This window comes from Haliotis rubra, unplaced genomic scaffold (assembly GCF_003918875.1).
Source record: "Haliotis rubra isolate DU_JTF1 unplaced genomic scaffold, ASM391887v1 Scf25, whole genome shotgun sequence".
NCBI classification, from domain to species: Eukaryota; Metazoa; Mollusca; class Gastropoda; order Lepetellida; family Haliotidae; genus Haliotis; species Haliotis rubra.
This window is the reverse complement of record NW_025766558.1, coordinates 3,063,218-3,322,500: the sequence shown is the minus strand read 5'-3', so window position 1 is coordinate 3,322,500 and position 259,283 is coordinate 3,063,218. Positions and strand designations below refer to the sequence as shown.

The window sequence follows — 259,283 nt, the reverse complement described above, 5'->3', positions numbered from 1 at the left end:
ATGAATAATTAGAGATACTTGTACATGTATATTTGACAATAGTGTATATAATATATATGATACTAGTTTCATTTGTACATTGAGCGAACATCGAATGAAATACATTAAGTATGTTCTTTCATGTGAAGAAGTTTTTACATGGCGACCAAGAATTTAAAAATAACTTTTCATTTGAAGAAGTTGTAACATGAAGACCAAAAAGACCAAAACCTCGTGTATTGACATCTTGAATATGTTGCACATTTATTTACCTGATATAAGATATTTAGATGGCGCCTTAGTCAGTTTATGTTAGGGGTAGATTTTAAACATCTCTTTTGCATAGATGAATTGTTTTGTGGAGATGAAAATCAGATTTCATCATTTCTTCTTTCTTTATATCCAAAAATAATGTGTTTTTATTCAGTTCTAATTTTGTGCCAGTTACAGTGTCTATCCAATTTGTTAATTGCTTCCACAACGTTTTAATATGTTTGCACTCATATAACATATGCATATTGGTTTCAGATTCCGTATCGCAAAAAGAGCACAATGAATGTGACATAATATTGTAGTTTAATAGGTATTTTTTATTGTCAGAATTCTCTAGATAATTTTAAATTGTAGCCATCGAAATTGCGTATTAAGGGTTGCTCTAATGGGTATTTAGTTATAAATTTTCCACTGGACTTTTAATCTAATTTCGTTTATGTCTCGTTCCCATTATATTTGATTGCGTAGTTTTCCGTGAGAAGTATGTATTAATTTAGATAGTGCACTTGATAATATTTTGCATCCCATTTTTCCCTGTACAAGATATTCAAATTGCATGGAATAAATGGTTGTCTACCTTATTTGGAGTTGGGTGTTTTTAATTATTTTATTATTTATTTATTTCTTGCAATGGATGAACGATTTAATTACATTGATAAGTCCTGCAGAATCTACAAGTTTGTCTTTTCTTTGTATTCAGTTGTAAATTCGCCAGACTAAAGTACAGTCACTCTTGAGTCAAGCATTGATGAATTTAAATTTGTTTTTAAATATTGTCAGTATATTATAGGATTTCTCAGCAATAGTTCTATTGTCATTTGCCCATATAAGCTGTTTTGGTGTATCTGTCATATCGTGCTCTTGTTGTGATTGTAATTTTGCCCATGCTTCATAGACATCAAGCCAAAGAGTATTAGGTATTTTGTGAAAAATAATAGTTAGTATTTCCAATCTCGGTTGGAAACAAAGTTTCCGTTGTAATGTTAATAGCTATCAGTGCATATATATTTGTATCGCTTGTATATGTTCTTCTTACCCAAGAGATCTGTATTGTTTCCAAACTGATGGGTACAATAAGTCCATCATTTTCATCTGTCTGTCTTGCAGTGTCTTCCACACAAACCTAAAGCATCTTCTTTGTAGATCATATATTCATTTTTGGATTAAGAAGCGTGGTAAATAGATGGTTTAGGGAAGGTAAAATCTGCCAAATGGTGTCAGGTCCCGTCGGGACCACGTTGTCATTGTTTGGTATCAGATTTTTAGTTAGCATCTAAAACTTGTCCAGGCAAATTGATACATCCGTTGTTCATCAAGGCCTGTGTATGTTTAACTTTTATATATATTTATATTTATCTGTATGCACAAATTCGTGTTATCCCCAATTTTTTTACAAACGATTAGGGAATACGCCATGTGAATCGATTACATTGAACTGATGTGAACACTCACTTTAGAAAACTTGTATTTCATACTCCCTGAAATAGCATGACGTGTCATAACGGCCTGGCAATAGTGAATAGACTACAATTTCCCTGTAACGTTCCTGTAGTGGTTGCAGCGGCGAGGTACAACATGTACCATACATGGTCGTTAATGAGGCAAAACAGGTTCTTACGTGACATTAGTCCATAGCGTGACTTAATATTGTGTATGAATGCATTACTGGAATTCCAAAGGCATAGAAACCGATGAACATAACAATACTCCCAATTCGCACGTTCTACATGCACTTTGCATTTTATGAGGTCCTAACGATATATAGCATGGCACTGGCCCTCACTGACAATCCACTTGCACAATGTAGAACTGTTGAAATAGTGTTTCACAGTACATAACAGAAGTCACACAAGTTTTACAATACGCTTCACATATACACATACATAATAAGCTGTGATTCAACCGTGACTTCGAGTTGGTCAATGTTCAAGTAATCTGTAATGCATCTAAAACTCGTGTAGGCCAATTGATATATCGAGGCCTGTGACTATTTTATTGATATCAACAAGCTCTCCAGAGTGGAATTCGAGCCCTCTTTCAAAACTTCCTGAACTAGCAAGACGTGTCATGGTGACCTTGTACTCGTGGGTAGACAATAGCCTTCTTGGAAAGCGGCGACACATCAGAAATGGTGGATACCGAACAGTTTGGCAGTGAAATTCACAGCGTGCAGAAAATAGAAACAGAACATTACAATATGCTATGAAGTGAATTTCATGAACAAGGAAACATTTCGTAAACAAAGAATGGCTTTGTGAGACAAGGCTATTCTGGAAAAAATTGATTTGTTCATTCAAGTTTTGACAGAAATATAATTCTGTTCATATACAGATTAACAGATTGCTGATAACAACAAGCTGCTCCTAAACAATTGGTGGCATGGCATAAAAGATATTTATTCATTGTACGAACTACACAAACGCACTTAATTTTTCCTATGACGTTTCTGTGCAACATTATTACAACATGTGTTGTTGATGAAATCCTGTTTCCTGAGAAAAAATGTTGAAATGCACGACTTCCTCAAGGAAAACAGGTTTGTGAAAGTCATGATTTCGTCACAATTATACAATCGACTCTGCTTTTAACAGAGATTTCTTACGGACGTGGAAAGGGTTTGTCGCTTCTAATTTCATATGCTGTACTTAGGCAGAGTCAAAATCATAACAAAGTAGTTTCGGCAAATAATGTTATCTGATGTTATTCACTAAAGGTCAAACACTCAATTCCCTTCTGCTGATTTACGGGCGGTGGGGTATTCTGGTGACCGAAGAAGTTAGTTTGATTCCCCACATGAGTACCGCGTGTGAAGCCTATTTCTGGTGTCCTACGTCGTGATATTGTTGGGATATTATTAAACGGGGAGTAAAACTCACTCAATCCGCTGATTTACATCTAGAAATGAAATGAGGTGAGCAAGACTCATCTGTTTCGTGTTAAGATCTATGCATAAATATTTACAGTGACAGAACACTATCGACAAGTCTGTATAACAAGAAGGGCGATTTCAGCTTTCCAACAATCATCTTTCGATTACTATTCCAGCAACCGTAGTACATGGTGTCGGCATTTCACAGCTTTTGTGATACAGACGAGTCTGCTTAATATTTATATCATGACCCTAGCTAGAAAGTTATTCGATCACGGTTACAACTTCTCAGTAAAGTCTTCAAAAGATTTTATGGTGAAAGGCTGTTGTCGCCTGTTGGGCAGTGAAGATTTCATTTGTCATTTTGCGAACGCTTGGTATGATCACAATTTGTATTTCCACAGAGGCTGTCTTGTCATTTTTCACATCTAGTACAGGTGATGATTACATAGTTTAACATGAAACCTGTTTCGGTACAAATATTACATGATTAACCTATACCTATGGTTTTAATTATGCATGGAATTTCCAGAATGTTGTAAACAGTGATTTATTTATTTCACAATTCTCGCAAAGGGTGAACGATTTTAATACTCTATTCTTTACATGTAAAATTACCACTCTAATTTAGATTTCTACTCTACCAATAAAATAACTTTTCAAATGGAATCATACCTATTGACAATACATAATAAAGATTTAAGAAGATATGTATCTGTTTTAAGGTCAGATGAATAAAAAATAATGAGGAATACAGGTAGAAAATCCGGAACATCAAGATTTTGTCCATTTTGTAAGAATATCTTAGAAGATAGGTTTCATTTTATGTTAGAATGTCCAGTATATAATAAGTATATAATATTTGATAAATATTGAATATGTAAATAATGATTCAAAAGTCCAACCCTAAATTTGTAGCTCTTTATGCAAACTTTATTAACGAAGCATTCATGTTATGTTTCTCATTACTGTAAATGTACATATTTTCAACGTTGATGCTGTTGTGAACTTAACCACCTTGTGTGTATAAATCTTCATTTTGTACTTGGGCCTGTTGCCTTTGTACTGAACATTTTCTTCTTAACATTTCAAATGAAGTAATATAGTCATCATCACTATAAATATCCGCCAGTCCTGAACAAGATGAACGATTGGAACAGAAAGTAGGCACCACATGATTGCACCAAGGCTGCATATAACACACGGCGGGGTGGAACAGGCTTAATCAAGGCGGAACTACATGGCTGGTAAGACCGACTCTTTTACTCTTTCTTTGAAAAAATGAACTAACACTACGTTTAAACGTTATATGTTATCGAACCAAAATGAATAAGCATAAATGTTATGTATGTGTTACTTTATATGTTTAATTTACATGTTCATCTGTTTGTCTTTGACACTTATTTTATAATATCTTATTTAACATTACTAATATAGGGACATTAGATTAGTTTGAACGTGGTCTATAATTTGAGGAAAAAATGTAATATGTTTGGAAGTTTGAACAACAATCACTTTTATGCAAGGATTTTTGTCTTTTTATTTGATATATGGGTATTGTTATAAGGTAAAACATTAGAACTTTAGAAAATTACTACAAATTCATTTTTTAAATTTGCGATTATTCTCACGATTTCTATTTACCGATCAATGACGTCCGGTATTTATCTGATTACGACAAGCATGAGTTTATGTTAAGCATGGAGTTTATAAAGAATCAAAACGATGTTTTGGAAAATGTGATCAAACTCGGGTCAGGCTCGACCCATTTAAAAATATACCACTAGTAGAGTGGTGCGGGCTTTTACGCTGACCCAGTCGAATCGCCGTCACATAGTTTCCCACAATGTAAGTAGTAGGCATTGCACTTTATAGACATGGAATACTAATTGTACCATACTATACTATTGAATCAATTACTAGACTTCACATACACGTTCAGGCGAGACACCAATATGTTTTGTGACACATATGCAAAAACACTGAGTCAATAATTCAAACAACTGACGCACATTGATCTAAAGCCTCTATTAATTACTTTATGAAAAACGTTTGTTTGTTATGGAAATGACGTCATCTTAAAATCTGCATTGAGTAATCCATCCACCAGAAGATCTCCCTTAACGCTGTTGGTTTAGATTTCGATTCAATGCATGTTAGTACGATGTTAGGCCAACATGTTTGTCAACAAAGTTAAACAGTTAAAGTTTGTCTTTAAATAAAATATTTTCTGTTCAGCAAACAGGAACTACTTGTTTGCTTGGGAATAGTTAATCAAGTGATATTCAGTTTTCAATCAGCTTATTTTATTCCGATTGTATATTGGCTTCATGAACTCCACTATTTGTTTTTCGATTTGCCATCTGGTCTCGTCCATTTATGTGCTAGTTGTTATCATTTACCTGTAAATTATTCCACTGTTTGTCACAAGACACTCTGCATATACACGTCACATCATTTGGTTGTCGCCACTTTAGATTCTCAGCGGAAGTTCAAGAGAAACAAATGTTATGGATTGACAACACCCTAGAATTTGATAGTCAAAAATAAACTTAAACGTGGTGAGGTAATTTATACTCTAAGGTAAATGCAACTTTGTGTGTGTTTAATGGTCACTTTAAACGACATGTTAGAACATGCAGTGACGCAGGGATTCAATATTCGTTGAGCTTGAGTGAAATGAAACATTGTCAAAAACAGCGAGAAACAAGTGTGCTGAAACACACTAGCACCATGTTTGATTAAAACGCCCAAACCCAACACCCTAGTGCATGTGGGAGACAGACTTTCACATGCACTAGGCAGTTGTGTCTGGGCGTTTAAAGTGCTCATTAAGCACACACAAAGTTGCATTTACTTGGTAGTATAAATGACCTCACCACGTTTAAGTTTATATATGACTATCAAATTTTAGGGTGTTCCCATACTTTTTGTTTGTAGCATATATGTCCCCCTTCTTCATACCAGTTTCTAAATGCCACTTAAAGACGAATAAAACAGGAATGCTTCATTCGTACTTTGCAATGTCTCTTCACTATGAATGGATGTGTTCTATTATTTCATGTCTTTGTCCTCAATCACAGAGCTCTGAACGGAAGCAGCAATGGCGGAGAACCCCGAACCCGAGATCCCCAAGCTGACGTATGACTCTTACTTACAGGTGACCACGTCTTAACATGGCATCAGTAGATATCGGATTACAAGACATTGAACATTTTTCTTAACAACGAAACAATCTCAAATTTGTTCTTGCCTTTAAACGCACATTTCTCTTTTATATTTACTTGCCATTGGGATAAAGTAGTTCCTCATTTGCGGGTCTGGTCAAAACTTCACTGTCTTTGCGTAAAACTAAAATTTGATTGTTAACATGTTTCTTATTTCTATATTGCAGGTCACGGCTTTGTTGGGTACCCAAAAGACAATATCTCCGGTCCATGATGAACACTTGTTCATCATTGTTCATCAAGGTATTTGGATTAATATGATTAATCATCATCATCATCATCATCATCATCATCATCATCATCAGGTAAAGCGTAGGGTATCTTGACCCTATCATAGGGTATCACAACCATAACATGCACTGTACTACAGTATAGTATTGAATCTTCGCGTCTTGTCATCTTGTGTGTCGTATCTAAGTTCTTTATCAGATGTTTTTTATTTACATTATTAGTTATTTTCTAAAGTTTTCATGTCAATTTTCTATAACAATATTACAGTAACCCGTTTTCTAATTTAAGCCTTCGAGCTCTGGTTCAAGCAAGTTCTTCATGACGTCGATTCTGTCAGAAAGCTTTTTCACGGGAAGGTACGCTTTATCTCTTCAATTATCAGTCACGAATTGATGAACACACGTATGTTTAGTGACGTTTCACTGACACCCGGTGTTTTTACCTTACAGATACCACTTGGGTGTTCCTCTTCTTGTTGAACATGTAGATAAATAATCATTTGTGCTTTACATATATTTCTACGTCATTAGGTTTCCAATACCTTACTGCCATTTTAATCGTTGTATACAACCTGGAATGTAGTAATCTCTGATAATGTGACAATTAGGTACACCACATACCACATGTGAAACTGAACCTTTATGTTTTAGAGGTGGGATGAAATCCCATTACACACTGTGGTCAACCGCCTGCAGAGGGTTGTGCTCGTGTTGAAGGTGAGGCTTTAACTGGTAGCGAGAAGATTACCGAATCTACAAAACATCGATTAACTATAACGTGCTTAAGGACCCTGATAACATATCCTCTTTATATATCTCGTGTATTGTATCACGCCTGCAGGGGCATGTGCTGTTCTCAATGGAGTGTGTATGTACTGTATTCAGCTTTAAGCTGAACTATATACTATATACTGTAAGAAGATACAGTATTTATAAAACATACGTTAATCAAAACCAGGTTAAGGAACCTTATATCGTTTGCTCAATATTCTAAATTCATCTCGTATGGTTTCAGCTGGTTGTAGAGCACTTCCATATCCTGGAGACGATGCCACCGTTGAACTTCGTTGACTTCAGGTGGGATAACGATGTGTATTATCCTGTCTGCACGTTCATTTATATATATATATATATATGAGTATAAACTTACTTATCAGTTCTTCTGTAAAGGAGAAAACCCATAGTGTATTGTTTTACTACATACGCCCGAACGTCTCTTATTGAGTTGTAATTGTGTTTCAGGGACCATCTGACCGGGGGATCTGGCTTCCAAAGTCTCCAGTTTCGGAAGATCGAGAAGCTTCTTGGAATCAAAGACGTATGATATAACCCTTTTAACTACATCTTCTATAACGATATACCTATAAGATTCATCATTATGCCATAAAATCTAAAACTGTAACATGACTGGAGTTGATGCAACTACATTTGAGTAAGATATTCATAACTCCATCCTTCCTTGGCATCCCGTATGATTCAAGTACAACATACTTTGATTCCATGTGCCCCTGTTACTTACGACTTCAAATGTTAAATAAAGTATTTTCTTAAATTTCTGCTTTGCAAGGATGAACGAGAAAAGTACGAGGGTAAAGACTATAAAGACAAGATTGACGAAAAAGACAAGAACACTCTCATGGAATACCCAGAAGAACCTGATGGAGTCACACTCCTAGATGTTGTGGAGGTAAGGATTTTGGTATTGTTTATAATGTTATCGTGTTTCAGGAGAGGCTGGGGTTGTCGCGTTTGTTGATGAGATGAGAAAAATGTCGATTAATCTTATGCAATGCTCAACAAATACCTTTTGCTATAGGTCCAGATGAACATTGAAAGAAGACAGATCAGACTATTGCGTTACACATTTATGTTCGTATTATGTATATATGTATGATTTTTCGTGTATGTGGTCAAATAGAGTATGTATGGAAAACAAACTATGGTCTAGTAATAAACATACCGTTGGTGATGCAGAGCTGGCTTGCTGAAACACCGGGAATAGACGACAAGCAGTTTTGGAAAAGTTACAGCAAATACCAGGTAAATCTTCACATTCAGCATAACATTGCCAATAATACCTATGAATAACAAAATATTTTTCTTTGCGAAAGATATATGTCAACATTTCAATGCTTGTCGATCAACACAAAATTATGCACGATCTTTCCTTTTCATGTGCACAGAAGGATGACCTGGAATGGCTGCTTGTCGAAAACAAGTATGCAGGTAATCTCCTGTTGTGTCATTTATGTGTTTCAGGTGTTTGCTTGTCACGCCGAATGGCCGTGTTCGATTCCCAACTTGATTACGATATTATGTAAAGCATTTTATGTGTTCCAATCGTGATATTGCTGGAATATTTCTAATAGATGCCTAACACCATATTAACACATCCACTCACCTTATTCTCATAACACTGATTCAACGTCGTCATGACAACGCTGTAAGGGTAATGGTGATCTTTAATGCGTAGAATCAAACTGGTACATTTCTATCTGCAGAGAAAGATTTCTGGCAAATGGGTCGTCAGTCGCTGCAAGGAGCCCTGTTCATCATGCTGCACCAGGACCAACCTAAATTCCAGCTGCCGTACCAGGTCCTCACACTGCTGATGGACATAGATGTCGCCCTCATGAAGTGGCGGAGTATGTACCAATACACTGACTGAAATAATGTGAACCTACTGTTTTCACTTTACATCAATAACCAATTGTTTGAGCTGCGTTTGCTGAGCAAGTATCTAAAATATTTTAACTTTCAATATATTCCCCCTTACCTTCTTATGATTTACCCCTGTGTGGCATATAGTTAGAAATTGAATTCCAAGATCAACTGACACCTCTGCCTTTCATTTCCTTCAAATTTAGGCACCCACATCCACATGGTACACAGGATGATTGGCCAGAAGCAGGGCACTGGGGGCACAGAAGGCACTTCCGGCTATAAGTACTTGAGAGAAACCTACAAGTAAGACAACATACTCCTTTTTTCAACTTAAAATCGAAGAATAAAAGTACAACCTCGCAAAGTCATTAAACACAGACTTAAAGCTCTTGTAACAGATGATTAAAATATCTGTGTGTTTAATTTTGTTCGTTTAGTTTTTGTCTAATGTAAAATACAACTTGAAAGGAATAATTGAAATTGGATGTTGACAATAATGCATACAAATACCTTGCCCGTATGATACTCTGTAATGTGTTGATCATGTTATCATAGTGACAACTACAAAGTTTTCCGGGACCTCTTCAACCTGGCCACCTACTTGAGACCACGAGAGGAAATCAAGAAATGCTAGAGCAACCCAGAAATCGGATCCGACATGATGTGATGCTGATGACCCAAGGCTGGACCAACCTGTTTTAACCTGGACATTGCTCATCCTAATTGAATTCAAATACATATATTTGTCAAGTAAAACTAAGAATCATAAGACAAGACAACGCTTATTTTAATACCCATCTCTGTATGAGAAAGCATATCACAAAATATTGTCAAGATGTATACGAATTTATTACACAAGTATACTGTGGTGGTCAGTTGTCAAGCATAACCAACATATATAGTCTGGTTTTAGTATTTATAATGGTGGGTTTATACATGAATTATTTTCAACTTGATGTGCACAATATGCATGCATGTATATATGCGAGAGCTTATAACATAATTCAGTTCAAATCTACCAGAATTTGTTATGGGAGTATGGAAAGATGAAAGAAATTGTAGATTTATTTCAGATGGTTCACGTGCCGTTAGGTGCTGTACTGATATCATATCATTTTATGCAATAGAATACATTGTTTGAATTTTGATCATAGTTGCAACAAACAAAGACGTAGTAGTGAGTGCATAACCATACATTTCGAAAATTTGAATTTGCCTATGAATTTAAATTATTTAAGTAGATTGTTCAATAAGTGTAGACATAGGTAGAGAGGGGATTGCATAATGTTCAGTTTTACATCCAAGCGTTTGGAGGTCTAAGGCGTTTCTAAAACTGTAACCACAAACTGCAAGTCTTAACGTGGTCTTGGATAAGGTTGGATAAAGATTAATTGTTAACATTAGCAATAAAGCTTTGTTATGACGAACTATCAAGTAGGCTTTGGAACATGTTTTGTCTTTAGTGTACATAACGAGGTTTGGGTTTTTCTATTCGTTTTAATCTGAAATAAATTACACTACATAAATATATAGATGTGTTATATTCTTTGCTCACCAAGACGTACAGTTTAGTAAACATATTGTACGACGCGTTGTCGGTTTGTTATTTGCTACCAATGAACAAACAAAAAGAATGGGATTATTTGTTTGTTTGTGTTAATATGTCCTTATTGGCATGATCTGCTGAAAGACAATGGGCAAAGGTAAACAGACCGCAGACAAGGGTGGGAAAGGGACGGTGCGAAGGTTCGTCCAGTCATCTACACACACGTAGGACGTTGGATGACGATTTGTCGTCGTCGACATCTCGTTAGGGCCCTACAGGCTATAGACATTCGTGGGAATCAACAGGGGCCCTCAGAGATGCCATGGTCGGCAGAACCTACAATAGATGTAGTGAGTGAATGAGTTTACCTTTACGCCGCACTCAGCAATATTCCAGCTGTATGGCGGCGGTCTGTAAATAATCGAGTCTGGACAAGACAATCCAGTGATCATCAACATGAGCATCGGCCTACGCAATTGGGATACGATGACATGTGTCAACCAAGTCAGCGAGCCTGACCACCTGATCCCGTTGTCGCCCCTTACGACAAGCATGGGTTACTGAAGACCAATTCTAACCCGGATCATCATGGGTATAGATGTAGCACCGACATTGGTATGTTGCAATTTCTAAATACAGTGCTTCTATCACAGGGAAGCCCAGTAAACTGATGCTGATGATGGGGATATTCCTCAAAGGAATGTTAATATATCAACAAAATCAAATGGAACAAATATAAATTTGAACATTGCATTTGACAACATGTTTGCTACAGGGATTCAGATAACCACACGGACATCACCGACGCTAAAATAACAATTGTCAATGTATTTGCTCAAATTACATGGCAGTGTTCCTTTATTTATTCTCAGATTTCATCCCACCGCGGTATTCACAGCTGGTGATGAAAACTGTAAAAAGGTAAAGGAACACTTGAATTTTCCTGTGTTTCTTTATTTGTTTCTCTCAGTATATATCCGGATTTTCCTACAAAACAGGGATGGCAGTGTAATGAGAACATACAGTGTAGGTGTAGCATTTAAAAGTAAATACTGAGATAAAACATCGATAACAAAGAAACATGAGTACATTCTTTGGACTAATATAATACGTAAACCTGTATTTAACTCATATCAGAACCTATATTTAGGAACCTTTTATATCCCACCAGAAGGATCAAAATATATTACAAATGATACGGTTTATGAAACCGAGCAATCGGTAATAAAAAACATTTTAAAAAGTGACTATGTCACCCTTTTTTGTACACTTTAATGTAACAAATAACTTGTGTGTTTTTACGAAATATTACACGAAGTTTAACTCGATTTTAATCAAATGAGATTAGAACTTAATCAGGAATCTGTTCTGAGTTTGCACTGCCTTGAGTGAGGGCTTCACAAAACAAGAAATAACTTTAGCATAGAACGTATCGAACACTGTGAAGATGTAAACATGTGTATTGGCAATGGCTGCCAGGAAATGATAGAATGATAGGCACAACACCGTGCAAAGTCGAAAGTGTTATCGACTACGATACAGTTTCGCAAACGTGTCTTCAGCCCTCAACGGACTTTTGATGTGATCGAGGTCCCACCTCTCCATTATCCACTCCCTTCATATTGAGTGGCGTTGTATGTATTCAAGTAATCCAGGTAAAAATCCAACCACGCAAAACCCATATGACAGCAACAAACCTATAAACAACAACCTCGATAAATTGGATAGATACTTGGAAATTATAAAAGTTGAACAGATAAATCCTCTCATGACGGCTGTGCTCGAAGTCTGTCTACAGACCTGCCTGTTGAGGGGAAACATTCCGCGTCTGAAACACTACCGTGAAATATAGACAACGTGAAAAAGATAAACCCGGTTCGGAATATAATGTAAACGACCCCCCAAAAAATGATTTCATAAGATATTACGGCGTTTTGAATTTAAGACAGATGTTAATAACTTGCCAAGAATCAAATTCATAAAATGTATGGATATAAATAAAATGAAAATTTAAATACTTTAAGATATTTCGTGAAAACCTTTACAACTCACCCAAAGAATTTTGGTAGATCCTAAATAAAAAAGACTCAGAAACCATCTGATAACTTATGACATTAAAGCCGTCTATATTTTTTTTTGAAAAAACAACAACTTGAAAACAAAATCTTTGAATTGAAAAAGAAGAAGAATGTACAAAGGAAACTCTATCATACGATTGTAAAATGTTGAACGACTGAGGAAATTATACAAACTACAATGAAACCTAAATAAGGCTTCAAGATTGGACTTTGTAGAGAATAATCACATAATAGATAGTTGCCTTGTTGAACTCGGATTTTATCAATCTTGAGTTTTCATCTGTTGTTATCCCTGAGATGTGGCTGACAGTAATTATACGACCATTCTTTAAATATACATGAGATCTTACTAACCCTATCAAAATACTAAGCCATTTTGGATTGATCACAGTGAGACAGGGCAATAAAGTACCACCATTGCTCTTTTCAATATTTCTTTCAATATTCTTAACTGACATGAACCGTATTTAGTTACACAGTCCGGATTTAGAAAAAAAACATTGGATCCCATTCATCTATACTGCAAAAATGGAAGCTTAATGTAAATATCTCACAAGCCAAAGTTGTGATCTTTCAAGGAGACGCCGCCAAATCTACCAAAGATCAGCGTTTTATATTGGGGCGAGACTCGGGATATTATTGATAAATAAAATACCTAGTTATAAAAAGTGGCGAGAAGATATTGCTTAAGTCCAAACGGTAATACTACCAACGCTTAAAAGAACTGACAGAATTAGAAAATGTAGCACTTCCATCAAAATGTATTTAGCGATTTTAAAATTTTGTTATCAAATCATAATTTGCCCATTGACACCGATGGATGGCGAGGATTATTGAGAGGACACTCATCTGCTGTAGGAGATGAGGTTCACCATCTTTTCGGTGTGAAGCTCTCCTTCAGCAACGTAAATTTTATAATTGTTACAAGTAACCCAACATGCAGAAAAGACTTAAAATTTTATGAAAATATATCCACTTTGAAACATCTGTCCAGATCACTGCACATTTAAATACATTGTTACGTTAAAGTGTCTGAATCACTTAAGTACGTTGTCATCTGTGTGTACTGAATGCATGTTGTGTGTTGAATACGTAAACTCTTGTACTATCGCTGGTGGTTTTCGGAAATTAACAGAATTGAACTGTCGACGAAGTCATTCTTCCGTGGTGGCCGACGTCAAGTCCCTTGTCTCACAGTCCCTGAACCTACTACAGCCTAACCATCCCTGCAATGCTAAAGCCCTACATGGAGTCCAGAATAGCCGGTGCAATCCCGCTGTCGATGATCTGGACAGGTCGCTTGGTCTGACCACATGGGTCAAGTGTTGTAGATAAAGGCAGTAATTACGTGATGAAACGTTACCGATCCACATACAACGAAACTGTTGGTGATTGTCATGGTCATCCATGACCAGAGTCTGTAAAAAGTTGTTTTTCGACGGAGAACAAAATTTAAAAGGAACCTGTACACCCACAGATGTGACATACACATGTATATCTATTATTCCATTTTCGTCATTGTTGCATAACACATAAACCTACTATTCCGATCTTGTCATAGGCTATATCTAGAGTATGTCTGATGGTGGTTCGGCCTCACACTGCGTTCCCCGAGAATATAGAATTCCGCGAAATTGAATGTCGTGCAGTACCGGAAATCGATCAAAATGTATCAACAAGAGGTATAATATCAGATGTCGGTCAAGCGTCGTTTCCTCATTTCAACCTTTTCTAAATGTCTTAATTCACTGGGGGAGGTGGGATATATTATTTTTTTTAAAACAACAACTTGAAAACATAAATCTTTGAATTGAAAAAAGAAGAAGAATGTACAAAGGAAACTCTATCATACGATTGCAAAATGTTGAACGACTGAAGAAATTATACAAACTACAATGAAACCTAAATAAGGCTTCAAGATTGGACTTTGTAGAGAATGATCACATAATAGATAGTTGCCTTGTTGAACTCGGATTTTTTCAATCTTGAGTTTTCATCTGTTGTAATCCCTGAAATGTGGCTGACAGTAATTATACGACCATTCTTTAAATATCCATGAGATCTTACTAACCCTATCAAAATACTAAGCCATTTTGGATTGATCACAGTGAGACAGGGCAATAAAGTACCACCACTGCTCTTTTCAATATTTCTTTCAATATTCTTAACTGATCTTGAACCGTATTTAGTTACACAGTCCGGATTATGAAAAAAAACATTGGATCCCATTCATCTATACTGCAAAAATGGAAGCTTAATGTAAATATCTCACAAGCCAAAGTTGTGATCTTTCAAGGAGACGCCGCCAAATCTACCAAATCAATGTTTTATATTGGGGCGAGACTCGGGATATTATTGATAAATAAAATACCTAGTTATAAAAAGTGGCGAGAAGATATTGTTAAGTCCAAACGGTAATACTACCAACGCTTAAAAGAACTGACAGAATTAGCAAATGTAGCACTTCCATCAAAAATGTATTTAGCGATTTTAAAATTTTGTTATCAAATCATAATTTGCCCATTGACACCGATGGATGGCGAGGATTATTGAGAGGACACTCATCTGCTGTAGGAGATGAGGTTCACTATGTTTTAGGGGTGAAGCTCTCCTTCAGCAACGTAAATTTTATAATTGTTACAAGTAGAAGGTTATCTCCCAATTGACAGACACCCATTTGACAGACACCCAATTGACAGACACTGAACTAGAAGGTTAATTAGGGTAACACCTACGGGTATAATGGAACAGTCCACTGTCTAGTGAGTAGAGCAGGGTGAGCCTGAAACAGGTTCGTTACTGAGAAGTTTGATTGTGGGTAAATAGAACTTTGTTGTGATTAAATGATAAATGATTTCTCTTCGCAAAATTGATTTTACTATCAATTACTATCGAATATAAAACCAGGTTTGTCACTGAGAGGTTTGATTGTGTTTATTGATAGAAAAGCCCCCTCCCAATAATAGCATATGTACAACAGAAGTTAACTGAGAAAACGTTTTGTTGGAGAGATATAGATATGTACATATTTCTGATTTGCGGTAAATGAGACACCTGCATGGCCATGTAAGATACGATTAATACCAATCAGTGTTCTAATTTTAACAATACTTTCTAAAGATTGTAACAGTTTATGTCTTTGAGTAGTATACAATGGACATTCAAGGAAGTAATGAAAAACATTCTCACATCCATGGCCACATTCACATGAAGCGTCATATTTTAAATATTTATTTTAAATAAATCGTAATTAAGTGCATTCGTCATAATTATATCTTAATATTGTGTGCAAAACATATAACTTCCTTATTCCATATGAATAATATTTAGGTTCACATTTGTCTTTATTTGATTTATACGATACAACAGTGTCGCAATTTCTAATAGCTAAGCTAATGTTTTCAATATGATGATGCCGACTCCCGTTAGACTAGAAGGTTAAACCGAAATGTTTATGAAAATAAACTGTTTTTATATTGCAGCAATAAAAATTCAAATTACTGTCTTTTCGTCCATCTTTCAAAATAAATAATATAGCTTCAGTTTGTTCCTGTGTTTTTATTTGGACTATTCCATTATAATGTGTAGGTAACAGGTAGTAGATAATCTGTATCACTGAACTGTAAATGTTGTTGTTTTAAGGTGTCTGCGAACTGGCTGTCTGCGTCATGGAACAACACCTGCAACATCGGTATTGTTGTCGATGTTGTGTAATGATCACCACGCTGTCAGCACAGAACACTGATACTCATATACTTTCTCCTTGTTTGTTTCAAGTTTTAGAAGAGTCCAATATAGTTTACGTTGTGGTCGTGTGTTCATGTTTCTAGGGTGCGACCCCCATTTGTGATGTGAAAACAGAGATGCTCATTATGTCAGATCGCTCATTACGCAGCCTTTTGCTGTTTAATAATTTGTAAATATTATTCCGTTATGTTTCCTTTGAAATATGTGCACTTAGTTCTATACAACTCCATCGATCATGCTAATAAATATATTTGCATGACCACATCCTCAACGTGGTTCCTGGAATGTGCACATGAATATATGTCAATTATGTAGTGGGAACAGGAAGTATAATTCCAACTAAAATATTTCAAGTTATATTTAAAAGCAGACAAATGACTTTTGTAGTAAACATTTCCACGACGAAAAAGTGTTTCAGGCCCCGGCATTATCCTGCTCGTGGTCGTCCCTACACAGATAGTCGGAATACCAGAGTCGTACTCCTTCACCGTATAGATGTGAGCATACGAAGTATATATATACAGTTTTTGATAACAATGGACAAGCGACGACGCAACAATGGACAGACAGAAAAACAGTAGCACTTCCTTGACCAATTACTGTGATGGCAGACCCGGCCAAGGGGGATTACCAGTTAAGGTTATAAATGTCATATACAGTGATTAATTGCCTGACAAGTCAATGTACAATGCGGAAGTGATAAGGATTACATAGAAAACAGATAGCGTCATATACATAATTACAATAAAGTCTCACATGGCTTGACTACATAGTTTTTGACTTTTTAAATATTTGGACGATGGCTGTCCTGAATTAGTCCCTATAACAGCTTTTTCCGGCAGATACATCTATAAACGGATAAAATCATGTGTGCATGTCCTGCTGTATCAATAACACCCTCCATTTACGACAACGAACACCTCCGTGGTGTACTGGTTAGAGCGTTCGCCCGGAGAGCGGAAGGTCGCGGGTTCGATCCCCGTGCGCGTTATACCAAAAGACGTTAAAATATGGTACTTGTTGGTCTCTGCCTGGTGCTCGGCATTAATGGGGTACAACAAATACTGGTCTTCTCGGAGTCAGTATAATGTGTCTGAGTGGGGTATTCATGCTTCACTGCGGCATGGTATCTCAGTGAGCTAGCACTATAAACCAGCTTAAAGTCTGGGCTAGTACAAGCAGCCACACATACACATGCATGCACGTAGTATGAGCGAACGTTAAACCCAATTTCACCTCACCTCACCTCACCTCACCTCACCTCACCTCACCTCACCCCACCTCACCTCACCATTCACGGGGGGGGGGGTAGCGTAGCCTAGTGGTTAAAGCGTCCGCTCGTCACGCCGAAGGCCCGGGTTCGATTCCCCAGATGGGCACAATGTGTTAAGCCCATTTCCGGTGTCCCCCGCCGTGATATTGCTGGAATATTGCTAAAAGCGGCGTAAAACTTAACTCAGTCAGTCAGTCAGTATAAACCAGCTTAAAGTCTGGGCTAGTACAAGCAGCCACACATACACATGCATGCACGTAGTATGAGCGAACGTTAAACCCAATTTCACCTCACCTCACCTCACCTCACCTCACCTCACCCCACCTCACCTCACCATTCACGGGGGGGTCGGTGGGGTAGCCTAGTGGTTAAGGCGTTCGCTCGTCACGCCGAAGACCCGGGTTCGATTCCCCACATGGGTACAATGTGTTAAGCCCATTTCTGATGTTCCCCGCGGTGATATTGCTGGAATATTGCTAAAAGCAGCGTAAAACCAAACTCACCCACTCACCATTCACGACATTTCACGACGAGTAAAAAAGTAAAGGTCATAGTATTTTGATAGCAGCATAAAATGGAATTGACAAGGGGCGTGTCATAAATTTGAAAATACCTGGGAGTGTCTATTTAAAAGTATGGAATGACACGCAGAGTTGAAATGCATAGGTGTAAGCAAAGGGTGACTTTCAGCGAAAGACGTATATAAATATTCTCATAGTACCCACATGTATAATACTAACAGATAGTGAAGATATCAAGTGTTCCGAGAGATATAAAATACTCTCCAAAACACGTTATGACAAAACGGAAGACTCTCCATCGGTCAACGTTCAAGGCTCTTTCTACCAAGATCTCGACCAGCGTTTAATCGATGTTGCACCATTCAAGGCCTAAGAAAAGATAGCAAAATTTAACATGTGGATGACATTTGTCATCTGCATGTCTTGATGTCTTTCAGTTGTGCATTCTTGATTTGCGACAGGTCAGCAGTGTAGCTTCTGAACAAAAATATAATGAGTGAGTATGATCTCAGTATTGCTACACAGTGACATAGTGCACACTACAACAAGATAACCAATACTATTAGGGCTAATGCCGATGGATTCTTAGAAATAACAGTACAACGATACTGATATATTCTCACTTGCTTCTAGAAAATAACAATCACCTTCCAGTGAGAAACCGGGACAGCTGTGTCGAGGTGATGTCGGGGCTGACGATGTAAGGGGAATAATCCACGGCGGCTGGAGCGCCGTAGGCCATGTGTTGATCGGTCTTGCTCAGTACACCGACCGCTAGGGCGCCACTGGAAACTACACAACAGCAGCCGTTTTGTATGGGTTCACAGTAGAATGAGACATTTTAAGACCAAATGAAAAATTACTTTCATCACAGTTATCAAGGCATATAATGGCATGTGACACAATGTTAATCTTGCAGTTATTACAGCATAACTTCTTTAAGTAGTATTTAGAAGCTGGTACCAGGTTCTCATCTTATGCACAGGAGAAATATATATTTGAAGCGTGTTTGAGTTTATACAACTGAAGAGGTTGTTGTACAGTGTGTTGACATATTAAGGCTTGTTGTGATTACAGAAAATGATTGAAGCCAGATGGACAAATGTATTTCTCCTTGTGCATAGTGTTGTGTACCACTTTCTTGTTAACAGTGATAGAACCTTTAGCCGAAACATCGCATCCTCTTTATTACAGCATAGTTGTCGTTAGTGAAAGGCATTGTCCATGTCTCAGGGTCTGTTATCTGCAATATAACCTCAATTCATCAATGAATGGAGCCTACATGGAACATATACTGAGATGATTTTAGAGAATCTTAAAGGACAAAGACATGATTACGCTCAATCGGTGTTGAAATGCAAGCCCAACTGGCGATCAGCAGGTCATTTCAGGGTGTGGTCACAGTAGCGAAGCGATGGTGTTTTGTCTCCTGAACGTGTAGTTGAACGCTGTCGACCACCTGCAGCCATCGGTCTTCAAACGCTATCTGTTAAGTTGATGAAGCATAAATACTTTCAGTTGTTCCAGGTCCGGGTAGCAAATATTGATAATGATGTGGTTCTATTCAGAAGTGGTAATTACAGACACAGGTTTCCAAGTCCCTCATATACACAACGTCCGTCCTGCATGCCCCGTCCGTTCATCATGAAAGTGGGGCTATAAAGGGTTTACTGTTATACAGCAGTATAATTACTGTTCAACAATGTTGTGATTGTATTCATTTTTTGTTCAGATCCAGTAGAAGTTCCAACATGTATTTTATAAATAAGTAGTTGACAGACAGATATTAATATCAAATGTGAGCAGTAGTTTGGATGTGAATTTATTTAGATGCGTTCTTACTCAAGTGTTATCTGCAATATAACAACATAATCTGGAAAGGATTTTAAGAATATAAAGGGACAGGCCCATGCTTCTGTCAATCGTGTGCGAAATGCGCACCATGTCGAAAAGCGCAAGTACAATCTCCAAATTATCCTCGCCTCTCACATGTCACGTTACAGCAGGACGTTGTGTGAAGGTCAGTTGTTTCACTACGGATATCCAGCCACGGTCTGTAATGGAAGCTTGACCACTGTTTCTGCTGGATGAAGTGAGTGAGTGAGTGAGTTTAGTTTTACACCGCACTCAGCAATATTCCAGCTATATGGCGGCGGTCTGTAAATAATCGAGTCTGGGCCAGACAATCCAGCGATCAACAGCATGAGCATCAATCTACGCAATTGGGAACCGATGACATGTGTCAACCAAGTCATGGAGCTTGACCACTCGATCCCGTTAGTCGCCTCTTACGACAAGCATGGGTTACTGAAGATCAATTCTAAACCAGATCTTCACGGGTCGCTGTTGGAAGAATAATTTCATCATTGCCTTCATTGCTATCGCCACTGCTACTATATTTTAGACTGCCATGTGGACTGCTGTATTGTAAATTCTCTACTGTAGTCTGTACTGATTCGCTAACTTGGTAAAGTTTAGAATATGATTGCTACTTGTACAGTATTTCAGTGTTCTCTGGCTTCACACCCAGTGTCCGAAATAGTTTCCAAATTTTGCTAGTCAGTCGGGCTAGCTATGCCTGAAAGTTACTATCCGACAAAATAATTCACAAGCCCGAAATTTGAATGTAGAAACTAAGCAAAAGAGCATATTTACAAAATGACCCTATGAAAATTGACTAGCCAGTCGGGCCAGTGACTGTGGAGATTTACTGGCCCGAATGGATTTTTACTAGCCACGGGCTAGCAGGCCAGTGGCTAATTTGCACACTGTTCACACCGAATTCTTATACCTACAAATTCTGGTCAACGTATTGTTTAAGCTTGGAAAACGACAAGTAACAACGTGCGTGCGTATGTGTGTATATTCTTTTGTTCCTGAAAAGATAATTATTTATACCTGTATATAACTTTTATTAACTCCCCGTAAAAAAGTGCTATAGTTACAACAGTTTGGTCCATCTTCCCTAAAAGTTAGTTGAACATATTCAAAATCACATTTGTTTTCAATAAGTTTGTTATGCAGATATGCTCGGTGTGTTTGAATTGTTGGGGTAAATATCACAAAGACGGTCTCTAAAGAGTTTTAATATCAAAGTATATGGTTAATTGAAACCTGATACTAGTTGCTATTGTACTGACAATTGTTTTGATACACCATTCCTGAAAATTAAGATGGAACTTTTAACCAACATTTGGATATGTATATGTTTTCATTAATAACTATATTGTAAAGAAGGAAAGGCTGTTAAGGCTATGTTGTAGAGCAAAATGCATCCTCATTGCATGATATTACACCTTACACTATTCAACAGAAGTAGCGACATTTCCGTATTTACATGAGAAGTAGTGGGTAGGAAACACGTTTAACGTGGTGACATAAGCTCCGCCCACTCATGAATATGTATTATTACTGTGCACTTAAGACCATTGTAGGTTTTAGGGCACAACGTAATGTGTGCATTGAGCATTACATTCAAACTCATATCAAGACACACGTCCTTGATTTCACTAACTGCATGCCTCTTTGGTGATGAAGATTTTACAGCACTTCGCAGGCTATACTGTTTGGCCACACATAAACATACACTAAACGCCAAAAGAAACCTTGCCCTCCTTGTTAATGACGTATTTTATAGGTACCTATCTTCAGCTGGCGTTATGATGCGTGGACGCCCACTTCTTGGTCTGTCTACGGTGACCCCAGTCTGTCTGTAGCACTGAATAAGTCCCAATTTAAATCTTCTGAAAAGGATGCATTTCACCTAAATATGCATGCATTTGAGAAATATTTTTCGTGATTACATAAAGCTGTGTTGTTCAGCTTTCTTATAAACTAATACCTTCTAACATATCTTTGATAGTTTTTAAGTAATTATTAAAGGTAGGAGGGTAACGTTTCTTTTGGCGTTTAGTGTACATGAAATATTGTACACTGAGGGGGACTGAGGTGGGGGGATGTCTTAGGTATGGCATATTTCGGTGATATTGTTTCAGTCTTATGTTGAAAATACGTTGATGACAATAGGTACCTGGAACAGAATATATGTCTTATTAAACTTTCAAAGTACATTAAATGATAACAGTGGCTTCTCCTTTCCTTTCCTATGCAAAGGGGTGATTGTATCAGTTGGCAACAATCCGGGGGGTGAAGTTGTAGCTGTTAAATCTGATTTCCATATATGGCAATATAACAGCAAGGTAGAAGGATGTTTTATTTCCCCGGAAGCACCGATGATCCAGTTGTCCGAGGCGCACCTATTCGCGGTGCTGACTTCCGTTCACCGGACTCAACGAAATATTTGTAATTGTGGGTTCGAATCCCGATTACCCCGATTGTTTCTAGGTCTGAACCATACCCATCTTTGTGGTTCACCAAAGTGGAAAACGTTACAGGCTGGCATGATTCGGCCCGCATTCAGCTGACCTCGTGATATAGCAGGAATACTGTTCATGGAGGTTTAAACCACTCTCACACACTCCAGTTTCTAAGTGATTGATAGTGTATGCCTTCCTAACTCGGTTTACCCCCAACGCCTTCAGCCCAGCTGACACATCGGAGAGGGACTCGGTGTTACCTGTGCAAACAATTATCTGTGTTTCTTTAGCCTGTGACGAGTGCCTCTATTCACACAAATCAATCCTGTATTGACGGTTATATAGACTACAGGTATTATAATTCCTCGGTTGGCCAGTTACCTCGTGCCGCCAAGGTGTAACTTTGAACTGTGCATTGCAGGCCTACCGCTGTGTGTGGTTAAAGTCTTGTTACGTCGAGTTGTCACATAAATATTCAACATATTTTCAGTACCGATGTTGACCTGACCGGCTGATAATATATACTTTGTCTCACAGTACGACGTTTGTATTGGAAGCAGTAAAATATGTGTTGTTTATAGTGCAAGTCATAGCAGCGTGTCAGTTTCCCTTACTGTATTCCGTCTTTATTTGATTTTGCACTTGCGGAATACATGTCCAAAATAACTTTTTGCCAGTGATGGGTATAAAAACAACAAACAGCAGATATATTAGGTACATGATGTTCGACCCGTGAAGGTCCGGGTTAGAATATTGATCTTCAGTAACCCAAGCCGACAGTCGTAAGAGGCGACTAACGGGATCGGGTGGCCAGGCTCGCTGACTTGGTTGGTACATGTCATCGTTTCCCAATAGCGCAGATCAATGCTCATCACTGGATTGTCTGGTCCAGACTCGATTATTTACAGACCGCCGCCATATAGCTGGAATATTGCTGAGTGCGGCGTAAAACTAAACTCACTCACTCACATGATGTCCATTGCCGTGTACCGTATTGGCATTTAGTGGACTGTCCCAGATTTGGAATTCATCGTTTTCATTTGGGAATTAACGGACTGCAGAGTAGCTTTACTAGAGATATCGTAGGTTGTCTGGATTTGTGATGGCGTTTGGGGATATGTGGTACGTCTACTGGATATAAGATAGATTTACTTGCTTTGTGACAGATTAACTGGATATATGGTACGTGTACTCGATATGTGGTAGTGGATATATGTCGTACCTTTACTGGATGTAGGGAAGCTTCACTGGATATAAAGTACGTTTTCCTCACACATGGTGGGGTGGTAGGGTTGCCTAGTGGTTAAAGCGTACACTCGTCACGCCGAAGACCCGGGTTCGATTCCCCACATGGGTACAGTGTGTGAAGCCCATTTCTGGTGTCCTCTGCCGTGATATTGCTGGAATATTACTAAAAAGGCGTAAAACCAAACTCACTCACTCTTTCCCAACACATGGCACGTTAACTATATATGGATAGATGGTACGTTCTCTTGACACAAGTGGTACGTTTACTCTATATATGTTAGCTTTACTGGATATATATGTTAGCTTTACTGGATAGATGGTACGTTCTCTTGACACAAGTGGTACGTTTACTCTATATATGTTAGCTTTACTGGATAGATGGTACGTTCTCTTGACACAAGTGGTACGTTTACTCAATATATGTTAGCTTTACTGGATAGATGGTACGTTCTCTTGACACAAGTGGTACGTTTACTCTATATATGTTAGCTTTACTGGATAGAAAGTGCGTTTACGGGATATACGGTAGCTTTACTGGATATGTGAATGCTTTACATGATATATGGTAGCATCACGAAGAACGTGATAGCTTTCTTATATATTTGACAGCTTTACAAAATATATGGTAGTTTTTCGGGATAGATAGTACCTTTTCTTAATGCATGGGGGATAGCGCAGTAGTTGGAACAGTGAAACAAATGCACGTGCGGTTCGTGATGAGCGTTAACTTAGACCAACTCTACTTGTTCTCGGTGTTTCATTTAATGTGCATACCCCCTTGTAATACAAACCAATAATAGCGATTTGAAACTATGATCGTTTGTTAAACAACTTTTATCCTAAGTTGAATAAAATTCTGAGATTTAAATGTTCAGTTGGCAAGGTAAAATTATGAGGATTCGCAATCTTAATTACTTAATTTACTTTATTCGATTTACATTTTGTTTAAATTGAAATTTATCGGTACGTTGACTGCAAACAGACTATACACTCTATGCGTATATGCCTTTTTTGCGTTTGTTGATTAACGCTCCAATCGGCTATATCCCAGCGGTCTGTAAATAATCAAGTCTGAACCACACAATGCAGTGATTGGCAATGCGAGCGTCGATCTACGTAATCGCATTAGATGGCAGGCATCAGTCATATCTCCGATCCTGACCCCTGATCCCGTTAGTTGCTTCTTACTACATGGGGAGTTAAAGGTCCAATCTAATCCGGCTCTTCCAGGGCTAGATAGCTTACAGGGGATACTGGGTATATCATAGCTTTCGGATAAGTATGGTAACGTTGCTGGATATATAAACACTATTCATGTAGCTTTACAAGATACATGAGGTACGGTGGGCTAGCCTAGTGGGTAAAGCGTTCGCTCATCACGCCGAATTCGCAGACCCGGGTTCGATTCCCCACATGGGTACAATGTGTGAAGCCCATTTCTGGTGTCCCATGTCATGATATTGCTTGAATATTACTAAAAGCGGCGAAAAACTAAACTCACTCAATCAGCATGTCACTGCTTAATGAATACACGAAACAGTTTTATATATAGAGGAATAGCCCGTTTTAGTGTTTATCCTCGATAGCTTTGTTGGCTATAAGTTTCGCTGAATTTGTACACCTTGTTAGTTTGACCAACTGACACACAGCCGTGTAGGTCTGGTTTGTCTGCTCCGGGATTCGACCACTGCGCACAGACAGTGTACCGAGCCCGAACTCGTGTGTTTAACCAACAGGACACCAGCAGTCTAAATGCCCACCATCATGGAACAGGAATTTGTCTTTAATCCAGCGGGGGAAGTCATATAGTGTTAGAATTGAAAATCTTTGGTTTTTGCGGCCATCCTGGACGCCATCTTCGATTTTCAGGAAAATTGGCTAAAAAATTTGGGCACCCCCCAAAAATATGTTTTATCATGATGTTCCCGAGCACTTTGCAAAGTTTCATGATTTAGTCCGGCGTGTAACGATCAATTTCAAAATCGGGCCTAAGCCACGGCACTATTGTGATACAAGCCACAATCTGCCTTCCTACAAATACAAACTTACACTAAGTAGCAAACATACAATCCCACATTTAAACATGTCTTCGCGTATAACCACACGGCTTAATAATGCCGGGAGCTGCAGACAAATCCAGGGTGGAACTACCCGGAGTATGTAAGAGGCTTGCCCGTTGATGATCGCTCAGGCAAATGGAGATATTCGATTACGTTCAGAACAGGTCGTTATCCGATACTAATATTCCTTGAACATAAACTTTATACGTTTATTTATTCATGATTCCACCGCTATCATTATTTGACATCGGTATTTATGAACAAAACATTACTACTTTGATATGTACACCCAAACCGGTTATACTAGATTTAAGAGATATATCGGTTCAGGTTTATTGATTGGATTCATGTTTAGTCAAAGTCTAACACAACTGATCTAGTTTGAGGTATGTTTTGGTTGGGGTTTTTCCCAACGTGTCTTTCATTAGCGTTGACAGGCAGTGTTCACTGTTTGTCGAGTATAGATAGCCAACTGGAAATGTCGCCCAGCGCTCCTCATTATAACGCTCGTGACCAGTAGGTGTATATGAGTATCGTATAACACCTGTTTTGACTATACACTACCGTATACCCCTTGGTATAGGGACAAACTATAGGATAACAGCCATCTGTGTTATTCCATCGATACAATCCTCGCGTTATTTTCGCTATACGCTGATGATTATCATAAATGCTGTCAATATAGTCGGCAGTGTGAATGAGTATGGTTTTATGCCGCTGCCAGAAATATTCCTAGTGTCACATCAGGAATCACCAGATATGGGCTTCACATATTGTACCCATGTACGATTCAATGTAGTATGTAGAAAGATGGCGTTCTAGCAATGATAAAGATTAACTGGAATTGAAAAAATCGTGTTGTGTTTGAAGATGCGGAGGTAGCTGAGGAAGATGTAGGGGAGGAATTGAAATTAGTAATGAGCTGCTGTTTAGGCCACCTTGAGCCTTATGTCGTGTTTTATCTCGACAGTCTTGTTTGTTTACACAGGTCGTACACATTTGAAGCCATAGTCTCATTTATGTAGGAGCGAGTCGGGATTTACGCCGCTTTTAGCAACATTCCATCAATATCAAAGCAGGGGTCACCATTGATGGGCTTTACACATTGTACCTGGAACCTGGGAATCGAACCTGGGTCTTGGGCGTGAAGAGCGAATCATTTAACCATTAGGCGACCCCGACGCCCTCAAACTAGGGAGATATGTTGCATATAAATCACGAGCCTCTCAGCTGTACGCTGTTCTGATAACAACACTCTTCTCACTGTCTCATTTAATCCAGACAGCTAACAGTCACACCACGAGCCTCTGTGATGACAACACTCTTCTCACTGTCTCATTTAAACCAGACAGCTAACAGTCACTCCACGAGCCTCTGTGATGACAACACTCTTCTCACTGTCTCATTTAAACCAGACAGCTAACAGTCATACCACGAGCCTCTGTGATAACAACACTCATCTCACTCTCTCATTTAAACCAGACAGCTAGCAAATATACCACGAGCCTCTGTGATAACAACACCCATCTCACTCTCTCATTTAAACCAGACAGCTAACAGTCACACCACGAGCCTCTGTGATAATAACACTCATCTCACTCTCTCATTTAAACCAGACAGCTAACAGTCACACCACGAGCCTCTGTGATAATAACACTCATCTCACTCTCTCATTTAAACCAGACAGCTAGCAAATATACCACGAGCCTCTGTGATAACAACACCCATCTCACTCTTTCATTTAAACCAGACAGCTAGCAAATATACCACGAGCCTCTGTGATAACAACACCCATCTCACTCTTTCATTTAAACCAGACAGCTAACAGCCATACAACGAGACTCTGTGTTGTACGGGGTAGCCAAGTGGTTAAAGCGCTCTCTCGTCACGCTGAAGACCCGGGTTCGATTCCTCACATCAGTACTATGTCTGAAGTCAATTTAGGGTGTCTCGCACCATGATGTTGCTAGAATATTGCTAAAGTTCACTCACTCACTGTGTTGTACTTGTTCTGATATCAGCGCTGATCTATCCTCTAAACTGAATCAGGGAGCTACGGTACACATCTACCACGAACCTCCAAGTTGTGAATTGTTCAGATATCAGCATTCCTCCATTGTCTCGTTTAAACCAGGTAGTTATGATACACATGCACCACGAGCCCCCATGTTGTACGTTCTGATATAAACGCTCATCGACATTTATCGTCCCATTACAGAGACACGGTAGAGACATACCACGAACCACTATGTTGTGATCTACTCGGATATAAACGCTCCTCCGTCGTTCCACTCCAACAAGGGAGATACGGTACAGATGTTCCACGAGCCTCCATGTTGTGCGTTGATCTGCTATCAGCGCTCATCTAACGTTGGGGACGTGCGGCTGACATGACGATGGTGATAACGTCATCGACACTCGCGGGTCACTGCTCACATACACACAGCCCTGCCCCCACCGGTATCCCGCATTCCATCGGCAAACCCTACACCCCGGTCTTGTGTTAAACCCTACAGATAGCTGGGTGCAGCTGGTTATGGCAACAGACGCTCAGTGGCGATTGTTTCTGACCAACAACCAGAAAACACCTCTGTAAATACTCTGGAGCGGCGTGATTGGATTTACCTGTCTAACGGGATACTTATCACAGGTGAGACAGGTGAAGGAGATCCTGGACACTCGACGTCACCATGGCAACTGTGCCAAATGTGCAGGTAAGCCATCTGAGGGTTTGACGACATTTGGAAGAATCAGATGTTGACAGAATCGTCATATCAGGAACAAGATCTTGTGTTCCTTCTAATCGTTCATCATCCCGGGTGTTGTCAGATTGAATGCATTTTATTTGGATCACTAGACCGACTTTGCTGACAGCGAAAAGAGACTGTTCCAATCTAATGTTTAGGATTGCAGATATTTTAATGTATTTTTATATAAATGCTGTGACAAAGAAAATGAAGGGAATAAAGACAGATATGTTTATGTAAAACACTAGTCTCGTTTTGAAGAAGCATGTCTTAGTTTATTAAATTCAATGTGCAATTTTACTGATACCTCCACCACTGTGTAATGTCAGTCCCGCCTTACATATGTAGTCAATCTAAACACGACGCTGTAAATACATATAGGTTCTATTTATCTAAAAAGAAAACCGTGAATTGATTTCAAGTGAGTCGATATTTTGATTTAAAGCCAGTGTATAAATATGTCACTTCCACAGCTACCTAATCGTGTTGTGGCGATATCGGGGTGAGTACTCGTCCAATACCCCCGCATACATCCCGCTAGACACAGTGTGGCATTATCTCTTGGGGTGACGTGAGATTGTCAAACATGACTGCCTATCTGGAGGATTTAGACAACAATGAAGCCATTAGTGTACAGTAATCGCTGGCGGGATTGACCTACTATTAAGGATATGTTAATGTTAATGTACAGAGCAGGGTTTTTTATTGTCATAATCAATAATTACTATCTTCTGTATTCTTTTGTTTGCGGTTTTACCTGAACACCTATAGATCGTAACGTGGCATTTGATGAATTGCCTTTTACCTAACGCACTTTGTGTACTCTAACAGAGACAATTGAGTGATTGATTAGCTAAATGAAAGCGCCAATACTCTTCAAACTACCACAAGAAATCTTTAAAAGCAGAGTCGTTTGCAACTTATCATGAGCATGTGTTATAAATTACTTTCAAATAGTGATGGCATCAAGTGCTCACGGATCCATTGGTGATACCCAAGCGAATACAGCCCATAATTAGTACGAATACGTAATACTGTTATCATAAGATAATATCATATCCAGTCAATAAGCTGGGACGATGGATGCCACGAGGTTCTGAAATTCTGCTCTTGGAATGTGCTTCGACTGTTTTTTGCTGTTGTGTTTTGGGTGGGGTTCTTTTGGGATGGGACAATTTACACGACTATTTCAATATAGCGAGGGTATGTTTTTCACTTTTATTTTCTTTATCATACCTTTTTATGATAAGCCATGCTACATGTAGTATATACATTTCATATACATGATGGGACCGTGGGTCTGTCATCTGACAACAGGGGCGGTCTCGCTGAAGACCCGTGTTCGATTCCCCATATGGGTGCAATGTGTGAAGCCCATTTCTGGTGTTCCCTTAAATGCTAATATTGGTGAAATATTGATAAAAAGCGGCGTAAAATCATACTCACTTACTCACTCACTCAACTCACAATACGCCAAGACGAGTGGTTGTGTGGGGGTCATATTTTCACCCTGTGCCTATCTCGGATGCTTGACCACTGTCCTGGTTATTGAATAGCATTATCACCGAGAGTGTTGCGATTATCGCCGCTATTATATCATATTACCTCTATAGTTCCACTGCCACTCTATGTTTTACTGACAATGTAATGCATTTGCAGTACTTTTCAAACGTTTAACCATCCATATTAGAATACATCTCTGTAACTACATTACATATCATTTTGGGGGCTTTGTTTCTTGATTCACGCTGAATTCTTTTACGTTCAGGGTTACGAGTTAACTAATGTACAAGTTACGAGTTAACTAATGTACAAGTTACGAGTTAACTAATGTAATGTACAGAGTTAACTAATGTACAAGTTACGAGTTACGAGTTAACTAATGTACAAGTTACAAGTTAACTAATGTGTACAAGTTAGAATGTACAAGTTACGAGTTAACTAATGTGTACAAGTTAACTAATGTACAAGTTACGAGTTAACTAATGTACAAGTTACAAGTTAACTAATACAAGTAACTATGTTACGAGTTAACTAATGTAAGTTAACTAATGTACGAGTTAACTACAATGTTAACTAATGTAAGTTACGAGTTAACTAATGTACTAATGTACAAGTTACGAGTTAACTAATGTACAAGTTAAGTTAACTAATGTAAGTTACTAGTTACAAGTTACAAGTTAACTAATGTACATGTTACGAGTTAACTAATGTACAAGTTACGAGTTAACTAATGTACAAGTTAACTAATGTACAAGTTACAAGTTAACTAATGTACAAGTTAACTAATGTACAAGTTACGAGTTAACTAATGTACAAGTTAAGTTAACTAACGAGTTAACTAATGTAGTTACAAGTTAACTAATGTAGTTAACTAATGTACAAGTTAACTAATGTACAAGTTACAAGTTAACTAATGTACAAGTTACGAGTTAACTAATGTACAAGTTACGAGTTAACTAATGTACAAGTTACGAGTTAACTAATGTACAAGTTACGAGTTAACTAATGTACAAGTTAACTAATGTACAAGTTACGAGTTAACTAATGTACAAGTTACGAGTTAACTAATGTACAAGTTAACTAATGTACAAGTTACGAGTTAACTAATGTACAAGTTAAGTTAACTAATGTACAAGTTACGAGTTAACTAATGTACAAGTTACAAGTTAACTAATGTACAAGTTACGAGTTAACTAATGTACAAGTTACGAGTTAACTAATGTACAAGTTACGAGTTAACTAATGTACAAGTTAACTAATGTACAAGTTTAACTAATGTACAAGTTACGAGTTAACTAATGTACAAGTTACGAGTTAACTAATGTACATGTTACGAGTTAACTAATGTACAAGTTAACTAATGTACAAGTTACGAGTTAACTAATGTACAAGTTAACTAATGTACAAGTTAACTAATGTACAAGTTACGAGTTAACTAATGTACAATGTACACGAGTTAACTAATGTACAAGTAACGAGTTAACTAATGTACAAGTTACGAGTTAACTAATGTAGTTAAGTTAACTAATGTACAAAGTTAACTAATGTACAAGTTACGAGTTAACTAATGTACTAAGTTAAGTTAACTAATGTACAAGTTACGAGTTAACTAATGTACAAGTTTACAAGTTAACTAATGTACAAGAATTAACTAATGTAAGTTACGAGTTAACTAACAAGTTAACTAATGTACGTTAACTAATGTAAGTTAAGTTAACTAATGTACAAGTTAAGTTAACTAATGTACAAGTTACGAGTTAACTAATGTACACGAGTTAAGTTAACTAATGTACGAGTTAAAGTTACGAGTTAACTAATGTACAAGTTACAAGTTAACTAATGTACAAGTTAAGTTAACTAACTAATGTATACTAATGTACAAGTTACGAGGTTAACTAATGTACAAGTTACGAGTTAACTAATGTACAAGTTACGAGTTAACTAATGTAGTTAACTAATGTACAATTAACACGTTGAGTTACAAGTTAACTAATGTACAAAGTTAACTAATGTACAAGTTACGAGTTAACTAATGTACAAGTTACGAGTTAACTAATGTACAAGTTACGAGTTAACTAATGTACAAGTTACGAGTTAACTAATGTACAAGTTACGAGTTAACTAATGTACAAGTTACGAGTTAACTAATGTACAAGTGGATCTATTGCCAGGTGCCTCGTGCATGTAGCCGAGAGAAGAAAATGGTCAGCCGGAAAGTGAAACCCCAGAGCAGATTCTGTTCATCACACAAGTGGATGGGGCGAGGCGAGAGGAAACGGATGACAAGATAGAAGTACCGTTTGAAGACGACGACTTAGGTATGAAATCAAACGCCAGTGTTTGTTTGTTTTTTAAAGACGCACTCAGCAATATTCCAGCTATATGGCGGCGGTCTGTAAATCTTCGAGTCTGAACCAGACAATCGAGTGGTCATAATCATGAGCATTGATCCAAGTAGTTGGGATACGATGACACGTGTCAACCATGTCAGCGAGACTGACCACCCGATCCCGTTAAGCTGAAGACCAATTCTAACTCGGATCTTCACGGGTTACAAACGTCAGTGAGAACATGTAACATGTTGCACGAATATCTACACGGAAGGGGAATAGCATCTCTCTGACACTGTGGGGAAAACACGGGTACAACGCTGTAGCAATCAGCTCACTGGAAAGACGTCAATTTTATAACATTTCACTTTGGTATTATTTACACTTTATATGGAGCGAAACCACTACCGGAATCATTCAGATGGAAAGGCTTTAGTTTGGTATTATTACACTCTATACAAAATAGATGATAGTCTCATTTCTTTTCTTTACTAAACGTACACACATAAATGCATTGTAAGTAACGTCGAAGTCTGACTTGCAAACATGTCGTTTGACAATACGTTACCTTCTGCCACTTTCGAACAGACGATGGTGACCCATGTGCTAGAAAAATGACTTTTGTCTCATGGCTGTGTAAAACAAACAATACACAACGCAGTGCATACGAGGAAATAATTAGCTGTTAACGAATAAGTCCATCGACGATCGATACAGGCATCAGTCAAAATATCACAGCCTGTCAGCTTAATCCTTGTACCTATGAACTTCGACTTGTCAGCGCTTTGAGCATTGTCCTTGTGTGTTGGAAGTCAGAGCTATGTAAATACTCTTATTATTATCATTATTAATCCGATTATTGGGTGGAGATAACCAAACTAGCAGAGATTTATGCTTTTGCTCCTTTGTAACACAGGAGCACATACCTGGACCTGACGAGCCTCGAATCAAAATTCGAAATATGAAAATCTTAAATATTGTTTCTAAGTGAAGCAACTACTGGTGTCAATTGCCGATGACCATCCTTGGGAATCATGTTGACCAGTACACGTGTATTATTTCCACGTTATGTCATTCAGAGATACAACGAGAAAAGTTGGACCTCGACGAGATTAAGCGAGAGTTGTATCAGAGGGAATGCAGGAGACTGAGGGTGACGCCTATCGGGGCGTTCGTTCGCAACCCCACCAAAACTCAGCTAGATCTGAAGTACTACTCCATGGGACCAGATGGCGCTAAGGCACTTGCTGTTCCACTGATGGTGAGTGCCAACGCCCAAATACTCCCTTGAGCTCAACCAAAGTCTAAAAGTCTGGTTTTGTGATCAACATGTCTGTAGTTTATCAATTTAAAGGCGTCTGACCCTCCACTACAAACAAATATGTTAAGGTAAAGTTTTAAAAAGAATCTAATTCAAATGGTGATGTCTTTGTCTTCAGTTGGATTCGTCCTTGACTCGCCTTGACCTCGAGGGCAACTGTATCGGACCGGCAGGACTTAGCAGTCTGGTTGAAACACTCGCAGACAACTGTTGCCTTGCACAAATAGTACGGTAGTATATTGGCACATTTAAATTACTCAAAGAATTGGGCCACAGAAGTCAAAATTCACGGAGCGGAGTCACGTCCCTTAGTTCGTGACATAATCCGGTTACTTTCTGTGACTTTCTGATTACTATTGTTTTGTCAGCACCGTGTTGTAGCGTTTCATCAAAGAGCGTAATATCTAGGACGTGCATTTAATTCGGCTCGTCTCCAACACGAAGCAACCTCCTCCGTGGTGTAGTGGTTAGAGCGTCCGCCCGGAGAGCGGAAGGTCGCGGGTTCGATCCCCGACGGCGTCATACCAATAGACGTTAAAATATGGTACTTGTTGGTCCCTGCCTGGCGCTCGGCATTAATGGGTACAACAAGGACTGGTCGGCTCGGAGTCAGTATAATGTGTCTGAGTGGGGTATTCATGCTTCACTGCGGCATGGTATCTCAGTGGGCTAGCACTATAAAACCAGCTTAGGTCTGGGCTAGTACAAGCAGCCGCATATACACATACACACGCGTGCACGTCGTCATATGAGCGAAATATTCTCAAGCACGACGTTAAAACCCAATTTCACCTCACCTCACCAACACGAAGCTTACAAACTGTGACTTAATGAATGAAATATTGTAAGCTCTCTCACACACTCCCTCAAGGAATGGATTATTATAGATGAACCGAACCACTGAAAAGCAGGTCCATTGAACAAAAGAAATAGCACGGTTTTGAAAACATTATTAATTTCTTTTTTACAGAGATTCCAGTTGAAAATGGACACTTTCTTACATCCGATATCTCATATCATTGTCGTATCAAAGTATTATGTCCGACTCCGAGAAGCATAGGTAGTCAATGTATAATTGAATGGTATAGGTAGGCATCGTTCAATGATCATCTCGAGAGTGTTTATACACATCACGTATTGTGATATAGTCAACGTTAATGTTGATTTCCTTCCAGAGTTTGGCGAACAATCATCTCGGCAGTGTTGGAGCCAAACACGCCGCCAGCCTCATGATGAAGAACCAGTACATCTCAAGTGTAAACCTCTCAGGTCAGTTGGTGATATATGGACATATATGTCCCTCCTGTCATAACTGGTCCAACGTTTATCAGATGGTATATGGACACACATGTTTCTCAAGTGGTTTGTGCAGATACCATCCTCTCGGTATGGAAGCGTATAATAAATAAATACTGTCATCTGCCGGGCAGATACCTTTTTTTACCTTCTACTTTCTACGTAGAAGATATTTCACTTTTATGTAGACGATACTTACATTTACATGTATAGGGTCATGATGGCATGGAAAGATATATTTTATACACTCACTTAGATTGAGACACTTTGCCATTATTTGTGCAAAATGCAATAATAATAATTAGACAACATTGATACACAAAGCATACTCACAATGCCTCGCTTTGAAGTTATTTAATGCTGTTTATGTTTAAAGGAATATATGATACACATTAAAATGGGAGCTTTGCGTTTACCTGCCGTGCCGATTACAAGACATGTTAACTACCTGACGGCATTAATTACCCTTATTAATATACGCTATGTGTTTAAGATTACTTATTGAATGAGCTGCTACATTAGATATGCATAAACATTATTTAAGATAGTTAGTTTACTAACCTGATGAAAATTAAGTTGACGCCTATGCTTGTCTGTCTCTCACACAAGTTTTGTCAGTTGTGTCAGGGTGCGAGGTGTTCAGGCATAGAAAAAGCATGCAGGTTTGAATGGACCAATCGTAACGTGTTGTCACGGTTGGGTAGACACTATTGGTTGTGTTACTAATCCTCTGAGGACGAGGTATTATCTACTCTTTAATTATCGACTTAAGGAGTAAACATATTTTAACCCATAATAGAGAACAGTTTCGGGTCTTATTTTCGGCGTGATTAGCGAAGGTTTTAACCACTAGGCTACCCCGACAAGAGTTAGCTTAAGTTACATACATACATACATACAGACATACAGACATACAGACATACATACATACATACATACATACATACATACATACATACTTACATACATTGTATATATAATAATATATAAACATACATATACATTTTCACTGTATGAGAGAGTAACGCACGATTACAGTATCGTATATGAAAATGCGAAAGTCTTATGCGTAGATGAAAGTATAGTAACATTACTAGCACTGAGGTGAGTACATATGTTTTATGGTGTAATTCTATCCCTTGACAGAGGCTTTCACAAATTTATTGTTTTCATTACACGTGGATATTGAACACGTTAATCAAACCGTCAAAGCCTTAGAAGTTAATATCTCTGCACATAAAACAAACAGGTTTAAGCAGGATCGGCACAATATATTCAACTTGAGCTGTGTTAGCTCAGTGTGTATAGATGTGTCAGCTAACCCAGCATAAATATGTCAGTTAACATGGTAAATGTGAATGTTAACCTAATATATATGTGTCAGTTAACCTAGTACAGTCGTGAAATAATATAGCACAGATGTGTGAGCAACTTTCCTAGAACAGGTCTGTCGGATGTACATCATCTAATCTGGTACTATTGTGTCAGCTCATCACGTACAAGTATAGTACCTAATCTGGTACCGGTGAGGCACCTTGCCTAGTAGATATATCTACCGGACTGAGTGAGTGAGTTTGGTTTTACGCCGCCTTTAGCAATATTCCAGCAATATCACTGGGGGACACCAGAAATGAGCTTCACACATTGTACTCATGTGGGGAATAGAACCCGGGTCTTCGGCGTGACGAGCGAAAGTTTTAACCAATAGGCTACCCGACCGTCCCATATCTACCGGAACTAAATATGCTGTATACCGTTTCAGGAAACGGGTTCCGCGACATAGATGCACCAGCATTCGGGCTCGTCATAAGGGTACGTCATTCTGATTGATTGTCTTGCATGAAATACACTTCAAACAAAACGGTAATACGACGGTGACAACAACAGATGGCCCCTGGAGGTGGTAGTAACTTTTGTTCTGTCTGTGTATACAGGAATCCAAACACGTCAAGGAACTGGTATTGTCCAACAACGAACTTGGAGACATGGCAGGGAGAGAACTTGGAGAGGCTCTAGGTAGGTTCCAGTTACATCAGCATCCATGGGTGGGTGGGTCAGTAGTACAAGCTGCGGCATGAAATGTGTCGATACTGCGTTGTCTGCTACTCTTACACTTGGTGTGGTTGGACAAGTACTCCAGGTGCTTGTATCAGATGGTTGTCCAGTATACCACCAGGCCGACATCACGTGAATGTTTGTTTGTTTGTTGCTGACGTTGAAGACGACGACTTAGGTATGAAATCAAACGCCAGTGTTTGTTTGTTTTTTAAAGGCGCACTCAGAAATATTCCAGCTATATGGCAGCAGTCTGTAAATAATCGAGTCTGGACCAGACAATCCAGTGATCAACAGCATTGGCATCGATCTACGCAATTGGGATACGATGACATGTGTCAACCAAGTCAGCGAGCCTGACCACCCGATCCCGTTTGTCGCCCCTTACGACAAGCATGGGTTACTGAAGCTAAACAAAACTAATCCAATCCGACACGTCACCCGGCTTCACATCCCTTCACTCCCACAGTCTGTCAGCTACCAGCAAGTAATCAACAGGTCTTCGTAATAATACATGTCACCATGATATATACATGTACTATTGCTAAACGAATGCATCTTGACATTCTACAATGAGCTTGACAGTAGATATTTAGTTTTGGGCGTGCCCTTTGTCCATCCTAGCCGATGGCCCTCTGAACAGCCTTCACAAGATGTTACAAGAACCAGCGTCCTAAAAAATCAATGTTCTTATCTGTGTTCATATCTAACTGTTTCTGGAACATGGCAAGGGTGTGTAGTTGGTGTGAGCTGAGCTGCAATCTCCAAGGTGTATGTTCTCTGTTCCAGTAAGTAACGACACCCTCGAGCACCTTGACCTCAGCTGGAACCACATCAGGAACGCCAGTGCAGCGAAGCTATTCGGTGGTGTTAAGGTGGGCCTGTATTTGTCACTAGGGTTTTGCCATCATGAAAGTGGGGCACATGTTACTGCTATTGTTCCCATAAATTGTGTTCATGTCTGTGGTTGGTTGAATGGTTGTTTAACGCCGCACTCAGCAATATTCCAGCTACATGGCGGCGCTGTGTGAGTAATCGATTCTGAACCTGACAATCCAGTGATCAACATCATGAGCATCGATCTGCGTTATGGGATACGATGACATGTGTCAACCAAGTCAATGAGCCTGACCACCCGATCCCGTTAGTCGCCTCTTACGACAAGCATGGGTTGCTGAAGACCAATTCTAACCCGGATCTTCACGGGTCCATGTCTGTGTATACTCCGCCAAACATTACACCTGCATGAGAACTGTTAATGTTAATATGGAAAGGCGAAATGCTGATGCCAATTCAACTTGAAGGATAGGATATCACCATCATCAAAATATACAGCACACTGTCCAAAGCACCCGCCTTGTTACCGTGTTATGATAAGTCTATTTCTGTTGTTTCGGTGATGTCCCCAATTGACTTTGTACCATCTTAGTGGTTTTTAGGGTTTTACGTAAATTGAAACAAAGTAATACACACTATTCCATGTTCTTCAAAATATGTTTTACAGGGATATATCTGTACACATGACAATCTGCAGCTGGTGCTACTATGTTTTACTTCATGGCTATATCACATGGAAATATATGTAACGCTTAACATGTTTATCAGATGTAAATATGCAAATGTCAAGTTCATGGTCCAGTACACGCGATCCACGTCACTCTCACACTGACGATGATGTTTCCAGGAAAACGTGGGACTACGCCGTCTGAACGTCAGCTTCAACGGCTGCGGCTGTGAGGGCGTGACAGGGGCAGGACTAGCTCTGGCCAGCAACAACACCCTGAGGGAACTCGACTTGTCGAGAAACAGGCTCACAGACGGAGACGTCAAATTCGCTTTGAGCCTCAAGAACAACGACTCCCTGCAGATTCTGCGGGTAATAAAACAATATATATTTGAAGTGTTGTAGTATTCACATTCCGTGGTATGTGACGCTTATGCATTCTGTAATAGTTACTTCTCAAAAGAAAGTTCAGGGACATCCGATTCTAAGGCAATGTCCATCTGCCATGCCAAACCACCGTTATCTTTCATATTGCCATGGTGGGCCTGTCATGTAATATGAAAGAATCTGGTGTTCCCAAACTTCTTTGGAGTTGTACACGTGTAATCTGATTGAACACATACCTGATTGCTGAAAATATGTACTCGACCTGGTTCAGTTCTGCTCTCTTAAACAAATTGTGAGAGCGGCTTACTAACTACACGTGGGGCTCTCTTATAGTGAGAGAGACATACTATGTGAGACTCGGAACATCCTGTGAGAGGTCTGAAACAGCATTAGACCATTAGAAAACATACTCATCTCATCGCACATTGAATAGCAAGGAGCCGTACACATGTGCTTGGAGAGCACTTCCTCAGCATGCATATGAACATTAATTCTTGTCTACACGCAACAGATGAGCGCCAATAGTCAGCGAACACGATGAGCCATATCCCTTTCTGATTCATCTGAATTTCTTTTTCTACAGTTGAGAGACAACTTACTAACGGATGTCGGCGCACTGGCGTTGCTCACAGCGATATACACCGCAGAGGGTTGTGCCGTAGAGGAGGTCGACATCGGGGTAGGTGAGGGTTGTGCCGTAGAGGAGGTCGACATGGGGGTAGGTGAGGGTTGTGCTGTAGAGGGTAGAGGAGGTCGACATCGGGGTAGGTGAGGGTTGTGCCGTAGAGGAGGTCGACATCGGGGTAGGTGAGGGTTGTGCTGTAGAGGGTAGAGGAGGTCGACATCGGGGTAGGTGAGGGTTGTGCTGTAGAGGGTAGAGGAGGTCGACATCGGGGTAGGTGAGGGTTGTGCTGTAGAGGGTAGAGGAGGTCGACATCGGGGTAGGTGAGGGTTGTGCTGAGGGTAGAGGAGGTCGACATCGGGGTAGGTGAGGGTTGTGCCGTAGAGGGTAGAGGAGGTCGACATCGGGGTAGGTGAGGGTTGTGCTGTAGAGGGTAGAGGAGGTCGACATCGGGGTAGGTGAGGGTTGTGCTGTAGAGGGTAGAGGAGGTCGACATCGGGGTAGGTGAGGGTTGTGCTGTAGAGGGTAGAGGAGGTCGACATCGGGGTAGGTGAGGGTGTGCCGTAGAGGTAGAGGAGGTCGACATCGGGGTAGGTGAGGGTTGTGCCGTAGAGGAGGTCGACTTCGGGGTAGGTGAGGATTGTGTCGTAGAGGAGGTCGACTTCGGAGTCCGTGAGGGTTGTGCCGTAGAGGAGGTCGACATCGGGGTAGGTGAGGGTTGTGCCGTAGAGGAGGTCGACATCGGCGTAGGTAAAGTGTAGGTGAGGGTTGTGCAGTAGAGGCTAGGTGAGTTGAACGTGCTCCTATCACACTAACATTACCCAGTGATATGTGTTTTGCCCTAAACTATACTACCCATCAAAAGTTTAGACTCACTTAAAGCATTCACTATATGTTGTGTATGTATATGTGGTCACATCGAAGATTAATTTCTCCACTAATTTGGGAACCAACTGCAAACCTTATGCAGATGAATTGCATGAGGATCATGCTTCAAATTCCTGAAAAGCATGTGCAAATATCATGCATGTGAACAGCTGCGTTTTGCTGTAAAGTTTTGTTAAGTATTCACCGATTTTTCGCTGAGTTTCATCATTTACTGGACTCATGAAAATAATCTTTTCAACGTTACGAATTGGTTTTTCAATACATCAGTTCATGGGTAAACAGCACCTTTAAAATAGTATGGAATATTTTACAAAATCTAGTTTCAAACAGTTGACAGAAATAAGTGGCTAGAGTTACACTAGTGAGTCTAAACATGTGATGGGTAGTATATATAACACTATATTTAACCCACAGCGTGTTCTTTGTTCCGGAATTGTCCCTGTGAGTAGACGGAGTTCCCTGAGTTTCAGTCAAACAACCACACCCATTCTGCCATCTGAAACTCTCTGGGTTAGACATAAAGGAATATTAATGCAAGGCTTACCAGTTTCTTCATTACATTCTCGTCACGATATGGCTGAAATATTGCCGATGTGACGTTAAATAATAACTCACTCACTCACTCACTTCATTACATTCAGTTATGTTCACATGTATTACAGACTACAAGCGTCAACCCAGATTTCATTGACCTCGTCAAAACCATACAAGAGGACAGACCGTTCAAAGTTACACATGGACCTGTGATCGTTGTCAAAGACCACACAAAGTATTCACAAGAAGGTCCGAAAACGACGACTCTGACGCAGAGGAGGAGGACCTGGAAGTCGATGAAGAAGAACCCACAGATCCCGTGGAGGTTCAGGATACGAAAGCTGTGGAAAGATCTGTGTCGTCTGTGATCTAGCATCCTTTGGACCTGTAGGATGTGGTTCAGGAATCTGATGGAGACAGCAAATACTCTAACCTCATAAAATACCAGTGAACGGATAAACCACAGTAATATTTATCTCACGACAGGAGTCCAAGTTAGTCAATGTAGACTCCGTCTCAAGGAGAAAATGGAAGATAGCGACTCGGATATATATTCCTGGGAATAGCTAAACACCCATTGCTATGCATTTGTGTGTTTTAAGCGGAACTCGTGTATCGAGTCCTTAAACTGCTTCCTCTGCGTCATATTACGTGACCCATTAGGTGTGTCCATCTAGATGAACATACAGTGACCTCTCGCCAGTCCTTCATCACCAGTAAACTGTGGTGTCATTTATTAAACTAAGACCACTGACATATGTACAGGTTTCGAAAGTTATATGGACGTTCTGGATACATGAAGGCGTGGTTCAGGGCAGTTTTCAAGTGTATACTTCGGGCGGCGTATGTGTGGGTGGCGCAGGCATGTCCCCAGGTGGTCCAGGAACACATAGGTCATGTGTATAGCATGGGAAGTGGTTGTCCTGCAAACAGTGATCTGTAACATTATGTTCACACGTTCAAGAAGCTACAAGCGTGTGGGTCTTTCAGTCATTGAGACGTGAAATATTTAATAAATGAGTTGGGTGTGCTGTTTTACTCGTAATCTATGCTACAAACCATGACCTCCAAAGTAAGTTGTACCAGAAACAGAGACTAGTGAACAAGGTTTACTCTCACTTTCGGCGATTCTGCAGAAGTTCCAGAAGTCAAGAAAGCTTGTGGTACTGTGAGCCATCAACTGACTTGGTTGACACATGTCATCCTATCCTCAATTGCGTAGATCGATGCTCATTTACCTTTATAGTTGGAATATTGCTGAATGCAGCATTAAAAATGCACCAGCTCAATGTATGCCTGGGGTTTAACATGAACAAGCAAAACAAGTCTGAATTTATTCCATCCATATAATCACAATATATTACATTCAATATAAAAATCAGTATAGAATAGGAACATCTTCATGCTTACATGAATCGTAAAAGGGTAAATGAAAATTGCTTCACTTAAAATATCTAAACATTCACATTCAACCTTAATTCTACATTTAAACCCATTCACTTGCAAACAAACATCAGCCAATATGTCTTACATAACAAAATGTCAACCTTTATCGTCTTAGTAGAAAAATATAATGTTCTGCTGAGATGATATTCCATTACTCGTGAAAATCAAAAACAAATTCCCCCAGTGATTCAGAGTCTGTACATGGTCCCACTACCCAGCAGGAGCCCTACTAAACATGTCGTAACATGCCGGCAATACGGATTCATATCATACCTCGTTAGGATGAGAAAGCCACAATAACTAGGCGCGCCTAGTGGCTGCAAAAGTTGTATACTCCCCAGGGAGTTGAGATTGATAATACGATGTGCCATTGAGATTGACATCCAATGATCAAGGGAAAAAATATCAGCGCCTTGAGCAAGCACTAGTTGCCTGGATATGTGCGCTATATAAGTATCCTATAATAATATAATAATAATAATAATAATAAAAATATCGACCTGCTCAAAGGCTGGTACTGAACTTGATGCTTACAACTAGTGTCAGTAACAAAATCCCAGTGTATGTTATTGAGTGAGTGAGTTTTATGCCACTTTTAGCAATATTCCAGCAAAATCACAGCAAGGGACACCAGAAATGGGCTTCACACATTGTACCCATGTAGGGAATCGAAGCATGTCGAGCGAACGGGTTAACCACTAGGCTACCCCACCGACCCCATTGGTAATAAAAACTGGAGCAAAAATATATACCATATGAAATGATAATCACAATTTCAACAAAGAAAACGGCTTTGTGTTGCCATGTACCATGGAGAATCGAACCCGGATCTTCGGCATGACAAGCAAACTCTTTAACCATTAGGCTACCCTACCTCCCCCTTATGCATGTTATTACAGTAATAACTACTGTTAAAGTTCTGTAGGATTGACATGTTTACACCAATAACAAGGCCAGTAAAGAGGCCTTTTGTCTATCTAGCACACACCACACTGAATATGCTGAATGCTATGTTACAAAACAATTATTGATACTTCTGAACTTAAGAAAATAACGACAACAAAATTCCTAACATGAAAAATATAAAGTCACTATTTATTTGTTATGGCTGCCAAGAACACTTATGTCAATCTGACATAGATCCCAGTGTATTTATTTTAAACATTAGTTAGGGTCACATGTCATCATATCCCAATTGCATCGATGCTCATGCTGTTGATAACTGGATTGTCTGGTCCAGACTCGATTATTTACAGACTGCCACCACATAGCTAAAATATTGTTGAGTGCTACTTAAACCTAAACTAAACCCACTCACTCACTCACTAGGGTCTGCCGTGACATTACAACTGAACCGTGACACCCTACAACAAACACAACCCCACAAAGCCCATGATAACTTAAGGCAGTTGCACACTGGATCACTCCAGCTGTCAGGCAGTATGACTGATAGGGCATGTATATGAGTAGAGCGTTCACCTTGCTTCACACACAAAGAAGGGCAATGCACAGCTCTGACATACATCTTTTAAGGTGAAAGACATCACAGGATGTGACAAAATAATGTACTGAGAAGCTATCACCCTGAATAATGAGAATATATCTTGTCAGATCTGATGAATCTTCAGATGTTGTAGGTGTAATGTATGATGGTTTGGCACTTGACAACCTCTTGGCAACTTGGTAACACACACAGGCCCAACCCCTGCTGATGGTGTACAGTGACACCACCTGACCCAAACCCTGCTGATGGTGTACAGTGACACCAACAGGCCCAACCCCTGCTGATGGTGTACAGTGACACCACCTGACTCAACCCCTGCTGATGGTGCACAGTGACACCACCTGACCCAACCCCTGCTGATGGTGCACAGTGACACCACCTGACCCAAACCCTGCTGATGGTGCACAGTGACACCACCTGACCCAACCCCTGCTGATGGCATACAGTGACACCAACCCCTGCTGATGGTGTACAGTGACACCACCTGACCCAAACCCTGCTGATGGTGCACAGTGACACCACCTGACCCAACCCCAGCTGATGGTGCACAGTGACACCACCTGACCCAAACCCTGCTGATGGTGTACAGTGACACCAACAGGCCCAACCCCTGCCGATGGCATGCAGTGACACAACAGACCCAACCTCTGCTGATGGCATACAGTGACACAACAGACCCAAACCCTGCTGATGGCATACAGTGACACCAACAGGCCCAACCCCTGCTGATGGTGTACAGTGACACCACCTGACCCAAACCCTGCTGATGGTGTACAGTGACACCACCTGACCCAAACCCTGCTGATGGTGTACAGTGACACCAACAGGCCCAACCCCTGCTGATGGTGTACAGTGACACCACCTGACCCAAACCCTGCTGATGGTGTACAGTGACACCACCTGACCCAACCCCTGCTGATGGTGTACAGTGACACCAACAGGCCCAACCCCTGCTGATGGTGTACAGTGACACCACCTGACCCAAACCCTGCTGATGGTGTACAGTGACACCACCTGACCCAAGCCCTGCTGATGGTGTACAGTGACACCACCTGACCCAAACCCTGCTGATGGTGTACAGTGACACCAACAGGCCCAACCCCTGCTGATGGTGTACAGTGACACCACCTGACCCAAACCCTGCTGATGGTGTACAGTGACACCAACAGGCCCAACCCCTGCTGATGGCATGCAGTGACACCAACAGGCCCAACCCCTGCTGATGGCATACAGTGACACCAACAGGCCCAAACCCTGCTGATGGCATGCAGTGACACCAACAGGCCCAACCCCTGCTGATGGCATACAGTGACACCAACAGGCCCAACCCCTGCTGATGGCATACAGTGACACCAACAGGCCCAACCCCTGCTGATGGCATACAGTGACACCAACAGGCCCAACCCCTGCTGATGGTGTACAGTGACACCAACAGACCCAACCCCTGCTGATGGTGTACGAGTGACACCAGTGACCCAAACCCTGCTGATGGTGTACAGTGACACCAACAGGCCCCCTGCTGATGGCATACAGTGACACCAACAGGCCCAACCCTGCTGATGGCATACAGTGACACCAACAGGCCCAACCCCTGCATGGTATACGAGTGACACCAACAGGGCCCAACCCCTGCTGATGGCATACAGTGACACCAACAGGCCCAACCCCTGCTGATGGTGTACAGTGACACCAACAGGCCCAACCCCTGCTGATGGCATACAGTGACACCAACAGGCCCAACCCTGCTGATGGCATACAGTGACACCAACAGGCCCAACCCCTGCTGATGGCATACAGTGACACCAACAGGCCCAACCCCTGCTGATGGCATACAGTGACACCAACAGGCCCAACCCCTGCTGATGGCATACAGTGACACCAACAGGCCCAACCCTGCTGATGGCATACAGTGACACCAACAGACCCAACCCTGCTGATGGCATACAGTGACACCAACAGGCCCAACCCCTGCTGATGGTGTACAGTGACACCAACAGGCCCAACCCCTGCTGATGGCATACAGTGACACCAACAGGCCCAACCCCTGCTGATGGTGTACAGTGACACCACCTGACCCAACCCTGCTGATGGTGTACAGTGACACCAACAGACCCAACCCCTGCTGATGGTGTACAGTGACACCAACAGACCCAACCCCTGCTGATGGTGTACAGTGACACCAACAGGCCCAACCCTGCTGATGGCATACAGTGACACCAACAGGCCCAACCCCTGCTGATGGCATACAGTGACACCAACAGACCCAACCCCTGCTGATGGTGTACAGTGACACCAACAGGCCCAACCCTGCTGATGGCATGCAGTGACACCAATGGCCCACCCTGCTGATGGTGTGACACCAACAGACCCAACCCCTGCTGATGGTGTACAGTGACACCAACAGGCCCAACCCCTGCTGAGTGCTGATGGCATACAGTGACACCAACAGACCCAACCCTGCTGATGGCATACAGTGACACCAACAGGCCCAACGAGTGACACCCCTGCTGATGGCATACAGTGACACCAACAGACCCAACCCCTGCTGATGGCATACAGTGACACCAACAGACCCAACCCCTGCTGATGGTGTACAGTGACACCAACAGGCCCAACCCCTGCTGATGGCATACAGTGACACCAACAACCCAACCCTGCTGATGGCATACAGTGACACCAACAGACCCAACCCCTGCTGACACCAACAGACCCAACAGACCCCCTGCTGCTGATGGTGTAGAGTGACACCAACAGGCCCAACCCTGCTGATGGCTTACAGTGACACCAACAGGCCCAACCCTGCTGATGGCATACAGTGACACCAACAGGCCCAACCCCTGCTGATGGCGTACAGTGACACCAACAGGCCCAACCCCTGCTGATGGCATACAGTGACACCAACAGACCCACCCCTGCTGATGGCCTACAGTGACACCAACAGACCCAACCCCTGCAGCTGATGGTGTAGAGTGACACCAACAGGCCCAATCCCTGCTGGTGGCATACAGTGACACCAACAGACCCAACCCCTGCTGATGGCATACAGTGACACAAACAGACCCAACCCCTGCTCATTTTTCAGGTTCTTTTCTTGAGTTGAAAAGTTGTTATCTGGCAACAGCATCAGCTCAAAGCAGTAAGTGAAGACTTTGGAAGTTCATTTGCAGAATTCAGTTTATTTTCAGTTTCCCAGAAAGTGTTTCAAAATAATTTGCAGCTTGATATTTTTTTCTGAACACCAGCTGGAACTGTTACTTGTGCTACTTTAATGCCTTACTAAGTATCTCAAACTGTCATGATAACGACAGTCACCCGCCGTGATATTGCTGGACTATTGTTAAAAAGCGGCATAAAACTAAACTCACCTACCCATGATAACGACAACAAGGCATGGCCCCAACGGGCTTCCGTAAAATACAGTGTCGCATTATTTCTGACACAAACACCTGTTAGGAGCTAAGCCTTACATTGTCTTTATAATGCTTCAAACACAACTCTGCACATCGTCTTGGAAAATCGAGCGAGTCCTTGGGACCAAAGTCGTACTTGAGAACTTCTTGTGGCGACCCATAGTGAAAAACCATGTACTCATTCAACAGTTTCCGCGATTCATAAACATTGTCTGTGCTCTTGCCCCTCCGCTCCGCATACAGTCGGTACGTGCTGTAGGCGGCCACGCCCACTGACAACGCTACCGTGGACATGGCAAGAGTCTTATGGTCTATTCCAAACACAGTCGCCATTTCTAACCCTTGATGCGTGATCCAAAAATGCTGAAACTTCCAAACAGAAAATCGGCACGTTCTACAATCAGCTGTACACGCCGATCAACACGCTGCAGAGAGGAAGTCGTAAAGGTGACAATACGCATGCGCGGCTGTCGATAGCCGTCTGTTCCGAAGTGTTCGCTATCTATTTAATCAGTAGAAATATAGATAACGGATACATTATGATTAGACGAACCATATCATATACAATATATCATGTGATCTTTTCAGGGGGTCGGTCCAATGCATATAATGTATCCCAATGGTCTTTAACAAATTCGAGATAGAAAAGTACATGTTGTCATGTCAAAAAGTGACCTGTTGTGGGGCGTGGAAGTTATGCCTTATTTCGCTAGTTGCCGGGCTACTTGTAATAAGCCTCTTTAGATAACAAGCAGTAAAGAAGTTATTGTGTATAGGAAGAAAGTTTCAGATCTCCCTGTTCAACAAATTCTACAACAATGTGAAGAAGGAAATATGCAGTTTGACTTGTATGTATTGCAAGAGATCAGTCTTGCAAGTATTCCCTCGTGTGAAACTGCATGTGGTTACCATGGTAGACTGACAGACAAAATTACAACCTCAATCAGCAGAAAATAAAGTGGCGCTTCACAGGCTGTCAGTCTACCATGGTAACCACATGTTTTGTGCTGAAAGTTTGTTAAATGACCATTGAAACTCGGGTGAAAATGAAGTGTGCACCCCTCCTTTTCTCAATAGTGTGCACCCCACCACCCCCCTTTCTCAAAAGCTGTATCCACCCCTGTGCTTAAAAGAAGGGCTCATTTTTACTAGGCCTGCCAATTTGAACGAGACAAGTCCCCTTTAAGAAATATGAATTACATCTATTTGATACTTTCAGTTTCACATACCTGATAAATCTATAAGATCCAGGGAGTGGGTATGGTTTTATGCCGCCTTTAGCAATATTCAAGCAATATCGCGATGGAGGGCAGCAGAAATGGGCTTCACACATTGTACTCAACCAAGATATCCAGACAACAGTTATATACTACAACATTCTAAATAATCCCGTATCAGCTACGGATAATCATGACATCAAGGAATTATCTGGACACTTATCTGGACAAGCACAAGGCCTCAGTGTAACGCTGTATTGGAATTTAAACATGTTTTCTGATAAATGCGGGGATTGAATTTTGCGTTTAAAAACTGGAAAAAGAACCACCCTTATTTTCGGAATTTATAAGAGTTAGTGAGTATGATTTAATGACGCTTTTAACAATATCACATGGGTGGGCACCAGTAATGAGCTTCACGCATTGCATCCTGTGTGGAATCAACCCGGGTTTTTGGCGTGACGAGCGAACGCATTAACCACTAAGCTACCTAAACGCCCCTAATGAAACGTGAAGTATGGCAGTTTGTTTGCCATCTGATATAATGCGTGAGTCTGGTTTTACGCCGCTTTTAGCAATATTCCAGCAACATCAGCGGGGGACACCAAATACCAAACAACTGTTCCATAAGATACCAAGACAAGGGTATATTTCACACCCCTTTTGCAAATATCCTATAACTCCAAAAAGAAGTACCCAAATACATCTTCCTATTAATTTGGCGCTCAACTTGGACAGTGTTTGTCTTAAGGATGCAAATAATGGGGGGGGGTATGTGGTTGTTGTTTTTTTGTCTCCTGGCGTGTTGTCAGGTAAAAGTAACTGTGGCATCAAACGTGTGTGTATGTGCATAATGGAACATGAAGAAGGGGGATGCTGGATGTTAATCATGTTAATTATGTTGTTTTCTTTGTTACATTGTTACATCCAGCATATATATACTTCCCCCTTCTTCATGTTCCATTATGCTTGACAACGGTACAAGAATCTGTATCGAAACGTCGCACTCACGAATAAAAAGAAGTTGTTATCCATAAAGTGTGTTCTATATAACAGTAGTAAGTCTATAAGGAAATCCATGAAATATTATTCCACAATACGAATTTCCCTCCATCGTGTTTCAACAGCTAAAGTATAAACATGCAGGAGGGAACTTCGTGTTGTGTCATATCATATCTTGTGGAGTTAACATCTGTGTAGAGCTGTTAGTCATCATTATGCAGGATATATATATTTTAGAAGCATACAGATGTATACACGCGCTGTCTACCAGCACGAAATAACCACTTTCTCAAATTATCCGCTAAACGGCAACTGTTAGCATTAACACATCCCATTTATTGAAGTAATGCAGGCGAGTTGAACTGTTGAAGAAATGGTTCCGTTATAAACACTGACGGAGAGGTCACGTGACTTTAACTGCGAATGGTTTGACAGCTGGTGAAATACGATATCATTCCACGACAACACCGAACCGAAGTTGGAAGAAAAGTTTCAGTGGCGATGTCGGAGTGAGAAGTGAGTGGTCTCAGACGATGACGACGGCGACATTTGGGATTCCTTCGTGATGAGACGCAAGAACCGTCTGCTGGGCGTGGTTCTGTGGCTTTGCGCCACGGTGGGGGTGATGTACATCTACAGAGGAGTGATCATCCGCTGGCTCAATGGGTCCAACGTGAGTGAGGCTTTCTGGGTTGCTGAGACTTACTGGGGCGGGGGAGGGGCTAGTCGGATGCTGTACAAGCCTTTGTTATTTCAGTGTACATACAGAATTCCGTGATAAGGGACACCATCCACGTGTACAGGATACGACAACCTCATTACTCACACTGTATAACGCCAGGCCATGGTATTGATGTATAACACGTGGGTTTGTATACAATACATATTGGAATGATCAATGTTGCGACTGAGGCTTTTCTAGTCAGCCTACATGGATAGGCTGTTAATGTTCTATTTATATTAATGTCAATGTTCAACAAAGTGCATCTTGTAAAGAAAAAAAATCTTTAAGTTAAAATTATTTACTTTTAATCTTTTAGAAAATGCTTATGTTTTGGTACCTCTGGTAAAGAAGTTAGTTCAACATGAAGGAATTTGACAACTGTAAACATTACTGTTATAGGTTGTATAAAACTGTTAGACATTGACATGTCACATAGACTTATACTGTTATACAGGTACATCATTATTGCACAAGGTATAACATGTCAGACTTTATCACACATGATACAGAATTGTTATACAATGTACATTATTATAACACATGGTACAGAAGTGTTTACATTATTGGAACACATGGTACAGAAGTGTTATATATTATTATAACACATGGTACAGAATTGTTATACATTATTATAACACATGGTACAGAATTGTTATACATCATTATAACACATACAGAATTGTACATTTTCAAAGCACAGAATTAACAGTTATACACCATTATAGCACAAGGGATAACATGTTAGGCATTTTTATAACATACGATACAGAATTGTTATATAATTAAAGCACAACATATAAACCTGTTGCTTATATGATATGAAAGTATAATGGCCCATGGTATATACATTATGTAAACCTTTGTGAAGTGTAAGGCTTGAGTTTTGTCTTGACACATAAGTAGCAGAGGGCTCAATGCTCCTTCCAAGCATGATTAATGTAGCATTAACTGTCAGCTTTCAAATTAAAAAGAAACACATTATATATAGCTAAATGAGTTTATGTTACACTCGACCCAGTCCAACTAGCAATCCGTCATCTTCTGAGAAATGTTGTTTGTTTAGTTTAACACAGTCTCTTTCTGGCAGTAGATAAAGATATTAACCCTGTCGATATACTCAACAGATAATAGTGTATCATTTACACATAACAGTCCAAATATGTGTACAGTACAACCAGAAAGTATTGAGAATTTAAGATTGTAATTTTTTAATTTTTTTCACTCATAACTCACGTGTTAAATGTGAATATTAGCAGAACATAACTCCAGATTCAAAGACAGGTGAACAGTTAGTTTTTTTGTCAAGTCACCATGGGCAGCAATGCAGGCTTCAATGCGGCGGGGCATACTACTGATCAAAGAAGTTAGAAAGTCGTGGTCCATGCTGTCCCAATATCGGACCCCCTCTTCTTTCATTTCAGCAATATTTGTCAGATTTTTCTTATTGACACTCTCCTTCATATTTCCCCAAACATTTTCTATTGGATTTAGGTCAGGGCTATAGCTTGGCCAATCTAATAATGTCATATTTTGGGTCCGAAACCAGGCCCGTGAATGCTTTGAACGATGTTTTGGGTCGTTGTCCTGCTGGAAAATCAATAAATTTCCATAGAACATGTGCCCGGATGGAAGTAGATGTCCCTCGAAAATATCTGTGTACCGCTCACTGTTCATATTCCCTTCAAATACACAGAGGGGCGTTGCCCCTAACACAGATATGCCACCCCACACGTCAAATTTCGGACTGTACTTTGGGCGCTGATACAAAGGTTTTTCAATTTGTTTGATCCAGAATTTCAGTGTATTAGGAAACAGCCACACAGAACTTTCATCTGAGAAAATCACATTGTCCCAGTTAAAATTTCTATGCTGTAAGCACCAGTTCAACCTTCGCTCCTTTTGTTCAGGTTTCATGATCGGTGATATAATTCGTCGACTTTTCTGCCAACCCATTGCATGCAGCTCAGTTCTAATTGTCTCCTTACAGACAGCCACAGTTCCTCTATCAATCATATCCAGCCGTAAGTTTTCTAAACTCCTTCGTTTGTTTTTAGAAACAAGAATACCAAGCCGCCTCCTGTCACCGACAGTCAATTTTCTGGGCCTACCTGCGCCTCCCTGATGCTCAATGCCATATCCATTTGCAATATTTTTCAAAACACGATAAACAGTGGACAAAGGGATGCCTGTTCCACTTGAAATCACTTTAGCTGATCTGATGTCCTTGTTAATATACTCTAAAATCAACTTCCTCTTCTCTAAATCATCCATACTGAGGATCACTGAAAATGTCGTCTGCTAGCATGTAAACAAAGGGGGATAACTCTTCACAAACTAATGAAAAAGATTAACAGAGTTGTCTCTCTTGAATGAAACCAAGCACTTGATAGCTGGTCAAGGTTGTTTATACTAGAAATCCAATTAAACATATTCCTAAAATTCTCAATAATTTCTGGTCATACTATATATCATTGAGACATGACTCGGGACGGTGGGATAGCCTAGTGGTTAAAGGGCTGGGTCGTCAGGCCAAGGATCTGGGTTCATGGGTACAATGTGATGCCCATTTCATGTGTCCCCCTCAGTGATATTGCTGGAATATTGCTAAAAGCGGCATAAAACCATACTCACTCAATTAGACATGACTCTCTGCTGATATATGTGTATCATTCACACATGACAGTCTGCAGATATAGCTATATCATTGACACATGATATTCTGCAGATATACATATATCATTCACACATGATGCTCTGCTGATATACGTATATCATTCACACATGACACTGCAGCTGCATGTGTATCATTTTCCCATATGACTCTCTGGATATATATGTACATCTATATCATCTACCAATGACTCTCTGGAGATATATGTACATCTATCTCATTTACCAATGACTCTCTGCAGATATATGTACATCTATATCATGTACCAATGACTCTCTGGAGATATATGTACATCTATATCATCTACCAATGACTCTCTGCAGATATATGTACATCTATATCATCTACCAATGACTCTCTGCAGATATATGTACATCTATGTCATCTACCAATGACTCTCTGCAGATATATGTACATCTATATCATCTACCAATGACTCTGCAGATATATGTACATCTATATCATCTACCAATGACTCTCTGGAGATATATGTACATCTATATCATCTACCAATGACTCTCTGCAGATATATGTACATCTATGTCATCTACCAATGACTCTCTGCAGATATATGTACATCTATATCATTACCAATGACTCTCTGGAGATATATGTACATCTATATCATCTACCAATGACTCTCTGCAGATATATGTACATCTATATCATCTACCAATGACTCTCTGGAGATATATGTGACTCTCATCTATATCATCATCTACCAATGACTCTCTGCAGATATATGTACATCTATATCATCTACCAATGACTCTCTGCAGATATATGTACATCTATATCATCTACCAATGACTCTCAGATATATGTACATCTATATCATCTACCAATGACTCCTCTGGAGATATATGTACATCTATATCATCTACCAATGACTCTCTGCAGATATATGTACATCTATATCATCTACCAATGACTCTCTGCAGATATATGTACATCTATATCATCTACCAATGACTCTCTGCAGATATATGTACATCTATATCATCTACAATGACTCTCTGGAGATATATGTACATCTATATCATCTACCAATGACTCTCTGCAGATATATGTACATCTATATCAAATATCTACCATTTTTCTTTATGACAGAAGTTTTCTGAAAGGAAAAACTTCTATTATCATCAAAATCACTCTGCAGATATATGTACATCTATGTCATCTACCAATGACATACTAAGCGATCTCCTGTGGAACACTGTACATCTATATCATCTACCAGATATATGTACATCTATATCATCTACCAATGACTCTCTGCAGATATATGTACATCTATATCATCTACCAATGACTCTCTGCAGATATATGTACATCTATATCATCTACCAATGACTCTCTGCAGAGATATATGTACATCTATATCATCTACCAATGACTCTCTGGAGATATATGTACATCTATATCATCTACCAATGACTCTCTGGAGATATATGTACATCTATATCATCTACCAATGACTCTCTGGAGATATATGTACATCTATATCATCTACCAATGACTCTCTGCAGATATATGTACATCTATATCATCTACCAATGACTCTCTGGAGATATATGTACATCTATATCATCTACCAATGACTCTCTGGAGATATATGTACATCTATATCATCTACCAATGACTCTCTGCAGATATATGTACATCTATATCATCTACCAATGACTCTCTGCAGATATATGTACATCTATATCATCTACCAATGATTCTCTGCAGATATATGTACATCTATATCATCTACCAATGACTCTCTGCAGATATATGTACATCTATATCATCTACCAATGACTCTCTGCAGATATATGTACATCTATATCATCTACCAATGACTCTCTGGAGATATATGTACATCTATATCATCTACCAATAACTCTCTGCAGATATATGTACATCTATATCATCTACCAATGACTCTCTGCAGATATATGTACATCTATATCATCTACCAATGACTCTCTGGAGATATATCTATGTACATGGAGACATATATCATCTACCAATGACTCTCTGGAGATATATGTACATCTATATCATCTACCAATGACTCTCTGGAGATATATGTACATCTATATCATCTACCAATGACTCTCTGCAGATATATGTACATCTATATCATCTACCAATGACTCTCTGGAGATATATGTACATCTATATCATCTACCAATGACTCTCTGGAGATATATGTACATCTATGTCATCTACCTATGATTCTCTGCAGAGACTTGCTTTCACTCTTTAGTGTTACACTATGAAACACAAACCATGCACAAACCATCAAATACTTCTTTGAGAAATGGGTTCTCACCATGACTTGTCTGAATCATGTTTTATGGTGTTTTTACAACTCTGTGACCTTTTAACACCCTACAGACAGATTGATCGTGTGATCAGACAATCGTGAACTGTGTTATCTTTGATGCAACAGCTGTGAGGACCAGCTGTTTGACACCACAGTCCATATGATCATCAAAGATGAGCAATGAAAGTGTCAGATCAATCATCGTTGACGTAGATCCCCAACAGCCGCAGTCAGGGCTCTCTGGTGACAGGTGCATCATACAGGCTGATGTATTATAATCTATATTTATATACACACAATGCCTCCTTGGTATTGCCATATATTTTTTTTGTGAGCTTTGATGGGTGTTTGAAGCTGTTGTAGTGTAGGTACGCTCATACTACAGAAACACTTCATACGCACGGGAAGTAGGAAAATAAAGGCTTGTTGTAGAAGAGTTTTGTTATAGAACAGGTTTGTCACGGGAGAGACTTGTCATATGAAGGTCTTGATACTAGAAGGGCTTGTTATATGAGAGTCTTGTAATAAGAAGGTCATGTAAGTTTGTTATAGAAGGGGTTTGTCAGAGGAGAGACTTGTCATATGAAGGTCTGGATACTGGAAAGGCTGGTTTTATGAGAGTCTTGTAATGGTAGGGTCATGTAATATAAGGGTTTTGTTATAGAAGGGGTTTGTCATGGGAGAGACTTGTCATATGAAGGTCTTGATACTAGAAGGGCTTGTTATATGAGAGTCTTGTAATAAGAAGGTCATGTAAGTTTGTTATAGAAGGGGTTTGTCAGAGGAGAGACTTGTCATATGAAGGTCTTGATACTAGAAGGGCTTGTTATATGAGAGTCTTGTAATAGGAGGTCATTTAAGTTTGTAGGGTCATGTAATTTAAGGGTTTTGTTATAGAAGGGGTTTGTCACGGGAGAGACTTGTCATGTGAAGGTCTTGATACTGGAAGGGCTTGTTATATGAGAGTCTTGTAATGGTAGGGTCATGTAATATAAGGGTTTTGTTATAGAAGGGGTTTGTCACGGGAGAGACTTGTCATGTGAAGGTCTTGATACTAGAAGGGCTTGTTATATGAGGGGTTTGTCAAGGAGAGTCTTGTAATGGTCAGGGTCATGTAATATAAGGGTCATAGAACGGGTTTGTAAGACTTGTTTGTTATAGTTATATGAGAGTCTTGTAATACAAGGGTCATGTAATGTCATGTAATAGGAGAGATTTGTCAGGGTTTGTTATAGGTGAAGGTTCATGATGGGAGGATGGGCTTATTATATGAAGTTATTATTGAAGTGATTTGTTTTGGTAGGACTGCATAAAAGAGGGATTTGTTTTATATAGATCTTGTCACAGGTGGGACTTGTTATAAGAATGACTTGATATAAGAGGGATTATTATAGGGGATAAAAGACTTGGAACAACTTTAGGGTTGCTCGTCAATGTAAAAAAAGTATCAGAAGAGAGACTTTGTTTTAGATTGTGCAAACAAATTTGTCATGTAAATGTCAGATCAGGAATGAAGCATCCATGTCCTTATCACAAGAAATAAGTAATATACACACTGATGTGTACCTCAATATGTAATCACTGGAACTTTGTAAGACAAAGGGACATAACTCCAGGTGCAATTTGGAACAGATTACATCACAGCAAAAGCAACCCTCTGCATTATTGTGGTTTGAGGTCAAAATGGTTTCTCTTTTATGATTTTTTGTCGGATTTGCTCAGGTGAGACATTGTCTGCACCGTATGATGACAGACAAGGACAACTTCAACCCAAGTAACATTCAGAGGTGTGACCTGTATGTGTTTACCGTGTGTTCTGTTAGCAATGTAACTGTCACATGTGTGTACTACGTGTGTAAATAGTTAAGAAAGATTCAGAACTAGGACATCTGTATCTGTGTGCATTATTTCCACAGACATACTTCGACCCAAAGTCACTCAGCTACAAAAACTACATTGGCACCATCGATGTAGAAGACCTCAAGATGCCACTGCAGAAACACGCCTTTAACATCGTAACGAGTAACAGCATCCCCCCCGACCGGGACATCCCAGACGTGAGATACAGTCAGTAAGTAGCAGACGCAGACAGGTCACAGATTGTACAGATATGTCTGACTCATACAGGACTCTAGTCGAGCTGAAAGTGTTGCCCTCTCACAGTTTATATTTTTTTCAGATGTAGAAAGGTTGACTACTCCTTCAAAAAGTTACCAAAGACTAGTATCATCATCACCTTCCATAACGAGGCACGGTCAACTTTGCTAAGAACAGTCATCAGGTATGTAGTCTCAACGATATGTCAGTTTAGTTTAGTTTATGTCTGGGAGAACACATGTTTGCATTTTACCACTGAGTATTTCTTTGTTACACGCAGTGTTTGCAATGCTTTAATTTGCAAGTTGGCCATCAGGGCCTGCTGCTGCCTGCAGGCTTTAAAATATACACTGTCCACAATTTCACACTGTTTCTACAAAGTCTGTTAGCAAAGCCTATGGCACAGAGAGAAGTTTATATTTGTTAAAGACTGGTGTTGACATTCAAATGCGCAAAGCAGAAGTGAAACTGTAAGTTTTTGTAACATGATGGATCATGGATGATTCCCAAACTTTATCAAGATAAAAATTATTGGAAAGATTCCAGTTGAAAAAGAAATTGACAGATAATTTACTTATTTATAAGGGCCTGCAAATATTTGAAACTGCCGGCCCAATACAATAACAACCGGCGCTGGGCCTCTGGGGCAGCAATTATTTTGAATGCTGGTTGCGTGATGTCATACAGGTTTATCCACAAAATCTATAACATAACCATTGTAATGATATGAGTACTGCACTTAGGAAGATTGATCTATATTTGATGTCATGATGAGGTGGGCAGCAAAGTTTCAGCATACGAGGGATAACCTTGAAGACGACCTCATCGTGAAAGCAACACTAGAAATGTTCCATAGACAACTGCATACCTGTCAACTCTCACGCATTTGGCGTGAGTCTCACGCTTTATTGACAAATGTCACGCTCTCACGCCTCCAAATAATAATCTCACGCATATCTGGTAGCCAAAACTAATTTCAAAATAAATACGCATTTTCCGTTCGTTTTTGCGTAAAGTTGAACATTGAAAGAACGCCTGAATGAACGAAGTACCAAAACGATGTTTATGCGAATGATTCGGCTTATTATTTATTATCATGCATCTTTTAGTGTCAAAATAATGCAACCAGAAGGCTCCAAATGCTCCTGAAAATCACTAAACTTCATTTTCGGGGGCGGGGGGCTTCGCCCCCTAGAGACCCCCCACCAAGGCTTCGCCCTCGACATGACCCCGGCTTATTTTTTTCAGTCTCACTCCAAACCATCTTTAGGGGTTGACAGCTCTGCAACTGATCATCTTTTTGCTATTTCAGTAATCATTTCACAAGACAGAGTGATTTCCATTATCACACAAACGTTAGCTGTATGTGTTCAGCATCTTCTGGCATCTGATCCAAATCTTAGGTACAACATGTCTCATGAGGATTTAACTCTGTTGGAAGCTGATCCTGAAAGATTCTTGCAATAGCTTGTAACTATGGATGAAACTCAGGTCCAATATGTCCTCCTTGAATACAAACAACAATAAAGTAGTGGAGGCATTTGACTTCAGCGCCACCAATTAACTCATGCCCTGTCCTATCAACTGTAAGTGTTATGGCCAATGTGTTCTGAGATGCCAAACATATACAATCAATGATGTCATGATATCATGGCATCTGTGAAGAACATTTTAGAGGGACAAGACCAGAACTTATATTAAAACCCCGCCAGCATCATTGAAAAAACTCGTTTGGGTGTCATTTGGTCAAGAATTTCTAAGTGAAGTGTAGAAAATATTAATCCACCCTTTTTCCCATGATAATGACTGATTATTATAACCAAAAAAATGAATGAAATGTTGATTCCGAGCTTGACTGTTGCAGTGTGTTGACGCGAACACCGCTGTACCTAGTGGAAGACATTGTACTCGTGGATGACTTTAGCGACGATCGTAAGTAAACTAGACCCATCTCTCATCGTAATGAGGTATTGAGATTTCATGACTCATTTAGGCAGGGAACAGTATAAAACTACATCATATCCTTGTCAGTGAATTCAGGTTAAAGAACAGCTGATAACAAACTTGGTCAATACAAATTTGAGATGAAACATCACATTTACACAATAATGTACCTTTGAAATGGTATCACCTGTTTTTAAGGCATTGTTTTATATGCATAGACTAAAATTACTCTGTGTGTTTTGTCGTAACAAAGACAAAACGATCAATCAGCCTTCATGTTTTCTCTCAGTTTACTGGTGATTGGGTTACTCAGTAATACAACTTCAAAGAATTTTTATAGTGATTGGAAGAATTGTATCTGAAAGTTGTATTTTATCAGGGATAATATATCATGTTACTTTAGTATGTACTTGTAACAGTAAAAAACAATCATACATATATATACATAGATATAATTATTATACTTAATTAAAATATTATGGAAAACACAGCCAGTTCACATCAGACAGATTTGTTCATACAAGCAGACTTCCTTGAAAAACAATACTCCCTACCAGTGATTCATTAGAAGAATTGTGGTCAGATGATATGGTTATTACTGTTATTACTAAGTAATGTAGATGTATAACATTCCAAGTAGGGAGTGATTATTATGATTATTATTGTAAGCAAATCCTTAGCTCATTACTTTTTGCATTGAATTAAAAGAGGAGGCTAGTTAATTTGTGTGTTTTTCCATCAGAACATTTTGCTTTCAGCTGATGATGGTCAGCTCCTCGCTGTGATTCCAAAAGTCAAACTGATCCGTAACGTCCAGCGAGAAGGTGAGATACACAGGTGTAATGGTTGATGGGGAAATATCAGGTGTTATATCACACTTTCAGCAGATGTTGTCGGAAACGAAGTTTATTGATGGACCATATTTCCTTTATTTATCACATCCACTCTTTATCCCCAGCATTGAGTTGCAAGGATAATAATGGTGGGAATTCCGACCATAAAACCTACCAGGCATTTGATCAGGTTCCTCTGATTATATGGGTCTCAGTGTTTAATCATGGGAGTATGATAGCTGAGATTGTCCTTTTGTTAAAGGTTTGGTCTGATTGTTGACAGGAGAGTTTAGTTAATGTCATGGAGAGTGAATTCAGCTTGACAAAAACTCTGAAGATGTATGATATGTGTGACAGACATACACAATATTTACAATATGCTAACTATATGCTGGGTGTGCAACAGCTGATTAGGTTTTGTGTGAACATTGCCTCAACAGTGTTGCCTGATCCACGGCCATTATAGTCCATTCATGGGTGAAAAGTAAAAGTATGTGTCAGTTGAAAGAACAGCAGCCTTATAAATGTTACATATTTGTCTCTGGATGAATTTTTAACCTTTGAACACCCTGTAGAATTTGTACTAGAAATGACACTGATCTCAATCATGAGTTATGGGTGCCGGTAATTTGATTTGGATTTTGAGTTTGCAACAAGTCTAGGATTCTAAAAATTGAAATCACATGGAAAGATCTGAGTGTTTGGAATGAAGTTTGCACATGATTTGAATTAAAACAATTGCCCTGTGTCAGGTTTGATCCGGTCTCGTGTCATCGGTGCTGACACGGCAAGTGGTCCGATCCTGACGTTCCTGGATTCTCACTGTGAGGTTAACAAGGAATGGCTGCAGCCCCTGCTACAGAGATTGGTGGATGTAAGTCAGACCGGTGTTGGGGGGAGAAGGTCCCCTGTAGTCATACGCAACACCACTGATCAAACTGTGACATGACAGAGCTGTGTGGCATCCAGTTTCTCTGGGCATATGTATCTTGGACATTTAGAATGTAGCCCCATTTGTGTTTCTGTGTGTAGTCAACTGCCTGTTGTCTTACACATTCAACAATAAATACTTAATCCTTATTGGTCAGTAAGAAGTTTCAACTGAAAATAACAATCACTGACAGTATGACCAGGGAAGATGCTATTTATAGAAAGTCCTCTGTCATCATCAGGGGGAGAAATGATAAATGTTTCATACACCAATATCCTGTTAAGTTACCCAAATTTAAATGATAACACAACAAAGCGATCCACGCTTGCACTTTAGTCAGCCATGATGGTACAACTACCCAGATGCGGGGAGCAGTCCTTGCATTCACAAAATACTCATAAGGGAGTAATCATTATATTGCAACAATAAACACAACTATAGGTTGCACACTACAGTGTTGCGGCTCCTGCAATATTCACAGTTGTAATACATTGTGGGGAGATGACATGATAAGATCAACAAGGACAGTGAGAACAAAACCTGTGATGTGGATATGGTAGTGGGTGGTAGAGAACCTACCACAAATGTGGATGCCCTCTCTTTGCCCAAGTGTGTAAAGTATATTGATGTACAACATGTAAGGGTACCTACAGCAAGATTATTTGTTTTTAGGCAATGACACACTAAAGATGTGTTCTTTTGTTTTGTCTGTACAATTCCAAATTCAATCTGGCGCCATCTGATCCACAGCTTCTATGACTCTGAATGGCCAATACACTGGATGTCCTTCTCCTCAGTGTCTTGTGTGTGGATGTTTCAGGCCCCCTACAGTGTAGTGAGTCCCGTGATAGACGTGATCGACACAGAGAGCTTCCAGTACAATGCTGTACCTGACATCCTCAGGGGAGGTAGGTAGAAATGTCAGTAGGGACTAAAAGGACCCATGAAGGTCCGGGTTAGAATTGGTCTTCAGTAACCCATGCTTGTCGTAAGAGGCGACTAACGGGATCGGGTGGTCAGAATTGCTGACTTTGTTGAAACGTCATCGTATCCCAGTTGCATAGAAGGAAGCTCATGATGTTGATCACTGGATTGTCTGGTCCAGACTCGATTATTTACAGACCGCTGCCATATAGCTGGAATATTGCTGAGTGCTAGAAGATACAGTCTTTGTTTATAAGAGTGTTGTACTGTCAAATATAGGGTCAAATGTTGTGTCGAAAGTTTTATTGTTTCATTGCGCATCTTCAGGCTTTGACTGGAGCATGCACTTTAAGTGGGAGGACCAGCCTTTGTCCACGGTGGGGAAGAGAAAGACGGACCCAGTCAAGTAAGTTACCATGGTTACTGTGTGCTACTTTAATGATACTGCCATTGAGGTGACGTGGAGATAAGCGATGTGTAAGTAGAGTTTGATCATGATGTGAAGTATCTCAAGGGTGTAATTGTACTTCATGAGTAGTGTTTGCTTGTAATTATGTGATTATTTGACAAGGTTATCAAGAACAAAGATGACGTCCTACAAGGTTGCGACTGTCACAGTACAACAGGCACATCAATTTTGAATGAAATTGTGGCAATGACCTGCTTCAAGATTGAAATGACATAAATGTTGATTGGATTTTAAGGTTGAAACAATGTTGAAATGTTTATGTTGGAAACATTGTTGAAACAATATTGAAAGAACTGTCTTTGTTGGGTATTGGTTGAATATTGGTTTCATAGATACATAGCTTCATACAGATACAATCCAGTGCAATTAAAGGCACATTCATACCGAGAAAAAATCTGTGGGCACAATCCTAAATGTGTCTAATGTCTTTCAGAAATCCATCATTTGGCACTGTCTAGTCATTTAGCACATCCCACAAAGTTTCCTCTGATGTGGAGTAGCTGACATCCAATCTGATCACACCCAATGCAGAATCTGTATCTTAACACACCATGTTGTTTACTGGACAGAGGCTACATTATCTCCCCTGGTCCATGACAGATGTCTGTTTCCTCATCCTGTCAATGAGAAAGAAAGAGAGAGAAAATATCTTGTTAATGCCTAAATGGTTTCTATGATGATGAATTGGCCAGGGTTAAAGAATAAAATAAATATCCACCTCACGCTGGTGGAGGCACCTGAGTTCAGGTCCCGAGGTGGGCACATTTGTCTAGTATCCTTGGACAAGATACTTAGATCTAGATTGTCTCGGTTCACCCAGCTGTAAAATGGGTACCCGTGAGGATGTGCTGGCAATGTGAGTGTTTAGTTCATTGCGTCTAACAGGCAGCATGGCTGTATGATCCCCAGGGAGTTGAAAAAGTATTGGAAAGTACGATAGTGTCCTATGACCGGGGATATTAATGTATGTAGCGAAGCGCCGTGAGCAGGCAATGGGCCTGGATATGAGCACCATATAAGCGGACTATTACTATTATTACTGTTAAATAAGGATACAGGATCAGGCATCCCACAAGAGAACATATTTACTAGATCTAATTCTCATTTTCCTCATGCCTGTTGCACAGAATGTCTGTTTTAATTAGGATTGTTTAATCAAATTTTGTAAGTCTTTCAATCATTATGGTTTGATAAACATATCCATTCCAGTGTCAAATATATGTATTTCATAAAATAAATTGCTCAATTTGTCTTTTTTATTTTAGTTTTATAATTGACGGAGTTGTGTTGATGCATGTATTGTAGGACTCCCATCATTGCTGGCGGTATCTTCAGTGTCAGGAAGCAGTGGTTCAATAACCTCGGCAAGTACGACACCAAGATGGACATCTGGGGAGGAGAGAACTTTGGTGAGTTGTCCGTTAAAAGAGACTCCAGATTTTGTGTCTATGAATTTGAAACAATGCCTCTTGTTTGTCTCTAGTCAAAACACCAAATATTACCTGCACTTCCTTGAACACTTTGATCAGGACATGGGGTTTACAGCCAGGGAGTCTCTGGCAGCAATGTGTGATTTTATTCTGTACAACAGAAGAGATCATAGACTAGAGTCTGTCTTTCAATTTGCTGATGAAGTAAATTAGATCAACACACAAGTGTGAAAACAACAAAAATGCCACGTTGTGGAACTTTCTGAGCTGACTTTTGTTCTCACTGTTTTTCAGAGTTGTCATTCCGTGTGTGGATGTGTGGCGGACAGCTAGAGATCATCCCCTGCAGTCGAGTCGGACATGTGTTCCGCAAGCGTCACCCCTACTCCTTCCCTGAGGGAAACTCGAACACATACATGAAGTAAGGCTCTAACACATACATGAAGTAAGGCTCTAACACATACATACATGAACATGAAGTAAGGCTCTAACACATTCATGAAGTAAGGCTCTAACACATACATGAAGTAAGGCTCTAACACATACATGAAGTAAGGCTCTAACACATACATGAAGTAAGGCTCTAACACATACATGAAGTAAGGCTCTAACACATACATGAAGTAAGGCTCTAACACATGAAGTAAGGCTCTAACACATACATGAAGTAAGGCTCTAACACATACATGAAGTAAGGCTCTAACACATGCATTAACGCATGCATGAAGTAAGGCTCTAACACATACATGAAGTAAGGCTCTAACACATACATGAAGTAAGGCTCTAACACATACATGAAGTAAGGCTCTAACACATACATGAAGTAAGGCTCCTCTAACACATACATGAAGTAAGTAAGGCTCTAACACATACATGAAGTAAGGCTCTAACACATACATGAAGTAAGGCTCTAACACCTCTAACACATACATGAAGTAAGGCTCTAACACATACATGAAGTAAGGCTCTAACACATACATGAAGGTAACACATACATGAAGTAAGGCTCTAACACAAGGCTCTAACACATACATGAAGTAAGGCTCTAACACATACATGAAGTAAGGCTCTAAACACATACATGAAGTAAGGCTCTAACACATACATGAAGTAAGGCTCTAACACATACATGAAGTAAGGCTCTAACACATACATGAAGTAAGGCTCTAACACATACATGAAGTAAGGCTCTAACACATGCATTAACACATGCATGAAGTAAGGCTCTAACACATACATGAAGTAAGGCTCTAACACATACATGAAGTAAGGCTCTAACACATACATGAAAAAGGCTCTAACACACATACATGAAGTAAGGCTCTAACACATACATGAAGTAAGGCTCTAACACATACATGAAGTAAGGCTCTAACACACACATGAAGTAAGGCTCTAACACATACATGAAGTAAGGCTCTAACACATACATGAAGTAAGGCTCTAACACATACATGAAGTAAGGCTCTAACACATACATGAAGTAAGGCTCTAACACACACATGAAGTAAGGCTCTAACACATGAAGTAAGGCTCTAACACATACATGAAGTAAGGCTCTAACACATACATGAAGTAAGGCTCTAACACATACATGAAGTAAGGCTCTAACACATACATGAAGTAAGGCTCTAACACATACATGAAGTAAGGCTCTAACACATGCATGAAGTAAGGCTCTAACACATACATGAAGTAAGGCTCTAACACATGAAGTAAGGCTCTAACACATACATGAAGTAAGGCTCTAACACATACATGAAGTAAGGCTCTACACACAGTAAAGTAAGGCTCTAACACACATGATGAAGTAAGGGCTCTAACACATACATAACACACACAGTAAGGCTCTGCATGAAGTAAGGCTCTAACACATACATGAAGTAACTCATGAAACACATACATGAAGTAAGGCTCTAACAGGCTCTAACACATACATGAAGTAAGGCTCTAACACAGCACATACATGCTCTAACACAAGTAAGGCTCTAACACATGCATGAAGTAATGCTCTAACACATACATGAAGTAAGCCTCTAACACATACATGAAGTAAGGCTCTAACACACTACATGAAGTAAGGCACACATACATGAAGCATCATTAACACATGCATGAAGTAAGACTCTAACACATACATGAAGGTAACACAGGCTCTAACACATACATGAAGTAAGTGGGCTCTAACACATGCATGAAGTAAGGCTCTAACACATACATGAAGTAAGGCTCTAACACATGCATGAAGTAAGGCTCTAACACATGCATGAAGTAAGGCTCTAACACATACATGAAGTAAGGCTCTAACACATGCATGAAGTAAGGCTCTAACACATGCATGCATAAAGTAAGGCTCTAACACATGCATGTTCTAACATGACACATGTACTCACATCTCACACTGTTCTAACACATGCATGACACCAGGCTCTAACACATTCTGTTCTAACATGACACTGCACTCACATCACGCTGTTGTAACATGACACTATTCTCGCTTGACACTGTTCTAACATAACACTATTCTTGCATTAAACTTCACATGACAGTGTTATTACATGACAATATTCTCACATGACACTGCCATCTCATGACGCTGCTCTCATAGCTTCATTGCACACTGCAGGAACACGCGAAGGACGGCGGAGGTGTGGATGGATGATTACAAGCGATTCTACTACGCTGCTCGACCTTCATCGCGCATGCAGGCATACGGAGAGTAAGTAATCTAGCTGTACAAAGGGTAGCACCCTAGACTATAGTCAATACACAACAATCAGCATGCAGGCATACGGAGAGTAAGTAATCTAGCTGTACAAGGGTAACACCCTAGACTATAGTCAATACACAACTAGGTATGGGTATTGCAGAGAATTTTCATATTGCAATATATTGCGATGCGAAAGCATGTATTGCGATATGTATTGCAATATATTGCATGAAGTATATACTACTACTACTACTCATAATCAAGTTAATTATTGATTAATAGAGCAAAAACACAACAAAATCACTAGGCTTGATTAAGCTTTAATAACAACTTTTAATCATGATAAAATAAAAATATGAATAATATTTGGCACAAATGAAACAAGGACATATCCGAAGATTTCCGAGTGTTACGAAGTTTTCCGAATGCAAGTCAAAATACCGGTTTTCGATCAGCGTATCGCAATACGTATCGTTTTCATGTCTGAACCGGTAAATACCAGTAAACCGGTTATATTGCGCAGCCCTATACACAACAGTCAGCCAGTAGGCAGCCTCAGGAGTTCTGTATTGATGCCATTCTGTCACAAAGTCATGTCTTGATATTGTAACGTGATGGCATATTCAAGGACTCTAAAACATTACAGTTACAATGTTCATTGAGGATTTTACTATGAGTGTAGTGTAGACCTCTGAACTATATCAAGGGTCGTGGATGGTCAAGCTGCTGCGTTTCTGTGATCATGGTACACTACCAAGTTTCATCTTGATTATGTGCGTAGATTTGTCAGTGCCTTCCAGAACTCTTGGGTTTCATTCTTGTCTCCCACTTCAGTATAGCTGTATAGCTGTTCAGAGCAACATAAACCAAACCTTGCTTCCTCACTAACTAAATATATATATGAGAAAATAAGTTGATTCTTATCCTGTTTGAGGTAAGCAGGCCTCTGTAGCTTTAGGAGGGAATAATATGAACCTTCCTTCCACCTAGTGTGCAGGAAAGACGTGCTCTGCGACAGCGCCTCAAGTGTCAGACATTTCGCTGGTACCTGGACAACGTGTATCCGGAGCTAAAGTGGGTGAAGTTATTTTCAAATCTTTCATGAATTTAATTATATTAATGCTTCTTTTTTAGCCCAAATTGATCTATATACTTGAGGTACACTTCTGTAATGCCTAAATGTGCAGAGTTGCCCCCTTAACCATATCAGGATCCGTTTGTAATCGGTACATGTCTCAGATTAGCCCAGATTATAATCTGTTGTCTGTTGGTCCCAGACCCATGTTTTCTTCCTCAATTAGCTGACTTCATGAGATATGAATGAAAAATGATACAAGGTAGAATGAAGTCAATCAATCACTAACTTACACACGTAATGCGTCTGTACTGATGCCAGATCCCAGAGTTTCCTGCTGTTCATCTGACTTAATGTCATCTGCAGGTTGCCAGTGAATGATGAGTTTGCCTATGGCCAGATTTACCAGGACAATCAGTGTCTGGACATCATCCCCGGCCAACTCCCAGTCCTAATCAAGCTCCGTCCGTGTGTGGAATCAAAAGACTCACAGGCAAGTAAATCTTACAAATGGTCATGTCAATCTTCCTGGGTTTGACTACTCCCAGTCTCTCCTTGCTGTGTGGAAACATGACTGTCTTGATCATGGCACATTAGGCCTCAGTATCAAGGCTTGTTTTTGGTACCTGTTTGTGCCAAGTACCTGACAGAATAGGTTCTTGGTACCTGTGTAGGGGGATTACCTTACAGATTAGGTTCTTGGTACCTGGGTGTGGGTATTGTCTGACAGATTAGGTTCTTGGTACCTGTGTGGGGGGATTGTCTGACAGATTAGGTTCTTGGTACCTGTGTGGGGGAATTGTCTGACAGATTAGGTTCTTGGTACCTGTGTAGGGGGATTACCTGACAGATTAGGTTCTTGGTACAGGGGTGGGGTTATTCTCTGACAGATTAGGTTCTTGGTACCTGTGTGGGGGATTGTCTGACAGATTAGGTCTATGGTCTTGGGGGTACCTAGGTTCTTGGGGGATTGCCTGACAGATTAGGTTCTTGGTACCTGTGAAGGGGGATTACTTGACAGATTAGGTTCTTGGTACCTGTGTGGGGGAATTGTCTGACAGATTAGGTTCTTGGTACCTGTGAAGGGGGATTAAGGGGGATTCTTGACAGATTAGCTTCTTGGTACCTGTGTGGGGGAATTGTCTGACAGATTAGGTTCTTGGTACCTGTCAAAAAGACTTTGACTAAAATTGGTGGTAGTCATCCTTTCCTGAACAGAAATTGAAAACCTTTCAATACCCTCTTTCCACTGTGTGGGTATCCAAAAACTAATGACATATATCAACAGAACCACTCTATATCAACATTACTGAGGTACATCAAACCGTACATTGGACATAGTCATAACTATTTGATATATTCATGAAGAGTATTTTACCATTGCGGGAGATATTGATGACTTTGTCTTCTTGTCTGATATTAATATCATGTTGCACCAGGAGTGGTCATGGCGCAGGAAAGGAGTCATCGTCAGTAACGGCATGTGTCTGACAGCAGGCATTCAGGAGACACACTCCTACCTTGTCGTCCAGTTCTGTAACTATGGTGACAATCAGGTGAGACAGTTACCTGTTTTATGATGATTACTCTCATTTGTCCCTGCATCTAGATCTGTATTGGCTTCACTCATGTAAAGATCCAGGTTAGAACCGGTCTTCACCAACCCATGCTATGCTTGTAGTAAGAGGTGATTAATGAAATCAGGTGGTCAAGCTTGCAGTGTTGGTTGCTGCGTATCATCCCACTCCTTGGGTGTAGATCAATACTCATGATGTGAATCACAGTATCAAGACTGTCACCTCACTGGAATATGCTGAGTGTGGACCCATGAAGATCCGGGTTAGAACTGGTCTTCACCAACCTATGCTTGTCGTAAGAGGTGACTAACAGGATCAGGTTGTCGACACATGTCATCGTGTCCCAATTGTGTAGATTGATGCTCAGGGTGTTGATCACTGGATTGTCTGGTCCAGATTAGATTATTTACAGACCAGTACCATATAGCTGGAATATTGGTTAGTGTGGCGTTAAGCAACAAAAACAGTCCCATTTCGGAAACGGGAGCAGATCTGAATCTATTTTGGTTCAATAGGGCTGAAGCCAAATGCTGATTGAGATTCCTGAAAGTAGTAGCATCTTTTGCTTCCACCGCTTACTGACATTGACCGTTGAAAATCTCCTCAGAATTTAATGGCTGCTGGAACATCAAATCTTTAGTAGACTCTGGTATATTCCGAACTGAGCTTAACTTTTGAGACCTCTCCATAGCAGTGAGTCTGCCCAGCGAATACACCTGGTCCTGAGTAGCATCCGATACACTCTGATATAACACATCCAGGAAGGAGTGAGCCAATGCAACCTCGTGCACTGACATAGCCACTAAGGTATCTTTTTTAACTCCCGAATAGTCTTTGAACACCGGAAGAAGCAGAGCATGGACACCAGCCACAAACCAGTATATATATGATAGTATGTCAATAGAAGAATGGGCTGCAGTATCCAGTTCCTTGAATTCTCTAGGAAGACATGGTATGACATTGTCTCTGTGACTCCTAGCCTCCAGTAAACTAAAGTCCTTGTCCAAATGAGGCAAACTAGCTGGCAGATCCCGACTGTGGATGGCATAGGCTGGTCTCTGAGGAATCCTAGGTAATGACTGTAGCGAAGTAGACTTGGCCAACGCCTCATTGTAATTATCCAGGGTAGCCTTTACAACTGAAGAATGTGGTAAAGATAACATCGGAGTACATTCTGGTGGTAAACATCCGGACGACCCCAGCTCAATCTCCTGTTCCATAGTATCCATAGGAGGCGGCAAAATAATTGGATAAGAGCATGTAGCATTTCCATTTTCTCCTTCAAGGACCATCCCGGTATATAGTCCTCCGCAGCTGGATGGTAAAGTAATAAAACCCTCCTTCGTAACTAGTTCTGGGTTAGCCGCCGGATAAGCCGTGTGTCCATCTGAATCCGAGAGGTCCGGGACTAACAGAAGAAAAGGAGGATTGTCCGTGTCAATGAACTCGTAACCGAGGTAGACCGTGCACCATCCGTTACACTCCCCGTAGAGCAAGCTACTCCATGCTGTGCGTGAGCCGTGGAATCCGGGTTATATAACGGCTGATTAGGACCCATGCCGATCACCTTAACCCGGCTAATGGGATCCTGACCAAGCCGTGCCGGGGATGCCGAATCACCCGAGCGTGACACGAGCCGGCTCGGCAGGCAAGGTAGCTTGGGTGCTGACCCCTAAGGGTTGACAGCCAGGGACCGTGTCCCTCCCGCTTGAAGCCTTAGCGTCTCCCACCCACGCAACCCGGCTTCAGGACGTTGGTGATGCTGGACTGAACCGAGCAGAGCACCGTGCCAGCCTACGGGGAATGACTCTTGACCTTGGGACCTAGCATGACCTTTATCGTATGAGTCATATAGATAAGCCGCATTTTGAGTTAGGAAGCTGGAGAAATCAATTTGCCTCTGTAAGTCTGTAAGTCATGGAAGGACTGCCGCATGGATGATTGAATTTCCGACTTGAAAGAAGACAAAAGCTCCGTAATAGATGACAAATCAACCTGGCTAGATGATGAACTTGATCTAGATTTAGATTTTGACTTAGAGTCCGATTTAACTGCTGAACTAGAAGGCTGAGAGGCAGGTATTTTACTTCTAGAGGAATCTGAGATCTTTGACAATTTTCCCTTCCTCGCCTGATTACGTGCTTTATCCATACTAATCCATTTCCCCGTAGATAAGGCAGAACATAACAAACAGAGATCTTCAACTGTGCAAGGAGCTCCAACAAAACATGATGCACATAGAGAATGCGGATCTAACTCAGCCACTAATTTTTGACATTGAACGCACTTATTTTGCGACATGGCGGGAAAGTTCAAAAAGGCAGGAAAAATTCCTAAACTACACAAAGTCATAAGTTTTACAATAAGCAATAATAAAGCCACACTGCCATTGTCTGGTGACCAAATGTGATCTCTACTGACCGTACATTAATAAATATGTAAGATTAAACTTGACAATAAACCTCTTCCACTCTGACACGTCCGTGTGTGACCATACAGAAAAAAGTATGATGGTGTTCAAAGAACAATGCTGTGTCGTCACAGCTAAGGGAGATAACCATGTAGATATTTAGGCATACCACTAGGGATAATTATGACTTAAAAAATTTTAATCTCTTTCATTCTGTATGTATCTGTGTCACCCACAGGAAACTGGCAACCATAATCCAAAAGGTTTTATCTATGCCTATGTACTTGGGTCCACTGTCGTACAAATCATAATAAGGACTGTAACTTTCAAATCTTCCAAGATTACAATGTCTTGAACATGTGTGGTATTGTTATCTGTGCAGCGCTGGTACCGCCATAAGAACCACATCATCCATCAGGCCTCCAGCTTGTGTGTAGACAGTCACAAGTCAGAGACAGGACTGGTTCTGGCCGAATGCGAGGATTACCTCTCTTCACAGCAGTGGAAGATCACTGTCGAGAACCCAGCCAGTCAAGAAAAGGAATACCTGGATGACTTATAACATACATGGGATGCTGTAGGATGTATCAGGATGACTTATACCATACATGGGATGCTGTAGGATGTATCAGGATGTTTTATACTATACATGGGATGCTATATCAGGATAACTTATAACATACATGGGATGCTATATCAGGATGTTTTATACCATACATGGGATGCTATAGGATGTATCAGGATGACTTATAACATACATGGGATGCTATAGGATGTATCAGGATGACTTATAACATACATGGGATGCTATAGGATGTATCAGGATGACTTATAACATACATGGGATGCTATATCATGATGACTTATAACATACATGGGATGCTATAGGATGTATCAGGATGACTTATAACATACATGGGATGCTATATCATGATGACTTATAACATACATGAGATGCTATAGGATGTATCAGGATGACTTATAACATACATGGGATGCTATATCATGATGACTTATAACATACATGGGATGCTATAGGATGTATCAGGATGACTTATAACATACATGGGATGCTATATCATGATGACTTATAACATACATGGGATGCTATAGGATGTATCAGGATGACTTATAACATACATGGGATGCTGTAGGATGTATCAGGATGTCTTATACAATACATGGGATGCTACAGGATGTATCAGGATGACTTATAACATACATGGGATGCTATAGGATGTATCATGATGACTTATAACATACATGGGATGCTATAGGATGTATCAGGATGTTTTATAACATACATGGGATGCTATAGGATGTATCAGGATGACTTATAACATACATGGGATGCTATAGGATGTATCATGATGACTTATAACATACATGGGATGCTATAGGATGTATCATGATGACTTATAACATACATGGGATGCTATAGGATGTATCACCACCGTGTTAGTGTATGCAGAACATATTGTTTACGGATGGTGAGGTAACAGACAGTCTTAGAACAAGATGTACAGAACTGGAGATGAATGTGAGTGTGGGTGCAAATGAAATATTTCACAGAGAGAATGTCAGGTTAGAAATTGATCCCCAGTATTTTGTGCTGGTCAGTTAATGGATCAGGTGGTCCGACTCTGAGACTTGACTGATAGTGGGTCAAGATACTGCAGTGGTGCAGATTGGTGCTCATAACATCAATCACTGGAATGTCTAGTCCAGATTTGATTATTTAGTCCACTGGAATATTGTTAAGTGTGATCTAAAACAAACAAAATGCACATGCACGCACACATTGAGTCAGCATTGATTTTAATAAGTGATGACTGTACTCTTTATCTTTTAAGGGTTCGGTGGGTTAGCCTTGTGGTTAAAGCGTTTGCTTGTCGTGCTCAGGTTTGATTCCCCACATGGTTACAAGATGTGAAGCCCATTTTTGTTGTCCCCACCATGATATTGCAGGAATATTGCTTTAAGTGGCGTAAAACCCAACTCGCTCACTCGTTCTAATGCAGATAAAACTGCTGCTAACATATGCTTTCTCATACATGAGATAGACGCTCATGGTAAGGCTGTTGTTGTAGGCTACATATTTTCTCACCGATATAGTTATTTTGTAAGTATTCAGTCTGAGCTGCAACCGAGCTGAATTTAACTCCAACCTTTGGTTATTACCTGAGCTTTGTTACTGAACCACTTTATCTGCAGTATCACTGTGACAGCTTGTAGCCAAGGATTAAAGAATCCTGTAGCAAGCTCTCACACATCACACTGTACATTCAACACACAGCTGAGAGATGTAAACGACAGCATTGTTGACAGGTTTGCATGTGATAAAACTGTTTTATCACCTACTTAAGGCAGTTGTCTCAGATGAGGTGTCAAGAAGTGTAGGTGACAGTGATCCTCAAGCAGCAACAATATAACTGTTGTGTGGACGAACTGTCTCGCCTCCGTCAGGCAAATTATTGTCATACTGTCCTTTTCACAAAACAAATAGGAAGAAATTACTGTATTATATTTCAGTAATATATTTTGTAAGTAACACCTTGTTACGTGTTGTAACTTAATATGACAAACCATGCATTTCATACTGGAATATTTTTATTGTCAACATTGTTAAGCAACAGACATGTTTTAGTCAAGCTTTATATAAGTTTTTACATGTATTTGTGACCTGTGAAGATCCAGGCTAGAATTGATCTTCAGTAACCCATGCTTGTCGTAAGAGGCGACTAACAGGATCGGGTGGTCAGGCTCGCTGACTTGGTTGACACATGTCATCATATCCCAATTGCTTAGATTGATGCTCATGCTGTTGATCACTGGATTGTCTGGTCCAGACTCGATTATTTACAGACCGCCACCATATAGCTGGAATATTGCCGAGTGCATCGTAAAACTAAACTCACTCACATGTATTTGTTGTCCTATATCCCCGTGAATCAGACATGTTAGTGTAATGAAGTGTCTATACCATCACATAGGGGTCACGGCCATGCAAGATGGGATCTTGCTTGCTTTTTCAGTGTCACACTTTGTCATTGTGATTTTACATGTGAAATATACATTGTCTTAAATCAAATTATTTTTTAGATTTTTGTGTGCATGGATAAATATGTACTTAAAGTTTCTTCTGTGGGTGTACATATGATGTGTTGATGTTACTGTACAGGGTATGGAGTGGAAGAAATAAAGCATGTTTGATAGTTCCGTGCTGCCATTGAAGAAACACCAAGATGTTGTTGGGAAATGAATTGCTCTTTGATTGTGTCTTTTTATGTTGACATTGTTCTGGTCTGTGCAATTAACAGCTTTCAATTGTTATTACCTATTTCTTGTGCAATTTATTATTTTTGGTGTAATTGCCCATAATTTATCCCCACTTTGGAACAATGTGTGAATCCCAAGTGATACTGCTGGAATATTGATAGAAGCAGTGCAAAACCATTCTCACTCACCCAAATTCAGGTGTTTTAAAAGCAAAAGATGAGAGTGGTCTGACCATCTTCCTATCCCCACCATTTGTAGTAGTGTATCCATCTGTTTACAACACTGTTTAAACAAACTCTTTCTGCAGATCTTTCTAAACTCACCCTTTCTGCATCTACAGTGTATCCATCTGTGTACAACACTGTTTAAACAAACTCTTTCTGCAGATCTTTCTAAACTCACCCTTTCTGCATCTACAGTGTATCCATCTGTGTACAACACTGTTTAAACAAACTCTTTCTGCAGATCTTTCTCACCTCACCCTTTCTGCATCTACAGTGTATCCATCTGTTTACAACACTGTTTAAACAAACTCTTTCTGCAGATCTTTCTAACCTCTCCCTTTCTGCATCTACAGTGTATCCATCTGTTTACAACACTGTTTAAACAAACTCTTTCTGCAGATCTTTCTAACCTCACCCTTTCTGCATCTACAGTGTATCCATCTGTTCACAACACTGTTTAAACAAACTCTTTCTGCAGATCTTTCTAACCTCACCCTTTCTGCATCTTTCTGCATCTACAGTGTATCCATCTGTTCACAACACTGTTTAAACAAACTCTTTCTGCAGATCTTTCTAACCTCACCCTTTCTGCATCTACAGTGTATCCATCTGTTCACAACACTGTTTAAACAAACTCTTTCTGCAGATCTTTCTAAACTCACCCTTTCTGCATCTACAGTGTATCCATCTGTTCACAACACTGTTTAAACAAACTCTTTCTGCAGATCTTTCTAACCTCACCCTTTCTGCATCTACAGTGTATCCATCTGTTCACAACACTGTTTAAAACAAACTCTTTCTGCAGATCTTTCTAACCTCACCCTTTCTGCATCTACAGTGTATCCATCTGTTCACAACACTGTTTAAAACAAACTCTTTCTGCAGATCTTTCTAAACTCACCCTTTCTGCATCTACAGTGTATCCATCTGTTCACAACACTGTTTAAACAAACTCTTTCTGCAGATCTTTCTAACCTCTCCCTTTCTGCATCTACAGCGTATCGATCTGTTCACAACACTGTTTAAACAAACTCTTTCTGCAGATCTTTCTAACCTCTCCCTTTCTGCATCTACAGTGTATCGATCTGTTCACAACACTGTTTTAAACAAACTCTTTCTGCAGATCTTTCTAACCTCACCCTTTCTGCATCTACAGCGTATCGATCTGTTCACAACACTGTTTAAACAAACTCTTTCTGCAGATCTTTCTAACCTCTCCCTTTCTGCATCTACAGTGTATCCATCTGTTCACAACACTGTTTAAACAAACTCTTTCTGCAGATCTTTCTAACCTCTCCCTTTCTGCATCTACAGCGTATTGATCTGTTCACAACACTGTTTAAACAAACTCTTTCTGCAGATCTTTCTAACCTCTCCCTTTCTGCATCTACAGCGTATCGATCTGTTCACAACACTGTTTAAACAAACTCTTTCTGCAGATCTTTCTAACCTCTCCCTTTGTAGTAGTGTATCCAGCTGGTCAAAACACGTTAAAACAAACTCCTTCTGATGTAGAGCAGCAACAACAAACATGGGAAGCAGTTTCATTAATTTTAATTTTACAGTCATTGTTACTGATAAAGATGAAATAAACTTGTACAACATGTTCGTAAGGGATTTAGTTTGATTTCAAGACATGTTTGAGAGGAAAAAAGACATTGATAGATCTGCAAATAAGATGTCCAGTCAGCCCAATAGTGGCCACCATCACGCGTCCAGACAGAATATAGGTCATTGCTGGCGACCACTATAAATGTTCAGTCAGACCATTAGCTATCACTGATGGGCACTATAAGATGTTCAGTCAGACCCTTAGCTAACACTGATGGGCACTATAAGATGTTCAGTAAGACCATTAGCTAACACTGATGCTCACTTTAAGATGTTGACTGAACATTGGTCAGCGCTGGTGGCCACCACAAGATGTCAAGTCTGAACGCTGATTGGTGCCAATGGCCCCTGTAAGACAAACATACATTAGTCCATGCCAGTGACCACTACAAGAAAAACAGACATTGTCCAGTCTGACCATTAGTTGGTACGAGTGGTAACTACAAGTTTCAAGTCTGACCGTTAGTTCTTGCCAGCAGTTATTCGAACATGTTCAGTCCAACCATAAGTGGCCGCTGATGGCTGCTTTTATATGTCCAGTCTGACTGTAAGTTGGCGCCAACAAATATTGCAAGATGTCCAGTCTGACCATGAGTTGGTGCCGGCAGCTACTACAAGATGTTCAGTCAGACCCTTTGCTAACACTGATTGGCACTATAAGATGTCCCGTCTGACCGTTAGTTGGCACCTGCAACTACTACAAGATGTCCAGTCAGACCGTTAGTTGGCACCTGCAGCTACTACAAGATGTCCAGTCAGACCGTTAGTTCCGGTCAACAGCAGGGAATGTAGCTGCTGCTGAGGAATACAATACCACACAACGAGCTACACCACAATAAGAGCAGCCCTGGGGTGGGGGTAAATGGCTGCCCTGACATGGGAGATAGGAAGCTGCCTGACCCCCAAACAGATTGTTGGCGGGGGTAGTGTGAGGCAGTCTTGTAGTCATGGCAACCTGTGCAGACAGGGGAAGCAGGGTGCTCCACGTGCAGGAAGAGTATGAATCAGGGCGGAAGAGATTCTGGTTATAATTACTAAGATTTTAAGAGACTTCTATTTCATATACACATTTGAATGTGGCATCTGTCCACTGTATTTTATAAAGCTTGATAACATTTCAAATTTGTTGAGATGATACAAAAAAATCTACCATTAAAACACTGGCCCAAACATATATGAAAAAATGGTTCCTAATAATTAAAAAATGCCATGCTAAAAGGAATATAGAACAAAACATGACACCAACTGAGATGCATGTCCTCTTTGTCTGGTCCTAGTACTTGGAGTAAAATCTAACACTGGGGAGGGAGACAAGAGTACTTGAGTTTTCTATATGTCTACATATACATACATTCTTGTAATGTAATAATTCCCATGTAAACTTCTCCAATCAGTGACTTATGTTTCATCTGAGACGACTGATTTGTATCACAAAATACACTGATATATTTCTTAACCAATTTTCTCCAGTGTTCAATACATTACTAAACACATTCACTTTTTATAAGAAAATGCAAACTACCTTTAAAGATACATGTGCCATAAGATTTCATAGTAAAGCTGTTGTAACTGCTTCCTGCCATTTTTCACTGCTAGCACCTGTTACCATGGTTACCAGACTGAAGACTATGGTGCCAGACGACAAAGCTAAGCTCTGTACATGGGTAGTATGTTAAAAAAACAGGGTACGACATTTCAAGTGTGACAGAGAGGAAAGTTGCATTGTCTAAGCAGTAAAGTACATCTATTGTTCTTCTGCCCTAGATCATATCTTTGGCAACTGGAACAACAAGTCCATCAAATGCCATTACACTGTGTATATATGTACAGAACCTGGTGAAACCACATGCAGACACATGTTATGAAAAAAGAACTGATTGACACACGCTGCACATTCTTGAAATGTAGTCTTTCGTGGTGATATTTTGAAAATATTTTATGAAAATAATGCTTACTGAATATCTAAATGGTTGACATTTGGACTGAGTAAAAAGTCAATATTTTCACAAAGATATCACCTAGGTTTTGGAAAAAGTATATAAATAACTGCAAATGTATAAAATCTGATGAGATATTTTATTTATCAGGTAAATTAAAAAACCATGACCCATAATGAAAAGATTTAAAAGAGATTTTCATCTCTTTGAAACCCTGCTTAACCACAAAATGAAACTGATGATAAAACTTAGTATGAGGTCAAACAGCGTGAATAAAAGACTGTTCGATATGACCGGTCGAATCACTGCTACATCCTCACTGCAGCCTAGGACAAGAAGCGAGGACTGGTGAATAATAACTCAGGATGTAGGGCCATGTTAGAAACTTGGTGATGATGATCCTACCTTTCCACAAGGCGGTTTTACAAGTGAGACCAGTGCTGGAACATAGGTCTAAGTCCTAGCATGGATGAGCTTTATGGAACGAAGCCATATCATGCTAAAAACCAAGAAACAGAATTTTTAAAATCTCACAGTAACCATTGTAAAAAGCTAATAAAGCCGTTCACAAAGCCTGATATTATTCTGAAACCGTAACAAAATTCCATCGACATTCAGCCCTGTTAGACAGGACAAAAGTTTAAAACTCGATGCCATGGCGTCGCAATTTGTAGTCATTAAAAAATTATCCAATATTGTAATGTATCCCTTCAGCTTAACAAAAATATATAGTGTTGCTAGGCAACTGATGAGTTGATGACACAGGTATTGCTGGATACAAGATGTATTCTTGGGTAGCCTCATCTGCCATGTTTCAACGTTAAATATTTTATAATTCTCCAACAGTTGTGAATGTGACTCTCCTGGCACAACTACTGTACATAGTTCAACTTTCTTATTGTATCATTTCTAGTGTCACCTCCGTAACAAAGTTTTATATTTAGGTTTTCTGTGTAAAAATTTAACCTATTACCATGGAATTGTTTACTTAAAGAAAACACAATTCTTTTCTACAAACTTAACATTCTCTAAATGAATAACAATAACAAGTCTTGCAATATTAAATAAAGAATTAATTTTAAAAAAACACCAATGCACATTCTGTTTAACAACAGGAAGTATAATACTTTTGAAATGCACAACTGTCAAAATTACAAAAGATAGAACATGTAATAAATTCCTCAAAAAAATCATGAAAAAGGTGATGTAAATAAATGTCTACATCCAGAACACAAAATATTCCATATCCTTATGTTGTGATGATACAAACAGGTCTCCGTAACAAGCTATTATCCTTACCACAAATCAAAGACAGTACACACCAAACAAGTGAGCAGCAATTGTAATAAATATGGCAGCATGGTTATGAAATGAACTAAATTCATTTTTAAGTTAGTGATAGCAATATAGAGTTGTGTCCCCTACTTCACAGCCCAACAATCCACTACTACTGTAAATATAATCACAATTCCACTACATCTAGTGGATTTAATCAATACTACACCCTCTGTCATTATAAATAGGTTTCATCTAAACAGTTTCAAAGAAGTAAATATCACTCTCAATTTAAAGCCCACTAAGATGATACTGGGAAGACTGCTTCCATTCTAATCAGAATTGGAAGCGGAACAAATTTCACTTCAAATCAGAACATTGTCTATTCTAATTTGTCATTAATTACTTTACTTCAAAAGAGGTAACCATGATCAAGAATAATCTAGAATCATCAAAAGATGTTTTCTAAATGTTCAAAATATGAAAGTGACTTTTACAAATGAAACCAAACATGAGTGAAAAATTGCAGCACCCAATGTTATCCAATTTCCTGGTGTTGGTTTATATGTGAGACAGAAACATTTATCTTATTCCAAACATCAAATGTAAGTTGGGAACTTTGACAAGGTTTTATCATTTCATACAATAACTGAAAACAATTCAACACTCTTTACAAATTTACCTTGAAAAGAAACAACATGTATATCTGCCCTAACAAACTTAGAAAGGTTCAAACCAATTTCATCAAATGCTTTAACTTTCTAATTGTTCTACAATTAATGATATAAGCACAATTTCTATGGTTTTGATATAGTTTGGACTAGGCACCACAAGAAGACCCCTTGTCATCTCCACCATGTGTCAACATTAGGTACACTACAAGTGGGCAAATGAACTCCCAAAACAATATCAGCAGGGGGAGAAAATGGGATTTCTAAAATTGTATCTATAGAAAACCATTATCCTAAGGTAAAGAAGTTAACTGACTACAAGAGTCCAGTTTCCACCTTGCTGAACTTGGCTTGAATATTGTGGCTCAAGCATGGTGCCATCAGTGGCTATTATTAGGTACGTTTCACCTATGTCACTCCTGGACATCAGATTCCTCCTATCATATTACCTACATTTCCTTCAAACAAAATGGCAGCACTTGCTCAAACCATTGGATCAATATTCAAGATCTGTATTACATCGTGAAGTGCATCAAATTACTTCAGCACCTTGAATTAAAAAGAAATGGAAAATATGTGACGTCACCTGGGCATCAATTTTCAAATCCTACAACTGACCGAAATTTATAGAAAAGTTACGAAACAGATGTCCATTTTGAATGTATTATGCAGAGACTAGTTTGTCAAAACGTAACTAAAAAATCCCGGCCTAGTTCTTGATGGGTGGAAACTGGATCTTTTTTAGTCATTTATCTCCCTTGCCTTTGAAAATGACAGGAAACATATGTATTATAACATCTGGATGCACATGGCTACATATACTGCAGCTGGTGTGTGATCATCCCCAGGTTGAGAGTGTGACATCACTTCTCTCTATAGCACTATACGAACAAGCTGTTGGAAAGCACTTTTGTCTTAAATGGATTACTTGATTTCTTACACATATCACTCGTGCCCATGTGCCATTTATTTTCAGTAACAATAAATGTGGCCATTCTACCTGACACTTAATACTGCCAAAGATTTTGTAAACTCTACCGACCATAAATACTAGTAAATAAAGCATTAATCAAAACTTCCCCATTTTCTTTGGAAAGACAATAAATTTTTGATTAATATCTCAATGTCTTTGCTTTCCTACAGACAACCACAATAAGTTTTGTGGAAACAGTGATAAGTAGCCTTCACAAAACAAATATGCAAATATATCTTCCAAGCAACTCATTTGTTACTTTGGACAAGTGTTGGTGTGCATGAGGGTCAGGTCTACCAGCAAACTTGGCACTAAGACTAACACCAGGGGCTCTGCTTGAGCTGTGGACAGTGTTACATGCATCCTCTATCTCCAGGACAAGCATTTACAGTGAACCTACAATGACCTCGGGATTAGTTTTCATGCTTTTTGAGATTCCAAATTACCCACTCATGATTTTCAGTAACATTTTACTGACCAATCAAACATTGTCAGAAGGGAAAGGATAAGGGAGGTAACTGGTATTATCTAGAAATAAATGCCCAAACCAGTATTTATGGACAGAAGACACTTTTGAAATCAGTTTTCAATTTTGAATTTTTTGCAAACTCAATCATAATCAGTGAGATGTTAATATTGCCAACCCAACATTGAGACTAGTTTGTAGCTTGCATTCTGATTGGTCCTTTGGACCTGGTAGCAGAGCCAATCAAATTGGCAAATGGAAATCAAGGGGATGTAATTTGAGATTGGATAAGGGGTTAGTGTAGGTTTCACACAATGCAAGCCCTTGGGGATCTGTTACATGGTGCATTACTACCTTCTGCTTTTGCAAGGGGCACTTCATGATGTCTGAAATATACCAGTAAACCACTAGGCCAATCTTTTTTTCAAAACTTGTAGAGCTGTGACAATATATCGCAGTATCGACAATCGTGATACTTTATCTGAAGATAAATATATCGATACTTTTTTTCGTATCGTGATATGTATCGTTGACCTTAAAATTATTACCAGAAATTTACGGTGATGCCAAATTTACTCTGTTACTTGCTATCAAAATATACTTTTTGAAAGAAAATAACTTAAGATAGCATATCGTGATATGCATCGAATTGAATCGTATCATTCCAAGATATCACGACACGTATCATATCGTGCAATTTCTGTATCGTCACACCTCTAAAAACTGGGATTACGTTGACATCAGCAAAAAACTCTTAGCCTCAAAATTGTGTGACAGTGAGATTCATTTGAAACTCATATTTTGACAAACATGAAAAGGATCAGACAGCATCCTAAATGCTTCAAATACTCACTAAAATCAATTTGTCAACCGCTACTTTGGTCATAATTATATTTTAAATCTTTACGCCTCTGATGACAGAAGCCTGTAATCCATATATTGATAAAAGATTGGCCTGATGATGATGTTGACTATACATATGCAAGATGCTGCTCGACCCAACAAGTCCTACCATCCACTCTCAAGCTGGACACATCATACTTTCCTTAAACCATATTGTATATCATCAGAACCGCTTGTTTAGTCTCCAAAGTTTTAACTTAGATAAAAACATTGGGTTACACAGGTATTTTTTATCCTCACATTATTTGAATCAATGAATGGCGCATCTCCACTTATTGTCCGAAGCAGTCATCATTAGATTTATACCACCACATGATATACAGTGAGCGAGAAGCAATTAGCACCTCAAAATCAGCACCCTCATCAGCATGGATGTACAGACACACAGACAGGTTAAAGGTCACTATATATATACATATAGCATAGTCCTACTGCACTCAGAACAAGGGACATCACTCTGATTACCCTGTATATACCACTAAAAATAATTTCTCGAACAATCAATTCCTTCATATACTAATTTTAATCTATCACAGATTAAGTGTAATGGCATGAAAATATTGGGATGTTCTTTAATTTCTTTTGAGTAGGATATAAAATTTACTAAATATGTGTCTAAATGTATCTACTTTAAGATCTTTATTTCTAAATATTTTCTCTTGAATTCTTCATACAAAAATAATTATTAAATAGTTTCTGTTCATCCATGCATCCACTGGTGAACTTTGACACTACACTATTAGCGACCTTGAAGGTCATCACTGTATGTATTAGATACACACTGGTGACCTTTGAACTGTCTGTTTGTCTGCACACGCCAGGGGCAGCAAAGTCTGTCGGCTGCGATACCATGTAATTATTCTAATAATACAAACCTAATTAATTCTGGGCAATTGGTAGTTTATCTCAATCAGAATATCAATCCGTTCAATAGTTTTGTACAGGAACAAACAATGCTGATGTTACTATAATTATTTAAACCGAAACAACAGCGAAATATTTCATCAAAGCTGAATTTTTCATGCTGGACATAAGGCAATTTTTCACACCAATAATGACAAAAATCAGTGTGTTTTTCCCAGTAATAATTTCTACCTTCCTATATTATGCGTATATATGCAATATAATTTATTTCCTGTCTGAATTACTAGAATAATTATGGTACTTAAAATGGTGGGATAGCGACACAAAGGTGATCGGCCATGATGGGGAACATTGAGGAAGGTGAAACAATTAATGTGCTTACATCACATCTAGATGTTGATCCTTATCATACAAACAGCTTTATACATATATTATATTGTCACTTGGTGACATTTCTAGAACAAGACAGCACAATACAAGAAATATTAAATGCATGATGGCAGATGGTTGATGAGGAGGCTGTGGCCATGAAGTCACGTGATGATGACGAGATGGTGACGAGATGGCGATGATCATGAATGCATAGGAGATGCTAGAGGAACACTTGGAGGCCCTCGGAACATGGAACTAACAAGCACATTGATGAGATGTCGCAGTAGTGAAGCTTACAGCCAGATTATACACAAGTTCAATAAGACGGAAGGCAGGCAGGGACGAGCGCCACCTACAATTCCCGCACAACACAGCGTAGTATTAACAGTGCACTTGGTGCCATATGCTAAACAATATCATTACCTCAAAAAAAATCACATTATTACTTAAAAATAGAAGTCGTCCACAATCTCTCCATCGAACTGTAGCAGAGTCACTATCATACAAAACTTTATCACTGAAATTAGCTTGCTCTTTGGATCAAGATGCACTTATCACACACTCCCAGGATGCATTTCAGCTACATTCCCATAATGCATCACTAGTGTGGCTAGGAGGAAGTGACTGCATCACATTCTACATGCATCAGTCAAGTTGTTCCAGTTCTTGCTTCCTCTCTGCTGTGGAATTGTGGGCCTCGAGCATCTCGGTGAGAAGATCACAGAATGTAACGCAGCCCTCTCGCTTCAGCTGCTGGAAGCACGCGATGCCGCGTTCGCCCGCCTGTCGGATGTGGGTGAGGAGCAGCAGCATGGAGGCGAAGTGCTGGACATCGTCTGCGTGGTATTTCTGCACAACCTCCATCAATGCCCCCACAATCAGCTGACGCATTTCTTGGATCTTGCTGAAACTCGCCAACCGTCTCACTTCTGCAGAGTGGATACACAAAGTACTTCAGAGTTGATGAACACATTCAAATCAGAAAGATTACACAAACTAAATGTAGAAATTATTTAGAAGAAGATACGTTGATATAACCAATATTTCATGCTGCGTGTGTTGTAATTACGAACATTCTTGTTTGGAGTCATTTCCTTATATTATCATTGTGCTACAAAAAAACAAACTAGGTTTGTTTGCATTTAGTTGAAAACTGATCAGATGGTACTTGGTTGCTGGTAATTGTCTGTATCAAAGTTGTGCTGACCTGCATTGACTAATACTGTAGCTTGGAGTAGCAGCAGCTCCTCTTTGCCTACACTATATTGCACCATCTGCTCAGACACTGCGGCCACCTGTTCCAGGATCTCTGTCATCCCCGTGATGTTCCAGTGGTGGCTGAAAAATTAACACAGCATCAGTCCTCCACCTCTCATCAGGCAACGCATGAACCTTGTGTTACAGGTAACACTCATCAACCTTGTCTTACAGGTAACATTCATCAACCTTGTGTAACAGGTAACACGCATAAACCATGTGTTACAGGTAACATGCATCAATCATGTGTTACAGGTAACATGCATCAATCATGTGTTACAGGTAACACTCATCAACCATGTGTTACAGGTAACACTCATCAACCATGTGTTACAGGTAACACTCATCAACCTTGTGTTACAGGTAACACGCATCAACCATGTGTTACAGGTAACACGCATCAACCATGTGTTACAGGTAACACGCATCAACCATGTGTTACAGGTAACACTCATCAACCATGTGTTACCTGTTACACTCATCAACCTTGTGTTACAGGTAACACTCATCAACCTTGTGTTACAGGTAACACTCATCAACCTTGTGTTACAGGTAACACTCATCAACCATGTGTTACAGGTAACACTTATTAGCTAGGTGAATCAAGTAACACCCTTTAACTATGTGATTCAAGTAACACCCTTTAACTATGTGAATCAAGTTACACCCTTTAACTATGTGAATCAAGTAACACCCTTTAACTATGTGAATCAAGTAACACCCTTTAACTATGTGAATCAAGTAACACCTTTTAACTACGTGAATCAAGTAACACCCTTTAACTATGTGAATCAAGTTACACCCTTTAACTACGTGAATCAAGTAACACCCTTTGACCATGTGAATCAAGTAACACCCTGTAGCTATGTGAATCAAGTAACACCCTTTGACCATGTGAATCAAGTAACACCCTGTAACTATGTGGTTTTGGCTAGGTCCCATCAAAACTACAAAACTACACCGGTGAAGTAACTGACCGATCTAAATGGAAATCTGGGGCAAACACCAGCCTCTTGCCCTCGTGGTCCATTGATCGAAATGCACAGTTAAGGAGAAGCAGCTCCATCCAGCAGCACTCGATGAGGTGCACTTGGTCGCTCAGGGACAGATCTGTGTAGCCTGAAGTCACACAACCGATAATAGCAACATTGGGGCCTAAAGTCACACAAGTGATAATAGCAACATTGGGATCTAAAATCACACAAGTGATAATAGCAACATTGGAGCCTTAGTCACACAACCGATAATAGCAACATTGGGGCCTAAAGTCACACAACCGATAATACCGATATTGGGGCCTAAAGTCACACAACCGATAATACCAATATTGGGGCCTTAAGTCACACAAACGATAATAGCAACATTGGGGACTTAGTCACATAAGTGATAATAGCAACATTGGGGCCTTAAGTCACACAAGTGATAATAGCAACATTGGGGCCTTAAGTCACACAAGTGATAATAGCAATATTGGGGCCTTAAGTCACACAAGTGATAATAGCAACATTGGGGCCTTAAGTCACACAAGTGATAATAGCAACATTGGGGCCTTAAGTCACACAACCGATAATAGCAACATTGGGGCCTTAAGTCACATAAGTGATAATAGCAACATTGGGGCCTAAAATCACACAAGTGATAATAGCAACATCGGAGCCTTAGTCACACAACCGATAATAGCAACATTGGGGCCTAAAGTCACACAACCGATAATACCAATATTGGGGCCTAAAGTCACACAACCGATAATACCAATATTGGGGCCTAAAGTCACACAACCGATAATACCAATATTGGGGCCTTAAGTCACACAAACGATAATAGCAACATTGGGGACTTAGTCACACAAGTGATAATAGCAACATTGGGGCCTTAAGTCACACAAGTGATAATAGCAACATTGGGGCCTTAAGTCACACAAGTGATAATAGCAATATTGGGGCCTTAAGTCACACAAGTGATAATAGCAACATTGGAGCCTTAAGTCACACAAGTGATAATAGCAACATTGGGGCCTTAAGTCACACAACCGAAAATAGCAACATTGGGGCCTTAAGTCACACAAGTGATAATAGCAACATTGGGGCCTTAAGTCACACAAGTGATAATAGCAACATTGGGGCCTCAAGTCACACAAGTGATAATAGCAATATTGGGGCCTTAAGTCACACAAGTGATAATAGCAACATTGGGGCCTTAAGTCACACAAGTGATAATAGCAACATTGGGGCCTTAAGTCACACAACCAATAATAGCAATATTGGGGCCTTAAGTCACACAAGTGATAATAGCAATATTGGGGCCTAAAGTCACACAACCGATAATAGCAACATTGGGGACTCAAGTCACACAAGTGATAATAGCAACATTGGGGCCTTAAGTCACACAAGTGATAATAGCAATATTGGGGCCTAAAGTCACACAACCGATAATAGCAACATTGGGGACTCAAGTCACACAACCGATAATAGCAACATTGGGGCCTTAAGTCACACAAGTGATAATAGCAACATTGGGGCCTAAAGTCACACAAGTGATAATAGCAACATTGGGGCCTTAAGTCACACAACACACATGTAGGAGTCACACATAAAACGCTGGGTCCTAAAGTTTCACTTTAAGTTTAGTCAGGTCCTGAAGTTACAGTCAACACTAAAAACTTGTAATTGATAGAATTTGATCATCTAGAAAACAATATAGACAAGACTGCTAGATCCCCAATATATCCAGTGTGATTATGTCCTACCTGGGACGTGCTTGGCCCAGTTGATCAAGTAGACTAGTTCTCTGTCCGCCAGCTTCACCAGTGTGTTTAGTAGATGGATGCGAGTGGGTGGCAAGTTGTGGTTGTGGTAACTCTCCAGCACGGGGAGGTCGGCCTTCTGCAGTGCCTCTAGAATCATGTGACACCGAGACCGCTTGGCACACTAACAAAATAAACAGTTACACAAATTAATTGTCTGGAAGCTGGAGCACTTGAACACATAACACACAATCCTAATGTCCACAGCACCATTAACCACAGAGAAATTTAAAACACATCCTAAAAAGATGTCACTAATCATTAAATTTGAATATTTTGCTCAAATGCAGTTTAATCTGTGAAAAGGAACATTACAACAAGTAACAATAATCAGTTGCGCCGCAAGCAGTCCTAGTGGGCATGCTGTTCTTAATATATGTATTTAACGATGCATGACAGCCAACCAAGTGAAATATGGTCCATTAAATAGTCGTCTCGATTACTTGAGAGTGACGTCTGCTGTGCCAGACAAAACATCTCACCTTGGCCGATCCTCCACTGGTGGAATTGATAGCAGCGTCGGTAGAGTCAGCACGACAACGTTTCCCCTTCCCAGCACTTCCTCCGCTGCTCTTCCTTTCTTTGCGCTGACTCCCTGTGAGTTAAAGACAATGTTCAGTGGATGTTACACACACATCTATCATCAGACTACAGAAGTGTACACATGCTGTTCCGACTCCATTCCCAATGCTACCTTTGCGCTTGTTATAACTTAACTCACATCCTTTATCATAGATGTAGGACAGTCCAAGCCATACGGTAGCTCTGAGGGACTTGACTCTAGGCTCCATTCTTTAAAGTTATTTCGGCATAAGACAATCATAAATCAAATATTTTGACATCAATGTGACAAGCCTTGGATTCATCTTGGGACAGACACTAGCAGCCATAAATAAGGTTTGAACTTTAATTCACATCAGGTACTGAAGCTGAATCTCAAACAGGTTGGTCCCCATGCTACTGAAGTGCTGCATTGACGCAAAAAGCTACGAAGTTGTCCATTGACTCGTACCTCACCAATAGAAACCAGCCAGTGGCACAAGTACAGAAATAACTTCCAATCCTTTGGGAATATATTTTCAAAAAGAAACAAGACTGAAACATCTTCAACTGATTCAGTTTACAACATCATTTGTCTATTTTTTAAATTCATTCAAGACTTGGGAAGTGAACTATGAACACTTTGCGGAGAAATGTACAGATGAACACCACGCCTGAATATCGTGGAGCAAGACCTGTCTGGGAATCACAAAAGCTCAGACAGATTATCAACTGAAGGAAAACTCATCAGTTGAACACTAAAGCCTATAGAGGTTCTCATGTGAAGCATGAGTTGTCAGCAAAATACTTAAACTCATTTGAATAAAGACCTTTCTGTTAAACACAAAAACTAATAAAGATTTTCATCAAGCAAGACTTGACTATGAAACGCATGCCTTTATCTGGGAGAGTCATTTCACCAGTAAACACAGGTATAATGGAACTAACATTATCATCTAATCCAGTAATCCAGTAATGACTTCTCGTTGCAAGTATTTCCTACAACACTGAGAACGCCAATCTGAAACCATCCTTAACAATGACTGCACCAAAACTGGTTAAACATATACATGTATATCAGCCTTGCTCATTCAGCCCTAAAGACTTAGCCCTGAAGAAGTCCGACCACATCAAGCCTTTTATGCCAATGAACTGGGAACACTTCAACATAATCCTGACAAATTGGAACGGCTGTGCCCTCTGACCCAACTCTTTGTAGGTGCCCCTAATTCACCATATTGCCCTGACTTCCATCCAGGTAATAACGTCCCCTGCCTTTGTGGCCGAGAACCCGACCCACTCCCACCATATCGGGTGACTCTGGCACCACACCTTCCAAGTCCACACAGCCAACATAAATCCACAAACAACAATGAACTTCTATCCCTGTAGACAGTATAATCAATACCCTGTTAGAAAATGTTCATACTTAAGGGACTGGTCATTTATTAAAGGGGTGTGGGGGTCAAAAGGAATCAGGGGAGGGTCATTCCCCCAAAAATGACATTAAAAGAGGGTAAAAATAATATTGTACACAAACAAATGACATTTTACTAATAAACATAAAGTGCTTTTGCATTTTGTCTTAAAGAACGGTCAGAAAGAAAATGTACAAGAATATGGGAGGGAATTGAATAATATCACAAGCATTGGTGGTGAGGGTAATTGTTTTCAGTGTCTCAGAACCGTCAACCCTGTAGCTGTAGTGGTTCCTTATAGGGACTGAGTTCAAGTATATATGGGTATATCTCAGTCAACCCTGTAGTATGTGAGTTGTTCCTTATAGGGACTGAGTGAGTGGTTCCTTATAACTGTATATATGGGTATATCTCAGTCAACCCTGTAGTATGTGAGTGGTTCCTTATAGGGACTGAGTTCAAGTATATATGGGTATATCTCCAGTCAACCCTGTAGTATGTGAGTGGTTCCTTATAGGGACTGAGTTCAAGTATATATGGGTATATCTCAGTCAACCCTGTAGCTGTGAGTGGTTCCTTATAGGGACTGAGTTCAAGTATATATGGGTATATCTCAGTCAACCCTGTAGCTGTAGTGGTTCCTTATAGGGACTGAGTTCAAGTATATATGGGTATATCTCAGTCAACCCTGTAGTATGTGAGTTGTTCCTTATAGGGACTGAGTTCAAGTGTATATGGGTATATCTCAGTCAACCCTGTAGTATGTGAGTGGTTCCTTATAGGGACTGAGTTCAAGTGTATATGGGTATATCTCAGTCAACCCTATAGCTGTAGTGGTTCCTTATAGGGACTGAGTTCAAGTGTATATGGGTATATCTCAGTCAACCCTATAGCTGTAGTGGTTCCTTATAGGGACTGAGTTCAAGTGTATATGGGTATATCTCAGTCAACCCTGTAGTATGTGAGTGGTTCCTTATAGGGACTGAGTTCAAGTGTATATGGGTATATCTCAGTCAACCCTGTAGTATGTGAGTGGTTCCTTATAGGGACTGAGTTCAAGTATATATGGGTATATCTCAGTCAACCCTGTAGTATGTGAGTGGTTCCTTATAGGGACTGAGTTCAAGTATAGATTGGTATATGTCAGACATTTCAAAGCACTTCACTATCAGAGTGAAATCAAAGCACGGCCATCTTTAGGTGTGTAATTCTAGACTGACACAGATCCAAATCTGAACTATTCCACAGTTCTATTCAGAATAATGGTACATGTCGAAGTCCTTCAACATTAGACGTGAAACTAAGACACACTGACACACAATACCTGGCTGGCTGTGTGCCTTAAAGACATGGCAGACACACAAGGGCAGTGATGTACATGCACAACACAAAATACACATCATCTATTTTCATAAATAAATGTATTTTACGGTTCAGTTTTGTAAGGCTAAAATGAATCATCACCTTATAATCAAATCAGGTATTTTTCATAAGGACAAGCTCAAGGCATGTCCTAATGCAAATACACGGATTGACCTTGTCACAGTACATGCCCCAGCTACACTAATGTGTTAAAACTGCTGGATCATTACGTACCACTGTTAACTAATCTAAGTGAGTGAGTGAGTTTAGTTTTACGCCTTTTTTTTTAGCAATATTCCAGCAAATACACCAGAAATGGGCTTGACACATTGTACCCCAGTGGGGAATTGAACCCGGGTCTTCGGCGTGACGAGTGAACGCTCTAACCACTAGGCTACCCACCTCGCCTTAATCCAAGTGATGGACCCTAATACAAATGAATATACTGAGTAACAAAATTAATTCCCTTTGTTTGAACATCACATGTCACGCTACTGACGTCATGAAGATGTTCAGATACAACACTTCCTGAAATCCATCAGTCTACAAGTAGTTACTTTGTTTAACACAGATGGCATAGCTTACACATTTATCTGGTTCATGGATCTGCAAAATGTGGAAAACGTTCTTTCAAACAATTTCATCCATTCCTTAATGTAGATAATGAATCAAAGAGAAACTCCAAGCTCCACGTTCCATTCTTGCCCATCCTCCCAACCAGCCATACTTCAAAGGGATCGAGGGGCGGTGAGGTAGCCTAGTGGTTAAAGCGTTGGCTCGCCATGCAGAAGACCCGGGTTCGAATCCCCACATGGGTACAATGTGTGAAGCCCATTTCTGGTGTCCCCCGCCATGATATTGCTGGAATATTGCTAAAAGCGGCGTAAAACCAAACTCAGTCAGTCAGTCAGTCAGTCAGTCAAAGGGATCCCTTTACAATACAGGTTATAGGTACAAGGGCAAAACATCTACAAACCTAGCCACTGCTGATGATACGATAGCCATCAAGTTATTAGAGACCATATTTTCAAATTTTTGTCTTAAACTTCGGAAAACTAAATAGATGTTATTAATGTCCCAAGTATAGAGAGTTTGATCTCATAATATACTTTTGATGTCCCGTTTGTAAAATTTCAAAATCTATTTTCTTAAATTCCACAAGAATTTCCCACAGGGACATTTCAGGTGACCAGATGAACTTTATTTCAAAACCAACATTATTGTTTGTTGATCTGATAAGCCCAAATTTGATTGAAATAAATACCTTTCACTTCACAATTGTTTATTCCATACCAATAGAAAATATCTGAAAATAACACTTGAACTCAAAGGAGCCTTCTTGCCCAACCTGAAGTATGTATCAGTATTTAACACTACTACTTGTGTAAACTGTATAACACGTACAGAGGTCTTTGAAATGAATAGTGTTCATTCATATCACCCTTTGTCAGTACCTTCAATGAATATGAGCTGCAGTGACGCTTAATGTCTTTCATAACGGCTGTCATATTTCATCATGTCTGCTGCAGGTTTACAGATAAAACAAAGAAGTCCTCGATCATTGTGGCTTCAAGAACGTCACAATGAAGATAATTTCTATAACCCAGACAAAATGTGTCTACAATGAGGACCAAATTAGTTTGTTTTATCCGACTGAGTAGCTGTGATTACTGAAGGGGAGAGACTGTCTCGCCTGGGCCATCTATCAGCGAATGGCTTCAGGCTAGAGTCGGCCAGGCAGAGCCATCGTAGCCATTGAAGCGTGGCCAGTCTGTCACCGGGAAGCCGTTGCATCATAATAATGATGTCTGTTTACCAAATATTGATCCTGTCCCAGTCTGACGACAGTTATTTATATCCCGTCCAGACAGGGAAAGTAGGTCAGTGCTGCATGTGTTGTGTGCTAGCGGAGTATTAGGTTCAAATACCAGGAAACCTTACTGTCTGACAATAAGACCAGCTGTACTACTCAGTTTGACGTCTTGAGACGTCTCCGTCTCAGGTGACTGGTGAAGGTACAGCCAGACACACAACATCCAGGTGACCTAACATTCGTCACTGATGTCAGTCAGTCTCAATCAGTGGACCAGGTGTGCTACAGGTACTGACGACTGTCTCAAGTGACTGGTGCAGGCACAGCCAGACACACAACATCCAGGTGACCTAACATACGTCACTGATGTCAGTCTCAATCAGTGGACCAGGTGTGCTACAGGTACTGACGACTGTCTCAAGTGACTGGTGCAGGCACAGCCAGACACACAACATCCAGGTGACCTAACATCGTCACTGATGTCACTCTCAATCAGTGGACCAGGTGTGCTACAGGTACTGACGACTGTCTCAGTGACTGTGCAGGCACAGCCAGACACACAACATCCAGTGACCTAACATTCGTGACTGATGTCAGTCAGTCTCAATCAGTGGACAAGGTGTGCTACAGGTACTGACGACTGTCTCAAAAGATTGGTGAAGGTACAGCCAGACACACAACATCCAGGTGACCTAACATACATCACCAATGTCACTCTCAATCAGTGGACCAGGTGTGCTACAGGTACTGACGACTGTCTCAAGTGATTGGTGCAGGCACAGCCAGACACACAACATCCAGGTGACCTAACATACATCACCAATGTCACTCTCAATCAGTGGACCAGGTGTGCTACAGGTACTGACGACCATCTTAGGTGACTGGTGAAGGCACAGCCAGACACACAACATCCAGGTGACCTAACATACATCACCAATGTCACTCTCAATCAGTGGACCAGGTGTGCTACAGGTACTGACGACCGTCTTAGGTGACTGGTGCAGGCACAGCCAGACACACAACATCCAGGTGACCTAACATACGTCACTGATGTCACTCTCAATCAGTGGACCAGGTGTGCTACAGGTACTGATGACTGTCTCAAGTGACTGGTGAAGGTACAGCCAGACACACAACATCCAGGTGACCTAACATTCGTCACTGATGTCAGTCAGTCTCAATCAGTGGACCAGGTGTGCTACAGGTACTGACGACCGTCTTAGGTGACTGGTGCAGGCACAGCCAGACACACAACATCCAGGTGACCTAACATACGTCACTGATGTCACTCTCAATCAGTGGACCAGGTGTGCTACAGGTACTGACGACTGTCTCAAGTGACTGGTGCAGGCACAGCCAGACACACAACATCCAGGTGACCTAACATACGTCACTGATGTCACTCTCAATCAGTGGACCAGGTGTGCTACAGGTACTGACGACTGTCTCAAGTGACTGGTGAAGGTACAGCCAGACACACAACATCCAGGTGACCTAACATACGTCACTGATGTCAGTCAGTCTCAATCAGTGGACCAGGTGTGCTACAGGTACTGACGACTGTCTGAGGTGACTGGTGAAGGTACAGCTAGACACACAACATCCAGGTGACCTAACATACATCACCAATGTCACTCTCAATCAGTGGACCAGGTGTGCTACAGGTACTGACGACTGTCTCAAGTGACTGGTGAAGGTACAGCCAGACACACAACATCCAGGTGACCTAACATACGTCACTGATGTCAGTCAGTCTCAATCAGTGGACCAGGTGTGCTACAGGTACTGACGACTGTCTCAAGTGACTGGTGCAGGCACAGCCAGACACACAACATCCAGGTGACCTAACATACGTCACTGATGTCACTCTCAATCAGTGGACCAGGTGTGCTACAGGTACTGACGACTGTCTCAAGTGACTGGTGAAGGTACAGCCAGACACACAACATCCAGGTGACCTAACATACGTCACTGATGTCAGTCAGTCTCAATCAGTGGACCAGGTGTGCTACAGGTACTATTCGGACGACTGTCTCAAGTGATTGGTGCAGGTACAGCCAGACACACAACATCCAGGTGACCTAACATACATCACCAATGTCAGTCTCAATCAGTGGACCAGGTGTGCTACAAGTACTGATGATAAATGTGCAAAACCTTCTTGCAAATATGTTGGAGATGAATATGTTCCTGCATTACAATCTTCCGATATATTGAGTATCGTGTTTCCTTTATATGTCCACAGCTCTTACAAATATTTTTCTCTCAGCTGCACACAAACAAACACAAGAGTGAAAGTATCTGACTGTCTCAACAGCTGAGAGTTTATCCTACCAGGAAACAACATCTCTGGATTGTTGTGTCGATATTTAGATGCACATTTCTATCAAACTGTAGATGCGTGTCTACAAAACAGGGCAAATGAATGCTGGTTTGGGTATTGGCTGACTTCCTGTTTTATGCCTTAATCTGAAAAACTCAGTTGACACCCATTGAATTACGGTACTATTATCACAATGTCATGATAATGATAGTATTACGGTTTAGCATAGTCTGTCGTACAGACCCTGAAGCAAATATATCCAAGAAAGCCCACGCAAGTCTAGAAAATGTGGCAAGTCTAGATTTCCTCAGCTGAAAATGAAGAAAGTCTCAGGGCTGTCACCAGTCAATCAGTGAGCCCTCAACCTCCATGTATCAGTGACGTATCAATCTGTGTAAGTGGTGTCACCAGTCAATCAGTGAGCCCTCAACCTCCGTGTATCAGTGACGTATCAATCTGGGTAAGTGGGGTCCCCAGTCAATCAGTGAGCCCTCAACCTCCGTGTATCAGTGACGTATCAATCTGTGTAAGTGGGGTCCCCAGTCAATCAGAGTGCCCTCAACCTCCGTGGATCAGTGACATATCAATCTGTGTAAGTGGTGTCACCAGTCAATCAGTGAGCCCTCAACCTCCATGTATCAGTGACGTATCAATCTGTGTAAGTGGTGTCACCAGTCCATCAGTGAGCCCTCAACCTCCATGTATCAGTGACGTATCAATCTGTGTAAGTGGTGTCACCAGTCAATCAGTGAGCCCTCAACCTCCGTGTATCAGTGACGTATCAATCTGGGTAAGTGGTGTCACCAGTCAATCAGTGAGCCCTCAACCTCCGTGTATCAGTGACGTATCAATCTGGGTAAGTGGTGTCACCAGTCAATCAGTGAGCCCTCAACCTCCGTGTATCAGTGACGTATCAATCTGTGTAAGTGGTGTCACCAGTCAATCAGTGAGCCCTCAACCTCTGTGTATCAGTGACGTATCAATCTGGGTAAGTGGTGTCACCAGTCAATCAGTGAGCCCTCAACCTCTGTGTATCAGTGACGTATCAATCTGTGTAAGTGGTGTCACCAGTCAATCAGTGAGCCCTCAACCTCCGTGTATCAGTGACGTATCAATCTGTGTAAGTGGTGTCACCAGTCAATCAGTGAGCCCTCAACCTCCGTGTATCAGTATCAGTGACGTATCAATCTGTGTAAGTGGTGTCACCAGTCAATCAGTGAGCCCTCAACCTCCGTGTATCAGTGGCATATCAATCTGTGTAAGTGGTGTCACCAGTCAATCAGTGAGCCCTCGACCTCCGTGTATCAGTATCAGTGACGTATCAGTCTGTGTAAGTGGGGTCACCAGTCAATCAGTGAGCCCTCAACCTCCGTGTATCAGTGACGTATCAATCTGGGTAAGTGGTGTCACCAGTCAATCAGTGAGCCCTCAACCTCTGTGTATCAGTGACGTATCAATCTGGGTAAGTGGTGTAACCAGTCAATCAGTGAGCCCTCAACCTCCGTGTATCAGTGACGTATCAATTTGGGTAAGTGGGGTCACCAGTCAATCAGTGAGCCCTCAACCTCCGTGTATCAGTGACGTATCAATCTGTGTAAGTGGTGTCACCAGTCAATCAGTGAGCCCTCAACCTCCGTGTATCAGTGACGTATCAATCTGTGTAAGTGGTGTCACCAGTCAATCAGTGAGCCCTCAACATCTGTGTATCAGTGACGTATCAATCTGTGTAAGTGGGGTCACCAGTCAATCAGTGAGCCCTCAACCTCCGTGTATCAGTGACGTATCAATCTGGGTAAGTGGTGTCACCAGTCAATCAGTGAGCCCTCAACCTCCGTGTATCAGTGACGTATCAATCTGTGTAAGTGGTGTCACCAGTCAATCAGTGAGCCCTCAACCTCCGTGTATCAGTGACGTATCAATCTGTGTAAGTGGGGTCACCAGTCAATCAGTGAGCCCTCAACATCTGTGTATCAGTGACGATCAATCTGTGTAAGTGGTGTCACCAGTCAATCAGTGAGCCCTCAACCTCCGTGTATCAGTGGACGATCAATCTGTGTAAGTGGTGTCACCAGTCAATCAGTGAGCCCTCAACCTCTGTGTATCAGTGACGTATCAATCTGTGTAAGTGGGGTCACCAGTCAATCAGTGAGCCCTCAACCTCCGTGTATCAGTGACGTATCAATCTGTGTAAGTGGTGTCACCAGTCAATCAGTGAGCCCTCAACCTCCCGTATCAGTATAAGTGACGTCTCAATCTGTGTAAGTGGTGTCACCAGTCAATCAGTGAGCCCTCAACCTCCGTGTATCAGTGGCATATCAATCTGTGTAAGTGGTGTCACCAGTCAATCAGTGAGCCCTCGACCTCCGTGTATCAGTATCAGTGACGATCAGTCTGTGTAAGTGGGGTCACCAGTCAATCAGTGAGCCTCAACCTCCATGTGTATCAGTGGTATCAATCTGGGTAAGTGGTGTCACCAGTCAATCAGTGAGCCCTCAACCTCTGTGTATCAGTGACGATCAATCTGGGTAAGTGGTGTAACCAGTCAATCAGTGAGCCCTCAACCTCCGTGTATCAGTGACGTATCAATTTGGGTAAGTGGGGTCACCAGTCAATCAGTGAGCCCTCAACCTCCGTGTATCAGTGACGTATCAATCTGTGTAAGTGGTGTCACCAGTCAATCAGTGAGCCCTCAACCTCCGTGTATCAGTGGGACGATCAATCTGTGTAAGTGGGGTCACCAGTCAATCAGTGAGCCCTCAACATCTGTGTATCAGTGACGATCAATCTGTGTAAGTGGGGTCACCAGTCAATCAGTGAGCCCTCAACCTCCGTGTATCAGTGACGTATCAATCTGGGTAAGTGGTGTCACCAGTCAATCAGTGAGCCCTCAACCTCCGTGTATCAGTGACGTATCAATCTGTGTAAGTGGTGTCACCAGTCAATCAGTGAGCCCTCAACCTCCGTGTATCAGTGACGTATCAATCTGTGTAAGTGGGGTCACCAGTCAATCAGTGAGCCCTCAACATCTGTGTATCAGTGACGTATCAATCTGTGTAAGTGGTGTCACCAGTCAATCAGTGAGCCCTCAACCTCCGCTGTATCAGTGACGTATCAATCTGTGTAAGTGGGGTCACCAGTCAATCAGTGAGCCCTCAACATCTGTGTATCAGTGACGTATCAATCTGTGTAAGTGGGGTCACCAGTCAATCAGTGAGCCCTCAACCTCCGTGTATCAGTGACGTATCAATCTGGGTAAGTGGTGTCACCAGTCAATCAGTGAGCCCTCAACCTCCGTGTATCAGTGACGTATCAATCTGTGTAAGTGGTGTCACCAGTCAATCAGTGAGCCCTCAACCTCCGTGTATCAGTGACGTATCAATCTGTGTAAGTGGTGTCACCAGTCAATCAGTGAGCCCTCAACCTCTGTGTATCAGTGACGTATCAATCTGTGTAAGTGGTGTCACCAGTCAATCAGTGAGCCCTCAACCTCCATGTATCAGTGACGTATCAATCTGTGTAAGTGGTGTCACCAGTCAATCAGTGAGCCCTCAACCTCCGTGTATCAGTATCAGTGACGTATCAATCTGTGTAAGTGGTGTCACCAGTCCATCAGTGAGCCCTCAACCTCCATGTATCAGTGACGTTTCAATCTGTGTAAGTGGGGTCACCAGTCAATCAGTGAGCCCTCAACCTCTGTGTATCAGTGACGTATCAATCTGTGTAAGTGGTGTCACCAGTCAATCAGTGAGCCCTCAACCTCCGTGTATCAGTGACATATCAATCTGTGTAAGTGGTGTCACCAGTCAATCAGTGAGCCCTCAACCTCTGTGTATCAGTGACGTATCAATCTGGGTAAGTGGTGTCACCAGTCAATCAGTGAGCCCTCAACCTCCCTGTATCAGTGACGTATCAATCTGTGTAAGTGGGGTCACCAGTCAATCAGTGAGCCCTCAACCTCTGTGTATCAGTGACGTATCAATCTGTGTAAGTGTTGTCACCAGTCAATCAGTGAGCCCTCAACCTCCGTGTATCAGTGACGTATCAATCTGTGTAAGTGGTGTCACCAGTCAATCAGTGAGCCCTCAACCTCCGTATCAGTGGTATCAGTGGCGTCACCATCAATCTGTGTAAGTGGTGTCACCAGTCAATCAGTGAGCCCTCAACCTCCGCCCTCAACCTCAGTGACGTATCAATCTGTGTAAGTGGGGTCACCAGTCAATCAGTGAGCCCTCAACCTCGTGTATCAGTGACGTATCAATCTGTGTAAGTGGTGTCACCAGTCAATCAGTGAGCCCTCAACCTCCGTGTATCAGTGACGTATCAATCTGTGTAAGTGGTGTCACCAGTCAATCAGTGAGCCCTCAACCTCTGTGTATCAGTGACGTATCAATCTGTGTATGGCAGAGGAAGGAAGGATAACAAGTGATTACTTGCTTCATTGTTAGAACCTACACCGGAACTTTGCTCTCACAGTAATAAAGAAGTTGTTCATCCATATATTGTTATCCTTCCTTGCTGCTCCAACTTCTAAATGCCTCTCAAAAAAGGTATAGCTGAGGCTTCAACCCCTGTATATCAGTGAGGCTTCAATCAATGTGTAACAGTGAGGCTTCAATCAATGCGTAACAGTGAGGCTTCAATCAATGCGCAACAGTGAGGCCTCAATCAATATACAACAGTGAGGCTTCATTCAATTTACAACAGTGAGGCCTCAATACAACAGTGAGGCTTCATTCAATGTACAACAGTGAGGCTTCAATCAATGTACGACCACCTCTGTGGTGTAGTGGTTAGAGCGTCCACCCGGAGAGCGGAAGGTCGCGGGTTCGATCCCGACCGCGTCACACCAAAAGACGTTAAAATATGGTACTTGTTGGTCCCTGCCTGGCGCTTGGCATTAATGGGTACAACAAGGACTGGTCGGCTCAGAGTCAGTATAATGTGTCTGAGTGGGGTATTCATGCTTCACTGCGGCATGGTATCTCAGTGGGCTAGCACTATAAAACCAGCTTAAGTCTGGGCTAGTACAAGCAGCTGCACATACACATACACACGCATGCACGTCGTCATATGAGCGAAATATTCTCAAGCACGACGTAAAACCCAATTTCACCTCACCTCAATCAATGTACAACAGTGAGGCTTCAATCAATGTACAACAGTGAGGCTTCAATCAATGTGCAACAGTGAGGCTTCAATCAATGTGCAACAGTGAGGCTTCAATCAATGTGCAACAGTGAGGCTTCAATCAATGTACAACAGCAACAGTGAGGCTTCAATCAATGTGCAACAGTGAGGCTTCAATCAATGTACAACAGTGAGGCTTCAATCAATGTGCAACAGTGAGGCTTCAATCAATGTACAACAGTGAGGCTTCAGTCAATGTGCAACAGCGAGGCCTCAATCAATGTGCAACAGTGAGGCTTCAATCAATGTGCAACAGTGAGGCTTCAATCAATGTTCAACAGTGAGGCTTCAATCAATGTTCAACAGTGAGGCTTCAATCAATGCGTAACAGTAAGGCTTCAATCAATGTGTATCGGAGAGTGTTCAACCCATGTATAACTGAGGCCTACACCCCTGTGTTTCAGCGAGTCTCCCACCATTACAAAGTACTAGTTAAGCCTCAAACACTACACTGTTTCAAAACACAAGATACAGAATCTCATATTAAACTTCCAATAGTTAAACATACACTTGGGATTGGTCCAGTTTGCCTGAGCTGTGTTAGTCAATGGTCTATAAGGTCAAATAGTAAAGGATCATCATACCTTTGTTCATTCCAACTTCATAACATTTGCGGAGACGGCATGCCTGGCAGCTCTTCCGACGATGTTTGTCAATTGTACAGTTGTTAGTTGCTGGACATACATAGTCCACGGGACCTGTAAGAAGAACTAAATAGAGTTAGTAATCATCTTAATCACTTAAATTCTATTGCATATTCTCTGCATCTCAGTGGTAACACCAAAGATTGGTTGGCCACATCCCTAGCAGGTGTGTCAATGAGGTTTCACACCCAACAGATTTATCAGGGGGGCCTCAACCCCTGTGTGTCAGAGAGGCCTTAACTTCTGTGTGTCAGGGAGGCCTCAACCCCTGTGTGTCAGGGAGGCCTCAACCCCTGTGTGTCAGGGAGGCCTTAACCCCTGTGTGTCAGAGAGGCCTTAACTCCTGTGTGTCAGGGAGGCCTCAACCCCTGTGTGTCAGGGAGGCCTCAACCCCTGTGTGTCAGGGAGGCCTTAACCCCTGGGTGTCAGAGAGGCCTCAACCCCTGTGTGTCAGAGAGAGGCCTTAACCCCTGTGTGTCAGAGAGGCCTTAACCCCTGTGTGTCAGAGAGGACACAATCCCTGTGTGTCAGGGAGGCCTCAATCCCTGTGTGTCAGAGAGGCCTCAACCCCTGTGTGTCAGAGAGGCCTTAACCCCTGTGTGTCAGAGAGGACACAATCCCTGTGTGTCAGGGAGGCCTCAATCCCTGTGTGTCAGAGAGGCCTTAACCCTCTGTATATCAGGGAGGCCTCAACCACCGTGTGTCAGGGAGGCCTCAACCCGTGTGTGTCAGGGAGGCCTCAACCCCCGTGTGTCAGGGAGGACACAATCCCTGTGTGTCAGGGAGGCCTCAACCCCTGTGTGTCAGGGAGGCCTCAACCCCTGTGTGTCAGGGAGGCCTCAACCCCTGTATATCAGGGAGGCCTCAACCCCCGTGTGTCAGGGAGGCCTCAACCCCTGTGTGGCAGGGAGGCCTCAACCCCTGTGTGTCAGAGAGGACACAATCCCTGTGTGGCAGAGAGGACACAATCCCTGTGTGGCAGGGAGGCCTCAAACCCTGTGTGGTGTATGCCGATCAAGTGATCATGGAATTCCGGAAACATGCCCAGGAATCCTCACTACGAGAAATGCAATCAACAAAGTTGCCTGCCAACAGTCCATTAAGTCGTATCGTACAACTAGCATAGATTGCTGGGGACCAATTCTAAGCCAGAAACCCCCAGGAGTAGATCAGTAAAGAGAGTAGAATACTACATGCCTTGAAGTTTACCTTGTATGCTTCGTTTGAAGAAAGCCTTACAGCCTTCGCAGGACCAGACACCATAGTGGAAGCCGGATGCGTTGTCATTACACACCTGGCACAACTTGGTGGATGTCCCACTCACTGCAGCACAAGAACACACATAGTTATTACAGGAGGATATATAGCACAGCCACCACCAACAACAACTGTATAATTACATACAAGCAAATAATTACTGGATACAATGACAACTGACATATCACAACAGTACAACTGGATGCATGTAAATCTCTTCAGGACACAGTACTCTATATGCATGTAAATCTCTTCAGGACACAGTACTCTATATGCATGTAAATCTCTTCAGGACACTATGCATGTAAATCTCTTCAGGACACACAGTACTCTATATGCATGTAAATCTTCAGGAAACAGGACACACTCTATATGCATGTAAATCTCTTCAGGACACAGTACTCTATATGCATGTAAATCTCTTCAGGACACAGTACTCTATATGCATGTAAATCTCTTCAGGACACAGTACTCTATATGCATGTAAATCTCTTCAGGACACAGTACTCTATATGCATGTAAATCTCTTCAGGACACAGTACTCTATATGCATGTAAATCTCTTCAGGACACAGTACTCTATATGCATGTAAATCTCTTCAGGACACAGTACTCTATATGCATGTAAATCTCTTCAGGACACATGCACTACACAGTACTCTATATGCATGTAAATCTCTTCAGGACACAGTACTCTATATGCATGTAAATCTCTTCAGGACACAGTACTCTATACATTCTTCAGGACACTCTATATATGCATGTAAATCTCTTCAGGACACAGTACTCTATATGCATGTAAATCTCTTCAGGACACAGTACTCTATATGCATGTAAATCTCTTCAGGACACAGTACTCTATATGCATGTAAATCTCTTCAGGACACTATGCATGTAAATCTCTTCAGGACACAGTACTCTATATGCATGTAAATACCTTCAGGACACAGTACTCTATATGCATGTAAATCTCTCCAGGACACAGTACTATATGCAGTAAACTTCAGGACACAGTACTCTATATGCATGTAAATCTCTTCAGGACACAGTACTCTATATGCATGTAAATCTCTTCAGGACACAGTACTCTATATGCATGTAAATCTCTTCAGGACACAGTACTCTATATGCATGTAAATCTCTTCAGGACACAGTACTCTATATGCATGTAAATCTCTTCAGGACACAGTACTCTATATGCATGTAAATCTCTTCAGGACACAGTACTCTATATGCATGTAAATCTCTTCAGGACACAGTACTCTATATGCATGTAAATCTCTTCAGGACACAGTACTCTATATGCATGTAAATCTCTTCAGGACACAATACTCTGAATGCATGTAAATCTCTTCAGGACACAGTACTCTATATGCATGTAAATCTCTTCAGGACACAGTACTCTATATGCATGTAAATCTCTTCAGGACATGTACTCTATATGCATGTAAATCTCTGCAGGACACAGTACTCTATATGCATGTAAATCTCTTCAGGACACTATGCATGTAAATCTCTTCAGGACACTATGCATGTAAATCTCTTCAGGACACAATACTCTGAATGCATGTGAATCTTTTCAGGACACAATGATCCAGATGTTTCCACATCTCTTCAGGGTTCAATACTTGAACATATGGAGGGGGGCAATATTCCAGATGTTTGCAAATCTCTTCAAGACACAATACTCTGGATGCATGTAAATCCTTTCAGGACACAATCCTCATGATATCTGCAAATACTCTGGATGTATGCAAATCTCTATCAGACACAATACTCAGGATGTTTATGATCATGGTATTCAGAAAGAGTCAACATGACATCGTGTCTCTGAGGGACCAGCCTTTCCCAGACAGTAGACAATAAATAAAAATGAGTCCAGTCTAGAATGACAATGTATATGGCAAATCTCTAGACAGTAAATATTGTCCTGAGGCCATCAGACATACATAGATTTATACATATATTCTAATAAGATAACTTATTTCTGGGAGTAAATGCTAGTTTAAGACCAGAAAGGCTTTCCTTCATTTGGGAGACAAGACTACCGATTCCATATTCTAAGTTGCAGACAATGCAAAATTGGAACTATCAATCTTCATAAACCAACAACCAACAACTCTCATAAATAGCCAATGATTTGTCATCCTTCTTCAACCACATGACTAAAGCTCTGCTATGATGTACAACTTCCTGTACTGCTTACCAAGGACATTATTAAATGCAAAACATTAAACCAGATGCTCATCAAGAATTCTAATTTATTCCAAACTCTCCTGGTAGTGACCTCCATACTTTCAGACACCCACACCAATGACCTCCATCAAGCTGACCTCAAACTTTCATGTGGTGACCCCACACAGGAAACCTGGAGGAAACTAACTCTGTTACACTTATAGCACATATATAATATAATCAACCATATGATCACCTGATATGACACATGTTTAGTACAACCAGCCATATGATCACCTGATATGACACATGTATAGCATAAGCAGCCATATGATAACCTACTGTAGCATATATATAATTCAATCAACCATATGGTCACCAAATATAGCCCATGTACAGTATGATCAACCATATGATCACCTAATATGACTCATGTATAGTATAACCAGCCATATGATCACATGTGTAATGTGACACAAGTATATGTCACACCTAATGTGACACATGTATAGTATACCAACCATATGATCACCTAATGTAACACATGTATAGTATAACCAACCATATGATCACCTAATGTAACACATGTATAGTATGACCAACCACATGATCACCTAATGTAACACATGTATAGTATAACCAACTAATGTAACACATGATCACCTAATGTAACACATGTATAGTATGACCAACCACATGATCACCTAATGTAACACATGTATAGTATGACCAACCACATGATCACCTTATGTAACACATGTGTAGTATACCAACCATATGATCACCTAATGTGACACATGTATAATATGACCAACCACACGATCACCTACCGGTAATTTGACACATGTATAGTATAACCAACCACATGATCACCTAATGCAACACATGTATAGTGTAACCAACCATATGATCACTTAATAGCCCACATACAGTGTAACCAGCCATATGATCAACTGACATATCATGTGCATGTTTTATACACATGCAACATGTCCCATTGTTTTCATCCAAAATAAGAAATATTACAAGACACTAACAATTTTATAGTCTCCCTTTTCCTGTACAAAGTATATATATTTACACTCATTCATGGAAGTCCAGTATCAATCATGATCGAGAGTTTTATGTACACACACAATATGTATGTGTCAAACACTAAATACTGCCATGAGGCCTCACCCTCCAAAGCACATACAAGTCATCTGAATCTACTTGATAAAAACGTTGAGTATATAATGGCTATTCATACCTGTTAACCTGTGAGCTAACCGAACACCACAAAAACCTTGACCTGCCACTTGACCTCACTGAATGGGCACATGGAGAGCAGAGCATTCACAAGACGGTTAATCCCCGCTTACTGAGCCCAAATACCGAGCCATAGACGCCACGTGATTGGTTTCATCATCCTACCCAGCAATACAGCAGACTAACATACAAACATCACCTGGTTCTGCTCAGTTCAATGGACTAACAGTGTACATGGTGTTACAAGCACACAATATATACACATACCTCTACCGTGAAGTGAAACAGTCTACCATCTAAACCTGTCTACCTCGATCTGTTGAAGCAGTCTACCATCTCTACCTGTCTACCCATCTGTTGAAGCAGTCTACCATCTCTACCTGTCTACCCATCTGTTGAAGCAGTCTACCATCTCTACCTGTCTACCCCATCTGTTGAAGCAGTCTACCATCTCTACCTGTCTACCCATCTGTTGAAGCTAACCCTCTGAAGAAGTCTCCCATCTCTAGTCTACCCATCTGTTGAAGCAGTCATCATCTACCTGTCTAGCCCCATCTGTTACCCTCGAAGCAGTCTACCATCTATCTCTACCATCTCTACCTCCACCTCTATGCCTGTCTACCCTCTGTTGAAGCAGTCACCACCATCTCTACCTGTCTGTTACCCATCTGTTGAAGCAGTCCACCATCTCTACCTGTCTACCTACCTGTCTACCCATCTGTTGAAGCAGTCTACCATCTCTACCTGTCTACCCATCTGTTGAAGCAGTCTACCATCTCTACCTGTCTACCTCCATCTGTTGAAGCAGTCTACCATCTCTACCTGTCTACCCATCTGTTGAAGCAGTCTACCATCTCTACCTGTCTACCTCCATCTGTTGAAGCAGTCTATCATCTCTCTACCCATCTGTTGAAGCAGTCTACCATCTCTACCTGTCTACCCATCTGTTGAAGCAGTCTACCATCTCTACCTGTCTACCTCCATCTGTTGAAGCAGTCTACCATCTCTACCTGTCTACCCCTCTGTTGAAGCAGTCTACCATCTATACCTGTCTACCCCTCAGTTCATCAGTTTTATTCAGTGCAATTTGAAGCAAATATGAAGCAATGAAAACAAGTTCAGAATTATATATAGCTTTCAAATGTACCTTGTCAATGAGAACTACCATCACTGGATGCATACTTGGCCTGTACTATTTAGTAGCCATGGTCTAGCCAACTACCACAAATTGTAAGCACTGACCAAGAAGCATCCCTACAATTCTATGTACCTGAAGGCATCTCCTGTTTAGGGTGTGGTGCCTGAACAAGGTTGGTGCGGGGATCAATGGGTGGCAGAAACTTTTTCTCTGGGTCCAGCCCGTCTGTTGTGGTTGACGTCGGCGCCTGTGGGTGTGCACCGGCAGGCAACATGCTCTGCGCATGTTGCACCTGCACCGGTATGCATGCACCTGGCGACACCATCCGCCCTTCTTCCTTAGGAGACTTGGTGCCACTGCACTCCCTGCAACAAAACAGAAACTTGTCAGGCATGTCATAAAAACACAGATGAGTACTGGTCAAATATGAGATATATACACCAAGGCATTCCCGTGAGACATATGGTATATCCACCAAGATGTTCTGGCCAGATATACGATATATCCACCACAATGTTCTGGTCAGATATATGATATATCCACCATGATTTTCTGGTCAGATTATGCAATATCCACCAATATGTTCTGGTCAGATTATGATATATCCACCAAAATGTTCTGTTCAGATATATGATATATCCACCAAGATGTTCTGGCCAGATTATGATATATCCACCAAGATGTTCTGGCCAGATATATGATATATCCACCAAAATGTTCTCAAGATGTTCAGATATATGATATATCCACCAAGATGTTCTGGCCAGATTATGATATATCCACCAAGATGTTCTGGCCAGATTATGATATATGTTCTGGCCAGATTATGATATATCCACCAAGATGTTCTGGCCAGATTATGATATATCCACCAAGATGTTCTGGCCAGATATATGATATATCCACCAAGATGTTCTGGCCAGATTATGATATATCCACCAAGATGTTCTGGCCAGATTATGATATATCCACCAAGATGTTCTGGTCAGATTATGGCAAAGCATATAATGGAGCATACATCAGAACAAAAAGAAACAGCCGTGGAAGGAAATGAAAATGGCAACCTGTCAATTCATCAAATCACTTCTCATTTGACAAAGGCCACTCAGCCATTGTTCACATTCATCTATCATTCAGGATTTCCCAGGAAAGAAACATCATTGTTGGATCAGGTGACATGCATGTGTATCCCACAATGCAGCAGTCCAGTCATAGTGATATGATTTCATTGTGTTTGTTAATATGACCCACTAGGCTTCACATAGATGCAAATATTTAAAGGGCAAGGATTAAAAATACATGAGAGAAACAGTAACTGTGCAGATGCTGAGAATCACATCCAAGACAAAGAAAACGCTTGTCACATACTGCTGCACACCCCAAATATGTTTGTTTAAAAAGCAAAATTGGAATAATTATTTTCATTTTAGTTGTCCTTAACACCCATGCAGGATGCAACAGACGGGTCTTTTGGGACCTGAATCTTCCATTAATGAAAAGTTTATAATATTCCTTGATGGGACTATAGAAACTGGTATCCTCTACCGATAGGACTATGAAGTCCTGTGTCCACTATCAACAGGACCATTGAGATATGTATTCTGTATTGATGGGATCATTGAGATTTGCATCCTCCATTGACAACACCGTTGAGATCTGTATCCTCTACCAATAGGACTATGAAGTCCTGTGTCCACTATCGACAGGACCATTGACATATGCATATTCTATCAACGGGACCATTGATATATGCATTCTGTATCAACGGGACCAGAGACCTGTACCCTCTATTAATATGGCCTGTAATGAGGCCTGTATCTTAAAATATATGCCTATAACATTGCAGAGCATTTGTATCAGACTTCTCTCCATGTAGGGTAGAACATAGTCTGTCTCACAGTCCCTGAACCACATTATTTTCCCTACTGACAAGCCCTCTCTGCAGTGCTAAAGCCCCAAATAAAGCAAGTCTAGATTTCCTCAGGTTCTGAATCTCTGGTCTCCCTGGGGCTCCTATTAAATTTAAATGGGCTTGTTTGTTACTATCAAAATTATATATCTTCAGAGACTAAGCATTAGTCTAGGTAGAACACAATGAAGTAACATTCTCCACCATTTCTCTTTGTACACCTGTGTCACATTACAGTGAGATTCCCTGGCTTTACTAAAAAGATGCTGGAAAATCTAACGATTGATTCAGAATTCCTCTTCTGTAACGATTCCTCCCATGTGTCTCTTTAAGCAAGGTACATTGTGGATCACAGCACAATGGATTACCAGTATATCTTTTTCAGGTTATGACATCAATACTATTGACAGTGTAGTGCAGCACATGTAATATTGATATTATGTTCTTGACGTGTTGCCACTGAACCACTGCAATGAATGAATCATTACACCTCGAAGTTATAACACTAACATCAGCGATGAGGTCAATACAAGAGAGAAGCATCCATCCCATCCCCTCAGTTTTGAAAAATCTGAAACCAGGCAGCCTATAGCAGAAGCATGACAACATTAAGGAAGGACTTTAATTGTCAGTGAGTGAGTGAGTGAGTTGGGTTTTACTACGCTTTTAGCAATATTCCAACAATATCACGGTTGGGGACACCAGAAATGGGCTTCACACACTGTGCCCATGTGGGGAATCGAACCCGGGTCTTCGGCATGACGAGTGAACGCTTTAACCACTAGGCTACCCCACCACCCTCCATTGTCAGAGAGATTATTCTTGTTTAGACTCTCCCTCGATCCACTAACACACTGAAAACATGTTGAAATGGAATTCAGTACAAATGCACTCACTTATTACCTTGCACAATGGGGGCAATATCTACTCAACAGGATATGAAATCTAACATTTAACTGGTATAAATATTTTTGACAATCCTGCAAATTTGTTTTCAAAGGCATTTCTCACAAATTATAAATCTATGCAAAGTCTCATTTTACAAGTAATAGAACCTCTTTGTTTTCTGTAAGAAATATTTTATATGTTTCTGTCTAAGCATTATCATCTCTCTCAGGTTGTGCAAACTGATTGACTCCCTCGACTTCACTCGGTGCAAACTAAGGACAAGTGACTCTCCTAACTGACTAGTCAGTGCAAACTAAGGACGACTGACTGAGGCAGATGTAGGTTCGCATGGCTGCGACCACAATATCTTCTTTGTTCTCAAGAGTACCACTCCTGGTAGATGTTAACTAACTTACTGTCAATAAATCAATATATGGCAACAACATACGTCGAGTTCTTATAGTATGTTTTAGGCATCACCAGTTACAACTATAACACAGAAAACAGCATAGAACACATCTGTCTGGCATCACAAGAAGGATTCTACAGCATAGAACACTTCTGTCTGGCATTGCAAGAAGCATTCTACAGCATAGAACACTTCTGTCTGGCACTACATGAAGCATTCTACAGCATAGAACACATCTGTCTGGCATCACAAGAAGGATTCTACAGCATAGAACACTTCTGTCTGGCACTACATGAAGCATTCTACAGCATAGAACACTTCTGTCTGGCATCACGAGAAGGATTCTACAGCATAGAACACATCTGTCTGGCATCACAAGAAGCATATTTTACAGCATAGAACACATCTGGCATCACAAGAAGCATTCTACAGCATAGAACACTTCTGTCTGGCACTACATGCAGCATTCTACAACATAGAACACTTCTGTCTGGCACTACATGAAGCATTCTACAGCATAGAACACATCTGTCTGGCACTACATGAAGCATTCTACAACATAGAACACTTCTGTCTGGCATCACAGGAATTCTACAGCATAGAACACTTCTGTCTGGCACTACATGAAGCATTCTACAGCATAGAACAGATCTGTCTGGCACTACATGAAGCATTCTACAACATAGAGCACCTCTGTCTGGCATCACAAGAAGGATTCTACAGCATAGAACACTTCTGTCTGACATCACAAGAAGCATTCTACAGCATAGAACACTTCTGTCTGGCATTGCAAGAAGCATTCTACAGCATAGAACACATCTGTCTGGCATCACAAGAAGGATTCTACAGCATAAAACACTTCTGTCTGGCACTACATGAAGCATTCTACAGCATAGAACACATCTGTCTGGCATCACAAGAAGGATTCTACAGCATAGAACACATCTGTCTGGCATCACAAGAAGCATTCTACAACATAGAACACATCTGTCTGGCATCACAAGAAGGATTCTACAGCATAGAACACATCTGTCTGGCATCACGAGAAGGATTCTACAGCATAGAACACATTTGTCTGGCATCACAAGAAGCATATTTTACAGCATAGAACACATCTGGCATCACAAGAAGCATTCTACAGCATAGAATACTTCTGTCTGGCATCACAAGAAGCATTCTACAGCATAGAACACTTCTGTCTGGCATCACAAGAAGGATTCTACAGCATAGAACACATCTGTCTGGCATCACAAGAAGGATTCTACAGCATAGAACACATCTGTCTGGCATCACAAGAAGCATATCCTACAGCATAGAACACTTCTGTCTGGCATCACAAGAAGCATTCTACAGCATAGAACACATCTGTCTGGCATCACAAGAAGGATTCTACAGCATAGAACACTTGTCTGGTATCACAAGAAGCATTCTACAGCATAGAACACATCTGTCTGCCATCACAAGAAGCATATCTTACAGCATAGAACACTCCTGTCTGGCATCACAAGAAGCATTCTACAGCATAGAACACATCTGTCTGGCATCACAAGAAGCATATCCTACAGCATAGAACACTTCTGTCTGGCATCACAAGAAGCATTCTACAGCATAGAACACATCTGTCTGGCATCACAAGAAGGATTCTACAGCATAGAACACTTCTGTCTGGCATCACGAGAAGCATTCTACAGCATAGAACACTTCTGTCTGGCATCACAAGAAGCATATCTTACAGCATAGAACACTTCTGTCTGGCAGTCATCTTCAAACACTTAGTCACTTTCCAGAAGCTATTCTACTTAGTTTATGGTCTACAAGGCTATGTTGTAATTATTAAGACGCTCATGATAACAAAACAAGATGTTAATTAGTTTGAAGTATGTCGATTAACTGTCTCTACATAAACATATTTTATATAGATACATCTCTTTTAAAATTTCCAAAGCAACAATCTACTTACTTGCTCTGAACAAAATCATTAATACCTCAACCAGGAAACATTATATTTCATTAACAATTCTAAAATTCAAATTCTGGAGACACTGCATGGCTGCATGAACACTGTCATTAACGTATACTTCTACTCCACACAGTGTGGGCTCCACCACATCAGTACAACACATGACCTGAAGTCGGACCAGTTAACATTAATGCAAGCAGTCATAGAATTGGAATACTACCTTTGAAGATCGGAGTTAGAATTGTTCATCAGCAACCCTTCCGTGCTTGGTAACAGGATTGGGTGGTCAGACTCACAGACTTGATCAATGCATGTTATCATGTCCCCAAATACATAGATCAGTACTCAGGACATCAACCACTGGATTGTCTGGTCCAGATTTGATTAATTACAGAGCGCCGTCATATAGCTGGAATATTGCTGAAAGCATCTTTAAACAACAAGCAAACAACATGTTCCAACACAATAATGACTATTGACGTGACATATTATAACGATGGCAGACCCTATCTCCTGCACGCTAGACTGAGGGTGATAATTACTTGCTAGGTCACTATATGGAAATCATTTTTCATGTTTGCATACTCAAGTACAAGGATCTATTTCCATGAGACAACCACTAGTCACTCTCGTTTAAGCAGACAGCTATCCAATTTCACACAGTGCACTAATGAACCAGTCTGCGACTGACTAGACTCAGGCATCGTACCTAATTGATGAGCCTGGCGGGAAGACATAATTACTGTTTATAATCTACAGACTAGACCTGTTTCATGATCCTCCATCAGATGACATTTAGGGACATATGAGTGTTTATGAAACTTTGACTCATGGGTTAGCGAAAGAAGCCATATGAGCACATGTAACTGGGCTTGAATGCCAAGCAGTGCAGTAGATACATCATGAATATTGGTACAACACTAGCATGTACCGCATCAGTATCTCAGGAGCAACATGCAGCACTGTAGAGTGAGTGAGTGAGTATGGTTTTACGATGCTTTTAGCAATATTCCAGCAATATGAGGGCGGGGGACACCAGAAATGGGCTTCACACATTGTTCCCATGTGGGGAATGGAACCCGGGTCTTCAGCGTGACTAGTGGACGCTTTAACCATTGGGCTAGCCCGCAGGACTGTAGAACAACTGGAAAATCCTCTATAGAAATGAATTCACAGCACAAAATTATATAACATTTCCCTGTTACTAACACCAGTGCTATAACTTTGCGACAACCTACATGTACACAACACAATGGTACAACTTTCTAACATCTCCCTGTTACTAAGACATGTGCTATAACTTTGTTACAACCTACATGTACACAACACAATGGTACAACTTTCTAACGTCTCCCTGTTACTAACACCAGTGCTATAACTTTGTTACAACCTACATGTACACAACACAATGGTATAACTTTCTAACATCTCCCTGTTACTAAGACTAGTGCTATAACTTTGTTACAACCTACATGTACACAACACAATGGTACAACTTTCTAACGTCTCCCTGTTACTAACACCAGTGCTATAACTTTGTTACAACCTACATGTACACAACACAATGGTATAACTTTCTAACGCGTCTCCTGTTTACTAAGACATGTGCTATAACTTTGTTACAACCTACATGTACACAACACAATGGTATAACTTTCTAACGTCTCCCTGTTACTAAGACCAGTGCTATAACTTTGTTACAACCTACATGTACACAACACAATGGTATAACTTTCTAACGTCTCCCTGTTACTAAGACATGTGCTATAACTTTGTTACAACCTACATGTACACAACACAATGGTATAACTTTCTAACGTCTCCCTGTTACTAAGACATGTGCTATAACTTTGTTACAACCTACATGTACACAACACAATGGTATAACTTTCTAACATCTCCCTGTTACTAAGACCAGTGCTATAACTTTGTTACAACCTACATGTACACAACACAATGGTATAACTTTCTAACGTCTCCCTGTTACTAAGACCAGTGCTATAACTTTGTTACAACCTACATGTACACAACACAATGGTATAACTTTCTAACGTCTCCCTGTTACTAAGACATGTGCTATAACTTTGTTACAACCTACATGTACACAACACAATGGTATAACTTTCTAACGTCTCCCTGTTACTAAGACATGTGCTATAACTTTGTTACAACCTACATGTACACAACACAATGGTATAACTTTCTAACGTCTCCCTGTTACTAAGACATGTGCTATAACTTTGTTACAACCTACATGTACACAACACAATGGTATAACTTTCTAACGTCTCCCTGTTACTAAGACATGTGCTATAACTTTGTTACAACCTACATGTACACAACACAATGGTATAACTTTCTAACGTCTCCCTGTTACTAAGACATGTGCTATAACTTTGTTACAACCTACATGTACACAACACAATGGTATAACTTTCTAACGTCTCCCTGTTACTAAAGACATGTGCTATAACTTTGTTACAACCTACATGTACACAACACAATGGTATAACTTTCCAACATCTCCCTGTTACTAAGACCAGTGCTATAACTTTGTTACAACCTACATGTACACAACACGATGGTATAACTTTCTAACGTCTCCCTGTTACTAAGACATGTGCTATAACTTTGTTACAACCTACATGTACACAACACAATGGTATAACTTTCTAACGTCTCCCTGTTACTAAAGACATGTGCTATAACTTTGTTACAACCTACATGTACACAACACAATGGTACAACTTTCTAACGTCTCCCTGTTACTAAGACATGTGCTATAACTTTGTTACAACCTACATGTACACAACACAATGGTATAACTTTCTAACGTCTCCCTGTTACTAAGACCAGTGCTATAACTTTGTTACAACCTACATGTACACAACACAATGGTATAACTTTCTAACGTCTTCCTGTTACTAAGACATGTGCTATAACTTTGTTACAACCTACATATACACAACACAGTGGTATAACTTTCTAACGTCTCCCTGTTACTAAGACCAGTGCTATAACTTTGTTACAACCTACATATACACAACATTGTGCTATAACTTTCTAACATCTCCCTGTTACTAAGACCAGTGCTATAACTTTGTTACAACCTACATGTACACAACACAATGCTATAACTTTCTAACATCTCCCTGTTACTAAGACCAGTGCTATAACTTTGTTACAACCTACATGTACACAACACAGTGGCATAACTTTCTAACGTCTCCCTGTTACTAAGACCAGTGCTATAACTTTGTTACAACCTACATGAACACAACACAGTGGTTTAATTGTGTAACAATCTTTGAGCTACTGCTATGCACAGAAGCACAACAGTACAACTCTGACAATCTACATGACAACCTTATCAAAGGTGTAAATTTGTAACAATATACTGTAAGCAAGAACAGAATAATGGCATTATTTTAATACGCTATTTAAATACAATTAACTATCAATAAAACCGTTGATTAGATCTTGGAGCAGCACCGACTAGTGACTAAACACTGACACAGCTGGCCTTATTTATATAATATCAGATACAGAAAGAAAATGGTTAGTGTTCGTATTACCACATTTATTTTATGACAAATATGTTCATTGTTACCTCACTCTGGTGTAAACTACAACTGAGATATTTCTAGAGGATGGCTATTGCATACTATAGTCTCTAGCTATCAAAACTGTTGTATGACATAGTCACTCGGTATCAAAACTGTTGTATCACATAGTCTCTAGCTATCAAAACTGTTGTATCACATAGTCTCTAGCTATCAAAACTGTTGTACCACATAGTCACTCGGTATCAAAACTGTTGTATCACATAGTCTCTAGCTATCAAAACTGTTGTATCACATAGTCTCTAGCTATCAAAACTGTTGTATCACATAGTCTGTTAGTCACGGTATCAAAACTGTTGTATCACATAGTCTCTAGCTATCAAAACTGTTGTATCACATAGTCTCTAGCTATCAAAACTAATGTATCACATAGTCTCTAGCTATCAAAACTGATGTATCACATAGTCTCTAGCAATGACAACAACTGTAACATATAGTTTCCAGCTATCAAAACTTATGTATCACATAGTCTCTTGCTATCAAAACTGATGTATCACATAGTCTCCATGTATCAAAACTAATGCATCACATAGTAGCCAGCTGTCAAAACTGTTGTATCACATAGTCTCTAGTTATGAAAACTGTTGTATCACATAGTCTCTCGCAATGAAACTGTTGTATCACATAGTCTCTTGCCATGAAAACTGTTGTATCAGATAGTCTCTTGCTATGAAAACTGTTGTATCACAGTCTCTTGCTATGAAAACTGTTGTATCACTGCGTTCAGCTATCAAAACTACTGTATCACATAGTCTCTAGCTATTACAGCAACTGGAACACATAGTCTCTAGCTATTACAGCAACTGTAACACATAGTCTCTAGCTATTACAGCAACTGTAACACATAGTCTCTAGCTATTACAGCAACTGTAACACATAGTCTCTAGCTATTACAGCAACTGTAACACATAGTCTCTAGCTATTACAGCAACTGTAACACATAGTCTCTAGCTATTACAGCAACTGGAACACATAGTCTCTAGCTATTACAGCAACTGTAACACATAGTCTCTGGCTATTACAGCAACTGTAACACATAGTCTCTGGCTATTACAGCAACTGTAACACATAGTCTCTGGCTATTACAGCAACTGTAACACATAGTCTCTAGCTATAACAGCAGCTGTAACACATAGTCTCTGGCTATTACAGCAACTGTATCACATAGTCTCTAGCTATTACAGCAGCTGTAACACATAGTCTCTAGCTATTACAGCAACTGTAACACATAGTCTCTGGCTATTACAGCAACTGTAACACATAGTCTCTAGCTATTACAGCAACTGTAACACATAGTCTCTAGCTATTACAGCAAGCTGTAACACATAGTCTCTAGCTATTACAGCAACTGTAACACATAGTCTCTAGCTATTACAGCAACTGTAACACATAGTCTCTAGCTATTACAGCAACTGTAACGCATAGTCTCTAGCTATTACAGCAACTGTAACACATAGTCTCTCTAGCTATTACAGCAACTGTAACACATAGTCTCTAGCTATTACAGCAACTGTAACACATAGTCTCTAGCTATTACAGCAACTGTAACACATAGTCTCTAGCTATTACAGCAACTGGAACACATAGTCTCTGGCTATTACAGCAACTGTAACACATAGTCTCTAGCTATTACAGCAACTGTAACACATAGTCTCTAGCTATTACAGCAACTGTAACACATAATCTCTAGCTATTACAGCAACTGTAACACATAGTCTCTAGCTATTACAGCAACTGTAACACATGGTCTCTAGCTATTACAGCAACTGTAACACATAGTCTCTGGCTATTACAGCAACTGTAACACATAGTCTCTAGCTATTACGGCAACTGTAACACATAGTCTCTGGCTATTACAGCAACTGGAACACATGGTCTCTAGCTATTACAGCAACTGTAACACATTGTCTCTAGCTATTGCATCATAGTCTGTAACACATGGTAACACATAGTCTCTAGCTATTACAGCAACTGTAACGCATAGTCTCTAGCTATTACAGCAACTGTAACACATAGTCTCTAGCTATTACAGCAACTGGAACACATAGTCTCTAGCTATTACAGCAACTGTAACACATAGTCTCTAGCTATTACAGCAACTGTAACACATAGTCTCTAGCTATTACAGCAACTGTAACACATAGTCTCTAGCTATTACAGCAACTGTATCACATAGTCTCTAGCTATTACAGCAACTGTAACTGTAACATAGTCTCTAGCTATTACAGCAACTGTAACACATAGTCTCTAGCTATTACAGCAACTGTAACACATAGTCTCTAGCTATTACAGCAACTGTAATCACATAGTCTCTAGCTATTACAGCAACTGTAACACATAGTCTCTAGCTATTACAGCAAGCTGTAACACATAGTCTCTAGCTATTACAGCAACTGTAACACATAGTCTCTAGCTATTACAGCAACTGTATCACATAGTCTCTAGCTATTACAGCAACTGTAACACATAGTCTCTAGCTATTACAGCAACTGTAACACATAGTCTCTGGCTATTACAGCAACTGTAACACATAGTCTCTAGCTATTACAGCAACTGTAACACATAGTCTCTAGCTATTACAGCAACTGTAACACATAGTCTCTAGCTATTACAGCAACTGTAACACATAGTCTCTAGCTATTACAGCAACTGTAACACATAGTCTCTAGCTATTGCAGCAACTGTATCACATAGTCTCTAGCTATTACAGCAGCTGTAACACATAGTCTCTAGCTATTACAGCAACTGTAACACATAGTCTCTAGCTATTACAGCAACTGTAACACATAGTCTCTAGCTATTACAGCAACTGTAACACATAGTCTCTAGCTATTACAGCAACTGTAACACATAGTCTCTAGCTATTACAGCAACTGGAACACATAGTCTCTAGCTATTACAGCAACTGTAACACATAGTCTCTAGCTATTACAGCAACTGTAGCGCATATAGTCTCTAGCTATTACAGCAACTGTAACACATAGTCTCTAGCTATTACAGCAACTGGAACACATAGTCTCTAGCTATTACAGCAACTGTAACACATAGTCTCTAGCTATTACAGCAACTGGAACACATAGTCTCTAGCTATTACAGCAACTGTAACACATAGTCTCTAGCTATTACAGCAACTGTAACACATAGTCTCTAGCTATTACAGCAACTGTAACACATAGTCTCTAGCTATTACAGCAGCTGTAACACATAGTCTCTAGCTATTACAGCAACTGTAACACATAGTCTCTAGCTATTACAGCAACTGTAACACATAGTCTCTAGCTATTACAGCAACTGTAACACATAGTCTCTAGCTATTACAGCAACTGTAACACATAGTCTCTAGCTATTACAGCAACTGTAACACATAGTCTCTAGCTATTACAGCAACTGTAACACATAGTCTCTAGCTATTACAGCAACTGTAACACATAGTCTCTAGCTATTACAGCAACTGTAACACATAGTCTCTAGCTATTACATCAACTGGAACACATAGTCTCTAGCTATTACAGCAACTGTAACACACATAGTCTCTAGCTATTACAGCAACTGTAACACATAGTCTCTAGCTATTACAGCAACTGTAACACATAGTCTCTAGCTATTGCAGCAACTGTAAACATAGTCTCTGCCTATTACAGCAACTGGAACACATAGTCTCTAGCTATTACAGCAACTGTAACACATAGTCTCTAGCTATTACAGCAACTGTAACACATAGTCTCTAGCTATTACAGCAACTGTAACACATAGTCTCTAGCTATTACAGCAACTGGAACACATAGTCTCTAGCTATTACAGCAACTGTAACACATGGTCTCTAGCTATTACAGCAACTGTAACACATAGTCTCTAGCTATTACAGCAACTGGAACACATAATCTCTAGCTATTACAGCAACTGTAACACATAGTCTCTAGCTATTACAGCAACTGTAACACATAGTCTCTAGCTATTACAGCAACTGTAACACATAGTCTCTAGCTATTACAGCAACTGTAACACATAGTCTCTGGCTATTACAGCAACTGTAACACATAGTCTCTAGCTATTACAGCAAGCTGAAACGCATAGTCTCTAGCTATTACAGCAACTGTAACACATGGTCTCTAGCTATTACAGCAACTGTAACACATAGTCTCTAGCTATTACAGCAACTGTAACACATAGTCTCTAGCTATTACAGCAACTGTAACACATAGTCTCTAGCTATTACAGCAACTGTAACACATAGTCTCTAGCTATTACAGCAACTGTAACACATAGTCTCTAGCTATTACAGCAACTGTAACACATGGTCTCTAGCTATTACAGCAGCTGGAACACATAATCTCTAGCTATTACAGCAACTGTAACACATAGTCTCTAGCTATTACAGCAACTGTAACACATAGTCTCTAGCTATTACAGCAACTGGAACACATAGTCTCTAGCTATTACAGCAACTGTAACACACAGTCTCTAGCTATTACAGCAACTGGAACACATAGTCTCTAGCTATTACAGCAACTGGAACACATAATCTCTGGCTATTGCAGCAACTGTAACACATAGTCTCTGGCTATTACAGCAACTGTAACACATAGTCTCTAGCTATTACAGCAACTGTAACACATAGTCTCTAGCTATTACAGCAACTGTAACACATAGTCTCTAGCTATTACAGCAACTGGAACACATAGTCTCTAGCTATTACAGCAACTGTAACACATAGTCTCTAGCTATTACAGCAACTGTATCACATAGTCTCTAGCTATTACAGCAAATGTAACACATAGTCTCTAGCTATTACAGCAACTGTAACACATAGTCTCTAGCTATTACAGCAACTGGCGTAACACATAGTCTCTAGCTATTACAGCAACTGTAACACATAGTCTCTAGCTATTACAGCAACTGTAACACATAGTCTCTAGCTATTACAGCAACTGTAACACATAGTCTCTGGCTATTACAGCAACTGTAACACATAGTCTCTAGCTATTACAGCAACTGTAACACATAGTCTCTGGCTATTACAGCAGCTGTAACACATAGTCTCTAGCTATTACAGCAACTGTAACACATAGTCTCTAGCTATTACAGCAACTGTAACACATAGTCTCTAGCTATTACAGCAACTGTATCACATAGTCTCTAGCTATTACAGCAACTGTAACACATAGTCTCTAGCTATTACAGCAACTGTAACACATAGTCTCTAGCTATTACAGCAACTGTAACACATAGTCTCTAGCTATTACAGCAACTGTAACACATAGTCTCTAGCTATTACAGCAACTGTAACACATAGTCTCTAGCTATTACAGCAACTGTAACACATAGTCTCTAGCTATTACAGCAACTGGAACACATAGTCTCTAGCTATTACAGCAACTGTAACACATAGTCTCTAGCTATTACAGCAACTGTAACACATAGTCTCTAGCTATTACAGCAACTGTAACACATAGTCTCTAGCTATTACAGCAACTGTAACACATAGTCTCTAGCTATTACAGCAACTGTAACACATAGTCTCTAGCTATTACAGCAACTGGAACACATAGTCTCTAGCTATTACAGCAACTGTAACACATAGTCTCTAGCTATTACAGCAACTGTAACACATAGTCTCTAGCTATTACAGCAACTGTAACACATAGTCTCTAGCTATTACAGCAACTGTAACACATAGTCTCTAGCTATTACAGCAACTGGAACACATGGTCTCTAGCTATTACAGCAACTGTAACACATAGTCTCTAGCTATTACAGCAACTGTAACACATAGTCTCTAGCTATTACAGCAACTGTATCACATAGTCTCTAGCTATTACAGCAACTGTAACACATAGTCTCTAGCTATTACAGCAACTGTAACACATAGTCTCTAGCTATTACAGCAACTGTAACACATAGTCTCTAGCTATTACAGCAACTGTAACACATAGTCTCTAGCTATTACAGCAACTGTAACACATAGTCTCTAGCTATTACAGCAACTGTAACACATAGTCTCTAGCTATTACAGCAACTGTAACACATAGTCTCTAGCTATTACAGCAACTGTAACACATAGTCTCTAGCTATTACAGCAACTGTAACACATAGTCTCTAGCTATTACAGCAACTGTAACACATAGTCTCTAGCTATTACAGCAACTGTAACACATAGTCTCTAGCTATTACAGCAACTGTAACACATAGTCTCTAGCTATTACAGCAACTGTAACACATAGTCTCTAGCTATTACAGCAACTGTAACACATAGTCTCTAGCTATTACAGCAACTGGAACACATAGTCTCTAGCTATTACAGCAACTGTAACACATAGTCTCTAGCTATTACAGCAACTGTAACACATAGTCTCTAGCTATTACAGCAACTGGAACACATAGTCTCTAGCTATTACAGCAACTGTAACACATAGTCTCTAGCTATTACAGCAACTGTAACACATAGTCTCTAGCTATTACAGCAACTGGAACACATAGTCTCTAGCTATTACAGCAACTGGAACACATAGTCTCAAGCTATTACAGCAACTGTAACACATAGTCTCTAGCTATTACAGCAACTGTAACACATAGTCTCTAGCTATTACAGCAACTGTAACACAATGAGGAACAAGGGACAAAGACAAAGACAAGTAAAGGTCGACATGGCACTTGCACAAAGAAGAAACAGGTATCTTCACCATTACAAGTCTGTTAAGGCCCTTTTTAGCACATTAAAGTATCTTACCCAAATTCTGTCTCTCAGTCCTAATGTATGAAGAATCACAATGAAGTGAGCAAGCAATCGCTTCCACAACTGTAGACCATCAGCTGATCACATAGCCTGACAACAGGTGGCCATGGTGTTCCACACCACAATGATGGTCACTATTACCTCACCACACCACTGACCTCATGACCCTTACAGGCTGGGAATGACCTTTCTCCTTGAACGATCACAGGGCACTGCTTGGTTCAGTGTCAGGAATTGCATAACAGGAGGTGGCTGTATTGACTGAGGAGAGAGGCTGATGCAACTGGTCTCTACCTCACACTGAGGCCTTGCCTTCATTATCTAAACCACTACTACCCACCTCCTAAGGTAATTCGGTTTCTGTTCATGGTGAGACCTCCTGTCCCCCTCCAGAGTGAGGCATGTCCCTTTTCACAGGGAGGTATCCTAACCCCTTCTGAGGTAACATTGTCCCCTTTTCTAAATCCCCTTCCAGCTAAGGCCACACTATCCTTCCTACACAAGCAGGTAACCCCCACCCATTCAGGGGTAACACTGTACTCTCTCACCTTCTTCTTCTATACCCTTCTTACTAAACCTTGACCACCACCACCAAAGACTTCAAACCACCTCCATCATACCCACCCCACCCCGACAACCCCAATCCTGCCCCACCCATCCCAGAGGTTACAGCTATCTCCAGGGCCTTCCATAACCTCAACTGTGTATTTAATTAAGACCAATCCACTTACGCAGAAGGGGTCGTTGTCGGCACGGGTACTACAGAAACATACCTTGGCCATAATGAGAATACAGAAACGTACCCTAGGGCGATTCCATTCCCATTGTGTCGTATTCTTGACCGGAACTGTCATACTGTTGTATTAGGTACATTTGATTGCGTTATGTAAGTAATGAGAATACACAGTAACGGATATTTCGCGATGCACATGAATACCACTCGCAATCAGTTGAACAGGAACAACTACATACGGTTTCAGTTTTTGGATTGCGGAATATGGACTCGTCCGCCTTTTAGGGTACCGGGTATGTTTCTGTATTTTGACTTTGTTTAAGGGTACATATCTGTATACAGAAACGTACCTGGGGTACGTATCTGTAGTACCTGTGCCGACAACGACCCCTTCAGCTCCACTTACTAAGGAGGTTTCCCTCCCCTTTATGAGTGAGTGAGTGAGTCACAATTTAAAGTCACATCGACAGTATTTCAGCCATATCGTGACTTTCCTTTCTGAGGTTAAACTGTCCTGCTATTGTTGTTCATGACAACTGATACCAGTGTTTCCATCTTCCCCTCCCCCTTACAAACCCCCCACCACCACCACCACCACCACCACCATGTTGCTCCTCCCCTTGCTGAGGGAGCAAGTGCAAGATGGGGACATTAAGATGTCCCCCATGCTGGGGTGTGAATTGTTGTCAAGATATTACATAACATCCTTCCCTGAACAGTAATAAAACAGCACCTAAAGATAGCTCATAGATACATAAGGATCACCATTAAATATTGCTCTCTGTACTTCTCCACATGTCTCTTTCTGTACTAAAAATAATCAGCAATTTACATGTTTACACCATTACAGACATCTGCCCGTACAACTGCACCACCCAATTCTTGAACATATGTCTCTATATGCCTTACAATGTAATGATTGTTGAAATCTTAAATTAATTCACTTAACCTCACCAAGCATAATACCTTATTGATTAATGAGGAAAATATTTTAACACATTCAGAACTCACTTTAAGCAGATGACAAATGACAAAATAAAGAAAACATTAACTACAGATATTTAATTAATTCCAATGCAACCAGAAGAACATTAATCTCATTCTTTCATAGCCAGATCCTTCCTAGAATTTACTGAAATTTACAGTCTCAAACTCCCATTACTATTTAATCTAAAATCATTAGAACAAAAGACATGGATCTTAAACAAAGGAAACTGAGCAATAAGGAATAATCACCTTTAGTAGTTGTAATAAGATGTTATGAAAAGCAGGTCTATGTTTGTCTCCGAGTTTTAGGGCTGCAGCATCAACTGCATGAACACTGCTCTGACCCTTCACTTCCTAGACACCAGAGCACAATACACTGGAAATGCTCACTGACCCTTGTGTATGTCTTATCCTTAAGCCAGTCACCAGACAGTCTCCGGGTAATGGACAACCCTAAATATATCTTCTACTGCATCGATACCCTCCAAGTGGGCAGACGACAACGACAATAAAAGCACTTGATTTATAGTGTCCCTTTCCCACCATTGAAAGCAATATGAACCAAGATTAATAAATAAACATCTTCAGTCTGCACACTGTCTGGAAACTCAATAAGATAATTTCTAATCCCATTTTAAATGCATCAGGCAATATCTGTTTAAAGGGCTTTGATATACAGAAGATTATGTCTCCACAGAAGGAGTCTGCCGGTCCTGATTGAAGGGCTACAACAGATCGTGTGTTGAGTACAGAGAGAGGTCGGACATGCAACCACAGCAGACGAGTGCAGTGAACCCTGGCTGCATGTCTACTGCAGCCACCATTGTATGAAAGCAGGTTCTCGTCTGACTCGTAAACCACCCAATCTCACATAACCTGTCTGGTATATATGGCACAATATGTCCCCGTACACACCTCCCTCACTATTCTATACAATCTGAAGCACCCAGCGACCACTAGCGAGTCCTGAGAAGCACCAGACAGCTACACATACAACATGGATGTGTGTGAAGGTCAAGGACAACTGATTACAGGCGCGACATATTATATAATACTGCAACACAAAAAACAAAATGGCTGATTTCCCCATCTTGCAAAACAAGCAGCTAGGAGTTTATCTCACCCAAATGGTGGCCGGCTCGGTAGATTCCTGTATGGAAATACTTGAGTGATTAAGCTAGCTAGCCCAATGGCTGGTGTGAGGCAGTGGGCTGACAAAGAAAGCTTGCTGCATGTTACGTCAACACTAGAGGAATGTTTGCTCCAGTTACTCACTGGAGTCCCATGCCATAGGTCTGTCAGGCAGCAGGCAGGCAGGCAGGCGGGCAGGCGGCTCACACAGCCAGCCCTACCCGCCACCAGCTACATCACTCACCTTTGTAAAATATCTGTCATTCGGTGACTAGCTCAGACATTAAATAAGGCTGGATGTGGCAACTCAAGTTGCTAGATCCCACAGAAATCAAACATTATCATCGAGGCCTGCACTGCAATGCAAGTATGGTTGCTAGAGTCACGTGGGTTAGGCTTGGGTTTGGAAAAAATAAGGTCACTGCAAATAGAAAGGATTTCAGTACAATGTCTCCCTTGCATGGATATTCAAACCCGAAGTGCACCTACTGGTGCATGCGATGCATTTTTTATTGTAAACAATATACTCAAAGGGAGTTTTTTACAATGCCACAAGCGACTGGGTCTCTAATGAGTAAATTAGATGGTGGGCCTAATTCAATGAGAATTTTAATGCTGTAATATATTTTAAACGTCACGTGTGCATACAAATGAGTTAAATTTCGAAGGTTTTTTTTTTTGCCTATAGGCCTCTATTTGAAAAATCGTACGATCATGCGCAGTACAACCCCTTATATACGCAATGATATACTTGTATGTAACAGCACAGTAGCAGGGATTCTCATGATTTTTGTACACATCTTTTGTCTTAAACATATAAATAACTAACTATATATGTAAACACATTCAGATCCAGGTAAAATACCTACGTCTGAATACAAGTTTCAGAAAAATGTGTCCTTGTGGAAACCTGTGTGTTATAGTACAGGTAACACTACTGAGATAACTAGTGACAACTATGTACAGTTGTAAGTAGTGGGGTCTACTCCTACAAAGAGTTGTTATACAGTTCAGACAGAATGTCTACCTCGTATGCAAATACCTAGACTTACGTCTTCTCAAGCAAAGCCAAGAGTTAATTAATTTTCTCAATGGTTTGTTGTAAAATATTCATATTTTTAAAATGGTTCATTCATCTAGTAGTTGTTTTTTGTTTTGTATTATTCATCTGTGATATTTTTAAAGTTACTTTGTTCAATAAGCATATTTCCTGGGAAGGATTATGTTGCATACTTTATATTACTTGTTAGACTTGATAACTTGTTGCAACTTTTACTTATTTCCTTGCAACTTATTTTCAGCTACACTGCAACTAACAGTGAGAAAGAGTTCACCTTAACACTGCTTTTAACAATATTCCAGTTATATTGTGGCATATCAGTTTAATGTGGGGGTCCAGGTCTCACATGACTGACACTTCCGTGAAACCCATGAGGATGGGTGCTGACAAACCTAGAAACATCATCGAGTAAACCTGGATTCAAACCCATGATCACAAGTCTTGCGTCACAAGTGAGTGAGTAAGTGAGTGAGTGAGTTAGTTTACTTTTATGCCATTTTTAGCAATAATCCAGCAATATCATGGTGGGGACACCAGAAATGGGCTTCACACATTGTACCCATGTAGGGAATCTGATCCGCGTCTTAAACGTGACGAGCGAACACTTTAACCACTAGGCTACCCCACCGTCCCCTTGCATCACAAAGGGATACATTTCTGTATGATGACTTGCACCATGTTTGATAGTCTGTCATACAGGCCATGAAACAAATATACCCAATACAGTCCAAGAAAGTTTAAAACATGTGGCAAGTCTAGTTTACCACAGTTTCAGAAAATGAAAAAGTTTCTGAGCTCCATTTATTATATTTATGAATATAATTTAGAAATTGTCTTTTCTGAAAAACATGTTCACTTCAGAGACTAGATGCCAGTCTACCCCTTTGATGACATGGGTTCAAATTCAGAATTAACTAACTGGGATCTTTTGTCTGTCCTCAAGGTAACCTTCATGATGCTTACAATCCTTATATATAACCAGGGGCGGTGGGGTAGCCTAGTGGTTAAAGCGTTCGCTCGTCATGCTAATGGCCTGGGTTCAATTCCCCACATGGGTACAATGTGTGAAGCCCATTTCTGGTGTCCCCCACCGTGATGTTGCTGGAATATTGCTAAAAAGCGGCGTAAAAACACATTCACTCACTCACTTTATATAACCATTCCTATTGGATAAGGGTTACTAGCTGTGATGCTACTGAATATGATTAAAACATCAATGCCAGAAAACAACCAGTCCCACTTTTCTGTCAAAAGAGAATACACTGGGCATAACATAAAATAGTGGTGAAAATCATTGAAAAGGATTACTGATAATCAGTGATGTCACCAGGCAACATTATATTCAACTCTCTCAGTCTTATTTGTACCAGCTGCATCCACTTGTGACCCAGCTGTCCCCATCCCGACTGCCACTGACACACTCAACTCCTTGTCCAGTCAGGCACATCACCGGAATTGTAGCCAATTGAAAACCAACAAGTGCAGGAAACACCAAACTAACACAGCAATTTCCATCTGTAAAGAAATAGTAGTACTGACAGGTTCTGGTTTGACAGATTTATCTGCAGAGTCAATACACATCACTGAAAGAATTCCTGGTTCTTTTTCTGCAAAGCAACCTTAGCTCTGAGGTAACTGACACTACAACTGAAACAGGGACTCTTAGTGTGTTCTTACAGGGTGACATAGCCTCACAAATGACATTGTCACAACTACTATACTATAACACTGCTCACTACAGTAATGAGGAAAACTACTATACCTTAACCGCTGCTCACTACAGTAATTCAGAAAACTACTATACCTTAACATCGGTTCACGATAGAAGTAGTGAAAACTACTATACCTTAACATGTTCACTACAGTAGTAGTGAAAACTACTATACCTTAACATAGGTTCACTACAGTAATGAAGTGAAAACTACTATACCTTAACGCTGCTCACTAAAGTAATTCAGAAAACTACTATACCTTAACACTGCTCACTATAGTAATGAGGAAAACTACTATACTTTAACACTGGTTCACTATAGTAATGAGGAAAACTACTATGCCTTAACACTGCTCACTATAGTAATGAGATAAACTACTATACCTTAACGCTAGGTTCACTATAGTAATGAGGAAAACTACTATACCTTAACACTGCTCAGGATAGAAATGAAGAAAACTACTATGCATACCTTAACACTGCTCACTATAGTAATAGGAAAACTACTATACCTTAACACTGGTTCATGACAGTAGTGAGTGAAAACTACTATACCTTAACACTGCTCACTATAGTAGTGAAGAAAACTACTATACCTTACACTTGTTGCTCACAGTAATGGGGAAAACTACTATACCTTAACACTGCTCACTATAGTAATGAGGAAAACTACTATACCTTAACACTGGTTCACTATAGTAATGAGGAAAACTACTATACCTTAACATAGGTTCACTGATAGAATGAAGTGAAAACTACTATACCTTAACATAGGTTCACTATAGAAGTGAAGAAAACTACTATACCTTAACATAGGTTCACTACAGAAGGAGTGAAAACTACTATACCTTAACACTTCTCACTATAGTAATGAAACTACTATACCTTAACATAGGCTCACTACAGTAATGTAGGAAAACTACTATACCTTAACACTGCTCACTATAGTAATGAGGAAAACTACTATACCTTAACACTGCTCACTATAGTAATGAGGAAAACTACTATACCTTAACACTGCTCACTATAGTAATGAGGAAAACTACTATACCTTAACACTGCTCACTATAGTAATGAGTGAAAACTACTATACCTTAACATGCTCACTATAGTAAGAAGTAGTGAAAACTACTATACCTTAACATGGGTTCAGGACAGAAGTAGTGAAAACTACTATACCTTAACATAGGTTCAGACAGAAGTAGTGAAAACTACTATACCTTAACATAGGTTCAGGATAGAAGTAGTGAAAACTACTATACCTTAACATAGGTTCAGGACAGAAGTAGTGAAAACTACTATACCTTAACACTGCTCACTATAGTAAGTAGTGAAAACTACTATACCTTAACACTGCTCACAGAAGTAAGTGAAAACTACTATACCTTAACATAGGTTTGGACAGAAGAAGTGAAAACTACTATACCTTAACATAGGTTCACTACAGAAATGAGTGAAAACTACTATACCTTAACATAGGTTCTGCGATAGAAATGAGTGAAAACTACTATACCTTAACATAGGCTCACTGGACAGAAGAGTGAAAACTACTATACCTTAACATAGGTTCAGGACAGAAGAAGTGAAAACTACTATACCTTAACATAGGCTCACTATAGTAAAGAAGAAAAAACTACTATACCTTAACATGGTTCACTATAGTAATGAGGAAAACTACTATACCTTAACACTGCTCACTATAGTAATGAGGAAAACTACTATACCTTAACAGGTTCAGGACAGAGTAAGTGAAAACTACTATACCTTAACATAGGTTCAGGATAGAATGAGTGAAAACTACTATACCTTAACACTGCTCACTATAGTAATGAGTGAAAACTACTATACCTTAACACTGCTCACTATAGTAATGAGGGAAAACTACTATACCTTAACATACACGATAGAAGTAGTGAAAACTACTATACCTTAACATAGGTTCAACAGAAGAAAAGTGAAAACTACTATACCTTAACACTGTTCACTGATAGAAATGAGTGAAAACTACTATACCTTAACACTGCTCACTATAGTAATGAGGAAAACTACTATACCTTAACACTGCTCACTATAGTAATGAGTGAAAACTACTATACCTTAACATAGGTTCACTATAGAATGTAGTGAAAACTACTATACCTTAACATAGGCTCACTATAGTAAGTGAGTGAAAACTACTATACCTTAACACTGCTCACTATAGAAGTGAAGAAAACTACTACTATACCTTAACATGTTCACTATAGGTAAGTAGGGAAAACTACTATACCTTAACATAGGCTCACTATAGTAATGAGTGAAAACTACTATACCTTAACACTGCTCACTATAGAAATGAGGAAAACTACTATACCTTAACATAGGTTCACTATAGAAGTAGTGAAAACTACTATACCTTAACACAGGGTTCACTATAGTAATGTGAAAACTACTATACCTTAACATAGGTTCACTATAGGACAGAAGTAGTGAAAACTACTATACCTTAACATAGGTTCAGGACAGAATGTGAAAACTACTATACCTTAACACTGTTCAGGATAGAAGTGAGTGAAAACTACTATACCTTAACATAGGTTCAGGATAGAAGTAGTGAAAACTACTATACCTTAACATAGGTTCAGGACAGAAGTAGTGAAAACTACTATACCTTAACATAGGTTCAGGACAGAAGTAGTGAAAACTACTATACCTTAACATAGGTTCAGGATAGAAGTAGTGAAAACTACTATACCTTAACATAGGTTCATGACAGAAGTAGTGAAAACTACTATACCTTAACATAGGTTCAGGACAGAAGTAGTGAAAACTACTATACCTTAACATAGGTTCAGGACAGAAGTAGTGAAAACTACTATACCTTAACATAGGTTCAGGACAGAAGTAGTGAAAACTACTATACCTTAACATAGGTTCACGACAGAAGTAGTGAAAACTACTATACCTTAACATAGGTTCACTGACAGAAGTAGTGAAAACTACTATACCTTAACATAGGTTCAGGACAGAAGTAGTGAAAACTACTATACCTTAACATAGGTTCAGGACAGAAGTAGTGAAAACTACTATATACCTTAACATAGGTTCATGACAGAAGTAGTGAAACTACTATACCTTAACATAGGTTCAGGACAGAAGTAGTGAAAACTACTATACCTTAACATAGGTTCAGGACAGAAGTAGTGAAAACTACTATACCTTAACATAGGTTCAGGACAGAAGTAGTGAAACTACTATACCTTAACATAGTGAAAAAAAACTACTATACCTTAACATAGGTTCAGGACAGAAGTAGTGAAAACTACTATACCTTAACATAGGTTCAGGACAGAAGTAGTGAAAACTACTATACCTTAACATAGGTTCAGGACAGAAGGAGTGAAAACTACTATACCTTAACATAGGTTCAGGACAGAAGAAGTGAAAACTACTATACCTTAACATAGGTTCAGGACAGAAGTAGTGAAAACTACTATACCTTAACACAGGTTTGGACTACTATACCTTAACATAGGTTTGGACAGAAGTAGTGAAAACTACTGTACCTTAACATAGGTTCAGGACAGAAGTAGTGAAAACTACTATACCTTAACATAGGTTCAGGACAGAAGTAGTGAAAACTACTATACCTTAACACAGGTTTGGACTACTATACCTTAACATAGGTTTGGACAGAAGTAGTGAAAACTACTGTACCTTAACATAGGTTCAGGACAGAAGTAGTGAAAACTACTATACCTTAACATAGGTTCAGGACAGAAGTAGTGAAAACTACTATACCTTAACATAGGTTCAGGACAGAAGTAGTGAAAACTACTATACCTTAACATAGGTTCAGGACAGAAGTAGTGAAAACTACTATACCTTAACATAGGTTCAGGACAGAAGAAGTGAAAACTACTATACCTTAACATAGGTTCAGGACAGAAGAAGTGAAAACTACTATACCTTAACATAGGTTTGGACAGAAGAAGTGAAAACTACTATACCTAGGTTCAGGACAGAAGTAGTGAAAACTACTATACCTTAACATAGGTTCAGGACAGAAGTAGTGAAAACTACTATACCTTAACATAGGTTCAGGACAGAAGTAGTGAAAACTACTATACCTTAACACAGGTTTGGACTACTATACCTTAACATAGGTTTGGACAGAAGTAGTGAAAACTACTGTACCTTAACATAGGTTCAGGACAGAAGTAGTGAAAACTACTGTACCTTAACATAGGTTCAGGACAGAAGTAGTGAAAACTACTATACCTTAACATAGGTTCAGGACAGGAGAAGTGAAAACTACTATACCTTAACATAGGTTTGGACAGAAGAAGTGAAAACTACTATACCTTAACATAGGGTCAGGACAGAAGAAGTGAAAACTACTATACCTTAACATAGGTTCAGGACAGAAGTAGTGAAAACTACTGTACCTTAACATAGGTTCAGGACAGAAGTAGTGAAAACTACTATACCTTAACACAGGTTTGGACTACTATACCTTAACATAGGTTTGGACAGAAGAAGTGAAAACTACTATAGGTTAACACTGCTCACAATAGCAGCTGTACCAGCTTAGTGGAACTTGGCCAGTGGTGTACAGAAGGCCTGTATAATTACCTCAACTTCTACTATCTCCAACTTCACTATCTCCAACTTCTACTATCTCCAACTTCACTATCTCAATATTTGGTTACCCAGATGACCTTGTTATCTCAGGGAGAACCTGTATCTCAAAACATACTTTCCCTGCATAGGGGTAGCTGGGTATTCTGAGAGATGCTTGCCTCACCAAAGACCTGGGTGTCATGGGTACCATGCGGTATCCATAGCTGTGATATTGCTGGAATACTGTTTAAAAAAAGCATAAAACCATACTCACTGACTCCCCCAATCTCTGCATCCAAAAATCAGGAAACTTTTTCTGTTGTTATTTTAAACAAATACTGAGCTCACAATCTTCTAATTACCTAATAATGAAATTTAAATCTTAAAAATTTTCACTTGAAAATGTTAGTAAAATTCTGGTTGAATTAAACTCTGACAGTAAATCAATTTGTTTCTGTTGATTGTAACAAAAAATGAAGAATATATAATTCATGACATTTCAAGGTGGGTAACTGACCCTAAAGTGTTAAAATAACACTAGACGAGTGACTTCATACAGAACTCCTCAATACATAACTCATCTCTTTTCCCCTTCCCTGAAATAACTCCATGTCTCTAAATACACTGTTCTAACTGATCACACTTCTCATCCTTCAAAAAACCAATGACAGCATTTCTTTTCAAAACCACCCCCATAGATATAATATACTAAAACACTTCAGAAGCTTATTAAGAAATTATTGGAAAGTTTTTGTCAGTCATTATCATGTCTGGATCTGGGGTCTGCTATCACTTTCCCGAGCTTCCACCGTCTACATCAGATAAGCAAATCTTGTTGAACTAGACGAATAAATCATAGATTTGTCCTCAAATAGAATGCAAGGAGGTCTGGTATATACAGGCTGTCTCTACATAAACCAAAGAACAAATACATCAGTGATGTCTAACAATCCAAGTTGTAATTGTTTTGTATCTCGGTAAAAGAGGCAACTGATCGTGCTCATCCCCTTGAGTGCTCCCATATAACTGCACATATTGTCTAGACTGGTAAATAATGTGCCTTCAAATCGGCAACATTATTGGAGGCTCGTTTACATCTCACCAAGCACAGACAGGCTTCACCTACACTGACACAGTCTCACAAAGAAAATAGTTTTAAGATTTTGATTGCATTAAATAATTTGTAATCACAATACAATAAGTAATATTCCTATGAAATTGCAGAGAGAAAAGATCCAGTTATTACCTAAAGCTTCAGCTCCTATACATAGCATAGCATAGCATAGCATAGCATAGCATAGCATAGCATAGCATAGCATAGCATAGCATAGCATTTGTATAGTGCAAATTTATGCTCAACGCATGCTCAAAGAGCACAGTTACCACCTAGTAGGGGCAGGAGCAATGTGCAAATAGGAAGTGAAAATTCCCAAAATACTTGCTGGCCACTGCCACTGTTGGTCAGCCATTTCTGGAAGGAACTGCCTTGTAGCAACTGACTCCCACCTATAAAGTATTTCCAGTTACATCCACAGAGCTGTCCAACAGCAGGTGCCCCTCATAGTCCATTCACAGGTCAGTTTTGACCAGATTGTCCTTATAATGTAAACTTGGATCTAACAGTTGTGGAATTGACTGATCTGTTTGTTTTATAATGAGACAAGTTTGTCAGTGAATGAGGAATGTCTCCTGACCGTACTGACCTGTTGACAACAAAACAAGATCCTCACAGACAGGGTCATTTTCTGTTAAATACACTGGAGTAGTAATGGAAAGGAGAAGTATGTCTTCATTTTCAGGGACTGAAGACTCCTAGACTTGCAACACTGTCATAGATGTCCCTGAGAGTCTATGCTTGGTACAGGGTCAGAATGTGTGGCAATGTCTCATGTCCTGCTATAGGTACTGAAGACTCCTGGACTGGCAAAACTGTTACAAATTTCCCTGGGAGATTACCCATATGTTTGTTTCAGGGTCTCAATGTGAGACTTGCAGGTTATATGCTTTGTAGGGCTGCGTAATATAACCGGTTTACCGGTATTTACTGGTTCAGACGTGAAAACGATATGCTTATCAAAAATCGGTATATTGACTTGCATTCGGAAAACTTTGTAACACTCGGAAATCTTCGGATATTTCCTTGTTTCGTTTGTGCCAAATATTATTAACATTTATAATTTATTATAATTAAAAGTTAAGCTATTAAAGCTTAATCAAGCTTAGTGATTTTGTTGTGTTTTTGCTCTATAAATCAAGCATTAACTCGATTATAAGTAGTTTTTTGTTTAAAAATATATCATGCAATATATTGCAATACATATCGCAATACATGCTTTTCGCATTGCAATATATCGCAATATGAAAATTCTCTGCAATACCCACCCTAATGCTTTGTCTAGCTACCACACAGACAAAAGGAAACCCAGGAGTGAGTGAGTGAGTGAGTTTGGTTTTACGCCGCTTTTAGCAATATTCCAGCAACATCACGGCAGGGGACACCAGAAATGGGCTTCACACAATGTACCCATGTGGGGATTCGAGGAAACCCAGGAACAGAAACTGGTTTTGAAATAGAAGTATGTTGATCAAGATATATAGGCATGAAGACTGGGACAACCATACTGGTGTACAAGTGGTCATGCGTAACTTAAGCCCGTGACTGTTCTGGACTGAACAATGGATGTATACTTGATATACGTAGAATGGGTTACGTTGTTCTTTCAAGGTCATTCACCTAAGAAATGCATGAGAAGCAGGTTCAGGACTGTTTACAAGAAGTCGTAATCCATTTCTGGATAATTTGTTTTTATTTCTCTGACACTAATTTACTTCATATAAAGATACAAACACTAATGTCGAGTCTGTAACCTTCAACGGCTTCACTCTGGCTATTATGGAACTCCTGAGTTTTGTGTCACTTGCATCAGACTGACATTTTGCCCCAGAAATAAAGTTATCTTATTTAAAAATGCAGCCCAGGACATTCCTTAATTTTAGGCTGGAGCTGAGGCAATCTAGACTAGCCAAATGATTCTTGACTTCTTTCAGAGTTGTGCTGTTTTTAATGTATTCTCCAGGGTTTGACTGGCAGGCTATCAGGAACACGTAACATGCAAAACATCTCAAGTCATTATCTTTTCACTAACTTAATGATAAAGTCTGACTATTTTAAACTGTATCCCCTTGTCATACAACTAATTGAACAGTTTGGATAAGTTACAAAAACAGGTTGGTGTTTGAAGCTTTTGTTGGATCTGATCAATCACCATTGCACATAGCTGGTTGTATAATCGTATTGTAGTTCAAATATCAGTGTGCAACCACAAACAAAACATATACTTTTCAATATTTTACCCATTCATTTATTGAAGATAAAATTAACCTTTAGGGTAATAGCATTATGGAATATCAGAAATAGGGTTTGTAACTGGATTAGTTTTGTTTGTTGTTTAATGCTGCACTCAGCAATATTCTAGTTGTATGAGAGTGTTCTGTAAAGGTAAATAATCGAGTCTGGCCCATACATGTAACAAGAATAATGTTGGCAAAGTGGATGAAGAAATATTTAATAACATTTCTTGTTTCTGCTTACGAATGACGCCTACTGATCAGTAGACAACTAGTAAGTCATGAAACACACATGAAGTCAACCATGTAGCCCAAGAATGACAAATCATGAACACTTCAAAACATATTTGATTACAGCATAAAATATCTGGAAGTCTCTCTACTAACACGATGACATTTGAACAGACAGATGGTAACATGTTGTTAAGACAGACAGAGATGTAACATGTTGGTTGGAGGGATGGACATCTCCAAAACTTTTAAGACAGACTGACAGAGGCGATGAGACATCTCCAGAACTCTTATGGACATCTCCAAAACAGAGACTGACAGACAGATGGAGAGACACACATCTCCCTTATATCATATGCCAGACGGAGCGATGGACATCTCCAAAACATTTAAGACAGACTGACAGAGACACAGATTGAGAGACACACATCTCCCTTATATCATATGCCAGACGGAGCAATGGACATCTCCAAAACTTTTAAGACAGACTGACAGAGACACAGATTGAGAGACACACATCTCCCTTATATCATATGCCAGACGGAGCGATGGACATCTCCAAAACTTTTAAGACAGACGGAACCGAGATACAGAGGGATATCATGGGCCAGACGGAGGGATGGACATCTCCAAAACCTTTTAGACAGACAGACCTATCTAGTCAGACAGACAGACAGCCAGCCAGCCAGATATATGGGTAAGTACAATGTAATATATGCCCTAGGGATAGCAACTGACAAGCAAAAGGTTGTGAACCTATAAAGTGCCTCCCCTAATACACACTGAATGCAAGTTTTACAGCCAGCCACATTAATTCGCGCTGCCCTCTCTTGCCTAAAAGCCTCGGATATACACTCAGGAATGGTATTCAATATGCTAGAAAATTAAGAAGTGGCCAAGTGATTTTTTACTGTCTGAAGTCTCTCCCAGACAAAAGTGTGCATTATCAATAGCGAGTGAAAAGATCACCATAGGAGACTTGTCACAAGACTGATTAAAGTCTTACTCTGTGTCCAATGTGGAAACCAGACATCTACCAGGAGCCAGCCTATACAATGTGTCATCACCATGGCTGTATAGAGCACAGACAAGCAGCATAATCGTATTAACGCTCTTTACAAGCAAATAACTCATTTAAATCATGTTATTAGACCATATCATGTTTACAGGACTTGTCTGGCCAGACAGACAATACCAAGACACACCTACTGGCGATGGAGGAAAAGTGACCACTTGAATAGCGTTGAACCTGAAATAGCTGTTAATGGCCGCATCATTTTGCCCTCCAGACATTGGTGACTTAGCACCCAGACATACATCAAGATAGACACCATATTCATTCACATAATCATCTCCTCCTCACACCATTGGGAAGGCAAATTAACATCTTTTCATCATTTCTTCTAGACATATGCCCATAAATAACAGGCGATTGACGTCTGTTTCACATCCGTAGCCAGCACCTACATATAGGGGCTTTGAATGCTACAAATCCCCCCAGCACACAGGGCACCATCAGATTGCCCACACCATAACACCCAATTACAATAACAGAGACTATATATTTGTTGCAGAATATTACTGTAGATACTTAAAGCCATACTTTGTGCTTTCATCTAATTCAAACAGCAATGTTATAACTTACAAATCCTCTCTAATCACTGAACACATATACTCCAGTAGGTTCATGTGTACTGAGTTCACTCAGGGTACTGAGAAGATGTTTGTTTGTTTAGATTAAACTATAGTAATTGGACTTTAAGCCAAAGATTCTTGCAACATGACAATAGTCATAAGAGATGCATACTTGCATGCACAAGCATGCACACGCTCATCACATCATCAAGATCACATCACACAGATATGCTACAGTGTCAATTCACATCATCACTATCACAACACTGCCTCAATACAGAACGCGTCCTCAGATAGCCTCAATCTGGTGCTGACTTCATGCGAACTCATAGCCTTTCACCAATTGATTCCTATATTTGTACTGATATGAGAAACAGTGAGTATCGTAATATAGGCATTGAAAACATCGATAAAAGCCGACTGGTTCTAGCTCTAGACAGGCGACCAATATGTGGCCATTAAAATGAGACACATCGATTCATAGATCTGATTAGCGATAGCTCAAGACAGAGTTCTACCCAGACATCAATGTTTGAAACATCCCAGTGAAAGAGATAATTACCTTGGAATAAGTGTCAAATGTTTGAGATTTAATCCTAACACTGACAAACCTGCTGTGCCAGTATAAGAATGCTATCCATTCTTCCTGGGAACACTTCTTTAAAAGTTTGGAGTACAGTGTCAGGTCTTCTGATAAGTAGCCTGAGTCAGTGAAGTGTTTATCCCATCAATCCCTACACATCATATGCATAGAAAGTCTACTGGGTTCTTTGAAATGTATTTGCACAAAGCTGACATTTACCAAAAAGTACAACATAAAACCCAGACTGACAAAGGCACCAATGGCTAGAGGAGAAGAGAGAAAGGTTATAACATGTCCGACATGACAGTCTGGATCAGGCTGTTTCTCTCCTGCTCCTAATGACAACTGACAACACAAAAATATTTCTGACATTCACTACATGCTAGGGGCAAGAGCAATGTGCAAATAGGAAGTGAAAATTCCCAAAATACTTGTTGGTCACTGCCACTGTTGGTCAGCCATTTCTGGAAGGAACTGCCTTGTAGCAACTGACTCCCACCTATAAAGTATTTCCAGTTACATCCACAGAGCTGTCCAACAGCAGGGGTAAACATGGGTATGAAGCATGAACAAAGGTCATTAAGAACAGATGTACTGACACAAGAGCACATGGTGCTACAACAGGGCACTAAGACCTGATGTACTGACACAAGAGCACATGGTCCTGTGTACAGAGCACTAAGACCTGATGTACTGACAAAAGAGCACATGGTCCTGTGTACAGGTCACTAAGACCTGATGTACTGACAAAAGAGCACATGGTGCTACGTACTGAACCTCATGTATTGACACAAGGTCAACGAGCAGTGAATGGGTACCCGGAAGGAGGATTTGGTCATGTGACTGTAAATCTTCTAGCACCTAACCTATTTTTAACTGCAGCACAGTGTGAATTTGATTTGAACCATATGTTAACTATTTGTAAACTGACATGTTGTGAAATCAATTATATACATAACTCATACACTCATCAGTGAGAAAAGAAGACATTTAAACTACTAGCTTTTCCCCAGTGGCTGGGACAAGAAGAAAGGTAGCTGGTTTGACAACAATCTGAAGTCACCTGCACAGTCATTATCTCTCTCTTTCATCAGGCACTCATTCAGGCTCAGTCTCTCTCTCACTCTCTATCTCTCTCTCATGCACTCACTCTTTCTTTCTCTCTCTCTCTCTTTCCCATACACGCACTCACTCTCATTCTCTCTCCCTCCCTTCCTCCCCCTCTCTCTCTCCTACCAGTCAGTCTATATTTCACTCCTCCTCGCCTCACATTCATCCACGTGTCTATCCATCATCTGAGTCTCTCTCTCACTCTCTCTCTCCTCTGTCTCTCCTCATCTCTGTATCACATGTCTCTCTTGATCTCTCTCTCCTCTCTCTCTCTCTCTCTCTCTCTCTTTCCTCTCCTCTCTCTCTCTCTCACTCTCTCATCTCTCTCTCTGATGCTTCTCACTCTCTGTCTTTCATCTCTCTCTCTCTCTCTCTCTTCACTCTCTTTCTCTCTCTGTATGTGAGTCTCTCTCTCTCTCTCTCTATCTGTCTCTCTCTCTCTCTCTCTCTATTTCTCTCTCTCTCTCTCTTTGTCTCCTCTCTCTCTCACTCTCTCTCTGTGTCTGATTTCTCTCTCTCTCACTGTCTTTATCTCTCTCACTCTCTCTCTCTGTATCTCTCTCTCTCTCTCTCTCTCTTTGTTTCTCTCTCTCTCTCTCACTCTCTCTCTGTCTTTCTCTCTCACTCTCTCCTATCTATCTCTCTCTCACTATCTATCTCTTCGTATGCACTCACTCTTTAAATTGAAATGAATGACAAGAGTGAGTAACTACTTGTATTGATCTTGATGTGACAAATCTTCCTATCACTATAAACATATTAATAAACATCCTCTTGTGCAGCCGTGAGTCATCTGTGGACCCTGAGGCTAACATACAAACACTCTCACCACTGCATGGCCGAACCACTCCACCACCTCAAGCTACAATCCCCCACCCAGTAGTGAGTTGAAATCAGACTACCGCCAGTCCTGGCTACCTGCTTCAACTGGAAAGGAGCATGCAGTCATGGGGAACGACTTCCTCCTTGCCATCCTGAATGTCATGTCACCGTTTCCTCATGGAGGTACACTCAACCTGATCACAGCACTTGCTATATTTCCTAAACAATACATACATGCTCTGTAAAATCATGAACCGTATATTACCGTAGATACTCTAAAGCCGATTTCATAGATAAGCCGAAGTCCATGAAGAATTTTCAACATACCACGTGAAAGGCACAAGGTGGTCACTTGTGACTCAATTTATTAGGCGGAGTTATGTTCCTTGGTCATGACAGGATCCGAAAACCACGGGTCAGTAATCTCTGATTCCCTGATTCTTGGTTTGTCTTGTATCTTTGCTACCTTAAAAAATACACGGCCGTGATAATATACAAAGGGAAACTCTTTATTCCTAACTCAGCGGACAGTGTGTGAATGCAGATTGAGGTGCACTTGGATTGTTTAGTATGCAAAATGTCCGTCATGACCACTTGTTCAAAAGGGACAATACCTTCAGTCTGTGCCAAACCGTTTGAGTCAAGCCCAAGCACGGCTCTTTACATCAGTTTCATTAAATATTTGTGTTACAATTTAGTTATTATCATCTGAGCTTTCAAGATTACAGCTTTACTAGATTTGGGCTTTGGGCGAGTGGCTCAAGCCAGTCTGTTAACTTTTGTCTCAACAAAAAGCAAGGTAAACTTGAAGTAGGTCAAACAGTTATATGTCCTGGGCCCCGTTCCAGAAAGCGATCGTAGCGCAAAGGTGATCGTAACTCCCATACTTTAACATAGACTTACGACTGTCGTAGTGCTATGATCGCTTTGAGGAACGGGACCCTGTACTTTACTGGTTCTTCTGGTGACTCCACCAAAGTAGGACATAAAAGCACCTGGTTCCATAGAAGACACAGATATGGGATAAAAAACGTTTAAGACATCAGCATTGTCTTTCATGTAAGTCTCAAGATAACTTGTATTTGAAGATTAAGCCGGGTCGAACTGACTTGATTATAGATTATGAGAAAACCAGAACCTGATTAGCTATGTGACTGTATTTGGATCTGAAATAATATTAAAACCAGATCATAAAAACCAGCACCATGTGATCATTCACGCACCTACAAATATGCACCTACACGTACACCTGTACGTACATGCATGCACACGCATGCACGCAACACAAGGGGAAACACTTTCTCCTGGCTAAACTAAATTAAAACTTCTTAATTTCTTCTAAAACTAAACATAACACATTAGACAAAAATCCTTCCTTAAGTCTTGGAAGTAGGCAGTGAAGTATATCAGGTAATCATATTGCATAATGTCGGACATCTCAGTACATATCTTGATCAATAGCACACATGCACACTAATGTATATCATATAAATATATTGAGGCATATTTCACAGGTGACATAACTTTCTCACATAGATTGTATATTATCCCAAAATATATGTATCACTGATTGAGCTTAATATTACATATATATCTATTTTGATACATACATTACATATTTTATTCAAGATATATTACATAGATACATAAATGGATGTATTACATCATATAGATACATCAGTGTATGTATCACATCGATACATCAATGTACGTATCGCATCACATAGATACATCAATGTATGTATCGCATCACGTAGATACATCAATGTACGTATCGCATCACATAGATACATCAATGTACCTATCGCATCACATAGATACATCAATGTACATATCCCATCACATAAATACATAAATGTACATATCGCATCACATAGATACATCAATGTACATATCGCATCACATAGATACATCAATGTATGTAACGCATCACATAGATACATCAATGTATGTATCGCATCACATACCTACATCAATGTATGTATCGCATCACATAGATACATCAATGTATGTATCGCATCACATAGATACATCAATGTACGTGCCTCATCACATAGATACATCAATGTACGTATCGCATCACATAGATACCTCAATGTATGTATCGCATCACATAGATACATCAATGTACATATCGCATCACATAGATACATCAATGTACATATCCCATCACATAGATACATCAATGTACATATCGCATCACATAGATACATCAATGTACGTATCGCATCACATAGATACATCAATGTACGTATCGCATCACATAGATACACATCAATGTACGTATCGCATCACATAGATACATCAATGTATGTATCGCATCACATAGATACATCAATGTATGTATCGCATCACATAGATACATCAATGTATGTATCCCATCACATAAATCACATAGATACATCAATGTACATATCGCATCACATAGATACATCAATGTATCACATAGATACATCAATGTATGATACATCAATGATACATCAATGTATGTATCATCACATAGATACATCAATGTACATATCGCATCACATAGATACATCAATGTACATATCGCATCACATAGATACATCAATGTATGTATCGCATCACATAGATACATCAATGTATGTATCGCATCACATAGATACATCAATGTATGTATCGAATCACATAGATATGTAACAATCACATAGATACAACAATGTACATACTGCATCACATAGATACATCAATGTACGTATTGGATCACACAGATACAAAATTGTATGTATCACATTGATACATTCATGTACATATCGCATCACATAGATACATCAATGTACGCATAGCATCACATAGATACCTCAATGTACGTATCGCATCACACAAATACAAAATTGTATGTATCACATTGACATCACAAAGACATATCAATCCATACACCACACGGATCTATCAGTGTATAAATCACAAAGCTATTGAGGTATATTTTACACAGATATATCAATCTCGAAATCACATATATTGAGAAACTCTTCACAATGATATATCAATCTACATTTCACATAGATATATCAGTTTACGTAAGTAGATATTAAGGTGTACTTTACACAGACATATGATTGCATATATCAAATAATTACTGATATATCACAGACATATCAATGTGTGTATCACACATATAGGTATATAATCTACATAGATACATCAACATCAATACCACATAAACATAATGAAGTATATATATGTCTAAAAGATTTGCATCATGGCTGATATTTTAATAAGAAGGCAGACATTGAGACATAGACTGACATGAAAATATCCCCTTGAATTCACCAATCACCAGCTTCTATGCTGCTGACAGGTGAACACTGTTCTGCATCTTTTCAGACACACTCACCCATCATGGATTCTCCCAGCCAAATAACAACATGCCATGCTTCTTGAAATGGGGAGTAAGCATGAGGATTGACTGCACTGATCAGTCCACAAAACTAGTTATCAACCATATGATTCTCTAAGATTCAAGATGTTAACCAATAAATTTCAATAACACCCATTTATAGAAGAGGAACCTCTTAACCAAAAAGTCAAAATCTTCCAATTGCTTCTTTGCATCAAGAACTGTCCTATAATACACTCCTAAGTTTCATTTCATTTCCAGAACCTATCATCATGCGACCACAAAACTAACAATAACATCATGACAATGTTGCCAATTCAAGAAAAGGGACATAACTCCGGTTTCATATTTGCCCTTGATCACATTTGTAACTGAAAAATGGTCATGGTTTTCAAGCCAGCAAATTGCCATGGAGCTGCCATCATTATCGTTAAGCACTACAACATTTTCAAAACAAAAATTATGGATAGAATCACACAAATGTAGTACATTTCTATAGAAGACGGGAAAACATCGATCAAAACTAAATAAAAATGAAATAGCAATAAAGTCGGATTTTTCTTCGCCAAAGCAGACTAAAGAAGATTCAGTTCAATATATCCTGGGTGTATACTACCTATTTGGTTGAATTATCATATCAATATATCCTGGGTGTATACTACCTATTTGGTTGAATTATCATCAATACATGCTGGGTGTATACTACCTATTTGGTTGAATGATCATATCAATACATGCTGGGTGTATACTACCTATTTGGTTGAATGATCATATCAATATATGCTGGGTGTATACTACCTATTTGGTTGAATGATCATATCAATATATGCTGGGTGTATACTACCTATTTGGTTGAATTATCATCAATACATGCTGGGTGTATACTACCTATTTGGTTGAATTATCATCAATACATGCTGGGTGTATACTACCTATTTGGTTGAATGATCATATGAATATATGCTGGGTGTATACTACCTATTTGGTTGAATTATCATCAATACATGCTGGGTGTATACTACCTATTTGGTTGAATTATCATATCAATATATGCTGGGTGTATACTACCTATTTGGTTGAATTATCATATCAATGCATGCTTAACACAGTTTCTATTTTCACTGCAATATTTTAACCAAAAATGAAAACATTTGGAACATTATGAATTGACAAGACAGAGCCTTATAGCTTCCACAAAATCACCTAATATGGTATGACTGCGAATTTACCAAATCCTATGCGAGACATTACGTCATGACATCACTAAAGGCAGCCATTTTGAAATGTGCACACAACTTATCATAAACCTCGCTACATACACCCATTCTGGATTAAAATTCAAAATTGTTCTCAAACCTTTTCAATTCTGAAAACATGCGACATATGTTTTTTGGTTTGTTTGTGATTTCAGAAATTGTGTATTATCCGCAATATTTGAGATGTGTATTCTATGTAGGCCCCCTTCCTCTAGACTGCTCACTTGACTAACATGCCTTTCCCGCCCGTCTGCCCGCCCAGCTGCCCGTCTGCTCCCATGTCTGAGTGAGGTGGATGCATTCTGTAACTAAGTCCATGTCTACATAGTCAAGTATTGATCACACCTACATCAGACAGCTTAATCATACATCGAGTGCTCTGCCAGTTTATATACAATTTGGACAAAAACTCTAAAACTAGTTGTTGATAATTGTGTAAAACAAGGTCTGTCTAGACAGACGGTGTGATGGGGTGACAGCGAGCTCATTAACATGCAGACAGTATTATTACTTGCTACAAATACCAGGGTGGAAAATATTGAAGCCGATATATATATATATATATATGCCAGCCAAGAAATTGAAAAAATATCATCTGATTATAGTGAAATGTATATTTTGTGTACATAGTCAAGTAGAGGTCAATCAATATCTCTAACGAGATCAGGATCACCTAATCAGCATTAAGTGAAAATTTACTGCGGACTACGTTCGGCATGTCGGTAGACATGATAAATTCAGTTCACATCTATACCCTTACATCTGGCCTTGAACCTTTTGCACGTGGAAGAAATTAACAAAAATTCATAAATGACAACCTATTTGTTCTTCACAAACCATCTTATTTCAGTTTGTCTGAAATATTAACATATCAAATACAATGCCCAGCAACTAAAGCAAAAATATTCCATGTGCTTTCAATGAAAAGGCTTATCATCTGAAAAGAAAAATATGCTGTCGACGACAAACAACGACACAGTAAGCCTAAACTAGAACTACCACAAAGCTGCCTCAGTCGGAAACCTCAGGGACATAGTGTTGTCTTATCACTGATGGCAGTCAGCATCGTCATGGATGTTTAAGGCAGCACTGTTGGGTAGACAACATCCACAGGACCAGTACTCCATGTTTCATGCAAAGCGTACTACAAAATGCTGCTCTCTGTCTCTACACTCTACATTGAAAACCAAGGGCTAGGTCATGTCACATTGACCTAGGTTGTTGCGACCCAGAAACAGTTCCCCAACAAAATTGGTCCCCCAACTGTGACAATATTATGTACTCAGGTCTAGCGATGATATAAAGACCTTTTATGCATCGACTAAATTGAGTGTCCATTGAATATATCAATACACGTGTATAATGCATGCACTATAATCAAATCATGTATTAGTTGGATGATGCATTCAAACATCATAACTGTGAACCACCAGTAAGATGTAACTTCTGAAAAAGGGTGGCTTCACACTTTACAAGTGCAACACATCATGATTTTTTTAGGAAGTTTAACTGTTATAGACATATCAATTATGACTACACATACAAATGTCTCGATAATTGTTAACATAAAGAAACTCAAGAAAGAAATGAAGACAAATAAAATACCAAACTACCTGCAATATCATACACAGTATCATTAAAGAGAAAGAGATGTTAAAGACATCTCTCTTGTACCTTGTCAGACCTGACTAGACAAACACCCTCCCTCTTGTACCTTGTGAGATCTGACTAGACAAACATCACCCCTCTTGTACCTTGTGAGATCTGACTAGACAAACAGCATCCCTCTTGTACCCTGTCAGATCTGACCAGTCAAACATCATCCCTCTTGTACCTTGTGAGACCTGACAAGACAAACATCATCCCTCTTGTACCTTGTGAGACCTGACAAGACAAACAGCATCCCTCTTGTATCTGTAAGACCTGACCAGTCAAACATCACCCCTCTTGTACCTTGTCAGATCTGACCAATCAAACATCACCCCTCTTGTATCTGTAAGACCTGACTAGACAAACATCACCCCTCTTGTACCTTGTCAGATCTGACCAGTCAAACATCCTCCCTCTTGTACCTTGTGAGATCTGACTAGACAAACAGCATCCCTCATGTACCTTGTCAGATCTGACCAGTCAAACATCACCCCTCTTGTATCTGTAAGACCTGACCAGTCAAACATCACCCCTCTTGTACCTTGTGAGATCTGACCAGTCAAACATCATCCCTCTTGTACCTTGTGAGATCTGACCAGTCAAACATCATCCCTCTTGTACCTTGTGAAATCTGACTAGACAAACAGCATCCCTCTTGTATCTTGTGAGACCTGACTAGACAAACAGCATCCCTCATGTACCTTGTAAGACCTGACCAGTCAAACATCACCCCTCTTGTACCTTGTCAGACCTGACTAGACAAACATCATCCCTCTTGTACCTTGTGAGATCTGACCAGTCAAACACCCTCCCTCTTGTACCTTGTGAGACCTGACCAGACAAACATCATCCCTCTTGTACCTTGTGAGATCTGACTAGACAAACATCATCCCTCTTGTACCTTGTGAGATCTGACTAGACAAACAGCATCCCTCATGTACCTTGTGACTAGACAAAGATCTGACCAGACCTGACTAGACAAACAGCATCCCTCTTGTACCTTGTGAGACCTGACCAGTCAAACAGCACCCCTCTTGTACCTTGTGAGACCTGACCAGACAAACACCTCCCTCTTGTACCTTGAAATACAGGACTTTATGAAATGTTTCATTGTTAAAGGGCAAGACTGACAACGATGACAGTCCCCAAGTCTCTGAGACCACTGGCAGCAGAACAGCCAGTAGCCCAACCCCACCCCAACACCTATAGGACACCCTGCCCCAACACCTATAGGACACCCTGCCCAACACCTATAGGACATCCCACCCCAACACATGTAGGACACCCTGTCCCCCACACCTATAGGACACCCTGCCCAACACCTATGGGATACCCACCCCAACACCTATAGGACACCCACCCCAACACCTATAGGGACACCCATCCCAACACCTATAGGACACCTGCCCCAACACCTATAGGACACCCCCAACACACCCACCCCAACACCTATAGGACACCCACACCAACACCTATAGGACACCCACCCCAAAACCTATAGGACACCCACCCCAACACCTATAGGGACACCCTGCCCAACACCTATAGGACACCAGCCCCAACACCTATAGGACACCCTGCCCAACACCTATAGGACACCCTGCCCAACACCTATGGGATGACCACCTATGGGATGACCACCCCAACACCTATAGGACACCCTGCCCAACACCTATAGGACACCCACCCCAACACCTATAGGACACCCACCCCAACACCTATAGGACACCCTGCCCAACACCTATAGGACACCCTGCCCAACACCTATAGGACCCCAACACCATGTGGGACACCCCAACACCTATAGGACACCCTGCCCAACACCTATAGGACACCCTGCCCAACACCTATGGGACACCCACCCCAACACCTATAGGACACCCACCCCAACACCTATAGGGACACCCTGCCCAACACCCCAGGACACCCCTACAGGACACACCCACCCCAACACCTATAGGACACCCCCAACACCCCTAGGACACCCACCTATAGGGACACCCACCCCAACACCTATAGGACACCCACCCCAACACCTATAGGACACCCTGCCCAACACCTATGGGACACCCACCCCAACACCTATAGGACACACCCTGCCCAACACACCTATGGGACACCCACCCAGCTCCCAACACCTATAGGACACCCCACCCAACACCTATGGGACACCCACCCCAACACCTATAGGGACACCCACCCCAACACCTATAGGACACCCACCTATGGGACACCCACCCTGCCCAACACCTATAGGGACACCCTGCCCAACACCTATGGGACACACCTATAGGGACACCTGCCCACCTTAGACACCCTGCCCCAACACCTATAGGACACCCACCCCAACACCTATAGGACACCCTGCCCAACACCTATAGGGACACCCTGCCCCAACACCTATAACACCTACCCTGACACACCCTGCCCAACACCTATAGGACACCCACCCCAACACCTATAGGACACCCACCCCAACACCTATAGGACACCCTGCCCCAACACACCTATGGGACACCCTGCCCCAACACCTATAGGACACCCTGCCCCAACACCTATAGGACACCCACCCCAACACCTATAGGACACCCCCACCCCAACACCTATAGGACACCCTGCCCCAACACCTATAGGGACACCCTGCCCCAACACCTAGGGACACCCTGCCTAACAACACCTATAGGACACCCTGCCCAACACCTATGGGACACCCACTGCCCCAACACCTAGGACACCCTGCCCAACACCTATAGGACACCCTGCCCCAACACCTGCCCAACCCCAACACCTATAGGACACCCTGCCCCACCACCTATAGGACACCCTTCCCCCAACACCTATAGGACAACACCTATGGGACACACCTATAGGACACCTGCCCCAACACCTATGGGACACCCTGCCCCAACACCTATAGGGACACCCCACCCCCCCAACACCTATAGGACACCCTGCCCCAACACCTATAGGACACCCTGCCCCAACACCTATGGGACCCTGCCCCAACACCTGCCCAACACCTATAGGACACCCACCCCAACACCTATACCCCAACACCTATAGGACACCCCACCCCAACACCTATAGGACACCCTGCCCCAACACCTATAGGACACCCCCTGCCCCAACACCTATAGGACACACCTGCCCCCAACACCTATAGGGGACACCTAGGGCCCCAACACCTATAGGACACCCTGCCCTAACACCTATAGGACACCCTGCCCCAACACCTATGGGACACCCCTGCCCCAACACCTTTAGGACACCCTGCCCCAACACCTATAGGACACCCTGCCCCACACCTATAGGACACCCTGCCCCACACCTATAGGACACCCTGCCCAACACCTATAGGACACCCTGCCCCACACCTATAGGACACCCTGCCCCACACCTATAGGACACCTGTGTGGTAAATAGTCCAGGATGTACAAAATACTAACAACCAGAGCTAACTGGTTTCACTTGTCCACAAAACATAAATCTACAGTACAACATTATCTGATCTATTCAGCAAAACACACAACCTAAGTTATTTCAACCCTTATTTCCAAAGGTTTTATCAGGTGACCTACTTACATTAGTGCAACTGATAATGTTCACATGAATGTTGTGCTATCAGAGTTTCCTCTTTAGTCACACTCAGAAGGAAACAGTTTTCTCTTTCAACCTAAAACAAAGACTGATTTGTATGATAACCTGTTTCTGGCTAACCTATTTTTCTATAAAATGACAATTTTGAACAAGTGCCACGGAAATGCCATTGTAGATTGACAGAAGCCTACATGGTATGTTTTCTTCTACTCAAGATCTGAAATAATCATAAAAGATATAATTACTACTGCAATGTCTTCACATCAATATGGGAGGGGAAAGTGAACTCCCAACACTGCATTAGTTGCCTGTTATATCCTAACTCTACAGTGTCTGCATGTTAATCAATATTGAAGAAAGTGAAACTCCTGACGCTGCAGTGTTGAGCTGTAGTAACCTAACAGTGGCAATAATCTAGACAGAGTTACCCGCCCTTGCCTGCCTGTCTGACTGCCTGTCCAAATGATCAGAGCAACCTGAAGATGGAGTTACCAGTCTGTCATGCTATCATGATCTCTTATTTATCGATATCATTATGGATGTTTAAGAAAAAATATCTAGATTTCTGATAAATATACTAAAGGAACAACTTAGAGATCATATTTTGTGCATGTAATTATTGTGTATATTTTTGTGAATTTTGTATATATTCATTTTGAGGCCGTTGTTGATACAAAAAGAATTTCTTCTAGGATAAAAAAGTTATATCTTATCTTTAGGGGAACATTTCTTAACTGTGAAGACTGAGCTCAAACATTCATAAAAATGTCCCAAAACATAATGATACTGAACGTTTTTTCAGTTAGTATAACACTATGCAGTTTTCTATGATTTTAATTATTGCTTGAAATGCTCACATTATAACACAGCAGCATAAACACTCACTCATTCACTCTATGTGACACACTCAGCAGAGGTGATACTAAATCATACCAACAGGTGCTTCTGCTCCGACTCTGTTTACACATCAAACAATTACAATCACATCCATTCAAAAGAAAATAGTTTCAACAAACATTGAACAGCGCTGAACCAGAGAACCAGTCGTGTATAACTTGCACAAAGACCAGAGTAAACCATGATAGGAGCACTTCATGACCTCCACAAGCTGCTGACAGACACAACCATGTCCACTATAATGTTACACTAATCCACCTCTGTTGCCCAATCTGGTGTTATCCTAGGGATCTGACACAGCTCCTTCCTCCAACAGGGATCAACATCAACACTGATACCTGGGCAAATCAATCACTAATGTTCTGTTTCAAAGAAGGCTTTTGTGAATCACTGCACTAAGCAATATTCCAGCCAATAGATGGCAATCTGTAAATATTCCAGCCTGGACCAGACACGCCAGTGATTGGCATCATTAGCTTAGGTGTATACTATTGGGTTACAACGACATACATCACCCAAGTCAGCGAGCCTGACCATCTGATCCCCTTCAGTTGCCTCTTACAACAAGCATGGGTTGCAGAAGACCAGTTTTAACCCTGATCGTTACTGGGTTCCATCTAGTCTGTCTTTCAGTCCCATTATCCCCCCTTCCGCCAAGCCCTTTCTGCAATGCTAAAGCCCTAAATGAAGCAAACCTAGAGTTCCTCAGGTTTGCCCTTCTCTGGAAGTTCCATTTCCATTTAAAAGGAATTGTTTGTTTTTTTCAAATTTCTACATTCAGAGACTAAGCATTAGTCTCGGTTTCATCAACAGATTGCACATGTCATCTTGTGGAATAAATATCTTGCAGGCAATAAGATGAACTCAAAAAGAAATTCTTAGAAATGAATGACTCAGTTCTTTTGGCTATGTGAAACCTTAACATCAAAGACGCCTGAGGACCCTGCTCACTTCAACAAGCGCTGTTGATCAGTTATACTTAATCTGGAAACCAGGAGCTATATAAATCAATTATCATTCATTCATTGTCTATTTTCTGTGTTAAACACTAGAAATGGCAAGAGTTACATTTAGTACAACAGAGAACCAAAGCACCTTCTTATTCAGTTGACAAATTAGCTTTATGCACATTTCTCACCAGCCATAAATTTCATTACACACAGATTAAATGCATAGGTTGAACACGTCAGATCGTCATACAGAAAGTTTTGTCTGTATGTTTATGTTAGGTGTAATGTTTCAAGTTTTAAGTCCATACCCTGTCAGCACTAGCCAGCAACATGTTGTTCAGACATCTGTTATTAAAATATTTGCTTCATACTACTTATCTGTCTGGTAAATCTCTCCAGTAGTATCTCATGTTTATCATGAACATAAAAACAAACTTGGTTAAACAGTTAGTGAAATCTGCCATTGCGATCCAACAGGAGATGCCATACTGACAAATACTACAGTTACATTAAAGACAGGAGATGCCATACTGACAAATACTACAGTTACATTAAAGACAGGAGATGCCATACTGACAAATACTACAGTTACATTAAAGACAGGAGATGCCATACTGACAAATACTACAGTTACATTAAAGACAGGAGATGCCATACTGACAAATACTACAGTTACATTAAAGACAGGAGATGCCATACTGACAAATACTACAGTTACATTAAAGACAGGAGATGCCATACTGACAAATACTACAGTTACATTAAAGACAGGAGATGCCATACTGACAAATACTACAGTTACATTAAAGACAGGAGATGCCATACTGACAAATACTACAGTTACATTAAAGACAGGAGATGCCATACTGACAAATACTACAGTTACATTAAAGACAGGAGATGCCATACTGGCAAATACTACAGTTACATTAAAGACAGGAGATGCCATATACTACAGTTGCATTAAAGGCAGGAATACTACAGTTACATTAAAGACAGGAGATGCCATACTGGCAAATACTACAGTTACATTAAAAGACAGGAGATGCCATACTGACAAATACTACAGATACATTAAAGACAGGAGATGCCATACTGACAAATACTACAGTTACATTAAAGACAGGAGATGCCATACTGACAAATACTACAGTTACATTAAAGACAGGAGATGCCATACTGACAAATACTACAGTTACATTAAAGACACAGTGCCATTAAATACAGGAGTTACATTAAAGACAGGAGATGCCATACTACAAATACATTACAGACAGGAGATGCCATACTGACAAATACTACAGTTACATTAAAGACAGGAGATGCCATACTGGCAAATACTACAGTTACATTAAAGACAGGAGATGCCATACTGACAAATACTACAGTTACATTAAAGACAGGAGATGCCATACTGACAAATACTACAGTTACATTAAAGACAGGAGATGCCATACTGACAAATACTACAGTTACATTAAAGACAGGAGATGCCATACTGACATTAAAGACAGGAATACTACAGTTACATTAAAGACAGGAGATGCCATACTGACAAATACTACAGTTACATTAAAGACAGGAGATGCCATACTGACAAATACTACAGTTACATTAAAGACAGGAGATGCCATACTGACAAATACTACAGTTACATTAAAGACAGTTGAAAAGGAACCACTAATGCTAAACATTTTGTTGATGACAACTGGTGACTGCTTGATAGGTTAACTTGAAAGACAAGGGAAGGTCTGGTTGATTGGTACCTAGGTAGAGCGTGCCCTGAGCAGGCCACTGCTTGCTGTACAAGACAACTAAAATAGAATCCTGTGTGGATTCCGTGTTAGACCTGACCAATGCAGTCTTATCTGATTATAGTAGGCGACCACAAGGATTGGATGGTTCTGTTACATGGTTGACGGTCCTTGTACCCCAAAGGCACGGATCATTGCTCTGACTTTTAATCACCTGATTGTCTGATCCAGACGTTTCCTGGCAACATATATTGCTGGAATAATGCTGATTACAGCATCGCACAAGAAACACACACTGAAAGCTTTTTGGGAACCAATTCTAGAAAAACAAATATGGCAATGAGCTGATTCTCAGAATACTTGATATGAATATATTTCTCAAACATCTGTATATTAAAATCTTTAGAACAGACAAAATTAATATTTGAAAAATTGTGGAGGACCCACCAACTGCAACCCATGTTATGTTCACATCATACAATGCCCTTCTAAGAGTTTTCACAAATATGGAGTCAAAAGACTTCCCTGTGACTCACCCAGCTGAGTCCTAATGCGATAACAAAGAAATATACATGCACTGTGTACTTCAAATAATGATTTTTCGTATAATTATTAGCTTGGGAATCTCCCAGTAACAAACCTTTAATGAAACTCTACATCCAGTTATAATGACATATTTTAAAATAAAACAACAAAGATTGATATTTTCACTGAATTAAATATAAGGATTGTGTTTTATCTAAAAACTACTTCCTGTTCTCAAACACAATAATGTCTTTCTTCTAAAGACCAGGCTGATCAATCAAAAATATTTGAATGGAATATTTTTAAGTATCATTTTTTTTAGAAGATATGGACAATATTTCTTTAAGATCTTGTTAAACTGAAAGAACACTGACGATATACCTATGGAACAGCCATTCTCTACAACCGTTTTCAAAGCCCTGAAACAGAGGTATGCTGAATACCATATCCTGTTTAGGTGCAGTAGAAAGAGCCACACTTCCCGGCTCAAGGAGATTCCAATTGTCGTATTCAACCCAAAAAATATTTTCAGTACACCATAAACTTACCTTATTTTCAAGGAATGGAGGCAAATTATAACAAAAAAATTTTTTAGATCAATTTGCAGATTTGCATATATAATATATATGTATTTAATAAACACATTTGGCTAACACCTACTATGCCCAAAACAATATCATGATTAATATTTTGACATAAGAAGGGTTCCTAGTCAAATATCCATCTAAATCACGCAATTCAAATAAGTCAAACCTTTACAAGGATGAATAAGATTGAATACAGCATTACATAACTTCTATGATAATATTTTGTATTATCCATATTACTGCTACTGCACATATTATCATCACCATTATCATAAATGATTTCATAAGTATTACATTTCTGTTATTAACACAAGCTGAATTTGTCATTTGCGATTTATACAACCAATGAGAACCTACTATATGTATATCCCCAAAGGGCAATGGCATTTGTGTCCCGGTAACCCTACTTCCATCAGCATCTTACCAACCAACAGTATCAAGTACAATAAGAAACCATTAAAGAAAGAAACACATCAATGATAATGATGATTATATAATAATTGTCATGATGATTAAATGAATATGAGATGGACATATGTATCCTTTCATTGTTACATACCAATAACATCTTGCCAGTATCATCTTCATACACAAATTATTTGTACAACCCCCAACTCTCCACACCTGAGCTAGGTACTGGTGACCATTATAGCAGACATTTAGGTACATATACAACACGTCATGTTCAACATTTCCCTAAATGACCTTCATTTTCACAAACTCCTCATCAGACATGGGCGTAAAACCTTTTTTTATCTGAAAGCTGCTCCATGGACAAAATATCCAATATTCAAAGAATTTTAGCTTTTTAGTATAGTTTGATCAACACCAGGATAAACATTGAAACTTTGTGCTGCCTTGGTATCACAATGATCCAGGACAATTATCACTCACAATAATCTGTGGAAATGTTGCATGATTATTAATGTATAGGATTATGTCTGGCTTCTGGAGAGACGCTCAGTATTTCTGCCTCGGCCCAAACCAACATAATTCAACAACCCAGACAATGCACTAATCCTACAGAATCCGTAACCTCTTGCAAAGTCATAATATTACTCTAGTGTTCTTATAAAAAAACAAGCCATTATTATTTTCCCATACTGCCTTTGTGGCCCAATAATATCCCTATTTACCGTCACATTTAAGTCTGACTGACTCGCGACAGCGGTTTGTGATGTATTATGTAATACCATGGGACAAGCTTAATCAGCCATGTGAACTGACCATCTATTTATAGCACTGCCACGCTGATGTAATAATAGAAGGGTACCTACCCTTGTTTTTCTGTTAAGAGTTTCAGGATAGACAAAGCATGTTCAAAATCCTCATCCTGAATAGCGGCTGCAGCCATCCCATCCCTTAGTTCCTCGATGGGTAGATGGGCAGCAGGGTGGGCTGAGGCTTCACAGTGCACATGTCATGGACTTCTCCTCCAAGGTGGGTGCTCCAGTGTGGATGGTGAGTGGACAGAGGGGACAGTGTTAGATCGTGATAATAAACCCAGACACGTTCAGGCAGACGAAACTGGCTGCGAGTTAAGTTGAACCTCAGCATGCATGCGCATGGTGTGCAGACAACACCACGTGCACTGACTGCGCCGAGAGCCACTCCCTAAACTTCAGTCACCCGAGCTTGGAGCCTGCCACTTGGGGTATCTCCTACAGTCGACAGTCCCCTGTCCTAACTAGACACGATTGTGCAGTAGCCAGACAATGGGAGGCTATAGCGGTATAATGAGGCAAGTCGGGGAAAAACCTTAAACAAAAACAGGATGTGCACAAATCATTTCGTAGCACAGGATTCTGTAATGTTGTAACAGCAAGGAGCTCCTTCACCTGCCCTCAGCCGGACATAGCGTTATAAGGAGTCTTGTATGTAGAGCTGCACAGCACAGTGGTCACTTCGTCTGCTAGAGAACCCCAAGTGTTGAAACCCTTACTGTCCAGTAGTGTGTCAACCTGAGTCGGGCAGCAGCAGACGGTCAAGCACCAGGACTAGACCACCCGTTTGCTCCAGCATGACAGGGCTAACTCCTGCAATAATGGGCCGCTGGCAAGCCAGACACTGTAACTGCATTCATACTGCTAGACTCTTGCACAGAAATCCAGACAGGCTTTTTTTTTCCTTCCTGTCCTAGCAAATGTATAAATGGCCAGCCTAGAGGATCAATCTCCCTCAGACAAATCTGGGTATAAGTTACGCAACTTAAACAGCCATGTCGCTTACTTAACCATTATTTAACAGCAGGCCAGCTACACATTAAACCTTGTCAACCACGAGCAATTCATTTTTCTATCAGATACATTTCCTCCTGAAAATGATTTTTCAGTGAAAGCTTATACAAACTTTAAAAATAGAGTTTTCAATTAATGCAGTTTTTTTCTCAGATTCATGTTATATTTGGTAAATGAAGTTATTAAACACTATTAATATTCCAAGAGTTGATAACTTGCAATATACTCTTTAACACTGGGTCTGATGTTCCAAACTTCAGTTGGTTAAAATAATAGTCAGGAAAATGCTCATAATGATACTCTGTCTATAAAAATATGTAAAATTACATGAAATATCAACTCTTATTTCTAATTAAGGTAAATCTAATCTTGTCCAATAATGTCTTAGAATGAAACCCTCCCATTCTGGAAACCTCAACAAACACCACATGGAATATCTAACATAACGGTAGTTCCAGTGATATTATTAAGTGTCCATCACCATGGATGTAAAACTTCCTTAATCTGGGTGATTTCATTGGTAAGAGTGTACAGGGTTTCACAGAAAACAAGTTGTCCAAGCTGTCCAGTTCACTGTAAACAACATATCCAGGCTGACAGGAATTCCATTTGGAAAAGAACTTCACTGTAAATACAATGTCTAGACTGGCAGGGTTTCACTGTAAATACAATGTCTAGACTGGCAGGGTTTCACTGTAAATACAATGTCTAGACTGGCAGGGTTTCACTGTAAATACAATGTCTAGACTGGCAGGGTTTCACTGTAAATACAATGTCTAGACTGGCAGGGTTTCACTGTAAATACAATGTCAAGACTTATAGGGTTTCACTACAGGTACAACGTTCAGACTGACAGCGTTTTATTATAAATTTAAAATACAGTGTCTATATTGACAAGGTTTCACAATTTAAACAATATCCAGACTGGCAGGATTTCACTGTATAGAATATGATGCTATTGACAGGGGTTTAGTGTAAATACAATGTCCAGATTAACAGGGTTTTATTACAAATACCATGTCCATACTGACAAGGTTTCACAATTCATATAATATCCAGATTGGCAGGGTTTCACTAAACAACATGACCATATAGACAGGGGTTTACAATATCCAGATTGACATACATAAAACTGCACTGATTTGTCTTGAACTAACCACTACATACAGTCCCTGTGTACCATATGAACCCAAAGTACAATATGCACAAATTACAATTAAAATGCAAATGTTTTCTGTGTCAGTAGTTTAAGCCCATTTGTATGTAGAGAACACCTCAGTATGCAGGCTGTTCAATATGTAGCTATATGCTTGCAGCATATATTGCAAGTGCACAGTACCATATTTCCTCTAATATGCACCTCAACTCAACTAATAAATTTACAGTGAGTGAGTGAGTGAGTATAGTTTTACGCCGCTTTTAACAATATTCCAGCAATATCACGGGGGGGGATACCAGAAATGGGCTTCAGTAATATATTAACAAACAATAGAATATGATAACATAGGTTATATTTGGGATTACACTTTCTTAGTAAAGTACAGATTCTATTACTTTTTGGGTTGAGTCCAATCTGGGATTCGAACCCACACCCTCAGAGTCAGGCACCTAATTGCCAGCACACAAAGTCAGACGCCTAGACCGCTCAGCCACCGCGGCTTCCACAAAAATGGAAGTCGGACAACTGGTAGTCTAGACTGCGCACTATGTGTACCCCTCTGATAAGTCTTAATTGGCACGGCTCCCACGGCCGAAATCTATGAAATACACAATGCCATTTTAAAAAGTGGTCAAATGACTTTGTGTGCTGTCAATTAGGTGCCTGACTCTGAGGGTGTGGGTTCGAATCCCAGATGGGACTCAACCCCAAAAGTACTAGAATCTGCACTTTACTAAGAAAGTGTAATCCCAAATATAACATATGTTACATTTGACCACTTTCTAAAATGGCATTATGTATTAAATAGAAATGATTCTGGTAAAATCACAATGTATCACTTCTTTGATTGGCATTCTAGAAGACAAGGAGACGAAGAATGAGGACAATTTTTATAGATATACATTTTTCCTTTACAACAACATTAGAATCATGTCGAAACGTCGCCTTTACAGAATAAAGAAGTTGTTTATCCATAAAAATTGTCCTCATTCTTCACAATGTTGAATGTTGGAGAGAGACCCTAAATGATCCATATCTTGGCCAAGTACCACTGTGGTGTAACCAATGAACAGGTATCACACAGACCAACCAGAAATCTGGATAAAACAGGGATTTAGACACATGATCATAGGGTTCTGGTGCATGTAAGGTGCACAACTCTGGAGAAAGAATTACAGTGCCCCTGACCAAAAGGGGTGGTGGGGTAGCCTAGTGGTTAAAGCACTCGCTCGTCACACCGAAGGCCCAGGTTTGATCCCCACATGGGTACAATGTGTGAAGCCCATTTCTGGTGTCCCCAGCCATGATATTGCTGGAATATTGTTCTACCGACAGACTGTTCTGAAATAATTATGTACCCTTTTTGAATGTCTCCAGAGAAAATTAAGACAATTTATAAAAGGTCACCCAGAACATTAAAACATCAGTAAAATGTTAAACGAACGATACCATCAGTTTTCAAAGTTTGCTAATTTGCTGGTTTTCATGTTGTTTTTTGTAACATGTCATTTCTAGAGATTTAAAGATCAGATGAGAGTTTCAAGATGCCCATATTAGTTGTACAAAATGATCAGTAAGTTTTCTTACATCTAACAGTAGTTAGGAAAGTACAAGCAAAAGCTGAACAAATACATGTGACTTCTGTGTTTAACAACTCTGCAACAAAGTGACCTTTAAAGTCTGCTGTAGAGCTGTTGTTTATAAAGGTTTGTGCCGAGCCTGTCCGGAATTATCACTTAAGTAAGTTTGCATACATGTGCACAGACAAAACGTAACAACTCGATCGAGTTATCGTCTTCATCTTGACAAAGGTTAACATTTTGAGAATCGACATTCACAGACCAATCAAGCTAACATCAAAGTAATTTATATATTGGCGACGAGACGCAAGTGTCGAAAAATGTCATCTTGCTTACGGTGAATATTCTTCAGACAAGAGCGAGCTACTGGTATATCCGTCTCGATTAGTTACAAGGTGACTAGACACCATTGATTGTCCAGGCCTAGTGAGACAGCCATCTCAGCACACACCACCAACGACAACATTTGCATTAATGTCCAATCAGACACTTTACATTATGTCTAAAAGTTGCATTAAGTAAACTTTTTTGATTTGCTAAAAGTTTATAGGAGCCACTGATGCTAAGCAAAGAGCATATGCACAAGATCCAGTTAACCCTCCATGTGCTGAAGACTTCACAGAAGATTTCTCACTTGGGGGCTTGGATTTGAGAGGGTTTGATTGATACCGAATCACGTATCAGTTCTGAAGACTTCATCTTACCATCTTACTTTATCACATCATGAAAGAGATTCATGAGGTCGTCTTCCTTTCCTCCTCACCTGGACACAAAATCCTTATTTCTGGGAGGAAAAGTGAATTAATTTCCCAGGAACCCATCAGCTGATTCCAGAAGGAATATTCAGACCTGACAGGACTTGCATTTCGTACTGTTTTAGAACTAATGATGCCGCCGGCCAAAAATATCTGTGACAATTTCCTTTATCTGAAATTAGTGTCTACCATCTTATTCAAGTGATGAATCTAAAATCTTACTGATCGTGAACAATACATAAACTGTCATGCCAGAATTCAACAGTATGCAAATCTGTCTTCTTGACTTACTCTGTTCATCTGAGTGTTGCAACAATCCTCATCTACCACAATCCGTAACACTAATTCCAAACACCACAGAACTATTGTTTTCATATATATCTTTAAACAGGTGACTTTAAAATGGCCAGCATGTAGTTTTCACAAAGAAACATTCTTTCAGCTTTTAGACTTTATATGCTTGATATATTTGACAAAGTGACTTGCAGAAGTCAAGAGATTGATCAAACAAAATATCCTTTCTGTCCGACATTGTTTTCACTCTAGGCCGACATGAAATAAGCTTCCTCCAATACTCACATGGTGTTCCTGCATCACACCACAAGCCATATGCTGGATATATTTGACAAAGTGACTTGCAGAAGTCAAAGAGATGGATCAAACAAAATATCCTTTCTGTCCGACATTATTTTCACTCTAGGCTGACATGAAATAAGCTTCCTCCAATACTCACATGGTGTTCCTGCATCACACCACAAGCCAATGTGCAGAACATGCATGAGACAACATCCACCTTCTTGTACTTACAGGGTAGTCATGTCAAAAAGGTGGCTTCAACCAGTATCAAGGGAGGCAACTCCAGACAAGAACTGTATGTTCCAACTCAGCATCAGAATTGCCTCTACACTAGTAGTTATATAGATGACATGTATGTAAATGCTCTCGACGGTCACTCCTATGTTCCATTACCTTTCAAAATTCTTCTTTAATTCCATGTCAGGAATAGCTGAACTTCATCCACCAACATATATTTTTTAAGGCAAGTCTTCTCATTTCCAAGCATTAAAGACACTAACTAATGACACACATTTCAAACTACTCTCCTGTTGAGACCTTATGCTTCTAATTGACATATGCTACAATGGAAGGAGTTCCATCATAATTCTTCATTCTGAACATGCCTCCCATAAAAGTATATTAACGGTTACAACACGTCACGTCACACCATATATCAAACATTCAAGAAAAATCCCTGCCTTGCCCACCTCCACAAGATCCCATCTTAATATACACTAACCTATTTCTTTATTAAAAACTCTTCTAAAAGGAGAGTCTTCAGGAAGTGTACTGCAGCACACTTTAAAGCAGTTCAATGGAGATATGAAGGTGTGTGGCTGGTACTAGCCGCATTCAATCAAAGACTGACGTCATCCACTCTGGATTTCCCAAGAAATATATTCAAAATAACTTCACCTCATCTGAATTAAACCTCAAACCATCTCTAAAGGTAACAAGCTACAAATAACCTTCAATACCAGAAGTATGCTGTGGACAAAGAAACTCTATTCAGACTTGTATGAATGGAGAAGTACACCAAGACTTCAGACAGCCATTGATGTCAGTTACTGTATCCTCAAATAATACAGAGAAAAAAGCTTCATAGCCATGTACAACTGTATTTGATGCCACGAGACAAGACGACAGATAATTTGCCCTACATACGGAGTCTGCAACAAAAGAACACACAAAACCTTTGTGCATTTTCCTTTTTTTTTGATATTAACTATTTTCAACATTGAAATTGATTCCCATAGCCTTTTGACTTTCTGAGAGGTTACAGACTATCTGTGGCTAATAGACTAGCCTAAGAAGTGTCATATCGGCTATTAATTTCTGCCTGCTGCGTCACCAGACGAAGCTGGCAAGTGCAGCAAGCCCCTATAGGCAGATGTGATACATGTATATCTGCGCGACTTGTCTGCACATTCACTCGCAGCTAGACTGCACTCGCTGGGACGGAGATCAATACACTGTTAACGTGTAGCGACAACCTCGCCGGCTGTGTGATCGGGTAAGTTGAAGTGTGTGCCTAGTGTCTAGTCAACCTTGCCTCTCGGCACACCAACCACTTCCATTACACCAACTTGCTGTCTAACACGGCCTTATTAGTCAGCAAGTTGACTGTACACTGCAGGACAAGCGGAGATGCGGACAGTCGGAGTGTCACTACTTCTTAAAGATTTTCCTCTCAGGAACAGGAGGCAAAACCAGCATTAATTGCTCAAGCTAGACATATTTGGTCTTGGGGCTATGGCTTATAATATTCTTATTTCCAATCGACTTCATACTGTTAGATGCCTAAGTACCTAAATTCCTTACATTTTCAATCAAAATAAACTTATTCTATGTTAATATGAATATATCTCTGAATATAACAACCAGTTTGGAATTATGCCAGTAATTTTGGCAACAGCTGTGAACACACTTATGTTAAAGCTTTCAGTTATTAAACAGGAGTAAACAAAATATATGTTACATATGTTGATAACACTGTAAAATCTGATTGAGTGTGCGAGAGGGCATGGTATGGTGCTGACAAACTTAGAAATATAATTAGGGAGAATCTAGAATTCACACCAAAACACCAATATTTACTGGTTTCTACCATGCACTGCAATATTTCCCATAAGCATTTACATTGTACTGAAGTGTTAAAAGAATTGTAATCCTATTGTACAAGTGTCAAAAATGGTAATGACATTCTTGTACAGTGTGGAAATCACCCTGTTGTACAATGTTGAAGTAGGATAATCACAGTGTACAACATTGGTGAAGTAATGATAACATGTTGTACAAAAGTGTTAGTTTAGTTGACATCACATTGTGTACAGGAGTGTCAAAATATTTGTAATCACACTGTTAGAATATTATACAGTGTGGAAATATTGTAATCACACTGTTAAAATATTATACTGTGTGGAAATATTGTAATCACACTGTTAGAATATTATACAGTGTGGAAATATTGTAATCACACTGTTAGAATATTATACAGTGTGGAAATATTGTAATCACACTGTTAGAATATTATACAGTGTGGAAATATTGTAATCACACTGTTAGAATATTATACAGTGTGGAAATATTGTAATCACACTGTTAGAATATTATACAGTGTGGAAATATTGTAATCACACTGTTAGAATATTATACAGTGTGGAAATATTGTAATCACACTGTTAAAATATTATACTGTGTGGAAATATTGTAATCACACTGTTAGAATATTATACAGTGTGGAAATATTGTAATCACACTGTTAGAATATTATACAGTGTGGAAATATTGTAATCACACTGTTAGAATATTATACAGTGTGGAAATATTGTAATCACACTGTTAAAATATTATACTGTGTGGAAATATTGTAATCACACTGTTAGAATATTATACAGTGTGGAAATATTGTAATCACACTGTTAGAATATTATACAGTGTGGAAATATTGTAATCACACTGTTAGAATATTATACAGTGTGGAAATATTGTAATCACACTGTTAGAATATTATACAGTGTGAAAATATTGTAATCACACTGTTAGAATATTATACAGTGTGGAAATATTGTAATCACACTGAACAACAGTGTCAGTATAATTGCAATAAAACTTTGTACACTGTTGAAGAATGATAACCTCCTTGTACAACAGTGATGAAGTACCACAATTGCACTGTACAACAGTGATGAAGTACAACAATCACACTGTACAACAGTGATGAAGTACAACAATCACACTGTACAACAGTGATGAAGTACAAAATCACACTGTACAACAGTGATGAAGTACAACAATCACACTGTACAACAGTGATGAAGTACAACAACAGTGATGAAATACAACACTGTACAACAGTGATGAAGTACAACAATCACACTGTACAACAGTGATGAAGTATCAACTGTATCAGTGATGAAGTACAACAATCACACTGTACAACAGTGATGAAGTACAACAATCACACTGTACAACAGTGATGAAGTACAACAATCACACTGTACAACAGTGATGAAGTACAACAATCACACTGTACAACAGTGATGAAGTACAACAATCACACTGTACAACAGTGATGAAGTACAACAATCACACTGTACAACAGTGATGAAGTACAACAATCACACTGTACAACAGTGATGAAGTACAACAATCACACTGTACAACAGTGATGAAGTACAACAATCACACTGTACAACAGTGATGAAGTACAACAATCACACTGTACAACAGTGATGAAGTACAACAATCACACTGTACAACAGTGATGAAGTACAACAATCGCACTGTACAACAGTGATGAAGTACAACAATCACACTGTACAACAGTGATGAAGTACAACATCGTGCTGTACAACAGTGATGAATGACAATCACATTGTACAAGAGTGACGAAGTATGGCAATTACAATGTTGAAACTGATAATCAGTTACACGGTGTTTAATATGATAATCAAATGTACAACCGTGTTAGTGAAATCATAATCACAATGTTGTACAGCAGTGTCAAGAGAACAGTTATCGCACTGTTATATAGTACAGAAGCATCCTTTTCATGTGGAAATCCAATATTTTTGTGTCATCCTTCCTGAACTACAAGGCACACGCAGTTACCTCCCTTCTAAAAACATCAATCAATACTTTGTAAAGTTAAACAACCTGCACCTTGATACCAGACTACTTTAGGTAAATAACTTCATCATTCTTTTACATGGCTTTAAACTAAGGTAAGCATCCAAACTCCATTCCATAATACCCTACTGATATTGTAAGGTGTACTCGAAGTGTATTCCACACCAGCAAACATCAACTTTCACACTTCCAGGTGTATAGGGTTATCAACAAAGAGAAAGGCAAACAAAGACAAATCAATCGACTAAATGCAATATTCTATTCCTACAACAATCAGTGACTTTCTCCACAAGTCCGTAGTAAGTCAAGGTCAGTGACTTTCTCCACAAGTCCGTAGTAAGTCAAGGTAAAACGTCTGTTCAGCCTGGTATGCTTGGTATGCTCTGCTCTAAATATACATAAAGCAAAAGATTAAAATGTCCAGAAAACAATACAAAAACTTAAGTAAAGAAAGGCATGCTGGCTTGTCGACTGAAATGTGCTGGGCACAGATTAATGCTCACACAACTATACCAACATTTGAGACAAGTGTGAGCTGCTTCATAAAATCAACATCTAAATGAAGAGTTACCTCCCCTCGACCATATCCCTTTTTAGAGGTCAATACAACTAGTAAGTTATTATGACCACCATGCTAAGCACACATTCCAAAATGGACTGCTGGTAATTTCTACAATTCCTGGGGCTTCCACTGATACTGAACATGTTATAGTGTTAAATACTATGTAACTATAGATTTATACAGGGCCAAGAACCAGCTGCTTAACGTTTTCTTTTCCTGGTCTGGAGATCATTGCATGCTTGATTTTCATCCTCAGTACCCTGATGAGAAGGACAAGTTAACACTCACATTACCATGTCATCCTACTGGATGGGGTAGCCTAGTGGTTAAAGCGCTCGCTAATCATGCTGAAAACCCTGGTTCAAGCTTGCTGCACAGAGTCAAGCTTGCTGCACAAACAGGAAGGTTCCTGAAACTTGTCATATATTTCAAAACCACTGAATTTGAAGATCAACTTGCTGTTGGAAACTGTCTTGCAAATCTAAGGCATATCATAGTACAAGCAGGTATCCATTGTGAAACTCTTACAGTGGAAACAGTAGGAAGACACTATGCAATCATCTACATATTTACATAATCATAAAGTTGAATGTAACAATGTGTCTTGGAGAAATACATGCTGGTCAAGAGAAAATCTATTCTGAATTACCCCAGTCTGCTGAATAAATACAGTAGAACATGGTTATAGCGAACACGGATATAAGCGCACAAGCGGATATAGCGAACAAATTTAAAAGTCCCGTCAACAGTCCTTTATAATATCATTAAAATTATACGTGAATAACGAACTCGTGAGTAGCGAATTAACGGCTATAGCGAACTGATTTACTACCCCCAAGACCCAATTAACGACGTGATTAGCGAACTCACTCAGTGTCAGCTCAGCCACTTAGCGGTACAGTATACATCAATCTTGTTGGCGGTGAATCAACATTGATTGATGGTCATTAATTAATTAACAAAACAAACATATTGTGTTTAACCCATTCAACAACCGTTTTTGTTGACGAGGACGGTATCCATTGCCGTAGTATGATTGGCTGCCTTAGGTCACGTGTCTGATTTTGACCAATCACGATCCTTATAGCAGACTGTGGCGAAAAAGCGTCATTAGAAACCAATCTTTATCCAATAAAATCGCTTTTTACAACTGTGAAAATACTCTCGGCGAGGGTACAGTGATATTGTTGATGTTCCAAAGCTGTCGAACGATACCAGACACCACACGATTCGCCTCGCATGTTATTCATACGAAGCTTCCAAAACGGAGGTATTTCCCGTTGTTGTGTCATGTTAACGAACGGAAAGCCTGATTACATAAAAATGAAAATATAAAAGAAAAGGCACGGGCATGTTATGACATGTCACAAATGGAGAAAAAATCGCTACAGTTTTTGCTTCTTTCGTGGTTTATCTGGACATTATAAATGTAAGCTTGCATTTTCATTAAAAACTAAATTTATTTAAGTTGTAGTTGTATTATTTCAATTTTATTATAAAAATAAACTTCATATTTATCAACATGATATAGGTAATGTCTGTGAATGTCTACATCTCTACAATCCAAGATGGCGGTCAAATGTGAATAACGAACAACGGATATAGCGAACTAAATTTCTTGGTCCCTTGGAGTTTGTTATATCCTTGTTCAAGCCCTGTACATCACACCGGACCACAGACTTCTACAACAATGTAAACAGTTAACATTGTGGATGGTGATACGAGGTCATAAACCACCCCATCCACTGTTTGAAGACAACTTAGCTAAGGTCATTGTGAGGTCATCGTAAGGTCAGGATGTGGGAAGTCTGACCACCACTGGGACATTTCATTATCTTGTGCAGGTCTCTTTGGCACTAAGCCAGACAAGGCATGAGACAGCGCTTTCATCAAGAAATAACCCACCTGTCTGTCACCTGCCCTCACCTCTGTGGGCATTAGGGGGCCATTATAAAGAATATTTACACCCCTTGTTATACATGACACTGTGATTGGAAGTGATCTAGTGAAGAATTTCACTGCAGCAATATCATAGCACATACTTTTTTCACCACAAACATATATATTCCACAAACTGGGTTAACCATAACATAATTCAGTGTCAATATGACAAAAGCATGTGGAAGAATATTTAATGATACAACCAAGATGTATACCTGCAGATGATGCAAGCAAGTATCTGAGGTAATCACAGTAAGCACAGGTAAGCACAGGTAAGCACAATAAAGCACTTACCTTTCCACAAGTAGGGCAGCTGGTGTTACTGGAGACATGGTGTGATGCAAAGTTTTATGTCCGACAAAGACAGCAACTATTATACACTTTACAACTACAACCAACGTTCCAAACAGGTATCAGTAATTTCTCATATATACTGAATCATGTTGCTTGTCGGAAGGATCATTATTGTGCACTACACCATTTAACAGCAGAAAGCAAGCTACAGAGGCGGAGCCAAGGAAATGTATGTTACTGACTGCAAAATGACACAATAAGTCTTGGGGGGGAAATTTTTCACAATTATCATATTTAACAAAATTTCTGCATCAGTAGATACTTTTTAAAAAATTCCTTTGATCCTAACATTTGCTATATTTATTCTCAGATATTTTGTATAAAAAGCAGAGAAACGAGCTTGATGATATTAGCTTCATTCGATAGCAGGTGATTACATCCAAACTAGCTATACAGCCCATACAGATAGCCTTGTTGTGTCATAGCATTGATAGGAACAATGACAACATTGTAATATCATGAATTGTGCATACTGCAAAACATTGCTTTGAATTTACATTTTATTTCATTTAAACTGATTGTTTAAAGTTTGTATTAGAGTTCATTGAGTGCATGATCTGACAAATTTCAAGAGATTATACTAAATAGGAAAAGCTGTCGGTTGTAGTTCCCTTGTTTTGCAATAGTCCCAATTCTGTTAAAGAAATAACAAAGGCACACATGTTGTATAGCCATTTATTCACAATGTGGGATTACCTTGATGAAGAAAGTTACAACACAGAATGAAATTACGAAAGATGAGAATACTGAATTATACAATTATCCATGCAAAAAACTATAAACATGTAACTGCGTTCATTGATGTGTTAGTTTTACTGTTTCAGCATACATAAAGCTTCTTTATAACATTTGTTCCAAAAAGCACTGGAGAAATACCTTCCAGAGTTGATAAATGCATGTTGCCATTGACAGATTTTACATTTCAAGGTTGATAAGGGAGATAACCATTCAGTGAGAGTTAGACCCCTTCATTCCTTAAGAACTATAAAATCTGACAGCCAGGACTACATCGTCCTACATGTGGTCTCATCTATGATTGATGAATGCCAGGTTGCCATCATTAAACTTAACAGTTGAAGGTTGATAAGGGAGATAATCATGCTGTGAAAGTTATCCCCCTTAGTTCTTCACACTATGCTACACCTCTGTTACAGAAAACTAAGACCAAACAACATAGAATTATAAAAATTAGCCTTATCCATTTCACTTTCAATAAAATAATACAAGATGTATTATTACTGAATAATCATTTACTCTAAAAGGACTCTGAGCCTACAGGATCCAAGACCCATTCAGAGGCTCTAATTCAGTCAGATATGGTCTGTTAACATTTATTTGCTGTGTGATAGTTCAACCTTGAGAATTAGTTCCTAAAAAACATTTTATGTATACAGATGTAAATGAAGCTGAGAAATGTCCATGAAGCAGAGTAACACAATGTGTGATCCAGGATGTTTGATGAAAATGCAGCAAGCTCAGCCAAAGTGAAATTATAAATTTTCCAGAAGGATAAAAGTGCCACAAATTCACTTTTGTATGATAACATGTTCCAGTAAATTATAAAGCATGTCCATATGAACAGAGTTTGCTTGTGAATAGCATGAAGTGTTGAACAACAATAAACAGACCTAACTAGGCACCCTGGACTACACACAGAGGAGAAGGAAAGAAGCCAGAGACTACACCAGACTGGGCTATGCAGATGAAGGAAAGAAAACAGCCAGTGGACTGGACAGATGAAGTACCGAAAGTGGGCTTATCCAGAAGACTACAGTGGACTGTTAGATGAAGTACCGAAAGTGGGCTTATCCAGAAGACTACAGTGGACTGTTAGATGAAGTACCGAAAGTGGGCTTATCCAGAAGACTACAGTGGACTGTTAGATGAAGTACCGAAAGTGGGCTTATCCAGAAGACTACAGTGGACTGTTAGATGAAGTACCGAAAGTGGGCTTATCCAGAAGACTACAGTGGACTGTTAGATGAAGTACAGAAGAAGTGGGGCTTATCCAGAAGACTATAGTGGACTGTAAGATGAAGTACCGAAAGAGGGCTTATCCAGAAGACTACAGTGGACTGTTAGATGAAGTACCGAAAGTGGGCTTATCCAGAAGACTACAGTGGACTGTTAGATGAAGTACCGAAAGAGGGCTTATCCAGAAGACTACAGTGGACTGTTAGATGAAGTACCGAAAGTGGGCTTATCCAGAAGACTACAGTGGACTGTAAGATGAAGTACCGAGAAAGTGGGCTTATCCAGAAGACTACAGTGGACTGTTAGATGAAGTACCGAAAGTGGGCTTATCCAGAAGACTATAGTGGACTGTTAGATGAAGTACCGAAAGTGGGCTTATCCAGAAGACTACAGTGGACTGTAAGATGAAGTACCGAAAGTGGGCTTATCCAGAAGACTACAGTGGACTGTAAGATGAAGTACCGAAAGAGGGCTTATCCAGAAGACTACAGTGGACTGTAAGATGAAGTACCGAAATAGGGCTTATCCAGAAGACTACAGTGGACTGTAAGATGAAGTACCGAAAGAGGGCTTATCCAGAAGACTACAGTGGACTGTACAGATGAAGTACCGAAAGTGGGCTTATCCAGAAGACTACAGTGGACTGGACTAATGAAGTACCGAAAGTGGGCTTATCCAGAAGACTACAGTGGACTTTAAGATGAAGTACCGAAAGAGGGCTTATCCAGAAGACTATAGTGGACTGTAAGATGAAGTACCGAAAGAGGGCTTATCCAGAAGACTACAGTGGACTGTAAGATGAAGTACCAAAAGAGGGCTTATCCAGAAGACTACAGTGGACTGTACAGATGAAATACTGAAAGATGGCTTAACTAGAAGACTACAGTGGACTGTACAGATGAAATACTGAAAGAGGGTCTTATCCAGAAGACTACAGTGGACTGTACAGATGAAGTACCGAAAGAGGGCTTATCCAGAAGACTACAGTGGACTGTACAGATGAACAGATGAAGTACAGAAGGAGGCATTATACAAAACACTACAGCGGACTGGTTGTGTACATATGAAGAGAGGAAGGATGGCTTAACTAGAAGACTATAGTGGACTGTATAGATGAAGTACCGAAATAGGGCTTATCCTCAAGACTACAGTGGACTGTGCAGATGAACAGATGAAGTACAGAAAGAGGCCTTATACAGAACACTACAGCGGACTGGTTGTGTACATATGAAGAGAGGAAGGATGGCTTAACTAGAAGACTACAGTGGAAAGTACAAATGAAAGAAGAATGGATGGCTAATCTAGGAGACTGCAGTGAACTAGACTATACAGATGGAGGAAAGATGGCTTATCTAGAAGACTATCCACATAATGGTATGAAAGATGGCTAAGTGAGGGAAGGAAAGATGGCTTACCCTAAAGGACTACCAGGCAGACTTTCCTTGCCAGAAATGCCACTGTCTGTGGAGACGGATGACCGTGAGAGCGGAGCCACGGGGAACGCCTGGACCTGGTCGCTCAGCAGGACAGTTGGTTTGCCCCCTGTTAGGATGCTCATCACATTGGGGGTCACCTGAGTGAGCATGGTGCTCTTCAGTCCTGGGATCCCTTCACCCTGAAGGAACTGAGTTGTATCTGAGGTACATTTTGTTGAAATCCCTTGAGTGTTATTGAGGTAACGACCTGTTGAGGTCAAAAGAAGTTTATCATGGTCGCCCAGAGCAGAATGCTGCTGCCCTGTAGCTGCAAAAGCCATAAAGGCCGCCGGCAAGCTGCCGGTACTGCTGGGGCTGATGTCTGGGTGGTATTTGAGGTGATCGTCCACCCCACGGCCAAACGGAGCGCAAACCTTCTTGAGAGACAAGTCATAAGGCTCGGAGGTCGTGGTCTGGCTGTGAGGCGAACACACTGAACTGTTATCCTGTAGGTACGGAGGTAGCTGATTCACTAGAGCACTTGCCCCTGAAAATGTAGTCGAGGTACACGATCTGGTCAATGAGGTATTAGAAGGAGGTAGTTGGATCATCGACTGACAGAATGCAGGGACAACATTTGGCTGCTGCTGCTGCTGCTGCTGAGGATGCTGCTGCTGCTGATGCTGGTGCTGCACCTGAGTGATGACTGTCTCTGAGACAAGTTGCTGACCCTGACGTTCAAGAACCTGAATATAATGCCCCTCAGTAGTTTTGGACGCCAAAACATGACCAAAAGGTGGCATGTTTTTGGCGGGCATTTTGAGAGAAAGGGTATCATGTAAGTTCTTTTCCCTTTGGGCCCTTCCTGAGGCTGAGCTAGCTGCCGTGGCATTCTTGTCAGGTCTGGGGTTGTCTAGGTGTTCTGCATTGTGGGGTGGAGATTTCCCTTTCCTTGCAGGAAGGGAGGTCTCAGGGAGGTATTCCACTTTAACAGATTCATCACGTTTTGCACAAAGTTCTTTCAGAATATGAACATGTCCCTTATTGTCATGGGCCAGTTTCTTGGACACCCCCTCCCTACCATGCTTAGACTTGGTTGGTGTTTCATCCTCCCCAGATGATGCTGGTGGTGTTGCTGCCGGGGTGGATGCTGCCGTCGCCAACTCATCCTTGGTGAGTTTGGAAAGCTCCTCTTTGGATAAAAACTGCTCAGCAGATGTAGGCCCTGATTTTGGTTTCTTTGGAGGAGGCATAGTGTTGCGAGGGGACCTATGTGCATTCTCTGCTGGCAGACCGGCGGATGATCATGTTGACATAGAGATGCAGGTCCCACAGTCTGAAAATCAACAAACAATTGACAAATCAATCAAACAACACAATCAATGAAACGAGAAAGGCAGATAAATTGTTATTCTGACCATACATATTTTTGGTATCAACATGTTCACAATATATCTTTAACCTTGCCTTGACATAGTTTTTCAATGAGGATACAGATATGTGCTTCTTAAGTGAGTCTATTTGACATGAAGCCATCCCTTTAAAAATAACAGTCAAATTTATCCATAGAATTGTGCTGAGTTGGCCTTTACGTGACATTGGCAATATTCCAGCCATAGAGTGATGAGATCAAGTCTACATTTATACTAAATTTAAGTACAAAGTCCAAATCAGTTTATTAAAAGCATATATATTCATTACATTATTATTTACAAGCAAAATATATCATAGCACCAAATTCAAAAACAAGCAATTCACATTACATAGTTACAATTTATGATACAGGTCAACTTCCTTCAGGTAGTTAACAATGCGATGTCCGTTCAGATGGGAATTATCCATAGAAAGTTATCTCCAATATATAATAAATCAATATAAAATTAAAAGTCATGATTTACATATAAATTATAACTGGAAATCTAAACACCAAAAATGCAATCAGGACATCACAACTGATCACTTTGATGACTTGCTATGTATTGTCAAACACTGCCAATACACAGACAGTATTACACAGGTAGGGCATTACAGTCTGTATCACCTTGTGGGTCTGCTCCCTGTGTCAAACACAGTCAATACACAGAGAGTATTACACAGGTAGGTTACTATGAAGCAGATCCTTGAGTTCCTCCTGCATCAGAAGTTTGCAGGACAATAGGTCAATACTACATGTCCAAGGAGGGTGACCTGAGCATTGCTACTGAAACAGCTGACCTGAGGTCACTGCTAATCTAGCTGGAGGCCAAGAATGGTCAGCTCAGGCCACTGACCGATAGGAAGTTATACAGACACCTTACAGTTTGTTTCAGACTGACTCTAAAGCTTGTCATAGTTTTGAACAGGACACCAATGAATACTGTTTGCCAACATTACCCAAGGGATTACATCTTTGTTATTTCTACAATCTAAATCTACCAGTGTCCTGAGTTGTGCTGTCAAACACAGCCAATACACAGAACACAGGTAGGACATTGGGTAGAGGGTAATGTCCGAGTAACTCTCCATTCCTTAAAAATAATGGAGCCGAGGCCCGGGAGGGGCCGAGGCACATTGTTTTGAAGGAATGGAGAGTTACGAGGATATTACCCTACTTAAATTACATTCAAAGTATTGGGAATATTTCTGTTATCAAAGTTATATGTCAAAATGACAAAATGAAGTCTTTAATTTGAAGCTGGTACACATCGCTCCATTCCTGAAAAGTAATGGAGCGAGCAGACAATGGAATGACATCACAAATGTAATTTAAAGTCTGTATCCCCTTGTGAGTCAAAACAGAGAGTATTACACAGGTAGGACATTACAGTCTGTATCACCTTGTGAGTCTGCTGCCCTGTGTCAAACAGCCAATACACAGAGAGTATTACACAGGTAGGGCATTACAGTCTGTATCACCTTGTGAGTCTGCTGCCCTGTGTCAAACACAGCCAATACACAGAGAGTATTACACAGGTAGGGTATTACAGTCTGTATCCCCTTGTGGGTCTGCTCCCTGTGTCAAACTCAGCCAATACACAGAGAGTATTACACAGGTAGGACATTACAGTCTGTATCCCCTTGTGAGTCTGATGCCCTGTGTCAAGCACAGCCAATACACAGAGAGTATTACACAGGTAGGACATTACAGTCTGTATCCCCTTGTGAGTCTGCTGCCCTGTGTCAAACACAGCCAATACACAGAGAGTATTACACAGGTAGGACATTACAGTCTGTATCCCTTGTGAGTCTGCTGCCCTGTGTCAAACACAGCCAATACACAGAGAGTATTACACAGGTAGGACATTACAGTCTGTATCACCTTGTGAGTCTGCTGCCCTGTGTCAAACACAGCCAATACACAGAGAGTATTACACAGGTAGGGTATTACAGTCTGTATCACCTTGTGAGTCTGCTGCCCTGTGTCAAACACAGCCAATACACAGAGAGTATTACACAGGTAGGACATTACAGTCTGTATCACCTTGTGAGTCTGCTGCCCTGTGTCAAACAGCCAATACACAGAGTATTACACAGGTAGGACATTACATTACAGTCTGTATCCCCTTGTGAGTCTGCTGCCCTGTGTCAAACACAGCCAATACACAGAGAGTATTACACAGGTAGGACATTACAGTCTGTATCACCTTGTGAGTCTGCTGCCCTGTGTCAAACACAGCCAATACACAGAGAGTATTACACAGGTAGGACATTACAGTCTGTATCACCTTGTGAGTCTGCTGCCCTGTGTCAAACACAGCCAATACACAGAGAGTATTACACAGGTAGGACATTACAGTCTGTATCACCTTGTGAGTCTGCTGCCCTGTGTCAAAACAGCCAATACACAGAGTATTACACAGGTAGGACATTACAGTCTGTATCACCTTGTGAGTCTGCTGCCCTGTGTCAAACACAGCCAATACACAGAGAGTATTACACAGGTAGGGCATTACAGTCTGTATCACCTTGTGAGTCTGCTGCCCTGTGTCAGCCAATACACAGTGAGAGTATTACACAGGTCACAGTCAGCCAATACACAGAGTAGAGTATTACACAGGTAGGACATTACAGTCTGTATCACCTTGTGTGAGTCTGCTGCCCTGTGTCAAACACAGCCAATACACAGTATTACACAGGTAGGGCAGGTAGGGTATTACAGTCTGTATCACCTTAGTCTGCTGCCCTGTGTCAAACACAGCCAATACAGAGAGTATTACACAGGTAGGACATTACAGTCTGTATCACCTTGTGAGTCTGCTGCCCTGTGTCAAACACAGCCAATACACAGAGAGTATTACACAGGTAGGACATTACAGTCTGTATCACCTTGTGAGTCTGCCAGTCTGTATGTCAAACACCCTGTATTACACAGGTCAATTACAGTCTGTATCACCTTGTGGAGTCTGCTGCCCTGTGTCAAACACAGCCAATACACAGAGAGTATTACACAGGTAGGACATTACAGTCTGTATCACCTTGTGAGTCTGCTGCCCTGTGTCAAACACAGCCAATACACAGAGAGTATTACACAGGTAGGTCATTACAGTCTGTATCACCTTGTGGGTCTGCTCCCTGTGTCAAACACAGTCAATACACAGAGAGTATTACACAGGTAGGGCATTACAGTCTGTATCACCTTGTGGGTCTGCTCCCTGTGTCAAACACAGTCAATACACAGAGAGTATTACACAGGTAGGTTACTATGAAGCAGATCCTTGAGTTCCTCCTGCATCAGAAGTTTGCAGGACAATAGGTCAATACTACATGTCCAAGGAGGGTGACCTGAGCATTGCTACTGAAACAGCTGACCTGAGGTCACTGCTAATCTAGCTGGAGGCCAAGAATGGTCAGCTCAGGCCACTGACCGATAGGAAGTTATACAGACACCTTACAGTTTGTTTCAGACTGACTCTAAAGCTTGTCATAGTTTTGAACAGGACACCAATGAATACCGTTTGCCAACATTACCCAAGGGATTACATCTTTGTTATTTCTACAATCTAAATCTACCAGTGTCCTGAGTTGTGCTACAGACAACAACCTTACCCGTATCAGTTAGACAACACAGCATTGGACCGAAAAGTCTGGGGTTCGAATCCCATAACAATAATGAGAATTTATATTTCCTCTACAGAATATAAGTGAAGTTTGTTCCTATCAATACATATAGGCCTCTCTGAAATCTATTATTGACTTAGCTGGCACATGTCATTGTATCCCAATTATGTAGATCGATGCTCATGCTGTTGATCACTGGATCGTCTGGTTCAGACTCGACTATTGACAGGTTGCTGCCATATAGCTGGAATAATGCTGAGTGCAGCGATAAGCAACAACCCAACCAACCAGACCATAACTTTAATATTACCCAGTACCTTACAATGCAAAGTATGTACGTCCCACAGATCAGAACCGTCTGACTGGTACTTACTATCTGATAACAGCTACACAAGTTTACAGTGAAATCTGTGCACTACCTGGGAGAGTAAAACTGACAGTATGCACTACAACACTGAGCTGAACATACCAAGGGAAGCAACTCTTGCAGGCATAAACACTGCAAAATCTCCTGATACAACACTATCACTATTTACAGATCGAATATTGATCAGCAGTGTGGTTTCCGGAACAAGTGATGCTGTTTCAGTGTTGTGCTGAGTTGGCTGCTGGCATGGGATCGTGGCACCTGATTTCCCATGAGCTTCAAGGCAGGTCCCTCCACATCAACTGAGGTTGAGGGGGACGGAGGGATAGGACAGACAAAAATGCCAAAATTTGTGAGTAATAACTCTCTTGGCTGGAGAATCTAATTATACTCAAATACTAAAACCCCAACTCACTGCCCCAGCAAGCTTACATATGAACCACTCTTTTCACCAAAAGTCACTGCCCCAGCAAGCTTACATATGAACCACTCTTTTCACCAAAAGTCACTGCCCCAGCAAGCTTACGTATGAACCACTCTTTTCACCAAAAGTCACTGCGCCAGCAAGCTTATGTATGAACCACTCAATTCACCAAAAGTCACTGCACTAGCAAGCTTACGTATGAACCACTCTTTTCACCAAAATTCACTGCCCCACCAAGTTTACGTATGAACCACTCTTTTCACCAAAAGTCACTGCGCCAGCAAGCTTACGTATGAGCCACTCAATTCACCAAAAGTCACTGCACTAGCAAGCTTACGTATGAACCACTTTTTTTCACCAAAAGTCACTACGCCAGCAAGCATACAATAGAAAGGAATATTTTCACTGATTGTCAAAACACCAGCAAACTTACATATGAACAACTATATCACCAAAAGTCACATTGCCGTCAAATCTACACATGAACCACATATTTCACAGAATGCCACTTTACCAGCAAGCTTACATATGAACCACATGTTCCACTCAATGTCCAGTTATGAGTAAGCTTTGATACCAACTTTCAATTTCACTGAATACCTACTTACCAGCAAGGCTGGTACTTTTATGCCTATAACGATATGAGCAAACTCACACTGAAATATTCTCATAAAGAAACATGTAAACAGCATTAACTTTAAATTCAGCTTATTCTACCATAAATCCATAATAATGGTGACTACAATATGAAATGATCATTTCAAGCAACACAAGCCGTTCACATTCTATTGTCGTGCAACCAACAAGTAAAAGTCTGTTAGCAGCCAAGACCAACATTTTATATGTTTTACGAAACAAAATAGAAACATAACCACTTAGCAAATCAAATACTATGGAATAAATTAATTCTTTAGGCCAGACCAATTTTATTTCTTGTTTTACGGATCCGCCTGTCATATTTTTCAAGAATAAGAAAAAAAATAATTAATTTTTCCCGCTCAAAAAATAAAATCCTAATGTTTTCATTGGCCAAAAATGTAAACACACAAGAAATTTTGTTTTTAGATTGTTTTTTGCCCCATATACACTTCATAAATTGCCAAAAGTAACACTCTCTGAGCATTTAAAAGGAATATTACTTTGACTGGTGATTATATTTTAATTTCTTTTTCCCTCCTGCTTTTAGGTTTTCTGAGGACAAAAATCCGTAAAGCAAGAAATAAAATTGGTCTGGCCTTAGCAAATAATTACAAAAATATATTAGCACTAATAATGTAGTTTCCAGTCAGTCTACAAACATCCACCTCAGCCCATTATCTGAGTGGAAATTGGAATATAACACTTTCACTGTCGTTTGTGGTGATACTCTATATAATGTGTACTTAATCTCCCGATGACAAGAGGTGGAGATCTACTATCACGAGTTCAATAAGCAAACAAATTATGTATGCGATAATTTGTAGGGAAATAAGTCACACAAAGAGCTGAGATGATTTCACGTATCTCAGCTTATCATGGATGGTATCTCGGCTTGTCATGGATATTTTCTGTCTAACCAGGTTCCCACTAACTGTGACAGGACATGTGTTAGGCCTGAGTGGGTGTGTCTAGCTGGGTCCAGCTGGGGTCTCCTGGACAAGGTGTTCCTGGACAATGATAATACCTGGATTTACCTGCACCAACCCCTAAGCCACAGCCAAATTCACATCAATAAACACTCCTTAAAGGCATTAAGGTCTTCAGACTGGAAGAATAATATGCAGCTGTTGTACTCAGACAATGGCTCTTAAATTAAGGGTAAGTCACAAAACAGGAAATTGAAATCCACATGAATAATTAAACTTTGATGACGATACAGGGACATGGTTTACCTAACTCAAAAAGCGTTCCAGATTGACTACAGTCATATGATTCAACGCTGTGATCTTGAACTTCTTTTGGGCAGTATATTGCTGATTAGTTTGGAGTATCACTAAACAATGGCATAGAAGTTTAATAAAAGAATTAATTTTGTGGAAAGTTTAAAACATTGTGTTGCATCTACACGATATAGGTTTTGGAGTGACTGAGTGAGTTTGGTTTTACGCCGCTTTTAGCAATATTCCAGCAACATCACAGCGGGGGACACCAGAAATGGGCTTCACACATTGTACCCATGTGGGGAATTATAGGTTGGCAACAAGAAACCATGGCAGGGTTATATTGGTACATGCACATTGTGTGATCATGTCAAAAGAGTTTTGGGTGCATCACAACTGTTGATGATGAAAATAAATTACATCACGAGCTTCCACACAAGCATCACTATAATATGCTGGATGGATTTGATGAACAACAATATTAATATCTGGCAAATGGTCCACTTGTTCAGATACCTTGCTTGAAAATTGGTTTGTTTTGGAGTTGTTGTTTTTTATTTGACAACGGAATCAGCTAAATTCCAGCTATAAATCATCAGTGTCTGGTGACCAGACAACCATCCAGTGACTGATGATATACCCAAGGATCCACGCCAGCTGGGTACGATGATGACAGGGCATCAACCAAGCCTGACCATCGAATTCATCCGGACCCGATTTCTTGAAACAAACTTAAGTATTTACTCAAATTTCAAACTGTGTTTGACAATTTGAAACAGCTGATTTTTTAACTCAACTGCATTTTGTATAATAAAAAAGCCCAAACAACTTTAGCAATCTATCCACCAAACTCAAATTGTCTGCTATGTTTGAGTTTTATATCGATTTCAGTTCATTCTGGGAAATGCATTTTCTCAACTTTGAGTAAAAAACTCAAAACTCAGACTTAAGTTTGTTTCGTGAAAACGGGGCCTGGTCACCTTTTTAACAAACCTTTGGTAGCGTTCACAACCTTACAAACTCTTTAACTCTATAGTTCAACCATCGTAACTCTATAGTTCACCATACACTACAACTCTTTATGGATTGGGGGTAGCGTTACAACCTGTCGTAACTCTATAGTTCACCAAACAACTCTTTATGGATTAGTAGTTCACCTCGTCGTAACTCTATAGTTCACCATACGCTTACAAACTCTTTATGGATTGGGGTAACGTTACCTGTACAACCTATAGTTCACCATGTAACTCTTTATGGATTAGTTCACCCGTAAACTCACTATAACTCTTTATGAACTCTTAATGGGGGTAATGTTACAGTATGCTTCTGAATGGATTAGGGGTAATACAACCTGTGTAACTCTATAGTTCACCATACGCTTACGAACTCTTTATGGATTGGGGGTAACGTTACAACCTGTCGTAACTCTATAGTTCACCATACGCTTACAAACTCTTTATGGATTGGGGGTAACGTTACAACCTGTCGTAACTCTATAGTTCACCATACGCTTACAAACTCTTTATGGATTGGGGTAGTAGCGTTACAACCTGTCGTACGGAACTCTTTATGGATTGGGACCCTGGTCACTTTTCACAACCAGAATTGGTTCCTGGAGGTCAGTTCAAACCCTGATTCCCCGAAGACATTTCCTCAACTCTCCCTCTACACATTCACAAACTAAGTGCTGAATCTAGTAGTCTCTAAATATGTCAGCTGTGTCCTCATATCCGATAATGCAAAAAATCTACCGAGTATTTGCCAAGTCACAGGTGTCACACCGACATGTGACTTATCTGAACTTATACCATTCATCTGTTAAAAACTGCCATCACTCTACTTTGGTTGAAAAATAGACTTGACTCAGATTTCATGCACAGAAATAATCTGTAATATTAGTTATTTCTCAGGAACAAAATGAGATAAATAGTCAATTATGGACAGTTTGACGTGGATGTCCATGTTCAGCTTGATTAAACTTGGCAGAAATCTAATTAAGTCTGACACTTTGACTAGTGAGTTGTCTACAATTAAAACTACATTATTTCTTATCACAGCTGTTTGAGTACAAAACAAGGAGATTTTCACACTTATAAAGTGAGCATGCATGGTTGTAAACCTGGTGTGTTAATGATGTCGAGTAGTTCCTCCAACTTCTGTAATGACACAACACTCCGACCATGACATGCTTCTCTCCATGACAGAAAAGATACAAAGATTGAAACTATAATTAGCAGCCTTGGTGAAATAACCATATGAATTAGCAGTACACACACACCATCTGACCACCACACCAGCCAGTACACACACACCACCTGACCACCAAACCAGTCAGCACACACACACCACCTGACCACCAAACCAGTCAGTACACACACAACGTTTAACCACCACAGAGCTCGGTGCGCACACACAACCTGACCACACCAGTCAGTACACACACACCATTTAACCACCACACCAGTCAGTGCACACACACCACCTGACCACCAAACCAGTCAGTACACACACAACGTTTAACCACCACACAGCTCGAGTACACACACACCACCTGACCACCACACCAGTCAGTACACACACACCATTTAACCACCACACCACTCGGTACACACACACCACCTGACCACCAAACCAGTCAGTACACACACACCATTTAACCACCACACCAGTCAGTACACACACACCATCTGACCACCAAACCAGTCAGTACACACACACCATTTAACCACCACACCAGTCAGTACACACACACCACCTGACCACCAAACCAGTCAGTACACACACACCATTTAACCACCACACCAGTCGGTGCACACACACCACCTGACCACCAAACCAGTCAGTACACACACACCATTTGACCACCACACCAGTCAGTACACACACACACACCACCTGACCACCAAACCAGTCAGTACACACACACCATTTTTACACCACCACACCAGTCAGTAGTAATACACCATTTAACCACCTACACCAAACCAGTCAGTACACACACACCATCTGACCACCAAACCAGTCAGTACACACACACCATCTGACCACCAAACCAGTCAGTACACACACACCATCTGACCACCACACCAGTCAGTACACACACACCATCTGACCACCACACCAGTCAGTACACACACACACACACCATCTGACCACTAAACCAGTCAGTACACACACACACCATCGGACCACCACACCAGCCAGTATACACACACACCACCTGACCACCAGTCAGTACACACACACACACACACACCACCTGACCACCAGTCAGTACACATGCTGGCTATTATCAACTAACTGATGACAGTAATTACAATGTTTCCTCCAGATGTCCTCCAGCACATATAAACTGACACCATGGACTGTTATCCCCTCCTTCTGTCAACATTGTGTCACCTTTATTCAGAGCTGCTGCATTAATGTCAGGACACAGACAGACCAGCTTAGTGAAACACGTTATTCAACTGGCGAATAACAGTCATATCACCATACACACTGATGACAGTATGTTCTTAACAAAGAATAAACTGTTCATAACAAAAGTTAGAAGAGTAAACACCAGTCCATATTACAACAAAAAGTAAATACTTCGTATGGTTTATTTGATACAGGTATCAGCAAGCCCAATTTATAGCTTATGTGACAAATTCTTCTTAAAACTACTAAGAACCCATGGTTGATGCAAACACATGCACAGGTGTGTTATGTCCGTGAAACGTAAATACAAAGGCCAGAGTAGCTGCCAATGCCACAGTTTCTACATATACTTACAGTATACCTGACAGACCCTCTAATACCAGCAGCTTGATGCCAGTGGCAAGGTTTCTACATATACTTACAGTATACCTGACAGACCCTCTAATACCAGCAGCTTGATGCCAGTGCCAAGGTTTCTACATATACTTACAGTATACCTGACAGACCCTCTCATACCAGCAGCTTGATGCCAGTGCCAAGGTTTCTACATATACTTACAGTATACCTGACAGACCCTCTAATACCAGCAGCTTGATGCCAGTGCCAAGGTTTCTACATATACTTACAGTATACCTGACAGACCCTCTAATACCAGCAGCTTGATGCCAGTGCCTTGATGCCAGTGCCAAGGTTTCTACATATACTTACAGTATACCTGACAGACCCTCTAATACCAGCAGCTTGATGCCAGTGCCAAGGTTTCTACATATACTTACAGTATACCTGACAGACCCTCTAATACCAGCAGCTTGATGCCAGTGCCAAGGTTTCTACATATACTTACAGTATACCTGACAGACCCTCTAATACCAGCAGCTTGATGCCAGTGCCAAGGTTTCTACATATACTTACAGTATACCTGACAGACCCTCTCATACCAGCAGCTTGATGCCAGTGCCAAGGTTTCTACATATACTTACAGTATACCTGACAGACCCTCTAATACCAGCAGCTTGATGCCAGTGCCAAGGTTTCTACATATACTTACAGTATACCTGACAGACCCTCTAATACCAGCAGCTTGATGCCAGTGCCAAGGTTTCTACATATACTTACAGTATACCTGACAGACCCTCTAATACCAGCAGCTTGATGCCAGTGCCAAGGTTTCTACATATACTTACAGTATACCTGCAGACCCTCTAATACCAGCAGTTTGATGCCAGTGCCAAGGTTTCTACATATACTTACAGTATACCTGACAGACCCTCTAATACCAGCAGCTTCATGCCATTCCCGTATTTCAAGTCATAACAGACGCCGAAGTTGTTTGTGTATCTAACATCTTCAGTTTCTGGGTTAATATTATGCAACTGATCTGGATTCTACTGGTAGTGTCAAGTTTCATCACATGAAACAGTACACTGTGCTGAGGAGCACTCGCTGGAGAACTTATAAACATTGATGAGGCTGTTTGGTCAGTCACACTGAAGAATATATATTTGTAATAATATCAACACCCCAGCTCTCATCCCACTTGGAAAAACCTAGACTTTACAGTTCCTATATTCAGGGGTTTCTTCATGGAATCACTTCTGTGTAACCTTTAACTGTATTTCGGAGACAATACATCAGTGAAATATGAAAGCACAACTCTATAACATTCACTGTAAGGACACCCACTCATCCATGATCTTACTGGTTGGGGGGCCATGTGTCAACATGTGTCAACAGGAGTGATTGGGTGGCCGAGTGGTTAAACATTAGATCATCACCCCCCAAGTTTGATTCCTGATTCATTCATGATCTTCAACAACATACTGGAGGAGTGATTGGGTGGCCGAGTGGTTAAGCATTAGATCATCACACCTTAGTTCGATTCCCAGTTCATGATCATCAACAACATGGTGGACAGGTGATTGGGTGGCCGAGTGGTTAAGCATTAGATCATCACCCCCCAAGTTTGATTCCCGATTCATTCATCATCTTCAACAACATACTGGAGGAGTGATTGGGTGGCCGAGTGGTTAAGCATTAGATCATCACACCTTAGTTCGATTCCCAGTTCATGATCATCAACAACATGGTGGACAGGTGATTGGGTGGCCGAGTAATTAAGCATTAGATCATCACCCCCCAAGTTTGATTCCCGATTCATTCATCATCTTCAACAACATACTGGAGGAGTGATTGGGTGGCCGAGTGGTAAAGCATTAGATCATGACACCTTAGTTCGATTCCCAGTTCATGATCATCAACAACATGGTGGACAGGTGATTGGGTGGCCGAGTAGTTAAGCATTAGATCATCACCCCCCAAGTTTGATTCCCCGATTCATTCATGATCTTCAACAACATACTGGAGAAGTGATTGGGTGGCCGAGTGGTTAAGCATTAGATCATCAACCCCAAAGTTTGATTCTCGATTCATTCATCATCTTCAACAACATACTGGATGAGTGGGTGGGTGGCCGAGTGGTTAAGCATTAGATCATCAACCCCCAAGTTTGATTCCCGATTCATTCATCATCTTCAACAACATACTGGATGAGTGGGTGGGTGGCCGAGTGGTTAAGCATTAGATCATCAACCCCCAAGTTTGATTCCCGATTCATTCATGATCTTCAACAACATACTGGAGAAGTGATTGGGTGGGCGAGTGGTTAAGCATTAGATCATCAACCCCCAAGTTTGATTCCCAATTCATTCATCATCTTCAACAACATACTGGAGGAGTGGGTGGGTGGCCGAGTGGTTAAGCATTAGATCATCACCCCCCAAGTTTGATTCCCAATTCATTCATCATCTTCAACAACATACTGGAGAAGTGATTGGGCGGCCGAGTGGTTAAGCATTAGATCATCAACCCCCAAGTTTGATTCCCGATTCATTCATCATCTTCAACAACATACTGGAGGAATGATTGGGTGGCTGAGTGGTTAAGCATTAGATCATCACCCCCCAAGTTTGATTCCCGATTCATTCATGATCTTCAACAACATACTGGAGGAATGATTGGGTGGCTAAATGGTTAAGCATTAGATCATCACCCCCCAAGTTTGATTCCCGATTCATTCATCAGGGCTCAAGATAATTTTTCAACATCAGGAGTACGTACTCCTTATTTTTTCAATATATGAGTACTGGAAAACAATAAGAATACATTTAGAGTACTGAATGGAATTTAATGGTGTATCATTAAACTTGTGCTTTGTTTCATATATGCATGACAGCATTGCTACTCTGGTGTAAACGGTCAATAAACAATTAGATAAATCAGATAAATATGTCAGTAAATGACTCTAACCGTACACAATCGCTGTGGTGCGTATCTGCTACGTTTTCTAAATTATTTCCTACCGTATCGTGTATATTTTTTATCCGTACATACGCCGATACGGCCCTTATCTGTAGCCCTGATTCATGATCTTCAACAACATACTGGAGGAGTGATTGGGTGGCCGAGTGGTTAAGCATTAGATCATCAACCCCCAAGTTTGATTCCCGATTCATTCATCATCTTCAACAACATACTGGAGGAGTGATTGGGTGGCCGAGTGGTTAAGCATTAGATCATCACCCCCCAAGTTTGATTCCCGATTCATTCATGATCTTCCATAACATACTGGAGGAGTGGGTGGGTGGCCTGAGTGGTAAAGCATAAGCCCAAAATTGATTCCTGATTCAGATAAACTGTGTGAAGCTCATTTTAAGTGTCCCCTGCGGTGATAATGCTGGATTAGGGCTAAAAGTTGTGGAAAGTCACAATGACTAACATGCTTACATAACGGGTATAAATTGCAGTGTATTTTCTCTTTAAATATCAGGACAAATTATGGTAATAACAATGCAGGAAGCCTCATTATCAGCAAATTTGCAAGCAGAGTTTCATTTTCAATTCTTCAGAACTAAGTCTGAAACGTATGAACAGTTTTTATTGGTATTTTATTGAAACTCAATTTTGAGATTGAGGATTCATTGAATACATGACGACATGTTTATTTACATACCTATAACAGCATTTACAGTACTACTATACACTGGATGCATTTGTTCTAATAATATTAGGGATAATGTATAATAAAAACTACAAAAGAAATGTAAGTTTGTTGACATTTTCTTGGTGTATACCACAATAATGAATATGATTTAAAGTTAGCTATAAATTACAACATTTTAATACAAAATAATCATTCCCTAAGACACATCTACCAATGTTCAATGTCCATTCTTATTACATCCCTAGCACAAAATACATATAAAAATCATACTGAATATTTTTTGGTCATTCTTAAAATTATAAAGTTTCTGAAAAGCTAATATCATGTTATGTGGCTTCTATAGACATACAACATATTCTTCACCCACCTCTTAACTGAGGAAGTTGGACACAAACCAATCACAGAGTATTTTCCGTATTTCCCAACTTCTGAGAATGGTGTCTCGCTTCCTGTTGAGTCTGTGACAATACGGCATATATTCCTTCTTGGCACCAGGTGTTATAAGTTTATATCATCAGCTGGCGCTGTATCCAAACAGCTACCCTGTCACTGTCCAACATTGCAGAGTGTGCATACAAACATGCATAACCACCGTGCTGGATGGGAGAGGTTTGGACATATTGTATTATTGGTAGGCTATGGTGAGCCGGGGTCATGTCTTGGTCAGAGCAGAATAACTGCCCACTGATGGCTATAAATAGCCAGTTGACCTGGCACTGAACCCACTACCTGGACTCAGGCAGTGCTATCCTCACATGACCCCACCTAAACCTGGGCAGTGGCAGCGATGGTGTCAGGCAGTGGGAGACCCCCCTCCCGCCTCCATAATCACTGTCCACCCTCCTTCCCACCCATCTCAAGGCTGTATCCCCAGATGACCCCCACCTTTGTGAGAGGGAACGCTTGAGGGGGCCTTCTGCATTGTCTCCTTTCTCTTGTCGATGATCACCCCTCATGGATTTTACTATAATTATACATCCCTTATCTTGCGGAATTCATCCTCTTATTATTATTATAATGATTCTTCAGACACTCTCTCATTAAATGATTTAGCATGAACAATTTTACTGGACATGTAGAAAGCGTCATTAAGGTCTTATGATTTTTTGCTTGGGAAAAATATCAACTCAAAAAAATAATTTGTATGGGAAAGAAATCAAAGTTAAAAAGTTTCTTAGTTTAACCTTTTTAAATGATATTTTCTTCAAGCAAACATTGAAAACATTATTAAATAATTTTAACTTCTTTCTACAATTCGCTACTAGCTATATATAATGATTATTCAACAACATATATCAATATTTAATTTTCTGTGATTCATATATTCAATAGAAATACCGTCTTTGTCTGACTAATTGGGAATATATTCTTCTTGCTGCTGGCATGATGAGAATACACAAATACGTGTTCAGGAACACATCTATCGTACATCCCTCACTAACAATGATCTACACAAATTATTAAAATCTATTCATGATTACATAATAAGATCTGATCGATTTGATGTTTCATAAACAATTTGATATTGACTGCCAAATAAACGAAACGATATCCATGCATTATCCCCATCTTGACTGTTGATAAATAAGTCTTGTAACAATGTGTCATCTGTTCCTGTAGTTATATGTACATGTTTTCTTGGAGCGGCCCTCAAATAAGCTCTTCGGAGCTGGTTGGCCAATCCATTCATATTTTTATAAATAAATGTGTTTAAATCACATCTATCAACAACAACAAAGGTCAAATCTAACTGCACATTTAGTAATCATGGTTCTACCTATGATATCCTTCAATCCTTTCCCAAACATCTTTGTTCACCTCTGGAAGATCATCCCAGTGATCGCTGCTCAGTCCTTGAGCATAAAACTATATTATCTGTCATGTCTCACACTAAATATTCAAATGTAAGACACTCCATTTCAATTTTTGTCCCTAAAATCATAAATACAATATCATCACAGACAAAATGAGGATGCTCTTTTCAAACAATGAATAATGAATGTAAGACAGGAATAATCTGCTGTCATGTACACAACTTCCGATAAATCTGAAATACTTCTTACTGATAATCGCGGGTTATAACACATAATATTTTCCTTGTATTTTCATTGCTATTCTGAATTATGTATATGTTTATATAGTTTAAAAGACAAACATATTTCTGCATGGCATGGAATATTCCACAATGAATATGGAGAATCTTTAATTAGTCATTTTCAATTTGTTGCTGTGATAAACACAATCATCACATTTTGAGTTGATACCAATGAAGCTACAATGGTGATGGTAAAACAACAGTAAGCAGTCATTAATGCAATGATCCTATCCCAGATGACTGAGCTAAGTCCAGGTTAAGTCCGGCTGATGTTGGACCAAGCATGACCTGAAGCTAGCCAGCATATGTGCAGGCACCACAGGCATGTCAGCCCCAGGAGATCAAGTCCCACTGCAGTGGTCAGCCTAGTCCTCCCCGCCGGGGTCAACAACCGGTCACTCACTGTGTGACCAGGTGGTGGTGGTCTTTGTCAGCCCATGGACACAATGCCATTTCAAGGCTGATGTAACAGTGTACATATCCTACAGTCTCGCCAACTCCACACAACTGCTATACACAGTTGGGGCCAGTGTGAGACACATCTGACAAACAGAGAGAATAATGACGCAGTTTATTTGGCTGTTGTGGGTATACATCCTGGCTACTGCTTATATCAACACACAGTTTTCAGCCAATCAGCACTGAGCTGGGCCCTACCACGGTGGCCAGAGACTGAGTGAAAGAGGGAAGGCCTCGGCATGTGGCAGGCAGTCAGCCATGTAGCCAGCCATCCTACTGTAGTAGCCATGTTAAGCTGACCCAGGTCACGCGAGGGCAGGCCAAGGGCAGGCCGATGAAGATGTGAAGATGCGGCTAATGCTGCAGCCACAGTTGTCGTGCCCCAGCCGCCATTGCTTATGTTGATGAGCCAGTTTTGCATGTACATTCAGACAAAACAAAATATTTATTCTGTACAAATGTTTATTTCTTAGGTTGATCTTTTATACCTTTTAGTATCTACTGACACAGAAATTGTTTCAAAACAACACTACATTATGAATCAATACTTTAATATTACTATAGATATTTGTGGGGGCTGAAGGGGAGGGGGTGACTTATACAATGATCTTCTTGGAAATATTAGTTTTAACATTTTTATCATGTTTTTGTAATAAATCTAAATTAATTAAGACAAAATATAGTGGTATTTGGCAATCAATTCGTCTAGTTGTCTTTCACTACCATGAAATCTGGTCACCTATTTAGTGGGAATCCTTTAAACAGCTTGAGGTCACCTTCTTCCTACTGAAAACCTGTAGAAATGGTAAGGTAGAAATGATTCTAACTTAATATATTGGAATTGCATTGCATTTTAGGTTTAGAAGGGTTATTGCAGGATTCGAATTGATCAGACAGTAGCGAGGAGTTGAAGTGATTGTTCATAACATCAATCACTGGATTGTCTAGTGAAGAGCGGATTATCTATAGACCACCAACATATAGCTGGAATACTACTAATAATAATAATGCTAAGTTTTGCTCTTGAATCCAACACGATGCTGCTCTCTGGCATTACATTATTACCCTGACGGAATTGTACTTTCAAATCCGCTACTAAGCGCTTCGCTCGACCGTATAGGTCCATGCATCCGCTTCTCAGGTACCCATTTTAAACAGCTGGGTGGACTGAGTGCAATGTGGACAAAGTGCCTTGCCCAGGGACACAACACAGTATGAGACCCAGGTCACAAATTTTGGTGTCTCAACCGGGATTCGAACCCCGGGCCTTTGGCGTGAGAGGCCAGCATGCTAACCACTACACCACTGTGCTCAGTGTCAAACTACAAACAATAGTAGGAACTATTATTATTAAGTAATAAGTGTAATGATGATAAGAATTAAAGGATGCATTTTCAGATAATTACCGCGAGAGAGAGGATTACACACCAGAAAATCTATATAGGCTGCTGAAGGAAACAGTTGTATACATAAAGGCAGTATCAGTTAAGTCATACACAGGAGTAAGGATATCTTAAATTTTCTTGAAAAAATATGACAATATATTCTGAAATTTCAGAACCAAGGGCAGTGATACATGACAGGATGTTTAGGGATTACAAACAAGAGGCTCTGCTTGATGTTGTCTAGGAACTTCCTGTAGACTCACAAGACACAGCCAATCTCCTTTCTACCTTTTGTAGTACCTTGCTATTATGCTCTTTGTCATGATACTTCAGCTGGGACTTTAATACTGCATATTGTATTCACACAATGTGGGCATCTTTCTTAGAACTGGGTCAGCGTTAAACTGTTCTGTTTAACCATTTTAACAAGTTAGTTTATACAGAGGTGCAATACACCAACAGGTGAGAGTGAGTATGTTTTTAGCAATATTCCAGCAATATCACAGCAGGTGACACCAGAAATGGGCTTCACACATCACCAGCAACAGGTGAGAGTGAGTATGGTTTTAGCAATATTCCAGCAATATCACGCCAGGGGACACCAGAAATGGGCTTCACACATCACCAGCAACAGGACAGAAATAATTACAACTCTGTATCTTCCACACAATACAAGCCCTTTAAACGTAATAACCATCCCAGTGCCCAATATAACTGGTTTTACTTGGGACCAGGCCATGTAAAATGCATCTCTTTGGCTAATACTTACTGACTAAAGATACTTCTAAGATGCCTAGCGGTTAGAACAATCGAAAAAAAAATACATTATCAGACAATAAAGGTATAGTTTTTTGATGACGTAACAATTGAATGACGTTATCCCGTCACTGCGCCATTCTAGTGTGCCCCCTCGTAATCGAACCATTTTACATTACGTCACAATGTAAGCAACGTCCCGATGCATGTCAGTTGTCATTGCCTCGTACGGCCTCCTACAGTAAACTACACCGTTGCATCCAGTTTCTTGGTTTGCTGTTGCTTCACGCAGCTAACATCACTGGTGGAAACATTACGTTTATGTTTTACGACGGTTAAAATGTGTCATTTCGACTCACAAGTTTTCAGCGACACGGTAGCGTTAAGTAATGTTTACATTCCCACAATGCAATTGTGGAATGTAAACTTGACTACTCAACTTCCTCTGGATGTACTGATCTAAACTTACGCTGGTAGTAGAAATGCAGCGTTCATATTGCCCCATATGGTTTACGTTAATGACAGATGTAATTAAAATAATTCAGAGAAGATATTTAATCGAGCGTAAACCATCATCAAACTGTTATCATTTGTTTTTCTGGTAGCGTTAGATCTTAGCGTAGGGGCAGACACATCAATAGAACAGCCAGTTAGCCCTGTGCGAGGATTCTTAATTTAGGTCACCGACACACGTCGTTTGTTTTCTGCCTTAAATTAATATCGTAATTATCTTTAGAAAGTATTAAATTTGGCATCTTAGAAAGAAATACACTTTCGCCCTACCACCATGTATAGTGTAATAAAACACACTTTAAGCCCTGAACTATTATAACGTTAAAGCACTCGTACGCAAGCGTCCTAGTGCTTTAACTATAATAGTTCAGGGCAAAAGTGTGTTTTATTACACTATACATGATGGTAGAGCGAAGTGTATTTCTTAAACAATACACACTATGGTATAAAACTTTAGGATTTCCATCCCTTTTCACCATAATAAAATGGAATACAATGTTACACTTTCATCCCATTTAACTTCCATTGGAATATTTCAAGTTGAGAAACATTGTAATGCAACACTGTTAATTGATACAGATGAGCTTGCAAGACATTTATGTACATTGGCTATTTCAAAAACCCATTGTACTATCAACAATCGGTTTTAGCTTTATATGCCGTCAACAATAAGTCCAAGTTTTGTATTCTGTCAAGAATAGGTCCTAGTTTTATATTCTATCACCAATCGGTCCTAGTGTTATACACTATCACCAATCAGTCCTAGTTTTACATACTATCAACAATCAGTCCCAGTTTTGTATTCTGTCAACAAACAGTTCCAGTTCCATGTCCTAGTTCAATATTCTCTCACAAATCTCTGTCAGTTTTACAAACTACCAACAAATACACCCTGTCATGTCCCGAATCATAACATGTCCCACTTTCACGGCTAGTTATTTCCACTAGAATAGATGACACAAGCTGACATTTTACCCCCAGGGCTGAATTAACTGAAGTCATTGGCCCAGCACTTTTAGAATCTCAGGCCAATTTATCAACATATTTATATTTGAGTGTGACATCTGAAAAATATGAATTGGCGAGATAGAATATTTGTCTCTATCATCACTCATGCTTGGGCTCATGAGTTCAGCTGATAGCGAGTGAATTAATATTTAGCATCACTTTGGCAATATTTCGCGACGAGAACAATTTATATATTAAACATGAATAAATTTAGAACATAGACAACTCGGCGATAGACAGTAAACCTTCTACAGTATCACAGATATTAAGTTAAAACTAGCCTGTTGCCACAAAAAGACATCATCAAAGAGTGAGTGAATATTGTTTTATGCCACTTTTAGCAATATTCCAACAATATCAGAAGAGGGGGGCACCACAAATGGGCTTCAGAATATTATCAGAGAACAATATAATATAAAAACAGGCTGTAGATCACCAGCAACTGAAGGTAGATCCACAATAGGGTCCATGGGGACTTATGGTACTTTTGCTACCTGCATGAACTAGCTCAGTAAGCTGGATTTAATCAACACCTTCAAGTTCAGCAGATAAAATTAAAATGATCATGTCTGATCTTAAAAATCACATGCCAAAATTTTGAGGATATCAAGACATATACTGCGTCATGTTTGCTGATAATACTTCACTTGGTCTGTTTTAACTGTGGACTGCTCCAGCAGAGGAACTAACATCAGACTGGGGGAGAGACCGTTATATTCTCACTGTATGAGCACCAACTGATTGATATCAGAATCAGTCCTAGTGTTATACACTATCACCAATCAGTCCTTGTTTAATATATTATCAACAATAGGTCCTAGTGTTATATACAATCAACAATAGGTCCTAGTGTTATATACAATCAACAATAGGTCCTAGTGTTATATACAATCAACAATTGGTCCTAGTGTTATATTACAATCAACAATATGTCCTAGTGTTATATACAATCAACAATAGGTCCTAGTGTTATATACAATCAACAATAGGTCCTAGTGTTATATACAATCAACAATTGGTCCTAGTGTTATATTACAATCAACAATATGTCCTAGTGTTATATACAATCAACAATAGGTCCTAGTGTTATATAGAATCAACAATTGGTCCTAGTGTTATATTACAATCAACAATATGTCCTAGTGTTATATACAATCAACAATAGGTCCTAGTGTTATATACAATCAACAATTGGTCCTAGTCTTATATACAATCAACAATATGTCCTAGTGTTATATACAATCAACAATAGGTCCTAGTGTTATATACAATCAACAATACGGGCCTAGTGTTATATACAATCAACAATAGGTCCTAGTGTTATATACAATCGACACTTGGTCCTAGTGTTATATACAATCAACAATAGGTCCTAGTGTTATATACAATCAACAATACAGGGCCTACTGTTATATACAATCAACAATAGGTCCTAGTGTTATATACAATCAACTGACTGACTGACTGACTGAGTTTGGTTTTAAGCCGCTTTTAGCAATATTCCAGCAACATCACGACGGGGGACACCAGAAATGGGCTTAACACATTGTGCCCATGTGGGGAATCGAACCCGGCTCTTCGGCGTGACGAGCCAACCCTTTAACCACTAGGCTACCCCACCGCCCTTATATACAATCAACAACATGTCCTAGTGTTATATACAATCAACAATACAGGGCCTAGTGTTATATACAATCAACAATAGGTCCTAGTGTTATATACAATCAACAATACAGGGCCTAGTGTTATATACAATCAACAATTGGTCCTAGTGTTATATTACAATCAACAATATGTCCTAGTGTTATATACAATCAACAATAGGTCCTAGTGTTATATAGAATCAACAATTGGTCCTAGTGTTATATTACAATCAACAATAGGTCCTAGTGTTATATACAATCAACAATAGGTCCTAGTGTTATATACAATCAACAATTGGTCCTAGTCTTATATACAATCAACAATATGTCCTAGTGTTATATACAATCAACAATAGGTCCTAGTGTTATATACAATCAACAATACGGGCCTAGTGTTATATACAATCAACAATAGGTCCTAGTGTTATATACAATCGACACTTGGTCCTAGTGTTATATACAATCAACAATAGGTCCTAGTGTTATATACAATCAACAATACAGGGCCTACTGTTATATACAATCAACAATAGGTCCTAGTGTTATATACAATCAACTGACTGACTGACTGACTGAGTTTGGTTTTAAGCCGCTTTTAGCAATATTCCAGCAACATCACGACGGGGGACACCAGAAATGGGCTTAACACATTGTGCCCATGTGGGGAATCGAACCGGCTCTTCGGAGTGACGAGCCAACCCTTTAACCACTAGGCTACCCCACCGCCCTTATATACAATCAACAACATGTCCTAGTGTTATATACAATCAACAATACAGGGCCTAGTGTTATATACAATCAACAATAGGTCCTAGTGTTATATACAATCAACAATAGGTCCTAGTGTTATATACAATCAACAATACAGGGCCTAGTGTTATATACAATCAACAATAGGTCCTAGTGTTATATACAATCAACAATTGGTCCTAGTGGTATATACAATCAACTGATTGATATCAGAATCACTCCTAGTGTTATATAAATCAGACTGGGGGAGAGACTGTTATATTCTCACTGTATAAGCACAAACTGATCGATATCAGAATCAGATTGTTTCATCCGGCTTGCCACTTGACTGACCTAATTCTGTATCAATTCAATCTAATCTACATCTTTCTGTATCTACAATCTGTTTCTATCTAATTCTTGTAAACAACCTTCTTTCTCTATCTAATTCTGTATCAACAATCTAAGCTTTCTTTCTATCAACAAGGTCCTAGTGTTATATCCAATTCAATCAATAAGCCTAGTGCTTTTCTACAATCAACAATAATTCTGTATCAACAATCTAAGCTTTCTTTCTCAATCTATCTATAGGTCCTCTGTTATATCAATCAATCTAAACTTTTCTTTCTATATCTAATTCTGTATCAACAATCCAAGCTTTTCTATCTAATTCAGCAAGCATCAACGAATCTAAGCTTTCTTTCTCTATTGTAATTCTGTATCAACAATCTAAGGTGGAAACAACCCCTTTCTCTATCTAATTCTAGTGTATACAATCAACAATAGGTCCTAGTGTTATATACAATCAACAATTGGTCCTAGTGGTATATACAATCAACTGATTGATATCAGAATCACTCCTAGTGTTATATAAATCAGACTGGGGGAGAGACTGTTATATTCTCACTGTATAAGCACAAACTGATCGATATCAGAATCAGATTGTTTCATCCGGCTTGCCACTTGACTGACATTCACAAAACATCCACAATTTCAACTTCCTGTTTTCTGGGAACTCTACTTCAACAATCTATGCTTTCTTTCTCTATCTAATTCTGTATCAACAATCTAAGCTTTCTTTCTCTATCTAATTCTGTATCAACAATCTAAGCTTTCTTTCTATATCTAATTCTGTATCAACAATCTAAGCTTTCTTTCTCTATCTAATTCTGTATCAACAATCTAAGCTTTCTTTCTCTATCTAATTCTGTATCAACAATCTAAGCTTTCTTTCTATATCTAACTCTGTATCAACAATCTAAGCTTTCTTTCTCTATCTAATTCTGTATCAACAATCTAAGCTTTCTTTCTCTATCTAATTCTGTATCAACAATCTAAGCTTTCTTTCTCTATCTAATTCTGTATCAACAACCTAAGCTTTCTTTCTCTATCTAATTCTGTATCAACAACCTAAGCTTTCTTTCTCTATCTAATTCTGTATCAACAACCTAAGCTTTCTTTCTCTATCTAATTCTGTATCAACAATCTAAGCTTTCTTCTAATTTTCTCAATCTAATTCTGTATCAACAACCTAAGCTTTCTTTCTCTATCTAATTCTGTATCAACAACCTAAGCTTTCTTTCTCTATCTAATTCTGTATCAACAACCTAAGCTTTCTTTCTCTATCTAATTCTGTATCAACAATCTAAGCTTTCTTTCTCTATCTAATTCTGTATCAACAATCTAAGCTTTCTTTTCTATCTAATTCTGTATCAACAATCTAAGCTTTCTTTCTCTATCTAATTCTGTATCAACAACCTAAAGCTTTCTTTTCTATATCTAATTCTGTATCAACAATCTAAGCTTTCTTTCTCTATCTAATTCTGTATCAACAATCTAAGCTTTCTTTCTCTATCTAATTCTGTATCAACAATCTAAGCTTTCTTTCTCTATCTAATTCTGTATCAACAACCTAAGCTTTCTTTCTCTATCTAATTCTGTATCAACAATCTAAGCTTTCTTTCTATATCTAATTCTGTATCAACAATCTAAGCTTTCTTTCTCTATCTAATTCTGTATCAACAATCTAAGCTTTCTTTCTCTATCTAATTCTGTATCAACAATCTAAGCTTTCTTTCTCTATCTAATTCTGTATCAACAATCTAAGCTTTCTTTCTCTATCTAATTCTGTATCAACAACCTAAGCTTTCTTTCTCTATCTAATTCTGTATCAACAATCTAAGCTTTCTTTCTCTATCTAATTCTGTATCAACAACCTAAGCTTTCTTTCTATATCTAATTCTGTATCAACAATCTAAGCTTTCTTTCTCTATCTAATTCTGTATCAACAATCTAAGCTTTCTTTCTCTATCTAATTCTGTATCAACAACCTAAGCTTTCTTTCTCTATCTAATTCTGTATCAACAATCTAAGCTTTCTTTCTCTATCTAATTCTGTATCAACAATCTAAGCTTTCTTTCTCTATCTAATTCTGTATCAACAACCTAAGCTTTCTTTCTCTATCTAATTCTGTATCAACAATCTAAGCTTTCTTTCTCTATCTAATTCTGTATCAACAATCTAAGCTAAGCTTTTTCTTTCTGTATAGCTTTCTTTCTATCTAATTCTGTATCAACAATCTAAGCTTTCTTTCTCTATCTAATTCTGTATCAACAATCTAAGCTTTCTTTCTCTATCTAATTCTGTATCAACAACCTAAGCTTTCTTTCTCTATCTAATTCTGTATCAACAATCTAAGCTTTCTTTCTATATCTAATTCTGTATCAACAACCTAAGCTTTCTTTCTCTAATTCTGTATCAACAATCTAATCAACAATTCTAAGCTTTCTTTCTCTATCTAATTCTGTATCAACAATCTAAGCTTTCTTTCTATATCTAATTCTGTATCAACAATCTAAGCTTTCTTTCTATATCTAATTCTGTATCAACAATCTAAGCTTTCTTTCTATATCTAACTCTGTATCAACAATCTAAGCTTTCTTTCTCTAATTCTGTATCAACAATCTAAGCTTTCTCTATCTAATTCTGTATCAACAATCTAAGCTTCCCATCCTTATGGGAATTCTGCATCTGCATCTGCATCAGCTTACATTCTCCCTGAAATTCTGTATCAATAATTACAGCTTTCTACCTTCTTGGACCTTTACAGCAATAATTTCAGCTTTCCCATCTTCTGGAATTCATACCTGAGTTGCTTTCATTATAGTTTGATGCAGGAGAAAACCCAAGGCAATATGAGCCAACATCAAAGGTCCTCACAGATACCCATAACAGATGCCTTGAAGCGAGACTATTTGAAAGTATGACATTAAAAACCAAAAAACTTAAAAGTTTAATTTCTGAAAGTGGTTATGTTTTCTTTGATGAATTTGTTGTGTACATACCTCATTGTGATTCCATAGTGGCCACTGCCTATAGATGTCCCATACTGAAACAAAGGTGATCAGTGAGTGAGTGAGTCAACATCGTTCACACAGCACTATATGACTGTGTGATATGCAGATGGTGTATATATGATATCCCACTTGTGCAATAACAAAGGTGATCAGTGAGTGAGTGAGTCAACATCAGTCACACAGCACTATATGACCGTGTGATATGGAGGTGGTGTATATATGATATCCCACTTGTGCAATCAGTGTAGAAGTGAGCAGAGCTCACATACCCCCGCTTCCCACTTTGGGACATGGAAATGACTGATATTGATATATATAATGTGACAAAGATCAGCAGCTCACAAGACTTTCTCCTTGACTCTACTAAAATTTATATACATGTTAGATAATAGTTTTGCCATGTACTGATTACAGTAATAATTTATGGAAACATTATTTACCTGACATACAATTGAACTTGACTGTCTCATGTTGCACACAATGAAGTGGACGTAGATGAAGATTGTTACTTTTTAGCACATGGCATATCTGTGGGTCATGATTAACTTGTGTATTAAGTTTGGTGAACCTAGCATGTATAGTTTCGATGATATGCTGTGGCCAGGTAACCATCAAACACATTTTGCACCAAGTCATGTTTCCATGGAAACAACAACAAAACAAATTCTGAAAAAAAATAATTAAAATAGCAAAAGGCACATCAATGGGTTATGATTAACATGTGTGTGAAGTTTGGTGAACCTAGCATGTAAACTTTAAGAGATATGCTCCGGACAAACTTTTGGGACGGAAGGACAGACGGACGGAAGGACAAAATGAACGCTATATACCCCCGTTACGTCGTAGCGGGGGTATAATAACAAAGGTGATCAGTGAGTGAGTGAGTCAAGATCATTCACACAGCACTATATGAGCGTGTGATATGGAGATGGTGTATATATGATATCCCACTTCCGGTCTATCCTTGTCAAACAAGTGTAGGTTTATATGTCTTTACACTTTCCTTTGTTACTGCTCTACCCATCTCTACCATTGACATTCTAACTCTACCAGAAGCATCTGGGCTCTACCACTGGTATATTTTTGTTCATATTTTATGCATGTTTCAGCCACCTTTATTGACATGGAATGGGGTATCACTAATTTACACCCATCTTTTCTGCAGTGTACCAGTCAGTACACCAACAGTGAGGCCCAATGGCAACTAGTTACCTATGTTACTTGAACATTTGGTGTAAACACCTACAAATTGTGATGCCCAGGAACCCGACATCAACAATGTGGTTTCTTCAAATTACAATGTTAAACTTACCATCTTAAACTAAAAAAAAACTATATTTGAAACTGATAATGTTATCATTATTAGTATGTGGTGGTATGTGGTCATGTGCAGAGCCCAGGTCGCTAAAAAGTTGAAATTACGCAACATTGATCATGGAGAGTCCTTAGATGGGTGACCGTGTTTGGCAGCTTGGCTCCTGAGTTTGTAGGACTTCAGTCCTGCCCCACAACAAAACACATGTGATACATGTGGTCTTACCTTAGGCAAGTGAGTTTGTTCATGAATTGCCTCAGTTCACCCAGTAGTGAATGGGTACCCGATGGGATAAGTCATATGACTATAAACCTTAACAAGCATCTTGGGTTATCCAGAGTAATGATGTCTATCATGTTGTATGAGCTGAGAGCATGTCCCTGTGGCGTGGAGTTCAGCGCTATATATGTGGCCTTTTAATATCCTGCAGAGACATATGTCCCTTGAATTCACCAGAAAATGACAGCCAGGGACAAACATCACATTGAATTTGTGTCTCTACAGTTGAACATATACATAATTAATCAACAATTGAATCCCAGTCACCCATACTCTAACAACCTCACTCACATATCTACTCTAACTCACATCTCTCATCTCACACTTACTCTTTCAACCTCACTCACTCAACCACTAGCCACCTTCTCACCTCACTCACACCAACTCTCTCAACTTCACTCACTCAACCATCCACTCACTCACACCAACTCTATCAACCTCACTCACTCAACCACTCACCCATCCACTCACTCACACCAATACTCAAAACCTCACTCACTCAACCACTCGCCCATCCACTCACTCACACCAATACTCAAAACCTCACTCACTCAACCACTCACTCACCCATCCACTCACTCACACCAACTCTCTCAACCTCACTCACTCAACCACTCACCCATCCACTCACTCACACCAACTCTCTCAACCTCAATCACTCAACCACTCACCTATCCACTCACTCACACCAACTCTCTCAACCTCACTCACTCAACCACTCTCCCATCCACTCACTCACACCAACTCTCTCAACCTCAATCACTCAACCACTCGCCCATCCACTCACTCACACCAACTCTCTCAACCTCACTCACTCAACCACTTGCCCATCACTCACTCACACCAACTCTCCCAACCTCACTCACTCAACCACTCACTCACCTATCCACTCACTCACACCAACTCTCTCAACCTCACTCACTCAACCACTCACTCACACCAACTCTTACTGAGTTTAGTGAGACTACTGCCGACAAAACATCAGTCAGTGATTTATTGGTCCGATGCGTTGAGGGAACCACAGGTAAGCACAGGTAAGCACAGGTAACCACGGTTATGGGTATTGTTATGAGTCTGATGAACCAGTGATTAAGAAAGTGAGCACTGACACACACCACTTGTCCAAGGTGACGAATGTAATGTCTCCATGGTTACACATCAATGTTCTCTTAAAACAAAAAGGCCACTGACACAGAATCAAATCTCTTGCCAATGACACTGACACAGAATCAAATCATTCAAATCAGAGACCATATAATCTATTATATGGTCTCTGTTCTAATGAAGAAACAAAAGTAATCCTAAACCTTATTCAGTTCAGCTGAAAGCAAATGTCTAGTTATGGTACATGTACCCAAATAATATATTTATTTTCAAAACAGCTGTCTGGAAACATAAACATTTAGCTGTCAGTGTTATCTCCAATATTTTATCTTGTTGATTTTCTATCATCATAAAAGTGAACATATATATCCCCTACAAAGAGGGTCAAGTCTTAACAAGTCTTAACACACCTGTTTATCTGAGAAAGGACGTGTTCAGAGTAACCTCCCTTAGCCTCAGTGACCAGCTGTCACTTTGCCACATAAACAGCAACCCAGTCATGTGACGTGCTGTACAGCACGCAGGTATTGTAGTTCAAGGCCGGGGACTGTAGCATATAGGTGGCTCTTTTAAGCCAACCTTATGAAATATGTATATTTCAAAACAACCAGATCCAGGGGAAGATATGTTCTGGTCCTTTGGCATCATTAAAAGGAGACCTCTCAAACCAAAATGTGTTAAGGAAACCTTTCCAAACCACAATCCTTTACAATATCCACTGTTTAAAGGAAACCTTTCCAAACCACAATCCTTTACAATATCCACTGTTTAAAGGAAACCTTTCCAAACCACAATCCTTTACAACCACAATTCTTTACAACATGCACTGTGTAAAAGAAACCTTTCCAAACCACAATCCCTCACATCTACTGTGTAAATGGAAACCTTTCCAAACCACAATCCTTTCCAAACCACAATCCTTTACAACATCCACTGTGTAAAGGAAATCGTTCCAAACCACAATCCTTTACAACAAGCCAAGTATAACTTATCTAATTACAGACAAATACATTTAACTGATTCTGCCATAATGAAGTGGAAAGAGTTGAAATCAACCAGACCAAGAAGGACAACACAAACAACCCAAGTTTAGGCTGGTTAGTACCAGCGTCAGAATTGCCTATCTTTATTTTGGTCTATACATTACTCCTATACTAACAAAAGGCATTGTTCACCGCTATAGGAATATACAAAATATGGGCCAAAAACTGTACCTTTAGGGAGGCATACATACATACATACATCAGATGTACTTGTTGGCAATTTACTAACACAGTGTGATCTTCCTTCCATACACACTAGTGTTGGGAATTGGTTGAAATCTCACAATTGATGATTGGTTCAATACCAACAACCAATCCACGAAAAAAAATTGGTTAGCGTCATTTTTTAGATTTTCCTATTCAGGTTGTAGTTGCAGATAAGTATAAAGAAAAAAACATTTGGTTCTCTGTTTGTTTTTTTAGAAACTGCACAAATTACATTTGCAGATTTCACATCCAGTGTAAAATGATTCAGTTGCAGTGTAACATTAACTTCCCAGATTCTTCAAGAAATATTCAGTCATGACTTTTCAGAAAGTGAAGTGACTTTTCTTAGAAATAAACACATTTTCAGGCCCTTACAATGTCCTAGATATGTTCCATCACCAAGTATTTCAAACTCTATTATAGCGGTTCCAAAATCGTTTGTGTTCGATTATGAGAAAATGTGATCGATTGCTTGGTCGTTTGGCCACTGCGACCAATCTTCGATTATTTCAATTAATCGGACCACCACTAATACACACACAGTTTAACGCAGCAATAATCCAGCTATATTGCGGCAGTCTGTAAATAATCAAGTCTGGACCAGACAATCCAGTGATCAACAGCATGAGCATCTATCTACGCAATTGGGATACGATGACATGTGTCAACCAAGTCAGCGAGTCTGACCACCCGATCCTGTTAGTCGCCTCTTACGATAAGCATCCCATGCACATACAGTCTTATAGAACGAAGGTGATTGGCCACTGAATAAGCGCTGGGTTCCGAACGGAAGGTGCAGTCTGAAGATCTCAGATCCACTGACCACCTCATAGCTTGAGAATTTTCATGTTTTTATTGAACAAGGTGAAGTACATTAGTAATTTGAGGGAAAAAAGGATTTTTATCCATGTTTTGTCCCTCTTTGTTATCTCAGAGAGGGTCAGGTCACTGTCCTCTGCTCGCCGCCATGACACAGAGTAGGTCAGCCCGACCTGGAGGAGGAGCCCCGTGCATCATGGGCCATACATTCAGGTCTGGTTAGCCTGCACCATCGCACTTGACAGCCTGGTAACGATTAAATCAGTCTTACTTTACCACCATCTGCTGCTGACTACTTAGAAAAATGGAACAAAAGTACATCTGATGGTGACAGCTCTTCTTGCTGTTCTTTAATTCCAACAACATTTTTTCAATAAGTGTACTAGAGAAAACATTTACATTGCCATTTCTTTTGATACACTGAACATGGTAAACTATTACATGAGAGTCCATAAAAAGCCCTGTACATATTCTGATATGAATCCATATTAACATTATGACTCAAGTATCTGTGGCTGGTCTTAAGCCATAGGACAATTATCCCCTGAATACTGAACGCTTATCTCAATATCGAACATGTCAAACTGGACCTTTAGCAGCGTCATATGCCAAATTTGATCAAAGCAGGTCATGTTTTGGACAGATCATCTTAAAATAGAGTGAGTGAGTGAGTGAGTGAGTGAGTGAGTGAGTGAGTGAGTGAGTGAGTGAGTGAGTGAGTGAGTGAGTGAGTGAGTGAGTGAGTGAGTGAGTGAGTGAGTGAGTGAGTGAGTGAGTGAGGATTGTTTTACGCCGCTTTTAGCAATATTCCAGCAATATCACAGCGGGGGACCCCAAAAATGGGCTTCACATACTATGTGAGGAGTAGAATCCGAATTTCACTGACATTGGCCGTTAAAACATATTAGCACCACGGATCAAAGGTCAACAAAATGTCCACTATTCTCAGCATCTGCTGTTTCTAGAATTATCTACACCAAACATAAGAACTCAGGAACAGAATGTCATCTACACCAAACAAACATGTATTCTAGCTGTATCATTGAGTGAGTGAGTGTTGGATACTGTTCCCAGCAATAGTCCCGCTGTATCACTGAGTGAGTGTTGTACACTGGTGTCAGCAACATTCCTGCTGTATCACTGAGTGTTGTACACTGGTGTCAGCAACATTCCTGCTGTATCACTGAGTGAGTGTTGTACACTGGTATCAGCAATATTCCTGCTGTATCACTGAGTGTTGTACACTGGTATCAGCAACATTCCTGCTGTATCACTGGGTGTTGTACACTGGTGTCAGCAACATTCTGCTGTATCACTGGGTGGTGTACACTGATGTCAGCAACATCCCTGCTGTATCACTGGGTGAGTGTTGTACACTGGTGTCAGCAATATTCCTGCTGTATCACTGGGTGAGTGTTGTACACTGGTATCAGCAACATTCCTGCTGTATCACTGGGTGAGTGTTGTACACTGGTGTCAGCAATATTCCTGCTGTATCACTGGGTGGTATACACTGATGTCAGCAATATTCCTGCTGTATCACTGAGTGTTGTACACTGGTGTCAGCAATATTCCTGCTGTATCACTGAGTGAGTGTTGTACACTGGTATCAGCAACATTCCTGCTGTATCACTGAGTGAGTGTTGTACACTGGTATCAGCAACATTCCTGCTGTATCACTGAGTGAGTGTTGTACACTGGTGTCAGCAACATTCCTGCTGTATCACTGGGTGAGTGTTGTACACTGGTATGTCAGCAATATTCCTGCTGTATCAATATTCCTGCTGTGAGTGTTGTACACTGGTATCAGCAATATTCCTGCTGTATCACTGGGTGAGTGTTGTACACTGGTATCAGCAACATTCCTGCTGTATCACTGGGTGTTGTACACTGGTGTCAGCAACATTCCTGCTGTATCACTGGTGAGTGTTGTACACTGATGTCAGCAACATTCCTGCTGTATCACTGGGTGAGTGTTGTACACTGGTGTCAGCAATATTCCTGCTGTATCACTGGGTGAGTGTTGTACACTGGTATCAGCAACATTCCTGCTGTATCACTGGGTGAGTGTTGTACACTGGTATCAGCAACATTCCTGCTGTATCACTGAGTGTTGTACACTGGTGTCAGCAATATTCCTGCTGTATCACTGAGTGAGTGTTGTACACTGGTATCAGCAATATTCCTGCTGTATCACTGAGTGTTGTACACTGGTGTCAGCAACATTCCTGCTGTATCACTGAGTGAGTGTTGTACACTGGTGTCAGCAATAGTCCTGCTGTATCACTGGGTGAGTGTTGTACACTGGTATCAGCAATATTCCTGCTGTATCACTGAGTGAGTGTTGTACACTGGTGTCAGCAACATTCCTGCTGTATCACTGAGTGAGTGTTGTACACTGATGTCAGCAATATTCCTGCTGTATCACTGAGTGTTGTACACTGGTGTCAGCAATATTCCTGCTGTATCACTGAGTGAGTGTTGTACACTGGTATCAGCAACATTCCTGCTGTATCACTGAGTGAGTGTTGTACACTGGTGTCAGCAACATTCCTGCTGTATCACTGGGTGAGTGTTGTACACTGGTGTCAGCAATATTCCTGCTGTATCACTGAGTGAGTGTTGTACACTGGTGTCAGCAATATTCCTGCTGTATCACTGAGTGTTGTACACTGATGTCAGCAATATTCCTGCTGTATCACTGAGTGGGTGTACACTGGTGTCAGCAATATTCCTGCTGTATCACTGAGTGAGTGTTGTACACTGGTGTCAGCAATATTCCTGCTGTATCACTGGGTGTTGTACACTGATGTCAGCAATATTCCTGCTGTATCACTGAGTGAGTGTTGTACACTGGTATCAGCAACATTCCTGCTGTATCACTGAGTGTTGTACACTGATGTCAGCAATATTCCTGCTGTATCACTGAGTGAGTGTTGTACACTGGTGTCAGCAACATTCCTGCTGTATCACTGGGTGAGTGTTGTACACTGATGTCAGCAATATTCCTGCTGTATCACTGAGTGTTGTACACTGATGTCAGCAATAGTCCTGCTGTATCACTGGGTGAGTGTTGTACACTGATGTCAGCAATATTCCTGCTGTATCACTGAGTGATTGTTGTACACTGATGTCAGCAATAGTCCTGCTGTATCACTGGGTGAGTGTTGTACACTGATGTCAGCAATATTCCTGCTGTATCATCACTGAGTGTTGTACACTGATGTCAAGCAATAGTCCTGCTGTATCACTGGGTGAGTGTTGTACACTGATGTCAGCAATATTCCTGCTGTATCACTGAGTGTTGTACACTGATGTCAGCAATAGTCCTGCTGTATCACTGGGTGAGTGTTGTACACTGATGTCAGCAATATTCCTGCTGTATCACTGAGTGTTGTACACTGATGTCAGCAATAGTCCTGCTGTATCACTGGGTGAGTGTTGTACACTGATGTCAGCAATATTCCTGCTGTATCACTGAGTGTTGTACACTGATGTCAGCAATAGTCCTGCTGTATCACTGAGTGAGTGTTGTACACTGGTGTCTGCAATATTCCTGCTGTATCACTGGGTGTTGTACACTGGTGTCAGCAATATTCCTGTTGTATCACTTAGTGAGTGTTGTTCATATGAGGAACAATATTTATGGGAACACCTATCATTTCTGCCATTAGGACGATATAAGCAGCCTTGTTCAATAAAGACACAGATACTGAAAACACTAAACTTTGAAAGTTGCACACAATAAACATACTGCCAGCAGTGACTCATGGATGTACCTTGTATATGCCAATAAACATACTGCCAGCGATCACTCATGCATGTACCTTGTATATGCCAATACACATACAGCCTGCGGTCACTCATGCATGTACCTTGTATATGCCAATAAACATACTGCCAGCAGTGACTCACGCATGTACCTTGTATATGCCAATAAACATACTGCCAGCGGTCACTCATGCATGTACCTTGTATATGCCAATAAACATACTGCCAGCGGTCACTCGCGCATGTACCTTGTATATGCCAATAAACATACTGCCAGCAGTGACTCACACATGTACCTTGTATATGCCAATAAACATACTGCCAGAGGTCACTCATGCATGTACCTTGTATATGCCAATAAACATACTGCCAGCGGTCACTCATGCATGTACCTTGTATATGCCAATACACATACTGCCAGCGGTCACTCATGCATGTACCTTGTATATGCCAATAAACATACTGCCAGCGGTCACTCATGCATGTACCTTGTATATGCCAATAAACATACTGCCAGCGGTCACTCATGCATGTACCGTGTATATGCCAATAAACATACTGCCAGCGGTCACTCATGCATGTACCTTGTTTATGCCAATAAACATACTGCCAGCGATCACTCATGCATGTACCTTGTATATGCCAATAAACATACTGCCAGCGGTGACTCATGCATGTACCTTGTATATGCCAATAAACATACTGCCAGCAGTGACTCATGCATGTACCTTGTATATGCCAATAAACATACTGCCAGCGGTGACTCATGCATGTACCTTGTATATGCCAATAAACATACTGCCAGCGGTCACTCATGCATGTACCTTGTATATGCCAATAAACATACTGCCAGCGATCACTCATGCATGTACCTTGTATATGCCAATAAACATACTGCCAGTGGTCACTCATGCATGTACCTTGTATATGCCAATAAACATACTGCCAGCGGTGACTCATGCATGTACCTTGTATATGCCAATAAACATACTGCCAGCAGTGACTCACGCATGTACCTTGTATATGCCAATAAACATACTGCCAGCGGTCACTCATGCATGTACCTTGTATATGCCAATAAACATACTGCCAGCGGTCACTCATGCATGTACCTTGTATATGCCAATAAACATACTGCCAGCGATCACTCATGCATGTACCTTGTATATGCCAATAAACATACTGCCAGTGGTCACTCATGCATGTACCTTGTCAGTGTTCCCGGTGGTTTTGAAAATTACCGGCGGCTTATGCCGACGGGGTCTGAAAATTCCGGCTGAACTAGTTTTTATCCGGAGAGACAAAGTAATCAGTATTCGTAACGATATACTGTTAATAAATGTGTTGAAAAGTCTGCTGTACGTGTTGCTTGTTTTTCGAGAATGTTCATTAGACCTACATTACAATTCACACGATCAGAAAATGAAAGCGATCCAACTAAATTCGATAAATATGTTCAGAATGTCACCGCTATCTAAATGCCTGTGAAATGTGCAAATAATTAATGTTTATATACCTGTGGTGAACTTCAATCTGCATTTCACGAAGTTACTTAGCAACCTTTGTTAGACAATATGAAGGTTCGTGTTGTGAGCGCAGCTGACATGTAACCTTGGCTCTGATTGGATGAAAAGGGAACTCCATGTGAAACACAACTCTTGATTGGTCAGCCTGTCAGTGGTACAGCTAAGCGAAGGCATGTGACAAGTCGGGACCTGCATTAAATAATATAATCGACGGTGCTTTATGATGTTGAAAATCTATACTTCACGGCGTAAGGAATTGATGTTAATCCATTCAGCGCCGGAGGCGCATTAAACGGCCAGGCAGTAGTCGCGTCAAAATGAGACATAATTTTAGGAACCTACCTGACTTATGATTCATATATTAGATCTATCATATTTCACAATGTCTGAAAACACTTATTAAATTTCAATTTATCATATAATCAGCAGAATTAAAATTATAAACTATTTTTCGCAATGTTATTGAAAACAACGATTCTCGGACACATCCTTCGGCAGCGGGTCCACAATAACATTGTCAAAGAGCAAAGTAACGATGTTTCGAGGAATTCATTAAATGTCTGTATCAGCCAATCACATGGCATGGCTTGATCTGCATATGCGCAGTCTGCAAGAGTCTATATTTAGATGTGGGGTTGCCACCCTAGTTTTCAATACGTTTGCATAATGATCTGAAGAGATCAAAGAATACACAAAGACGTTGTTAACTGCAAGTTTATTAAATCTGCCGATAAAAGGCAACTTTAAGCAATACAAAATTTACCGGCGGCAGCTACCGACGGCAGTTGAAAATACCGGATCTCCACAATTTTTATCGGTAAAAATCCGGTAATTACCGGAGAACGGGAACACTGCCTTGTATATGCCAATAAACATACTGCCAGCGGTGACTCATGCATGTACCTTGTATATGCCAATAAACATACTGCCAGCGGTCACTCATGCATGTACCTTGTATATGCCAATAAACATACCGCCAGCGGTCACTCATGCCAATATATGCCAATAAACATGCCAGCGGTCACTCATGCATGTACCTTGTATATGCCAATAAACATACTGCCAGCAGTCACTCATGCATGTACCTTGTATATGCCAATAAACATACTGCCAGCGGTCACTCATGCATGTACCTTGTATATGCCAATAAACATACTGCCAGTGGTCACTCATGCATGTACCTTGTATATGCCAATAAACATACTGCCAGCGGTCACTCATGCATGTACCTTGTATATGCCAATAAACATACTGCCAGCGGTGACTCATGGATGTACCTTGTATATGCCAATAAACATACTGCCAGCAGTGACTCATGCATGTACCTTGTATATGCCAATAAACATACTGCCAGCGGTGACTCATGCATGTACCTTGTATATGCCAATAAACATACTGCCAGCGGTGACTCATGCATGTACCTTGTATATGCCAATAAACATACTGCCAGCGGTGACTCACACATGTACCTTGTATATGCCAATAAACATACTGCCAGCGGTGACTCACGCATGTACCTTGTATATGCCAATAAACATACTGCCAGCAGTGACTCACGTATGTACCTTGTAGTAAAGTTGTATATGCCAATAAACATACTGCCAGCAGTGACTCATGCATGTACCTTGTATATGCCAATAAACATACTGCCAGTGGTGACTCATGCATGTACCTTGTATATGCCATTAGACATAACAACCATGCAGTTCACTGATCAGGGACAACGATGGAAAGAGCACATTATATAAAAAGGAAACAGTGCGCAATGGGATGGACAAAAATTGCCCAATGACTGGAGGCAGTTGCCAGGCAAATCTAAATGTGTGGTGTCCTGGCTGATGGAACGACATCTGGGTAGGGATAAGGCTGGTTGACAAATACTTGGCAAAACTCCCACGCATGATCAATATGTATGCCTTACTGTGTAGAGAAACACATCTAATTCTGCACCAGAACTGAGGGACAATTTCAGGGCTGGCATAAGAACCCAACTTTCGACATCACACAAACACCTCAGACAATGGTGGGAATGGGTTGTCAACAGAGGCACTGAAGATAAACCATGTTTCTGATGAAGTGAAATTCTGTTCAGGTTTTACAGATGGCAGGCAATGTGTTTGGAAACGGTACAGAGAGGTACTATCCAGCATCAGCCAAGGATATGATAGGTACAATAGTGGCAGCATGGTGGTCCAGCCTGGGGTCACACTGGATCCACTTGCACAAAGCTAACGGAAGGACTACCATAACTCCCATACTCTAACAAAGACTTACGACTTAGCGCTAAGGTCGCCTTGTGCAAAGAGGCCCTGATCTGATGGTTCATGAGGAGCCTAAGTGTTATGCGTACAAGTTGTTACACCCATTGGTCATCCTATCTGCCCTTGAGTAGGCCAGAACTTTGGGTTCCAAGATGACAATGCATGTCTTTGACCTGCAGCTGACTGAGTCCTTATCTTGCTGACTGAGATCTGAGACAGCATGGTGTCATAACATTACCCAGGCCACCCAAATCTCCAGACATGTCACCAACTGAACACCTTTGGGATGTTCTGGGACTTGAAACTGACCTCAGCATTTGGTACTAGCGTGGGGGACTTTACAAGAAGACTGGCAAAGTATAAGTGTAACAATTTCCAATATGGCCATACAACGTCATGCCTGCCTCACTGGACCAGATAGTGGCTTGACTATAATAACAGACTTCCACATCGTCGCTTCTCTACATATCACTTCTGATTAAAATTTGGTTTAACATGGCTTGGTGACAGGCACCAGGAGGAGGTCTGGGAATCATCCTTGTCCAACTGTCAGGAACAGGGTTAGCAGGATCCTCGAAAGACCTGGTCTGTCTCCATTGCCTCTGAAGGTGGTTGTGGATAACCTTTCACACCATCAAACTCTATAGTTCACCCCACTAATTCCAACTTCAGACCTCTTTCTTGCTTGCCAACAAATTCTGTACTCCAACCCCCTTGGATTCCTTATGCAACCCCAAACCATCAAACTCTGTAGTTTAGCCTACCTTTAAATCTGTGTGTGTGTGTGTGTGCATGCGTGCATGCGTGCGTGGACCTTAAACAATGCTTTTGATGCAACTGAAAAATACCTTCACACCCCTAGCCCACCTGCACACTTTCTATCCCAATACCCTTCCTTCCGCCTTTACTAGCCCCACAGAATCACAGTTTGGGGAAAGCATTAGTGAATGCATTTTGCATGAATTTACTCTTTAATTAGAGCCCTGTTGAGTTATTCCAAATTTGAAGATACAGCCATTTCCATGCATTATAGTTTCTCCTATTTTTCAACAGATGACACTGGAGAATACGGCAGTTCTATTTTACCCAATGGTAACTTGTATGTGCTATGAACTTCTGCATAGCATTTGGATAAGCCAATGACAATATGTGAGACACATTCAACCATTGAGACTTCAGAAATTGTGAACTTCAGCTGAATCACAGCAATTATACTATACTTTCACTCGTTCTCATTCTTTTGTTAGTTGTAGTTTTCCGTAGCGCTCACTGTCTGTGGCCCCGTATACAATTGGCAGGCATGTGCGTCAGTAGCCTCAATGACTGGAACAGCAAAGCCAAGTCTGACTCACACTTCTCCAACACCGTGCAAACACAACATAATATTTTAATGTGACACTAGAATCAGATAAAAGGCTATGCTCATGATGGGTTGGGTCATCGAAACCTTCCACATGGAAGCTTATCTCAAGTGCATGTCAAAAGCTTGTTTCCTTTGCAAGGCAGTATTAAAAATATTTGAACAAACATGTCATTATTTCAGCTATTTACGCATTGAAATGTGTCGACCAGTTTTTACAGTATTAAACAAGGATTAACCAGCATGATCGTACCCGAACATGCTAATGCACGCGGATGAATACACTGTTTACATCCTACGTCACAAGGTCATGTGATCAAGGTCACGAGACACCTGTTTCCCTTCACAGTAGGTTATCATGAAACACAACTAATTGATGTGGAATACTGACCAAGGGTGATAACACACATGACAACCAAGGCATGTTTCTACTCGCACCATGACGTCGTCGCATGACAAACAACATAGTGCCCCAAACAAGACCAAAATATGTTTTCTGATTACTACTTGGTCCTAGGAGGATTTGTATTAACCATCTCACTCCCCAAAATGCTATATATTTAATTCTATTTCATTACATAATACTACATTCATTACTTGCAACATACAGGGTCGTCTACTACAGAAGAAGTGCGCACACGAGATGCACATAATTCGGTCACGATCAGGTCATCGTGACCCCACGTGTTTCTGCAGGTGCTGATTTTAAACCACCAAACACGCCAAAGTCCACAGGAATTCAAACACTTCAGCACAGACTGCATGTAAAACAAAAATCAACACTTTCAATCCTAACAAACCACAAGAACAGTTCATAAACATTACCAACAGTGTCATGTCAACATGGTGGTACCTACTTGATCGGAACACTGCCAACAGGTTCCGTCCAGGAAACGTCACTTTCACAGTGCATTGAATCCAGTGCAAGCACCTCACTGCTATTCCACATGTACTGGGGCAGTGTGCAGGATACTATCTATGCAGGTTAGGTCGCAACGACCTCACATGGCCCCTAAACTGCACAGAACACAACATACAGCTTGTGATCATACTGCTACTCAAATTGACCAAGCTGTGCTATTATTAACATTAGCAACACGCATAAAACATCTGTGCTGAAAAAAAATCACAAACATGAATAAAACAAGATTAAAAGCGGAAAACCTGAAACCAACATACCCATACACCATGAACAAAGTACTCAACTTGTACAACGTCATACCTTATTCACAACGAAGGCTTATGTAGTCCAAATCAATAACGTATCTCTCAAGTACAAGCCTTCTGTGTTTGTTGTACCCTCGCTGTCGGGCAAGCTAGGACCAGAGACGAACACGTCTACCACGACTTACTTCCACTACAGCGTCGCTGCCACAGCTTGATACATGCAATAGTGTGGAGGTGTTTATATATGATTGACATTGCCATAAGTAGGCCATTCAGTTCACTAGGAGGAAAGTCACTCCGACCTATCATGCTGCTGCTGTAAGAGGTGATCATATTTAATCAATATTTACCAGCCAACAATATAAAGGAACTGCGGACAGAGCAAAAGCTCACCAAGATCAGTATTCCTAAATAAACCAGCAGTTTTTGCCGGACTGTATCAGCAGGGAAGAAATGGCTGTAGATAGGCTTCCTTCTTCTTCACAAGTCCATCAGTCGGTGCTCCTGGCACTGGTGGTAATCTTGTCATGCCGGTTTAATGACAAGAGTCAGATACTCTGTATCTACGGAAACTGAACCAACACATTTAACCCATTTCTGCAACAGCTGAGTTGGGACAAAACAAAAAAGACATAAACTAAGGAAGTATTATGCGTCAACATCTATGCAGGCCGTTTAATCAATATATTGATATTGATATACACCTGTTGTATAATATCATTAAAGGCATGTGTTTTGTAATGTGTAACATGTTATTAATTTTTCTGATAACTGCCATCTCCTATAATGAAATTTGGTGATACACAGTATCAGCTACAGATTTTTTAGTAATTAAAATATTATTCAGACTATTGTTTTAGTTTCACCAGGTGTTCATCTAGGTCTATAGGAATTATAGGAAAGAATCAATGACGTCAATCAACCCTACCTGTATGAATAAAACACACAGCTGCCACGAATAAACCACACAGCTGCCATCACGTTGCACATCAATCAATCCTACCTGTGCAGGTTAAACACACAGCTGCCACTGCTTTGCACATCAATCAACCCCACCTATGTAGGTAAACCACACAGCTGCCACCGCTTTGCACATCAATCAACCCTACCTGTGCAGGTAAAACACACAGCTGCCACCACTTTGCACATCAATCAACCCCACCTATGTAGGTAAACCACACACCTGCAACCACTTTGCACATCAATCAACCTTACCTGTGCAGGTAAAACACACACCTGCCACAACGATGCATATCAATCAACCCCACCTATGTAGGTAAAACAGGCACCTGCCACCACTTTACACATCAATCAACCCTACCTGTGCAGGTAAAACACACACCTGCCACAATGATGTATATCAATCAATCCCATCTATGTAAGTAAACCACACACCTGCCATCACGATGCATATTAATCAACCCTACGAATGAAGGTAAACCAGACACCTGCCACCACTTTGCGCATCTGTCAAGCCTACCTGTGTAGGTAAACACACACCTGCTACTGCTGTTCCATCAATCAACCCTACCTATGCGGGTAAAACTGTCACTTGCCACAACAATGCACATCTGTCAGCCTTACCAGTGAAGGTAAACCACACACTTGCCACCACTAAGCACATCAATCAACCCTACCTGTGCCAGTAAACCAGACACCTGCTACATTAGGCCTCCAATCAACCCTACCTGCGAAGGTAAACACCTGCAACATTAGGCCTCCAATCAACCCTACCTGTACAGGTAAACCAGACACCTACAACATTAAATCCTCCAATCAACCCTATCTTTAAAGGTAAACCAGACAACTACAACATCAAGTCCTCGAATCAACCCTACCTGTAAAGGTAAACCACACACCTACAACATCAAGTCCTTCAATCAACCCTATCTGTAAAGGTAAACCAGACAACTACAACATCAAGTCCTCGAATCAACCCTACCTGAAAAGGTAAACCAGACACCTACAACATTAAGTCCTTCAATCAACCTTACCTGTGCCAGTAAACCAGACACCTACAAGATTAAGTCCTCCAATCAACCCTACCTGTAAAGGTAAACCAGACACCTACAACATTAAATCCTCCAATCAACCCTACCTGTACAGGTAAACCAGACACCTACAACATCAAGTCCTCGAATCAACCCTACCTGAAAAGGTAAACCAGACACCTACAACATCAAGTCCTTCAATCAACCCTACCTGTAAAGGTAAACCAGACAACTACAACATCAAGTCCTCGAATCAACCCTACCTGAAAAGGTAAACCAGACACCTACAACATTAAGTCCTTCAATCAACCTTACCTGTGCCAGTAAACCAGACCTCTACAAGATTAAGTCCTTCAATCAACCCTATCTGTAACGGTAAACCAGACACCTGCAACATTAAGTCCTTCAATCAACCCTACCTGTAAAGGTAAACCAGACACCTGCAACATTAAGTCCTTCAATCAACCTTACCTGTACAGGTAAACCAGACACCTACAACATTAAGTCCTTCAATCAACCCTACCTGTAAAGGTAAACCAGACACCTACAACATTAAGTCCTTCAATCAACCCTACCTGTAAAGGTAAACCAGACACCTGCAACATTAAGTCCTTCAATCAACCCTACCTGTAAAGGTAAACCAGACACCTACAACATTAAGACCTCCAATCAACCCTACCTGTACAGGTAAACCAGACACCTGCAACATTAAGTCCTTCAATCAACCCTACCTGTACAGGTAAACCAGACACCTGCAACATTAAGTCCTCCAATCAACCCTACCTGTACAGGTAAACCAGACACCTGCAACATTAAGTCCTTCAATCAACCCTACCTGTAAAGGTAAACCAGACACCTACAACATTAAGTCCTTCAATCAACCCTACCTGTACAGGTAGACCAGACACCTACAACATTAAGTCCTCCAATTAACCAACCCTACCTGTACAGGTAAACCAGACACCTGCAACATTAAGTCCTTCAATCAACCCTACCTGTGCCAGTAAACCAGACACCTACAACATCAAGTCCTCCAATCAACCCTACCTGTGAAGGTAAACCAGACACCTGCAACATCAAGTCCTCCAACCAACCCTACCTTTGAAGGTAAACCAGACACCTGCAACATCAAGTCCACCAATCAACCCTACCTGTACAGGTAAACCAGACACCTACAACATTAAGTCCTCCAATCAACCCTACCTGTACAGGTAAACCAGACACAAGGCTTTTGAAACTTTTCCTATAACACAAGAGCATGTGACAATATCTGATTCCCAGATGAATAAGCAGATTAACAAGCATGGATTATTGACACAGCAATAAGTCAAATGTTAATGTATTAGTGAAGAACCCTCGGTAAACAGTAAATGACAACCATATCCATTTTCCATGGAGGCCAGTAAGTAAAATGTCCGGTCTCTATGACATAATGAATTGCTGTGTTATGTCATGTCAGACTACGCTGACCTCAAACTGCACAAGGAAATATTCGATAAATTGACAGTACAAGATAAACATGAACCGAACAGTCACAACCAATGTCAAGGTGACTTGACCTAAAAACATGTGTTCCTCTATACCCTTGACAAATTTGAAGCATTTTTAAAACTTCGGATCACTGACACTTATACATACACATGTCTAGTCAAAAAAGAAACTTCAAAACATCACAGCCGAAATAACAACAACAAACGCCAACTCACACTAAATGCGTGTATGAATACATTGTTTACATCACGTGATCCGTCTTCGCTGTTTGACACGCCCATAAAATGAAACCTTTAACGAATTTAGTCAATGGAACTACAAATGTCCGAAGTGTTACCACAAAACGGTAAGAAATACATACTTGTCCCAGGAGGGAAACGGTATTCCATTCCGAAGTAGAAAGAGGTGCACAGTACTATGCTGGCTTTATAAATGCATGGGGGTATTTTACTTCCGCATTCTGTGCACATAAGTGCATGAGAACCTTACACTTGAAAATACCTATCAAAAATGGACACAATTCTCACTTCACAAAGTGCAAATGAACAATGAAGCAATAAAAATATAATTTATTTTTTCAAATTTATCTAAAAACGTGACACCTGTTTTTCACTCATTTGTTGAGTGATGCCTTTTATGTCACATACATATGTTTTGATGAGCTCAAGAATACCTTTTTACCAACAGCATACATATTTAATATTAATTACCATAAAGTTATGTCAAGAAAATGTTTCCTTATTTTTATATTTGTAAATCTTCATATATGTTTTTTGTTATCTTTTTCAGCCCAGTGTTGACCGCGGCTGGTACAGCTGAATGTGTAGTGTTCAGTGCGTCTCAGCTAGCTGCATTGTGCACCAGGGCAATAAGGCCTGCACTGCTGGTGCAACAACAAATTACTACAGTCAAGTTTGTCGGAACACACTGCACAGGTCATGTTATCCTGCAGTGACAAGGTCACCGTGACCTCACGTGCAACAGGCTGGTCCGTCAAAACATGGGTGTCTCCGCCTCAACGTCCTGACAGGAACAAGACGTGGGAAATGCGTGACTGTTTCTCTCGATTGGTTTCAATTGTTTTGGAGAGTTTTATTTGCTGGTTGTTCAGCATGTTTGTGTATTAAAGAAATATTATGGAAATGTGGGCGGAGAAATGTGTGCGGAGGAATACACTGTGTTTGTTGACATCACGTGACGAACCGGCAAACTAGGACACACGCCTCCTTGATATATAATATCAAAATATCTCTACTTTAATGTTCTCATTATGTAATCTTTGCTGCATCTGTATACACTTTTAAATGACCAAAACAAAACCAATCCTATGCAGAATCTCTAGACGATAACATAGTAAAATTGGTAGAACGTTTTCATATTTGCGAAATTTACTTCCGCATTCCACATGAAACGTGCAAAACATTATAACAAACCATGGGCATCCATGATTACACCAATGAATTTGTACTTTAACTAAGAAAGTGTCATCCCAAATATTACATATGTTATATGGGCATGCAATGAATTTGATTTGTGAAATAAAGTATCATCATTTTATTATGTTGTAGTTTTCAGACAACAAGTTAACAAACACTCACAATAGTGACCTAACATGTTTCATCAGCATTCCGTGTAAAGTGCAGTAACTAATCTAACAAATTAAAGTACTCTCATTTACAAAATCTTATAATAAACATTTATTCTTAAATGAAAATTCCTGTAGCAATTATTCTCAATCCTGTAAATTATAGATACATGCAACAAGTGCAAACATATTCACTCTTCACCTGAAATCAGACCAAACCAGTCAGTTCTGGGGTTGAGATGTAAAAAAAATCCTGGCTTCACAAGGCATGTGAACATGCCACATCTAAATATCAGGACCAAACTGAAAAGAAACAGAAGTCGCACAATGTCTCATTTTGTGATCAATTAGATGACTACGTCCCCAGATAACCGACTTCAAGAGTGTTAGAAAAAACATTTCCTTATGCGTGTACAGCCCAGGTCAAGACGACATAGCTACCAGTTTGAATCAACAGATTCCTACTGCACATTACTGTGCACAAGATGATCCCCTGACCAAAAAACTTGTCCTTGTCCCACGAAGTGTGTCAGCAGACGTTAAAATTAAGCATTTCATTTTACTTCTTGTTGCAAGCAAGACAACATAGGAAGCCCAGCTACCTCTGATGCAGTACAATTTATATAACTGCTTGTTGTAATCAGCTGCATCTACAGAAGTTTGATTTAGAAGCAGTCACCATTGGCAACATCGCCCACCCAATAGTTTCCATGTGATTCCCTCATTCGGAAATTTAACCATGTGCGTGTTGATCATGCGGATCCAATGAACACAATGAACCTGAGATAGTTTTTAGTAAGTTTACACGATGTGTCTGGGCTAAATCTGTCGTGGTTTTAGTTTCTGTAGAGGAACATACACCATGTTGCTCATGCATACTGTCGGTTGGAGAATATTGTATGATGGCAAAACAGCTTGATGGTATTTGCACACTGGGTCACCTCGACCTCACAGGCTCAACCACCTGCACATGTATCTCATAGTGTTTCATGAACAGAGGAACCAAACTAACATCTACAAATACACTGACAGGAAAATATGCATTCTCTTGTACATATGTATTAATACACAGACCATATGATTAAATTTTCCTTGTCCATTGTGGGTTCATCACAGCTATCCAATCATCAGTAGACATCATCAGATGTTGGTAGTGTTGCATCCTATCATCAATTCAACAAACATTTTACGTCAGACACCTAGTGCTATGTGTACTGTGGTACAAGCTGATCAGACACCTAGTGCTATGTGTACTGTGGTACAAGCTGATCAGACACCTAGTGCTATGTGTACTGTGGTACAAGCTGATCAGACACCTAGTGCTATGTGTACTGTGGTACAAGCTGATCAGACACCTAGTGCTATGTGTACTGTGGTACAAGCTGATCAGACACCTAGTGTTATGTGTACTATGGTACAAGCTGATCCTGTTTCAAGGAGTCAACCTATGTCAGTGTTGCAAGGAGCCATGTGTCAGCCCATGTCAGTGTTGTCAAGACTTACATGTCAACCTATGTCAGTGATGTCAAGAGTCAGGTGTTAACCTATGTCAGTGTTGTCAGGAGTCATGTGTCAGCCTATGTCAGTGTTGTCAGGTGTTAACCTATGTCAATGTTGTCAAGCATCATGTTTCAACCTATGTCAGTGTTGTCAGGTGTCAACCTAAGTCAGTGTTGTCAAGCATCATGTGTCAACTTATGTCAGTGTTGTCAAGAGCCATATGTCAACCTATGTCAGTGTTGTCAAGAGCCATGTGTCAGCCTATGTCAGTGTTGTCAAGAGCCATATGTCAACCTATGTCAGTGTTGTCAAGAGCCAGGTGTCAGCCTATGTCAGTGTTGTCAAGAGCCATATGTCAACCTATGTCAGTGTTGTCAAGAGCCATGTGTCAGCCTATGTCAGTGTTGTCAAGAGCCAGCTGTCAGCCTATGTCAGTGTTGTCAAGAGCCAGGTGTCAGCCTATGTCAGTGTTGTCAAGTGTCAACCTATGTCAGTGTTGTCAAGAGCCATATGTCAACCTATGTCAGTGTTGTCAAGAGCCAGGTGTCAGCCTATGTCAGTGTTGTCAAGAGCCAGGTGTCAGCCTATGTCAGTGTTGTCAAGAGCCATATGTCAACCTATGTCAGTGTTGTCAAGAGCCATATGTCAACCTATGTCAGTGTTGTCAAGAGCCAGGTGTCAGCCTATGTCAGTGTTGTCAAGAGCCATATGTCAACCTATGTCAGTGTTGTCAAGAGCCATGTGTCAGCCTATGTCAGTGTTGTCAGGTGTCAGCCTATGTCAGTGTTGTCAAGAGCCAGGTGTCAATGTCAGTGTTGTCAAGAACCAGGTGTCAACCTATGTCAGTGTTGTCAAGAGTCAGGTGTTCAGCTCTGTCAGTGTTGTCAAAAGCGATGTGTCAACCTATGTCAGTGTTATCAGGAGCCATGTGTCAACCTATGTCAGTGTTGTCAGGAGTCAGGTGTCAACCTATGTCAGTGTTGTCTGGAGTCAGGTGTCAACCATTGTCAGTGTTGCAAGTCAAGTAAACCTGGCAAAACCCTACAAGTCTTAGTCTGAATCAGATGAGGGAAAATTGAAAAAAGGGACAAAAGCCAGACAAAGCTTGGTTGTGTGGGCCCTAGTCCCAAAAATCTTCAGCGAAGATGTATTTTCTAAATCCAGTAATTTTAGGATATGACTGACAATACCCACCGACAATACCCACTGCGCCAACTTGTGGCAAATCTGCCTACAATGTCTGAACTCACTGGACTGAAATTTTTTGGGGTTGGAAACTACCTAAATATAGCCGAGAACAAAACATACAGACATTAAAGTGTTATATCTAGAATATCAAAAGTTCTGAATGTTCATACAGACATGACAGTATAGCTCTGTCACACCAGTCATGTCTCACTAGTGCTCGCCAACCTTCCCTACATTGGTTGCCAAGGGTTACTCTCTGCACCCAATAATCAAGATAAAAAGAAATGCCCACTATCAGGCAGAGAGCCAGTGAAGAGAGAGAACTCGGTGACACTGACACTACCATGTCATTACAGGCGATAACAGACCACTAGGTCATTATAGGTCATAATACCATGAGCATCACAACTGCAAACATCTTCTAGTATAACACATCAATTAGAAATTTCCCATCAGATGCCAGGCATCCATGGCTACATGTACGCAACACTGGATATATAGAAACATGTAAAACTAGTTGTATGGCAGATAGATACTACTGGATATATAGAAACATATAGAACTAGTTGTGTGGCAGATAGATACTACTGGATATATAGAAACATGTAGAACGAGTTGTGTGGCAGATAGATACAACAGGATATATAGAAACATGTATAACTAGTTGTATGGCAGCTAGATACTACAGGATATATAGAAACATATAGAACTAGTTGTGTGGCAGATAGATACTACAGGATATATAGAAACATGTAGAACTTGTTGTGTGGCAGATACATACTACAGGATATATAGAAACATGTAGAACTAGTTGTGTGGCAGATAGATACAACATGGTATATAGAAACATGTAGAACTAGTTGTGTGGCAGATAGATACAACAGGATATATAGAAACATGTAGAACTAGTTGTGTGGCAGATAGATACTACAGGATATATAGAAACATGTAGAACTAGTTGTGTGGCAGATAGATACTACAGGATATATAGAAACATGTAGAACTAGTTGTGTGGCAGATAGATACTACAGGATATATAGAAACATGTAGAACTAGTTGTGTGGCAGATAGATACTACAGGATATATAGAAACATGTAGAACTAGTTGTGTGGCAGATAGATACTACAGGATATATAGAAACATATAGAACTAGTTGTGTGGCAGATAGATACTACAGGATATATAGAAACATGTAGAACTTGTTGTATGGCAGATAGATACAACAGGATATATAGAAACATGTAGAACTAGTTGTGTGGCAGATAGATACTACAGGATATATAGAAACATGTAGAACTAGTTGTGTGGCAGATAGATACTACAGGATATATAGAAACATGTAGAACTAGTTGTGTGGCAGATACATACTACTGGATATATAGAAACATGTAGAACTAGTTGTGTGGCAGATAGATACTACAGGATATATAGAAACATGTAGTGGCAGATAGATACAACAGGATATATAGAAACATGTAGAACTAGTTGTGTGGCAGATAGATACTACAGGATATATAGAAACATGTAGAACTAGTTGTGTGGCAGATAGATACTACAGGATATATAGAAACATGTAGAACTTGTTGTGTGGCAGATAGATACTACAGGATATATAGAAACATGTAGAACTAGTTGTGTGGCAGATAGATACTACAGGATATATAGAAACATGTAGAACTAGTTGTGTGGCAGATAGATACTACAGGATATATAGAAACATGTAGAACTAGTTGTATGGCAGATAGATACTACAGGATATATAGAAACATGTAGAACTTGTTGTGTGGCAGATAGATACTACAGGATATATAGAAACATGTAGAACTAGTTGTATGGCAGCTAGATACTACAGGATATATAGAAACATATAGAACTAGTTGTGTGGCAGATAGATACTACAGGATATATAGAAACATGTAGAACTAGTTGTGTGGCAGATAGATACAACAGGATATATAGAAACATGTAGAACTAGTTGTGTGGCAGATAGATACTACAGGATATATAGAAACATATAGAACTAGTTGTGTGCAGGATAGATACTACAGGATATATACAAAACATGTAGAACTAGTTGTGTAGCAGATAGATACTACAGGATATATAGAAACACTGACTGACTGAGTTTGGTTTTACGCCGCTTTTTAGCAATATTCCAGCAACATCACGGCAGGGGACACCAGAAATGGGCTTCACACATTGTGCCCATGTGGGGATTCGAACCCGGGTCTTCAGCGTGACAAGCCAACGCTTTAACCATTAGGCTACCCCACCGCCCCAATATATAGAAATATGTAGAACTGGTTGTGTGGCAGCTAGATACTACAGGATATATAGAAACATGTGGAACTAGTTGTGTGGCAGATAGATACTACTGGATATATAGAAACACGTAGAACTAGTTGTTTGGCAGATAGATACTACAGGATATATAGAAACATGTAGAACTAGTTGTGTGGCAGATAGATACTACAGGATATATAGAAACATGTAGAACTAGTTGTGTGGCAGATAGATACTACAGGATATATAGAAACATGTAGAACTAGTTGTGTGGCAGATAGATACTACAGGATATATAGAAACATGTAGAACTAGTTGTGTGGCAGATAGATACTACAGGATATATAGAAACATATAGAACTAGTTGTGTGGCAGATAGATACTACAGGATATATAGAAACATGTAGAACTTGTTGTGTGGCAGATAGATACAACAGGATATATAGAAACATGTAGAACTAGTTGTGTGGCAGATAGATACTACAGGATATATAGAAACATGTAGAACTAGTTGTGTGGCAGATAGATACTACAGGATATATAGAAACATGTAGAACTAGTTGTGTGGCAGATAGATACTACTGGATATATAGAAACATGTAGAACTAGTTGTGTGACAGCTAGATACTACAGGATATAGAGAAATATGTAGAACATGTGTCAAAGCATCAGAGTTTGAATAGACTGAAAAACTATTTAGATTAGAGACACAGACACCCCTGGTATGACCTTGACCTTGACCAGAAATAATTCATACTCTAATCATATCTAGACACTGGCCTTGACCTCATGAATGTCATTTGGTTGGAATCAGATAAGAATGACTGAAAGCATCATGGTTAAAAGAATTTTGCCATTTGTTTCATAATCATAGACTTTGACCGTCAGTGTTACTTTCACTTGCCAGGGAACAACTAGGGATATTGTTGTGTACAGAAAGTGCATGTAGTGAGTCCAAGTCTGAGAAAATACATCTACTTGCCTTTGAGAAATGTCACTTCCGAAATGTGACTGAAAGTATGCGTACCAGCTGGGAAATGGAGAAATATCAAACCCAAATACTGCCATAAAAATACATTTATTGTTATTGTTGTTTTGTTTAAAAATACTATTCAAATAATTACAAGGATAGTCATAGTGGCACAGTGAGACAAGTCAATACTCACACCATCAAACACAACCAACAGCCTCAAACAAGGTGAGACAGACACTATCAGAGACCAGAACAATATTCACACCATCAAACACAACCAACAGCCTCAAACAAGGTGAGACAGACACTATCAGAGAAAAAGTCAATATTCACACCATCAAACACAACCAACAGCCTCAAACAAGGTGAGACAGACACTATCAGAGACCAGGACAATATTCACACCATCAAACACAACCAACAGCCTCAAACAAGGTGAGACAGACACTATCAGAGACCAGGACAATATTCACACCATCAAACACAACCAACAGCCTCAAACATGGTGAGACAGACACTATCAGAGACCAGGACAATATTCACACCATCAAACACAACCAACAGCCTCAAACATGGTGAGACAGACACTATCAGAGACCAGGACAATATTCACACCATCAAACACAACCAACAGCCTCAAACACGGTGAGACAGACACTATCAGAGACCAGGACAATATTCACACCATCAAACACAACCAACAGCCTCAAACAAGGTGAGACAGACACTATCAGAGACCAGGACAATATTCACACCATCAAACACAACCAACAGCCTCAAACAAGGTCAGACAGACACTATCAGAGACCAGGTCAATATTCACACCATCAAACACAACCAACAGCCTCAAACACGGTGAGACAGACACTATCAGAGACCAGGACAATATTCACACCATCAAACACAACCAACAGCCTCAAACATGGTGAGACAGACACTATCAGAGACCAGAACAATATTCACACCATCAAACACAACCAACAGCCTCAAACACGGTGAGACAGACACTATCAGAGACCAGGACAATATTCACACCATCAAACACAACCAACAGCCTCAAACACGGTGAGACAGACACTATCAGAGACCAGGACAATATTCACACCATCAAACACAACCAACAGCCTCAAACACGGTGAGACAGACACTATCAGAGATCAGGAAAATATTCACACCATCAAACACAACCAACAGCCTCAAACACGGTGAGACAGACACTATCAGAGACCAGGTCAATATTCACACCATCAAACACAACCTACAGCCTCAAACAAGGTGAGACAGACACTATCAGAGACCAAGTCAATATTCACACCATCAAACACAACCAACAGCCTCAAAGAAGGTGAGACAGACACTATCAGAGAAAAAGTCAATATTCACACCATCAAACACAACCAACAGCCTCAAACAAGGTGAGACAGACACTATCAGAGACCAGGTCAATATTCACACCATCAAACACAACCTACCGCCTCAAACAAGGTGAGACAGACACTATCAGAGACCAAGTCAATATTCACACCATCAAACACAACCAACAGCCTCAAACAAGTTGAGACAGACACTATCAGAGACCAGGTCAATATTCACACCATCAAACACAACCTACAGCCTCAAACAAGGTGAGACAGACACTATCAGAGACGAAGTCAATATTCACACCAACAGCCTCAAACACTACAAGACACATCCATCCATCCTGACTGTCCTTGGATCTCAAAGAGCATCTGGGTCTAATATCAAATGTAATGACAAGAGAATATAGATCTTTGGTGGGAGACTCCAACGAAGCAGGCAGATGCTATTGAAAATCCAATGATATAAAAGTACACACTGCTGTGTCCCCAAGTCATCCAATAGTATGTTCTGTCAGTTTGAATTTGAACATGTACTCAACAATTTATAATCAAAACTGGTCATTGGATCCATCATCTATCTGGCCTTCCATCCACACATTTCCACGAATTAGTTCTCCAGGAATATTTGCACACTCAATCTCTCAAGTTGTTTTGGGTCCAGACACCTCATGATTAAACTTAACCTCTAACAGCATGTAATGAAGTTGCAGATCCACAGTCACCCTTGTTGAACTCCCATAAACCCCACCCTCCATACAGAGGCAATCTGACGGTGGCTACCATCAGTTCTCCAGTAAAATGGAGATTCCCCTCTCCATCATAATATATTTTCCCCTCCACATACAATAAAATACATATTGATCTATCATATTTCAAATGCACTGTTTGGGCCATGTGTTGGTCTGCTGTAAAAACAAAACTGAATTGCCTTGCAACCAACTAAAAGTGAAATTCCCTTGTAATCTTACAAGAAAGTAAAATTACACAATGAAACAATGAAGCTGAAACTGACAGTAAAGCTCCTGAGTACCTCGCACCTGTACAGTGTCAGCGGGTGACTATTTTCTATTCCATCTATACTAGTCTAGTTCAGTATCTGCCTTCAAGACAGCTGTACATTTACACTTTGTCCAGTGACAGCCTGACACAATACCGACCCTAAAGTATCCTGACCATGTGCAGTTTACACTCATCTAATCCAAAATCACATGCAGCATGATAATTTTATGTTTTCCATGAAGGTGCTGTATATTTACTCATCAACCAGTGTGTCCGAGAACATGAGTTCTTTAACCCTCCTGAACATGTGTAATGGAAAGTGGTTAATATATGTTATCACATCGTATCTCGGGAAAATACGGGATTTTATCAGTCCCGAGTAAGGTTGTATACAACCTTGGGTATACAACCTTACAAGGGACAGATAAAACCCTGTATTTCCCGAGACACGATGTGATAACACATTTATCTAGCCGATTGTTTTTACAAAATCAAACGTTTTGCTTCAATTTCATTCTCAGTTGTTGTGGCAAAAAAGTTTCCTTGCTGCCATGTTGACAACAGCTGACTGATTGACCTCAATGCAGCGCATGTTACTAAAGGCTTGGCGATGCACGCTTTTCTCACTTTGCGTGGTCACCGAGGCGTGGCGGGATAATATTACTTTTGTACTCCCTGCTCGCGGATCGTGACGGGTGTACATGGTATTTTATCAGTCACATGAACCAATCAAAACTCTACATTCTTACATGAGGCTGGATAATGGTTCACATATAACATGCTGCCACCGTTGACACGAGTCGCTGGCATGACATGTCAAAGGTCAAGACCATTTCAAGTGAGGACCGCGAGTGCCAACCTTGAGTGTCATTTGCAGCCTTACATTCATGGAAGCAATGATGGTATGAATCATATCATGGACCTTCATGGTGTGTATGTAGTTCTGACTTCTTGATGCTGAGAATCCAGCCCAGCCATCTGCACCGATGTGTAGGTTCTTTGAACAAGATCGTTCGTCAAAGGTGGAGATCAGACGATCGGTAGCTTGTAGCCCAAGTTGATTGTAGATACCATGAAGGGATCTCCCAAGGAGTCCAATTATGAGCATATACCCAAATTTTTTTCGCCAACCAGGGAATCTAAGATCAAGACGAGTGGGGGCGGAAGATTCCAGTCGCTCGAAGTCTCTGACATGCATTGCTTACTGGAATCAGCTCTCCTAGCTGAGTCCGAGTTTGCGCCCTTCTGCAGTTCGGGATTCATCGAAACATACTGCACTGGGTGTCTGCATCGAAGAGACTCTTGTTCTACAAATAGCAACATCCAAGTGTCTCGATCCTCAATTAGGAAGGAGTGTTGTTCCCTTTTAGGGCCCAGTGTGAAGATGTCTTCATTGATAGGTGGGGACCTCTGAATGGGCACCACTGTCAGAGAGTATTACTTGATTCTCTTCAGGTTCTTGAAAGCTATGTCTTGAAAGTTATGCCAGGACGAGGTGGCAGTGTAATCCTAGGTAAGTCCCGCTCTTCCTAGCAGAACATTGATATCAGATCATCCAGCGATATATAGGCAATCCCCGCAAGCATATGCGCCGTATCAATGTTATCAATACTGCCTTGCGAAGTCGATGGGTTCTTTGAATATGTAGGCGATGGAGAAGTCATATGGCAAACCATCGAAGGTGAGATCAGCAAACTCGGCGTTGGATTTAACCCGGCATTGGTCCATAGACGCAGGTCATTGCTGCTGAGCATTCTTAAAGCCAGAGACAAGGCTTGAACAATCATATTATAGTCAACGTTGGGATTCGACTGTGTGTCTTGGGAGCAATGATCCCAAGACACACGTAACATTGGCTGCATCGGCCTAGTAGCTTGCGACGTATGGATGACTGTCGCAGAAGTAGGTTGATGTCTAGTCACGGAAGTCGTAGAGATGAGCGTGATAGTCGAATCTGTTGGGATTGTAGAAGTCGTAGGATTCGACATTCGCTTTGGGAGGTTCAGGAGAAATGACACAGTAGCCGAAACATTAGTGTTCACCAAATGTGAGTCAGAAATCAGCAGGTTCATCGATGACGGAAGTGCTCCAACGTAAACTTCGACACAGGCAAGTCATAAAGTCTAGTATTTAATGATGGAATGAACTGCAGAAGACTATGCCGATTGTAGACAGTTGATTCGTATTCAGAAATTTGTCAAAATAGGTGGGATCGATGATCTCATCAAAGTCTAATGTCCAACTGAATCGAAGAGGATCGTCGAATCGTGAGGAATCGTCGCATCTCGCAAGTTCAACAATTGTTCAACGAATGTTGGTGAGATCGGCAAACCTTAGTGATCATAAAAAGGCGTAGGATAAGTTCAACAAATCATGTGGGTTCAGGGAACGTTGCATGACCACTACCCATGATGGCCAACTAGCAGTCTAGGGATCGGCGATCCATTGCTATGCGTCCGAAGAATGTAAAAGTCGTCTCAAGTTCTCCGATGTATGATCTCTCGCCGAATTCAAGGGGATCGTCGAATTGTGAGTAACCGCCGCATCTTGCCAGTTTGCCAAATGTGGGTTCGCCACATCAAGCCAGTTCGATGAATGTGGGTTCGGAGAACATTGCATGACTAGTACCCGTAATGAAACTGATGGACTGGGGGATCAGCGATATACTCGATGCATCCGAATTCTTACTCATTAATAATTTGACGGCGTATCTAGAAATTGTTTGATCTGATATATGTGTGGTCATTCTATGTGCGTTCTTCACGGACCTCTTGGTTTTCTTAGTTGAAAAAGGTCCGAATTCTTCTGACTTGTGTCTGGACTCCCTGTCAGCAAATAGCCAGGACCCCACCATCCTGTTGTTAGCAAAGCTATCATCGTCCATCTTGACACACACACACACTGCATCTTTCTTTCTAGTTGCAAAGTCCAGTGCAAGTAATGCAAGACGTACGAGGATCCCAAGATCTTCTAACACTCAGCACAACTTTTCCTTTTAAAGATGAAGATTCTTTATTTCTCATGATGTTAAAGTCAGGTTATTGACAGAGTTGCAACATGTCTGCACTGCAGTGCGATAAGGAAGAGAATGACTACACAAAGGGATCACATGATCTATCAGAGGACAAGCTGCAAGCTTCACAGGAGCTGCCAGACTGTCCAGATACGGGAGTAACAGGGCTGTGTTCAGGGGAGTGGTTCAGAGAGGCGGAAAATCGGGAGTAACAGGGATGTGTTCGGGCGAGTGGTTCAGAGACGCCAAAAATCTTCAGTTACAGTTCGTTCCCACTCAGCTGTCGAAACTAAGAGATAGAGTACAAGACGTGAGATAAGATAAGTTTAGAAGACATTTGGCTTAAAGACCTGCATCACGGTGTCTCTCTGCTTGATCCAAACATGTCATGGTGGATCCAGTAGAGATTGCCATGATGACCCTAGTTGACAAACCAGGAGTTAGCAATCCAAGGCATTGGTAGACACAAATGGTCTTCTGGTCGGGAAGTCAGCCCTTTGGTTACGTTACTATTCCTTGGTTCAGTCTCCTGAAGTTCATCTCTTGTTCACTCAGTCATAGAAAATGTACGGTTGTGCATCGCTCTGATTAACTTTGTACTTTCACAAGCTTTGTGTCCACGGTCCACACACACAAGGTTTGCACATGAAAGAGTTGGGTGAACTTCCACAATTGTGATCTGTGGTTATGCAACAGCAACTAAGGCAACATGTTGGATCATCACAGAAATCCTTGAGTCCTACATCATTAGGTAACAATTCTGTCAATGATTCACTAATTTTGTACTTCTGTTTTAGAGAAGCATAAAAAAGTTCTACACTGTGAACAAAACATATCTGCACCGCTGCTAGTTTATTACCTGTTATTTAGGCTATGGCTATTGGTAATATAGTCACAGCTTGACATTAACCAAGCTTGACCAAGCTTGCATGGAGAACTGCATGGCTGACTTGACCATGTCTGACTTTCACCCACTCCCAAGGTTGTGTCTATTGGGAACATGGCATCACATGAATAGCAGTTGGTCATGCCACCAGATCAGCATCACACATCCACATTCCCCGAACACACACTCAAAAATCTACTAATATTGACATGTGGCAACATGTTGAGACAAGATATAATTGACAAGTGCTCATCTTTCGGGCAAGTACATACTAGTATTCATGTCTGGTCTTTGAGTTCCATTCCTCATATGGAAATCAAACAGCAGACAAGCAGGAAGACAGACATGTTGGTTGCCATATCCCCCATTTTATGGTACATGATGCATGATTGAATGAGTTTGCATAAATGGACCCACGTGGCTGTGGCTGTAACATATTTTGGTCTATCTTCAACTCAAAGGTTAAGTACAGAAAACTGCATTGATATCATAGTCTTATATCAAATTTAGAGAACTAGTAAAACAATTGCTGGACGATAACAAAAAACAGTCATCCCTCGCAATAACGCTCTTCCCGATACTGTGGTTTCAGTCAAACAGCAGGGTAATCTGTGACTCCCATAAAAAACACAAATACCTATTTTTGGTTTGGTTTCAGATATTCTATTCTATTTCTAAGGTCTGCACACACAAATCTCATACCCACCTCCATTTCTTCCTGTGCTTATGCATGTAAGTAACTATTATTAATAATATATATTCCATTCTTACTGTACACCGACCGGTCATAGAAGATAGGAAGATATACTCCACAGCTCTTAATTAGAATTAATCCTTCATCACAAACATTGCTTTAAGTTACCTGGTATCATTCCGATTTCATTGCGATTCATAAACACATGCTCTGTCATAGTATCTCAACTTGTCAATCACTGCATTGTCTGGTCCAGTCTGGATTGTTTACAGACCACATTGCACAGCTGTAATACTTCTGTAGGTGGCATCAAACACATACTCATTAGGGCTGCGCAATATAACCGGTTTACCGGTATTTACCGGTTCAGACATGAAAACGATACGTATTGCGATACGCTGATCGAAAACCGGTATTTTGACATGCATTCGGAAAACTTCGTAACACTCGGAAATCTTCGGATATTTCCGTTATTTAAATTGTTCCTTTCCTTGTTTCCTTTGTGCCAAACATTATTTACATTTTTATTTTGCCATGATTAAAAGTTTTATTAACGCCTAATCAAGCATTGTGATTTTGTTGCGTTTTTGCTTATAAATCAAGCATTAACTCGATTATACATATTTTTTTGTAAAAGAAAACTGTTTGCAATTTATTGCAATACATATCACAATACATGCTTTCGCATCGCAATTTATCGCAATATGAAAATTCCTTGCAATACCCACCCCTACCGGTAATAAATACTCATGATATACTCACAATTGACAGTGTTTAGAAGAGATTTCTTATGCATGTGGATAGAAAAGGTTTTGCAAAATTCTTCTTTTTTTTTAAATTTTATTGCAAATTCTATTTAATCATGCAGATAATTATCAAAAAAACATCTTTCTGCATCAGCTGTATCAGAGTCCCTGGCCTCCTCAAACCTTCACGTTTGTCTGAGATTGTGAATAGTTTAACTGTTGTTTTGGAAACTATATCCAAATGTTTAAAGATTTTCCAGGTCAGCCATAAGATGATTACCAGCTGTCCATACATGTAACATTAGACATATGATATGTGGATGCTAAACACTGGAATGATACCATTTCTGTGGCATGTCTGGAAGATATCAGGATACTGAATCTTGGGGATCTTGCAAAACTTAGCCACACAATCCTAGTTGGATCATTGGAGATGATTATCTTATATTGAGTTCAATAAGGAAGTTTTTAACCAAAATTAATGTTGTATTGTTAATCAAAAACTTGATCAGAGAATTTGTGTCTAATCTGTCCATTTGTATACAAGAGTAGTTACTAAGTTATCAAAACAATAACATGGAATTGAGATTCGTAATTTTGTACTTCTATGTCAAGTACACACCAATATCAAAGTGCACTGTTTCATGAAAGAATACCTGGTACTCTTTCGAAAATATGGTCCTGACAAACACAACACTATGAACAGAGTAAAAGTCAAACTTGTTGACATAAAAACAGTAAACAAAATCATTGTCTTAAAAATCCCAAATAGCAAAAGACACCACTTCAGCCCTTGGTAAATACATGTACCCAGTTTGGATGTGTCTCAAGGTTTTTGAGCAGTGCTCCAGAAACGATGTCCACCGTTCCCTTTTGGCTTTGAGACTAAGTCCAAATCGTTTCCATGGAAATCAAGAAAAAGAAAAATATCAAAATTCTGCAAGTAGCAAAAGGCCCCACTTTCAGGATCTGTCTGATATATCTGTCAAGTTTTGTTGATAGATATTGAGTTGTTAACGAATTTCTACACGAGGCGATTCACGTTTGCTCAGAAATTTGAAAGAAGCGCGGATCGTAATGCGCATACGCAGTAGAGGTCAAAGTTTGCTGAGATTAAAATGTTGCAGTTTCATAGTCTTTCATTGCCGTTTTGACTGTTTCAGTAGCGAGGTAATATGTTTATGTTGCTATTTCCACGATTAATGTGGACTTTTCTGCGTTTTTCTGCACAGTGGGAAAGTTTTCTTTGGTAGGCCTGAAATAGGTGCACATAAAAGTTAACTGTAATTACACACGTCAGAGGTGTCTGGGCAAAGTGACCCATTTTTTCTTATCTCGTCAAATAATCACCTGAACACACTTAAACAGCAGTATTCAAAAACATGAAAGCAAATTGGTTTTCCACTGAAACCTGCACCTAACAATTGTCCTATTGGAATATATAATGAGTGACACCTTTATGTACAAAGCCTTATCGGTTTTATGTTTTCAGAACACTTACGGAACATTATGACCCCTGGATGCTAATCTGACTGAAACAATCTTGATGTTCAGCCATTTGGCCATTTTGTCCAGTTTGTGAGGTCTCTACCACTGTCAAGGCCGGTTCTCCCTTTAAAAACAGGGAGCATATGTACCACATCAGCCATCAGGAAGGCCAAATTAAAAAAATGTTGTGGTTACGATTACACCTCTTTGAAATTTAGTGTAGGTAGGTAGAAATTATTTTTCTTTTGCATTTTTTTTAGAAGTAAAGTACCAGCTAATAACACATTTATCAATGTGTAATTGTTTATTCAACCAAGCTTGCAGCCATCATGTCGACTTTCTCTATCAGAGTGACCGATGTCTGTTGGTGACAGGAAAAAACAATGGTATCTGAAAGCTTATTTTATTCATACTGCCTAAAACAGATTGGGTCGGCACCAGAATTCAAGGGTCGGTCGGGTAATCAGAACTACAACATTTTTTTTTAGGCCTAAGGCTGCACGCCAGAAAACTATAATGACGAGTTTGAATCCTACTTCCCTCATGACAATTTCAAGGTATACAATACCTTGCTTGTGGGTTTCGGTAAGCAGTAAACCTTCACATCTTTTTGAGCTTCAGTACACCATCAGTTGTTCCTACCAGGATTCAAACCTAGATTCAAACTAATATTTTTAATCACACTGCCAATGCATTTGATACCTCATGTTTAAGCAGTCAGGCTAAAATTAACTTCAAAGGTATCAAATTAACAGAGACGAATATCTAGTTTGAAACCTAGAAGATATATACTCATGGAAACATAAGGGAACATATGAACGTACAAGTGTTCCTTAATTTATTTCCAGAATTCACCCACAGTGCAATGCATACCTTGTGAAGAAACCAGGAAAACAATAAAGGAACACTTGTAGTTTCATGTTCCCTTATTTGTTTCCATGAGTATATTTCCCAATTAGTTTAACCTGAACTATGTTTAAAAACTCTTGGTAATATTGTGACGGTTAAACATGCTGACAACATTAATATCAGTTTATGCCATAACAACAACATTGTAAACCAGCATATTTAGGCCAGTTGTGTTGAAAGTACCTCATTAAATATTCCCACTGCATCACTGTTGCGACAAGCTATTTAGCCAGGCATAATACATTATTTACACAATATCATAAATTACTTACATAACATTGTTGGGATAATGCTGGGCTCGATTTAAGAGATGTTAACCTACTTGCACAATGTGCAACCTAAAATATAAACAACAACCGGTGAAACCTAAGATAAAAACCTAGTTGCACCAGCCAAATTCTAGATGCACTGCTTTTATTGCAATACGTAATAAAAGAAATATCCTGTTGAATTGTTTAGATAATTTATTCAGAAGGTACTACACCATCACATTCACACATACACTGGAGGTAGGTACCATCACATTCACGCATTCACTGCAGGTAGGTACCATAACATCACATTCACTGCAGGTAGGTACCATCACATTCACGCATTCACTGCAGGTAGGTACCACAATATCACATTCACGCATTCACTGCAGGTAGGTACCACAACATCACATTCACGCATTCACTGCAGGTAGGTACCACAACATCACATTCACGCATTCACTGCAGGTAGGTACCACATCACATTCACGCATACACTGGGGGTAGGTACCATCACATTCACGCATTCACTGCAGGTAGGTACCACAACATCATATTCACGCATACACTGGGGGTAGGTACCATCACATTCACGCATTCACTGCAGGTAGGTACCACAACATCACATTCACGCATACACTGGGGGTTGGTACCATCACATTCACGCATTCACTGCAGGTAGGTACCACAACATCATATTCACGCATACACTAGGGGTAGGCACCACACCATCACCTACACTGGGGGTAGGTACCACACCATCACCTACACTGGGGGTAGGTACCACACCATCACCTACACTGGGAGTAGGTACCACACCATCACCTACACTGGGGTAGGTACCACACCATCACCTACACTGGGAGTAGGTACCACACCATCACCTACACTGGGGGTAGGTACCACACCATCACCTACACTGGGGGTAGGTACCACACCATCACCTATACTGGGGGTAGGTACCACACCATCACCTACACTGGAGGTAGGTACCACACCATCACCTACACTGGGGGTAGGTACCACACCATCACCTACACTGGGGGTAGGTACCACACCATCACCTGGGGGTAGTAGGTTACTGAAGTATGCACAAAGATGTGTTGTGTAAACTGTATGAAACATTTCACAATACTAAAGGGAACATCAACAAAGAGGAGCATCTTACAAAGTTCATACAACCTGTCAATCGAGGCAAGGAGTGAGAACAAGAAACCGGAACAAATATGTCTCGGGAAGGCAACTGACTCCCTGGTTATCAACCTCCAGATTCTGAACATTGAAAGATTTAATATAAAGTTGTTGATAAAAGAGTTTGGGAGATTAAAATTTCTCTTTTCAACAACGACGGCACAGCACGACATTTGATTTGCCTACAGACAAAGAGAAGCTAAATGTATTTCCCAAACTTTGAAAGTGATTCATCTCTAGGATGAATTTTTTCACAAAGAGTGTCATTGGCCAACCAAACATGTTAGGCTCGTTTCATAAATGAAAAATAATGTGCTGAAGCTCACCTGGATGTGTAGTCACACAACAAAAGCTTCTGTCATCATTAATATTCAAATATTTTCTGGTCAAGTATTACTGACTGACTGAGTTGAGTTTTACGCCGCTTTTAGCAATATTCCAGCAATATCACGGCGGGGGACACCAGAAATGGGCTTCACACATTGTGCCCATGTGGGGAATCGAACCCGGGTCCTCGGCGTGACGAGCCAACGCTTTAACCACTAGGCTACCCCACCGCCCCTGGTCAAGTATTAATAGCTGCACTAAAATGTAACAAACTGAAACCAAATAATGGCATCATAAGGCCAAAGTTCAGCTGCCTCAGTACGGTACGTTCAGAGAAGAGTCTCAGAGGCAAATATGCATTTATAAAGTAAAGCATGGTTAAACAAGGCATTGCAAACAAATGAAACATATGCTGCAGTCCACCGTTAACCACACATGTACCCAACTTCATGATATTTGGAAAAGAACAGGTATGGCCATAAGTTTCTGCTTTTAAAGAGGCTGAAGTGTAAAGGTCAAATCGAGGACTAATTTACAAACATCACATCAAATCAGAGCTGCAGATAACTTTTTGGGTCATTGAGTTACGTACTCGCTTGTGTTCATCTCAATTGGGTATCCTAATTTTCCTTTGAGTAACCAAATAAATTGTACTCACCTCACTCAAACTCAAATGGGTATTTTGCCATTTTCCAATAATTTAAAAATATAATAAAGTTTAAATTTGAGTGTTTTTTATTTATATTTGATCTGTAATATGAGAAGCGATAAGAAAAACTGCAAGTTGTCATGTTCATATCCTGAAATAGAACCTCTCAGTTTACCTCAGTTATAGTATCTATCCACCGGTACGCAAACTAAGATTTGACATTTTTGTGTGTACGCGTGTAAGATCACATTTATTGAGTATTTACAAAAATTCAAGCATACTTGCACGCAATAGACTTAATAGGAATTGAGTTTTCACATAAATATTTGCGTAATTTACGCAGATACGCAGCTTATCTGTACCTCTGCATCAAATATTATTACATTCTGAGTAAAATGACTAGTGAGTGAGTTGAAATTTATCGTCACATCAGCAATATTTCAGCCATATCGTGACGAGAACAATGAATTTTATACATAGTAAGTAATGGTAAATTGTAAAAAACCTGGAGTAAAATGACTAAGTACTGGCCATGAATAGATCTTTCAATATGGCTGCCATGACAAATGTGTACAGACATCCATGTCGGCGGCAAAGGTGTTTATGATTTCTATGAGTTACGTGACTGGGTACATGTATCGTGTATTGCAATATTCAAATCCAAATATTTCTTTTCAGTGAATAATCTATAGATTCTGAATCATCTCTTACATATGTAATTGCTACAATCTCTCTAACAGTTTTTTCATAGTGCCTGAGCTGGATGCAACACTACTTTATCTGTATTCCAGCTATATCACGTGACATCTTATGTGAGAGGAAAGCTATAAGTGATGCTGTTCTCAGACATATACCACTTCGGTAGAACCAGTGAGCAGAAGTACAGTGATGACAAACCTGAGATTCGAACCCATGAGCATCAAACCAATAGTTACATTGTTAATGATTTTAAGAATGCTATCTCTATATTATCAATGACATAAATCCTGTGTTTTAATGCGTTTGACAAAAATCTTGAATCAGAATATACAAGGAGGAAAGAATTGATAGTAATTTCTTTTAAGAATCCTTTAAATTATGTGAGCAGAAAACACCAATATGAAGTTCCTTCCTTAAAAGAACCATACTGTTTGATACTTGAATGTTGTAAATATACTACCCATCAAAAGTTTAGACACACTAGTATAAATGTAGTCATTTACTTCAGTCAACTGTTCTAAACTAGATTTTGCAAAATATTCCATACTGTTTAAGGGTACTGTTTACACATGAACTGATGTATTGTAAAACAAATTCGTAACATTGAAAAGATTATTGTGATGAGTTCAATAAATGATGAAACTCAGTGAAAATTGACAAATTCTTAACAAAACTTTTCACCAAAACGAAGCTGTTCACATGCACGATATGTGCACATGCTTTCAGCAATTTGATGCATGATCCTCATGCAGTTCATCTGCATAAAGTTTGCCGTTGGTTCTCCCAAGTTAGGGGGGAAATTCATCTTCGATGTAACCACTGACTGACTGACTGACTGCGTTTGGTTTTACGCCGCTTTTAGCAATATTCCAGCAATATCACGGCGGGGGACACCAGAAAATGGGCTTCACACATTGTACCCATGTGGGGATTTGAACCCGGGTCTTCGGCGTGACGAGCCAACACTTTAACCACTAGGCTACCCCGCCGCCCACGATGTAACCACATATATATACATAACATATAGTGAATGCTTTAAGTGAGTCTAAACTTTTGATGGGTAGTATATATAAAAACATTCTCAACTTATAGTCACAGTGATGTCATTGCCAGACTATCATACTTCTGGTTAAGATGTCAAATAGTCTAAGTCTTCTGAAAACTTTCTGTAGCTTTGAGATAGAATTTAAAGCACTTACTGGACAAAGTAAACAATCTGGATAGTCCACTAAAATTGCTAATAGTACTTGCGTAATGTCTATGACCCAATGGTCCAGGAGATGTGGACTGATTCTTGGCAACAAATACTGGTTGTGATCTGACTACTGTGCTCCAACTGGCATGGGTTAGTGTTGACAGCTGATGGAATTCAGGGAGTCTAGTCGCTGTGGCTTTCTTTCTTGGAACTTTAATGACAAGTGGTTGAAGAGATTCTGTTAATGATAACAGAGATGACCAGAAAAAACACTGACCCACTGAGAGATTCCATTTCTTTGGGCTCAGACATCTTCCAATAAGAAAGGCTATCATAAGTCTGTTGACAGTAGGATGAGTGAGTGAGTATGGCTTAACACCGCTTTAAGCAATATTCCGAGAAATATCACAGCATGGGACACCACACATTGTACCCATGTGGAGAATCAAACTTGGGTCTGGTGTGACGAGCAAATGCTTCAACCACAAGGCTACCCCACCACGCCGAGTGTAGGATGATCACTGACAGATAATACATCCAGATGAAGAACAGAATGTAAGGCTGATGTATTCCTGTGAATGGTATTATGGCAGAGCCTTTTATCTTGATGTAGGTGCAGTAGAAAATGTTCTAGCATGGGAATGGTCACTCCTCAACTCCTAGGTGTAGCCATTGTCCCAGCCGGATGAACCTATTGTACCAAAGGTGGGACAATGATGCTCAACTCCTAGGTGTAGCCATTGTCCCAGCCGGATGAACCTATTGTACCAAAGGTGGGACAATGATGGTCTCCATGATTTACCAACAGATGATGATACTCACTTAGAGAAGCCTACTTGTTGATTCTTGTGCATCAGTTTCTACGCAGTAGGATGGTGGATGAGAAGACTGCTGTAGAAGACATCCATCTTGGGTTGATATAATCAAATCATCTTATTGGAAGATGGGTTCGTAATCTTGGGAATCTTTGCTTGGCCCCAGTTCAGCAATCAGAATGATGTGTTCTATCTGTCTCAATACTTTGTCTGGAGAACACCATGGTATGAATGTGTAGGTGAACTGGCCACACCAATCCACAGATGGAATGTCCACTTGAAATGCCTTCAGATCTGGTACTGGACTTTAATAGATCGAAAGATGGTTGACCAGACAAGTTGCAAAGTGGTCTTGACGTCAGGTACCTCATCAGGATGTTGTCCACTAGAATATTTCCAGATGTAGTAACCACTCACTGTTTCCTTCAGCGAGAAAAGTATGTCTGCTGGACATGTCTGGCTTCCATCTGTCCATTGATCATGTCAGCCAGAGAATGTCCTTCACCATTTCATCTCTGTAGCTGCCAAAGAAGATTCTGCATCAAATATTAAGAAGGTAAGGAAATGCTAATATCTGTGAGTACTGAACCAGTTCTGATATGATGTTGTCACAATCTTCCTCAGCAGGTCATGTTTTGTAGTGGTGTTAGGTTATCTTTGACAAACATCCACCAACAGATGCTTCAAGTTTGACTAGTTCGACTCCAAAGGTGGTGTTGGAATCTTGTCCAACTGATATCTATATCTTCTTCTGCATAATCTCTGATTATGAGGAAGCCAAGAAGATTTTGTTCTGTTGTAACTGTGACCTGTCATGATTTGATCCCACAAAGTCGCTCACATAAAGCTTAGAAGAATTAGTGTTAGATGGCCAAAGTCAATAATCAGCGCTTGACTCTGGTTAATAGCCAATGCACTATAGGCAATAGTAACAGATACACCTGGAATAGGTGGTGGTCCTCTGTTGACAGTAAGGATCTGAGAGTCTGGTGTGATCTGCTGTCAGTATGCGTATATGTCAAAAGATACTGTACACCGAGTAGGCATGTTGGAAATCTATGTACTGGAGACAGGGATCCCGAGTATTCTAGTATTTGAGGACACTCTGTTTCTTCCTACTGTGAGTCGCTTTGTTACCTGTGTGGTTGAGAGGACGGCAGGTATGATGGCAGTGAATTTTGCCGTGGTAAAGCTGAATGTCCTCTTTTCTGACAGCCTGTAGGAGACAGACTGGAGGCCCAGTGGGACAGATGCTGCCTCTCGTAGTGCAGATCCCAATGAGGTGTCTTGTACAGGGAAGTCTTCTTCGACTGTTATTGTTAAAGATGTTCCTTATCAGCCGATAAGACAGATAGACGTGAATTTGATGTGGTACAGACAGGTATAGATGCAGGAGTAGACTTGAAGGATGTGCCCGATTGATGTACTGGGATGATAGAAGCTGGCAAAGAGACAGCTTCAGCCATATTAGGTAATAGTGAGTGAGTGAGTTTAGTTTTATGCTGCTTTTAGCAATATTCCAGCAATATCATGGCGGGGGGGACCAGAAATTGGTTTCACAAATTGTACCCATGGGGGGAATCGAACCCGGGACTTCGGCGTAACGAGCGAATGCTTTAACCACTAGGCTACCCCACCGCTCTTATTAGGTAATAAGAGGAAGAAGCATGAACTGGAACAATCCTCCTCTGTGCAGCGGTCCTGTCTACATCTCAAACAGGCAGCTTGAGGGTCTTCTTTAATTAGAAACTTCCTGCAAGATTTACGAATTGGGATTTCACTTCCCACACTCATGATTTCTAGGATTGAAAAACATTGACAGTAAATATTAACTAAATCTCAGTTAACCAGTGTGATTTGATAACATAAGTGCCAGAGTTATTACACAATAGAAAGCTTAAAGGGCCACTGATCCAGAGCGATTATTGTTTCCCGCCAACAGTCTAATTACGAAACCTAGCTGCAATCTGGTCAGCCTCTGCTCCCTTGAACGTGACGGACACGGGGACTGGGCCCCTGTCCACCCTGGCAGAATTTCTTCAACCTAATCAGTGGGACATTAGGAAGGGCGGATGCCCATCAGATGCCATTATTTGAAAATATCCCTGGTAGTTCTTGTCTGATTGTAATAAAGTATCCCAGCAGTGTGGGCTTTTTCAGATTTTCAAATGTTTGGATGGTATAGTGACTGATCCAACTTGATCCTATTTCTGTGTTTTTTACCTCAATATTTAATCATGTAAAAATATGATGTATATTACCTATGCTATGATATCAAAAACACACATTTGATATATTTGAATCCATAAACTAAACAACCCCACTTTGCCATTGCAAAATAAATCTGAAATTTTACTTAGGTACATAGGTATATACAGTTTTTAACTAAGTACACAGCAAATGCTTATATATATATTTCTCATGTAACAATGAAGTTCCGTTCATTTCCTCAAAACAGTGACTGCCCATAAGTTGTTGTATTTTCAGGCAATCAAACTTGCATGCAATACAGTGATTACTACTCTCTTGCTGTAACCCTTGTTTGGTTGTAAACCTACACATGTTATTTGTCATCATTCACTTGATGGTCTGTTAAGGAATTTATTACAGGTATAATTAGTGATAACACCACTCAGATTACCCGACAAAGGTTCCCGTTTGGCATTTTTTGTGTCTGGAGTATACTCATCATTATAAATTGAGGTCTAATGTGGCAAATGTATTACATGTTATGTAATATGCGCATGGAAGTGCAGTAAGAGGAATTATCAGCTGAGTTACAAAACAAACATTGATCAAAGGATTAACGGATAACACGCTGATTGATTAATTGCTTTTATCCTGCACAGCGGATTTGTCAAAAGGTAGTGTTTATGTATGTAGATTTACTAATCTATACTGAATACACCCTGTCGTAAAGTCTCTTTGTAAAAACAACGTCCTTCCTTAAAAGGATTAACCGCCAATACATTGATTGATTGCTCATTATTGGCTAACTAAATTACTTTTTTAAAGAATGGCGGACATCATGCAGTTAGTTGCCAGGTGTGCTATCTTGGGTGACCAATGGGACTATACACCAATGTGCAAAACCTGAAACGATAGATCACTTTTTCACATATTAGACTTTTAGATGACACATGACTTGGAACAGGATACATTGTCAGCTGCAGATGAATTGGCATCTCATTCCTTTATGTGGATATTGATGGATACATTCCCCGAACAAGGTAATAGCCTGATACTGTTGCTATAACTTTAGTCTCTTTCAATTTTAATATTTGCATTTTGTTTATATTTATTTGTTATGGCATTCAACAGAATCTTTTTTTTTTGCCGTGAAGTGTAATGAAACAGACAACATACACTAGTTCGCACTCAGGGCGTGTGTGTGAAATATGATACACGCTGGCAATCTATAAAATGTCTAGATATTACAATCATGTTATAAATTCACTAAGTATAAGCAGATCGTTTGCATTTTATTAAGTTTCAAAATGTATACAAATATGATAATAAACTAATCAGGATTATAAGACAAATTTTAAAGACGTACATTGACTTCAGCCTCTTTTACATGCACACATGTACTCCAGTAAGTATATTTACTTGTGGAGTAAATAAACTTACAGGAGTAAAAGTAAATTTACTTTCGGTTCAAATGGATATTTAACTGATAGGAGTATATCTGATTTGCATACCACCCAGACATCTGGTTTTGAAGAAGTTTGGTCATTTTTTTCTTCAGACACAAAATGAGTAAGCTGTTGATTATAAAACGCAGAGGAGATCTGCAGTATTCCTTTACTACAGGACTTGTCCTAGGTCTAACAAAGGACAAGAATGAAGTCCCGTTCAAGAACAGATATTGTGCAAGGCACCTTTGATGATGACCAGTGGGTAGAGAATTTTCAAATGACTAAAGAAACATTTGCTGAACATGTAGCAGCGACCTGAATCAGTTCAATATCGAAACGTGTAACACCTTGTCGTAACGATTTTAAAAGTAGCTTACATGCCCTATTTGTCACGCCTGATCGCATGCTGCAAGTTCTTTACTACAGACCGTACCGTGTAAAGGCACCTTTATCATTGCATCTTTACAGTGGTACTTGTTATTTTGTGACTAATATTATCCCAGTAACATCTTCAACGCAATCGTGGAGTGGATACGGCATCTGTCTTGCACACCAAAGACCCGGGTTTGACACACGGGGGTCACACCAAAACCCCAGGTTTGACACCCAGGGTGGAACATTTGAGTGGTAACCATGAACAAGGTACCTCCGTCCACAATGTCCCAGTCAACCCAGCTGTAAAATGGATACCCATATCATGAGACTGACAATGTGATCCATTAGTTCTCTGAGGACCTAACACGCAGCGAGGCTGTATGGTCCCAATGGAGTTGAAAAAGTATCGGAAGGTACAATGGTGTCCAATGATAGGGATATTAATGTACGTAGCACCTTGTGCATGCATAAAGCGCAGATATGACATATAAGCGACTATTACGTACTGATGTGCGGTATTTTATGCGTGAAACGTGATAGATATGCATCACAACCTCCTACAACAGGTCGAATTGTTTTCAAACAAGCAGACTGTACAATCCACAATTCTGTTACAAACTACATGTAGAAGAAATTACTAATCGCTCTATTTACTTCAGAACAATGTGTATTACATAAGCATTGATACAGAAAAGGAAAAGACAATTTGAACAAGTGTTTGCCATTGACATGGCAATGCCCCCTGCCGCTAAAGAATGGAATATCTATATTTACTACTTTATTTTTGGGTCACATACAAGATGCCTGAAATGACTGGTGCCTGCATAATCACCCAATGTAGGCTGTCAACATACTTGAAAACATTGGGTGCAATGTTTTATGAGATATCGCCTTTAAAAAGCGGTTAAAGTATCGTGGTGACCTTGAAGATAAAAATCAACTGGTGTCTGCATATGTATGCTGTCACCAAATTTGAAGACATTGGGTACAACAGTCCATGAGATGCCATGTTAAGAAGAGTTTGAAAAGTGTTCAAAGTGTTGTGGTGACCTTGAAAATAAGGTCAAGGTCACCTAAATAAGCTGGTGTCTGTGAAATCCCCCAATGTAGGCTGTCACTGAAGTTGAAGACATTGGGTACAACAGTCCATGAAATATCGCGTTAACAAGAGTTAAAAGCATGCAAAGTGTCATGGTGACCTTGAAAATAAGGTCAAGGTCACCCAATCGACTGGTGTCTGCATAATCTCCCAATGTAGGCTGTCACCAAATTTGAAGACATTGGGTACAACAGTTCATCAGATATTGCATTAACAAGAATCGGACGAACGTACGGACGGACGCCGCTGAATACATAGTCCCTCATTTCGCGTTGAGGCAGGGAACAACAAGTGAGATAAAACGTAAAATCTTTAACTGAACTCCTCAAACTGTTACCGCTGTCAAACTGACCTAATGCTAGGGTTACACTATGTTACCGGCGGCCACAGCAGCCCCGTTTGCCGAAACGTAGTGAAACGGGGACAAAACGGGATGGACTACATTTTTTTAACAGATTAAAAATCTGGAACGGCATCCACGGCAATCACGGACTGTCACGTTTGCTCATTCAGTCCCCCACTTCAAGAAACATCTACCTAATGTAGACCGAGGGAATAAATTTTGAGACATGCTCTAAAATGTGATTTTACTGATGAAAATACCAAAAACTTAGAAAAATAAGGGGTAGTGCGACGTTATTTGATACAAACATTAACTGCCTGTGTTACGTCATCAGCATGCACGGTATCGACAGGTGAAATTGACACCTGAGCACACGCTCGGGGGAGGGGTCATCTCAATAGATGTTTTCTGCAAAATGTTGAATATGTGTACGTATAGTATACATATCGGTTATGTAAGGGATCATTTGTGTATGTGTATTTGTTTTGAAATAAACATACGAATTACTGTACATTGGAAAGAAACCTATCACTTGTGTTATCTTATCGATTGATTGTAGAAATGTGCAACGTTTTAATAAATGTTTTGCATGTCAACAGTATATTTCATTGAAAAAATATGGATATAATTCGGTCAGTTTAATCTAGTTGTGAACATTGGCCAAAGATTTAACGAAGTCACTGGTGTAACTTCTTTAGAATATATATATTTTTCTTCTCGTAAAGTTTGTAGACAACCCGTCTAAGCACTCCCTTGTCAAAGTTGTCAAGGATGGTTTTACGTCCCGGTTTTGCATTTGAGACGGTCCCTCTCTTGTCTGATTTGTTTACAATATTGTAAACTTGTTGGTAAGACATGCCAACAGCTCTACAAGTTCTCTGTCTTTTTAAAGCAGAAAAAACCTATAAACCTTTACAACAATCGACTGCAAATCGTTGGCCACAGTGGACGCTGTGATAAAGATGTGTATGCATGACGGGAAACTTATTTATTAAGACTTCACATTTATATTAATATTTCTTCAATAAAGAAACGATAATTAAGTAAAGTAACACAAACATTCAACATTTATTTGTTTAGGAAAAACGTTAATTCATATTTTTACACCACCTGTATTATTAGCATAAATGTAAAGACTATTTCAGATTTCTGTTGTTGAACTCTGAAAAAATCTTAAGTTGCTGTTTTGGTACCAAATTCTCTCCTGTAAACTGCCCTTTAAATGAATGGGAATGTTAAATCGGTTGAAATAAAAATTAGGTAGACAATAGACGAGTTGATATATTGACAACATAGTACATGTATCACCTTTATAAAGATATTAAGGCTAAAAAGCATTTTTCTAGCATTTCCAGTACTTTAGTGTAACCTTAGTATAAATGAAGTAACACTTATGTCATGTAATATGGTCGTACAAACAGAAATTGAAAAAAGCAACACAGACGGATTATGAAAACTTATCAATTCCAATGAAACATGTCTTTGATGAAACATTGACAGAACATAATCATAATGGAATAACAGTACTTCTGAAGATGTTAACAAAATAATGCCATTTAATACAACATTCAGATTGACTAGTAGTGAATCCAAGCTCACTACTCTCCCCAAGACTCCCCATGTACTTAGGGTGTACGGAACTTTGCCCACAAGGATTTTTCCCCACAGGAACTCAGTACTTAGTTAGCCTTACTTTCAAAACAATGCTATTGTATCAGGCTTCTCACCAAATTCAAGGTCAAACTATTTCTTAAATCAAATTCTACATACATTTACATTAACATTTTTATAAAGTCAACATTACTATGAAATCAATATTTTACATCAAAATCAGCATTTTTATCAAAGTGAATATGTTTTTATAAGAAACCAAATTATTCATCAAAGGCTACATAATTTTACAACAACATCAACATAAGATTATCGATTAAAAACGATTTCATCTTTGTTGATCAGTCCATACTATACTATCAATTGCGCATGAGGATGGCGCAGCAGAGGTAACGAACCAGTCATGAATTCTGGGATATCATCCGGGTACTCACTGGAGAAAAACAATAACAAAAGCAACAACCAGTCCACGGAAATTGCTCTGGATCAGTGGCCCTTTAATGTTGGCTCTAGCACACACGAAAGCGAAGTGAGGACTGACTGACTGACTGAGTTTGGTTTTACACCGCTTTTAGCAATATTCCAGCAACATCACGGCGGGGGACACCAGAAATGGGCTTCACACATTGTACCCATGTAGGGATTCGAACCCGGGTCTTCGGCGTGACGAGCCAACGCTTTAACCATTAGGCTACCCCACCGCCCGCGAAGTGAGGATGAAAAGCTAGATGCTGAATGGTGGTAACATTACCTTAGATCGATATTCGTCAACGGAATATCAATCTAATTGATAATAAATATCAGAAAATAACTTTGAGCAAAAATGCTTTAAAAAAAAAACTGAAAACAAATCAACATATTTCACATCACTTGTGAGTTGTGACATACTTAGACTAGGATTACTCACCATCCTGAACATGATTTAGAAGCAGCCCATGTATAAAGATCTAACCTTGTGTATTGTATGAGTTCATTTTTTTCATGACAATAGTTCATGTACAATATTATCTCTGACACAATTTTCATATCGATAATCATAAATAATGATTCCATCAACAATATGTCCAATTATCAGTCGTTTTAGCCAGCCCTAATAATTAGACCCATGACAAAACATTGACAAGTGAAAAGTTATAATTATACAGATAGGCAGAACACAAGCTATAATTATACGAAATTACCAAACACAGTTGAGTGACTCCAAACTTAAGAATCCTCTGGCTTGAGTGAACTGATGCATGCAACCGCAGTAAGTAGGTTAGAGTATAGCACCCATCCTTCGAGGTGCATACAATAACAACAAAACAAATATAAAACAAGATGACGTAGGATAAAACTTTAAAAAGTGTAATTGGATTACATGGGTTCATCCTTTGAGGTCTTCACAAGCACAGTGGGTGGTTACAGGGTTACATAAAGCTGGCAAAGGTTCATCCTTTGAAGTCTTCACAAGCACAGTAGGGAGGTAGGTGGGTGGATGCGAACAGAGTTACATTGGGCAGACATGGGTTCATCTTTTGAGGTCTACACAAGCATAGATGGTGGGTGGGAACGGGGTTACATTGGCAGGGGTGGAAATAACTTTAAAATTGCTAGTGTACTCCGGTACAGTGGCACATGTAAAATAACTTGCCCTGATAATTTTTCAACCATACCAGCCGTTTTCTTGTTGATTTTTTAAATAAACAACATAATTAATATTGGAAAGTCAACTGGACACCGGTACAGTGTGGTATACAATTTGCTTGCCCAACAGAAAAAAACACTGGACTCGGGCATCGGGCAATGGGTTATTTCCACCCCTGATTGGGCAGACTTTGGTTCATCTTTTGAGGTCTACACAAGCACAGTGGTAGGGAACAGGGTTACATTGGGCTGAGATAGGTTCATCCTTTGAGGTCTACACAAGCACAGTGGGTGGTTACAGGGCTACAATAGGCTGGCACTGGTTCATCATTTGAAGTCTTCACAAGCACAGTGGGTGGGTAGGTAGGTGGGTGGGAACAGGGTTACATTGGGCAGACATGGGTTCATCTTTTGAGGTCTACACAAGCACGGTGGGTGGGAGCAGGGTTACACTGGGCTGAGATAGGTTCATCCTTTGAGGTCTACACAAGCACAGTGGGTGGGTGGGAACAGGGTTACACTGGGCTGGCACTGGTTAATCATTTGAAATCTTCACAAGCACAGTGGGTGGGTGGGAACAGGGTTACGTTGGGCTGGCACTTGTTCATCCTTTCAGGTCTTCACAAGCATAGTGGGTTGGTGGGTACACAGTTAGGCCTAAAAAAAATATGTTGTGATTCCGATTACCCGACCGACCCTTGAATTCTGGTGCCGACCCTAGTTTCTTTTTACGAGGTATGAATAAAATAAGCTTTCAGATACCATTGTTTTTTTCCCAGCACCAACAGACATTGGTCATTCTGATAGAGAAAGTCAACATGATGGCCACAAACTTGATTGAATAAACAATTACACATTAATAAATGTGTTACTAGTTCATACTTTACTTCTAAAAAAATGTAAAAAACAGTTCCTTCCTACCTATCTACCCTAAATTTTAAAGAGGTGTAATCGGAACCACAACATTTTTTATGTGGCCTTACATTGGGCTGGCCCTTGTTCATCCTTTGAGGTCTTCACAAGTACAGTGGGTGGGCGGGTACACAGTTACATTGGGCTGGCATGGGTTCATCCTTTGAGGTCTTCACAAGCACAGTGGGTGGGAACAGGGTTACACTGGGCTGGCACTGGTTCATCGTTTGAGGTCTACACAAGCACAGTGGGTGGGTGGGTACAGTGATATGTCCAACTTCACTCAGTCCTTGTACAAAGAACAGGCTTCCTGCTTGACAATGGTACAAGAATCTGTATCAAACGTAACACTCACAAAATAAAGAAGTTGATATCTATAAAGTTTGTCTATACTATACAGAACAGACTCACAACCAACTCGGACACGAGTTCAGATGATGTGTATGAACCTGTATCTTACATGTATCTTACTCCCTTTCACAAGTATATAACAGATGGCACTCATTAATATATTTATGTGCCCTTTTAATCAAAGTGTGCCAACAAGCAAAGAATCAGTTATTGAACTCAGTGAATGTCGTATAACCAAGGCTAGATAGTTAGCAGTTTCAATTTTTAAAGTCTGCATAATCCATTTTCTATACATTGAAAACACACAATTCTCAGTTCTAATTTGTTAATCATCCAATGCATTCACCTAGTTCACATGTTCATTGTTTTCAGCGTATTTGTCACATTTATCTGATGTTTTATAAAACAAACATTGTCAATAGGCATTGTCGTGGAACGTGCCCTTTGGGGATTGGGGAGTTACTAGTATTTGAACCGTGTCATCGGCACTGAAATACAATAAATTCTGAACCCTGGCTACAATGGTGGTTAATTTTTAGACTAAAAAATCACTAATTACACCTTTCATGCCATATTAGTGATTTGATGAATGCTGACTTAGGAATTTAAAGTCACTGATTTTATTTAACATCAGTGTACAATTCAGCTGTATATGTAAATGAGAAAATCCCATCAAAACAATGTCATGCGGAACGTATTAGACACAGCTGAATTTTACCTGTCAAATAAAGGTATGATCACAACTCTTGTAAGTAGTTAATTCCATGACAAGGACAAGTCAACATAATGCACCCTATTTGTTTAGTATTCATTTGCATAAAATTAAATCTATCTTCATCGCCTAATAGTCATGGGAGGAACACTTAAAACATGAAACAATTAAGAAACCAAGTAAAATTGCAGAAAAATCACAAGTTACCTAATGTTGAAGAAGGTTGAAAATGTCAACAAACGAAACAGTCCTGTCTTCGGGAGCTATGTTGGCAGCCGCTTCGACGGTGTCGAAGCATGCAGATTAACTGCTCGTATCAACAACAACACTAGGAAAAAGTTGACAAAAATAAATGTCACTCCATTGCATAATAGTGTTATAACCCCTACAAGAGCTTAAGGGGGTCCTGAGATGGCCTGGCCTGTCTCCTTCGACCTTACTTGACCCGAATCGCAAGGCCCGGTTAGAACATGGAGGGTTGAGTAACAGCAAGGCTCGCCTGCTCGCTGCCTGCTAGCGACGTAACAACCTCGAAGCCAGTTCTGCACACTGCCACAACATATGATCAATAGATAGCCTCAGCGAAAAAAATAATTTACCTCGTTCTCATGGCCGTGTGTTTGTAAACTCTGGAAAGTGATGCTGTTTTGTTGGACTGTCGAGAAAGATTTCGTCCCTGCCACAGGATCACATAAAGTTATTTCGGGTCATACAGTCGCCGTGTCAGCGTGACCTTCTCGGCTACCTACTTAGCAGAGGGTCAACCACCGCGCTTTAGGCGAGAGATGGCCGCTGCCCAGTCGATATGCAGTTGTGACACGTCAATAAACACCCATTAACCAAATGCACAACGTAAGTTAAAAGCGTGCATCACAGTTAAAAGAATCGAGATATACTTACAAAGTCGAAAGTCGATTTGCACGTAAGTACCACGACCGATGGAAATATGTAGGTCATGTGTTTATCGGGAGGTCAGTAGAACACCTAAGGTGACGGGTTCACCTCGCGGTCAGCTAATGACCAGCCAGCCATCTCATTAGCGGCGCGTTACGCCCAATATCAGATTGCAACAGTACTAGAATCGATCTATGCTCAAATCAGTTGTCCTTATGCTTTCGGAGAGAGTATTTTCATCGAGACTATATTCGCGTAGACTGACAACCGCATCACTGCTTTGCTTTGAGAACTACTTTTCGATTGTACTGATTGCTATCAACCCGTTGGCTTGAGCATGCATGACTGCGAAAATTCATGTTAAAACCCGACATGTCAGTCATCTTATGAAACACCAAGGTCGTACCCACCCATGCATGAATATTCATGAATGACAGTTTCTCAATATATTATGCTCAGTAATGAAATTGTTTACACGAGGCATTGTTTTATTTGACAAATGTGGCCTTGAACAGCAGACGGGAGAATGAGTTGCGATACATTACTGAGCCGCGATCACAGATCTGACACGCAGCTTCTGCGGAGGGGCGTTTGCTTCATCCAAACTCGGCCGTAAAAAGTGTCTGAGCTATTTATATTCTGGGTTGTCCCAGTGCACGAGTGTTGCGCTGTCTTGGATGTGTGGATCAAAACGTGATTTCACTGATGTAACGCCGCCAGATATATATGTTACCTGGTAGAGATATTATAACTGGTATGTGTGTACTGTAATTTCTCCCAGAAGATGAAACATATGTAAGGGGAATTCGTGCTGTGTCACTGTTTTCGGGATTTTTAATGTATGTACTACTGAACACTGCATACCTTTACCTTCATATTAGAAAACATGTTAAACTATTATCACTTATGTCCTAGATTTCAGGTCGGCTAACACATTTTCAAGACGGATAGAAAGAGATATATGTATGTAAAATAATTGTCAGGGGGCTAACAGGGCCCCCGCTGACAATGATTTTACATACATTTATAAATATAACTTTATTAGCTGATTAAATTATTGTTTGCACGGAATATGACAACGCTAACAATGCCACAGCCAATTCTGAAGGAACAGATGAAATATCTACCATGCCTTTGAGAAATTCTCTACTGTGATTAAATCTTATAATCTTATTAAAAAAATTCAAATCACAAAAATACCTCACTGAAAATTAAGAGAATAATAAAAATATGCACGTAAACATACGTCAGAGAATTCGCTGGTAATCGAAAGTAGCAACATTGTTTATATATATATTATCGTGATGGAACAGTCTACCTGATGGAGGGGAGAGAGCTAATAAGTTAAAACCATTTGAATGGAACTGGTTGTGTATTGGACGGGTTGTCAAACTGGGAGTAGTCATAATGGAGGTGAACCCATTCCAGCTACATGTGTGGGTGTCTGAAAATCGAATCTGGACCAGACAATCCAGTGACAGACATCATACGCATCGACCTTTAGAGTGAAGGGTATGACGCAGTAATGGTGCCTTGCACTGTAGAGCCTAACACTTTATTCTCTATATATGTGCGTCCACTTATATTGTTTACTAATGGACTGTGTTACACATTTTAAATGCTCAAAGTAACTCAATCGCTCACACTTTTACAATGCATTTTTATGCGTATATCAATAAAACAAAAATGCTTGAGAACTTTCATCGATACACTTTCTTTGAATATTGATATCAATGTTTCACAATTCAGTCGACAGCCTGCTTAGAACAGTTGCCAATGCCTCTCAGAAATGAACTCATTTAATTCTGCCACGACAGTATCGAAATACACTCACTGTATTATAAATGGAGAACAACTGTACCCTGAGATTTTATGGCGCTAATCCAACACACGAAACTTCACGCCGCAAAAGCTTTTCCAAAATAAATTCATCGCTGCCCAATCTACAGGAATCATAGATGTACATTGAAAGACTCGTGTGTTTGCTTTTTAATGAATGATCCACTGTCGACGTGGAAAAGCTACGTTACTGTTTCAGAAGCTCTCAATTTCAGCGATACGTCATGACGTCATATTTATAACGTACTGTGACGTCATAATAACAAACGTCTCGGTCGGGCAAAACAAAGGGGCACCTGTTAGACGACAGTACCTGGAAATCGATCTTACGTGGGAAACACATCATATATTAACTGATATAGAAGCTGCATATAAACTTTGATCACTACAAATACATATCATTATTCATATTCACGTTTAACCTTTGTGGCTTGCGAAACCAGACCCCGCCCAAAAAGAAAATATAATAAAAAAACGAAAGGTGTGCCTATTTGTGAAATTGACCCTTTGCTGTCGCTGGCAATGTAAATATATTGTTTGAAATACTATGATTAAGATCTGTTGAAAATGTAACTTGGACTCCTCAAAAAGCAATGAATTATGACAAATCTCTAGATGACATTAAACTCATATTTGAACTTGGAAATTCAATTCCATTTGTTTTGTTTTATCCCACTGACCTCCTACAAAAATTAATACGCGAACGTTGTAATGAAAGGGGATTGTATACTTTATTTCGGTAAATCATGCCATCGACAATAAATTATACTCCAGCTAACTATGGCTTTCAGAGCATATATTTTACAATCTGTTTGACAAAATGTCCGAAACACAAAAGAGAAGCCCTCAAACTGTATCTCCAGATTATAAATCGGACACTGGAATTTCTTACTTTAAATAGAATCGGTTGTAAAGAAATAACACTATCTAACCTCCGGATGCACACGCTCATATAAAGATAGAATATTAAATGGTTGGTCACATATAGTGCATATAAACTTAAAGCAGAAACTTGGTACACCAGCTAAAGCCCTTTGTTGTTCATTAATTTATAAAATCAACATATTCCTTTTACTGAGAATGTACAGAAAGAGTAAATGTTCGGTAAGGCATTCAAGATGACGAAATAAACATATTGCTCTTAGGACGTTGCTTGTGTGTCCGCATTGTTAGTAACAGTCACATATTGTTTGCGTGTCCGCATTGTTAGATACAGTCACATATTGCTTGTGTGTCCGCATTGTTAGAGACAGTCACACATTGTTTGTGTGTCCGCATTGTTGGAGACTGTCACACATTGCTTGTGTGTCCGCATTGTTAATAACAGTCACATATTGTTTGTGTGTCCGCATTTTTAGAGACAGCCACACATTGTTTTTGTGTCCGCATTGTTAGATACAGTCACATATTGCTTGTGTGTCCGCATTGTTAGAGACAGTCACATATTGGTTGTGTTTCCGCATTGCAGGAAAATATTTGCCCTTCACATTAAACAAAGGGCGCTTCGGAAATTAAAATAAATTATGGCAGACGGTACCGAAATCAATATTTTCGTGTTTTGATCGTTTTGTTCATACACTGTTTCAAGTACAGCAACTCTATTACGCATGATACGTAGTTTGCATCCTAAAGGTGCATTGCAATGTGGTTTATGTGTGGTGTCATCAGTGACAGATTCAACACCCCAAGCAGTACGATGTAGTTCCTCAGTAGCCAAGGACAGTCGTGAGATTCCACTAGAAAGGATAGGGTTGTCAGGTTCTGGGTGCTATCCGGCCCAAAATGCGTGGATCTCTATTATCGTTTTCAGTGTCTGGAGTGGCTGGACCTGATTCGATTATTTACAAACCGTCCTATTTTATTGGGGGAAGGCGATAGCCTGGGTAAAGAGTTGTTGAGATATTGCTAAAGACTCACTCACTCACTCACTCACTCACTCACTCACTCACTCACTCACTCACTCACTCACTCACTCTAGTTTAAGATGACCTGTCCAAAACATGACCTGCTTTGATCAAATTTGGCATATGACGCTGCTAAAGGTCCAGTTTGACATGTTCGATATTGAGATAAGCGTTCAGTATTCAGGGGATAATTGTCCTATGGCTTAAGACCAGCCACAGATACTTGAGTCATAATGTTAATATGGATTCATATCAGAATATGTACAGGGCTTTTTATGGACTCTCATGTAATAGTTTACCATGTTCAGAGGCATTGGAACATAAGTGTATCAAAAGAAATGGCAATGTAAAGGTTTTCTCTAGTACACTTATTGAAAAAATGTTGTTGGAATTAAAGAACAGCAAGAAGAGCTGTCACCATCAGATGTACTTTTGTTCCGTTTTTCTAAGTAGTCAGCAGCAGATGGTGGTAAAGTAAGGCTGTCAAGTGCGATGGTGCAGGCTAACCCGACCTGAATGTATGGCCCAAGATGCATCACTCTTGTTGTATTATTGACTGCCGCGTTCATAGCATTCAACCAATTGGATAGTGCGTGCATCGGACATACGCAATTCCGAAAAGATACCGTCCACAAATGACAATGTCTAGATGATTGCGGTACGTGGTGACTCGCAAAGACAATGACGTATTCGCCCGATAACGAACAGCACGTCTGTAGATAGTTCAGATTACAACTGGATTCTCACCAGACACTCGCTAGTATACCATAAATGCACTTTTAGATAAGATGGTACAGACTATTGTTAGGCTCATCTGTCTTCCTTCAAAGACACATGGCGCCAGGTCAGCTGACAGGACTCCCATTACAAATTTTCGCGAAGTAACGTGGTGTTATGCTCATCGTAGGCAGTTTTACTAGATATTAATAACAATCCCGTTTTTATCAAAAGATCTGAGTGTGTGTTTACGCAAGATTTTTGTACTGACATTTTTAAATATAACTATTGTGACTAGGGGAATTGAAAATCCACTGTTTTCAGACAGTTTACTCAAACGTTTTGTGAGTCTGTACATATAAAATGTAAGATAAATACAAGTAACACTTATCAGCGTACATTCCAAGTGATAAAGGGTTTCTAAATCCCATGATTACTGTTTGGCTTTGCGATGCATACTTCAGTGCAAAGGTCCGCAAGGTCGTGCAATCTACCGTACATGGGTTGACACAAGTACTCCGTGTATGCTTGTCGCCATTGCATCACGTATGCTTGACGCTAAAGTAAGGCCAGAAATGCTTGGAAAATGCTTTTTGACTTCAAAATCAATATGATGAATTTGACACAAGATAAAAGCACATATATGAATACATGTACGAGACTCTACCTAGTTGGAAATTAAAGCTCAGATGAAAACATGCACTAGAGGGGTGACTTCACAGGAGGAAATTTTGACGTTTTAACAACATTCGTAAATATTCTAAGTACAAACTGTAGTTTTGAAATACAGACTATAATTATTCATATATCCTCAACTAATTAAATAACATAAATTATTGTAAAAAGTTGGGGGGTTTAACATCTATATGTGAACAAGATGGAACTGTTGTAGTAGTTAAATTCAAAATAATTACGTAAAAAGTCTTAATTCAAATCGCATAGATAATCTTGTTCACCCATAGACGTTTCATTTCGTGTATGAGCATTGAACTGTCAAAATCAAAACCAGGTAGGAAACACAAACTGGATAGCTTTGATAAGGGTGTCATACGCCGTGCAATTTATAAACTGTATGAACACAATATCCCACCGACGTGTGCTAAAATACAAGATGAGATCAAAGATACAATAAATGTCCTGGCTGGTGAAATTTCGCTAGAGTCCTCCACCAGCAGTGATACTGACACTTGATATTTTGAGACGGTCCCTGACATGCACTGCCCGTGCGTTACATAACGCTGTCACCCTGTCTGCCTGCCAGGTGGGTCACAGTATAGTTTGTTTCTAAGAAGTGTTTCTACCTTGGATTTTTTTCTAAGTTTTTCGATATTTTACGAGTAATCATTATGATTAGGGAATGGCACATCGTGATTACTCATATGCCATATTAGGTCGAAGTGGTATGAATGATTATATATGAGTTTTGAATCTGAAATATCAACCATTGTCAAATAGTTGCCAAAAAGCATTTTCCAAGCATTTCTGGCCTTACTTTATTTCTCCATGTATGCTTGTCGTCATTGCATCACGTATGCTTCACGCAAGTACTCCATGTTTACTTGTCGCCATTGCATCACGTATGCTTCACGCAAGTACTCCATGTATGCTTGTCGTCATTGTATCACGTATGCTTCACGCAAGTACTCCATGTTTACTTGTCGCCATTGCATCATGTATGCTTCACGCAAGTACTCCATGTTTACTTGTCCCCATTGCATCACGTATGCTTCACGCAAGTACTCCATGTATGCTTGTCGTCATTGTATCACGTATGCTTCACGCAAGTACTCCATGTTTACTTGTCGCCATTGCATCACGTATGCTTCACGCAAGTACTCCATGTTTACTTGTCGCCATTGCATCACGTATGCTTCACGCAAGTACTCCATGTATGCTTGTCGCCATTGCATCATGTATGCTTCACGCAAGTACTCCATGTTTACTTGTCCCCATTGCATCACGTATGCTTCACGCAAGTACTCCATGTATGCTTGTCGTCATTGTATCACGTATGCTTCACGCAAGTACTCCATGTTTACTTGTCGCCATTGCATCACGTATGCTTCACGCAAGTACTCCATGTTTACTTGTCCCCATTGCATCACGTATGCTTCACGCAAGTACTCCATGTATGCTTGTCGTCATTGTATCACGTATGCTTCACGCAAGTACTCCATGTTTACTTGTCGCCATTGCATCACGTATGCTTCATGTATGCTTGTCGCCATTGCATCACGTATGCTTCACGCAAGTACTCCATGTATGCTTGTCGCCATTGCATCACGTATGCTTGACGCAAGTACTCCATGTTTACTTGTCGCCTCTTCATCACGTATGCTTGACGCAAGTACTCCATGTATGCTTGTCGCCATTGCATCACGTATGCTTCACGCAAGTACTCCATGTATGCTTGTCGTCACTGCACCATGTATGCTTGTCGCCCATTGCATCATGTATGCTTCACGCAAGTACTCCATGTATGCTTGTCGCCTCTTCATCACGTATGTTTGACGCCAGTACTCCATGTTTGCTTGTCGCCATTGCATCACGTATGCTTCACGCAAGTACTCCATGTATGCTTGTCGTCACTGCACCATGTATGCTTGACGCAAGTACTCCATGTATGCTTGTCGCCTCTTCATCACGTATGTCACGCAAGTACTCCATGTATGTCTGTCGTCACTTGACGCTTGACGCAAGTACTCCATGTTTGCTTGTCGTCATGTTTGTTTGTCGTCATTGCATCACGTATGCTTCA

General features: G+C 40.1%; 4 protein-coding genes and 2 long non-coding RNA genes across 11 annotated transcripts; 5 read left to right on the top strand and 1 right to left on the bottom strand.

Annotated features, from left to right (window-relative positions):
• The first annotated feature begins 4,270 nt into the window (after positions 1-4,270).
• On the top strand, positions 4,271-10,772 carry LOC124279445 (tryptophan 2,3-dioxygenase-like). The gene is made up of 13 exons (XM_046715274.1): positions 4,271-4,368; positions 6,205-6,281; positions 6,516-6,591; positions 6,868-6,935; positions 7,230-7,295; positions 7,594-7,655; positions 7,821-7,896; positions 8,146-8,265; positions 8,553-8,618; positions 8,762-8,804; positions 9,080-9,223; positions 9,446-9,545; positions 9,798-10,772. Exons 2-13 carry the CDS (start codon positions 6,225-6,227, stop codon positions 9,874-9,876), a joined length of 957 nt encoding a protein of 318 aa, XP_046571230.1. The 5' UTR covers positions 4,271-4,368; positions 6,205-6,224; the 3' UTR covers positions 9,877-10,772.
• A 17,582-nt stretch (positions 10,773-28,354) lies between these two features.
• LOC124279300 (leucine-rich repeat-containing protein 74A-like) lies at positions 28,355-42,251 on the top strand. The gene is made up of 11 exons (XM_046715112.1): positions 28,355-28,745; positions 32,453-32,599; positions 33,691-33,872; positions 34,051-34,158; positions 35,108-35,201; positions 36,991-37,040; positions 37,163-37,244; positions 38,073-38,158; positions 38,968-39,159; positions 39,758-39,853; positions 41,347-42,251. The coding sequence occupies exons 3-11, from the start codon at positions 33,831-33,833 to the stop codon at positions 41,584-41,586; spliced, it is 990 nt and encodes a 329-aa protein (XP_046571068.1). The 5' UTR covers positions 28,355-28,745; positions 32,453-32,599; positions 33,691-33,830; the 3' UTR covers positions 41,587-42,251.
• A 7,970-nt stretch (positions 42,252-50,221) lies between these two features.
• LOC124279444 (polypeptide N-acetylgalactosaminyltransferase 16-like) lies at positions 50,222-72,624 on the top strand. Of its 2 annotated transcripts, XM_046715273.1 has the most exons (16): positions 50,222-50,470; positions 57,426-57,580; positions 57,689-57,790; positions 59,471-59,538; positions 60,309-60,374; positions 61,136-61,257; positions 62,135-62,222; positions 62,566-62,644; positions 64,013-64,116; positions 64,432-64,558; positions 66,764-66,856; positions 67,838-67,921; positions 68,289-68,415; positions 69,362-69,478; positions 72,292-72,476; positions 72,518-72,624. In XM_046715273.1, the coding sequence occupies exons 1-15, from the start codon at positions 50,363-50,365 to the stop codon at positions 72,469-72,471; spliced, it is 1,620 nt and encodes a 539-aa protein (XP_046571229.1). In that variant the 5' UTR covers positions 50,222-50,362; the 3' UTR covers positions 72,472-72,476; positions 72,518-72,624. The 2 variants fall into 2 exon arrangements, with proteins under 2 accessions (XP_046571229.1, XP_046571228.1); XM_046715272.1 differs by having other exon boundaries at positions 72,292-72,615.
• A 3,920-nt stretch (positions 72,625-76,544) lies between these two features.
• Positions 76,545-78,160, top strand: LOC124279442. The gene is made up of 2 exons (XR_006899373.1): positions 76,545-77,648; positions 77,791-78,160. It is a non-coding gene; the product is annotated as an uncharacterized LOC124279442 (long non-coding RNA).
• On the bottom strand, positions 76,951-252,212 carry LOC124279440 (estrogen receptor-like). Of its 5 annotated transcripts, none has more exons than XM_046715269.1 (11): positions 252,072-252,212; positions 199,406-199,449; positions 172,367-173,702; positions 107,781-108,013; positions 103,029-103,154; positions 101,772-101,885; positions 89,027-89,139; positions 88,488-88,668; positions 86,719-86,860; positions 85,692-85,822; positions 76,951-85,413 (listed from the first exon to the last, which is right to left on the bottom strand). In XM_046715269.1, the coding sequence occupies exons 3-11, from the start codon at positions 173,617-173,619 to the stop codon at positions 85,130-85,132; spliced, it is 2,577 nt and encodes an 858-aa protein (XP_046571225.1). In that variant the 5' UTR covers positions 173,620-173,702; positions 199,406-199,449; positions 252,072-252,212; the 3' UTR covers positions 76,951-85,129. The 5 variants fall into 5 exon arrangements, with proteins under 5 accessions (XP_046571225.1, XP_046571223.1, XP_046571227.1 ...); XM_046715267.1 differs by lacking the exon at positions 252,072-252,212 and adding an exon at positions 251,771-251,877; XM_046715271.1 differs by lacking the exon at positions 252,072-252,212 and adding an exon at positions 251,771-251,876 and having other exon boundaries at positions 103,041-103,154.
• LOC124279443 lies at positions 218,018-219,306 on the top strand. The gene is made up of 2 exons (XR_006899374.1): positions 218,018-218,097; positions 218,541-219,306. It is a non-coding gene; the product is annotated as an uncharacterized LOC124279443 (long non-coding RNA).
• Positions 252,213-259,283: the final 7,071 nt, after the last annotated feature.

Coding starts and splice junctions, on each gene's coding strand:
- LOC124279445 (XM_046715274.1), top strand. CDS start 6,225: ATGGCGGAGAACCCCGAACCCGAGATCCCCAAGCTGACGTATGACTCT. Junction 6,282..6,515: donor CGTATGACTCTTACTTACAG/GTGACCACGTCT, acceptor TCTATATTGCAG/GTCACGGCTTTGTTGGGTAC. Junction 9,224..9,445: donor CGCCCTCATGAAGTGGCGGA/GTATGTACCAAT, acceptor CTTCAAATTTAG/GCACCCACATCCACATGGTA.
- LOC124279300 (XM_046715112.1), top strand. CDS start 33,831: ATGGGACCAGATGGCGCTAAGGCACTTGCTGTTCCACTGATG. Junction 38,159..38,967: donor AGCTATTCGGTGGTGTTAAG/GTGGGCCTGTAT, acceptor TGATGTTTCCAG/GAAAACGTGGGACTACGCCG. Junction 39,854..41,346: donor TAGAGGAGGTCGACATCGGG/GTAGGTGAGGGT, acceptor CATGTATTACAG/ACTACAAGCGTCAACCCAGA.
- LOC124279444 (XM_046715273.1), top strand. CDS start 50,363: ATGAGACGCAAGAACCGTCTGCTGGGCGTGGTTCTGTGGCTTTGCGCC. Junction 57,791..59,470: donor TTGCTAAGAACAGTCATCAG/GTATGTAGTCTC, acceptor TGACTGTTGCAG/TGTGTTGACGCGAACACCGC. Junction 64,559..66,763: donor AACTCGAACACATACATGAA/GTAAGGCTCTAA, acceptor TGCACACTGCAG/GAACACGCGAAGGACGGCGG.
- LOC124279440 (XM_046715269.1), bottom strand. CDS start 173,619: ATGCCTCCTCCAAAGAAACCAAAATCAGGGCCTACATCTGCTGAGCAG. Junction 101,886..103,028: donor CATACAAGGTAAACTTCAAG/GCATGTAGTATT, acceptor TTCTTCTTACAG/GTCCCGTGGACTATGTATGT. Junction 85,414..85,691: donor TACAGTATTAGTCAATGCAG/GTCAGCACAACT, acceptor TCCACTCTGCAG/AAGTGAGACGGTTGGCGAGT.